Genomic DNA, 288358 nt, shown 5'->3' with positions numbered 1-288358 from the left:
TCAGGTATACCCATAAGAAATGGAATTAAGGAAGGGGAGGAATTAGTTTGGTCCAATTTTCATAGTGGATTGATCCACTTCTCGAGCACTCTTGAACTTGCTTACGGATTAGAACACAACTTGCAGCTGGACCATGCATTTATCTGGGTTTTGCAATGCATTTTCAGTGCACAAAATGTGCATTTTACAACAAAGATGCATACAAAGTGTGTACTTTACTGGTGAATGCATTGAAAAATGTGCATTTTATATTAAACTTGGTATTTTATGTAAAAGGTGTGCACAAAATAATAGGACAGAATGGCATGCAATGGCATGCAATGTGTTGGGCTGGGATGCAATGGCATGCAACAGGACGGAAAGGATCTATAGTTGAATGACAGCAAAGCCAGAATCAGCCCGTCCCTGAATTTAAAATGTGAATTTGCCCTTAGTCCTGTCCAGTTACACGATTCCATCTGACCATCTTGCTAAACAGTGGGGGGTCCTTGCAAAATTTGAGATCCATTGGTCTGCCTCCGTACAGCTGTTCCCCCATATGTTCTGTCTTAGACAGGTTTTAGACAAGCAAGGCAGAGTCCAGCTGTTATACTAGCCTTGTCCGCTTGCCAAGAGGCTCCCAGCCGGTGCTCCCAAGCTTACTTTGGAACTTGCATTCCATTATGTTCTGTGCATAATAGCTTTTAAAGTGCTAGAAGCCGATCTCCCTGTGGCATAGAAGACCATTTTGAACAGTAATGGTCATTTGCTAACAGGCTGTAAATGGCCTAACAGTTAGTGAGAGAATCGGATGACATGCGTCTGTGCCAGGTGCCGACTAGTTTTTGCTTTTCATTATCATCATGTTCCTAGTTTGTGGGAATTGGGGACAGCTTCCTGCAATTGAATACCACCTTGCGCTCTTCCATTTTAATATTGCGCAAAATGGGAATACACCAAGGGAACCTAAAACCAGACTGATTGTGTAATTCATGGGAAGCAGCAGACTCATACTGTCAAGCATGCCACATTAAAGAAATCTCTCCATCAGCATCCAACTGATCACATATATATTACTAATTAAACTATAGCAAAACATTAAGGCAAACTTCCTCTGGTTTCATTGGAAACCACGATAGGCCTTAAGCATCTAAATATTTAAGACCCAAACTGGAGCCAGTGTGGACTTTCTGGCTGTTGTATAGAGGCCACCTCTGGAAACATCTCTGTGTTTCAGCACTTCCATACAAGGCCTGTAGCATTTGAAATCTACCCACTTTCGTGGTTGCTGATTGCACGGACAGTCTCTCTATTAGTCCTAGCGACCATAAAAGTTGTGGGGCTCGTATGGAGATGAATTCAATGCTTCCCAAATTATCCTCATCTCCAAATTTATCCTTGGATTTTGGAGTCCAACATTAATTGGTCTGGTTTCTGAAGTTCCGACTAGGACCGTGCACCAAATCTGGCCAAACCCTAGATCCTGAGTTGAATTGGCCTGACCTGGGGCATTCTGGCTTTCAGCTGGGTCAGGCTGAGATTGACCTGGGTCAGGCTGGCCCATCTGGAGTGATCTGGGGCAGGGCAGTTGAGTGGCAAAGGGGAAGAAGGAGAGTCAAGCAACCTCTGCAGGGTCTCCTTTGCCAGCACTTCCCTGGAGGATAGGATTGAATGCAGTGCCTCCTTCTTTTCCCATCCTCCTCCTGACCACATGTTTAACAAGGATGTAAAACCCTCATTAAACATTAGGGCTGCCCCCTGAATCAATTCAGGGCCTGGTCGGGTTGGCCCCGGATCATCCTAGGTCCGATCAGGGCTGATCCAAAGCAGGGCTTGGAAAAGTTACTTTTTTGAACTACAGCTCCCATCAACCCAATCTAGTGGCCATGCTGGCTGGGGCTGATGGGAATTGTAGTTTAAAAAAGTAACTTTTCCAAGCTCTGATCCAAAGTGCCAGGTGGGGCCTTGGATCAGGCAGGCCATGCACAGCCCTTCTTCCAACACATTCAGAATCCTCCATTGTCCCAAATTGTTGCAGCAAGCAGCGTATGCACAGTGTTGCTACAGGAACGGATGGGAATCTCTGGATCATCCCAGTTCCATCTAGGAATGGAACTTAGACTGTCCCATGCCATTTTTGTGTGGATTTTTAAGGGGAAGTGTTATTTTTTAAAAAAACCCAAACAACATATTCTGGTAAAAGTGATTCCTTGCCTTTTAAAAAAGTTCAAAAACAGGTCATTCAGACTGTGACAGCCTGGAGGGTCTGGTACCTGGAGTTCCTTGCCACAACATGCCTTGACTATAACACAGCAAGTCACTCTGGGAGCATCGAGACTTGATCACATTCTGCCGGTGTTTAATCTGGAGGCAGCTTTGTCTCCTCCCAAATCACATTCTTTTATTTTGTTATTTCATTACAATTTGCAACATTTTTTTTAAAAAAACCCCAAATATAAAAAAAAATTAAAAAGAAAAAGAAAAAAACCCAGACTCGAGTTAAATTAATCTGCAAACTATAAATTACAATCAGGAGCAGGTAAAAACATAACTCCATGTACTTAATCAAAAGATTTCCCCCCATCTTATTCATTTAGAACATTACAGGTATACTAAATTACTGTACCAATTTATTCCACATGTTCAAAGAATCAGACTTCACAACTGATTATCTCACCCCATTTCTTCTTTCTCTTTTCCATTTACCCAATTGCCACAATGTTCTATTCATCTATACCATGCTTCTACACAGACCTAGGATATTGGGTGCCTGTAGGTTATCATCATTTGTTTAAGAAATAAAGTCCTGCCATATTGCTAAAAATTGGTCTTGTGTAGTTTGTCCTCTAGATCCTCTAGCAGGGCTATTTGCTAGACCTTCTTATACCAGCGATCTAATCTATGCAGGTTGAATACCTTCCAATGCTTCGCTACCAATGCCCTTGCAGCTGTCAATAAATGTGTGACCAGCTCTTTATTTTTTATCTCTCTATCAGCACCAAAGAACATATTCTAAAGAGGCAAATAAGGAGAGGGAGAAATGTTTTGTTTAATTATTAATGAATTTCTGAAAAGACCTTCTCCCAAAAGGCTTTTACTTTTATACATTCCCACCACATGTGGTTCCGGGTGCCAGTCTTTTGGCACCCTCACTAACACATGGGGGCAGCTTTGTTTTAACTGGGCAATTCCCCCTGAGATTGATGGAACATCATGAAGTCCCATCACTCCCAGAGGGACTTGCTGCATTCAGGGGTGCAAACAGTGGCAGCTGGTGGCTCCATGTCAGTGGGGCACTAGAATCCGCTCCATGTTTTAGTCTGAAATTTCAAGGAGCTGTCCAAGGTGCTGAAAGCCAGAGTGGATTCCACTGCACAGTGGGGAGGAGAGCCTGGCTGGGAGTCCAGAGTCTGTGAGTTCAACTCCCCGCTTGTGTCTCCTGGGCGTCAAGGGCCAGCTAAAGATCACCCCACAGGGAGTGGCTCAGGGGTTACGTGCCCTGCCACCTGTGCAGCCGTGGGCAAGCTGCATAGTCCCAAGGAGCCCAGTTGCCCCCCAGCTGGCAGTTGCAGACAGGAAGGGGCTGGCTTGTGCAGCTGTGGCAAGACGAGCAGGCTCTAGTCAGCTGGGGAGGACTAGCCTCAGAGGGAGGCAATGGTAAACCCTCTCTGAATACCACTTACCATGAAAACCCTATTCATAGGGTCGCCATAAGTTGGGATCGACTTGAAGGCAGTCCACTTCCATTTACTGACATGGTGTCACCAGCCACCACTGGGTGCAAACAAGATTTCCTGAGCCAGGCAAGCTGTATGTCGATTAGGATCCATCCATTCCTCCACCCCCTGAAACCTATTGGCAAAAGCAGCTGTCTATGTACATCTATTAACACCATTATAGACAGTTATCCACAGTACTGCTTTAAGATGCATTTAACCTGCCTTTCAGATATCCTGCCCTCACAAGGCATTTCACAACAAGTATAAATAGCTCAAACACCATGATCATATAAGAGATAATTATTAAATAACACTTAAACATTAAAAACACATTAAAAGATAGCAGTAGCTAAAAACAACAACAACAACATTTCAGGCAGATTTCAAACTGGGAAATAAATAGACCGTGGAGACAGAAATAAAGATGCACGAAGTCGGGAAAGTTTTAACTGCTATGTTCCTAGCATTTTGCTGCAACATATGTATATATGCATATATAGAAAGAGAGACAGTTTTTAAAGCAACAAACAGAACTTCACCCAAGCTTGCTCTGGATCCCTATAAGGATTCCATTAATCACCTAAAAATATATGTACGTAATTGTGATTAACAAAACAGAGGTTTTTGTCATTCTACCAAAATGTTTTGGCTTCTGCCTTCATCAGCTGCTAACATACAAATGCTGAATGTTAGCAGCTGATGAAGGTGGAAGCCGAAACGTTTTGGGAGAACAATAAAAACCTCTGTTTTGTTAATCACAATTATATGCATATATATATAAATAACTAGGACAGCATTCCCACTCCGTGCTAGAATATTACCCAGATCTGATAGTTTATACAAAAAAATAAATAAAAAACCCCACACCAAATCCAAACACATCAACCAAACGAAAACAGTTTCGCCGACTCTGATAAGGAAAGAAAAATACTCTGAGCTTATTCAGTTTCACATCTCAGAAAAACGGCAAAGAGACCACGCAAGAGGGAAATCGTTTAAAGGACTCCCCCTTCCATCCTGAGGACACTTCCCAGCTCCCTGTGGTTCTCCTGTATGTGTCGGTGCTGCTGCTGCTGCCCCCTCCACCCGTTCCACCTCTTGCAGGTTGCAGCAAACAACTTCAAAGCAGATAAATTGCAAAAAGAGCCAAGGCTCGTGTGTGAAACAGCTTCACACCATAGCCTTGCCTTCCTGGGTGAGGGCGCATGTCTTACGGATGGGTGGTGCAACCCGAAGCGCAGTTACAGACCAAGCATGTGCCAGCATCATGCATTTGCTGCTTTGCACCAGCGCCGTGTCCGTGCCAGTCTTTTTGCTTCCCCCTGCTGGAGCTCTGCCCTGAAGGTGAACGTAGCCCATACTGGTGCATCTCTGCCTCTGCACCCCACACCAGCATGCTGCACCCTTGTTCCTTCTGCTCCTACCCCTTCCAGTGGCCAGAGCAGTGCAAAAGGGCTTCGCTTTGGATCCAATTGCATCAGGACCGGGCATCCCACTTCCAGGCCATTGCTAGCGGCTGGGATCTATGCTTGACATACAGGCAACAAATGACAGACATCAGGTCTGGTACATCTCTCAGGGGCCATTATTGTGTTCAAAATGTGTGGTAGCAGGTGGCCCCATGTGCTAGCCATTCCAGCTTTGAACATGAAGTGGACCCATGTTCATATCTGGGTGGTGATCCATCTGGAATCCACTTTGGAATCTGAGTTTGATGGATCCCTCCCCCATCTCTAGCTTGCCATCGCTTTCAGTTCAGTCATTTTTCTCTTTGTCTCTATACTTCCTCTCTATTATTTCCAATCCACAATAAACTGTTGACTTATAGGCTGTGCTCCTGCTTGCTTTGTTCATCAACCCGACCTAGCCCCCAATCCACCCCCTCACCCCCTTGATCACCACCCCCCTTTACAGGTCGCCAAAGCCAAGCTTCTCCCTTTACACCTGCCTGCCTGCCCCCATCTCCATGTCACAATGAAGGTCACAGTGCCCCCTGTTGGCAGCCAAGCACATTTCTGCTGATGACATCTTTAGGAGCGCACGCGCAGACACACACACACATAGGCTCCACCTCTCTGCTCTTTCCACACCTACCTCCTCCCCCACATTGTCAAAGTAGCTTTCCCCCTCCCCCAGGTTGTCAAGACACCTTCTTCCCCTCCCTAGGTTGCCAGGGCATCTCTCCACCCACCATGCATGCTGTACAGGAAGGCTGCCCCAGTTTGTGGCTCACCCAGGCCACCGGCCACCGCTCATTCTCCTGCTCTCTGCCAGTGTCACCTCCCTACCCACGCACCCACCCACCCTGGCCTTAGCCTCAGCAGCAGCAGCAGCAACAGAAGCAGTAAAGCACTCTTCATTCTCCTGCTGCCCGCTCAGTCTCACCTCTTTGCTCACATGCCCACTCTCCTCCCTCCCTCTTCTCTCAGTTGCTAGACCCACTGGTAGCAGGAAAGAGCAGCTCATGTCCCTGCTGCTTGCCTGGTCTCGCCTCCCTCCCCGCTCGCTTGCCTGCCCGCTCACCCTCCTCCCTCCCTTGCCACTGCTGCCTGCTTGCTCTCCAGCCAGTCTCGCCTCCCTGCCCACCCGCCCTCTTCACTCAGTCCCCGGCCTTGGCTGCCACTGCTGTGTTCCCACTGTTGTGTGACTACAGTGGGACGCCTTTCAAAAATACTAAATTTTGCATGTATGGTTGCATCACATATCCAGCATTTTATCCATGTACTTTATGCATTTTTGTGCATTAAAAACATAAGAACGTAAGAACAGCCTGCTGGATCAGGCCAGTGGCCCATCTAGTCCAGCATCCTGTTCTCACAGTGGCCAACCAGGTGCCTGGGGGAAGCCCGCAAGCAGGACCCGAGTGCAAGAACACTCTCCCCTCCTGAGACTTCCGGCAACTGGTTTTCAGAAGCATGCTGCCTCTGACTAGGGTGGCACAGCACAGCCATCGTGGCTAGTAGCCATTGATAGCTTAATCCTCCATGAATCCTTCATTGGTAACTAAGGATGTGCTCAAATTTCGTAAAATTTAAATTTGACACTGGATTTCTTTTTATTTGGTTTTGCAGAAGGGTTTTTTAAAAAAATATTATTACCATTTATATTTCCCTCAAAATATTGATATTAACATTGATATGTCCCTCAAAATATCAATATTAATATTGATATTTCATTTAAAATTGTGATGTTTTTTAAAATATTGATATTAATATCGATACTTTTGCAGGGAAAAAACTGAATTGGTATTTATACCAAATAGCTAACACTGATCCCGGATGAAAGTGGTACTGAAAGGAAGTTCAACGGAGCGAAAATCAAACTGGCACCAAAATGCAGATCCCATCCGTGTCGGTAACACTCAGCCAAAAAGCAAACCAACAAAAACCACACCTAACCTTGACATCATTATACATCCACTAGTAACAACAAGTGTTTTGCTAATGTACTGGATTCTGATGCACGGCGATGCAAATGGACATATGACCCCATCAAGATTTTTATAGTGCATTTCCACATTTTCAACAAAGGGAAAGGGGAGAGGGAAGATGCAAATCAATGGTGAGAATGGAAGGCTGCCGCTAACTGCCCAGCCTCCAGTTCTGGAATGCATTCTGAGAAATTCTCCTGGTTAACCTCTAGCTTGTGATGCCATGTCACTTCCAAGGCATTTGGAGAAGAGCTGTTGTAGGAAGCAGAGCTTGGAAAAGTTACTTTTTTGAACTACAACTCCCATCAGCCCCAGCCAGTGCAATGCTGGCTGGGGCTGATGGGAGTTGTAGTTCAAAAAAGTAACTTTTCCAAGCTCTGGCTGGTGCAAAGCTTCCTCCAGCGCTTCCCACCAGCCACTCTTTCTTGCCTTGGGGCAATGTAGACGAGAGAGAGCCTCACGATGCTGGGAGTGCCTTGTGGCTTTTTAAAAAAAGTTTGAAAAGTAAAAAAAAAAAGGAAAACTTTTGGCAGCTCATGAAATTAAGTCAGGGACAGGGAACCTCAGGTCCAAGGGCTGAATACGGCCCCTCCCGGCCTCTCTGTTGGGCCCTGGGCACCCTCCCATGGCCAGCCCCCTCACTGTCTCTGCTTCACGGCCCAAGAGCTTTTGCCTGCCTGGGATGGGTCCTGAATTCTGATCCTGCCTCTTGCTGGTCTGAATGGAGGATAGAGAGAGGGTTGGGTGGATGTGTGTAGACACTCGCCTGACATATAAAAGGTGAACTTCTCATTTCTTGCTCTGCCCACCTTGCCCCTGGCCATGCCCACCCCTAGCATGTGGCCCTCAAAGGTTTGTCCAGAAGGGAAAGCGGCCCTTGGACTGAAAAAGGCACCCCACCCTTGGGTTAAGTAAGGTAAATAGCAAAACACCCCCGAATTTTAGGGAACTTTTTACAGCTGTGCACTGGATTTGGCTGAGTTCTGAGTCCTAAGCCACATTGACCCTATTTGGAAGTTTTTGGATCTCAGTCAACTGCCTGATGGTGTCCATTTTCCACCCACCCCGATTGGAGTCATGGGGCAGACTGGTGTGTGTGTATGTGTGTGTGTGCACAGCCCTGCAACACTTCTCTTCCTCCTCAAACTTTCAGATGAGCTTTGTTTCATACCCACCCAGAAAATGATCAGAAAAGACATTTTCAAATGTTTCCACTTAAGTCTACTTAAGATTAACCTCCAAGTACTTCACCTTTGAGTTGAGACAGGTGGCAACAGGAGACACATACATCCCTGTTTCGACATCCTGCTTCTGGAATTCTCTCCCTAGGAAAGTTCACCTGGCACCATCTCTGATTTCCTTTTGGCGCCGGCTGAAAACTTTCCTTGTTGCATAAATCTTGTAAGTATCTTAGTCTATAGAATGATGGTGCTTCTTGCTGGTATCCTAACTGTGCTGCTGTGAGCAGCTTTTGTTGCAATTAGTTTTGCTAGAAATGCCAGATGACCAAGCTGGATTTAGAAAGGGAAGAGGCACCAGATATCATATCGCAAACATATGTTGGATAATAATGGACCAAGGAATTTCAGAAGGAAATCACCCAGTGCTTTATAGATTGGAACAAAGCCTTTGATTGTGTAGATCATGAAAAACTATGGAATGCTTTAGAAGAAATGGAGGTGCCACAGTATCTGATTGTCCTGATGTGCAACCTATGCTCTGGACAACAGGCTACTGTAAGGACAGAATATGGAGAAACCGATTAGTTCCCAATCGGAGAGTGGGTGAGACAGGGGTGTATTTTATCACTCTATTTGTTTAATCTATATGCAGAACATATCATACAGAAAGCAGGATTGGACCAAGATGAAGGATGTGTGAAAACTGGAGGGACAAAAATCTATAATTTAAGATATGCAGACAATACCATACTACTAGCAGAAACCAGTAATGATTTGAAACGAATGGTGTTGAAAGTCAAAGAGGAAAGCACAAACGCAGGACTACAGCTGAACATCAAGAAGACTAATGTAATGACAACAGAAGATTTGTATAACTTTAAAGTTGACAATGAGGACATTGAACTTGTCAAGGATTAATACCCTGGCACAGTCCTTAATCAAACTGAAGACAATAGTCAAGAAATCAGAAGAAGGCTAGGACTGGGGAGGACAGCTTTGAGAGGACTAAAAAACATCCTCAAATACAAAGATATATCACTGAACAGGAAAGTCAGGATCATTCAGACCATGGTATTCCCCATCTCTATGTATGGACGTGAAAGCTGGACAGTGAAAAAAGCAGATAAGAGAAAAATCAACTCATTTGAAATGTGGTGTTGGAGGAGAGATCTGTGCATACCATGGACTGCGAAAAAGACAAATAATTGGGTGTTAGAACAAATTAAACCAGAACTATCACTAGAACCTAAAATGATGAAACTGAGGTTATCATACTTTGGACACATAATGAGAAGACATGATTCACTAGAAAAGACAATAATGCTGGGAAAAACAGAAGGGAGTAGAAAAAGAGGAAGGCCAAACAAGAGATGGATTGATTCCATAAAGGAAGCCACAGACCTGAACTTACAAGATCTGAACAGGGTGGTTCATGACAGATGCTATTGGAGGTCGCTGATTCATAGGGTCGCCATAAGTCAAAATCGACTTGGAGGCAATTTTGCAACAATTTTGCAAGCCACTCTGACAGCTTTGGCTGTTAGTGCCTAATAAGCATCTTAAACAAACACACAAACAAACAAACAAACAAACAAACAAACAAATAGAATGGGGAAAATCTGCTCATCCCTACTTCACGAGTTGCTTTCAAACATTACTGCCCATGCATTTTCATCAAGCTCCACTGGGTGGCAGTAATGTTTGACCTGACATAGAGCTTTCAAATGCTGAATGGGTGCTGAATTCTCAAACACAGAGAGATTTCAGAACTGCTGCAATGATCACTGTCTCTCTACCCCAAAACTGGGCAAACATTTTGTTTCTAAATTCACAGGAGGACAGAGCTGAATATTCATGTATTTTAGTTTTCACATGATTTGGGAAGACATCTTTTTGTCCACCCCCCTTCTTTAGAAAATCTGGCTTCTAAAAAATAAATAAAAATCAAACATTCTTGAGCCTATTTCAGGAGGATTAGTTTCCCAGCCTTGAAGACTTGGCAACTTCAGACAAGTTTTGGATGAGACATCCATAAAACCCTTTTGGCCCAAGCCTAATTGATATCCATGTGAGCCATCTCTATATTGTCAGTGTTTTGTGGGAGGGATTCAAGTGTGTACCAGAAATGTAAATTCAGGCAATTAAAGAAGACTAAAGTGCTCTGATGCTGTAGCACAACAAATCCACTTTAAAACAACAGACTTTCTGCAGTTAGGAAAGTGAACAAGGACCTATGCTGAAAAGTGTGGGATTAATGGCAAGATGTATGAACACCACACAGGATGAATGCTCCTTGTTTGTATAACCTCCCCACAAACAAATCAGAACAAATGATCAGTAAAGGCTGAACATCATTTAACCTCTGCACAAGCTTTGTGCAAGCAAATCAGGACGAATGCTCAAGGAGCAGATCATATGGAGGAGCCCGAGGATTGGCAATGTGACATGTTACATTGGAAGTATGGTGGAAGAAACACACATCTACACTCCTCCATGCAAGGAATATTTTCAGCCTGGTGGTAAGTAGCTGCAGGGGCTCTACTGTTACCAGTTAAGGCGAGATCTAATTTTGCTGCAATGCCTGAGCATTTCAACAAAGTTTCCTTTGTGTCCTATCCAATGAAACTGAAGGGTGTTTTTATAAGAACTGCTAAATGTGATTGCAAGGAATAAGTCACCGACAGACCCTTTTTGTTCACCTTACAAAGAAGCATATTTAAGTCTCTCTGGCTTGATTCCATCCCATTCACTTCATCCTTCTCCATTATTTTGAGGAGGCGATATTTATCCTGCAAAATGAATCCTCCCAATCTTTCATCAATGTATTTAAATGAACAAATAATCCACAAAGCTCTCCCGCACTCCACAATGTAGTCATTTTCCACGGCTGGCCTCCTCTGAAGATCCAGGTCACCATTTCTAATCAGAAATGACTTTGTGGAAACAATTAGCAGTTATCCATAACATGCCAAAGCTAAATCCTAAATACGTTTCACATCTGTCTTCCTGAAATTTCCCAGTCAAATGCATAGTGAAAAAAAAAAACTCTAGGCAAATTTCTTGATTGATTGGGTAAAGCCATGCTGAATTGTTTTCCCTAGGTATAGCAACTGAGGATAAGAGAAATATTTTACCAAAACACTTCCATTTTTTAAATATGCATTTTCCCCCCAATCTTGCTTCTTGGTGATGTTTCACTTAGACATTCCTACAGCAACTGGCCATCCCTCGCTATAGCTTGTTGGGTACATCTAGCTTAAATTCTATTAGCTCAGTTCAGGCATCCAAATAAAGCACAAGGGCATGAAGAAGGAGGCGGCAGAGCCTTTTCAGATCAAGGACCACATTACATTTTGAGCAGCCTTTGGGTAACCACATGCCATTGGTGGGTGTGGCCAGAGGCAAAAGCAGGAGGAGCAATTGATGTAAATTTTACCTTTGTACAGTTAGCTAATTTCTATAGACCCTCAAACTCTCCCTTCTCTATCCTCCATTAGGAATGAGGGAGAAAGTCAATTCAGTTTGCATTTCAAGCTCAATTTATCAAATTCGCACTTTCCAAAACAGGATGAGAACCAAAACATAGCCATCCTTCAAAATTCACACTTATCTGAATTTTGCGATGCAGTTTTCCAACCAAGCTATGTTTACAAAATGCATATATTGGAGGAAAGTGTGCACAGAATGAATAAAGTGGGGGGAAATAACATGCAAAGTGCATTATATTGGGACAATTTGCTTGCAAAAATGTGTACATTATTCAAAACTGCACACAAAAATGTATTTATGAGGAAAAGATCACACAAAAATGGTGAAGAATTTTCTTAAGGATTTTTTAAAAAAAAAAATACACAAATTCGTGCAGAAATGAGGAGGACCGAATTTAAGATTAGAAAAATAAGAAACTGAGAGGTCCTTCCATCCGGGTAAACAAAATGCATGATCAGAGTTTAAGGAAATGTGCCAGCCAGGCAACAATCCTCAAGGAGGGTGTGAAGCAAGCAGCTAAGGCATGTGGCCTGAGGCACATGATCTGAGTGTGGTCCCAAGGGTCAAACAGAGAGGCCTACAGGGCTGCATGTGGCCCCAGGCCATACAATGTGCCTATCCTCTCCTGCTCTACCCCCAACCTTCCCACATTTTTTAGGGAAATCTGGAGGGAGTTGTGTGCAGCTGAATGTGCTTAAAAATCCACCTGTAGTTGGGAGCCTTGATAGGGAGGTATGGGGAGATGGTTAGGATTGGATTGGCTTCTCTCTCTCTAAGATGGTTGGTATGGTGTTTTCAAGGGGGAAGGTGCCTGAGGGAGTGAATTTGATGTTATATGGAGAGCAGATTCATGTGGTGCCTAGTTTTAAATGTTGGGGTGTTCATTTTGACACCAAGTTGACCTAGATATAATGAGTGTTTTGGAAAAGCATAAACCTCGTTTAAATTTGTTGAGGAGTATTTCAGATATTTCTTGGGGAGCAGATAGGACATTGTTAATATTGTATCGCATGTTTGTTCGGTCAGTGATAGAATATGATTGTCAGGCATATGCATTTGCTTCGAGATCGTTGTTGCGGGAAATTGATGCTGTTCAAACCAAAGCACTGAGAATAATTTGTGGGGCTTTTATTACCTCTCCTCATAATGTGATGCAGGGAGTGACTGGAGAATAGCCTGGGGACTTGAGATGGGTTTTTATGGACCTTATCTTTTGGGATAAGAGACATAATTTACATGTGGATTTTGGATATAATATTTATGAGGCCTGTTGGGAATTTGCGGCTCTTGAGAGATTTGTTGGTTAGCATGTAGTTACGGTGCAGGTCAGGTTGGAATCTAACATGTTGCAAACTTTGGGAGTCCCTCATTTGCCTGTCCGATGGCCTGATGAATGGATTCCTCCTCAGATTGATTTGAGTTGTGGAGGTGTCTCCAAAACTCAGCTTGGATATGTAATAATGAAAAATAAGGCAATAGAGTACGTATTGTCTAAGTGGGACCAGTGGTGTGCAATCTATACAGATGGTTCTCGGGAATCTCAGGATGGTCATGTGGATGTTGCTTAATATGTTCCAGCATTTCAGGTTCAAAGGGCTTGTCATTTATCAAACTGGGCTTTGATCATGAATGCTGAATTGGTTGCTGTCTTGTTGGCTCTGGAATGGGTGCAGGATGTGAGACCTGATCAGGGGGTTGTGTGCTCAGACTCCTTGTCAGGTTTGATGGTTACTCAGAATGGTGGTATAGGATGCAAAAGTAATACAGTGAATGAGATCTGGAGGTTGAATACTGAGCTATTACATATGGGTATTCTCGTTTAGTTTTGTTGGATCCCAGCTCATGTGGGCATTGTTGGGAATGAGATAGTTGATCAGGTGGCAAAGAAGGCATTGGGACAGAGGAGCATTGATTTTATGTTGCCTCGGAAGTTAGTAGCAGGGTTAAACTGACTATGCTGAGTGAGCGGCCGAGGTGGTGTGAGGTGGAAGCCACAGGCCAGCTGGTGTTTTTCTTTTGTCCAACTTTGAAGACCTTCAGAGTGTTTCACTTGAAAGGACAGCAGAGACAAGTCAGCATGTTTAGAGTCCTAATGGGACCCTGTGCTCTTCTGAGTGGCTTGTACAGGGTCAGATGTATGGGCTCTGAGGATTGTGAGCTCTGTGGGGTGGTGGAAGCCATGGACCATGTTGTTTGGGATTGCGTTAGGTATGTGGAAGATAGAGAGCCTCTCCTCCGAAAGCTTACTGTTTGGGGGATTAGAAAGCTGAATGTGGGTTTGGCCCTTTGAGACAAAAGTCTCTGGGGCTTGGCACTGGAGGCTATTTGGCAGTTTGTTAAAGATACTAAGCTTTATGAAAGGCTGTGAATCAGTTGTGTTACATGAGATTGACAGTAAGCGGCGATAATAGGGCCTTGTCCTGGCCTTGATTCGCCGTTAAACACCAATAGAAAAAGAAGAACCTTGATCGCACAGGGTTTCCAGATGTGGTGAGGCTTGTAAGCACAATCAGTTGAACCTGCACAGAATCCCCCTTCAGATCTTTCTGCTAAACACAGGAAGGTTTGAGGCAGAGCAGAGGTGGACGGGGAAGTTTGAGTTAAAGCTGTTATAATTTCCAGGGTACAGTGATGCACATTGAGGCAATCCCCCCTTAATTTCACATTTATTTACTTATAAACATATTTATATATTGCAGATTCATAAAACATAACAAGGTGGTGTACAGCAATATATACAAAACGTAAAAACACTGTAAAAACAGTGCATAATGATTTCTGGGGTTTGGTATATACACCAGCAGAGTGCAGAAAGGAATAGTCTGGTAAGATTGGTGGTTGAAAGAATAAAGAAGCTACTGGGAAGTAAAGCCATTCTGAGTACAGACACACATGTGATTGTTATGGAATCATGAGGCTAGCACTCACAGACACTGTCTCTAACTAACTTGAAGGGAAGAGGGAGGAAACAAAGCCCAGGAAAAAGAACCTGCATATCAACAAGTGGTTTGTGAAGAAGCAACCATTGAGAGAAGAATAGGTTGCCTTTCTGCCTATCGCCATTATACAGTTATGCTGCTATGCACATCTATGGTTTAGCTGCGTTTGGAATACTGTGCACAGTTCTGGTCCCCTCACCTCAAAAAGGATATTGCAGAGTTGGAAAAGGTTCAGAAAAGGGCAATTAGGATGATCAAGGGGCTGGAGTGACTCCCCTATGCAGAAAATTTGTCATTTGCTACTAGTCATGATGGCTAGGTAGAACCTTCAGGATCAGAGGCTGACAATATGCCTCGGAATACCAGCTGCTGGGAATCACAACAGCAAAACAGAGCTGTTGCTCTCATGTCCTGCTAGTTTTCTTCTGAAAGAGAAGTTGGAAGACGTTTGCTACTAAGGATGGGAGAATCTGCACATTTCTGCCTCCCAGATCCTCATTTTTCTAGTCTTAAAATTAAATTCTCTACATTTCCACATCAGTTTTCTAATTCTTTAAAAAATGTCCTCTTGAAAATTCATCATCAATTTAGTGCAAATTTCTCCAGATGTACATATTTTAATATGGAATTTCGCCTAACGTACTGTACACCTTTTCTTTCGCAAGGCAGTTTCCCCTTATGTAATGCATTTATGTTCTTTTTCACTAATACGTGCATTTTAATGCACTCTTCACCCTCATCCATGCATTTTTGTACACATTACTTGGCTGCAATTGCAACATTCGGAGAAGGATGACTTTCAACAGATTGCTGCCTTTCTCCTTGCGCATTGCTTCGAGACGTGCAAATTGGGTAGGTTTGCCCTTAAACGCAAACTGAATCGAATATTTCCCCCATCCCTAAGAGAACCACCACCCTTCGCTCTGCCTTGGCCCTGGAAGCTGCAGCCTTGGTAAAGAATTTGGAAGAAGCTTGCTATCAGCAGCCAAAACAACAGCCGTTAAAGAGTTAAGCAAGCGCGTGAGCACACACACACACACACACACTTACTTCTACAGGCAGAGAGTAAATGTTAAACAATATTGGCAGTTGGACATTTCAAAGCCTCTACCTGAAGAATAATTTAAACACAAAAGGACGAAAGAGAGGGAAATGGTTACTGAACTGGCTAATGTGAGGGATGGAGATTTATTACCTTGTGATGGCCCTTTTGACAGTCAAGTATGTTCATTCAAGTGCTGCAGCCTCTAATTTACCCCCACGCCCCCCACCTCTTCATCCCTCCTCCTCCTCCTCACCCCCACCCCTCCCCAGTCTGTCACAGATATAATTAATGGCCTTACTTTTCGGCCATTCTTTTTCATGCTTGGCACTCTCGCAGTCAGGAAAGTTAGAGGCTGGAAACTGAAAAACTGTCTTCCAAGTGAGCAGAGATCTAAACAAGGCTTGTGGGAGGGAGGGAGGGAGGGAGGGGGAAGGAGTCCTGCCTGGCTGAGCTCTGCACAGAAAAGCCCCAAACAACTTGGGCACCTTAAGGGCTGCCTGATTCTTTATGCCCCTCCTTGGTCACGGAGATCCTCTGATCGGGTACTTCTTGCGGCTCCCCATGCCCCTGGGGTTCAGTCAGCCTTTACCAGGGACCAAGCCGGCCCTGCCCTGTGGAACTCCCTGCCAATAAAGGCTCCAAAGGAACCATGCCTGCCATTTTAAAAAAGACATTGCTGGAAAAAATTGTGTTATTTAGATAGACCTTTGAAATGTGGTCTTCCTTTTAAACAACCAGTATTTGTGGATGGGTTTTCCCCCCTGATGTTTTATGGATAGTTTTATGGTTGTAATTTATGTATGTGGACACCAACTTGTTGTATTTTTATAAATATTTAAATAAATGCATGAATACATAAAGAAAATGCCAGGCTGATGATAAAGGGCATGGCCTGGGGAGAGGGGGTGTGGCTGAGTCCCAAGGGCCAGGTAGAGAAGTCTAGAGGAGCACATTTGCCCCCCTCCGGGTCTGAAGTCCCCATTTCTGGTCTACAATGAGTTTTGGGGCAGGAGTCATTCTTAGTGTTACCTGAAGATGTCTGGGATTGAACCTGAAAGACCTTCTATGAGTGAAGCATGCTCTGTCACTGACCTACAGCCCTTTCCTCTACATTTGGGAAGTTGGATATGTTTCGCTTGGAGAAGACGCTATTAAGAGCATGATAGTCCCTTTCAGGTATTTGAAGGGCTGTCACATGGATGACGTGGGGAAGATGTTGTCTATTGTTCCAGAGGGCCCCCAACCAATAGATGAACCTACAATGGCAATTTGCCCCCACACATGGAAACAAGACTCAGGAGACACTAATGCCAGAATAAATGTCATATTTCTTTAAATTTAACAACTTGGAGGAACTGCAGTCCAGCTTAACCCAATGAACTGAATTCAAAACTTCAAAGACCACAGGAAGGTGAGGATTTTAACTAGTTCTGGTTGGTAAATATCCCTCTGGACTAAAGTTGCCAGGTTCTTGGCCTGAGACTGATCCTGTATCTTTAGGAGAAGAGAAAGTCAGCCAAGTCCAAGTGTTCTTGCAACACTGTAATGAGAAAAACCACAGGGTGGAATTCTCCCTTCCCCCTGCACAACTTTTGAAGATACAGAAGACCTCTTGGAGGCTGGGCCTGGCAACGAAGAGGTCTTCTGTATCTTTAAAAGTTGTGCAGGGGGAAGGAAGAATTCCACCTTGTGGTTTTTCCCATTACAGTGTTGCAAGAGCACCTGCACTTGGCTGGCTTTCTCTTCTCCTAAAGATACAGGATCAGTCTCAGGCCAAGAACCTGGCAACCCTAGGTGTAGCAGTGGTGGATTTCTTGCATCAGGAGAGGGATGGACTGGAGGCAGTGTTGTCCACCAACCTGGCTGGTTTTAAAAGAGGATTTGACAAATACGCCGCCCTGGGCTCCTGCTGGGAGGAGATATATATAGAGAGAGAAAGCGAGAGACAGTGTTGAAAGCAACAAACAGAACTTCACCCAAGCTTGCTCTGGATCCCTATAAGGATTCAGTTAATCACCTAAAAATATATGCATGTAACTGTGATGAACAAAGCAGAGGTTTTTATAGTATTAACAAAACGTTTCAGCTTCCGCCTTCATCAGCTGCTAACATACAAATGCTGTTACCAAGGTGGCAGTTATAGAGCTTTGAGGGTGGAATGCTCAGAGGGGCTTCATTTGAATTAATTAATTGATTCACAGAGGATAAGGCTGTCAGTAGCTACCAGCCATGATGACTATGCTTCACCTCCGCTGTCGGAGGCAGTATGCTTCTGAAAATCAGTTGCTGGAAACCACAGGAGAGGAGAGCTCTCCTGCGCTCAAGTCCTGCTTGCGGGATTTCCATAGACATCAGGTTGGCCCCATTGAGAACGGGATGGTGGACTAGATGGGCCTCCTTTGGCCTGATCCCGCAGGCTCTTCTTACCTTTTTAGATGATCTAGGGGGTTTCCTTCCATCTCCATGGTTCCAAGTGGACTGCATGTTGCGTAAAGAAGTCGCTACGTAGAGCTCCACCCCTTGCATCCCCAGTTATAGAGTTTGGAAAATGTGGCTGGGGAATGCCCTTGCTACAGGCCTTGGACAGCCAGGCAACATAGGCAATACTGGGCTAAAGTGGACCACTGGTCTGTTTTGGCAAAAGGCAGCTTTGCTGGTTCATATATGGCAATATTGAACAAATCACTATGGAGTGACTAGTGTTATTGGTGAAATGATGGTAGTAGCCGCAATCCAAACGTGGTCAGCAAGTTCTGTGTGCCAGCTGGTGGCTCTGGATAGACATGTCCTTCCCCGCACATGTCACAAGACACATCCAGCCCATTCAAGGGGGCCTAGGAGAGCACTGCAATGCATCCACCTTGGTTTTGCTGTGTGAAAAAAGCTGCATCCATATCCTCATCGCCGTATCAGGGCACTTAATATGACTGTTCACACTGTGCCATCAGTTATAGCTGATGCTTTGCAGAGTAATGTGTGCAAGAAAGGCAGGTGTCTGTCACAAGGAGCTTACACGGAAAGTACTAAGCCACTGAGATGACAAAAGCATGATTTACATTTTGCGATACTCATTTCCATTCAGTTTTTGATAACCCTATTAGTCAATTTGAAGGGGGGATGTAATGTAGTTTGAATTGAAATATTTTGTTACTAAAGCCTAGGGAACTGCCTTACCATATGGCTCTTATCATATATGGAGCAAGAAATGCCAGATGTCCAAGCTGGATTCATAAAGGGAAGAGCCACCAGAGATCATATCACAAACATACATTGGATAATCAGAACGGAGCAAGGAATTTCAGAAAAAAACCACCCTGTGATTTATAGATTACAGCAAAGCCTTTGACTGTGTAGGTCATGAAAAACTATGGAATGCTTTAAGAGAAATGGGGGTGCCACAGCATCTTTGTCCTGATGTGCAACCTATACTCTGGACAAGAGGCTACTGTAAGGATAGAATATGGAGAAACTGATTGGTTCCCTATTGGAAAGGGTGTGAGACAGGGCTGTATTTTATCACCCTATTTGTTTAATCTGTATGCAGAACATATCATACAGAAAGCAGGATTGGATCAAGAGGAGGTGTGAAAGCTGGAGGGAGAAATATCATTAATTTAAGATATGCAGACGATACTATACTACTAGCAGAAACCAGTAATGATTTGAAACGAATGCTGATGAAAGTTAAAGAGGAAAGCACAAAAGCGGGACTACAGCTCAACGTCAGGAAGACTAAAGTAACGACAACAGAAGACTTATGTAACTTTAAAGGTGAGAATGAGGACATTGAACTTGTCAAGGATTATCAATACCTTGGCACAGTCCTTAACCAAAATGGAGACAATAGTCAAGAAATCAGAAGAAGGCTAGGACTGGGGAGGGCAGCTAGCGCTGTGGAGAGAACTAGACAAGGTCCTCAAATGCAAAGATCTATCACTGAACACTAAAGTCAGGATCATTCAGACCATGGTATTCCCAATCTCTATGTATGGATGTGAAAGTTAATATGTTTTTAATAATGTTTTTAACCCTTTTTAAAAAGTTCTTTAAATGGTTTTAAATGCTGTTTTGTCTTAATGTATTTTAAGATTTGTTTTTATGATGTTTTAAAGTGTTTTTAGTGCCTTGTTTGCCGCCCTGGGCTCCTGCTGGGAGAAAGGGCGGGATAAAAAATAAATAAATAAATAAATAATAAAGTTGCACAATGAAAAAAGAGGATAAGAGAAAAATCAACTCATTTGAAATGTGATGTTGGAGGAGAGCTTTGCGCATACCATGGACTGCGAAAAAGACAAATAATTGGGTGTTAGAACAAATTAAACCAGAACTGTCACTAGAAGCTAAAATGATGAAACTGAGGTTATCATACTTTGGACACATAATGAGAAGACATGATTCACTAGAAAAGACAATAATGCTGGGAAAAACAGAAGGGAGTAGAAAACAAGGAAGGCCAAAGAAGAGATGGACTGATTCCATAAAGGAAGCCACAGACCTGAACTTACAAGATCTGAACAGGGTGGTTCATGACAGATGCTCTTGGAGGTCGCTGATTCAGAAGGTCACCATAAGTCCTAATCGACTTGAAGGCACCTGACAACAACAAAGGGAACTGCCTTATTCCAAATGTGATCACTGGTCCATCTAGATTAGTATTGTCTACACTGACCGGCAGTGGCTTTCCAGGGTTTCAGGCAGGGGATATTGCCAGCCCTACCTGGAAACACCAGGAACTGAACCTGGAATATACAATGATACCTAACAATTTTATGTGACGTCTGAACACTGAAAAGCAGATACAGTGGGATAGTATACACAGCATCTGTTTTTCAGTATTCTGAAGTCATGTAAGTTTTTTGGGTATTATTGCATATTATTCTACAAGCCATAGACTTATTCTTTGTAAAGTTTTCAAATCCTTTCATATCTACGTTATAAAAATGCATTACGTTCATTTAGTACCTTGGCTTTATTTATTCTTTTGGAACTTCTGCCAGGAAAACATCTGCTCTCCCAATGAGTTATGGTGCTTCCCCTGAAAACAAAGTAAGGTTCTAGTCCTCATGGTTCTGCGAATGTAAAATGGAACAAAGGAAGTTGCAATATACTGAGGAAGACCAGCATTAGTCCATCTAGCTCAGTATTGCTGACACTGACTGACAGCAGCTCCCCAGGCTTTCAGATTGGGATCTTTCCCAGACCTACCATGAAACACCAAGGGTTGAACCCTGGACCTTCTGCAGGCAAATAATCAGTCGGCCACTAAGCTTATTGTTATTGCCACTCATGCAGCTCTTCACGTGTGTGGGGCTAAATGTCTGCAGCAAGGATTCATATGTTGTAACAGCCACAATCTCTCTAAGTAGCCTCAGGCAATGAACGCACTAGAGTGTTAGAAGATTATGTGAAGGGAAACACTTCCACATTAAAGGGCTCATATTGTAAGGAATACTGAGTTTTGAATACTGCCAAATTTAGGAAATTCTTCCTATCCATTTTTTTCTTCAGATTTTAGGGTTCCTGATGCCCCATTCGTGTTTCTGGAGTGAGAACCATGCTCAGGTAATCTGCCACTCATCCATTTTTAAAAAAAATGTTCAGACTGGGATGCATCTGGAATTTGCTGCAATTCTCAGTGCATGTTTTGCCACCCCCACACCCGGAGCGTATTGATTCACAGAGGCACTTCAGAGCATCAATGAAATCACAGTGCAAAAAGAGCCTTGCTACATGTGCGTAGGGATTCCTTTTGGGGCCGTGATTTAATCACTTCACAACAAATAATCCTCCTGATGTGATCCTGTTGAGATTTCTTTTTTAAAATCAATGTGCAGGATGCACACAGTTTTAAAAGGGGAAATAGAGTTTCAAACAGCCGTGGCAAGCTGCATCTTTGCTAATCCTGAAATCAAATTTACAAATTCTCCAACTTAAACTAGAAAGCTGGAGTTGTAGAATGTGGGACAAAGTGACCCCCATGGAACAACAATGGAACAGTTCAGAGGAAATCTACTCATCCCTCTTTGAATGCATTTATACAATGTAATGATTATTATTATCAAGTAACGTGCATGCATGTGTGAAAAGCCATGCTCAGCTTAAACTAACCATGCTGAGGGGACAGAATGAAACAAACATTTATCACAATCCTGGAAAGGATAGGAAATGAATAATAAATATGACATGTTTGTAAATTCCTATTGTATATATTTCCTAATACCTCTAGGGGGCACTCTTGCTCTGGTCTGTGGTTAAACCAAAGCAGTATTACAAACCACTTTAGGAACCACCGGCAGATTCTCACACTCTCCTCTTCTCTCCCGGGCAGAGGGATGTCACATTGGCTTCACGGCAAAATCCTTTGCAATAAGGAATTGAGTAAGCTAAACCGAGTTTCAGTCCACCTGCAGGTGAGGCTTTGTGGACTTTCACCATGTGTAATTATTTAATGAAGCAAGGAGTTGCTATTGATTTTGTGACTCTGTGTGGAAATTAGAAGCCCAACTATAATTGCCCTTAAGCTTCCCATTTATCATCCCAAACTACCTTTGTCTGTTAGATCTGTGATAACAGAAATGGTGATGCTGGTGACTCACCTTGAAAAGGCTACCCCAGTCCTGGAGAGGAAATTCTCCTGAAATTTGGATTCACACCTTGCAAACCCACAAAATCAAGTTGGGTTAGAGTTAATCATTGCAGCAGAGCTGAAGTGGCTGTAGAAACTAATGCTGAGCTGAAAAATGGTCCCATTTTTTTCCTGACCATTTTCCATCAAACAATGAACAAAGAAACTGTGTTGCAATATTATCAAAGGGGAGAGGAAACATCAGTGAAATTCTCATGGATGATATGTGTGTGGAGGGTGTTGGGCTTACCTTCATTTTGAGGTGGCTGAATAGTTTTGTGAGTGGCCTTCTTTTCATTCCGCAAGTCACATCTCCAAAGGTCTACATTCTGCCACCCTCCTGGGTGCTGGTGCTCCTGAAAAACCCAAGGCATCTTCAGTTGGGCTTTCATGCAAGTGTAGGTAGCCAGTGAGGCTATCAATCATGCACCTGATAGCTGTTCATTGGAGGTTTTGTTTCTTTGTTTTTACTTTAAAGGAACCAGTGTGGAAACATTTTCTTTTAAAGAGAAAAGGAAAATCAGTGTGTACAACAATCTCAGGCACATGATAGCCAGCAATGGCAGCTGGAGGCTCCATGTCAGTGAGGTGGTGGAATCTGCTCTGGGTTTTAGTATGGACATTCAAGGAGCTCTCCCAGGTGCTGAACCATAGGATGCACCACTCTTGCCAACTGTGCAACCGTAAGGTAAGATCAACCCTGAACCCGCTGAAGGAGAAGAAATTCTAAGAAATTAAATTTAAGAAATGTAAATTAATTCAAAAGCGTCCTGCAAAGGAGGCATAAATACAGGAAGCCTCTTTGGTGCAGGAAGTACACTTCCAAAAAAACAGCAGGAAAGTGCTCACCATAGCAGTAGCATGGACTATTTAACACTGGTCAGAACTTGGCAATACTGTTGTGAGTGTCCCTCCTCCCTTTCAACATCATTGGCTGGCCTTTGTGCGGACAGAGAACCTGACCCTGGCAGCATTCAGACATGGGGTTTATTGTGTTAGTTTTCCTGATTGTAATTGTAGTGATTCTGTCCTGATTTCTTAAGCTTCCTTTCACACTGTGGCCTTATGGAAGCGTGGCATTTGCTAAATTTCGTTCACACCAGAGGGGCGTGGTGTGACCCGACAATGAATGTCATTGGACATGCTGCTACTGCCCCACCCTTTCTGCACATGCACACTTCCGTTCCCCGATGATAATGGTGGGAAAGAACTATATGCCCTTATACTGCCCCAAATTTTGTCTCTTTATTCCTGTGATTTTCTGGGTTTTTCTGGAACCAATTAACACAGAAATGAGTGCTTAAAGTCCACTATATTCCACTAGATTTCCAGAAGTGGCTTTTACGTCGTGTGGAAGATCAAATAAGATGTGGAAATTAGGTAAGGAAATGCAAGAAAAGTGGAATCAAGCGCTGTCTGAATGCTGCCCCTGGGATGATGCCACTTCACACATTGCCTGACTGTCCCTAGACATTATGGAGAAGGGGACAAGACCCCCCACTGCCATTGAGAATATTAGCCTTGTGTCTTGAGTCTTCTGTGTGAATCATTTTTTTCTTTTGTATAAGGGAACATTATCAAGGACCTTGCAGATCACAACATGAGGAAGAGCCATACCTCAGTGGTAGAACATTTGCTTTTCAGGCAGAAGGTCCCAGGTTCAGTCCCCAGCATCTTCTGCTGTGGCTGGGAATATCCCCTTTCTGAAACCCTGGAGAGCTGCTGCAAGTCAGTGTAGACAATACTGAGCTAGATGAGCCAATGGTCAGATGATATAAGGCAGCTGCCTTTGTTCCTATGTAGCTTGAAGAGACACAAGTTGTCCAGGGCTGCGGTTAGTGAATTTGAGTAGGGCTTTGTGTGGCCATGTTCTCATTGTGGTACCCCCATGATGGCCACCAGTGTTGGAACATCCTCCTGGCTGTCGGGTCCATTCACCCTGCCACAACCCTCTGGCTGCTCCCGTGGCCTCAGATATGTTCAATGAAGCAGGCTGTGTCCACCCATCCCCTCCTCCTCCTGCCCAGCCCTGGCCGCCACCAGAGATGGACCACAAGCCCAAGCTGCTTCTCCCTGAGTCACCTCTTCTCTTCTACTGCAGGCAACAAGCTCCCTCCAAAGTAAGTCGCATTGAGTTTAATGTGACTTGCTCTTAGGTAGGGATGGGGGAGGAATTTGATTAAGTGCACAGTTTGAGAGGGAGGTGTCAAATTTGCACTTTCCGAAACAGCAAGAGAACTGAAACACAGACGTCCTTTGACATTTGCACTTATTTGAATTTTGTGATGTTGTTCTCCAACCAACCAGTGTTTGCAAAAATGCACATATTAGGGGTAAATGTGCTTAAAAATGAATGTATCTGTGAAAATAACATACAAAAAGTCATTCTGTTAGCAGAAATTGCTTGCAAAGATTTGTTCAAATCTGCATGCAAAATATGCTTACCTGGAGATGCTAAAACGCTGAAAAAATCTCATGAGGATTTTTAAAAAAATGTTTTGCAAATTGCAGAAACGCGGAAAACCAAACCAAATCTTAATTGGAAAAATAAGAAATGGTGGGAACCAAAATTAACAGATCTTCCCATCCCGACTCCCAGGTAAGTGGTTACAGCAAGACTGGGCAGACTTCAGGCTTCTTGGATCGACTTTATTTTTTAATAGAACCCACCAAGATCTCAACTAACCAGAGCCAGGTTCAGAAGACACCAAGTTAAGACTGAAGGACAGGTTGTCCACTCCTGCTTAGCTTTCTTCATTTCACCAGACTCATTTAGATGGGAAAAGCATTTTCTTGTTGCTATTGGTACAAAAAAAGTGGGAGTAAAAGTACCTTACCAATCTACTGCAAACCATGCAGAGACCTACTGATAGATTCTGATATACTTTCTGCCCTCTCCAGGCTTATAGAATTGCAGCTTGAAAGATCCTATCTGACTGAAGCTCTTCAAGAGGAAGGATTGCAGCTTAGTGGCAGAGCACATGTTTTGCATGCAAAGGCTCTGAGGTTCAATCCCTGGCCTCTCTAGATAGGGCTAGAAATGTCTTCTCCCAGAAATCCTGGAGAGGCACTACCAGTCAATGTTGACTGTATTGAGCTTGATGAATCAATGGTCTGATTCAGTATAAGGCAGCTTCCTGTATTCATTAGGAGCGCACACAGCTCAGTTATATAGCATCTGCTTTGCATGCAGAAGCTCCTAGGAGATATGATAGCACTCTTCGAACACATGAAAGGTTGTCACACAGAGGAGGGCCGGGATCTCTTCTCAATCGTCCCAGAGTGCAGGACACGGAATAATGGGCTCGAGTTGCAGGAAGCCAGATTTCGACTAAACATCAGGAAAAACCCTGTTAGAGCCATACGACAATGGAACCAATGACCTAGAGAGGTCGTGGGCTCTCCAACACTGGAGGCATTCAAGAGGCAGCCATCTGTTGGGAATACTTTAATTTGGATTCCTGCATTGAGCAGGGGGTTGGACTTGATGGCCTTATAGGCCTCTTCCAACTCTACTATTTGATGATTCTATCTAGGGAGATGGTGGGCTTTCCACCAATGGAGGCATTCAAGAGGGAACTGGGCAGCCACCTTTTGGGTGCTTGAATCTGGAGTCCTGTACGGAGCAGGGGGGTGGACTCAATGGCCTTATAGGCCCCTTCCAACTCTACTATTCTATGATTCTATGATTCAGTCCCTGGCATCTCCAGGTAAGGCTGGGAATCTCCCCTACCTGAAATCCTGGAGAACTGCTGCCGGTCATTGTGTTGAGTTAGATGGACCAAAGGTCTGCCTTTGTATAAGGCAGCTTCCTATGTTCCTGTCTAAATGTGAATATCTTCAAAGCAATGAGCAACGCACACACATTCCCTCATTGTACTATAAAGCCATCAAGATGCAAAGCTTTCTATTTAGTTCATGGATGAGGTTGAGCCAACATGAGCTCCTGTGGCCAAAACTTATGTGAGACCTTCTGCTTTGGGGTGGGGGCACGGACTTGCATTTTCAATAGTTGGCTCAGCAGAATCTAAACCCAGGCTTAACACAATCAGTGTAGAAGTGTGGACGGTACTTAATGAATGATGAAGAACAGATGGCCCAGTTAGGGAGAGTCACTTTGCTGTTCCTTTCCATGTGGTCACCTTGCAATCCATATGTGCCCTATCATCTGAAATAGACTGGCAGTTAGCCAGGGAAACCAGCTGTGCTCCTCGTAGCTTTACACAAGCAAATAAAGACAAAATTAAAAGAATCCTCCAGTGGCACCACCTCATCTTTCAGGAAGATGAACACTTGGTTGTTGACCGATGACCACGCTTGCCACTTTCTGTCTACCTTAAATGCTCCCAAAGAGAATATAGCTGGATAGCAATTAAGGTTGATCAAGCCTCTCATCAGTCATTGCTAGTTGTTAACTGTGACGCCCTTCCCTGGCTCTCCCTGTCAGGTTCCCACCTGCTTGTGGCTACTGCCTTTCACTAGGCACCACCAGGGACACCACCAGTCCGGACCGTCCTATATATGGTTTCTCACTCCGCTCTAGCACAGATCTCACTAGATCCCCCTGCTAGGCAACACCACCAGTCACGTCCTATAACCAATACTCCCAGAGACTTTGCCTGAGTCTCTCTCTAGCTGGGTACTTTTGTGACTGCGTGCTTATGCTGTTCCCAACCCCCTTGTATCTTTATATAAAAAGCATACAACTCTGGGTTGCTCTGGATACCTGACTTGTTACAATTCCTCCCTTCACCGCTGCCACCATTAGATACAGATTCTGTTCAGCCTTGGTAATGACCTTGCCCTCCCTTCTGGTCTGTATATTCCCCAGTCAAGGATCAGGCCTTTGCTAAACCAAAGAAGTATTTATTTACTAATAACAGGAAATAACAAGATTACTTTAGGAATGTTTCACAAGCGTATATATATATATATCTCATATATATATCCTCTTTAAATATCAGCCAAATCCAATCCAAACTTCCCTCAGAACTCTGGCAACCCACTCAACAACCTCTCTCTCTCAACTCTCTCTCCCACCTTCCAACCGACCCCCCTTCATCACTCACAAACCTCCATTTATACCTTCAGCCAGCCAGCCACTCAGCCAATCATCATCCAGCACACTTCAGCTTCTCACCCATGTACTCCCCCTTTCTCTCTCAGTCAATTACCATACATCACCCAATAGACCCGCACTTACCATATTTACAGATGGTAACTTACAGGAACATCACATTAACACACCCAGATATTTAGGGATGCTGTGAACATTCAGGAACTGCTCACGATCACCTATGCATAAGGCCTATTCTCCATGATTTTGTCAGCTGTGTACATTCTTATGTTGTTCAGTGGCAATGAAGGCCAAGAATCTTAGCCAGTGTAGTTTGGTGCTGGGTTGGGATCATTGCGGTACTGAAACCACTCCCTGCACCTCCAGATTCAAGGCATAATGTAGGAACCAAGAGAAGATTTGCATGAAAAAAAGAGTTTTGCCATGAAGCACCCCCAACCTTGTTCATGAGGAATTTTGAATGCTCATTAGTGTTGGAAGTGGGGCAAGAGCAACTCCTGTTTGGGTTCTTTCGTTTGTATTCCAGAAGTAAGATAGAGTTCGGGTCCTCCAGCTGGCTAGGCTTGCCTACCTTTACCTGTGCTCTTCTCCACCTAACTTCCTTCCATTGTAAACTGATATGCGCAGAGAAGCTGACCTGCCCCTCCTTCGTCTTCTTCTTCGACTGTCCAAGGAGAGAGGAGACATCTTTGTCTTTGTTCTCTCTCCTGAGCCATGAGGGCAATACCCAAGTCTGGGCATTGCGCCTCCAACTTAGTTAGAACTAGGTATGCCTTTCCTATCTACTATGTATTTGCTTTTCTTAATTTTTCTAAGTCTTAAGTCTCAGTGATCTAAATGCAGGGTAAAAGCCTGCTGCTTAGGTAAATACACACACTAGCACACAAACAGCTCAGACACTGAGTATTTCTGCATATTTCCATAACAATCAGAGCCCCACAAAACTTCCTCAGTCTGGGCAACTTGATCATGGGGGAAGCTGCTCACTTGTCCTTCTGTCCACCAAACTCTGGATCTCAAGCCAGCCCATCTGAAGTCTAACTACCTATAGCTTGCCTGTCTAATGGCAAAAGAAGTTGTCTCCCTTTTGGAAGAACATGACACCCTTGAAACTAGCTTGGGATGAAAAGTTTATCCCTGTTTTCTTCCTCTGGCTTGTACCACACTTTCTAAATTCCAGTGTAAATAGAACAGGGGCCACCAACCTGGTGTTGTGTTACAAAGGAACCTTGAACTTCCTCATGAGCAGAGCTCACTAGAAATCCAAATTCCCCAAAAGAGAGCAGCAGGATCTTTTGCTGGAGTTACCCGCACGTCACCCCCAGAGCATGTATAATTTTACCCTTAACCCAATGACACATACACTGCAAGTAAAATAAAGAGTGGTTTTATTAAGAGAAGGAACAAGGAAAAATATTGCAATTTACAATTGCAGTTAACAATGAGTAGTTTTCTAACTATTATTCATTCATTCAGCAACACTGGATAGACTAAAGCAAAAAGACTAAACCTATGGACACTTTCACATTAAGCTCACCCACACAGAAAGAAAGAAGAAGAAAAAAGGAAAGAAAAAGGCCCAGATAGTTGCATATACCTTTCCTGGAGAGTTGCTGCAAGCCTAAAACTGAGAGAGACCTTTCATATTTATTTATTTATTTATTTATTTTGTTCGATTTATATACCGCCCACAGCCCAAGGGCTCTCAGGGCGGTGCACAACATGGATAAAATACAATAAAATCACAAAAACAGTAAAATATACAGTATTAAACAAGTCTAATCTAGTCCAATGAGCAAAAGCTCCACCCTTTGTAACCAGCACCAGATTTGAAAGTTCTCACCCAAATCCATAGCTCTGAAGCTCTGCAATTCGTCCCAAAGATGCTAGCGTGCGTTGACAAGAAAACCAGTTGTTGCAGCCCCCCAGAAGAGGAACTCCCCTCCAGAAGAGGAACTCACTTCCCCTTCTCACTCCTCATGTTTTATATCTTTTCCTAACTAAACTGACCCCAAAGTAAACCCAAAGTAACTGTGATCAGGAAGGTGGGAACCCACTCATTTCCTGATAAGTTCCCGGATGATAGGTGTGATCTCCCTGCTGTAGATTCCTGATGATTCCTCAAGGTTAAGATTATCACAATCCTTGTGTAAAACAGTTTCTTTGTTTGACATCAGTTTATCCTGTCTTCTCCAAAGGCTTAGAAATGCACAACACCTCCTAGTTTGAAAAGAGCTATTCTGTTTCCTCCTGATGGCCTAGATTATCATAAACATTTCCTTTGTTTGAAAGGAGTGCCTATTCTTACTGGGTGACAAATCCCAAATTTCCATGAGTCAGGAAGTCTATACCTTCAGGCATTGCAAGATATGTACTCAGAGGTCACAGAGGGGCTGTTTCCCAGGAATCTTTGCTGTTGCAGGCCTTTTCAAACGCTGGTTCACTGAGATGAATCAAAGATTAAAAATCCCCAATATCTGATACCTCATAACAGTTGATGGGCATTATGGCACCTTTGTAGTCTTCACCTGAACCTATGAAGCCTCTGAGTCCAGACACACACACTTCACCCTTGGTCATGAGACCATAAGGGTGGTTATCTTTTTAATTCCTTGAAAATTACATAGAACTGAAGGAGGAAATTGGGAGAGTGACATTCTTTCCCATTTCCTCTTTAAGCTCTATGTGCTCTTGAAAGCTGAGATTAATTCTACTGGATCTGACGTTTAGCTAAGTCTCTTGGGAAAGCAAAGTTTGTGTGTGAGAGCAGTCCCTCTCTCTCTCTCTCTCTCTCTTTGAGGCTGATCTGGGAGAGTGGGGAGAGAACTGATCAGAGGGTGGGGGAGCAACTACTGTATTCACGCAAACATCCAAATGTGCCCACATGCATAAAAAGGCTGGTGACTGCTGAACTAGGAGAATATCAGAAATTCATTCTGAAACAGAAGCATCCACATGTTTGCAGAAGCTTTCGTTTTCTATGCCTTTAGTCTGCACCAGAAGAAACTGACTCCATAGCTTGCTTTCTCGTTCCAGTTCATGCCCTCTTGATAGATTTTTCCCCTCCCTCCTTTTAATATCGCTGGGAGCAATTACCTTCAGAGCTCTCTGGGGGATGCCATATTGAAAACCAGAGTACATTTCTTGTGAATTATGGGAGGATTTGTGCAATGGCAAAGGTGCTGAGGTAAGGGCAACCCGGATGATTCAGGTACTGTGGTCTTCATTAGGAGGAAATATTAGCCAGCCGTGACCTTTTGTTTGCATCTCATATAAATGGAGCAACTCTCTGAGAGCTAGCAAAAGGAACTGGCAAAATGGATGGCAACAGTGAGCCAAGCATGACAACTGCTAATTCAAAGGGAAAAGTTTATAGATTAAATTGAAAGGAGGCTCCATTTAAACTATGAGCAACTGAGACAAAATCTCTTTGCAGGGAAAAGTCAACCACGCAATGAGAGCAAGAGTGATGCCTTGGAGGATGGGCACCTGTTGGGCTAGAAATTGTATTTAAACCAGCCTGGTGCCCTCCAGGTGCTTTGGGCTACAATTCCCAAAGGTGGTATATAAATGTAAGAATGAAAGAAAGAACAGAGGCACACCCAGGGTTCCTGGATAGGTGGAACCTACCCTGTGGAATTCCCTCCCCTTAAATATTAGACAGGCGCCATCTCTGTTATCTTTTGATGCCTACTGAAGACCTTCCTCTTTCAACAAGCCTTTTAAGTTGAGACCTTATCCCAGTTTGCGTCTGTGTTGGAATTGCTTTTAAAAATGTTTTTAACCTTTTTTTTTTTAAAAAAAGATGTTTTGAAAGCTTTTTAAAAATGTTTTGTTTTAATGTATTTTAAAGTCTGTTTTTGTTCGGTATTATAAAAATACAAACAGAAATAGGAACTAATTTGGTTGGTCCAATTTCTTAGCAGAGTTGTAAAAATACAAGCAGCAGAATGAGAATATAAACCAGCCCACCTTTCTCTATATAAATAACAACAGACACAATCCTTTAGGTAAAAGAAAAGAATATTTACTTACGACCTTTCATACGTGGAGGGATAGCTAACACAATGGAAGACAGGAATAAAATCCAAAGGGACCTGGATAGACTAGGAAATTGGGCTGAAATTAATAAAATGACATTCAATAAAGACAAATGCAGGATTCTGCATTTAGGCCACAAAAACAAAATGCACAGGTACAGGATGGGAAATACCCGGCTTAGCAGTAGTGCGTGTGAGAAGGACCTTGGAATTGTGGTGGATTGCAAGTTGAACATGACCCAGCAGTGTGATGCTGTAGCAAAAAAGGCAAATGTGGTTTTGGGCTGCATAAACAGAGCTATAGTTTCCAGGTCGAGGGAAGTAATAGTCCCACTATATTCTGTATTAGTCAGGCCTCATCTGGAATACTGCGTTCAGTTCTGGGCGCCTCATTTTAAGAAAGATATAGACAAGTTAGAGTGGGTTTAGAAGAGGGTGACGAGGATGATAGCCAGTATGGAGAACAAGTCTTATGAGGAAAGGTTGAAGGAACTTGGCATGTTCAGTCTGGTGAAGAGAAGGCTGAGGGGTGACTTGATTGCACTCTTTAAGTACCTGAAGGGCTGTCACATAGAGGAGGGTACAGATTTGTTCTCTGCTGCCCCAGAGGGTAGGACTAGGTCTAATGGTTTTAAGTTGCAGGAGCGTAGATTCAGATTGGACATTAGAAGGAACTTCTTGACAGTAAGGGCAGTTCGGCAATGGAACCGACTGCCTAGGGAGGTGGTGGGATCCCCTTCGCTGGATGTCTTCAAGCAGAGGCTGGACAGCTATCTGTGGGAGATGCTCTAGCTGTGGACTTCCTGCTGTGAGCAGGGGGTTGGACTCGATGGCCTACAAGGCCCCTTCCAACTCTATGATTCTATGATTCTATGATCTATGTTTAGAAGAACATAGGCTCTAGCTTGGAAGAAAGAAAAATAGGAATCTCAGTCTATCTTAGTCTTTGTATTGATGCACTCAGCAGAAAGCATCTTGCCATGCGGCCTCTCTCAAAGGTAGGAAGATCAGCAATGGAGATTATTCAAAAATCCCCCAGGATAAAGGAGGAGGAAGTCAGGTAACTAAACCCCACCCATTGGGAAGTTACATCATGGTAAACAGGTACATGGGATATTTCCCAATTAAAGTGACCGTGCAATATTTGCCTATTCCAACTGTTTTTATGATGTTTTAAGTGTTTTTAGTGCTTTTGTTTGCCGCCCTGGGCTCCTGGTGGAAGGAACGGCAGAATATAAATCAAGTAATAAATAAATAAAACATACAGGAATCTCCATGAGAACAGGTGGCTTTGCAGAGAATGTATTGCTATGCAGAGAATTACCGATATTATAACTGCTGTTTATTCATGAGTCTCCACTGGTATCGATCTTTATACTGAACTCTGTAATGATTGCCTGTTTACATTACTTTTCAAGTGCACTCCAGAGTAGATCAAGGCAGATAATCAAGTTAGTGTCTTCCCCCCTGCTGCTTACAATCTGCATCTCATTGCCCCTGCTGCTTTCTGCTGTCAGCTGCAATTAACATTTCATTGACATCAGTGAAAGGGAATACACATTTGATAAGCTCACACAGAAAGCAGATTGATAAAAGTATCACACTATCAATGATTTCAAAGCATTTTTTTTAAAAAAAATTGAATAAAAAAGAAGAATTAATCGGAAACCAGGCGGAGAGAGTTGTTACTTCAAAATTCTCTCTGCAAAGATAGAGAATATCAGAAATAATAATTAATCCAATGGCAAATCCGATTATTGCAGAAATGGAGCATCTGTCTCCACATCTCTTCTCTGAAAATGGGGGCACACAATATTAGTCAAACCCCACCCCTTTTTGCTGTAAAAACCTGGTGGGATCAGTGCATTTTTTTTTAAAAAAAAATCAGCTTCAAACATATTTTGCAACTGATCGGCAGATCAACCCTTTGCCCCTCCAGGTGTGGCCAATGGAAACACTTTGCTGAAGGTGACTAGTGTGCGCACAATCTGAATAAACCTTCTCTAACCTTGGATCAGACCAGTATTTCAGCATCCTCTTTCCCAGTGGTTTGAACTACAACTCCCATCAGCCCCAGCCAACACAGCCATGCTTCCATCAACCCCAACATCTTATGACCATGCTGGCTGGGGTTGAAGGGAGTTGCAGCCCAAAGGATCTGGGTCAGGGGGTGAGCACCAGCTGTGGAAGACTGGCCTTAGTTAAGAAGGAAAAAACAGCTGGGTGAATGTGTGTACCAAAACAAAGGAGATTTTAATGAATGACATTGCAAAAGAGAGATGTTAATGCATGAAACACAAACAAATGAAGCTTTCAACAATGAAAATGGATAACATCTCAAAATATTAGTTTCCTTGCACACTCATAGATGTTACATACAATACTGGTGGTGTACTCTATGCCTCATAGATATGCAGTAAGAGGAAATGTTGCTGTTTCATGCTAAAGTGCCAGGTCCTTTGTAAGGCAGCTTTTTTGCCTGGCCTGAGCTCCCTATTATTTACCACTGCTTGCCACAAAAGAGCTTGCTAGCTCAGAATCCAAGACCATGATGAGGAAAATGTTAGCTGTGATTTATTCCCAGCCCAGTGAGGCCAGCCGACCAAAGGGTTATGTTTCAACAATCCAAACTGCATTGTTTAAAATCTTGTCAAGCTTAGCTTGCCTCTAGAAAGACTCCGTCACCTATTGCAGTTGAAAGCCACAGATTGTCCTGAGCCACCATAAAGAATAACGAATCTGTTGGGCATGATGTTTCATGGGTCAGAGAGCTCACTTTGTCAGATCCGTGGTTTGGCGTATCTGCTTAAGATGTGTGCTTACACGAGCAAGACTTATGTACATCTCCCTACTCACAATTCTTTTGGAACCAAGCAGTTTCATATTTCATTTATTTTGCTCCAGAACATGCTTCAGTCTTCTGAGCAAAGTCATGACCGATTGTTTTGGCAGATTCAATACTACAGCACACGTGATGCACTGTAATATTTATAATACTTCAATCACTAGACGTTATTGAATGAATGGCAGAACAAAATGAATAGGCAGATTGCTCCATGGAAATCCACTCAGAACCAGAAACAAAATAATTGGGTGTGTTGGGGGGGCGGGGTAAGCATTCACATGTACAGAACTCATACAAAGGAACTCTTGTGTCAGGGCTGAAATGGTGATGAGAGCATTTAAATACACTTCTGAATAGTATTGTTATAGGATTGGCAAAAAAAATTGAAAAGCAAATTGTCAATGTTTCGAGGAGGCATGATGTAGTAGTAATGGGGAATTTCAATTATCCCGATATCTGCTGGGAGACAAATTCTGCCAAACACGGCCCCTCCAAGAAATTTCTGCCTTGTGTTGGAGATAACTTTCTCCTACAGAAAGTGGAGGAAGCAACCAGAAGATCAGCTATGCTGGACTTGATTCTAACCAATAGAGATGATTTGGTGGATGAAGTGGCAGTTACGGGAACTCTGGGGGAAAGTGACCACACCATACTTGAATTCTTGATTTTAACAGAAGCAAAAGCTGAGAGTAGCCATACGTACACCCTGAACTTCAGGAAAGCTGATTTTAATAAACTTAGAACAATAGTAAGTATTGTTCCATGGCAAGCAACCCTAATGAGAAAAGGAGTCCAAGATGGGTGGGAGTTTCTAAAAAAGGAAATTCTAAAAGCACAACGGCGAGCAATTTCAACAAGGAAAAAAGGGCGGAAATAGCAGAAGAAGCCAATGTGGCTTCACAAAAAGCTTAGAGATGACCTGAAAACAAAAAAGGACATACAGGAAGTGGAAAGAAGGCCAGGCCACAAAGGAAGAGTACAGGCAGGTATCACAGAATTGCAGGGATGGCGTCAGGAAGGCTAAAGCTGAGAATGAGCTGAGGTTAGCGAGAGATGCTAAAAGCAACAAAAAAGCTTTCTTCAGGTACGTCCATAGTAAAAGACAGAGAAAAGAAATGGTGGCACATCTTCTCAATGAGGATGGCAAAATGATAACAGATGACAAAGAAAAGGCAGAAGTCCTCAATTCCTACTTTGGCTCAGTCTTCTCCCAAAAAAGGGTCTATGACCCTCCCATGAAGTAGAGGGGCAGGATTGGAGCTTGAGAGTGATAGATAAACGGACAAGGAATACCTAATCACTTTGAATGAGTTCAAATAGGCAGGGCCCGATAAACTGCATCCTAGAGTATTGAAGGAACTGGCTGAAGAACTCTCAGAACCACTGTCTATTATGTTTGCGGAATCATGGAGGACTGGCGAAGTGCTGGATGGCTGGAGGAGAGCTAATGTTTATCTTCAAAAAGGGCAAAAAAGGAGGAACTGGGGAACTACAGACCAATCAACCTAACGTCAATTCCTGGAAAAACTCTGGAGCAGATTATAAAGCAGTCAATCTGTAAGCACCTTGAAAACAATGCAGTGATTACTAGGAGCCAACATGGATTTATGAAGAACAAATCCTGCCAAACTAATCTTATCTCATTTTTTGATTGGGTAACCCTCCTTGTAGACTGTGGGAGTGTTGTGGACATAATATATCTCAACTTCAGCAAAGCTTTTGATAAAGTTCCTTTTTTTTTTTTCAATAATTTTTATTCAGATTTTCATAAAACATACAAGACAAAATCATAAAACATTCAAAGACAAAAAACAAAATCAAAAATAGTTAAACAAAAAGAAAAAAAGAAAAGAAGGAAAAAAAAAAAACAAAAATAAAAAATAAAGAGTAAAATATTGACTTCCCATTTGTCAAAGATCAAATCAGTTATAAGTCTATAATATATAGCAATCCTGTCTCTTAAGTCATATTATAAAATCACTTTCCTCCAGTAGTTATCTTACTTAATCATCAAATCTCATAAACATTACTTTATTCTTTCCACAAAAAGTCAAAGAGAGGTTTCAATTCTTTAAGAAATATATCTATCAATTTTTTTTTCCAGATAAGCATATCGATTAATCCATCTCATTACTAATTATGATAATCTTATTGTCATAACCATAGTCAAAATAAACATTTCAATTAATCCATCACATCAGAATCTGTTAGGTTCAGTAATTTCAGTAGCCATTGTTCTATTATCTCTATTAGTTCCATTTTCCATCTTCCATCTTCAGTAGTCTTGTTAAGTCCAGTAATTTCAATATCCAATCTTCCATTATCAGTATTCCATAATAATCTTGCTGTCAAAGCCATAGTCATATAATAAGAGTCTGATGGGAATTACCTCTATCCCAAATATTTTCTTGCCATCCATTCTGAATAAGTTGCTGAAATACTGCTGTAAAATCATATCTCTGTTCTTTTTTTCAAAATACACTGGGTCATCTCTTAAAAGTTTTTCCATTGTCACATGGCTGCAGTTAATTCCATAGATTTTCTCTATATTGGGCTCCATCACATCATTCCAGTCCAGAAGATAATCCATGCCATTGATAACTTTATCTCTAGAATCTTCATTAATTTCTTCAGAGATAACATTGAGTTCCAAACAATAGATTTTATTTCTAAAGTCCATAGACTCCAAATCTTGTTCCTGTTCCACGTTTGTTCCAATCTCCGGGATCTCCTCTCTCACAGGGACCCCTATTCCAGTCTCCAGGGTCTCCTCTCTCACAGGGACCCCTATTCCAATCTCCGGGGTCTCCTCTCTCACAGGGACCCCTTCCAGGGTCACCTCTCTCACAGGGACCCTTATATCTTTAATCTCCTGCTTCATTTTACTCAATTCAATTTTCGTTATCTCAATCTCATTCATTATTCTCTGAAACATAGTTATTTCCAGATTCTCAGCCACTTTCTTAATTGCCATTTTAAAAGAAAAATATAGGAAAACCACTTCTTATTTCAGCAACAATTGGGTTAATACTCCAAACTTGGTGACATCACAGTATAAACAGAGCAGACAGCCTTATCTCTCCAATAGTTAAGTAAACAAAATGCAGTTCCCAGGATCGAAGCAATTAATGGCAATCGTCAAGAAACAGATTCGTCAAAATAAAATAGACCAAAAAGAGAGTAGTCTCAAAACAGTATAATATTTTTCAAAATAAAAATCTGGAATAGAAATCCCTCTTCTGTGTATATCTTTAGAATGCAAATCCAGGACAGCTTTTTGCAACAAAAACAGAGATAAGCTATTAATTAGTGCGTAGCAGAGAGAAGTTATGGCTCCCCAGTGAGATGTCAAAAACCGATCAATCTGGCAAATCTCTTTTAAACAGCAACAATTTAAGTCAAGTAAAAGAAAAATATAGAAAGAAGGGTGCTTGCCTGTTAGTGCGTTCTCTCTTAGAAGATAAGGTGAACGTTCGCTTTATCAGATAGAGCTTGCTGTTGAAAATCCGTCCCACCTTCGTCGGCTGGACCTCGTCCCATAAATTAATGAGATCTGGTCGTACCAACAAAAATAGGCTTTGAGGTTAATCTCTTCGTTTCTCCCTACCCGGGAGAAGTTTAATCAGTCAAAAAAAAAAGAAAAAACTGACTGATATATCTGAATAAGCTTCTTTTGAGGCAGGAGCCCGTCTCAAAAGCAGGCACAGGCTAAGTCACCCTTCCCGGAAGTCCCTTTTGATAAAGTTCCTCATGACATTCTAATTAGCAAGCTAGCTAAATGTGGGCTGGATGGAACAACTATCAGGTGGATCCACAGTTGGTTCCAGAATAGTACTCAAAGAGTGCTTATCAATGATTCCTTCTCAAACTGGGCAGAAGTAACACGTGGGTACCACAGGGCTCAGACCTGGGCCCTGTGCTCTTCAACATTTTTATTAACGACTTGGATGAGGAGGTACAGAGAATGCTTATCAAATTTGCAGATGATACAAAATTGAGGGGGGGGGGCACAGCTAATACCGTGGAAGACAGAAAGAAAATTCAAAGGAACCTTGATAGGCTGGAGCATTGGGTTGAGAACAACAGAATGAAATTCAACAGAGATAAATGCAAAGTTCTACACTTAGGAAAAAGAAACCAAATGCACAGTTATAAGATGGGGGAATACTTGGCTCAGCAGTACGACATGTGAGAAGGATCTTGGAATTGTTGTTGATCACAAGCTGAATATGAGCCAACAGTGCAATGTGCCTGTCTGGCTGCCCCTGTGTGTGGAACCAGTAGCATTTTAGAGAATGCTACCTTGGAAGTCCTGGCTTCCAGCATCTTACCTGCCAACTTAAACTTTGCTTCCAGGACCTCACAACTACATTTCCCCACATGATTGTTACCAACCTGCGCCACAACCACTCAAGACTAGAATGAATGCGTTCGACCCAACTCACCACATTCTGTTGGGTGAACAGGTCATGTATCTTTTAATATCCTCTTTCTCTCATCTACCCAACCTCATTTCTATACACAATAGGCAAGAGATAAAACCCAAGATGAAGGGAATTAAAGCGTGGCAGTCCAAGACAACTCAGCACAGTAAGAGAAAGAAAAGCCCCTATAGAACTGGCACCAAGGTCACCTCAATGTCCACTTCTGATTCAATAAATGCCCCCCTACCTGATCTTGAATCAGAAGTGCTTGTTTACTCCTCATTTCCATTCCTGTGTGAGTCTTAGCAAGCCCCCTGCTGATGCATCTCTGAAGGAGTCATATTGTCTTTCCAATGAGGCATAAAGAAAAGTATTGCCAGGATGGAGGTGGAGAGAGAGAGAGCCTCTTGCATTAGGATTATTAAATACCATGGTTATACTTTGAAGACTCACCAGCAAAATGTGCAAAAATAAAATATTCAGACAGAATATTTCAGATCCAAGCACTTCAGATCTTTCTTGCTGACTTCTGGTGGCTCAAAGAGAACTGGCCACATTGTTGCTGAAACTGCATACTAGAGCAAGCTGTTGTCAAAGTCCTCACAGGTTTTAAAAAGCATGATATAATAAAATGCTAGTATTTTATTTATTTTTACTGAGTACATAAGAACATAAGAAGAGCCTGCTGGATCAGGCCAGTGGCCCATCTAGTCCAGCATCCTGTTCTCACAGTGGCCAACCAGGTGCCTGGGGGAAGCCCGCGAGCAGGACCCGAGTGCAAGAACACTCTCCCCTCCTGAGGCTTCCGGCAACTGCTTTTCAGAAGCATGCTGCCTCTGACTAGGGTGGCAGAGCACAGCCATCACGGCTAGTAGCCATTGATAGCCCTGTCCTCCATGAATTTGTCTAATCTTCTTTTAAAGCCATCCAAGCTGGTGGCCATTACCAAGCTGGTGGCCAGTACATTTTATATCCTTCCTTTCTTCCTCAAGGTGGACCTCAAGGTGGCATCCATGGGTCCCTTGGGTATGTGTGGGTGGGTGGATCTTCCATCCAAGCACTAACCAGAGGCAGACCTCCTTCATTCCCTGTCTGGAGCTCATGGGTTGTGTAGTTTTCTAACCAAAAGCCCCAGGATCCCTGACAATCCCTGCATTTCCAGCTATGGGTAGGCTCTATGGTGCTTTTCTTCTGCGGAAGTACACCCTCCACTTAAAAATAAAAACTCCCCCCCCCAAAACCAGTCTTAGAGACCTGAATCAAAGTCTGACTCAGTCTAGGGGAAAGTAAAGAGTGCTAACCCGTTAAGAAATCTTATCAGGGTCAGGAACCTGATATTCATGAAGGCATTCTGATGTATGCCTTTTTAGGAGTCAACTTAAGTCAGCAGTAGCCAGCCTGGAGCCCATCAGATGTTGTTGGATGCTAGCTCCCATCAGCCCCAGCCAGGATGGCCAGTGGTAAAAGATGAGGGGAGCTAGAGCCCAATAACATCTGGGGGAGCATCACATTAGCTACTCCTCTCTATAGCTATTTATTCTGGGAGGAGCATGGCAAATCCAGAGAACTCCAGCTCCCAGCACTCTTCTGATGTTATCATTATATCACATCAAGTCTTGTAGAGATCAGGAAGGGGGCAAGTCATTTTGCACCTTATTGGTCCCACTTTGGAGTCAAGATATTTGATCCAGGCTCTGAAATTTCAAGTGAAAAATAGTTTTCACAAACACAGCAATTGGGCCTTCTGTTTGTGATATTTTGTGCCATGAAATCCTTCCTTGCACCCGTACCAACCAAGCAACTCTTAGACTTCACATGTAGTTATCCCATGGAGGCTGGTGGCTCCAATCTCAGTGGGGCATTGCATCTGCTCTGGGTGCAAAGCACCTTGGATAGCTCCTTGAAACTTTGGACTGAAACCCGGAGCAGATTCACTGTCCCACTGACGATGGAGCCACCAGGCTTCACTGCAGTTATCATTTGTTTTCTGTAGGTTTCTTCTCTACAGTCTGCTGTACACGTGCTTCCCCACCCCTGTTCATTCACTGTTCTGATTTACACCTCTGATTCCACCTGTTGTGTGACATATCCTTCTTATTTATACCATGCGTCCTTCACTTTGAAGGCTGAGCTTATCCGTCTCCAGTTCCCAGGTGTGATCTGCTTCATAATTTCTTCCAAAACACTTAACGGGAGAAGTGAGTTGAAATGATATGACAAGATAAAAATGACGCCCAGAGACACAGCCTTCAGCATGGGGGAACTGCCGGAGGGGAACATGAGAATGGGAACTGCATCATGACTGATTTAGGCAGAAAAAAACTTAACCGGTGCTCATCCGTTCCGTCACAGCATGAAGACTGCAAATGGTAGAAATCAAATGTTTCTTTCATCCTTGTCGTGAAGTGGTATTTTGGTCCCGTTTGGGAGCAGAGGGGAGCAATAAACAGCGGGTTGTATTCTGTGGAGTGCGAAGGCAATCGCTCCATCAGTGCAAGGATTTCTTCTAGTGTGATGGAACAATTTTTGCCTTTCCTCCTTTTGCGCCTCCCCTAAATCTGTTCTGGGTTCCCCCCCCCAACCCTCTGGAACAGATTTGGGAATGGTGCAGGGCATGCGCAGGGGAGGAGGGAAAACCCCATCGCACTATTATTATTTTATATTATTATTATTAACTCGTATACCGCTTCATACTTCACAAGTCGCCTCTAAGTGGTTTACAGTGTTACCAATAATAATAATTAAAAAATTGCACATTCAAAACAATACAAAACATTTGAAAAGTTCGTCTTAAACATTGGCATCTTAACATTAACATTAAACATCATAAAAACAAAATTACACATTTGAAACAAGACAAAGAATTTTCAGCAATCATCTTTGTCTTTGTCTTGTTTCAAATGTGTAATTTTGTTTTTATGATGTTTAATGTTAATGTTAAGATGCCAATGTTTAAGACGAACTTTTCAAATGTTTTGTATTGTTTTGAATGTGCAATTTTTCAGCAATCATCTGGACTTCCGGGAAGGGTGACTTAGCCTGTGCCTGCTTTTGAGACGGGCTCCTGCCTCAAAAGAAGCTTATTCAGATATATCAGTCAGATTTTTTTTTTTTTGACTGATTAAACTTCTCCCGGGTAGGGAGAAACGAAGAGATTAACCTCAAAGCCTATTTTTGTTGGGACGACCAGATCTCATTAATTTATGGGACGAGGTCCAGCCGACGAAGGTGGGACGGATTTTCAACAACAAGCTCTATCTGATAAAGCGAACGTTCATCTTATCTTCTAAGAGAGAACGCACTAACAGGCAAGCACCCTTCTTTCTATATTTTTCTTTTACTTGACTTAAATTGTTGCTGTTTAAAAGAGATTTGCCAGATTGATCGGTTTTTGACATCTCACTGGGGAGCCATAACTTCTCTCTGCTACTCACTAATTAATAGCTTATCTCTGTTTTTGTTGCAAAAAGCTGTCCTGGATTTGCATTCTAAAGATATACACAGAAGAGGGATTTCTATTCCAGATTTTTATTTTGAAGAATATTATATTGTCTGAGACTACTCTCTTTTTGGTCTATTTTATTTTGACGAATCTGTTTCCTGACGACCGCCATTAATTGTTTCGATCCTGGGAACTGCATTTTGTTTACTTAAGCATGGAGAGATAAGGCTGTCTGCTCTGTTTATACTGTGATGTCACCAAGTTTGGAGTATTAACCCAATTGTTGCTGAAATAAGAAGTGGTTTTCCTATATTTTTCTTTTAAAATGGCAATTAAGAAAGTGGCTGAGAATCTGGAAATAACTATGTTTCAGAAAATAATGGATGAGATTGAGATAACGAAACAAAACCTGCGACAGGGTTGTAAGGAGCTGAAAATTGAATTGAGTAAAATGAAGCAGGAGATTAAAGATATAGGGGTCCCTGTGAGAGAGGTGACCCTGGAAGGGGTCCCTGTGAGAGAGGAGACCCCGGAGATTGGAACAAACGTGGAACAGGAAAAAGATTTGGAGTCTATGGACTTTAGAAACAAAATCTATTGTTTGGAGACACAGGAGATTAAAGACATAGGGGTCCTTGTGAGAGAGGAGACCCTGGAGACTGGAACAGGGGTCCCTGTGAGAGAGGAGACCCTGGAGACTGGAACAGGGGTCCCTGTGAGAGAGGAGATCCCGGAGATTGGAACAAACGTGGAACAGGAACAAGATTTGGAGTCTATGGACTTTAGAAATAAAATCAATTGTTTGGAACTCAATGTTATCTCTGAAGAAATTAATGAAGATTCTAGAGATAAAGTTATCAATGGCATGGATAATCTTCTGGACTGGAATGATGTGATGGAGCCCAATATAGAGAAAATCTATGGAATTAACTGCAGCCATGTGACAATGGAAAAACTTTCAAGAGATGACCCAGTGTATTTTGAAAAAAAGAACAGAGATATGATTTTACAGCAGTATTTCAGCAACCTATTCAGAATGGATGGCAAGAAAATATTTGGGATAGAGGTAATTCCCATCAGACTCTTACTATATGACTATGGCTTTGACAGCAAGATTATTATGGAATACTGATAATGGAAGATTGGATACTGAAATTACTGGACTTAACAAGACTACTGAAGATGGAAGATGGAAAATGGAACTAATAGGGATAATAGAACAATGGCTACTGAAATTACTGAACCTAACAGATTCTGATGTGATGGATTAATTGAAATGTTTATTTTGACTATGGTTATGACAATAAGATTATCATAATTAGTAATGAGATGGATTAATCGATATGCTTATCTGGAAAAAAAAATTGATAGATATATTTCTTAAAGAATTGAAACCTCTCTTTGACTTTTTGTGGAAAGAATAAAGTAATGTTTATGAGATTTGATGATTAAGTAAGATAACTACTGGAGGAAAGTGATTTTATAATATGACTTAAGAGACAGGATTGTTATATATTATAGACTTATAACTGATTTGATCTTTGACAAATGGGAAGTCAATATTTTACTCTTTATTTTTTATTTTTGTTTTTTTTTTCTTTTTTTCTTTTTGTTTAACTATTTTTGATTTTGTTTTTTGTCTTTGAATGTTTTATGATTTCGTCTTGTATGTTTTATGAAAATCTGAATAAAAATTATTGAAAAAAAAAAAAAGAATTTTCAGCAATCATCTTAAGCATCAATGTAACCTAAAATGATTAACATAATAAATCAGAATCACTGCTAGTGGATCAAAACATGAATATACCACAAAGACAAACAACCCCGCCCACCAAACCCATGAGCATGTGTGTTCAGGTAGTAGTATCACTCCCACTTCTGCTGCTATCGGCCCAACTTAGGTTCTCACCAAAGGTGGGGCAAAATGACACACTCCCCACCCCTTCTTTTCCACCTCTCACCAGGGAGCACCCACAATCATTCCACCACACTAGCCCTGTCGTGCTAGTGCAAAAAATAATTGTATAATGCCCAATGTGATATTTTTTAAAGATCTGAGCCATGAAGCCATGAATATAGGAATCTGCCTCATACTGAGTGAAACCATTGGTCCAGCTAGTTCAGTATGGCCAGTGTGGAACAGCTGACCGGAGGAGATACGCCTGGCGCCTACGGTTCTTTCTTTTAGGCGCCAGGTTAAGACCTGGCTATACTCCCAGGCATTTTAATGTTCAATGTTTTTATGTTTAATGTTTTAGTTTAATTTTGTTGCTGTTTGTTACTGATTTTATTCTAATATTGTATTTTAATCTTGTTTTGTACACCGCCCAGAGAGCTATTAGCTATGGGCGGTTTAGAAATGAAAATAAATAAATAAATAAATAAAATAAATAAATAAATACTGACTGGCAGTGGCTCTCCAGGCTTTCAGGCAGGGTTCTCTCCCAGCCCTACCTGGAGATGCCAGGGATTGAACGTGGGACCTGCTGCACGAAAAGCAAATGTTCTGCCATTGAGCTATGGCCCTTCCTAATAGTCTCTGCATGATGAGCATGATACTCCTAATAATCACAAGAAGTGGAGCTGCCACTCTGGTTCTGTCTTCAGAACATCCCACTTGAGAGAAGATGGCAGCAAGACCCTGTGCAGCCTGGCAGGAAGATGGCTAAAGCAGCAGTGACCGGCAGGGAGGGACGCCACCATGCGCCTGCCCTCCCATCAACAGAGTTTCTGCCACTTACTGGGAGGGAGGGAGTGAAGTGGCAGGAAGGTTGGTGCTGTGTGGGCACTCTGAAAGGAGTGCTGGATTGGCTCCTGTTGTCAGCAATGAAATGCTGAAGCGATATGCCCGAAGAATAATGCACCCAAACAAACAGAATGCCCACGAACATAGAATAACGACGGACAACAGCAAGTTATGTATAGATGGATCTTTACTGATCCCTAAGACAAAGGTTACTTGATAATACAATTCTCTTACTCTGACTAACATCCCCCACACCTTGTGATTTGTCTCCCAAGGCTTTATACACTTTTGGTTCAGTGCCAGCTGCAGTTTGTCCTTGGACAGCAGCACAGTTTTAACCCTTTACTTGTCTTTCTGAAAACACTTCACTGTCCAGAAGCCTACAGTTCCCACCTTTCCATAAAGATAAGATACAGTTTAATACACAGTTTTCAAACATAATTCTCATTTGTTACGTTCATGTTACATTTGTTCATTTTGGTTTGGTTTATTACAAGTGAAATATGCAGTTCCTTCTTCATTCGTCGTTTCGTTTTGGGCATGTACAGAACTAACATGAAACCTTTCAGGTGGTTTACCTAAGTTTTCCCTTGTTGATCTCCTTAGTGTCATTTGAGGTTCAGTTTCTGGTGTGTTACTTGCGGTAGGACTAGCAAGAGTATGTTCCATCTCCTCTTGTTTTATTCCTGTCTCTATTTCTGTGTTTTCGTTATAGCTCTGAGTGTGTTCTAGTTCAACATATACAGTTTTATCCCATTCTTGTTCTTGGGCTTTGACACTCCTACTGAGCACAACCCTGCTTTGTTTCGGTAACCAGACTCGATAATATGCATTCTGGAACCCTATCATATATCCTTTGTCTGCTCTGTGAGCCAATTTCCCATTGCGTTTCCCCTTTGGAATATGCACCCAGCATTTTGCTCCAAATCTCACAATGTGTTGTAATTTGGGTTTCTTCCCATGTAGACGTTCATATGGTGACATGTTGAGTACTCTATGAAATAACCTGTTTTGTATATAGTTAGCGTATAACACACATTCTCTCCAAAATGCCTTCTGTAGTGCTGAGTCTTTTAACATGGCTCTTATGACATCCTGCAGAGTCCTATTTTTTCTCTCTGCTATGCCGTTCTGAAATGGGGAAAATGGGGCTGTTAACGCATGTTCTATTCCATTCTGTACTAGATACTGTTCAAATGATTTCCCAGTGAATTCCCCACCTTGGTCTGAGCGTATTTGCCGTATGTGTTTGCCATGCTGCACTTCAATTTTCTTTATGAACTGTTTCAATTTCCTTTCTGCTTCATCCTTAGATTTCAACAAATAAACAGTACAAAATCTGGTATAATCATCAACTATTACAAGATAATATTTTGCTCCACCCTGTGACCTCTGAAAGGGTCCTGCTAGATCGACATGTATTTTTTGATATGGTTCGTTTGTTTCACATTTAGCTTCTTTTGGTGTGGGAGCTTCTGTGGCCTTAGTTTGGTTGCATATCTCACAATCTATATGCTTGTTGCACTTCTTGAACATTATGTCTTTCCTATGTTCTGGTGTCTTACTAATAGTGCCAAAATAAGCATGTCCTAGTTTCCTATGCCACAGGTGAATGCACCTATCATGAGGCTTTTCATTTGCAATCATTGATATGTGATCTGTTGGTTTCTGTGATATATAAAACAGTGAATTCTTTAGCTTTCCTTGTACACATATCCTCTGTCCTTTGCTTATTTTACACATTCCGTGACTAAACATTACCTCATAACCCATGGACTTCAATTTCGTGACAGATAAAATGTTTTCTAATCCTGGTACATATAATACATCAGTCATTACAGTGTTAAGCATACATAACTTTACAGTTCCCCTCTCCAGTACCTTTCTGTGTGTACCATCAGCAAGTACCACATCCTCAGTCGTGGGAACCATAGTTTTAAACAATGTTCTGTCTGTGATCATACTGTGAGTAGCTCCTGAGTCTAATATCCATTCAATACAGTCTCTGTTTCTGCAGCTTTCAGTTTTGCACTTGTCAGCACTCACCAGCTGCACGTACGACGGCTTTCTCCCTCGTCCTTTTCTTTTCAACTCACAGTCCTTTTGTAGATGTGTATGTGAACCACATATATAACAGGCTTTCATTCCATAAGTTCTCATACTTATCTCAGTTCTTTCAGTTCTTCTTTCTTTTGTTTCCAATCCTCTCTCTCTTTCTTCTGCTTCCTTTTGCCTTTCCCATTCCTGGATCAGCTTTCCCAAAACATACTGAACAGTCAGCCCTTTGTATGGCATTGCTTCCAATGTTCCAATTGCTTCCGGGTTCCAACGCATAGGGAGGCCCGGAGAGCAATAACTAGAGCTAGGGCCTTCTCAGTGGTGGCCCCCGAATTATGGAATGCCCTCCCTGACAAGATACGCCTGGCGCCTTCTTTGTTATCTTTTCGGCGCCAGGTAAAGACCTACCTCTTTGCCCAGGCATTTTAAATTTAATTTTCATTTATTTTAATATTAATCTTTTGTCTTAATTTTGTTTTTAAAAATGTTTTGTATTGTATTGTACTCATACCCACATGTATTTTAATCTGTTTTTACCCTGTTGTACACCGCCCTGAGAGCTTGTTGCTATAGGGCGGTCTAAAAATGTAATAAAATAAATAAATAAAATAAATAAATAAACATACTACAGAGTCCCATGAACTATTCAATGAAGAGAGAATGATATAAACCTGTTGCAATTGCATGTGAACTACATTCCTTTCTTGCAATTCAGCAAACAGCTTTTTAATCTCCAGAAGATGTGTAGACATTCTTACGTCATCATTCAGTCTCATTTGGTATAGCTTTCTTGCCAAATGTATTTTGCTGCTGGCGGTTTTCCTTATGTGCACCTCGTTAAGAGCAGTCCATATAAGCCTAGCTGTCAGTCTATCTTGAATATGCAGCAACTGTGAATCATCAACTGCCAATATAAGAAACGACCTTGCTTTTCATCCATACGAATCCACTGCTCCAGTGGCGGCACGGTTGGGGGTTCATGTATAACTACTTGCCATAGATCCTCCTTTGTCAGAAATGCTTGCATACTCAAACGCCAACTTAAGTAATTTGTTTCTGTCAGCTGTTCCAGAGGCATGCCAGCCGAAAGCGAAACTGCCATCCTGTCTGCAGCTGCTTTCTGCGACTTCGTACACACTGTACTTTGTTTACTGTTCACTCCGAGCTCTTTGGGTTATTTCCTTGGACAGTTTGGGCTATATCCTTGGGCATTCTGGGCCCATAACCCTTGTTGTCAGCGATGAAATGCTGAAGCGATATGCCCGAAGAATAATGCGCCCAAACAAACAGAATGCCCACGAACGTAGAATAACGACGGACAACAGCAAGTTATGTATAGATGGATCTTTACTGATCCCTAAGACAAAGGTTACTTGATAATACAATTCTCTTACTCTGACTAATATCCCCCACACCTTGTGATTTGTCTCCCAAGGCTTTATACACTTTTGGTTCAGTGCCAGCTGCAGTTTGTCCTTGGACAGCAGCACAGTTTTAACCCTTTACTTGTCTTTCTGGAAACACTTCACTGTCCAGAAGCCTACAGCTCCACCAATGCACCCATACAGCACTGACCTCTGCTCCACCTTGCCTTTAATCCTCTCCTTCCTGGTAAGTGGTAGCGCCTCCGCTGTAAGTGAGTCCAGTAAGAACATAAGAGCCTGGCTGCTGGATCAGGCCAGTGGCTCATCTAGTCGAGCATCCTGTCCTCACAGTGGCCAACCAGATGCCCATGATGGCAAGCTGGCAAGCAGGACCTGAGAGCCATAGCAGGACTCTCTCCACTTGTGATTCCCAGCAACTGGTCTTCAGAGATACATTGCCTCTGACAGCAGAGGTATTGTGACCCCTTAGCTGTTTGGAAAAGAAGTTTCTCCACAACAATCCAAATACTGCACCTCACCCTCCATTTCCCCACTATCATTATTAAATACCATTGATCCCAAGGGCTGTTGTGATACTTTCCGTCTAACGGCTTAGCTGAAATGGAAATCCAAGAAGGACATCCCAAGAGCTTGATATTTTATCCCCAATAGATAGCACTAATATTGGAATCTTGGAGTATGAAATTGTTTTTTATATGTAATGGTTTTTATATACGTAATGGTTTTTAATAGTTTTTATATGTGCAATGGTTTTATGTGTATTTTTATGGTACTGTAAAGTCGCTTTTGAGATGCTTCATGGGAAGAAATTCATAAATGAAATTAACAACAACAATAATTTCCTGTCTTTAGATGCCTCATCCAAGGCCGCTTTTGACCTCTGTTCAAAAGAAGCATGTCCGTGGCTAGTGGGGAGGGAATGAGACTTGTTAATTTTCATTTCCCTTCAGCTACTACATTTGTGTATTAAACCCTAAGCCTATAAAACTCAGAGTCACTCAAGTCTTTCGTGCGGTACAGACCTAGGGCCATACAAAACAAATGAAGCCATACAAGTTTCAGTATGTGATTAACCTGTCATGTACGGCTGCATCACAATGATGCCACTTAGGGCTTGATATTGTTTCCCATTCCTCATTTCCCCACACAGCAGGAATTATCGGGCACACTCCCTTATGAAGAGAGTCTACTGGAGATCGACAATGCCTTCTTGTGTAACTGCTTGCTTGGACATATCCCAGGTGAGCAGAAGGGATGGCAAAAAGAAGGAATTCTTCACACAGTGCATTGTTATAATAAATAAATAACAAATTACTGTTGTAAACAACAACAACAACAACAATAATAATAGGAAACTGTGGAATTTGCAACCACATGGAATTGTCAGCTGTCTGAAGCAAGTCCTGTGTGTCAGGACAGGAGCATCCCTGTTCACCTGGCCCAGAATTCCTAGAACTGATGGGGGGGGAGAGAAGTGAGTGGTGGCTGGTGGCTCCATGTCAATGGGGCAGTGGAATCCACTTTGGGTTTTAGTCCAAACATTCAAGGAGCTGTCCAAGGTGCTGACTCCTTGAAAGTTCAGGCTAAAACCCAGAGTAGATCCCACTGCCCCATTGTCATAGAGCCACCTTGGACAGCTCCTTGAAAGTTTGGACTAAAACCCAGAGCCGATCCCATTACCCCACTGACATGGAGTCAGCAGCCGCCAGTGGGAAGAGTGCTTCCTGGGAGAGCAAGGCAATCAGAACCAGCACTGAAATTGGCTGTTCCTTTAAAAACTGTAGCTTCAAGAACTTTTCCCTAAGCTTGTTTTTCCCTCCTCCTTCCCTTTCCTTCTTTCCTTGTGTGACGTGTCTTTTTAGATTGCAAGTGTGAGGGCAGTGACCATCTTAGAATTGATTTTTGTAAGCTGTCGTGAGAGCCTTTGGGGTTAGGGGAAGGGAATAAATGCTGCAAAGAAAGTTAAATAAATAAAGGTGAAGGCAACCAACTTACAACTAGAAATGTGATGCAGTTCACATTTCAAGCTGAATCTATCAAACTGTCACTTTCCGAAACGATATGAGAACTGAAGCACAGTCATCTTTCAAAATTTGCAATTCTCCTAATTTTGTGATGTAGTTCCCCAACTAAACAACACTTACAAAAATGCAGACATTAGGGGGAAAGTCTTGCTTAGACAGCAAATCCTAAAAGGAATTGGGGGAGGGGATTTCTACATCCGGTTGTGATTTTTAAAAATAATAATGAAAACATCTGCACTTCAGTGCAAATTTCTTCCAATATCAAGTTTTGCAAAGCAATTTCCCCTGATATGCACATTCTTGCAAAGCAATCTTTCCCAATATAATGTATTTCTATCTCTTAGTTTTGCTACTATATGCATTTCTATGCATATTTTACCCCAGGATACGTGTTTTTGTCTCCTCAGCTGGAGAACTGCACTGCAAAATTCAAAGAAGTTTAAATTTCCAAGGATTTCCGTTTGCATACTGTTTTAGAATGCATGGTTTAAGGTTTGCCCTTAAATGCAAACTGAATCGAATTTCTTCCCCGTTGCTACAGGCACCCCATCTTTGAGGTAGCGTAAAAGCCATGGCCCCAATAGCCTCTGGAACACAGGAAGCAGCCTTATATTAAGTCAGACCGTTCGTCCATCTAACTCAATATTGTCTGCACTGACTGGCAGAAGCTCTCCATGACTTCAGGCAGGAGTATTTCCCAGGAGATGCTGGGGGTTGAACCTGGGGCCTTCTGCATGCAATGCAGATGTTCTGCCTAGAAGCTACAGCCCTTCTAGTGCCACCTTCTGGAATTTGCCCTCCAAATAGAAGTAGTGACATCTGGTCGTAGCCAAAAGCTACACACACCTAGCCATCTCCCTTGTCAAACTAAGGCATTTACTCAGCAGAGTCCCCTAAGACTCCATGAAACCAACATTAAACTGAGACATTAAACCAGAGTGTAAAAATCAACCCCCGCCCCATTTCATCTGTCCATCAAGCACAGCCTTGGGGAGCCTACAGAACAAGGAACCGGCTTAACAGTCATTAGTGGGACCGTTTCCTTTATTGTGTTGCAATGGATCAGGTCACCACTGGTGGGATGCAATTGAGAACTGCAGAACCATACAGAGCCTGAAGTCGGCTGCAATTATTCAGAACACATCAGCAGCACAGCGAATTCCGGCCATGCAAATATGGCTGATAATTGGGGGGCTGTCTCCAACAGTCTGGTTCCTGAACTTCAAGGTTCTGTGTCTCTGATAATCCTTCTTCCTCCCTGCTAATGCAGGATTAATTAATATGCCAGTGGAAGCACCTGGACTTTGACACAGGGAGAGGCAGGAATGAAACAGCTACAATTAATTATGCTGGCCTCTGTGAGCTGCATGCCAGCAACCTGGGACTTGCTCACCGGTCGGGGCTCCCATCGTTCACCTTTCTCCCCCAGAGCAAAGCAAAGCCTTGTAAAAATTAATTCAACGGAACTTGATTAAACCTCAATGTTTTTGTCACATAGACAGCTCAATAGGAGTGTAAGCTGTGGCACCTGCAAGAAAGCCCTGGTTCATCCCTTACAGGTTTCACTCCAATGCCAGGTTTATAACACAGAATCTCATCTAGGGATGGACCAACTCTCCTTGACTCACCACAGTTGCCATTCACTTGTTGTGCTCCTGCCTATATTCAGTGCTTTGTTTTTGACAGAGTACCATCATCATGATTACTATTATTTTGCTGCCCATGGCAGTCATTTTGTGGTGGCGCCCACGGCACTTTTATCAAGACAGGAGTACCACCTCATCATTTTCCAAAAAAGAAAGAAAAGCACTGCCTTTATTTATTCTTTATTATTAGTTATTTATTTATATACTAGGCCATAAGAACATAACCTAACAGAACATAACCAGTGGCCCATCTAGTCCAGCATCCTGTTCTCACAGTGGCCAACCAGATGCCTCAATGCTCGCAAGCAGGACCTAAGCGCAGGAGCACTCTCCCCTCCTGTGGTTTCCAGCAACTGGTATTCAGAAACATGCTGCCTCCAACAGCGGAAGCAGAACATAGCCATCGCAGCTGGTCGCCATCGGTAAAGCTGATCCTCCGTGGACTGCTCCAGTTCCCTTTTAAAGCCACCCGAGTCGTTCTCCATCAGTACAGCCTTTGCGAGTGGATTCCAGAGTTTTGCTACTCACTGTGCGAAAAAGTCCATTCTGCTTCATAAAAGATCCCAGGACAAAATACAGTCTTGCTCAGTGGAAACCCAGTGAAATTAATGAAGTTAAGTCATGTCTATTAATTTCTGTGGGTCTACTCAGAGTAGGATTCAGAGCTTGGAACAGTTACTTTTTTGAACTACAACTCCCACCAGCCCAATCCAGTGGCCATGCTGGCCGGGGCTGATGGGAGTTGTAGTTCAAAAAAGTAACTTTTCCAAGCTCTGGTAGGATTAGCATTGAATACTAACCACAATTCAAAACTATAAATTATGCTAAATCAGCTATTAGCTATCAAGGCAAGTTCAAGGTTTGTTGGTTGACATTTAAAGCCCTAAACAACTTGGGACCTGGGAACCTAGAAGACCACGTCCCCCAGAACACACCGAGAAGGTCTTTAACGTCTTAAATGAAACCCTGCTGGTTGTTCCACACCCAGCAGATTGTCACTGGGTGACGATATGGAAACAGACCTAGGTGACAGCACTCACCCACCCTCATGAATGCCCCCCCTCAGGTAATTCATGAGGCAAAGACACTAATGGCCTTCAAATGCCTCTTTAAAAATGTATATGTTTACCCAAGCTTCCCTGGCCCCGACTCTTAATTTTTAATATCTTCATTTTGTGCATTGCTCCATTTTATTTGTGAGATGCAGTTGGATTTTGTTTTTATCTCATTTGTGCAAATTTTATTGAACAGTGTGTTTTTATGTAAACCGCTTAGCAATTTTTATCAGGCAGTGTCTCTTTTTTTTACATAAATAAAATAAACAAATAAAAAAAAAACATCAATCAGAGCAGCAAATAAAAAACGCAACATTTAAATCTACAGTACGAATACACAACACAGGGCGCTTTTCAGCTCTCAGTAATGAAACCCCCCCGTGTCCTATAAATGCCTGGGCTACTTGAGGAGTGCCTTTTAAGGACTGCAATTTCTTTACTTGAAGACCGCTTTGAAGAAGTTGTCCTTGTAAGGGATTGCAAAAAGCAAATGGGCAGTGTGAGCCCTTCCTGCTATTTCTCCCATGATCCCTTACCCCTGCGGATTCCTAGACCACGGGTGAAGAACCTTTTTCAGATTGAGGGCCATATCCCCTTGTGGGCAAACTTCTGGGGCCACCTACACGTAGTGGGTGGGGCTAGAGGCAGAACATGGGTGGGGCAAAGGATGTGATGTTTACCTTGACACAGCAGGGTACCTTCTAGGCACACAGAGGTTTTTGCACACTCCTGCTCTCCCACATATATCTATCTAGGCAAGCAAGAGGCATTATCACAAGTAAGGGACACCGTGTGGCCAGGAGACCATAGGGCAGAGCTAGTGAGAGGTGTGGCCTTCGGAGATTCACAAGGGTGCAATGGGGGGGTAGTGTGCTCTCTCTCTCTCTCTCTCTCTGGACATTTTTGCCTTCCTCCCACACACTCTCACTCCCTCTTTCTAGTGCAACAGCAGCACCTCGAGTGCAAGGCACTCTGGGAAATGTTGCTCTCCAGAGTTCCTGAGTCTGCAGGATGAATGTATGGGTAACAGCATGATCTCAAAGGAGGCAGTAGGGTTATTAGGATTTCCGGGTGCACCCTCCACTACGGCTGATAGGCATTGGGGAATTGCAGACCTATTGTCATTCCCCAGAAAATACAACTCTATCCCTGGCTGATTGCACAAAGTCAAAGGTGAGATGCTGGGAGTAGGAGAATGTGTGGGAGACATCGCTTCTGGCTGGGTCGGAAGCATTTCTAGAAAGGAATGAGGCCCTGCTGCTTCCCAATAAGTCCCTAGCATGTCCTTGGCTACACCATGGCTGCCTACATGTTCCCACCAGCGCTATGGCCACATTCTATATTGAAAGCATGTGTTGATGTACTGGTGTGACCTGGGAGTTCACAACAGAAAGCAGTTGTGTGGAAGCCACTATGTTGCACGAATTTCAGCAAAAGGGAGCCTAAGTGTCATACGGTGCTGCTGCCTTCTGAGTTCCTGCAAATTACATGTAAATCCGCATTAGCGCTCTAATGAGGCTGTTAATGCAGATTGGAGTTGCATTCAAAAATCTGAATGCTACGCTGTGAAACATGGCAAAGCAACAACAACCCCCAGACCCCATTGGGAACATATGTAAAACCTGGCCACCAATTTTGTTCATTCCTGAATCTCATTTCTAATGTTAAGCACAACAGCCATGATATTTGTATCAAGGTTGAGTAGAACATGACTGGAAGGAAGGAAGAAGCAGGTGTTATCACTCAGATGAGAGAACCATGTCATATCTCAGATCAAAGTAGATATGGCAAGATGCAAAGTTTTCAATTAAAAGAGAGGAGAAAGCAAATGAAAGCTAGAAAGCGAGTCATAGTGCGTGGCAGTTCTATATGGGATTTGCAAATCCTCAGTTTCTCCCTCTTTGCCCCCATTGCAACACCTTGATCTACATCTTTTTCACCCTGGGTGATGCCACCTCTGAAGTCCCTTTAATAGCTTTGCCATTTCACATGAAGGATGATTGGTGGTGGTGGTTTATCATCTGAGGCCTAGGGTAATCCATTCACATCTTTCCAGACAAATATCCCCACAATGAGAGCTTTGATTGGAGTTGGGAAGAATCATAAGTTTGAACGGCCGGCCCTACCATTGGGCAGAATGAGTCAGCTGCCTCAGATTGCACTGTGTGTTTCATGCAACCTGTCCTACATCTGTTGTTCTCAGATATAGCCATGGATCATAGAATCTAGGGTTGCCAGGCTCAGGGCCTGAGAATGATTCTGTATCTTTAAGAGAAGAGAAAATTCAGCCAAGGTGAGGTTTTCTTGCAACCCGGTAATAGGAAAAAACCACAAGGTGGAATTCTCCGTTCCCCCTGCACAACTTGTATCTTTAAAAGTTGTGCAGGGGGAAGGGAGAATTTCACCTTGTGGTTTTTCCCAGTACAGGGTTGCAAGAAAACCTCACCTTGGCTGAATTTTCTCTTCTCTTAAAGATACAGAATCATTCTCAGGCCCTGAGCCTGGCAACCCTAAATCATAGAATAGTAAGAGTTGGGAGGGACCTATAAGGCCATCAAGTCCAACCCCCTGCTCAATGCCGGAATCCAAGTTTAAGGAATACACCACAGATTCCTAGGTAATTGGTTCCATTGTCGTACCACACTAACAGTTAGGAAGTTTTTTCTGATATCTGGTTGAAATCTGGCTTCCCGTAACTTGAGCCCATTATTCCATGTCCTGCACTCCGGGATGACAGAGAAGAGATCCTGGCCCTCTTTCATGGCTGATGGTATTCCCCCCTCCCTTCAGTGATAAATTAATCACACCCTGAACCCACCTGGTCAATCCCTTCTCATTTGCTCCTACCACCCAGAAGGGTAAGGTCTGACAAAGCATAAGGTAGTCTGGATCCTCTTCAAGCAGCAAATTTATTGTATTATTATCATTATTTATCCTCAGCATCATGGCCCCAGAGGAAGGTTATAAATAGCATATTGTACAGGCTTATCCACCCTGAACCTAGCTATGTTTATTCAGAAGTAAGTCCCAGTAAATTTGGCCTCAATTTGTAATTACCCTTAATTTGTGTACTTAGTCAACAGTTTCTCAGTGTGGTTGATTCCCAGAGGTGCAGGCTTTAAAAAGACAGAGTCTCAGAATCACATGGCTGAATATAAAAGAAGTCAGTTGCCAGGATCCAAGGTTAATTTAAGGTAATTGCTCTTCTGGAAGATCGGGGAGGGTAAGCTCTGGGTTTTTGATACAAGCAAAAGACTTCTAAAGCAGCTTTCGGGTATGTATGGCAAAGTCTTTTTTTATACATATATTCTTCATCAATGGCTGTCATTTCAGCTTTCGTTTGTGGGAGGCAAATAGATTTCTGTGAGGTGGGAGAAGGTACAATTGCCAGCCAATGAACCATCCGGAGAGACCTATTATTATATTATTATTATAAATTTATTTATACCCTGCCTTTTGGCCAAAGGCCCTCAAGGCAGCTTACGAAGAAAACTAAACACAAGTATAAAAACATCAATGAAAGCAGTATAATTTACAAAAAATTAAACTAAATAACATTATTTAGAAAAAAATGTTCAGGAAAGAAACTTGTCTTAAAAAGACATCCATCCTTTTTCCTGCAATGTTTTGCATCTCAGTGGCACAATTCCCTGAAGCCTGTTCCAACGGAGGGCGGTGGCAGCTCCTCGGTCTTTTCGGTGGCGCCAAACCCCGCAGCTTGAGTCCCGACGCCCACCAGTGTCGTGGGAGCCGGTGAGGATGAAGCTGCGGCTGGGGGAGGACTATAATTAGGATTCCAGATAATTAGGGAACTGTAGGCCCGGGGGTCAAATGTGGCTCTCCAAGCCTCCCTTAGAACTCTTGCCATGCCAAACCCCTGCCACACACCCTCTCCCAAGGCCACTCCCCCAATGTCCCTTTCATGCTTTCACCTGGCTGAAATGTGTCCTTGAAACGTTGATCACGGCTTTTACTTGCTTGGATGGGTGACGGAGAGAGGAGGGTCAGCAGAGCTTGGAAAAGTTACTTTTTTGAACTACAACTCCCATCAGCCCCAGCCAGCATGGCCACTGGATTGGGCTGATGGGAGTTGTAGTTCAAAAAAAAGTAACTTTCCCAAGCTCCGAGGGTGTAGATACCAGCCTACTGCATAAAGATAACTTTTGCATCTGTTGCTCTGCCTCTTTTTCATCTTGCTGCAGCCATCAATGGCTTGCGGCCCCCAGAAGAGAATGTGGCCCTTGGCCTGAAAAACAATCCCCAACCATGGTCTAGATTGTGTGGAGAGCCTTGCAAGTGCAGGAAGCTCCCCACTTCAGAATACAAGAGGCTGTCCACTACAGAAACGTCCCCTTCAACTCCTGCAAATGTGCTGGAGGGATCAAGGCTTAGCAGGGTCCCCCCACTGCTCTCCGAGTTCAATTTTCATCACATGTAATAATAACTGGACCTCAGAATAAGCTTCTCTCCTTTAGCTGCAGAGAAAAGAAGCCTTGATTATCATTGGGGTGGTGGTGGCAGTGGATGCTCTTTTATCCCTGGTTCCTGTTTTCTTTTTAATCTTTTTCATGATGCTTTGCTCAGTTCCCCACTCCTTCCAAGGACTATTCAAGGACGCCCATTGATGGGGCTTTGCCTGTAGCTGTGTTTTCCACGGTTTTCTCTCCCTTGCCTCAAGCCCACACCTCCTGCTCAGTGCTTCTGTCTCATCTCTGTAAACTGAGAAAGGAGGTGGACCCAGTTTAGCCAGACCATGATGGCTGGGATGACTTCCTGAAAATACTCACAACTGTATGAGCTGATTGATGACAGGTGCCTCCGCAAATGATTTATTACTACTTTTTGAGGTCGGTGTTCCATGACTGTATATTGCATGACTGCACCACACCCACCTACAGACGTGGTATAGGGTCACAGAATAATAGAGTTGTAAGAGGCCTATAAGGACATTGACTAACCCCCTGCTCAATGCAGGAATCCAACTTAAAGCATACCCGACAGGTGGCTGTCCAGCTGCCTCTTGAAGGCCTCCAGTGTTGGAGAGCCCACCACCTCCCTAAGGAAATCGTTCCATTGTCGTACCACTCTAACAGTTAGGAAGTTTTTTCTGTTCAGTTGAAATCTGGCTTCCTGCAACTTTTTTTTTTTTTTCAATAATTTTTATTCAGATTTTCATAAAACATACAAGACAAAATCATAAAACATTCAAAGACAAAAAACAAAATCAAAAATAGTTAAACAAAAAGAAAAAAAGAAAAAAAAAAACAAAAATAAAAAATAAAGAGTAAAATATTGACTTCCCATTTGTCAAAGATCAAATCAGTTATAAGTCTATAATATATAACAATCCTGTCTCTTAAGTCATATTATAAAATCACTTTCCTCCAGTAGTTATCTTACTTAATCATCAAATCTCATAAACATTACTTTATTCTTTCCACAAAAAGTCAAAGAGAGGTTTCAATTCTTTAAGAAATATATCTATCAATTTTTTTTTCCAGATAAGCATATCGATTAATCCATCTCATTACTAATTATGATAATCTTATTGTCATAACCATAGTCAAAATAAACATTTCAATTAATCCATCACATCAGAATCTGTTAGGTTCAATAATTTCAGTAGCCATTGTTCTATTATCTCTATTAGTTCCATTTTCCATCTTCCATCTTCAGTAGTCTTGTTAAGTCCAGTAATTTCAATATCCAATCTTCCATTATCAGTATTCCATAATAATCTTGCTGTCAAAGCCATAGTCATATAGTAAGAGTCTGATGGGGATTACCTCTATCCCAAATATTTTCTTGCCATCCATTCTGAATAGGTTGCTGAAATACTGCTGTAAAATCATATCTCTGTTCTTTTTTTCAAAATACACTGGGTCATCTCTTAAAAGTTTTTCCATTGTCACATGGCTGCAGTTAATTCCATAGATTTTCTCTATATTGGGCTCCATCACATCATTCCAGTCCAGAAGATTATCCATGCCATTGATAACTTTATCTCTAGAATCTTCATTCATTTCTTCAGAGATAACATTGAGTTCCAAACAATAGATTTTATTTCTAAAGTCCATAGACTCCAAATCTTGTTCCTGTTCCACGTTGGTTCCAATCTCCGGGATCTCCTCTCTCACAGGGACCCCTATTCCAGTCTTCAGGGTCACCTCTCTCACAGGGACCCCTGTTCCAATCTCCGGGGTCTCCTCTCTCACAGGGACCCCTTCCAGGGTCACCTCTCTCACAGGGACCCTTATATCTTTAATCTCCTGCTTCATTTTACTCAATTCAATTTTCATTATCTCAATCTCATCCATTATTTTCTGAAACATAGTTATTTCCAGATTTTCAGCCACTTTCTTAATTGCCATTTTAAAAGAAAAATATAGGAAAACCACTTCTTATTTCAGCAACAATTGGGTTAATACTCCAAACTTGGTGACATCACAGTATAAACAGAGCAGACAGCCTTATCTCTCCAATAGTTAAGTAAACAAAATGCAGTTCCCAGGATCGAAACAATTAATGGCAATCGTCAAGAAACAAGATTCGTCAAAATAAAATAGACCAAAAAGAGAGTAGTCTCAAAACAGTATAATATTTTTCAAAATAAAAATCTGGAATAGAAATCCCTCTTCTGTGTATATCTTTAGAATGCAAATCCAGGACAGCTTTTTGCAACAAAAACAGAGATAAGCTATTAATTAGTGCGTAGCAGAGAGAAGTTATGGCTCCCCAGTGAGATGTCAAAAACTGATCAATCTGGCAAATCTCTTTTAAACAGCAACAATTTAAGTCAAGTAAAAGAAAAATATAGAAAGAAGGGTGCTTGCCTGTTAGTGCGTTCTCTCTTAGAAGATAAGGTGAACGTTCGCTTTATCAGATAGAGCTTGCTGTTAAAAATCCGTCCCACCTTCGTCGGCTGGACCTCGTCCCATAAATTAATGAGATCTGGTCGTCCCAACAAAAATAGGCTTTGAGGTTAATCTCTTCGTTTCTCCCTACCCGGGAGAAGTTTAATCAGTCAAAAAAAAAAGAAAAAACTGACTGATATATCTGAATAAGCTTCTTTTGAGGCAGGAGCCCGTCTCAAAAGCAGGCACAGGCTAAGTCACCCTTCCCGGAAGTCCGAAATCTGGCTTCCTGCAACTTGAGCCCATTATTTCATGTCCTGCACTTTGAGATGATCGAGAAGATATCCCAGCCCTCCTCTGTGTGGCAAACTTTGAAGTACTTGAATGGTGCTATCATATCTCCCCTCAGTCTTCTCCAGGCTAAACATGCCCAGTTCTTTCAGTCTTTCTTCATATGGCTTTGTTTCTCATCCCCTGATCATCCTCGTTGCCTTCCCCTGAACCTGTTCCAGTTTTTCTGCATCTTTCTTAAAGTGTGGTGTCCCAGAACTGGATGTAGTACTCAAGATGAGGCCTAACCAGTGCCGAATAAAGGGGAACTAATACTTCACACAATTTAGAAACTATACTTCTATTAATGCAGCCTAAAATAGCATTTGTCTTTTTTGCAGCCACATCACACTGTTGGCTCATATTCAGCTTGTGATCAATAACAATTCCAAGACCCTTTTCGCATGTAGTACTGCTGAGCTAAGTATCCCCCATATTATAATTGTGAATTTGGTTTCTTTTTCCTAAGTGTAGAACTTTGCATGTATCCCTGTTAAATTTCATTCTGTTGTTTTCAGCCCAATGCTCCAGCCTATCAAGATCCCTTTGAATTTTGTTTCTGGATATTGGCTTTGTTGTTGTTGTTGTGTGCCTTCAAGACGATTATGACTTGTGGTAACCCTATAAATCAGCGACCTCCAATAGTAATTGTCATGAACCACCCTGTTCAGATCTTGTAAGTGCAGGTCGGTGGCTTCCTTTATGGAATCAAGCCATCCCTTGTTTAGCCTTCCTCTTTTTCTCCTCCCTTCTGTTTTTCCCAGTATTATTGTCTTTTCTAGTGAATTATGTCTTCTCATGATGTGTCCAAAGTATGATAACCTCAGTTTCATCATTTTAGCTTCTAGGGACAGTTCTGGTTTAATTTGTTCTAAGACCCAATTATTTGTCTTTTTCGCAGTCCATGGTATGCACAAACCTCTCCTCCAAAACCACATTTCAAAGGAGTTGATTTTTCTCTTATCCGCCTTTTTCACTGTCCAACTTTCACATCCATAAATAGAGATCAGGAATAACATGGTCTGAATGATCCTGACTTTGGTGTTCAGTGATCCATCTTTGCATTTGAGGACCTTTTCTAGTTCTCTCATAGCTGCCCTCCCCAGTCCTAGCCTTCTTCTGATTTCTTGACTATTGTCTCCATTTTGGTTAATGACTGTGCCAAGGTATTGATAATCCTTGACAAGTTCAATGTCCTCATTGTCAACTTTAAAGTTACATAAATCTTCTTTTGTCGTTACTTTAGTCTTTTTGACGTTCAGCTGTAGACCTGCTTTTGTGCTTTCAACTTTCATCAGCATTCGTTTCAAATCATTACTGGTTTCTGCTAGTAGTATTGGCTATTGGCTATTGGCTATTCCTCCCAATTTTGTATCATCTGCACATTTGGTAAGCATTCCCTGCACCTCCTCATCCAAGTCATTAATAAAAATGTTAAAGTGCACTGGGCGAAGCCTGATCCCCGCTCTTTACCTTCCCCCAGTGTGAGAAGGAACCATTGATAAATGTTATTTGAGTATGATTTTTTAGCCAGGTGTGGATCCACCGAATAGTTGTTCCATTCAGCCCACATTTAGTTAGCTTGGTAATCAGAATATCATGGGGCTTTTTGTCAAAAGCTTTGCTCAAGTCAAGATATATTATGTCCACAGCATTCCCACAGTCTACCAGGGAGGTGACCCAATCAAATAATGGGATAAGATTAGTCTGGCAGGATTTGTTCTTGATAAGTCCATGATGGCTTCTAGTAATCACTGCATTGTTTTCATGGTGCTTACAGACTAACTGCTTTATAATCTGCTCCAAAATTTTCCCATGGATCGACGTCAGGCTGACTGATCTGTAGTACCAGGTCCCTCGTTTTTGCCGTTTTTGAAGATAGGAACAACATTAGCTCTCCTCCAGTCATCCGGCACTTCACCAGTCCTCCACAATTTTGCAAAGATAGTAGATAGTGGTTCCGAGAGTTCTTCAACCAGTTCTTTCAATACTCTAGGATGCAGTTCATCAGGTCCTGCCGATTTGAACTCGTTCAAAGTGATTAGGTATTCCTTGACCATTTGACTGTCAACTTCAAGCTGCAATCCTGCCCCTTCAACTTCACATTTCCCAGGAGGGTCATAGACCCTCTTTTGAAAGGAGACTGAGCCAAAGTAGGAATTAAGCACTTCTGCCTCTAATTTGCCATCCTTATTGAGTAGCTGTAGCACCATTTCTTTTCTCCATCCCTGCAATTCTGTGCTACCTGTCTGTACTCTTCCTTTGTGGCCCAGGCTTCCTTCCACTTCCTGTATGCGTCCTTTTTTGTTTTCAGGTCATCTCTAAGCTTTTTGTGAAGCCGCATTGGCTTCTTCTTCTGTCTTCCCCCTTTTTTCCTTGATGGAATTGTTTGTGATTATGCCTTTAGAATTTCCTCTTTTAGAAACTCCCACCCATGTTGGACTCCTTTTCTCATTATGTTTCTGATGAGGTGAGCCTGGAGCCAACACTGTTATCTTTTCGGCACCAGGTCAAGACTTTCCTCTTCTCCCAGGCATTTTAGCATGTGTTTTATATTGTTTTAAATTTTTAAATTGTGTTTTAAATTGTTTTTTAAAAGATGTATTTTAAATTGTATTTGTTTTTAGTTCCTGTAAACCGCCCAGAGAGCTTCGGCTATGGGGCGGTATACAAGTATAATAAATAAATAAATAAATAAATAAATAAATTAGGGCTGCTTGCCATGGAACCTTACGTACCATTGTTCTGAATTGATTAAAATTAGCTTTCCTGAATTCCAAGGTATGTGTATGGCTAATCTCAGCTTTTGCTTCCTTTAAAATCAAGAACTCTAGTATAGTGTGGTCATTTTCCTCCAGAGTTCCCGTAACTGCCACTTCATCCACCAAGTCATCTCTGTTGGTTAGAATCAAGTCCAGGATAGCTGATCTTCTAGCAGCTTCCTCCTCTTTCTGTAGAAGAAAGTTATCTCCAGCTCAAGTCAGGAATTCTCGGAGGGGCCGTGTTTGGCAGAATTTGTCTCCCAACAGATATCGGGGTAATTGAAGTCCCCCATTACTACTGCATCGTGCCTCCTCGAAACATAAGTAATTTGCTTTGCAAAAGTTTCAACTTCTTCTGCTCCTTGATTGGGTGATCAGTAGTAGACTGTAACCACCATATTCCTTTTATTCTTTGCCCCATTTATTTTAATCTGGATACTGCTACCAAGCTCATCATCCTGTATTTCTATGCAGGGATATGTATTTTTAACATATAATGTGACTCCACTTCCCTTTCTATTCCTTCTGTTCTTTTTGAACAAGTTATATTCTACAGTCACTGTTTTCCAGTCATGGGAGTCATCCCACCAAGTTTCAATTATACCTATCAAATCGTATTTACTCTCCTGTATTAGAGTTCAAGTTTGCCCTGTTTGTTTCCCATACTCTGGGTGTTAGTATACAGACATAGATGACTATGAGATTTATGGCCTGGTTTCCTTCCTACATTTTTATGAAGACTATTACTGGGCCCCATTAGAGCTGTTATCTCAATTTCTGTTATTGTGCACAAGCCATCAGTCATTATCGCAAAGTTTATTTCTTTCCCCCTTAGGATTCAGTTGAAAGCTCTCCTGATGACGTTCTCCATGCTGTGGTCAAACACATTCTTCCCAGTGCTTGTGAGGTGCAACCCATTACTTGCCAGCAGTCCATCATTCAAGAATCATAGCCTGTGGTCCCAGAATCCAAATCTCTCGCATCGGCACTACCTTTGTATTTTTCTTTCCTTTTCTACTCCTCTTCTAAGTAACAGAAGGATGGATGAAAAAACTATCTGGGGCCCCAAGTCCTTGAGTTTCCTTCCCAGAGCTTCAAAGTCTGATGTGATTACTTCATAGCTCCACTTGGCAGTATCATTTGTTCCCACATGGGTGAGGAGAAAGGGATAGCTGTCAATGGGCTGTATGAGCGATGGCAACCCTTCTGTCACATCTCTAATCTGTCCTCCAGGGAGAGAGCATACAGTATAGGTCTGGGAGATAGATCTCCACACTGTTTCTGTCTTTCAGAAAGGACAGCATTGCTTAACACTACTGTTTTGCTTCCATTCTCCCTGTTAGTGAGTGCATGTATTTCTTTGTACGCTGCCAACATCATGGCAAGCTACCCTTTCAGTGGGTGCAGTCTTTGCTCTGCTCTTCTGAGGACCTTTGACAGGATGTGGCAATATTGTAAGGCTCCAGGCAAAGCCTTTTGAAGCAAATCATCCTGTCACTGTGAAAGAGTTTCAAGTTCCAGGACCTGAGTGGCAACAGCACCCGCATGGAAAGAATGCAAATGCCATTCTCAGAGCTTGGAAGTAACTCGTTATTTTTAACGAGTTACTTGTAATTCGTTACAATTTTAAATAACGAGTGGGTAATTCCATTACATTTGGCAAGTAACGGAACGACTAGTAATTTCCCTACTTTTCAGCTGCAACTTTAACGTTTCCACGTTAGGTTGCACGTTACTTGGGGGCAGGAACAAGGGGAAGACAGCTCCTGGCTGTGATTGGTTAACACAAGACATGTGCCTCACACTGATTGGACTTGTGCGCAGACTCTCTCTTCCCTCGTGATCTGTGTTAGGATGCATGAGGGAAGAGGTGAATAGGCAGGGCCTGCTAGCGTCTGAGAGGACAAAATGGACGCCGGAGGAAAAAGCCAGGGCAAGGACAACGGAGGAGAAGGCAGCAGCAGAATGGTGAAGAGCTGTGGAGGTGAGTGATGATGATTTGTGTGTGTGTGTGTGTGTGTGTGTGCCCCCATGGCACCGTTCTGCCCCCCCGCCCCCCATGGCACCGTTCTGCCCCCCCACTGCCTCTCCTTGCCTCTGCCACCCCCTCCATCAATCACAAGGCACTTCCGAAACTTCGGCCTACAGCACCAGGCTGATTTTTTTGTTCTTGGCAGAGATGAGGTGAGAAGTAGGGTCCTTGCAGCTCCTCCTCTCAGTCCCCCAGCTCTCAAACTCATGTTCTGTGAGAGAGAGATTCCCAGTCCCAGAGAGAGATAGACTGTTGACAATCTCTGCTAATATCTATACAAATGTACATAACATGCATCACCTGAACTCACATGATCTAGAGTTACCTTAGATCTTGCAAGATTTGCAAATGAGAAGCAATAGGGTTTTATATTAGTTCTGATTGTCTATTGGGCTATCATAGGTTATATGTTTTTTTCATTTTCTATGGCAAAAACTCCAACTTCAGTGGAATTTATGTGATGTGTTCTAATCATTTGAATTTGGCTAATGAATGCTTTATTCTTTCATCAGAACTTTAGCAGTAGTACTAAAATATTAATAAAAAAGAAAAGGGAAAGAAAAAATACTTTACATACATCATTCAGCTGTATTGCTAATTATAGATATAGATATAAAAGATAAACGGCATTTTGTCAAAAGTATTTTTGTCTACGTTTTATACCTCATCCTTGGTTTTCCAAGATTGGCATGGAATGCTTCTCATACAGAATTAATTTGAAATGCTGCATATTTATTATCATAATCATCATATTCAAAATAAAAAATATATGTACCGCCTTCAAGTTGATTCCAACTTATAGTGACCCTATGAATAGGGTTTTCATAAGGCTGAGAGGCAGTGACTGGCCCAAGGTCACCCAGTGAGCTTCATGGCTATGTGGGGATTTGAACCCTAGTCTCATTTTGTTCTCACAACAACCCTGTGAGATAGTAGGTTAGACTGGCCCAGGCAGGGTTATTCAGTGAACAAAAATGATGCAAATAGGATCTCTTTTAATTGTGCTATCGACCTGCTTACTTCCACTCTGACTGGGGGATCTTGCAGCATGGGGAAGAGATGGGGGCACATCACAGCTGAAGTTCACGCATATAGGAGCATTATCTCTTGTTTATTACAGAGACGCCTGTTGCAGGTTTTGCTGCTGAGAGCAGCAGTCAGTTAGTGCGGCCACTTGAGTCACAGCTTGTTGATCCTGAGGAGGCAAAACTAGAAAGTGAGGTTCAGAGAGGAGGCCCTGTGCATGAGGAGGAGGAGGGCATGAAGCAGTGCCAGTTGCCCACAGCCACATCTGCAGAACAGCAAGTACCATGGTTTGGCTTTGAGAAAGCTTGTACATTTGTGAGTCAGAGTGGGAAAAATGTTGTTGTACGATGCAATTACTGCCTTCCAAGGATCAAAAATCTGAGATCAGCTGTTTCCTCCTCATCCAATGTGAAGAAACATTTTGAGGTAAGCCTTTGTCATGCTGGTCCTCAAAGAGTGTCCATTGTCTATTTAAGTTTAAATTGTGAAGTTCCTCTTCCATTTTTTCTTGGATTCATGCTTTGTTCTTCTTCCTCAGAGGGCACACCCTGAGAAGCTGAGAGCAATTGAAGAAGCAATAAAGGCAAGGAGACGTGGCCTTCCTGAACCAATGCATGACACCCCTCCTCCCAAAATGCTGAAGCAGCAGCAGACAACCCTTGAGAGGTGGGGATCTGGCAGGGAGCCTGTCACCCAGAGCAATCTCGACAGGAGAATCATTGATTTCATTGTAGAGGAGACATTACCACTTCAGACTGTGGACAAACCATCATTCATTAATCTGGTTCGCATTGGACTCCCCAAAGATCTCACCATCATATGTGCCAAGACTCTGAGAGACAGAATTGAGAAGAGAGCATGCCACATGAGAGAAACTCTTGCAAACCAAATGGGTGCTGTGGCAAATATAGCAACCACTGCAGATTGTTGGACCAATGGCAAGAAGAGTTACTTTGGGGTAACAGCCCACTGGATCAACCCAACTACCCTGAAACGTGAGGTCGGGGCCTTGGCTTGTAAGCGTCTGAAGGGGCGCCATACATACGATGTCCTTTCAAAAGCACTGCATGATGTGCATGTGCAGTACAGGATCCACAACAAAGTTATGTGCACTACTACAGACAATGGCTCCAACTTTGTGAAAGCGTTCAGAGTTTTCATGGCCAAAGAACCAGTGGAATCTGCAGGCACCAGTGACGATGATGGTGATAACCAGGAGGAGGAGGAGGCTGAGGTGGAGTTTGTGCCTATCTGTGAGATCCTGGACACAGGACCTGAGGCAGAGGAAGAAGCTGCAGACTCAGGAGAGGATTTTGTTTTACCACCACACCAGAGATGTGCTAGCCACACCCTCAACCTTGTGGCAACACAAGACATAGAGGCCATGCTTTCTGACTCCTCCAAAAGTAGTCTTCTTGGTCCTTTCAAGAAACAGTTTCGTTCCTTGATGGGAAAGTGCACCAAGTTGTGGTCCAAGCAGAAACAGTCAGCACAGATTGCTGAGTATATCCATGCACAATATGGTGTGTATCTGAAGGTACTGAATAAGACCAGGTGGAATTCCACCTTTGATGCGTTGAAGCAACTACATGAGCTTCTGTCAACTGTGCCACTAAAAATGCATGCCATAATGGACCGCTGCTCCTTGTCCAGGATCACAGCTGCTGAGATTGAAGTGGTACAGGAATACACAGAGATTATGGAGCCACTAGCCCAGTCCCTAGATATCCTGCAACGGGAGAACGGCATGTTCATGGGGTATTTGCTACCAACGCTCTGCAATCTGGACCGCAAGTTAGAAGGACTGGAAAACAAACCTGAGAGGTACACATACTGTTTTCAGCTGCTGAGAGGTGTGCGCGAAGCCCTAAGAAAGCGGTTTGCAGCTATCTGGGAGGACAAGAGGCTTCTTCTGGCAGCCTGCCTACACACTCGCTTCAAACTAGATTGGCTGGAATCGTGTCAGGCCACCACCCATACCAACAAGTAAGAACATTAGGGAAGCCCTTTGGGTGGATTACTCCAAGGGAAATGTTGTCTCAAGGGAGGCATCAGAGGGCTTAAGGTGGTAGGCAGGGGCTGGGCCTTTTCTTCCTGGGGCTCCTCATCACAACCTTGGGTTGCTGCAGGTAATCCTTAAGGGTCTGCTGTGCTGCCCCATGAGTGGGGTGACTTGGTCACCTTCCTACCTTCCATGTCATCATCCACAGGCTCAGGCTGGACCCTGAACCAGGGGACATGACAAGCATCAGGAAATGAAGAGCAGATGATGGTTTCCTAACATATATGTGTTAACATATCCTCTCTCTTTCTTAGATACACAATGGAAGCCTTGTTGAAAGCTGAAATAAAGAAGGGTGTACTTAATGAGGACAGTGATCAGTCTTCAGATAAAGACCAGGAAGGAGATGACTTAGAAGATGACTTCTTTAACTTTCTGCCCCAGGGCAAGAAGTCAGCAGTGGACACTGCTGAGGAGGAACTGGTGAGGTACCTGAGGTCTCCCAGCAGGGAAGTGTCATCACTCCATGGCTTTCCACGTGTGCTGCGGTGTTTTTTGCAGCACAACACGGGCATGCCTTCAAGCGCCGCAGTAGAACGCCTGTCCAGTACTGGTGGCAACGTAATGACTGTAAAAAGACATTCCTTGTCTGACATGCTCTTTGAGCATCTTGTTCTTTTGAGACATAACAGAAACATATTATAAAAGCATTTCAAGTGTAAAATTTGATTTCAAGAGTTGGGGTATCTTCATTGCTTGGGGGGATGTGAGATTCTGTTATGCCATTATGTTAATCTTATGGATAAAATGTTTTATTCTACTACCCCCTGTGTGTGTGTGTTTATTTTTAATATTGTTTTAGGCTTCTTAGATGTGCAGCAGCCAAGGCCAGTAACTGAAATGTAATTATAGTGATTACTTTTGAGAAAAAGTAAAGTAATCAGTTACTTTCAGAGCAATTGTAATTGTAATGGTAATTACTACTTTTTTGGGCCAAGTAATTGTAACTGTAATTTATTACTTTTAAAAAGTAATCTTCCAAGCTCTGGCCATTCTGCTCTGTTATTATTATGCATGGCCAAGCTAGGGTTAGAGCTCAAACTGGGGAAATGAGACCTCTTTTACATTCTGTCATGAACCAAAACCTGTGTAGGTTTTGCCACCAAAACCTGTCAAAAGTGGAATTTGAGCCACACACTGTGGTTTTGGAATGGATCATCGCTCTGCAGGTAAGGGAAAGGGGACCTCAGGCACGGGGGCCAAATATGGCTTTCCAAGTCTCTGAATCTGACCCTTCCAACTCTCCCCTGCCGTTTACTGCCTTGCTTGGCATCCTCCTCAAGTGCATTTGCCCAGCTGGCATGTGCCTTTGAACAGAGATAATCCAAGGGGAAGGGCCATAGCTCAGTGCTAGAGCATCTCTCTTGCAAGCAGAAGATCTGACATTCAATCCCAGCATCTCCATTTGCTACTGGGCCAACTTCAAGGTTCTAGTTTTGGCGTACAAAGCCCTATACTGCTTGGGACCAGGATACCTGAAAGACCGTCTTACCCCTTATATACCCAGTCGATCACTGCGCTCTGCAGGTGAGGGCCTCCTGCAGATACCATCGTATCAGGAGGTCCATTCTGCACAACATAGGAAATGGACCTTTAGAGTGGTGGCACCTACCCTGTGGAATTCCCTCCCCTTAAATATTAGACTGGCGCCATCTCTGTTATCTTTTCAGCACCTGCTGAAGACCTTCCTCTTTCAACAAGCCTTTTAAGTAGAGACCTATCCCAGTCTGCGTCTATGTTGGAATTCCTTAATATGTTTTTAAAAATGTTTTTAACGCTGTTTTGTTTTAATGAATTTTAAGATCTGTTTGCTTTGTTTGCCGCCCTGGGCTTCTGCTGGGAGGAAGGGCGGGATACAAATTAAATAATAAATAAATAATAAACCTTGGGGAGCCCCTGCCAGTCTGTGTAGACAATACTGAGCTAGAGGGACTGGTCTAACTTGGCATAATGCAGGTTCCTAGAACGTCTCTTGCTTGGAGGGAAGAAGGATGGAGAGATGTGTTTGGGGTGTGCGTGCATGACTCTGATTTTTGCATGTCTGGTGTGTAGCCTTTTTTGTACAAAGATAGTCACATGTTGCTCCGCCTACCTTTGCCTCTGGCCCCACCCACTACTGGCATGCAGCTCCCAAATGGTGGCCGAGGAGGGAATGTAGCCCTTGGGCTAGTTCCCAACCCCCAATATAGATGGTCTAGATGACTTCCAAAGTCACTTCCAAGTCTAACATGATGTGACTCAAAGGGACGGGACAGCTGTGGTTGCAAGCTGAATATGAATTGCTGAAATAAATAGTTGAGGATGAACATAAGCAAATTCATATCCACATTCTTAGGATTTTGTTTCAATTTGGGATGAGGAAATCTATTTTTTCCAGATCACAAGCTTCTCTCAGTGAAGCTCAGCAAATTGTGCTGGTAAATGGCTTATAAACCGCTTACAGATTACAAAATTGTCCTCCTCCTCATCTCAATTTCACTTTCATCCATGCTGGCATCTTTTAAGTATTCGGATGCTTGCCACTTTTCACTCAAGTGACAGCTGTCAATCATTGCTGTACAGCTTGCTATGTGAAATATGACCATTATCAGATGTGGCAGCCCACATTTTCTTGTATTTAATGTTAAAGTAGATGGGTCCAGAATTCTAACCATTTCATGCTGATGCTTTTTGCTAGAAAGGAACTCCCAGAAACAGGGATTATTCGACACGAGTTTCAAGCCATGGCAAAATATTTTGAAATAAATGAGCAGCGCACCTGTAAATAAATAAATAAAATAAAAGCCACTGCTGCTTCTACAGTCTCACAACAAGGCAATATAAACATTTTTTTAAATCTTGCCAATTATCAGACAAATGTAATAAAAGAAACACTTTAGAACCAAATTAGGATTATATTAAAAAAAGATGGAAATGAGAGGTGATAAACAATAAATAAATGGAAAGAACCTCATAAACAAGTAGATTGAAATATAAAACACATTCAGTAAAAATGGAAAGAAAATCCTGTATGTATTTCTCACCCTCCACCCCATCATATTCATCTGCATGAAGAAGATAGCAAACTGTTGTGTGTCTGTGTAGCATGAGACAGCATTTAGGAATCTCAACCAAATCCCATTAATTTTGCTCAAAATTGCAGAAGATCACAATGACCATCTCTCCCTCTTCTCTCTTCCCTCCCCACACTTCTTGCAGGCCGTACATTCAGACTGTAAGAGAAACCCTCAGGGCCTCTCCATTGACTCTCCTGGAAGACCACCTCCATCAAGCTCCTCCTTCAACTGTCATCTGCAGCAGCCATTCCATCAGGCTGCAAAAGATGGTGAGAGATAGGACTGACAGAATAGAGATCGGATTTCTCCATCAGCTCTGCCGAAAGATCAGCAAGATTTGGCTCCTCTCCAAATTGTCCCATACCTGCTGCTCACTACAAGGTCTTTGTAACTAAGAATTAGAATCTGAGCTTGATTTTTATCCTCTGGTCCCCTGATCCCCTTTCCTTTTGTGTTATGCCTCTTATACTGTGAGCCTAAGGGCAAGGACTTCTCATTGGTATTTGCAAGCTGCTCTGGGAGCAATTTCTAGCTGCACAGCAAAGTAAAAATGCCAACAACTAACACCCTGTTGGTTGGGCCAGGCCATGGTGGGTCCATCTAATCTAGCACTCTGTTTCTAACAGAAGCCAGCTGGATGTTTCCCAGAAGACCACAAGAAGAGCATGAAAATGATAGACTTTCCAGCGACTATATTCAGGGGTAGCCTGCTTCTAAACTTGGATGTTCAATATATCCATCATGAGTAGTAGCCACTGATGAGTCAATTTTCCCTTCCCCCCCCCAAGTCTTCTAAGCAAGGGGCTGTCACCACATCCTGGGGCAGGGAATGCACTAAGGCTGCAATCCAGTACCTGCCTACTTAGAAGTAAATTCCATTGGGTTCAGTGGGACTTACTCCTAGGTAAGTGTGTACTGGATTTCAGCCTAAGTTAGCTGTGCCCTCCACCCACAACAGGATAAAGCAAGTGTGGGGAACCTTTGGCCCTCCAGATGTTGCTGAACTGCAACTCCCATCAGCCCCAGCAAGCCCCAGCAAGCTGGAAACTGTAGTTCAGTACCATTTGGAGGGCCAAAGTTCCCCACACCTAATCTCAGAGCTTGGACAAGTTCCTTGTTTCGAACTACAACTCCCATCAGCCCAGTCCAGTGGCCATGCTGGCTGGGGCTGATGGGAGATGTAGTTCAAAAAAGTAACTTTTCCAAGCTCTGCCAAATGTAACTGAGAGGCATGAATAGAGGTGGATTCTGAAACTGTCTTAAAGCTGCCTGATCTTCCCTATTGACAGACTGAACTGTAGGTCTAGTTCACGTGTTTGATGGACCACGGAGCTGTTCGAAGGGATGGGGGAGAAAATAAAATGTTGTTTGCATTTTAATGAGAAACTACTTAACTGGCACTTCTCGAACCGAAACGCAAACTGAAACCCAACTCTCCCTCGAAATTTGCCTTCTCTGAATTCTCCATTATAGTTCTCCAACCACAAAATGTGTACAAAACTGAATATATTAGAGGAAAGTGTGCATGAAAATACATATATTAGTGAAAATAAAAAATGAAAATGCAGAACATTTGGGAAAGTCGTTTATAATAATCAGGGCTGGCAGCAGGCATGGCCCAGGTGGGGCACTGGCCGAGGGCCCACGACCTAACAGGGGCCCACAGTCCCAAGCCGGCTGGACACTGCCTCCCCTGCTGCCACTGCCACCACCACTGCTGCCCTCCGTCTCCCCATCAGGAAAGTAGCATCTCATGCCTGCCCAACACACTGCTTGCTTTCTAGGCTTCTAGATTTCTTTACCATCCTCCTTACTACTCATGGTAGCTGAGTCACTCCCACTGAGTTGGGGCTTCACATCAGAAGGTGTTTATTTCTCTGTTGTGTGCATGCCTCCTAAAAGCAGTTCTGCATGGATCCCACTGTATCTGTGTTGGAATTGCTTTTTAAGATGTTTTTTAAAGCATTTTTAAAAGATGTTTTTAAAGATGTTTTGTTTTAATATATTTTAAAGTCTGTTTTTAAGATGTGTTAGAGAGTTTTTAGTGTTTTGTTTATTAGGGTGTTTATTGCTTTGCACACTGTCAATGGAATCTGGAAAGCTCAAAGGACAGGCTTTCTGACATTGGTTATAATAAGCTTCAATAAGTTTTTCACTCTGCCTATGCTCAAAACAGGGCTGGAGAAAGTTGTCCAATTAATCAAAACAATCCAGCTCATCTCACACTCCTGCTTGCCCAGGTGGGCTTGGTTATGGCTTTCCCAAGCTGAAAAGGGACAATGAACTTAATTGGTTTACAAATGTTCTCACCCTGCTAATGTAAACAAGAGTCAGAGAAAGACTCTTGTTAGTCTAAATAAAGTGGCTACAGCTGTATTCCCAGCCCAGGTTGCTGCAAATACAGGGCCAGAAGGGATAAACAAAAGTCACATGTGTGAGAGAGCCCAGCAACCTGGGTGCTGGGAAGAGAATGATCTCATAGGTATAAGGTACCCCCTCCCAGGCGGTCTTTTGGGTATAAATAGAGGACCCATAGAGTCTCAAGCAAGAATCCTTGCTGTGGCTGTTTATGAGGCTTCCAGCCAGCTAGGCACATGTAAGATAAGGGAGGGGGAGGAAAGGACCCATTAGACATCAGTTTCATTTTAGTGTTTTATTGCCAGCAAACGACAGCTCAATGTACTCAGCTTTGTTTTAATAAATCAGTTAACTTCTTCACTAACAGCATGTTCATTGACTTTTGAAATTTTGAACTAATTTGCTTGGTGCCTGTCCAGGCTAGGCATTTGGCAATACAGGAGCCAAGATGGAGGGGTGTGGTTTAAGAAAGAAAGGATGGGGCCAAAGGGCCCTTTGGTATCCTGTGCCCAGGGGCCCCAAGAAACCTGGAGCTGGCCCTGACAATAATGTATATGTTGGTCAAAACTGCAGACAATCACAAGTATATTGGGAGAAATTTGCACTACAAAGCTGATGAATTTTCATGAGGATTCTTTTTGTTGAAATCACAAATGGCTGTAGAAATTTTGAGAGCTGAAAACTAGAAAAATGAGAAACCAAAATGGGCAGATTTGTCCATCCCTAGGAAGTTACCAGTCAGTCCATTCTTCTGGCCAAATACTGGGCACATGCTTTGCATGCAGAGGTTCTTAGGCTCAGACCCCAGCATGTCCAACAGAAAGAATGGCTAATGATGGGTAAGATGTCTACCTAAAGAGTCACTGCCAGTCAGAGAAGACAGTATCGGGCTAGATGAGGAGTGGGGAAGCAGTGGCCCTCCAACTCCCATCAGCCCCAGCCAGCATGACAAATGCTCAGGGATGATGACAGCGGTGGAGGCTGGTGGCTCCATGTCAGCAGGGCAGTGAAATCCATTCTGGGTTTTAATCCAAACTTTCAAGGAGCTGTCCAAGATGCTGACTCCTTGGAAGTTCAGACTAAAACCCAGAGCAGATTCCATTGCCCCAATGATATGGAGCCACCAGCCACTACTGGATGAGAATTGTAGTCCAATAACATCTGGAGGGCCAAAGGTTCCTCAACCCAGGTCTAGATGGATGAATAGTCTGAACTGGTATAAGATAGCTTCATATGAGTGTCCTTGAATGTTCCACGTTTCCGTCTCCTCACAGTAGATTACACCAGGTATGATTTGGGGCTCTTCAACTCAAAGTGATGTCCACTTCAAGGGAGAAGAATAACATTACTCCATGAGGAATGCCTGCCTCACATTACCTGCATGATACAGAGATGGGTGCATGTACTTGCTCTTTAACCATGCAAAGAGTCATGTCTTGGTCTAGAAAATGCCTGAACCAGGCCATAGATTTGGGAGGACTTGGGGTATGTGCGCTATTTTCTGCAGCTTCCACTCTTGTGTAAGAGCTTACACATCCAGTCACTTGGTGTGATCCAACTAAGTCATACTCAGCTGGACTAATTTAAAGCTGTTGATTTCAGTGGGTCTGCTCTGATTTAGTAGAGTACCCCCAACTGCTCTTTTCTTTTGCCAACAAATATTTATAATTGCTCAGAAGTTGCTACACTTGTGGGACACTTGCTTTTCCTCAAAAGCAGACAGATATGAGCTATTGTTGGACCTGGTGAAGTTCTTCACTCCCACAGATGTTCTAGGGAGGCAATTCCAGATCTTTCAAATTATCAAGAGGGTCACTGATAAGCCGAAATTTTCGTAATGTGATTGAGTTGTATGTGCATCTGCCTTTAAGAGAATTTAGCCCTGTGCAAAAATTGCCCATCTGTCCTAACCTCATTTTGGTATTAAAAAAATCCTTCCAGTTCCCAAATTGAGCACTAGGGGTAGTTTCTCCAGCATGCACACCCTAGTGTCCTTATTAACAGGTTTCTGCTGTGTCGGTAATTGTGGGTTGCTTTTTTCCAAGAATGGCACTGAGATAACTTTTTTTCTGCAGTAATGAGAACTGCTGGGAGACGTTGCTGCTCCAGATAGACCCAGAATGCCCATAACCATGCACAGCTGAAGTAAGTGGGCACCTGCTTTCCTCTCCTTGCCTTAGTTTTAACCTACAGTGCTCAAAAGACCAGCAAGCCCACTCCACCCTCTACTATGACTAGGAGGGTTTAGACACATTTGCAATTTCAGTAGCATCATTAATGTACAGGGGTGCATTAGACAAGGAGTGGGGAACCTTCTTCAGCCTGAGGGCCACATTCCCTTATGGGGAGTCTTCCGGGGGCCACCAGCAAAAGTATGTGAAGCAACACGAGTCTCTTACTTTTGTAGATAGGCCACATTCTAACCATGCACAAGTTCCTATACCTATAACACAGGCAAGCAGGAGGCATTGTTATCTCTGTTATCTTTTTGGCACCTGCTGAAGACCGTACTCTTTCAACAAGCCTTTTAAGTAGAGACCTTATCCCAGTCCACATCTCTGCTGGAATTGCTTTTTAAGGTGTTTTTAAAGCTTTTTTTTTTTTTAAAAAGTTTTGTTTTGATATGTTTTAAAGTCTGTTTTTTTAATGATGTTTTAGAATGTTTTAGTGTTTTTGTTTCCCACCCTGGGCTACTACTGGGAGGAAGGGTGGGATATAAATTTAATAAATAATAGTACTAATAATAATTGCCACAGTCCAAGGACCTATTCCAGGCAGGCAAAAGCACTCAAGGAAGGATAAGAGCAAGACTGGGGAGAGGCGTGGTTTGGGGAAAGAGGTGTGGTCTAACCAGTGGTGGCTGGTTGCTCCATGTCAGTGGGGCAGTGGAATCCACTCCAGGTTTTAGCTTGACCTTTCAGCACCTTTAGTCTGAACTTTCAGCACCTTGGGCAGCTCCTTGAAAGTTCCAACTAAAACCCAGCCTGGATTCCATTCCACCTCCCCGCTGACATTGAGCCAGCAGCCTCTACTGCATCTAGAGAGGAGGTAGTGACTGCCTGGGGAGAGTCGAAAGGGCTGGAGAGAGAAGCTTACATTTGTCCCCTAGGCCCAATCTGTGCCTTGCAGCATAGCACAAGTATAAAAACAAAACACATGTTAGACTCTTATGTTCTTATGTTCTTATGTTCTTATGACATGTTAGAATTTTGGTGAAATTTTCAGGGAGGATTGGCGCTTGGGACTTAACTTTGCAAGGTGACCAGTGAGCAGAGATTTTTTTCTTCCTTTAAACTTTTTTATATAGCAAAAAGACTCAGGCATACTTGTCTCTCTGGTGCACTGCAGCCTTCCAGTTGGCCATGGCTCCTGGAATGCCCAGGGGTGGATGTGACATCACACATCTCATGGGCATCACAGGAAGTACAGAGTCTTGGGCCTGCTGCAGAAAAAGTGTTACTTCTTCCTGTCACCATAGCTCAGTCTGGCAATTTTGCACGCTCCAGATTATTTTAGACCACAACTCACAGCCAGCATGGGTTTACGGGACCTGTAGTCCAAACGTCTGGAGGGTGGCCAGGTTGGTGAAGGCTGATATAGATTAAAGGATTCATAGTTGTACTCTGCCCGCTGATTATCTCAAGAGATGGAAAGATACTTGCCGTCGAGGAATTCTAATGAAGGCTGTCACCCAATTAATTTTACAAGATTTGCAATGAATGAACAATTAACCTATCAGTTAAATTGGCACATGTGTAAAAACAATAGTTTTGAAGAAAAAGTGGTATTTTCTTGGTTGTTAGATGACATATGTTTGCTTCGTAGCAGGTCTGTGTAAGAAAGAAAGTGGAAGGGATGCCTCTTTTAAGACATTGCAGGCCATCTGCAGTTTTTATAAGTACTGCTGTTAAAATAATAGTTTAAAGAACATCGGCATGAGTATGCAAGGCACGCCTCACATCCATTCAACACCTATTCACATGCATACGTATTTGCATCATGAGAACATACAAACACACCCCATACACATACATGCACATAAAGCACAGATCACACACACACGCACACAGTCTCTCGCCCCTCCCCTCCCCAATTGCAGTCTCCACAAAGAATCACCCTCCCCTCCAGGGCAGCAATTAGCCTTGAAAAAAGCTACTCATTGGATCCAAAGGGAAGCCAGTTTCAAGCCTTATTGCTGGAGGGGTGGGCAGAAAGGGACACTGAAGACCAGTTTGGAAAGTTCCATCAGATGCATCTGGGCCATGGGCTGGAGGTTCCTCATTTCCCTTGCTATTTCAGCAGTTGTGGAAAGCCCTCCCTCAGCCCCCAAAGCCCCAAATGTTTTAGTGTTTCTTAACAGGGAAATGGTGCTCTATTCCCCCCCTCAGCTTTCCTCCCTTTGCTTCCTGACTGCACCCACTGCAGGGAAGTTTGGGGTTTGTACAGAGCAGTGGCATCCAACCTAGTGCCATTGCCCATGCTGGCTGGGGCTTATGGGAGCTGGAGTCCAACAACTTCTGATGGTCCCCCTTGTGCCCCTGGGATTTGGTTAGCTTTTACCAGGACTGAGCGTTTAGTGTGGCAGGCCTTGCCTGTGGAACTCCTTGCCAATAGAACTTCAGCAGGAGTGATCCCTGTTTTCTTTCAGTCTTTTATAAACTGTATTGTTCAGACAGGTCTTTGGAGAGAGAGGGAGAGAGATTACCAACCACTTTTCATTGATATTGTTAGTTCTACTGTTATTATCAGCATAGTATTTTAAGTTGAAGGCTGCTTTGTTACATTTTCTATGAAAGTGTTTTTGTTGTTGTTGTTGTTGTGTGCCTTCAAGTCGACTACGACTTATGGCGATCCTATGAATCAGCAACCTCCAACTGTACCTGTCGTGAATGAAAGTGTAAATATCTAAATTTATTTATTCATTCAATGCATTTCTATGCTGCTTCACACTTTTGTGGGTTTTTTTTTTAAATCTCAGTGAGGTTTACAACCTAAATTAAATAATCAAATAAAACATATCAAAATAAACATCACAGATGAAAGTCAAATAGAAAATACATATTTACAGCAGCGCAATGAATAAGAAAACAAAAGATTCCCTTAAATATAAAAAGTTACAGATAAAAAGCAAATACAAGTAAATAGAATCAACTCCACAAAACAGCATCAAAATAACTGAGACAGGAGCTTCAATGTATTGTTTTTATCTTGTACGTCGCCCAGAGTGGCTGGACAACCAGCCAGATGGGCGACTGATAAATTTAATAAATAAATAATAATAAATAAAATTCACCGACACTCCCTGCCACTGCAACACAGCAACCTCTCCCAAATACATCCTTAGCCTCACTCTTACACATTTATTTATTTATTTATTTATTTATTTAAATCTAGGGGACACTAGATTGGTTATTGCTGGTACATGTTGGAGGCTGGTGGCCCTGATGCCAGTGGGGCAGTGGAATTCACTGTGGGTTTTAGTCCCAACTTTCAAGGAACTTTCCAAGGTGCTGAAGCAACTTCACTGAAAGTTCAGACTAAAACCTAGAGTGGATTCACTGCCCCTCTGACATCAGAAACACCAGCCTCCACTGCTGGTACAGAGTAGTAGAGGAACTAGATGTGCCACTGCTGTGTGGCATCTAGGGATCAAAGAATCTGTCAGTGTTGGTCCTCTCAATTTCTAATTCTTCCAATCTTAAATTCAGTTTTCCACATTTCCACAGCAATCAGGATTTTTTTTAAAAAAAATCCTCATGATAATTCTTCCCCATTTTAGTGAGAATTTCTCCTAATAAAGTCATTTTGTATGCAGTTTTGATTATTGTATTCCTTTTGAAAGCAATTTCTCTATAATGCATTTTTGTATGTGCGTTCACTGATATATTTGTTTTTAATGTCCACTTTCCCATAATATATGAATTTTTGTAAACATTGTTTGGAGTACTGCATTGCAAAATTCAGATCCATGTGAATTTCAAAGGAGGGCTGTGTTTTGGTTCTCATATTGTTTTGGAAAGTGCAGATTGGATAAAGTCAACTTGAAATGCAAACTGAATTCAATTTCTCCCCCATCTGCAAGTGGCACCTCATACCACCTGGCACTTTCGTGCCACTCCTTCACTGAGTTTTGCCTGGGCTGAAGCTAGCTGGAAAAGCAAGAGCCATATTTTGCAGAAACTTCCTCTGAGAAAACAAGTAAATTGCCTGAAGGAAGGAAAGTGGGGCGGGGGGAGAAGCAAAAGCGACAAAGAAAAATTGCTTGTAGTCCAAGCAGCAGATCGTAAAGTTTAGGTAGCTCAATTTAAATGACACCCCATAAAAAGCCTGCCGGATTATATGGGGCCATCAACCCACCTGAGGTCCCTTGGTCTTGCCTTTTATTTACATGTGTAGTGCAACCCCTGTTGTTAAACCTTTCTTGGAATTTAAGGCTGTTTCTTTTAATGCCTTATGGCATCATCCAACGTGCCCTTTGCAAAGCAGCCCCTTGACGGTGTCATAATCATCTTCTCCAGTGTAACCGGGTGATAAAATGCAAGAAATTATGGAGATATATCTTAATGGATTCAGGAAGAACTGGTATTCCTATGAGATGAAGATTCATGGCAGTGGTGGTGGTGGTGGTGAGCCTGTGAACCCCCCCACTTCTCTTTTAATGAAGAACTCCGGAGCAGAAATTATGAAAATATGTCATTTGTTTTACAACTTTCAGAGTGCCCTAGTGAGATTTAGTGGGAAAGGAAGTACGTTTTTAAAAAAAGCAAAATGAAGCTTTAATGCTGTTTTGCTTTTAAAAGCCGCCAAAGGGGGAGATCAGATCTCGTCATCTGCATGCCAGTAATAAAGGAATTAGAGGTATTGTACGAGTCTCTAAGCCAACTATCTAAGGGCAGCATGAATACAAAGTAATCTTTGATTGATGGATTTTGTTTGAGTTTGTCACCTGTCCAATCATTAAGGGACAAAATGTCAGTGTAGCCAGCTGGCCATGGACATGTGGGGAGGCTGAGCCACCCCCAGGATGGTTTCAAACATATTCAACAGTGTCAGAGAGCCAAGAATGACCTTGTCGTCTAGAGAGCAGTTTGGGTCTACGTTCACTCAAGTCTCAGAGACCCCTTTCAGGTGCAGAAGGGCATAGGCCTGGTTAACAGGGCCACACCTGGCACATCATCAGGCCTTCATACAAATATCATAATGCCTCTACTCAAACCAATGGTGCTGCAACCACACGTGGAAGATTGTGTAGACTTCTACTTGCTGCATCTCAAAAAGGACATGATGGAGCTGGAAAAGGTGCAGAAAAGGGCAACCACAATGATTGAGGGACTGGAACACTCCCCCTTGAGGAAAGGTTACAACCTTTGCAAGCTTTTCATTCAGACAAAAAGACATGCAGGGCAAGACAGAGTGCATAAAAGTCTCAGGAAGCAGGTTTGTAGATTTATGGCAGATATATTGAGACACAGGCAGGGCTGGTCTCAGCCCACTACAGGCCCTTGTGTGCCAGCTCGCATGGGCCCCCAGTTCCCTCTTGTGTGCACATGCATGCACACATGCACTTAAATACACCAGTTGCACCACCTCACACAACAGAATACATGCCTGCATTCACCCAAGATGGTGGCGGGGGAGTGTTGATGCCCCTGCCACTATCTTGGGTGATGGCAGCTATGCATGCTAATGTGAGAAGTGAAGCAACTGGGTGTATTTAAGCACCTGCCGGCTGCATGTGTGCGTGTGCAGAGGTGATGTTGGCTGGGACAGCAGAGCTTCTGCTCCACAATTCACGCCACCCTCCGGTCACAGCCCACAACCTGCGACACAGTGCTGGTGGGGATTCTGGAGTGGGAGCTCCACCCTCCCTCCTGCTCAGCCAGCAGCAGGACCCTCGGCCAGTGGCCAACCTGGCCACCTGCTGGTGCCGGGCCTGCACACAGGGTAGAACCTGGGAACTAAATTGTGGGATTAGGGACAGATTTGGGGATGACGCTTGGGGATGACAGTGGAGCCTGGTGGTACCTGTTGAGGGCAGGCACCTTCTTGGAGGGAGAGCCTGGCAATACTTGGAGCCCCAGGGTATAATGACATGAACATTGGGAGGTAACAAAAGCTCTTGAGCCACAAAGAAAATAGCCTAGTCCCCTTGATTCTGACCTCACATCTGAGAATTTGCCCCTTCCCCTGGAGATGAGAAGGCTAAACTCCTGAAACTTCAAGTCCCAAAGCATCAGGAAGCCCAGTTAGAGAGCATGCACTCCAGGTACGGATTCAGGTATGGCAATCCACACTTCCAGCCTGGACTGAATAAATACAACAGTGCATCTGCCGGAAGCCTTCAGATGATAAAGACTAGTACATTTCCGTATGCTTTCTAGCGATTGCTAGCTTGTCACAATTCAAGTGTTATTTATTTTATAATTTTGTGCTGTTTTTGTTTGCACAATTCAGAGAGGGTGTGGAAGAAAGCCTCAGGTTCACACATGAGTAAAAAGTATGCTAAGAAGCAGGACTGATGATGTCACATGATATTCTGGCAGGTCAGCTGTCCTCACAACTACTTCCCACAAAGTGTATATAGTGCTTAGTTGGCCATTGCCAATAGCAGTTAACACTAAGTTTGTTATGGGAGTGCAGGACAAAAAGATTTACAGGATTATTTCAAAAAAGCTTAATTGAGAACTCAGCCCCAACCCCAGCAGAAGCAAATCTGAATTTAGAAAACCTTTCTGAGAAAGGGGGAAATCTTGGGAGTGATGTCAGAGGAGGAGTCAAAGAATCCAGATGTATGCTTTAGAAAATTAATCTAAAATAAAGGAAGCTGATAAAAATGACTTTCATTCTCACTATTGGTGAGATGAGAGGTACAAGCAGAAACTTTAATTCGCCTTCCCCTTCTCTGGAATAATCCATGCACCCTCCTTCCAAAAATTATTCTACCCAAGGAGCCTACCTGCTCACTAACCTATAGTATCAATTTATATGCTAATGGCCCTTGCTTTGTAATTCAAGGCATGCCCTACCAGTGTTGGGTGTAGAGTGTGGAATGCGCTTCATCTCCGAACAGAGGGGCTGGGGATGGCCGTAGCTGAGGGAAACAAAAAAGGCATCAAATCCTAAATAATTGGATCACTGATGGAGTTCATCCCTGCAGATTAAGCTGGTGTTTCATCTCATCCCCTCACTTGTTTGGCAGGAGGGTTCTGAAAGTGTTTTGTAATTAGTTAAACTTTGTGAGTAAGGTGGTGCTGATGGGAGGCTTGTAGCTCTCAGAAATAGTCATTGACTTTTTGTTCCTTTTTGTTCCTTTTGAATGATCTTCAGACAGGCTGCCTTAAAAAAAAAACAGTGGTCCTAATGCAAGTGGTATGCATGGGCCATCATGAAGCGAGAGAGGAAAACATCATTTGGTTTGCATTTTAAAGTGGACCAGCCTTATTCATAGTTCTCAGACTTACATGTGGATTGGAAGGCAGTTAATAATTGGATTATGCATTTCCCCAATGACAGAAGATTGAAACTGTCATAGAAAAGATGTCAGCTGACCCATCCATTCTTATGTTATGACCTCAGGCGAGGCCTTGTACAAGGCTCTAGCTGAATGCTATAAAACAGCAACGCACTACTGTTGCTTCAGTACCAGTCAGCCTTAGACTGAGTCTTATTATACAGCCATGAGAGTGAAACTTATAGTCCTGAACTCAGAAATGCTTGCTTAAAACCTTCTAAATTTTCATGGAAATACACAAAGCACTTAAAGAGAATCCAGAGTTCAACATTTGAAAAATTAGTAAAAGAATCCAGACTCTTGTTGGACATTTTCTGTGAGTGGTCTCATAATTTGTTGCAATTAATTAAAAATCAGCCTTATCCTCAGAGTACCTGTAATCCTATTACTGACCTTGCCCCATATACTGAACTTCATTCTCTGCAGTTAAAAAAAATGCATGGCTGATTTTTAATTAATTTTAAAAAATTAACATTGGAGTATATGATAAGTGCACACATGCTCAGTAAGAACCAACTGTCAATGTTCTAAAAGCCAGACTTCACAGCTGTTTGATTTGGCTAATCAGGAAGCCACACCCATGCCAGACATTTATTCCACTTTAAACAGTCAGAGCTTCTCCAAAAGTATCCTGGGAAGTGTAGTTTGTGAAGGATGCTGAAAGTTGTTAGGACATCCCTGTTCCCCTAACAGAGCTCCAGCGGCCAGTGTGGTTTAATAGTCAGCCCCTCTTCTGGGGATTGTAGCTCTGTAAGGGGAATAGAGTGTCTCCTAACAACAGGAGTAAATCCCATTGAACCCAATAAGCATGCAAATGATCAACCTGTGCTCAGAGGCACATGTTACCAAATTCTTCCAAGCTACACAGGAAGTGGTTTGGACTGTGGATGACCAACCCAAATTGTGTTTGCATTTTGACAAATTTGTAGGGCAGTACAATATGTCAGAGAGGAGTTCAGGTCTCCTGCTCCCCTGGTGCATTCACTATAGCTGCCCAATTTCCCTGCTTTTTAAAGTTTGATAGAAATATCTGTTGGCTATATGTACATTCTTAAACTGTAAGGCGTCTTTTGCCTATTAGTGAATACAGAGGGAGCAGCAGCTCTGTCTTCATTGTAAGCTCCATTTTTATAGAAAAGTGCCTCTTCAGTTATAGGGGCCCAGACTGCTCCAGCAATCTCTTATTCTGATGGAGTCGGGGAAACTCTGGTTCTACCGGGTGATGGAGTCCTCTGAATTATAGAATGGTGTGGTGGGGTGGTGGGGCACTTGCACCACAGGCATAACTTGCAGGCATGTTTCTGGGGGTGTCCCTGCATGAAATTGCCCTTCTCATCTCCTGAAGTAGAGGGATCTGATCCCCAGGGTCATGACACTTTCGCATCACAACCAGTGGGCCAGTGCAGAGCCTGAAACTCTAAGATGTACACAATGACTGTCTGCTTCAAATGCCCTTCTCCTTGGCCCCATCTGCACTATACACATCAAGCACTATTATACCACTTTAAATAGTCATGGCTCCCACCAAAGATTCAAAGATTCTTCACCTCACAGAGCTATTCACAGTGGTTTAACCATCAATTTCTCTCTTTGCAGAGAACTTTGGGAATTGTAGCTCGGTGAAGGGAATAGGGGGTCTCCTAACATCTCTAAGCACCCTTAACAAATTATAGTTCCCAGCATTCTGTTAATAGTGCTTTATACATAAAGTGCACCTTGATGATGCAGTCATGCTGTGCAGCTCTAGTCAATTCACACACATTATCTGGTTGGCCACTGAGAGCAGGATGCCAAACTAGAAGGATCTTTGGCCTGATCCAGCTGTAGGGTGCTTCTTATATTGGCTGAGGGAATACTGTGATGTAATATGAGGTCTAGAAAAGGAAGACTGTAGAGCTCAAGAAGTTATATTCTTACACACTGAGGAGAATGAAAGCTGGTTGCAGTGGGGCGGGGGAAACGACTCTCTGCATCCCAGTGGAGATCTTCTATACGACTTAATAAATTGGCAAAGCAATGCATTCAGACTTGCCTTTTGTTCAAATTTCCACTTAAGGGTGACCCTCAAAGGTAACATTATTGTGATGTGCCCAGAATAGCCAGGGAATGTTTGCATGCTGCACTGAACAACCAGGGAATGTTCAGCTGGTTAATAGACGGCAAGCGGGAAACGAACAATGTCAGACCAAATCCCCAGGGCACATGGCCCACAGGGGGATATTGTTATTGTTATTAATCATTCATCATTAAAGCAGAGCACATTCCAAATCAACGAGACTTTTAAAAGGAATTGTGTAAATAAATGCATTGCATCTCCCTGACACTCTGCATTCTATTTTACATCCCAAATAAAGATGAAGGCATAACACAGCCGAGGGGAAGAAAAGGATCAGTTTATCGATCCTCAGCCAGTCTATTATTGTGGTCAGGCACTGATTCAATCCATCCACCACCACACCTGCTGAAAATGAAACCTTGAAGTAGAGCTGCATGCCTTCAGTGGGTTAATGAGAACACGCTCCAAAACTCCAGATGACCCAGCTCAGGGTTTTCATGTAGCATGGGGGACAAGACTGACCCCTGCAGGACCCCACTTTGGAGGATCTGCAGGACTGAGTCATGCCCCCAAATCATCATCTTCTGGAACCAGATAATTAGGTAGGAACTGGACCACTGCCAAGCAGTCACCCACCACCAAGCAGTCACCCCCCTCAACTGAGATAGGCACTCCAGAAGAATACCTTGGTTAATACCATAGCTTCAAAAACTGCTGAAAGCTCAAGGAGAATCAACAGGGTCACACTCCTCCTGACTATCTCCTCCTGGCACGGGTCCTCGCACAAGGTGATCAAAATGGTTTATGTGCCAAAATTGGGTCTGAACCCCAACTGAAATGGATCCAGAAAATCTGTTTCCTCCCAGAGCACCTTGAGATGGTTGGCAACCAACTACTTGAGCAACTTGCTCAAGAAGGGAATGTTCACAGCTAGCATAAAATTGTTAAGATATCCTGGATTTGGGGAATGTTCCAACAGGAGTGGTCTTACTGATGCCTCTTTTAGGAAGTCCAGAACAGCCTACTCTTGCAGTGAGACATTGATCATCTCCCTGGCTTAGCTGGATGTCTCCTTCCTTCCTGTTGAATAACTCATGGGGGCTACTGCTTAACCTATAAGCAGTGGCAGCTGATGGCTTCAAGTTATTGGGTAGCGGAATCTGCTCCAGGCTTTAGTCTGAACTTTCAAGGGTTAGGGTGCTTTCAAGGGTTAGGGTCCAAGGTGCTGAAGATTCCACTGACATGGAGCCACTAACCACCACTGCCTATAAGGAAATTAGGAAATGGATGTATAGACTGCTGCAGATTGCACATGTACCGATTTCAGAATTAATTTTAGAAAGTTTCCAAGTGCTGCATAGTGGAATGTAGGTTTGAAGAGTGTATTCACAGAACAGCTTTCTTCTTTCTGTAAGATAGGCAAGCAGTCATGGAAGTTCATTGCATGGTAGGAAGGAAGAATCATCAAGAGGCAAAACTGAGCCCATCTCTCCACCAGAACAGGCGATTGGTGTTTTCACCCCCTATTTTATTATCTATTTATTACGTTTATGCCCTGCCGTTCCTCCAAGGAACTCGAGGTGATGTACCTGCTTTGTGGAATGCCCACCACTGAGGTGTCCCTGTCTCCATCACTACTGACTTTCAGGAAGAAGTCGAAAACATTCCTGTTTACCCAGGCATTTGATGGCTGAAGGGGACTTGAAGATCACTGGACAGAAGAATGTTTTTAAATTGCAACTGCGTTTTAGGATGTTTCTAACTGTTTCTAGAATCCTTTTCTTTTTGTTGCTGTTAAATTGTTTTGTTATGTTTGTTACCGTGAGCTCCTTTGTGAGGAAGGGTGAGATATAAATGTAATAACAAACTAGGAAATGAACAAATAATACTGCACACAGTCCCCTCATTTTATCCTCACAATTCGCATGTGCTGAGACAAAGTGAATCATCCATGGCCAGTGAGCTTAATGGCTGAATGGGGATTTGACCCTGTGCCTCCCCAGTTCGTTTGACACGCTAACCACTATGCTGCACCAGCTGCTGTGGCTTTGTGTATGCAGCTGTTCTATCAGGTACGCCATCCTTGACTACACATCTGACTCTTCATCCATCTTTTCAGACAGACACGCAGCAGCATGCTTCTCCCAGCACATCGGTAGATGGGTCACAATGCCCCATTTCTTTCCTCACACACATGTTCACACAGAACGTTAAAACATATGTCAGCACGGCATGAAGTTACACAGTTTTCTTTTATTAGAAAGAAGACACATTTGGGTGTGCTCTGAGAACTGTACAGAAATAATTGACAAACATGGGGGGGGGGAGGGAGAACCCGAGAGCACAGAGTTAAACCAAGAAAACCAGGGGGAGGATGAAGGAGAATATCAACAGTTATCAAACCAACATTTGTCCCTGCAATTATCTAACATGATCCTGCTAGCGGAGTGAATGGAAAAATGTTGGGAGGTTGCAAAAGAAAAGTAGTTTTAATGGGGTAGGATGGGAATGAAAAGCTTTAAAACACAGTAGAACAATATGCGTATGCTAAAAATTATTGGGCGCTGTCCACAAAGAACTTCTCCTGGTATTTCTCAGTAATTTCAAAGGTGCTTGTGCAGGAGAACAACCCAATGGATAGAATTTCCACTTTGCATGATTAGAGTAGTTACAACATTATTCAGCTCTGCATATGAGGCTGTTTTGTGCTTCCAACTTTCCAAGAATAATCTTCTAAAATAGGATCACACAACAGTTTTTAATTAGTCAACTTTTTGTTAAAATCTGGATTTTTTTTTTTAAAAAAAGTTTTAAATTAACATTTTATTTGTACAAGTACACATTTAGAAACAGAAATGCCATTATGCTATTGTTGGTTTCTTTAAAAAATAAAATAAAATAAAATCCATGGCACCCAAAAGAACAGAATATATTAGAAACAGCAACAATGCTGGAATATTGAACAACTGTTTGTGGCATTATGGAACAGGAGGGTGGTTTGATATTTGGAAGTCATTGTTCTTTTCTTTCATGCTTAATTACGCATCCCTATAAAAACAACAATGCAGTTTTGATTTAAGACTCTTTCTGTGGTTTCTAGAGATGGAAAGATCTGCCAATTTTGGTTTTCTCCATTTCTCATTTTTCCAGTCTTAAATTTGGTTCTCAACATTTCTGCAGAAATTTGCATTTTTTTAAAAAAAATCCTCATGAAAATTCTTCAGCATTTTTTCTGTGAATTTCTCCTAATAACCACATTTTTGTATGCATTTGACTAACGTATTTATTTTTGCAAGCATTTTCTTCTAATATAATTCATTTTTGTATGTTATTTCTATGAACATAGTCATTTTTATGCCCTCTGTCTTCTAACATATGCATTTTTGGTTGAAGAACTGCACAGCAAAATGTGGATAAATGTGAGTTTCAAAGGATGGCTATGTTTCATTTCTCATGTTGTTTCAGAAACCTGTGAATTTGATAAATTCAGCTTCACATGGAAACTGAATTGAATTTGTCCCCCATCCATAGTGGTTTTCTGCTTGCAGTGATCACCCATGCTCATGTTGGTGATAGGTGTAGAGTTTCTGGGTGCATCCAGATCATGATGAGTTCTTTTCATTAGATCTGGAACAGCAAGCATAGCTCCCCTTAAGCAGGTACACTGTTGTCAGTTGTGACAGTGTTGATTACTTGTCTGTGGGTAGAGGGGATTACATCCAGCCCCCTTTACCCTCCAAACATGTGACCAGCATTGTCAGAGCTGACAGTGACCTTCTTGGTCAACAGGTACGTTGACACTTCTTGGTCAACAGGTAGGTACATAACCATGCCATCTTCATGTATCTGTATGCAGAGCTGGATGTGGGCTTAAGGGTAATCTTTCACCATGGGAGAATGGAGGAAAACTTTGTATTTTGTCCCCCATTGAACTAGGAACTTGGTTTATTTCTGGGCAGCTCAATCCACTTTAAGGCTTACTCCCTCTCATTCTTCCAGGCCATTTCTCACAAACCATTCTTTTATTCTGTGACAATCCCCATAATCCTAGGCATGAAGCATGTTCCTTCTGCTTTCATCAAGATAGTCAATCAATCTGCTTGTGAGACTATTCTATATTCTAATGAGCTGCAGGAGCAATGTACAATCTCAGTCTCAACTGATGCATTGAATTCTTTGGATTGTTATATTGTGGTTGAATGGACATTGGATTATTATAGCATATTGATATGCATTTTTTCTGTTGTGTTGTGAGCCGCCTACATTTGTGTCAAAAACTGGCTTACAAATATAATAATAATAATAATAATAATAATAATAATAATAATAATAATAATAAAATTCCAAGGATCAGATCTTCCTGCTTGTATTTCCTAGAAAAGTCAGTTGGTTGCAAATTTTGCCACACAAATAAATTTTGGCACAGACCATGAGAATCAGTAAGAATCTTGTACATGTCTAGTCAGAAATAAAGTCCAATGAATTCAGTGGAACTTACTTCTAGATAGGGATGGGGAAGAAATTCGATTCAGTTCACATTAAAGCTGAATTTATCAAATTTGCACTTTCTGAAAAAAAAGAGAACTGAAGAACAGCCATCTGAAATTCACACTTATCCAAATTTTGCAATGCAGTTCTCCAACCAAGCAAGGTTTATAAAAATACTTATATTAGGGGAAAATGTGCATAAAAATGGTTATATTAGTGAAAACAACACTAAAATGCAGTATTTTACCCTAATATTGCTTGCAAAAATGTGTACATTAGTCAAAACTAGGGACAAAAATGTATTTATTAGGAGTAATTCCCACTAAAATGCTGAAGAAGTTTTATGAAGATTTTTTAACAAAAAGGAAATCGCAAGTTGCTGCAGAAATGTGGAGAACCGAATGTAAGATTAGAGAAATGAGAAACTGAGAGAACCACAAGTGACAGATCATTTCATCCCAGGTAAGTGAGTGTGCAATGGCAATCTTAGTATCAGTTATTTTTGTGAGTGTTGTGCAAGGACCCATCCGAAATCTTGTGTTCTGCCGTGGAGAGCTACTCATGGGACCTCTCATACTCTTAGAGTAGGGCTGAAGTCAAGATGTGGATGCTGCAAGGAAGCAGCTGGGACATTGCCAGCTCTTTTGATCACCTAGAACGATTGCAGTGAGACAGGCGGGCATGTATTCATATGATTTACTGTGCCCTCCCTTTCCTAGGTCTTTCTCTTGCCAGAGGCCCCATCTGCACAATACATGTAAAGCACTATTATTCCACTTCAAACAGTCATGGATCCCCCTAAAGAATCCAGGGAGCTTTGGTTTGTTAAGGGTGCTAAGGATTTTTAGGGAGACCCGTATACTCCTCACAGAGCTGCAATTCCCAGAGTTCTCTGGGAAGACGAATTGACTATTAAACAACTCTGAAAGTTGTAGCTCTGTGAGGGGAAGAGGGGTCTCTTAACAACTCTCTGCACCCTTAGCAAACTACAGTTCCCAGGATCCTTTGGCAGAAGCCATGGCTGTTCAAAGCCATGGCACGACACTGCTTCAAATGTATAGTGCAGAAGGAGCCAGAGTGTTTGCAAGTGGCTTTGGAATCTGACCAGGAGTCCTCACTGTATACCATAGAAATAGCCACAGGATCAGCTTCTTCACGCAAAAAACAATGAACACTGCTCCACCCTCCCTTTTCTTTAAAATAAGGAACAGTCCTGCCGGATCAGGCCAGAGGTCCACATGCTCCAGCCTCCTGTTCCCATAATGACCACCCAGATGCCTCAATGGGAAGCCCACAAGCAAGACCTGCGCACAACAGCACTCTCCCCCCATGTATTCCCCATCAACCTGCCTCCGACCATGGAGGTAGACCGCAGCTGTCACGGCTAGTAGCCATTGAAGCCCAGGTCCTGTGAAACCCAAATCAGAAACACACACATTAAGATGATAGACAAGATCATTCCCTGGTGAGTCCCATATAGCTCATTCTGAAACTCCAGTTATATTTACATGCTTGTGTTGCATTAATTTTAAGCCTCTCAAACTCAGTGGAATTAATACTCTGATTCTCTATTTACTTTGCTAAAGCACAGCAGCAGATTTTTTTTTAAAAAAAAATGTATAGTTAATATACTTCTGCACAAGAAGCACAATGAATCCCGCGTGGGCTGTCATAACTCTCCTCCCTGCCTTCCTATGTGCAAGCAAGTCTTTCTGGAGTTGAAGGATTACCTGCAATCCCTTTTCACTCCAAGGAGCTCAGGGAGGCATACATGGGTGTGTGTGTGTTATCCTCACAACAGCCCTGTGAGGCAGGTAAGACTGAGACAGTGACTAGCCCAAGGCCAGCCTGTGTGCAGCTGAGTGAGAATTTGGAACGGAGTCTTCACAGCCTATGACCAACACCCTGTTAACTATACCATACTGCTTAATAAACCCCCCTTGCCCCCGCAACCCTTTACCACTGTGCTGCCACTAATTCTGGTGCTGATCTCAGAAAAAGGGATCAGGGATGTGCATTTTGCTGTGCAGCTCACATGCAGTATCACCAATATCCAGGGTAGGAATGTTCTGCTATATGTATGGACCTGCGTATACAGCTGCTTACTAACATCCATCCACCTTTCCGGGATGGCCAAACTATAGGAAGCCAGAGTAATTCATGCCAAGGTGAATTTTGCCAGTGTAACTTCCCCCCATTCCAAACCCCGTTCAGGAGTGGAGCTATTGCCAGCTGACCTGGCCAAATCTAGCAGAGGGAAATCAAGCCTTTGAAATAGTGTTTGATTTATTGATTAATATGTTTTCTTTAATAATATGTTTTTAACCCTTTTTTTAAAAAAGATGTTTTTAAAGCTTTTTAAAATTGTTTTTAACGTTGTTTTGTTTTAATGTATTTTAAGGTCTGTTTTTATGATGTTTTAAAGTGTTTTTGGCACTTTTGTTTGCCGCCCTGGGCTTCTGCTGGGAGGAAGGGTGGGATATAAATCAAATAATAAATAATAATACATTAATTTACACCACCCTTTTTGCCAGTGTAACATCTGCTGGGTTGCTAGGTCATGTCCCCAGACTGAAATGGGCTGGAATAGGGGTGAGTTTTTCCCAGTCCCATGCCCCTGCCACATGCCCAGAATGCCGTTTTGGGGAACGACCGTCGGCTCAGTTCCTTTTGGCTGAGCTGGCTGAGCCAGGATGGAGGATTTATGCTGACATATCTATCTTTGGCTGAGCCAGGACGAGGGACTTCAGCCTGTGGTAGCCTTGGCTGAGCCCAGACTTACAAGCTCAGCTGGAGATCCACCTATTCCAAACCCTACACATTTGGGATTGCTTCCTAAGTTTCTCTCGCTCTCTCTTCACAGGACTTCCGCAAAAGCGTACAGCAAGGATGGGGAGCCTGTGGCCCTCCGGATGTTTCTGGATTCCACCTCCCGTAAGCTCCAGCCAGCATAGCCAATGGCCAGGGCTGATGGGAGCTGCAGCCCGGCACTATCAGGAGGGCCACAGGTTCTCCACCTCTAGTATAAAGAGTACCATGGAACCAAAAAGTATGAGAAGCATTTGTACAAGAAGCTCTGGGAGAACCTCACACCACTGTCACTCATTGGGTCATGCCACCCTGGGCTCCTTTGGGAGGAAGAGTGGATATAAATTCAATAATAATAATAATAATAATAATAATAATAATAATAATAATAATAATAATAATAATAATAATACAGACTGCACATCCCACATTAGTCTGGTCATGTCCATTCGAGTACAAACATGGTCCATCCAGAACTGCATTCACACTGCACATTTATTCCACTATTATTCCACTTTAAACAGTAATAGATTCCCCCAAAGAATCCTGGGAACTGTAGTTTGTGAAGGATGCTGGGAGTTTTGAGGAGACCCCTGTTCCCCTCACAGAGCTATGATTTCCAGAGTTCCTTGGGAAGAAGGATTGATTTTGAAGCCACTCAGGGAATTATAGCTCTGTGAGGGGAATAGGAGTTTCCTAACAACTCTCAACACCCTTCACAAACTATACTTCCCAGGATTCTTTGGGGGAAGCCATGGCTGTTTAAAGTGGAATAACAGTGGAATAAAGGGATTGTGTGAATATGGCCTAGCTCAGTAATGTCTACAATGATACAGAGTGGCTCTCTGGGTTTTTAGAGGGGTCTTTCTCTGCCCTATCTGGAGACACCAAAGATTGAACCCGGGATCTTCTGCATGCACAACAGATGCTCTGGGATGGAGGGGAAGATGTGCCTTTGACTTTCCATAAATGCTCCCATGTGCCTTGTGGGATGAAGCCCTAAAAGTTTAGAAGTCCCAATTTCTAGAAACTACCAGTATAATTTTCAAAATATTTGTTTTCTTACGAGAATATAAAGTCATTTCATGGATTAACATTTGGTGTGCCCTCCCACTCCCTTTTCTGGGGACTTTCCTTGTGTTCCCAACATAATCTGAGGGCTGGAAAGACCTTGAACATAACAGACACTTGCATAGGAACTGCATAACAGCACATCTATGATGAATCCTATGAAGTTCTCTTCAATATGGCTTTTACAACACATATTCCTGGTGGCTGATGTCCAGTTGCCCTGAGCCTTATGGAGGGCAAATTCATTCCATTCAAGAGCAATCCATATCCTCCAGTCTTTGGTGTACTTGCAGTCTGCCCCATTCACTGCAATGGAGAATACACCTCCAGTTTTACAATGCACTCTCCATTGGAGAAAATGGAACATACTCTTTCGGCAAGGATATCAGTGTATGCATCTACAAGACCCACCTACATGCAATCCATCCTTGGTGGAAACGATCACTTATCTCAGCCTAATCACCTCACCCATCCCTTAAACATATTTTTCCAAAGTGAAGTTTGGATCTCACCCACCCCACCCACCCTCCAAAAATGCCCGCCAACAAATGATGATTGTGGTTTTGCAGGAAAAATATATATAACAAAAGTGTATTAGATCTCCATATTGAAACAAATGTTCAAACAAAAGAAAACATTGGGGAAAACCATAAGAAAATTGTTGTGAAGACAGAGACAAGGAGGGAATGATTTGGAGGCTTTAATTGTCTTTCTGTGTGGGAAAGATCCTAAACCTTTGTTTTTACTAAAAATGGATGATTTTTCTCTACAAAATCCCCGATTAATCTTTTGTTTGCTTAAATATTGCTGACCATTTTATGGTTAAAACAAATGGCAGAAATATGTTTCAGGAAAGTTTGTGATTCATTATTTCACCGCAAAAAAGGAAGTCATTCCACATGTACATTTTCTCTTGGAAAAGATCAAAATTGTTCAATCAGTTCTTACACTTGCCTTGCTCTCCTGTAGAACAATTCCCAGCTATTTTGGCAGGGGGGGCGTGGTGGTGTTGATATCTGTTGAGTTCTCATGGAATCACTGAATCATAGAGCTGCCCCTAGTTTAGAACATGGTGGTTCTGAATTCAAAGTCTGTGGACTCAAGATTTATTTAATTTGTACCATATTTTACTGTATTAGGCAATTTCCTTAACACAACATGGTATTCCAAACCTCAGGACGAGACAGACCTGCATGTTAGACGTTTCCCTACTTTTTCCTCGGGGGCAAAGTTGAAAGAGCAGCCTGGCATCTTTGCCCCATTTGCGTGGAACAGAAGCATGGATAGATAACTGGAATGACACAAGTCAAAGAAATGGAAGTCCTTGGGTTTCAAGTTCTTTTTATTGAAGAAAAGAAAAAAGAAGAAAAAAATAGATTTTTTTTCCCCAAATGGATGTTACTCATTTTTTCCCCAGTTTGTCTCAAAGTCCTAAGGCAATGTTCTCCATATTCTCGACTTCTCCAGGTCTGTTAACCGGGGACTGTCTGCTTGAGAAGGCAGACCGGGGGAAAGATGTCAGGTCTTTTGAAAACAAAAAGAAGAGGCCATGTGAACCCTTTGTACAAAGGCCCACAATGAGCTGGCCTAGGATCTACTAATAGTCAATATAATGACCTACACTCTTGTGTTGTTGTCTGACTGATTGTTTTTTTAAAAAACCCTCCCCATCAAGTCCTTTATTTCATCTGGAGACCAGTTGAGTGGATCTTAATTGTCTTAACAGGAGTTCTCTTCATTGTCCGTACATCACACTTTTTGTTTTACAAGTTCAGAAAATCCAGCATGGAAGAAGACATTTTGGAGTCCACCCCCCATTAGGGCTCCCTCTTCCATCCCACTTTGCTACCTCAACTTGATATCCTCTCAGTTAGCTGGAGAAATCCAACTTGAGGAGGAGAAGGAGGAGGAGGCTTCTTGGTTGAGGATCTCAGTTCCTGACGCCTTTCTGGTGATTGTGAGGGGGCAGAAGGGAGATGGACAGATTCCTCTTCCTCCCTCCACCTGTACAAGAGCCAATGGGTCACAGGCTATGTCCAGTGGAACTGTGGCTACCCAGTGCTCACACGTGCTCCTCCTGAGCTTCTGTTCCAGGCATCCATTGCTACATCATGGCCATCAGCATCCTCTTGGTAAAGATAATCCAACCATCCTTTTGTCACAAAAGGCTGGTTTCATTCATTTTTTTAAAAAAAAACCCGACTCTAATCCTCCCCTTCTCCCCATTTTCTTTCCTTCCCCCGTGGCCCTGCTCTCTTCCCCCCCCCCTTCGGCCAGCTTATTTACCTGGGAAAGACTGCGTGTCATTCTGCACCTACTGCTACTACGCTCTACAAAGTAATAGTTCCCCCCAACTCTCTCTGCAGAGAACAGCACAAAGGTTACTCCATTTTCACACAGTTTTAACTGAAAGGTTCCAAAAAGAAACCAACAGATTTCTCTCTCTCTCCATTTCAATTCCATTCAATTCCAATTCTTTTTCTTTTTTATTTGTTAAAAAAATTCTTTATCTGTTTGTATTTTGTGTTTTGTTTTGTTTTCCGGGGCGAAAAGGACAAACAAAGAGTCTCTTTTCTCTTTTTCCTCTTCAGACCTCTGTCTGGAGGTCAATAATGTCCTGTCCCACCAAGGGGATTGTGGCACCCGCCTTTTCCCACTCAACAGTTTTGAGTTCCAAGGGAGACTGTGCAACAGGCTCCATGTCCTTTTTAACCCACGCTGGTGGTGAGTGGACCTTCCGGATTCCTTCCCAGGGTCTCTTGTTTGGTGTCTGCTGTTTTTCTTGCTGCAGTGAAGGAAGGAAGAAAATACGGAAATAAATTAGATTTCAATAAATTAGGTTATGAGGGGGACATAAAAGATTATGTCAATTTAATTGGGTGGATAGATCAGTTACAAAAAAGTAGATTGCTTTGAAATTCATTCTTTTAAATGCAAGTATTTACAATAGCTTCAGGTGGCAGACACTAACTTTAAAAAGGTACACCCCCCCATATTGGAGAAGATGCGTATTTGACAAATATGCCTACTGCAGTGTATGCATGCATTTACAAAATTAAAGCCGTGTCCAGGACTGGGGAGGGCAATTTGGATTGGGACAATGGCATTGGAAGAGAAAGATACAAATCCATCCCTTTCCTCAGCACTGTGGCACTGATATGAATCCCCTACCAGAGGGTAGGGATCCTCAGACCTGGGGGCTGAATATGGTCCTCCAAGCCTCTCCATTCAGTCCTAGAGACTCTGTGCAGGCCATATATCTCCCAGGTTGACACCATTGGTGGCTGGTGTCTCCGTTGTCAATGGGACGGTAGAATCCACTCCGGGTTTTAGTCTGAACTTTCAAGGAGCTGAGACCAACTTGGGCAGCTCCTTGAAAGCTCAGATTAAAACCCAGAGCGGATTCAACTGCCCCACTGACATTGGAGATGCCACTGATTGACACCTCCTCCCAAGGCCATTCACCCCACCAACTCTGCTCTGCCCTCTCCTTGAGTACTTTTGATTGGCTGCCATGGGTCCTTGAGCTGAGATCATGCCAGCCATGATAGAGGATAGAGAGATGTGGGTTTGGGTGGATGGGGAAACCTCTGGGTGCCTAGAATGTACCCTATGGTTTAAAGGTGCATGTCATATCCATTGCATCATCCAGTTTTGTTTTGTTTTTGGCTTGTTACACTAATGACATTGGCAGCAATTGCTTGTAGAAGCAGTAAGAGAAAAGGTATTTCTTGACAACCGATGCAAGCCCTGCCCATCCCACAATATGGCAGATGATTCACATCCCTGATGTCACTTGAAATCTCATCCCTGGCCAATCAGTCTGGAGTTCCTGCCTCCAAGAGGGATCACAGAGGTGGGGCCATGTGACCTGTCTACGAACTCACCATACCAGCAAGGAGCAATAGGAAAATCATGTAACTAAGACTACAGCAGCCTGCTTCCTAGAACCTCACACTGGATTGGTAGCTATGTTCTTCTCTTAAAACTAAAATGCAATACAGTTGGGTCAGTTGGTAATATACTAAGCTTTAAGCAGGGGGCTGGTGGAGTTTAACTGAACCAATGCTGGGTTCAGCAATGGTGAAGTGGTAGTTAATTTTAATTCTGCATATTGTAATCCTTGCATGTAATAGTCACTTTATCTGATGTTTTAATACATTTTATTTCACTTATAATGTGCTTTTGATTTTCCATTGGTATTATTTGTGGATCATGCTTACGTCTTTCATAAACTAAAATGCATTCACTGGGCTTCTGATGATGTATTTAAAATACATTTTCCAAACTGACTTCAGTCTCTGGCCATATCTGGCCACCACCCTCCCCCCAAACTGGGGAAAACTGAAGACCTCACTTTCAGCATACAAGAAGTAGAAAAGATTGGTGAAATGAAGACACCACTACCATCCATAGCATTGCAGAAGATTGATTCAACAAGGAACCTTCACATTCTGGTTATGATTATTTCTGGAGCCTAGTGTAAAAAACACTGTTTATGCTTTTAAAATAAAAATTAAAAATGTTCACTTAAAAACTGCAGAGGTAACAACTGCTCAGCCAAGCCAGATCTCCCTGACAAGATATTATATTTATATTTATTTATTTATTATTTGATTTTTATCCTGCCCTTCCTCCCAGCAGGAGCCCAGGGTGGCAAACAAAAGCGCTAAAAAGTGTCGGAAGGCAGAGCTGGGGTCCCAATCCCGGGGAGCTGGATCCCGGAGAGTTGGGAGAAGAGTATTCGGATGGATGGCAGAGGGAAAGGGGAGGAACTTCCCCCCTTTGGAGCGAAGACGAAACAGAGGAACTGCCAGTGATAAGGTCGCTTAGCGACGGGGAGCCTGAGCCCTCCCTGGACATTCTCACGCCTCCCCCTCTTTCAGGCTCAGAGCAAGAGGGGAAAGAGGGAGGGCTGCTCACAGCTGAAAAGCGGGGAGGCAGTTTACCATCAGCCCCTCCCCTATCCCCCATCCTGGAATCGGAAACTTCAGAAGAGGAGGGGGTGATGCTTCCCCCCTCACCGCGCACACGCAGACAGCTGAAAAGACAGGAGAGAAGGGAGGGAAGGCGGGCAGTACCTGAGGGGCAGTTAAGGAGGAGCGAAAGATTGCGCGCCCGTTTGGCCCCTTCTTAAAGAACAGGCGGGAAGAAGTCCCTTGCTCTGTCAACTTTCTCCCAATGCCGCAGGACCTGTATCCCTGTATTGCTTCATGAGAAAACGCAGTCTTTGTTTGGACATTACAAAACACGAATTAACTACAGCCGTTGGTCTGGTTCCTGAGTCACATCATGGGCCTGACAGCTTGACAGAGCCACCTAAATCACCCTCAACGCTCTCTTCACTTGACTGGGACAAGATGTCAAAGGGAGCAGCGGGGGGGACGAACCCCACTTCTGAGATGGAAGAAGTGGAACTCTTGAGGACTAAGGTAGCTGATTTGCAGACGGATGTTCAAGCCCTGCTAGCAGCAGTCAAGGCGCTGAAGACGGATAATCAAACCTTGAAGGCCACGATAGACCAGATGCGAACAGCCCCTCCAGCTGCCGTAGTAAAGGTTCCCATTGGATTGCCCCCAAAATACGCAGGACAAAGTGATCAGTTGGCAACCTTTGTGGCTCAATGTGAGTTATATCTGGATGTCAGGCACACGGAATTTCCAGACGATGGGGCTAAAGTAGCTTTCATGATTAGCCTCCTGGAGGGAGAAGCTGCAAAATGGGTGACTCCGTATCTCGTGAGAAAGGATACTGTCTTAGGAAGGTACAGAGGATTTATACAGGAGATGACCGAGATGTTTCAAGACCCGCAAAGGGCTGAAACAGTAGCGCGGCAACTAGGCGCTCTGAAGCAAGCTAAAGGGACTGTTTCCGAGTACACTAACGCTTTTAAAATTCTGTCCCAGGAAACTGGTTACAATGACGCCGCCCTGATGTTTATGTACCGGAGTGGATTAAATGCTGAAATCCTGGATGAGTTGGCCAGGACCTGCCCCCCCGCTGACCTACCAGGACTCATCCGGCTATGCCTACAGAGAGATCACCGGATGGAAGGAAGGCGCCTGGAAAGGAAGCAGGAAGTCCTGAGATACTCAGCCTCGGCATCCCGCAACAAGACCCTTCCCACTGCAGGGATGGCAGGTAATGCAATTGAGGGACAGGGAGGGGCTAGGCCAAGACTGTCGGAAGAAGAAAAGGAAAGACGATGCCAGGAACATTTATGTTTTTATTGTTCAAAGCCGGGCCATGTGGCCAGAGACTGTGGACTGAAAGGGGGGAAAGCCGAGCCGTCGGGAAACTAGAACACCCAGTCCACATGCAGGCCGGTGGACTGGGGGCAGCGTTGTATAAAGGCCCCCCAACGATCCAACCTCCCTCAAAGGGGGTGTTGGTCTTGCCTATTCGGATTACAACTTCCAGAGGAGTGGTGTTTAATTCCACTGCCTTAATTGACAGTGGAGCCTCCACAAATTTTATTGATGCAAAGTTAGTCAAGCGTCATGGAATTTCCCGGTGGAAACTGGACGCTCCCCTAGCTGTGGAGACTATCGATGGGAGACCCCTGAAGTCAGGAGGGGTGACACAAGCCACGGAGGAAGTGAAACTTCAAATCCCTGGGCATGAAGAGTTCATTTCGCTATACGTGTCAGATCTCTCGAACTTTGAGGTGATTCTGGGAATGCCCTGGCTAGCAAAGCATGAACCCAAAATAAGTTGGAAGGAGGCGGTGGTGTGGTTCACCTCACAGTATTGCCAGGAGAACTGTCAACCTGAAGGAATCAAGAACACCTTAGCAGGGGCAGTGCAAGAGATCGAGCAAGTGACCCTGCCGCCAAAGTATGAAGAATTCAAAGATGTGTTTGATGAAAAAGAGGCAGAGACTTTACCCCCCCACCGCCCTTACGACTGTGCGATTGACCTAGTGCCAGGAGCCAGCATCCCATCAGGGAGAATCTACTCTCTCACAGAGAATGAGAGGGAGGCCCTGGAGGAATTCCTGGATAAAAACCTGAGGCAAGGATTCATACGCCCCTCACAATCCCCTGCTGGAGCGCCACTATTGTTTGTGAAAAAGAAGGGGGGGGGACTCAGACCCTGTAACGACTATCGTGCATTGAACCAGATCACCATCCCCAACAGCTACCCGCTGCCCCTGATCTCAGAATTGCTGGACCGACTGCGCTCTGCAAAAATCTTCACGAAGTTGGATTTGAGAGGAGCGTACAATCTGATCAGAATGAAGGAGGGAGATGAATGGAAAACAGGATTCTTGACCGCTTACGGACAGTATGAATACCTGGTCATGCCGTTCGGGCTTTGTGGAAGTCCAGGAATTTTTCAAAAATTCATGAACGACGTGTTTAGAGACTTGTTGGACACGTATGTAATCTGTTACTCAGATGATATCCTGGTGTTCTCAAAGAACCAGGAAGACCACGACCAGCATGTGAAGACGGTGTTGAAGAGACTGAGAGAAAATCACCTGTATGCTAAATTAGAGAAATGTGGATTTGACCTCAAGTCTCTAGACTTCCTTGGATATCGAATCTCAGCGGAAGGCGTGGAGATGGACCCAGGGAAAGTAAGCTGCATATTGGACTGGGGCCAACCTGTCACCAAAAAGGATGTACAACGGTTTTTGGGGTTTGCCAATTATTACAGAAAGTTCATTCCAGGGTTTTCCAAATTAACAGCTCCTCTGACTGACTGTTTAAGGGGGAAGAAGAAGTTTCAATGGACAGAGAACGCCACCGAGGCCTTTGAGGAGCTGAAGAGAAGGTTTGCTACTGAGCCCATTCTGCGCTTTGCTGATCCGAACTGCCCTTTTGTAGTGGAAGCAGATGCTTCAGATTTTGCCATCGGGGGGGGTCCTGCTACAATTAGACCAAGAAGGGAAGGAGCTGCACCCCTGTGCGTACTTCTCTCGGAAGTTAAAGCCTGCAGAGAAGAACTACACAGTTTGGGAGAAGGAGCTGCTGGCCATCAAGGACTCTTTTGAAAACTGGAGACAATACCTAGAGGGGACCTCTCATCGAATTGAAGTGCACTCTGACCACAAGAATCTTGAAAGCCTCCAAACTGCCAGAAAGCTGAACCAGAGACAGATAAGATGGTCCCAGTTCTTCACTAGGTTTAACTTCCAGATTACTTACCATGCCCAAGCCAAAAACCAGAGAGCGGATGCCTTATCCAGACAGCCACAATACAAAGAAAGTGAATCCGAGGACCAGCCTCAGTATGTAATCCCGCCAGAGAAATTAACGTTGGGAGTATGCCAGCCTTCATGGGAAGAGGAACTCAAAAAGGCACAACAAGAAGATGCAGACATGCTAAAATATCAGCAGGAGACGGGACAAGGTCAAGACTCAGAAGTAACCTTTCACTGGAGAAATGGACTGTTATGGTTCAAAACCGCCAGATATGTGCCAGAAGGGGAATTAAGGCTCAGAATCCTACACCAGTGTCATGATTCCATCACAGCGGGACACTTTGGGATTTACAAGACCATTCAGAACGTGGCCAAGGACTTCTGGTGGCCTAAAATGCGTCGGGATATTGAAAGCTATGTAAAGTCCTGCTCTGTCTGTCTGCGGACAAAAACACAAACAGGAAAACCAGCAGGACTGTTACAACCGTTGCCTGTCCCACACGAACCCTGGAAGGACCTCTCCATGGATTTTATAACTGATCTACCCAAGTCCCAAGGAATGACAGCCATCTTAGTAGTGGTGGATCTACTTACCAAAATGGCACACTTTCTTCCTTGTGCAGGGGCCTTAGAGGCTAAAGAAACGGCCAAGTTATTCATAAAAGAAGTCTACCGGCTGCATGGATTGCCAAACAGCGTAGTCTCAGACCGAGGAACTCAGTTCACAGCCAAATTTTGGAGAGCAATGTGGAAACAGTTGCAGACGGAATTAAAACTCTCCTCCGCCCATCACCTCCAGACAGATGGGCAGACGGAACGCTTGAACGCCGTTTTGGAAAGATATTTACGAAGTTATGTGTCCTATCAACAGACTGACTGGGTATCATATTTGCATTTTGCAGAGTTCGCCTACAACAATTCTCTGCACTCCAGCACTCAACAAACCCCGTTCTTTGCTAATTATGGATTCCATCCTAAAGTCTTTCCAAGCAGCTCAGAAGGAATGCTGGTACCGGCAGCTGAGAACTTCCTTAAGGAATTGCAAGCGGCGCAACAGACACTGAAACAGCAGTTAAACGAAGCCAAAACGGAGTACAAGCGAGTTGCTGACCTGCACAGGAAGGAGGGCCCCCCCCTTCAACCGGGAGACCAGGTATGGCTGTCCACCCGCTTCCTCCAGATGCCAGGCAAATGTAGAAAATTACAAGACAAGAGGGTGGGTCCTTTCGAAATAGAAACTCAAATCAATCCCGTGGCGTACCGACTGAAGCTGCCTGACACGTTTAAAATACATCCTGTGTTCCATCGATCCCTCTTAACGAAAGCCGCCCCTCCCAGTGAGTTACGGCCGGAGGAACCTCCCGGAGCTCCACTCCTGGTAAATGAGCAGCTTTAGTTTGAAGTTGAGGAGATCTTAGATTCCAGGATCAGATGCCACAAGCTGCAGTACTTGATTCACTGGAAAGGCTATGGGGTGGCTGACAGATCATGTGAAGATGCAGCTGATGTGCATGCTCCAGAATTGGTAAAACTTTTCCATCAATGTTTTCCCCACCGTCCCAAGCCAGACAAGGGGAGGGGGGCACAGCCTGGGAGGGGGGATGGTGTCGGAAGGCAGAGCTGGGGTCCCAATCCCGGGGAGCTGGATCCCGGAGAGTTGGGAGAAGAGTATTCGGATGGATGGCAGAGGGAAGGGGGAGGAACTTCCCCCCTTTGGAGCGAAGACAAAACAGAGGAACTGCCAGTGATAAGGTCGCTTAGCGACGGGGAGCCTGAGCCCTCCCTGGACATTCTCACGCCTCCCCCTCTTTCAGGCTCAGAGCAAGAGGGGAAAGAGGGAGGGCTGCTCACAGCCGAAAAGCGGGGAGGCAGTTTACCATCAGTCCCTCCCCTATCCCCCATCCTGGAATCGGAAACTTCAGAAGAGGAGGGGGTGATGCTTCCCCCCTCACCGCGCACACGCAGACAGCTGAAAAGACAGGAGAGAAGGGGGGGAAGGCGGGCAGTACCTGAGGGGCAGTTAAGGAGGAGCGAAAGATTGCGCGCCCGTTTGGCCCCTTCTTAAAGAACAGGCGGGAAGAAGTCCCTTGCTCTGTCAACTTTCTCCCAGTGCCTCAGGACCTGTATCCCTGTATTGCTTCATGAGAAAACGCAGTCTTTGTTTGGACATTACCCTAATAAAACACGAATTAACTACAGCCATTGGTCTGGTTCCTGAGTCACATCCTGGGCCTGACAAAAACGTATCAAAACATCATAAAAACAGACCTTAAAATACACCAAAACAAAACAACTTTAAAAACATTTTTTTAAAAAAGCTTTGAAAACATCTTGTTAAAAATGGGTTAAAAACGCATAGGCCTATAAGCTGATGAAACAGCCCAAATTTTGCCAAGAAGATGCCACGGACCATCAGATCTAATTGTGAGGAGTGTAGTGTATGGAGTTCTAAACATGAGAAGAGCCTGGGAGCTGGATCAGGCTAGTGGCTCACCTAGCCCAGCATCCTGTTCCCACAGCGGCCAACCAGATTCCTCTGGAAAGCCTCAATCAGGACTTCAGCATACAGCATTCTCCTCACCTGTTATTTAACTGAATTATTTAACCGAATTTATATTCCACCTGAACAAGAAACATTAAAATTATCAATAAAACAGTTAAAAACAAGGAATTAAAATGTTTAAAAACATAAAAACAGCAGTAAATTAAAACGCACATAAAAAAGTTTTTAAGCAGGCATGGAAAAGGATGCAGCAAAGGAGTTCCGAGGGGTAGGTGATCCCACACCAAAATGACTATTTCTTACAAATGGGGAACAAGTATTATGTGGCACCTGTGGAATAGTACTAGTTCCACAGATCAAAGTGCTTGAATGGGCACATATGGGATAACTTGTGATCCCGCAAGTAAACTGGTCCCAAGTTGTGATTCCCAGCAACTGGTATTTAGAGGCACATGGGAGGTATTGCTAAAGCACCGCTTAATCCAATATCTAGTCCTATGTCATCATCAGAGCTAGCACTTTGAGGGTTTAGGTGGAGAGTTAGCTCTATAAGTGACAAACTGGTGCATGCCACCTTTCTCCACCCGTGCCATATGTCTCTGGGCTCTAAAACCTCTACCTGTTGCTCCATGGTGGTGTGGCCAGTTCATAGAGGGATCACATGACCCCACTCCCAGATAGGAAGACTTTTGGTCTTAGTCCAGCGTTTCCCAACTAGTGGGCCACCAGATGTTGTTCGACCACAATTCCCATCTTTCCTGACCATTGGCAATGCTGGCTGAGGCTGATGGGAGTTGTGGTCCAACAACATCTGGTGGCCCACTAGTTGGGAAAGGCTGTCTTAGTCAGCTCAAGGTGGGTTTCCTGATGACAAGGCTCTAAATTATCTGCCATCTTGAGGGAGGTCTGGTCTTGCACAGTTTGACAGGAAGTACTCCTTTCTTAAAACTTCTTGCTGAGTGGGGCACCACCCAACCTAAGTGGCATGATGTGAATTATCTAGATGTAAAGACAGCAGGGTCCTTTAATAAAGCAGCCAAAGATAGTGTGCTCAGGGCTCAAGCGGTATAGCTTCCTTTTAAGATGTTCAGAACTGGTGCATCATTCTGTTAAATAAAACACACGGCAGACCTCACCAACAACCAATAAGCAAAGGGATTTTCCATGCAAAATATCTGCCGGGGAGAGATTGGAGGTTAGCAGAGAGAAAAACAAAGTGCAGAATTCAAGTCAGGCAGTCTCAACACTGGAAAAATGAAAATATGATGTACATGCACAATGCCTCCATTCAATTTGAACAGAAACTGAAGGAACCTCATGGGAACTCACAAGGAAAAACAAGCAAAACTATTTTGTGCGACAGAGTCCATCCACTGGGGCTGTGTACGCTCGGGATGGAAGGATCTTGTCAGCTCTTCACTGAGACAGCAGTGTCGGTGGGGGTGCAGGCAGGGCTGGAGATTCCTTGGTAATTGCCAGGCCGTAAGTCCTCAGCCGGCAGCTTGGCTATAAATCTGCCAGGCTAGCAAGGAGGAAGCAAGATAAGGGCAGAGGCCGTTCAAAGCTTACGTGCCAAGCCAGAAATACAGAAGAGACGTCAGTGAAGGTCCGGGTCTAGTTTGCCGAGAGATCAGTCCAAGGCAAGGGTCAGGGGATAGGAAGACACACAGTGGTCACGCCTGACATTGTAGTCAGCAACAAGCTGAAGCCAAGGTTTGACTTTTAAGGAGCAGGTTTGTCAGCAGGTGTGAGCCATCAGCATTTTGGGCTTAAGTGGACAGGCCTGCCCCTCTTCTGCCTGACCTTCTGCTGTCTACGTTCTGCAGGTGAGGGGGGAGTATCCTGTTCACTGTTTGCGTCTGGCTGAAGGGCTTCAGCTGTGTCTGGGGTGCTCTGCAGCTGAGGGGGAGAAGGAGCTGGGTTCTCAGGAGTTTCCTCCATTTCTCCTTCTGGGTCTGCTGCTTCTGGGTCTGCTGCTGTTACTCCCGAGTCATCCTCGTCTGATGAGTCCTCTGACGGGGCCATGACAGATCTGTACATTTCAGTTCTCTCAGTTTCTCATTTTTCCAATCTTAAATTCAGTTCTCCACAATTCTGCATTTGTGCATGTGTGTTTTTTAAAAAAAATCCTCATAGAAATTCTTCAGCATGTTAGTGCCGGTTTCTCCTAATCACCACATTTTTATATGCAATTTTGACTATTGTACATATTTTTGCAAGCAATTTCTGCTAATATAATGCATTTTTTGTATGCTCTTCTCACGGATATTTTCATTTTTATGCGCTTTCCCCTAATACATGCATTTTTTGTAAACACTGGTTGGTTGGAGAATAAATAGCACTGCATAAGTATGAATTTCGAAGGATGGATGTGATTTGTTTCTCATATCGTTTCAGAAAGTGTGAATTTGACAGATTCATATTAAACAAGAACTGAATTGAATTTCATCCCTGTCCCTAGTGTACACATTGCCATTTACTCTGGCTCCAGTGCACTTCCATTGCTGGTTTTTTAAATGTGTGTACACATGATGTTAGCCACAATGCAAAGGTACCTTGTCATTTATTGTGAAATACTTCTGTTTGGTATGTTTTCCAAGCCAGCTTCGATCCAGCTTCAAACTGTTATTTATTATTATTATTTATTTTATTTTATTCAATTTTTATACCACCCAAAGCCAAAGGCTCTCTGGGCGGTGCACAGCATAAAGTAAATACAATACAATAAAATACAATAAAATAACAATAGAAACACTAAAAGCATACATATTAAATATTTAACAGCCTGGTATATATTAACAACAATAAAATATGTGAAAATGCCTGGGAAAATAAAAAGGTTTTAACCTGGCACCAAAAAGATAGAAGTGTAGGCGCCAGGCGCACCTTGTCGGGGAGACTATTCCTTAGTTCGGGGGCCACCACTGAAAAGGCCCTAGATCTCGTTACAACCCTCCGAGCTTCTCTGTGAGTCGGAACTCGGAGGAGGGCCTTTGATGTTGAACGTAGTGAACGGGTAGGTTCATATCGGGAGAGGCGTTCCGCCAGGTGTTGTGGTCCCGCACCGTGTAAGGCTTTATAAGTCAAAACTAGCACTTTGAATTTGGCCCGGAAACAAATAGGTATCATTATTCAAAATGCAGTGAATCCCAGGGGTGTGCATTTGAGACACCTGCATTTCCTGTGTGTGTGGGGGTTAGGTCCTACATGTCTGACATCAGTGGAAGGGTGTATCTCAGAGGAGCACCCTCATTTATCTTTCTACTCTCTTTGCGTGTGCAGCAAAGGGGAGGGAGTCAATCTTTACAAGTTGTAAAGATACAGAAGACCTCTTGGTTGCCAGGCCCGGCCTCCAAGAGGTCTTCTGTATCTTTAAATGGTGTGCAGGGGGAAGGGAGAATTCCACCTTGTGGTTTTTCCCATTACAGGGTTGCAAGAACACCTGCACTTGGCTGACTTTCTCTTCTAAAGATACAGGATCAGTCAACCCTATCCCCAACCCATGCATTTCTCTAATCCTCTTTCAAAGCCATCTAAGTTGAAGACCCATCACTATCTCACCTCTTGAGGTGGTGGATCCCAAACATTAATGATGTGTTGTGGGAAAACTCTTTTTGAGGGGTGGGGAACAGGGTATTTCCTGAATCTACTGTCAATGCACTTCACTGGAGTAGCCATGGAATCACTTTCTCCTCAGGATGATGGAAAAACTTCACAACAACAAAACATGCTACTGAGAAAGATGGTGGAAGCTGCCCATCTTTGCATATTGCCCTTGGCAAGGCAAGAGATTGCCAGTTAGGGATGGCGTGGGAGGAATGCAGCCAAGGGTTTCACAATGAGGGGGGATGGATTGGAAGACGTGCGTGGGGTCCTCTTTGCTGTGTGATGTCAGGTGTGGAAGGGTCAAGGAAGCATTCAAGGGGTGCTTGGCTTGTGATTGAGAGGGCCAGATTTTGTTGTTGTTTATAGGTGTGAGGATGCATCATGCACCATGGGAAGGTTGGAAGGGGATATCTCTATGAGGTTTGTTAAGGAAACGCAGGCAGTAAGACTTACGCTAGTGTTAGTTTTATCACTTCCACCCGAAGAAACACTCCATCGTTTTATAGCCTAAAGATATAAAAGAGAACAGGGTGTTTCCCCGCCTTTTGATCAATGTAGTTGGGTTGGCACATGCCAAGAAACAGTCCAAGAGAACAGTGGAATAACAAGGGATGGGGGTCAATAGTCAAGAGCATTTCGCCTTAAAAGCATAGTGCTTGATGGAAAAAGGGAACATTCATAACTGGAGAGTAATCCCCAAAAGGGCCCTTAATATCTTGACATTATTGGCCTTCTTTATTTCTAGAAATAGTGTCTTGACTGCTTTTGAAGTTATACCCTCGTTAAAGAAAACAGTGATAATTATTTGTTATAACAATCGTAAGGCTAATATCAGAAAGTGACATTTATTTATGATTAATCTTGGCTTAATTAATCAAGAATAAAGGACGGTGATTTTGAAAACACAACCATAATCCATCTGTAGAAAGTCGTTCCTCAAGCAGAACTACGCAGATCTCCCGTTCTACTTAGCTCAGTCATGGTCAACTTTTTGAACAAGTGCGGTCCAAAGTATGAGGTTAAGCTACTCTGGAGACCAGTCCTGTATATGTACAGTGCATCCCTCTTTGATCTTGGGGACTTTTGCCTTTGATCTTCGGAACTAAAGCACAGGAAGTAATGTAGGCCAGATATTGTGCCAGGGGTGGGGAACTGGACCTGTCCTGTGGGCCAGACCATTATCTCTGTCACCCCTTGCAGTCCACAAGAACATAAGAAGTGCCCTGCTGGATCAGGCGAATGGCCTACCTAGTCTGGCATCCTGTTCTCACAGAGGCAACCAGATGCCCCAATGGGAAGCCCACAAGCAGGACTGGAGTGCAACACTGGGACTCTCCCCATTTGTGATTCCCAGCAACTGGCATACAAAGGCAGACTGCCTCCAACAGTGGAGTGCCCATCTGTTACTCACCTAAACATCACAGTGATGTCAGATGACCTTTAATTTTTTGCCCACAGGGTCTTGCAGAGCACTTAGCGCTTTGAAAACCACTCTACAAGACCAGACAATCAGCTGTTTTGCAGAGCACTTTGAAATTTTGTGGAGCACTTTCTGTTGGCCTTTGCAGGCACTGCCAATCAGCTGACCGGGACTGGCAGGGTTTGAAAACCGCCATGTATGACATTAGGCATAGGGCAGGTAGGCATGTCTTGGCTTAGCTGAAATGGCCTTGGAGACCAAATGGAGAGGCCTGGCCAGGCTAATTAGGCCTGCAGGCTGAAGACTCTGCACTATGATATCAGTCTTCCTGTTCCTATTAAGAGGTATCACACCCTCTTACTGCCTGTTCCACTTGTAGCACACATGTGTCACCTTGGTCACATATGACTTGGCAGGATATCTGTCATGGTGAAAGCCAGCTCATCGAGGACACAACACTGTTCATAGTCAGCTCCTCACAACCAGCTGCAGATCCTTGTGAGAAGAGCAGGCCCTAACTTACTTCTTTGTGGGATCTATGCACAAACTTTTAAAATGTTTTAAGATGCTCTTGTTTTTAAATGTTTTAAACATGTTTTTGCTTTATTTTTAATTGTATTGTTTTATTACTTTACTGTTTGCCACCTACCCTTGGCTCCTTTGGGAGGAAGGGCAGGATATATTACTGCTACTGCTACTACTGCTACTACTGCTACTGCTATTGCTGCTGCTGCTGCTGCTGCTGCTGCTGCTGCTACTACTACTACTACGACTACGACTACGACTACTACTACTACTACTACTACTACTACTACTATGTCCAGAGTTCAGCTTCACAATAGATACTGTCCTAGGGAAAGAGGCACAGCAACGTTGTAGAATAACACAGCTTTGTATTCAGAGCAATTTCTAGTGGGAATGAGGAATTACTCACCCCATTTCGCCTTATTTCTATCTAGAAGACATTGCAGAGAGTCCGGGGGGAAAAAAAAGTCTCTTAAACTTTTCTCCAGCCACATAAAAATAAAGACTTAGCACAGTGACTGTAGATTTTCCATCTGCACATATCCTCATGTGGTTCCCAAAAATGGGGGAGAGAGGCATAAAAGATAGTGGGATTTTGCCCACCGATGCCAAATTACAGGTTCTGAAGTTTCTCGGATCCTTCATTTGTAGGCCCCAAGGGATGGAGTTTTCAGGAAAGCGGCTCTGGACTCACCTTGCTGTCTGTGGTTGGAGACTCCTTATCTTTCTCTGCATGCTGCAGCTTCCGGTTCAAGTCCTGGAACATGTCTTGGTGACGTTTTCTCGTGTGCATGATTTTCTGCAGCAGATAAGTGAGAAAAACAGGTCAAGACATCCCAGGTCCATCAAAACCTCAGGCAGGACTGGTGAGAAGGAGGAGTCCTAATTAGGGAGGGGTGAACCTGTCAATTTCGCTTCCTCTCAGTTCCTCATTGTTCCAGTCTTAAGTTCAGCGCTCCACATTTCCACATCAGTTTGCATTTTTTTTTAAAAAAGGGCTCTTGAAAATTCACAAGTGTAAATTACTCCTAAGATACACACTTTTGTATGCAAACTCACATTGGGGAAGGAGTGTAGGATTGCGGTAGAGCATCTGCTTTGCATGCTGAAGTTCAATCCCCAATGGCACCTCCAAGAAGGGCTGGGGCAGACCTGTGCCTCAAACCCCAGGGAGCCACTGCCAGTCAGTGTAGACAGTACTGAGCTAGGTGGACCAATGGTCTGATTCAGTTTATGGCAGCTTCTTATGTTCCTATGCCTAATAGTTTTGCAAAGCGATGTCCCCTGGCATAATGGATTTTTGTATATTGTTTTCCGTAAATGGGCATTTGTATGCACATTTTACCCTAGAATATGCAATTTTGTACACATTAGAACGGCACTGCAAAATTCGGAGAAATGCAACTTGTTTTGGAAAGTGTGAACTGAATAGGTTCGCCATTCAGTGTGAACAGAATAGAATTTCTCCACTATCTCTACTCCTAATCAAGTGAAAATTAAGGACTGGGATCCTCCCTCCTTTTAAGCTTTTCTCCAGTCACTCAAGAAGAAAGGCTCAGCGCAGTGAAAATAGATTTTCCATCTGCACATGGGGTCCCTGAGAGTGGGTACTAATTCAGCTCTCTTTGGCACAGCACCTGCATTTAGGCATACCCTATTGTTACTGGGCACTTTCGCAGGGCTCTCCCTGGAAGTCTCGCCTTATATTGTGCGTGCAGCTAAGTGGAGCACAGAGTAGGGCCAAGAAGCTAAGGATGGAGGACATCTGTAGCCCTCCAGATGTTGTTGGATGCCAACTCCCATTACCCCCAGTCAGTCAGTGTGGCCAGTGGCCAGGGGGATGATGGGAGTCGTAGTCCAATTGCATCTGGAAGTTCCACAGGTTCCCTATCCTCGTTTATTGTACATATTGTACTTTTATGCTGTTCACCATCCTGGGTTCCCACAGGAGGAAAGGACTTATAAAACATTCATCTCAATGGACCTTACTTTTAATGTTTAAGTTTGAAGTGTAAGATTATAACCAGTGGGACCTGTCACAAAATGTTGCCATGGGCAAGGTGCTTGTTCAGGGTTTCAACTAGCCAGCCATGCCCTCTTCTAAGATACTCCATTCCATTCCCTAGGAACAGGAATTTAAGCATTCCATGGGTGCTGATCATTCTCAGTACTCACTGAGCTGTTGAAGGTTTTTCCCTGTTAGGCTATTTCCCTCCTCAATCTTTTTTTTGTACCTATGTTAACCATGGTGTTTCCCCAAGACTGCTGACACCTGCCTCTTATGACTGTTTGGTCCTATTTTGGCTACAGGATATGATTTTTCATCAAAAAGAAACCTCTTGGAGAAGGGCCATAGCTCAGTGGCCGAGCACCTGTTCTGCATGCAGAAGGTCCCAGGTTCAATCCCTGGGGTTTTCAGGTAGGGCTGAGACAGACTCCCAGTCTGAAACCCTGGAAAGCCGCTGCCAGCCAGTGTAGACAATACTGAGCTCAATGGACCAGTGGTCTCACTTGGTATAAGGTAGCTTCCAAACCACTTCATTCTTTCACCTGATGCCTAACCAAGATAGATGCTCTAGGCAGCAGGGCCGGCAAAATACTGATTGGACCGATTGGGCCCAATCGGGCCCCGTGCTTAGCAGGGGGCCCGTGCTCATGGGGGAACTGCACCTTTTTTAACCCTCGAGTGGCAGTGCTTGTTTCCGTTTCTGCTGCTTCACGGAAATCGGCGTCCGCCATAAGGTTCCCAATCGGGCCCCGCATTTGCAAACGCCGGCCCTGCTAGGCAGCTACGGTTGCTGGGTGTCTGCTTTAATGCTCGGCTTCCAGAAGTTGTGTACTGTACACTGTGTACTGTGTTGTGTACACTGTGTACTGATCGATCACACATCTTTGCATGGCTGTACGCTTCAGTGGAGAAATTAACACCCTCCCTTTTACAGAGATAAAACCCAAACTGAAACATCATGGGCTCCTGGGACACGTATGTCATCGATTACAGACGTTTTCTATGTAGAAATAGCCAATTAGGGACACATTGAACTAAATTCAGTGGAGGGGGAGGGGCAGGAAGCTTTATTCTCATCCTGACTGGGCCTTCATGATGGAAATGGGGAAACACTCACCTCAAAATCTAGTTCTGCATACCGGGATTTCCGTCTCTGGGGATTGAAAGAGAAAGACAGATTACAAATGCTTGACCATGGACTGACCACATCCCAATGAAATTGTGTACATTGTCTCCCTGTGGTATTCCTCACAGGCATCTTTGCACAGAGGAAGCGCCACGCAAAGAGGCGCTCCATGGAAATCTTTGCAGCGATGACAACAATTGCGGCGGCAGTGTTGAGCTTCAGCTGCTGCAGCCGTGGTAGGTCACTGCACCGTCTGGGTCATGATTCTGCTTCTCCATGTACATGTGCACTCTCACTGGACAGAAGGCATACAGTCCCTGGTCCCAGGTGGTAGATATTGGGGTTGGGGTATCTTGTTCTTGGAAACAGGCAGAAAAATGTCTTGAACCAGCCCTGCTTGCTCCATTCCTTCTCTTAATGCTCTTATCCTCAGGGAGGATCTGAGGGAGATGGATGGATCTTGGCGGGTCTTGACACTACAGCGTGGGTAGGAAACCCAGGATCCATAGGTGCCCCCCTCCCAGGTAGGGAGGAAAGGGTCTGTCAGTTTCGGTTCTCTGTTTCTCATTTTTCTAATCTCAGATTTGGTTCTCCACATTTCTGCATCAATTTGCATTTTTTTTTTTTAAAAAAAACCCCTCATTAAAATTCTTCAGCATTTTAGTGTGAATTCCTCCTAATAAACACATTTTTGTATGCAGTTTTGACTAATTTACTCATTTTTGCAAGCAATTTCTCCTGAAGCATTTTAGTACGTCATTTTCACTAATATGTTCATTTTTTCTTGCATGTCCCCCCCCCCCCACTATGTGCATCTTTGTAAAGATTGTTCGGCTAGAGAACTCAATTGCAGACTTCGGAGAGAAGTGTGAATTTTGAAGGATGGTTGCAGTTCTCATATTGCTTCGGAAAGTGGGAATTTGATAGATTTGGCTTTGAATGTGAACTGTTCTAATTTCTTCCCCACCGCTACCTCTGGGACCCTGTATTTGGCTGTTGGGACACTCCCTATGTAACTGTCCCTCTCCAGCCCCCACTTTTTGACCTCTTTGAGTGCTTTTGCCTATTTGGAATGTTCTCTTGGACTGGGATAATGCCTCTTGCTTGCCTATGGCCCTACCCACCAATGGAAGCTCTTCCCCTCGAGGTTGCCCCATGAGGCAATGCAGTCCTTGGGCTGAAAATGGTTCCCCAACTCTGCTTTAGGAAGAAGCATTTTAGAGCTGGGGAAGAGATGGTAAAGAAAGTGCAAGATATTTTTCCATTCTCCCTCCCCCACCATTTTGCATGCATATGAAGATGCCTTTTATTTGCTTATTTATTTGTTTATATATCTCATCTTAAGAAACATCTTTTTTTAAAATAAAAATAAAAATTAAACAGCAATTCCAGCACAGACACAGACTGGGATAAGGTCTCTACTTAAAAGGCTTGTTGTTTATCAAAGTCAGGCCTCCCTCACTAGCCCATTATTGCTAACGTTGACTGAGAGTGACCCTCTGAGGTGTCATGAGAAGAACTTTGCTGGATTTGGCCAAAGGGCCCTCTAGTCTAGCATTCTGCTCGTACATGTAGGGTCCAAATCCTACTGCCTCCTCCCCTATCGACCAAATTGAGCTAGCCGCTTGGTGGTATGGGGCCTTCTTGTGGTGCTGTTGACAGGCATGGCCTCTTATGTGATGACACAAGAAATGGCCTTCTCTGTGCTGACACTGAAGTAGTGGAACTCTCTTCCTTAGAGATACGGCGATCCCTCTCATGGAATGATTTTAGAAGGCAACTTAGAATAATAGAATCATAGAATAGTAGAGTTGGAAGGGGCCTATAAGGCCATCAAGTCCAACCCCCTGCTCAACGCAGGAATCCAAATCAAAGCATTCCCGACAGATGGCTGTCCAGCTGCCTCTTGAATGCCTCCAGTGTCGGAGAGCCCACCACCTCTCTAGGTCATTGGTTCCATTGTCGTACAGCTCTAACAGTTAGGAATTTTTTCCTGATGTCCAGTCGAAATCTGGCTCCCTGCAACTTGAGCCCATTATTCCGTGTCCTTCACTTTGGGACGATCGAGAAGAGATCCCGGCTCTCCTCTGTGTGACAACCTTTCATGTACTTGAAGAGTGCTATCATATCTCCTCTGAGTCTTCTCTTCTCCAGGCTAAACATGCCCAGTTCTTTGAGTCTCTCCTCATAGGGCTTTGTTTCCAGTCCCCTGATCATCCTTGTTGCCCTCCTCTGAACCTGTTCCACTTAAAACACGTATTTTCACACTGACATTTGGGTGAGGTCTGTAGGCGGGACGTGCTTATAAACCACTGCTGAACTGTTTCAATGGCTGAATTGCTTTAACACATGCTGTTTTTATGATATTGGGGCACCACTCTGGGATCCCTCAGGATGAGGGTCTGACTTAGTATAAAGCAGCTTCCTGTATGAATTTGCGCAATAAGTGCCCACTTGACCAGTCTGCGGAGCTGGCACTTACAAGTGCTACGTAGTATGTACCCTGTAACGCTCAGGAGTTGATCTTTCAGCTTGGCAGCACCTGTGCCTTGGAACTCCCTGCCTATTAACATCAGGCACGCTATACAGTTTTGGACAGCAGAGGGTGGTCCATTACGTGGAGGGGGCATTGCCCCGCCAGCCTCAGTCTGCTTTCTACCTGCCTGCCTTCTTATTTACACCATTCCAACGGGCGGCATTGCCTTGAAGCTTTGTCCTCTTTAGTCTGATCGTTGCCTGCGTAGAAATAATCAGGGAGGAGGATGGGTCAAGACTAGAATTACTTTGGCTCTGCCTCTCATTAATTCTGGCTGCACTTTCTGTTGGCCTCCCTGCCTTCTGCACCACCAGTCCCAAGGGGTACCAGCCTCTACTGGTTTTAGACACTTGTTTGTTTGTTTTCTAATTTCAGCACGCATCTCCAGATTCACATAAATGTCTGCTTTTAACTTTTGCTGATTTTAACTGTGTAATGGTGATAATTCTTTTATTTGTTTATGTACACCCCTTAGAGTGACTTTTTGATTAAATTTTCCTAAATAAATAAAATAGATAAGAATAAATGATTGTACATCACAAAATATTTTAAAGTCTGTTTTTATGATGTTTTAGTGTTTTTAGCGCTTTTGTTTGCCGCCCTGGGCTCCTACTGGGAGGAAGGGCGGGATATAAATCTAACAAACAAACAAACAATAATAATAATATCTGATCTTCAACTGGCAGCCCTTCAAATGTTATCTAAGGACCTCTCTCAGTAATTAACACCGCATATTATGAATGCAGAGTGCTTCTGAACTGTTTTCTTTGCCACTTTCCACGTTATCTTTCCTGCCCTGCCTTTCAAACGTTTTGGAGTGACCTTCATAGCACTATGCTATTTTATCCCAACAAGAATCTTTTTTTATCACAAGTCTTCCATATGAGCATAGGGAATAGTTCAGAAAACCAAGGGGCTGTTGGTACCTATCATACCTTCTTGGCAATAACATAAAGAGACCTGCTGAATCAGGCCAATGGGGGCCCATCTAGTCCAGCATCCAGTTCTCACAGTGGCCAACCAAATACCCCAGAGGACCTGAGTGCAAGAGCACTGTCCCCTTTTGTGCTCTCCAGCAAGTGGCATTGAGAGTCATGCTGCCTCTGATCCTAAACTTAAAGCCCTAATTAAAAAGGAGAAAGGGAGAAGGAAATGCACACAGGCTGTCTGTGTGCGTCTCCTTCTCCTCTCTTTGCTGCCAGGGCACCACCCCAGGGCACCACTCTGGATGGGCCCAATCTGATCTGGGGCTGCCTCAACCCACTCTGGCCAAATCCCGGATTTCCCACCATTCAGCTTCATTGGAGGACCCCAGGTTCTAGTATTATGAAAGAGGGAAGTAAAATGTCTTCCTCTCCACTCCATGCATAATTTTCTACACCACTATTTCATCCCTCACCCCATTATCCCTTAGTCCAGGAAGCTGCATGCAAAGTTTGTGCACTACCACTGAGCCACGTACCTCAAGAGAACTCATGGAAAGGGTGGAGACTGTCTCACTCTTGAATACCATTCCAGAATTGCTAGACTCGCCCGTGTCACACAAGCTGTTCGGCATCAGTGAGTCACCAGATTTGTTGGCCAGCAGAGGAGAGAGGTGTTGTTGCTGCTGTTGCTGCAACACTGGGGAAGCTTGAACCTCCCCACAGCTCATCACCACAGGCTCCCTTGGAGGGCTCTTGACAACAAAACCTGGGTCAGTGGCCATGTTGAGGTGGATGAGCCTCGTCTGTGGCATCTGGTCAATGCTGATGCTGTACTTTGTATCATCCTTGGGTGGCGGTGGAGGTGGAGGTGGTTTGGGCCGCAAAGTGGCCGTGTTGGTGGGCAGGATGACATAGCTGGTATCTATGGCTTGATCCTGTGCCCGGGAGAGCTCGGAGTCCAGCTTTTTGAAGATGTCCCCATCGCAGATGTAGATGGATTTGGGAGGCTGGCTCTTGTCCTTCTTCAAAGTGAGGGTGTGGTTGCTGAAGTCATTGAGGTTGATGGCCCCTAGGTAGTGTGGGGAGCCTTGGAGGTGCATCTTGGAGACATTGGCTGGAAGACTGTTAAAGTTTGATGAACCCTTCTGGTGGTTCAGCTTCAGCTTCTCTTCATCATGCAGTGACGGGCGCTTCAGAGTCCCCGTGATGGTCATAGTGCGGCAAGTGCTGATGTCTTTGTTTAGCACTAACGAGTCAGGGTGAAAGAGGCACATTATCAGCAACTGATGAAACTTGTTATGTTATGTTACACAGCAACAGAAATGACTCTCACCACCATCACACCACCTAGACATGTCCACTCCACTTTCCAGAACAGAGGCTCCTAAAGGGATTATGACTTTGCTTTTGTTCTGTACCCCATGTTGCTAGTGAAATTTCTACCCCATTCTTGTTCCCGAATTAGTGGTTATGCTTGCAACAACTGCTGAGTGGTGGATTTTTTTTGCCTCCTATTTATTAATTCTTTGTATGAAAACCATGGAGGGAAGAACAAATGGCCTACTTCTAATTTGCCTGATTATGTTTAAAATTAATCTCATATTCCACGAGCCTCTCAGGTGGGATTGCACATTTCAATAAATAAATAATAATTTCTGTATTATCTTGGGATCCTATATATAATCCAGTGAGTTTGATTTATGATACAAATATTGTACTTCCACTGGTATGGACTTATAATCTAGTTACCTATATTCATTTTAAAAGTTGTATTGAGTTTTAATCTGCTTTAATGATAATTATTTTGTGTAGGTATGTTTTAATAGTTTTGTGGATTTTAGCTGCGTTTTATCTACAATTTTATTATGTACGCTGCTTAGAGGGCTTTGTGATTAAGAAAGTAATAAATCACTCTAAATAAGTAAATAATTTAATTTTAGTTGGCAGTGGGAGAACAGCAGTACATTATCTGGATGTACAAATTCTTGCACATATTGCAAAGAGAGAGAGAAAATAGATTTGGTTGGATGTACAACATTTTGCACCATCTACAATTTGTGTAAAAGACACATGGTGAAACTGACATCTTTCTCACACACACACACACACAGAGAGAGAGAGAGAGAGAGAGAGAGAGAGAGAGAGTCCAGCATTGAAGCACATCTGCGCAGGGTGTGAAACTGAAAGGGGTTTCCAGGCCTGCTCTTCCCTTCCTTAGCACACGTCTATTTTTATTTATTTATTTATTAAATTATTTATAAGCTGCTCTTTTCATAAATGTATGTCAAGGTGGCATTACTGCATACAAAAATGTGATAGATTTTTTTTAAAAAAAACCCAATAAAAACATTGTTAATACTAATAATAAAAGCATCCAGAAGTACTGAAAAAGAAAATTCATATTAAAAAGCCTATTTAAAAAGTTCAGTTTTCAGGAGGCTCCCGAAAGAAAGAAGGGATGGTTCCTGCCAAACCTCTATTGGAGGGATTCGACAGGGCGGGCCTGCAAAAGCTCTGTCCCTGCTGGAGGCTAAGCAAACCCCAGGAGCATGAGGGACCACTAAGACTGCCTCATCAGAAAATCTCAACGGTTGAGATGGAACTTCTACTTGCACTGTAAAAATCAGCTGCCTGTGGGGCTGGCAAATACGAGTCCTTACACTGCAGAGGTAAAGCTGACATGGGGATCTACAATGACGGCGGTTATCCCAAGAAATTCATTCAAGAGGTGTATGTATGTCTGTGTGCTAGCATTGTGAGACACCTGTCAGTTTCATCACTGGTCTCTGCCGTGAACTAGATAATGAACAATTAGCTCTTCACATTCCATAGTCCGTGGCTGGATGTGCAAGTTATTACACATGCACAATAAAAAGAAAAACTCAGCTTTTCCAGGAAAACACATGCATGCGCAGAAGGCATTCGGAAACTCCACAGATAACTAAGAGATTTGGGGGAGTTTCCATAGACATCTGCTGGCGCAGAACAATGGAGAAGTCTGCCAAAAGGAAGTGTGAAGTTCCACACCCCGTTAAAATTCTTTTCATGACACTGTGCCTCACACCTGATGAAGGCTTGAGCAGGTGCAACGTGAACGTTGCTCTGACTTTGCAGTCTTCAACTTTGGCAGCTGATTGAGTGGGGGAAATGCTGGCTGGCCTGGCCACCTTCACCCCACTTGTCTTGAATCCTGGCTGGCCTGGCCACCTTCACCCCACTTGTCTTGAATCCTGGCTTGCACCATCTAGCTTGACAGAGCTGGTTTAAGTTGGAAACTCCAGTGCTTCTGTGTATAATAAAAAGTGAATGAGCTGCATGGCTGAATAGGGTCGTGCTCAGATCAGACCAATTGAAAGCAGTGAGTCTAAGTTGTCTATTAACTTCAGTGGGTCTACTCTGAGTAAGACTGGCATTGAAGAAAACTCTATGTCTAGAGGTTTTGTTTGGGCTCTGAGTCCCAAGGGATGTCTTTTGGGGACTGATGTCTGGGCTTGGGCATAATCCTCAATGCAATGCATCCTTTTGTCTCCTGGTGAGGGTGGCTTCCTTTTTAGAGATTAGTTATATAGAATATCCTCAGGATGCTCTGACAGCAAAAGAGGAAAAGCTTCTGCTTCACAGAAAAAGAAAGGGCCCTGTCCTGAAGGAGGTGGAGAACACGGTCATCACACACACACACACACACATGTGCAGCCCATGTATAAGTAAACTACCTTTTGCTACTGCTCAGCTAACTGAGCAGCGGGGGGGGGAGAAGCCACTGTATGCTTGTATTATCAGCTGCAGTATGATGGAACCATGTCATACTTACCTAGCATTTCAGTGGAGCAGTTGTTTTAGCCATATTCCCCTGGAGAACAGGGGGGAATAAAATAAGGGCTTTCTGGCATCATTAAAATAATGCATGACTAGGGATGGAACATTATGTTGTACCTGGGCAGTTGTGATGTCTTGTAAAACACAGCAGCAGGTTGTTGGCTTTTAATTGGTTCAGAATGGTGCCTTCTGACAGTATTTAAGCTAACTATTTGTCCTAGCACAAGGATGAGCACTAGTGCAAGGGGATTTTCCCCCTCTTCCCCCCCCCTGTGCACATCCTGCGCCATCCCCATATCTGCTCTGGAGGGCTGGGGGAAACACCAGAACAGATTTAGAGGGCATGCAGAAGGAGGAGAGGGGGATACCTTGAATACAACCCTTGGTCTTGATAAGACAACACAATCTTAGGGGCAAGCACACAAAAACTATAACCAAAGCAAAGTGTAAGACACATTTCCCCAAGCTGGCACCCTCCAGATGTTTTATATCACATTTCCCATCAGCTTCAGCCAGCACACTAGTTTGGGCTGATTGGAGTTATAGTCCAAAACATGTGGAGGGCACCAGCTTGGAGAAGGCTGCTCTAAGACATCTTGACATACTGGGTTATGACAAATTCAGAGCTAGCCATTTGGGTAAGAAGACAGTGGTATTCACATCATAGTACTAGACTGATATCCTTAGCAATTGATACAATCTGACCCGCTGACTATGATATCCAATGGAGAATAAAAATGAAGCTTCCAGATCTCTCAGATTTTAGTTCTACCTCTTCACCCTGGCCTTTGACACCTGAGATAAACATTTTCAGTACCCAACCTATTCATGTTTTTAAATTATTTTTAATAATCAATTTTATATTGTTGTAGTAACCCACCCTAGGATGAAGGGTGGGTAAGAAATCAAACTACTACTACTGCTGCTGCTGCTGCTACTGCTACTACTGCTACTACTACCACTGCTACTACTACCACTGCTACTACTAATAATAATCTGTATAGACTCCGTGTTTTCTATGGAACAGTAGAACTTTTGCCAGGAAAAATGGAGACATCGTGTTTAGCAAATCTTTCATTTTGCTAACATCACCCATGCATTTTGGGTGAAGACAACTGAAGAGATGCTTCCGAGGATGTGTGTGTTGATGATGCTGGCACTATCTTAGCTAAATCGAATGACTGCATTGCTTACTAGAGGACCACCAGAGCTGGGAATCTACTCCAGCTTCTGAAGGGTCCAAGGGAAACTACTCCTGGACTGAAATCACCTTTGATTAATGTTCTCTCTGCAGAGAAGGGTCAGACGGAAGACAAAGAAGAGGATCCTACCACCAGACACACCTGAAGTTGTTAAAACAGTTTATTTGATGGATTATCTTTTGTTTCCATGGGCTGGGAATCCCATCAGAAACATAGCCACATACTTTTTTGATCAGTAAAACAGGTTATTTTGAGTGCAATTTGAACTCCACATCTCTGTACACTCAAGAAAATGGCAATTCCATGGTTTAAAGCAGGATGGGGAACCCATGGTCCTCCCATTGTTGTTGAACTACAACTCCCATCATTCTTCATCATTGCTCATGCTAGCTGGGGCTGATAGGAGTTGGAGGGGTCCAACAACATCTGGAACACCAGAGGTTCCCCACCCCCTGGTTTAAAGACTGAAAAGGGGACACCAGAGCCATCACTCGCTACACTGGAGGACGGTTATATCACTCAAATATTGCAAGACAAAAGAGCATGTGCAGTGCAAAGACAATCTATGGATGAGGAGAAGTTTGAACAGTAGCCCAACTCATTTGGGACCACTGGTAGTCCACAGCTTAGAGCAAAACATACTGTTAAAGATAACCCTTCTCACCCAACTTCAAGCCTTCAAATCTAAATACACAAAATCCATGATAATGGGTTATCTACAGCCTGAAATACATGAGTAAATTTTGTCACTGCACTAGGTGACAAAATGTCTGCACTGTGCTCATTTCAAAAGCTTCCTTTTTGCTGGACAATGATAAAACAATGTTAAAAGGGGGGAAAAGGACAATTCCAGGTTACTCTCCTGCTGGATACATGGGATAATTTCCAGGCATCAATGGCTCCTTATTGAACATGCTGCTCAATGCAGATCAGTGGCAGAGGGACAACCACCCTTCATTTTTGTCAAAGTTGAGGGTCCTGGTGTTTTTAATCATGTTGAGATTGCTCTGCTATGATTGAATTCTTCTCTTATGAGAGACAAATCTTGAAGAGTTTTCATAACTGGTGTGTGTGTGTTGGGGGGAAGGGAGGGAGGGTAAAAACAACCACACCATGTTGCTTACTATTATTTTATGTAATGCTGCTGATTTAAAACAAAACCTTAAAGGAATCTGGAATGAGCCCATTTCTGCAGCTCTAAAGATCTGGTTTGGAAAGTGGAATCAGAGGGTCAGTTATTGAAAACATTATTTATTTATTTGTTTGCTTGTTTATTGCATCTGTATACCGTCCCATAGCTGAAGCTTTCTGGAAGGTTTACAACAATTAAAAACATTAAAAAACAAATATACAAATTTAAAAACACATTTTTTTTTAATTAAAAAAAAAGCAATTTAAAAACACATGCTAAAATGCCTGGGATTATGTGGGCAAACCTGTTTAGCTGGCCTCTGTGACAACAGGATGTTGGACTAGAAGGGCCACTGGCCTGATCCAGCAGGCTCTTCTCATGTTCTTCACGGTAACCCATCACTGATTTTCAGTGAGGGATGAGGAATGGAGTCAATGCATTTATGATTTGTCTGGGGTAGAAATTCAAAACTGCATTCTTCCCAAACATCCCTGGGCATTGTTATTAGAGTGATCTCTTATAGCAGTTTTCTGTACCCTTGAACAATTATGGTTTCTAGAATTCTTTGACAGGGGGCTGTACGACTGTGACGCCAGTTTCAAGATGGGTTTAAATTGGTTGTGCGCTCATGCCCTGGAAACCTGAACTAGATCATGCCTGCTTGGAAGTGAGCTTCACAGTGTCCAACGGGATTAGTTCTGAAAAAAAGGTACATTTGGGATCACAGTCATGATACATCCCAGTACTATGAATCAGAAGTCCCACTTGGTTCAGTGGAGCTTATTCCAAAGCAAATGAGCATAGGATTGCAGCCTTACAGTGTAATCCTTAGCATCAGAACCCCTCTGTGTTCAATGGGACTTATTTGTTCTGGTAAATGTGCTATAGGATTGCATCCTTATTCAAGTTGCAAATCCCGCTTCCCATGATGAATTTCATGGCAAGTGAAAGACCAACCGGGTTCTGTCCATTGGCCAGAAAAGGAGCAGCTTTCCCTTTCAGAAAGATCACTCAGTTCCACCTGCCAGTTGCCCTGTGATCACAGAGCTCAAGAGAGGAACACTCTGGCCTCTGCTACCAGCCAGGAGACCAAGTGCCACTGGGGGGGCAGCACCTCCTGTCTCCGGGGAGGGGGAACATGATGGCAAGGGGAAGACCTTCTGTCACATGTGAAAGAAAGCAGCTTCTCCAGTGCTTGCTTTCCTCTCCTCTCCCCTCCCCATTCCCTTTTCCTTTTGTATCATGTTTGTTAGATTGCAAGCATTAGAGAAAGGCTGTCTTATCTTTAAATAACTGCACCGTGCTTAGAAAATATTAGCTGCTTTGTAAAGTATTAAATAACAGTTACTATAGGAAGATACCGGTGAAAATGGAGCATGCGTCCTCCTTTAATACCTGGCTTATGGATGCCTTTTGTTTGGTTAAAATCAGGTTGTTGGTGTCAAAAAAGATCAGAGAGGAAAAAAGAGACAGAGAAACAAAAAAGAGAGGGAGAGGGAAAAGAAGGTAAGGGAGGGAGAGGAGAGAAGACATCAGCAGACAGAGGAATATCACATTTGATCGAAGGGTGTCATATGGAGACAGAAAAAGAAGCAATGAACATTTGCCCATGGGCATGTCGGAACTGGCATAATTCACACTCCCTTTTGAAATTATGATGCTGAAAGGGAAGGATGATAAATAGTCCCCATTGAAGTAGGAGCGATGTGACGTGCCTCACTCTCCATCAGGCTGGCTCTTGTAGATGCGCATAGAGTCTGTTCACCAGAAAGCCACCTGTTTGTTAACAAAGACTCAAACTGTCTGGGCAAAAAGCACAGTGTGGATGGCCAGAGACTGATGCACCATGAAGCAAATTTGATGCGGGCTTTCCACTGGAAGGACAGACCTTTTAAGTCACCTCCAGATGAAGCCAATGTGTGGTCCTGAAGTGCTTCTTTGGGATGTGCTTGGTTCTGCAAGGAACAGCACTGAAGTCCACACCTTACCATTCCAGTGTGGAGTTTTTAAAAGGAGAAATCCAAACATTTCTTTTAAAGTTGTCGGATATCTGAGAACTTTGTTTACAAGTTGGTCAGAGGGCTGTTTCTCTGCCTTCACTCGATCATTTAAAATAGTAATTACAGTTGCCTATCATGAAGCTATGAAAGCAACCATGGTTTCTCCCAAGGCTTTCTCTTCTGTCCCTTCAGTCCCAGGGAAACTAGCGGCTACTACATTGCTTTCAACATGTGCAGCAGCAGGAATCCTACTCATAAGAGCCCTGCAGCTCAATCAGGCCAGTGGTCCATCTAGTTTAGCATCCTATTCTCAACATGGCCTACCAGATGCTCCAGTGGGAAGCCCACAAGTTGGTCCTGAGTGCAACAGCAACTCTCCCCATTTGTGATTCCCAGCAACTGGTATTCAGAGGCAGATTGCCTCCAACAATATGCTAGCAAGCCCTTCATAGGTGGCTGCAATTATTTTTTTGAAAACCACAGAAAACAGAGAGGCATCGCTTGGACCACCTTAGACAAGTAAGCAAGCTAGAAAATCTGGCAGTGTGCAGATTCCATAGAGGACCCCTGATGGGATCAGGTGAGTCCACTACAGAAACCAAGTTTCCTAGATTCCCCTCCCATCTTTCATCACTGATGCAGCATTCTCATTCTCTGCAGGCCAGACCAGTGTTTCAGTCTGCAAGAAGGCCTTCCCGTTTGCAAGGCTTAGAAGGGCCAGCAACGGTGATGTAGCCCACCCAGAGGATCTGAAATCTGATCATGGGAATAACTGAGTACAGGAACTGGGTTGAAGAACAGGGGAAAAGATGCTGATCTTTCCATCTGGCCACTTTGTGCTTTCAGATGCATCCTCCCAGTAGGAGCCCAATTAAGGATGGGATTTTCTGAAAAGCTTCATGTCAAGCTCATCTGCATGACTTTTTTTTTCTAATTCCCATTTTGCTTCTCAGTCTTGACGAGAAGCAACTCCCCCCCAAATTCTGCTAAAAACATGAACAAGTCTTGCATATTATATGCATTATTATACACATTATTATGCATATAATATTATACACATACACACTCCTGGTCTTCTACAGTACTCGGCACATGAACAGATATGTACAATAATGCACACAAGAGTATAAAACCTGTATGTATTAATATACCTGTAAAATTATCCTGCAGAAATATAGTACAGCATGGAACTTGACTCCTTGTTATGTATTATTAATATAATATACGTATTTTAATGTAGGTATGTGTATAAGTTTGCATATAATTGGACTTTTTTAAAAAAATAAATCCAAACAAAAAATGCACAAGAAATCATGGACATAAGTGAGCACTCGAAGCCAGCTCAGTTGGGTCAGTTCTGCCAAAATCCATGTATAAATCCATCTAAAATAGATTCCTCCTCCATCCTGACTTGCAATGCCCAGCAGGGAAGTTGCTGCCTTGACAAGCAATCAAACAACATCTATAATGGGATGCTGAGATGAGTGGATGGACAGATAGAAAGGATGGAGATGGATTGATAAAAGGTGTGAATGGAGGTAGGTGGCTGGCTGAGATAACTGAATCAAAGAGAGTAAGCATAATTCCACACATTACATCTTAAGCTTTACCTGGAAGATATTTCATATGTGCACATAAACATATAATAAATGGGAGCAGCAAATGGGTGCAAACGTGTACTCTCACTAGGGAGATGGAATTGGCTCCATCACCCTGTCAAGTAAGTGTACATCTGTTGGCAAACAAGAATTTGCTACAAGACACAGCAAGAAAGAGTGGGATAGAGGGAAAAGAGAAGAATAAAAGGAAAGGAAAAACAGAAACCCAAGAAGGAAAATACAAAGAAATTTTATAGAGGTGCAGACAGCAATAATTCTCAGCCTCAAAGAGATCCTGGTTTGGAAGATTGGAATTTTATGAAGGGTTTGAATGAGCTGGGGGGGGTGTTTTTGCTTGGAAGCAGGAAGGAGAATCTTTAACTCATCAAATCCAAAGGTCAAGGGTTATTTTTTTCCTTGGTGAGGCAGGGATCCTGGAGGAGAGCAGAGCATTTAAGGAAGGGTCGGTCTTGACAGAGTTATCAGTAGCATCAGGCACAGTGCTGGATCTATTGAAGTAGGGGTAGGTAGGGGAAGAGGCAGACAGCCCATGCACGTCTGCAGGGCTGGGATGGTGAATGCCCAAAGGCATGGGATTTGGAAACAGCAAAAGGGAAGTGGAGGAGACAGAGGATGGTGGAGGAACAACTTCACCCATCATCTCTCCAAGCACAGGGAAAGTCTGGAGGAAAGAATGGAATAGGAAGGGAGCTCTAAAGGGACTAAGTTAATACACACAACTTATTCATGTCTATTAACTTCAGTGGGTCTACTCCGAATAGGACTAGCACTGGATACAACCCTAAATCTGCCAGTTCAAACATTCATGGTGCTAATCAGTTCAGTCCCACTCAGAACAGACTCATTGAAATTAATGAACCTAAGTTAGTCGTGTGCATTAACTTCAATGGGTCTACTCTGTGTAGGACTAGAGTTGAATACCATTCCCAGTTCTTTCATGGTTATGTCAACATGAGTGGACCTTTGGGCAAGATGAATTGATTTTATGAGCCAGAGAAGATGAGCCCAAACCAGGACCAGCCATATCCCACGTCAACTCATTCTCTGAAATGTTTCCCAGGACATGGTTAGATTGCAGTTGGCACACATGAGGAAGTGCTCACAAGATGATTGATCCACTATACTCAAATCTCTCTCTCCCCCACTCCCCACAGTCAATTCATGCAGGCTTTATCATGTAGCAAAAATGGTTGCAGGCATCAGTGTTAGGGAGTGTCCAGCCAAGAGGACTCTGTAGGTTCCAGAGCAAAAACGTAGTGGGATGATTAATAATAATAATAATAATAATAAACAGAAGATAGACCTGCTATGCGCCAAACTAGGTATGATGCAGGCAGCCCTGTTTGTTCAAGTTTAAAGTTTAAAAAATTATGAAAAGGGGTACAGAAGGGAGGGCATCTGAATCTTCTACCCCCACCCACGCTTCATAATTTTCAGGCACTTTTTCTTTCAGCCCAGCTGTGAAAGTGTCTGAAGTAACAGGGAGGGTTCAGCTCTTGACCAATGTGAGCATCCCTTTTGATGTAGTAATTAGACCCTCCCACACCACCCTGGCTCTAGATTTGAATGAAGCAGTCAAGTGACTTAGTTAACATGGCTGCCACCATCATGTCCAGTTTGGGCTAAGGTCTCTTCTTTCTCTTGCCACAACTCTTCAAAAATCTGTCCAAGGGCAGTTGTGCTTGACTTCAGCCAAGCCCTACGAGTACAGGGGGGCAGCAGAAGGAGAGTTAGCATATAGGGAATGGGAGGAGCTGGGAGTTCTTTGAGGGCAGGGCGAGCAAGGAACAGCTCAGACACACAGACCGCAGGCAACACAATTTGATGCAAACAGAGAGTAAGGATATAGAAATAGATAGACATTGTAAAAAATAAAAGTCAAGTTCAATCCCCAAACCAGGTCACTTGTTGATTTCTCACCTGTGATGTGCTCACCTGATCTACAAGCCATATCCACATCCTTCTCAAAATCAGTCTGGAAGACAGAGAGAACAGGGGGAGGGGGTCAACAAGGTAATGGGGAGAGAGTGGGCATGAGGGGGCAAACAGCAGGGGAGCTCAAAGCTAACGTTTCCAGAACATTTCCAGAATTAGCAAGCAAACAGTCATTACAACAACACCCTCAAATGAATAAAAGGAGGACTGTTAAGAGATGAAGGTGTTAAGCATGGAAGAAATCATTGTAGGGATGCAATGGAAACCCAATAGGTTCAGTTCCTGATGCTGTATTTCCACAGGTGTAGGCAATTATGCCAAACCCTCCTCATGCCTGATCTGGTCTGATTTACTTTCTTTGGGGGTGGGTGGGCGAGATGGATAGCTGCTTGTGCATATTCTTGCACATGCCAGTTGGAGGAGATAAGTGGTGGCTGGACGTGGGAACTCTTATGCAAACTAGCTCAGGCTCTGAGAGTAATTCAAATATGCACCCCATTGAATGCAACAGAAAAGCAGCATCTCCATTCAGAAGCATTTTGAGATTTGCATTACAATTTAGGCTGATGATGAGGGGAAGGGCCATAGCTCAGTGGCAGAGCATCTGTCTTGCACGCAGGAGGTCCCAGGTTCAATCCCAAATAGCATCTCCAGGTACGTCTGGGACCCTGGGAGGGGGGGGGGCTGCTACCAGTCAGTGCAGACAACAGTACTAAGCTACGTGGACCAGTGGTCTGACTCAGTATGAGGCAGCTTTCTATTTTCCTATTCATCCAAGAATGAATTCTCAAGACAGAGGGTTTGTGGCCATTCAAGACCTAGCAGGGCAGAAAAGCAGAATGTTCTGTGGAAATAAAGATACAGTTTTCAGTCACACAAATGCATGCTGCTAATTTATGTAAATGATATGACTGAATTTTCATTTCATTTATTTTTTTAAAAAAAATATTTATCAATCTCCAACTCATAAAAATTCAAGGTTGTGTACAATAAAATCATTAAAACATTATACAATTATATAGTTAAAATACAGACCCAGTGCTCAACACTGAATCCAATTAATTTTCTTAAAATGCTTTGTGAAACAAATACTTTTTCAGCAAGTTAGAAATAACAGGATTGTAGATGGTTGTCTGATTTCCCTAGGAAGAGTACTCCAAATGACAGGTGCCACTATGCTAAAAGCCTTGGTTTGCACAGAAACTAAACAAGCGTGTGACAACTGTGGGACAGTCAGGAGGACTTTGCCAGATGATCTATCTGGGTGGCGTATAAGGAACAAGTTGGCCCTTCACATAGCCTGGTCCTAGGCCATTTAGGGTTTTGTACACTAACAGTAATATACAGCGGTAGCTGGTGACTCCATATCAGTGGGGCAGTGGAATCCCCTCTTTGTTTTAGTCCAGGCTTTCAAGGAGCTATCTAAGGTGCTTAAACCTATTTCCGTAATGGACTGGCAGCCAGTGCGGGGCTTTCAGCACTGGTGTAATATTGTTTTAAATTTTCAAAGTATATAGCAATTCATAAATTTTCATAAAATGAAATAAACCATAATTTAGTTAGTCAAATCATTTCTCTACTGCCTTTTCACCACATTAAAATAAATAAGGTTTCCAAAATGGAACCACAGGGTTCCTCATCAGGCCTTGGGAAAAAATATTTCACTTCTCTGGACCTCAGTTCCTCTTCTGTAAAATTGGAAGAAGAGGTATGGCATGGTAGATCCCCTCATCAAAAAGCATGTGAGATGCTCAGGCACTATGAATAGCCAGGTTTACAAAAAGCAGTCAAGAGAGATGGCAAAGAGGGGAGAAGAACAAGCAGCAGTGAACTACCAGAACTTCAGATGTTACCTTCTGGCAGTCCTAGCTCAGGGAAGGGGAGTGCTGGTTCACAAGTGAAAGAAGTTTTGCTTCTGGGAGGTCACGGAGGATCCCATTCCATCAGAGCAAGTGTCCTTTTGCCAGAAATGGAAAATACTACTTTGAACCTCACTAACGCCACGAAACATGGCGAGCCAGCCTTCTCAAGTGGCAGACGTTGGGTGCTGCTCAGGGTGACCGAGTGGTAGATGCTAATTACTTTGAGGTGGGCTGTTATTAAAGTGTCATGAGCTGGGCCAGGCTGATGGCGGGTAAACCCAAGCAAGGGCATTACTTGACTGACAGCAACAGTTACAGAACAAGGGTGAAGTGTTTCCCCCTCCCCCCAAACTGGAGGAAAACCTGAGGATTCAAAGTCTCCCCCGTTATGAACCTGCCCATACACTACGTTCATCATCAAAGACCCTCCTCCGAGTTCCTACTCATAGGGAAGCTCGGAGGATGGCAACGCGGAAAAGGGCCTTTTCTGTGGTGGCCCCCGAACTCTGGAACGATCTCCTGGAGGAAATACGCCTGGCGCCATCGTTAAAATCTTTTCGGCGCCAGGTCAAAACTTTTCTTTTCACCCAGGCTTTTTAATTAATTATGTTTAGTATACGCTGACATTGTTTTAATTTTTAGTAATTTTTAACTTTTTATATGTTTTATATTGATACATGTCTTGCACTTTGCTATTTCTTGTCTTGTGAACCGCCCAGAGAGCTTCGGCTATGGGGCGGTCTATAAGTTTAATGAAATAAATAAATAAATAAATAAATAAATAAATAAATAAATAAATGAAAAGAAGACTGATTGTGCATAGTAGTGGACAAACTGGGTAAGACTGGGGTATTGGGTGCTGGTGATGTTTTGTGCTATGTGACTTTTTATTTGAGATTCCTTCTTCAGGATGCCTCCAGACTGTCAGTATTTTGCAGGCAGGATTCAAGCATTTACTGGACCTTTAGGTTTGCAGTTATAGTGGATTAAAGTGCTCTGTTGCCCTAGTACAACAAATCCACCTTTTTTTCCTTTTTGGGAAGAAAAGCCTACACAGATGTTTTGCATTTTGAAAAGTGGCAGGGACATGCACTGAAAAGCACAGAACGAATGTATGACTAGTAGGGAGATGTGTAAACACCTGTCAAGGAAATCAGGATGAATTCAGGATGAGAAACATTGTGGTATAGCTTCCCCACAAACGAATCAATTCAAATGCTCAATAAAGACTTCACTGAGCAGGGGGTTGGACTTGATGGCCTTATAGGCCCCTTCCAGCTCTACAGTTCTATGATTCTACAGCCAGATATAATCTAACCTCTGAAAAAACCTCATGCAAGCAAATCAGGATGAATGCTGAATAAAAAGGTCATCTGGAGAGGCCCTCAGAGACATGCAGAGTCAACATAAGACTCCATGCCTTTGAACTAGTACCACCTTTGACTCACTGCGGCAGTAGCAGTAGCTGCTGCATTTTCCCCACCGACTAACAACAGAACAAGAGGCTCTTTATCCTACCATGAGCTGAGCATGTCCGTTCTGGAACGACCCCCCAGAATCTCCGTTTCCTTCTTCTTGGCGGTCCACCACTCGGCATTTCACAGCATCCTGTACCTAGAAAAGGGCGTTGCATGAGATCGAATGCAATCAAAGCACGGATTGAGTAAAAGAAGGGATTGGGACACAAGTAGTTGCAACACTGGGACAAACATGCAGTCATTAAAGGAACCAGGGGACAGAGGTGGAAAGAACAGCAGCAACAGACCCTCAGTAGTTCTAAGGAAGTGGTATGAGAATTTATCAATGCATCCGTCCTTATAAACCAATATTTATTTATGTATTTAGCTATTTTCTTGCATTTACAGCCCATCTTTCCTCTATCCTGGAACCCAAGATGCCCCGGGCAGTCCCCCATCCAGGCACTGGGGAGACCTTGACCTGTTCAGTTTCAGCAAGGTGATGGCCTCGTGTGCCTTAAAGACCTTGTACCAGGCACACCACGGGGCAAACAAAGGTTTATATGCTGCTATCAAGGCATCTCCCTGGAAAAAAAATCTAAACAGCCCTTCAGTCCATCTCATAAGCTAGCAGGTATGACCAGCGCCTTCACAGGAGCAAAACAAGGTTTTGTACATATATGTTTGGAATGTTTACTTATGCAAGGCAAAACGTTCTCAATGCAGTCCGCATCGCAAAGCCAAGTGACAATTAACACGCAGGAAACATCATCATTCCCAGTAGTTCAGTACAGCTTCATCTGCATTCTCCCTTGAACAGGACAGTCCTCAAGTCTTCTTCAGGCAAATGGTGTCAACCGTACCTGGCTCCCTAGACCAGGGGTGGAAAGCCTTTGGCTCTGGAGATGCTGCAGGACTGCAACTCCCATTGTCCCTGACCGTACAAGATGTGGTGGCTATGGATGGTGGGAAATGACCTCACACAACACCTGGAGGGCTGCAAGTTCCCTGTCCCTGCTCTAGACTGTCAGTGGAAGAGGCTGCTGGAGGCGCTGAGGGAATGGGGATGCAAGAAGTCCCCTCTCTTGCCCCCTTGTTGCTGCTCTTATTACCCCACTGGGCCTGCAGAGGCCACAGGGAAATTGCCCTCTGCTCAATAAGTATGCTACTGAGCAGTGGCCTGGGCAACACAGGGCACTAGCCTTTAAAGAGAGCAGGGGCGTCCATTTGCCTACAGTGACGCCACGTAAGTCTCAAGAAAGGGAAACCAGGCAGGTTAAAATTAGGAAAGGTAATGACAGAAACATTAGAGCAGTCTTTCCCAACAGCTGGCGCCGACCAGATGCTTTGGACTACAACTCTCATCAGTTAGCCATCACAGCATTGTGATGCATGTTGGGGGTCAGTGCTCTAATTACAGGATGAGGGCAAAGGGAGGCCAGTCCCTTGACCCTTTGTGATGGCTTCCTTAAGTGTTTTTAGGGAGCTACAACATTATTTGGCTAAAACTGGGGGGGGGGGAGGTGAGAATCAGCAGGGTTCATGGATTTCATTAAGGTCTCACTACCTTCCCATCCACAATAACTCACACTGGTTGGTGTTTACATCCACTGAAACCATACAGAAAAACCAGATCCAAGGTGACTTAGATGATGCTCTCCGATTAACTTTATGCCTGCATGAGAACGTAAAAAGAGCCCTGTTGGATCCAGCCAAAGGGGGCCAATCTAGTCCAGCATCCTGTTCTCACAGTGGCCAACCAGATGGTCCAATGGGAAACCCACAAGGGAGTAATATATGGCCTCCTCTAGAGCATGGGAAGTTCCTTGCTTCGGCTGAGTTCAACTATACAGGTGCAGAAGCCCACCTCTCTTCTCAGGATGCAATGGACCATCACAATGACAAAGCCCTCCAAGGAGTCAAAGACTGCAAAAAGGATTTGGAAGAGGGCTGACCGACGATCTGTGATAGCCAACACTGCTGACATCCAGGTCAGGGCGAGGAGAGGTAGGACCACACAGGAGCTCCAGAGAGATGCCCTGCGAGAAGAAAAAGAAGAGAACACCCTTCATCTTCCTTGTAATTCCGGTTGTAATGCTGTGACCACTCAAGCGAGCAGATCCCACAAGTCTCCTCAGCCCAAAGGATTGCAGAGGAATAACTCTTGGTACAGGCAGGATTCTCCGAAATGGTTTGCAAGTTATGAACGGGACACTCATGTTGACCGAGGAATGAATGAATGAATAAATTTATTTTGGTCACAGACCAGCCTAGTTGACCGAGGAAGGAGAGTGATGATGTTCCTCACTAACAAAGTAACTATACATCAAAATAAAATAAAATGCATAGTGAGAAAACAGGTAGGCCTATCATCTCTCATTTATATCTGTCCTAACTTAACTGACACACTCTGCACCTAAAGAATGATCTGTGGGCTAGGATTCTATTTACTGATTTATTATTGATTTATTTGATTTATATCCTGCCCTTCCTCACAGTCGGAGCCCAGGGCGGCAAACAAAAGCACTAAAAACACTTTAGAATATCATAAAAACAGACCCTCAAATACATTAAAACAAAACATCTATAAAAACATTTTTAAAAAAAGCTTTAAAAAACATCTTTTAAAAAAGGTTTAAAAACATATTAAAAAGCAATTCCAACGCAGACACACACTGGGATAAGGTCTCAACTTAAAAGGCTTGAAGAGGAAAAAGGCCTGAAGAGGAAGGTATTCAGTAGGCTTCTAGGATGAAGAGTGATAGCTTCTTCCTCCCAGGATTCTAGGAGTGGAACTTGTCATCTGTAACACCTGGAGGGACCTATTCAGCCTGCAATCTCCATGTTGGGTCCTGAATGAGGAAGATCAGCCTGATCTTTGCACTCCCCCCCCCCGTCCCTCTAACCCCTCTGCTTTGTGTAATATCTTGCCTGATTAAGAGTTCTTGGAATTCGAAAGCTTTGCCACATCTCTGTGACATTTTGGCAAGTAAAGGAGTTGCCAAACTGTGGATTTTGAGCTTCCAGGGAAACTACCCATTTGCTCTTGCTATTTCTTTCTGGATCATGGGAGGCTCCTCAGAGTGGAAAATATGCTTTTTGATGTATCCGATTTGCCTTAAATCAATTCAGACCTAAGTTAAGAGAACTATACAGTACGGCCCTGCTTTCCGGCGCTCCGCTTCCCGGCGTTCCACTAATGCGGCGGCTTTCCTTCCCTCTTTTCTGAATAAGTTCTCTGTGTCTAAGCCCCTCAAAACCCAGGCTTGCCAAATGTATATTGATATAACGTCAAAGGTCCACTATATCTTCCATGCAATCCACTTATTTTCAGATCTTTCCACACAGGGATTGATTTTGTAAATATATATTTACCAAAGACACCCACACGAAATTTGCTTGTGATGGAAATTTTGTGGGCATACCAGATACATTTTTAGAGCTGATTTGCTCTTTATGAACCAGTCCTGAGGATTCTTCTTATGTGAGCAGCATCACATGAGATAAGAGTGCTTGTGGAAGATGCAGCAGCAAATTCTGAAAACACCAGCTGATGGAAGTGGCAGCTGGGTCTTCTATGAGTTCTCACATATCATGTTACATGTCATGTAAACATTTTGAAGAAATCAGAGCCAGTTCATAACTATCTCTTAGCTTCTTGTTCTAGAAATATCTTTTCCATTCTCTGGAATTAATTCATAATCTCATCTAAATCTGCATAAACAAATTAAACATCACATATTTCTGGGACTGGTGCAAAGAAGATGCTTAAGGGAGTATTTTTCACAATGGTAATCAGAGGCACCTTAAGATATTTAGCCTTTTTAACACTCACATTAGCAACCAGTTCAAAAACGGGTACAGGATTCTCTTTAGATTGATAGCACAAGGCTTGAAAAGGCATTACAGTTTTCAAAATGAGTTATATATCCCGTGAAAAGCATACTAAACCAAACCTTGCACCCAACACCCACCTCCTCTTTTCAACTGTAGCATGTCCCCCCATCCCCCTCCAGCTCAAACATATTACACTGGTTAGCAGGAAATCCCAACAAAGTAATCTTTTTGCAACCCAAAAGTTAATAAAATTGACTTAAGCACAAAGCACAAGGTGGGGAGAACAGAGCACAGCCCAACAAAAAAATGAACAGAAATGATACATGGGGGGAGGGGGGACAGGACGGAGAGAGATCAATGACACAGTAGCACAGATATATTCCATGCAAAGAACAAGAGAGAGTCAACATGTCAGTCATTTGCCTGTGAGATCAGTCATTAGGATTCTGCATTTGGGGTAATCAGGTGGCATTCAGATTTGCTTTTCCCTGAGCAATCAATTGCAAAAATGAATATTGGATCTCAGACTTTTCTACTGGATGACATACCAGTGGAGAATGGTGGTTCCAATGTCAGTGGGGTAGTGAATTCAGCACCTTGAACAGCTCATTGAAAGTTCAGACTAAAACCTGGCGCAGATTCACTGCTCCACTGACATCGGCGCCACACCACCAGTCTCCACTGTGACATACAATGTCCATCCAGCCTTAGGCCTTTCTCCTCACTACCTTGAAGCGCTTGCAATTCATGCCTGTTCTAGAATTGTGTAATAATGAGGAGTCTGTCTGCTACAGTTCGCATTGCACGCAAACTAATGGTCAGAGCAGTCCTTTAAGAGTTAAGCAACAGGTTTCCCCAAACCACCTTTTTCACAGGAAACTGGGGAAAGGGAAGGGTGCTAGGAGGACCTCCTCCATCTTTTAATGCTGGCCATTATCAAATATCAGGTGCACATGGAAACGCTGATGGTGGCATGGAAATGGAAGGAAGAGGAAGACGTTAAAGGAGCAGATAGGCAATGAAGGCTGTGTGGGAAAGAAGGAGTGAGACAGGAGGGCAGGAGAACCTGATTGCATAGAGATCGAGGGAGAAATGTAGAGAACTTTGGGGAAAATGCTGAATTGAGAGGGTTGCGAGGAGCTGGTGTAGAGAAGGGGGAGGTGAGCAGAACAGAAAAAAGATGGATGCATTAGGAAGAGGCCTCTTATGGGTGGAGGGGGTGCAGATGTGGCAGGAAGGAAGATCCAGCAAAGAGAAGCTTAGAGTGCCCTAAGCAAGAATCACGTGGAGCACAGAGAAGTGTTTTAGCAGAAGAAAGGGCAGCTGTTTCATGCAATGAACTGGCAGAAACAGCAGGATTGAGCAAAGAGATAAAGGAAGGAGAGATTGTTTGTCATTGAGATGCAGGAAGATGATGGTATCTGTGATAGCAAAGCACAGCAGGATTTAGAAGCACAGGAAGTTGTCTCATCCTGAGTCAGACCAATACTCCATCTAGCTCAATATTGTCCATGTCGACTGGCAATGCCTCTCCAGGGTTTCAGACCAACATCTCTCACAGCCCTACCTGGAGATGCCACTGGGGATTGAACCAGGGACCTTCTGCGTGCCAAGCAAATGCTCTGCCACTGAGCTATGGCCCTTCCCCCATTTTAGGGAAGACAGGAGTTCTGTCAGGGGCAGCAAATACAATGGGAAGATGCCAGCAGAGCTTCCAGGAGGGAATTTCGCTGAGGGGTATGGAACCGCACAGAAATTGTACTGCAGCCCTCCATGCCAGGATGCCTCTCTCCCTCGCTACCTCAACCTCTCCCTCGCAACCTCTTCTTAAGCTCAGTTGAAGAAAAATGGCTGGAGTTTCTCCTCATCTACTCTGTCTCTTGCTGCACTCCCTTAATCCCCACCCCAGGCTGTGCTGGCTGGGGCTGATGGGAGTTGTAGTCCAAGTTGGCGAAGGTTGTTCTAGCCCATTTGTTAAATTCTAAAGCAAGACATATGGTCAGGGACTCCAACGGGTGATTCCATGGTTTAGAGCAGGCACAACCATTTTCAGGGCCTTTCAAAGTTGTTTCTTCCTGCCACTCCTCATGATTAGCAAAAGCAGAAATATGGAAATGCATGGAAACATATTAATTTGCAATACACATCTGGTGTGTGTGTGTGTGTGTGGCAGTTTGGAATACCGGTGCACTTCAGGAGTGCCAAATGAGCATTTTGAACTATATAATTAAAAGGCTCATGGACAGTGCTAGTTATATATTTCTTAAAACATTAATATCAAGGCTGCTTATTATGACACATTTTACATCCTGGCTCTGATATCCAAGCACAAAATAAACACATTACTATCTCAGATATGTGTTGGGATGAGGGAGGAATTCATTTGGCATTCTGGCAGGTCTGACCCAATTTGATGTCCCCAAATTTGCTTGCAGTTTGGAGTGTAACTATTGAACAGATAATGCACTTCTCCCAGATTTTATGATGCCGTCTTGGTCCCCAAAAGAGGAACACAGGAAGCTGCCTTGCACCGAGTCAGACATTGGTGCATCTAACTCAGTATTGGCTACACTGACTGGCAGCGGCTTTCCAGGGTTTCAATGAATCTCTCCCAGCCCTATCTGCAGATTGAACATGGGACCTTCTGCATGAAAGACAGATGCTCTACTGTTGAGCTATGGCCCTTTCCCACACAGAGCACACATATATACTAGATTTTATTATCTTTTGTCCAGATTTTTAATGTTTATTGTATCTGTATGCTTATTTTGTATGTCGCCAGAGTGGCTGGATAGCCAGCCAGATGGGCGACTAAGAAAGTCAATAAATAATAAAAAATAATATATATGCATTTTACCTACAAAATGCATGCTAAATGCATATTTTAGTGGGAAACTGCACTGAAAACATCAAAATGCATTGAGAAATACATATTTATGGGAAGAGTGTGTACAATTTACATCCATTTCTTTTCTTTCGGAAAGTTTGCAAAATATGGTCTAGGACCTATGATTGAGTGCAAGGAAACCTGACGTGTGACAGACTCGATTTTGAGCTGGATTGGGGGGGAGTTGGATCCCCAGCTGAGCTGGCAGGTGGCACCGACAGCAGAAGCCCTTCATCCTAGCTGAGCCGTGCCACCACCAGAACCCTGCCAGCATCACCGAGAGTCCACCAGGAATGGCCAGCCCGGCAGATGGAGAGCGGGCGGAAGCTGGCAGTAGGCATGAAAATGGGGCATTCTCGGGGCATGGTGGGGGTGGAGCTGCCAAGGGGGGGACTAACGTGACATCCAAGTCTCCCTCAGAGTGCTCCCTCTGGTCCCAATCCCCACAAGAATTCCACTGGCTAATAGGCCCTGGTGGCCTATAGGGACTGCTTACTCCCCAGTAGGCCTGTTTGCTGGAGCTGGCTCTTCCCTGACGGCTCCTGTGCGCAGCTCCCGACTGAGCTGACACTCAGCCAGGCCAGTGGCTCCCGAATGGGAAGTGGATGCCACGAAGCTTTCTGCCAGCTACTCCTCCGTCAGCCCCCCTCCCACCAGCTCCCCATCATTTGGATTGCGCTGCCTGGCTGGTTTACAGATCCTTACTCATGTGAACTCCTTACTCACCATTCCAGACAGGGAGAGACCCCTCTCTTACATCCAGGACAGCTACTGATAGTCAGTGTAGGCAGTGCTCAGCTAGATAGGCCAATATTGTGATTTAATATAAGGCAGCTTCCTATGTTCTTGTGGGAATAAATGATTGTTTTTCCCCTAGCGATGTTGCCAAACCTGCAAAACACAGGTCAGACTATGGATTTTCATCCAATGTTTGGATGTAATATGAACTGAAATTCCTCTACAGTCTGGGCTATAAAATGAGGTTCTGCACATGCAGTTTAGGCTTAAGTCTGGTGTCACTTAAGCGAATTACACAGAACAACCATAAATTCATATAATTGTAGAGTTGGACAGGGCCTATAAGGAATGCAGGAATCCATCCCCAGCAGGTGGCTGTCCAGCTACCTCAATATGCCTACAATATTGCCAACAATGTGAGTAAATTCTTTGGAAAGGACAATTTTTTAAAGAGTTTTCTAAAAAATACAGTTTTGGGACCAAGTTCCAAATGGGGAAAGATCCACAGCTTAGAGGCAGAGCTTATGGCTTGCTCACTGATAATTGTATGCAGTGCGACAGCAGAGCCACTGAAGTTAATGAACATGATGATTAATCATCTGAGGTTCACTGTTTTCAGTGGGTCTTTTCTAAGCAGTACTAAGTTGGCCCTAACCCTAAAGGCCCCACAATCCAGTCCCCAGAGTATCTAGCCAAAAGGAACTCAGGGAACAGATGATGGGGAAGTTCTCTCTCTGTTGGAGACCCTGAAGAAGCACTGCTGCTTGAAAAAAGTAACACTAAGGCAGATGTACAAAGAGTCTGACCTGATATAAGGCATCTTCCTTTGTTCAAAACTGCACCCTCTGTGACTAGTTCGAGATGCATTTCTTTTGCGATTAAGTACAAGGGCTGAGAGTGCAGACTGTATCCCAAGAAGCAGCCCTTAGACCAGGGGGTGGAAAGAAAGTAGATCAAGATCTACTGGTAGATCTCTGGGAGATCTGCATTAGACTGGCAGGGGTTTCTGATTCCCAACTGTCTTAAAGACAGCAACATCTAAAAGGCTTCATCCCTATACTATGCAGCCATGAAGGAACCTGTCAATTTAGTTTCTCTCACTTTTCCAATCTTAATTCAGTTCCCCACATTTCCACATCAGTTTGCAATTTTTATTTTTATTTAAAAAAAAGTCTTCATGAAAATTTATGAGCATTTCCGTGCAAATTTCTCTTAATATACATTTTTTTTTGGTACGGCATTTTGCCCAATGCACACCTTTTTGCAAGCAATCCCCCCTATTATAAGGCAGTTTTGCCTGTTACTTTCACTAATTGATGAATTTTTAATGCACACTTTACCCTAGTTTGTGCATTTTTGTACACATTACTTGCCTAGAGACCTGCACTGCAAAATTCAGAGAAGTATGAATTGCAAAGGATGGCTGTGTTTCAGTTCAGATATTGTTTTAGGAAGTGCAAATTCAGTAGGGAGGCCTTTAACATTCTTCCCCATCCCTAGTAGAAGGTAGAGCAGGATCTACTGGTGCATGTGGCTATATTTTTATAATTGGTTTTATACTTGTAAACCTTGTAAACCACTTAGAAGCCATTTTGATAAGTGGACTACTACGACTACTACTAATCTCATATTGATTTGCAGTGGATTAGCAAGGGTTTCTCACGTCCAACTGTCTAATGATAGCAACATCTAAAAGGCTTCTCCTAATCCTAAATTGGGCTGCTGAGACAAATAAATGTTTGGGGAAAATCCCAGGAGGGGGTTGTGCTTCAAAGTCCCCTGCCCTAAATTCTTAAAATACGCCTTCTCTCCTGAGCTACCATTTTGCGCCTGGTTCCAACTGGAGTAAAAAAAAAGGAAAAAGAAGCCAATTCCGCATCACTACCTTAGACTGCCAACAACATGTGCTGAAATGATGACAGCAAAGATCCTTACAAGCTTAATTTGTGATACCGGAATATGGATAGGTGTGGACATATGCAAGGCAGCAGGCGAAAGACTGTGGGCAGCTGCAGGAAACATTTCTATCGAACAGGGCACATGGGAGGAGGAGGAGGAGGTCTAAAACAGCCTTCAACGTAGAGGGGAGTGAAGAGTCCAATCCATCACCTCATTTTCAGGTGGCGAAAATAGAAGGCACCTGTTTGTTTTGGAAGTGTTTGGGGAAGTGGTCTAATCAGTTGCAGCAGGGAAATGGCAGAATTTCCCCTCTATTTTTTTTAACTATAATTTTCACTGTCCTGCCACAAATAGTCCTGCCACAAATAGAAATTCTTCAAAGCAGTCTCCCCTGAAAATCAACCCTAGTATTGGGGACCCATTTTCAGCCCACCCCCACCCTAAAGTTCACAGCTGTGTGGTTTCAGCATAGCAGTAATTTATTAATTGGGGTGGGGAACTTGATGGATTTCAACTCCCATCAGCCTCAGGCAGCAGCGCTGAGCTCTGGGATCATGAGAGTTGTAGTCCAACTAGATTGGGAGGGTCACAGGTTCCCCATCCCTAGAATAAGATCTAATACTGTTAATCAGTGACTGCCAGCTGTGATAGCTAAATGGAACTTCCATAATCGGGCAGTATATCTCTAAATGCCAGATAGCAACACAGGGATGGGGAAACTGTGGCCCTCCCCGTGTTGTTGAACTCAAAATTCCTTTATACAGTACTCAGCTAGCATGGCTAATGGTCAGGGATCATGGTGGTTGTGGTCCAGCAGCATCAGAAGAGCCATAGGTTCCTGATCCTTGGCAGAGTTGAGCGTGGGGGGCACATGAATTCATGAAGTCTCCCACCTTCATGTCTAAGATGAACCTTAAGCACGACATTGAGCACCAGAGGTGCCCAAAAAGACTCTGCACGTTAACTTCTACAGGCCTATGTTTTGTTTTAAAAAAACATTCCCAAGTTTGTGCTGTAGGATGAGAGGTTGTAGGATTGTGGAGTGGCAGGACTTCTGAGGACACTTCGCCATCTGAATTTGGTCCAAGGTGAGAATAAGGCAGAGGAGCCAAGCAAAGAGAAGACAAATCAGAGTGCAGGACAGGAAGTATGAAAGAGGAAACTCGTAGCCAAAAGAAAGGGGGTATGGGGATAAATAATAATAATAATAATCAAAAGGAGAAAGAAAAGAAGTTGAAATTAGAGGAACTAACATGGCATTACTGGTGGCTGTGGCCGAAACGTCAGCGGAAGACACCACTCCACACTTGGAACATTTGAGCGTGATGCCGTAAAGGGGCACTGCCATCTGACTGCAATTAAAATTAAAAGACTGAAACGAAACAAAACACTTGCTCGTGAAAACACAAACAAAAAAAAGGAAAAAGGAAAGGGAGGACAGAAGGACAGGGGAGAAGAATATTTAAACCTCAAAGGGGGGAACTTTGAAAGAAAAAAAAGCAGATCAAAACGGAATCCCAACCAACAACAACCACATCTTGAGAGAGAAACAAAATAACATAAAGAGGAGGGTTAAAACTCTCAGCTATATCCTTCCAGGGGTAGGAAACCACAAGCAACAGCCCAACTTCCCCCTGCCCCCCGCAAAGGTCAACAGCCAGGTCAAAGTCACTGGGATTGGGCAGAGCTGTGTTGGAAAAGACTGGAGAGTGACAGCCTGGGAGGATTCAAGGCTGTGGCAGGCCACCACTGCCCTGTCTGGTTGCTCCCTTATTTCTGTTGGGTTGGATGACTGAGAAAAGTCGCTTTTCCTCCTTAACCTGCTTTGCTCCCTTTCTTATTCGGACGCTCTTTGGCACAGGCCAGCTCTCATCATCAATCCAACAATAAGTACTTTTAAGACCTGCATATTTCTGTATTTGTATTGTCTGTATCTATATTGGATTTGAAATTGTTTTTACACATGATATTTTTAATTGTTTGCATATATTTTTGGAATTTATCTGGGTTAGATTTTAATGTTATTGTTGGAATGTTAAGGCTCTAATGTGAATTGTATGTTTTTATGTTGTGCGTCGCCCACAGTGGGTGACTAATAAATTTAATAAATAAATAAATTAAATAATTTAATTTTTTATTGTTGATATACGCTCAAGGAAATTTATGGGAAGCAATTCATAAAAGGAATCAAATTAACAACATCCTTTTTTTGCTATATATGCTGTTTTTGATATTTCTGTTCTACACCATTTTGGAATCATTTGTTGGGAAGCAGTTCATAAATCCTTACATAAATAGGACTGCAACTTATTCTGTTCCCTGGTGGAAAAGTAAACACATTGCATATTGCATATTTGACGTTTCGACCTCTTGGAAGAAACAGACTGGAAATAGATGCCCTCCCACTTTTTTTTTAGTTGAAAGGGATACAATTGTGCCATCTTTTTTGGGGGGTGGGGAGGGTTATTAACCAGACAAATGTTGGCTCAATTGTGGCTGTATGGAACCTCCATGTTAAGAGGCAGTCTATGCCACTGAATATCCATTACTGGGGAGCAAACAGCTGTGAAGGGTTGTTGTCCTGTGGGCTTCATGGTAGCATTTGGTTGGCCACTGTGGGAAGCAGGAGCAGATGGAACCTTTGGTCATCTGATACCCTCTGGTTGCCAGTCAGGCATGTTTGTAAGGCAATTGTAGGGCTTCAAGAACATGCATCAAAGGACTGAAGCCAGAGATGTTGGCAGGGATCAAAGTAGCAAAGTATCTGCTCTACTACTGAGCTAGTGGCCTTTCCCCCAGCTGGGAAAGAAACCTCAGTAAGGGGTGACCAAAAACATTTCAGCAGGGAATTGTTGGCTCAACAAGGACCTCCCTGGTGGGGCGCGTCTCTGTCTCTCATTATTGACTTTTAGGAGGAATTTAAAAAGATTCCTGTTTACCCAGGCATTTGACGGTCGAAGGAGACTGTACTTGGCAATCCAGAGGTCACTGGATGAGAGAATGTTTCTAACTATATTTAGACTGCCTTTTTTTAAATATTTCTTGTGTTTATGTGTTTGCTGCCCTGGGCTCTTTCAGGAGGAAGGGCAGGATACCAATTTTATAAACAAACAAACAATAAGGCAAATGGAGAGAAAATATCACACACCTCTCCTAGATGTTTTGTCAGCAGGAGGACTGCTTTTCCTAGTGGCTATGAGCTGGTGGCCATCATTTTGTTTTCCCCAAATCCATCTTGAAACAATGCTCCCACGTGGATCCTGGGTGTGTGTGAGAGAATGGTAGCTGTCTTTAGTGGCTTCCAGGAAAACCTGTAGCTGATGCCACAACTCAGGGGTCTGGTGGTGGGACAGAGAGGGCATCTCCAATTGGCCCTAAGAGAAAGGCTGTAATACTGGACAGTTGGCTCATGAAGCAAGGGGTGACTGGCATGTAGGAAGCTGCAGCAGTCAAGAAACGAGAAGAGGAACTGTCTGTTCAACTAGGAAGGGCGGCAACATTACGGATCTGGCTATGGATGTTTATTCTGATGCCATGAATCAGGGATGGAGAACGTGTGGTCCTCCAGATGTTGTTGGACTCTAACTCCCATCAGCCCCAGCCAACATGGCCAATGGTGAGAGGCGAGGGGAGTTGTCGTTTAACAACATCTGAGGGTCAGTTTCCCCCATTCCCCATACCTGCCATATAGGTTTTAGCCATACAATTCTGTGTTGTATAAAAATAATACTTCTTTCCATTCTAAAAGAATACATCAGGCTCCATTTCTCCCTTCCCCAAATTTTGGCAACTCATTTGGATCTAAATCTACTATAATCGCCTATCACCACCACCACTTTTCCAACACAGTTCCAAAAAACAAAACGAAAACAGGCTGAACTTAGCTGGCTGGATGACCTGAGCAAACCCAGCTCTCCTGGGCATTTCCACATTTTCAACAGGTAACACGTTGAAAACAGGTAGTAACATCAGCAGACCCATTCAAATTGGAGAACATAATTCAAAAACAAAAACATTTCACATGCAAGCAAAGAAATGAACAGAAAAAGAAGGGGGAGGAAAGGTATGAAAAGCAAAGTCCCACATTTCTCTCAATGTTTTCATTTTCATAGCACATTCAACACAGTCGATAACCAGCTGGAGGAGACCTTGACAGAAAAACACTTGCCATGTTTTAGCAGAACAATGAAAATGGAAGTGGACTGCTTTCAAGTCGATCCCGACTTATGGCTACCCTACGAATAGGGTTTTCATGGTAAGCAGTATTCAGAAGGGGTTTAGCATTGCCTCCCTCTGAGGCTAGTCCTCCCCAGTTGGCTAGGGGCTGCTCAGCTTGCCCCTTCCTTGTCCGCAACTGCCAGCTGGGGGGCAACTGAGCTCCATGGGACTATGCAGCTTGCCCACGGCTGCACAGGCGGCAGGGCACGTCACCCCTGAGCCACTCCCTGTGGGGTGATCTTTAGCTGGCCCTTGACACCCAGGAGACACAAGTGGGGATTTGAACTCACAGACTCTGGGCTCCCAGCCAGGCTCTCCTCCCCACTGGGCTATACTGGCAACTTCCAATAAAGCAATTCTCTGGTTGTGTGGTTTGATACTGTTTTAGCATCCTCTGCAGATGCGGAGAGTGGCTTGCATTAAGGATGAACAGCTTTGCCAAGTTCCGTGCATAGAGGCAGACAAAATGGACTCTATGTACCTGAGGGTGTGTTTTAAGATATGGAGAGATAAACTGGTCATGCTTCAAGCAGCAGGAGACCCAGTGATGTGCCAATGCCAGTGGGAGAGATCCTACAGGAGTTGCCCCTTTAGTGTCTTCCCTTCTAGGATGCCATTGGGGGACAAGGACTCACCCACACGAAAGTAGCAGATAGAGGAAGGAAGGACCCTGAGTGAAAGGCAAAGAAGTAGAGACCTCCCAGGATGGGAGAGGAAAGGAACGATCCCAGGTGAGAATTGGGAGGGTCTGTCATTTTATGTGAGGGCGGAGAGGATTAAGAGCTACTTTTGTATAGAGAGTAGATTGTGTACTTGTACACTGCTTTTGTATTTTATATACCCTCCTACTGATTTTCCCTTCCTTAATTTCTTACGTTGTTGCCATTATATGTATATTATGTTTTACAATTGTTTCTGAGATAAGGAGGTAATAACTTATCAGACATGTATGGTATTATGTATTTCTTCTTTTCAGAAGTGTTTTAATATTTTTTGTATTGCATAGATATTATATCATTTACAACTGTTTGTTATTCTCTATGTTGTAAACCACCCTGTGGTCTCTTGGGAAAGCGTGGTATATAAATTTAATAAATAATTTTTTTGTTTTGTTTTGTCGGAAGGCTCTGACCCATCTTCGACTCCACCTGCCTTACGATTTAACATGGAACATTTTTAAAATTAATTTTGGCATTGCTGTGTGCATGCTGATGCAGAGATGGCAGTGTTGCCAGCAACTCAGGTACAGACTAGTTGGGGTTCCATGTCAACCTTGAAGCCTGTACTGGAATTCTGAACTCTGGAATCCTTTTTTAAACAAACCTGGGTGCTGCCATGTTCCAGCAAGCTCTGGGTCCATTCGAGAAATAAAGTGGGCCTGCTGCACCTTGGGAATGGTCTCAAGGTGCAATAGCCTCAAAGGCCTGAAGGCCTCTGATGTGGGGCAGTGGTGGTGATGCCTCCACACCATGCTGCAGTGAAGTCTTTGAAGCAGGCACAGAGAAGGTTTGCCACATGAGACCTTTTTGCATGCATGTAGAGTGGATTTTAGAAGCTGCTCCATACTTCTCCAGAAGACCTGAAGGCATATAAAGCTGCTTTATACTGGAATCAGACCATCTAGCTCACTAGTGACTACAGTGAGTAGCAGCGGCTGTTCAGGGCCTTCCCCACAGGAATTCTCCACTCACCAGCTGTGGGGTGCACAGAAGACACTTGCAAAAGACAGCCAGGCAGGACTGAACCCCAACTCATCACCGCCACCACCATCAGGCCTCCTCGCAGCCTGTTCCCAAGGCCTCGTAGTGATGGCAACTGCCTGGGCCTACCACCAGCCATGGCTGGGCTGGAGGAGCTGGGCCTTCAGCAGGGAGTGGGAAGCTGTGGCTGGTACAGGCCAGGCTTGACCCAGACCCTGCCGCAGAGGCTGCACAATGGCTGGAGGTAGGCCTGGGCAATTGCCATGGGAACAGGGGCTTGGGAACAGGCTGCAAGGAGGCCTAGCCCTGAAGTATTTAAGGAGAGGATTTTAGATTAAATCCTGTGGGGCGTTCCTTTGCAAGTGCCTTCCCCACAGGGGGAAAAACCCTAATTAAACATTAGTCATACACCCCAAATTGATTTGGGGCCAGATCTGGGGTGGGACAGAGCTCTGCATAGCTCTAATTGTGTTTCTGGCATTTGTCAAAAACGTTTTACCCCAGCCTTCCCAAAATAAGCTGTAATGCCAACCCCACTTATCTGGGAGTAAGCCTCATTGAATTCAATATGACTTACTTCTGAACAGACATAGTCAGGATTGCACTGTTGGTCTTAACTTCTGCAGTTTTGCATTCTTGTTGGCTTCCATGTTTTTAACACTGTTTTATGATGGTATTTAATGTATTTGGATCATGTTTTTTAATATTGTCTTTTGATTTGGATCATGTTTTATATTCCTTTTTTATATAAACTGTTCACTTGTATAAAATATGAAGGTAGCGTGCAGCAATATTTACAGGTACAATTAAACACAAAATACCACCAAAAAACCCAAAATAATTATTAAAATGACCAGCTCATATGCTGTTAAATGCGACTGATGGGCTGTGTGTGCAGATTTGGGGGGGGGGGTTGAATAGGTGGGGTGATTTTTGGGCAGGGCTGTCAAAACTTGCTGGAGCTGTTCAAAGTTTCACTCATGCTGGTGGCTCCCCTTTTATGTTTCCCAGAGTGCCCCATTCTGAGAGGCATTTTGGGTCAGAAACTGGTCAATGTTCTAAGTAGCCAATGAAACTTTGATGAGCTCCAGTACGTCCCCCACCCTATAAAAAACACATCCATGCCAGAATCTACCCTTTCATCCTCAGTGCAATTCCCAAATCTAGGCCTAACATGGTACTTTGGAAAGTTCAACCCAGCACTAGCTTTATGCAGAAGGAATGTGCCCAGTGTCTTTGGTCCTAGATGAGCAGGATTTGTGTTGCTATGATTTGCATGTGATGTGGGGGGTATTCAGTGCTAATCCTACTTAGAGTAGACCCACTGAAGTTAACAGACATGATTAACTCAGTTTCATCAATTTCAATGAGTCTATTCTGACCTGAACTTACAAGATCTGAACAGGGTGGTTTACAACAGATGCTGTTAGAGGTCGCTGACTCGTAGGGTCGCCATAAGTCGTAATCGACTTGAAGGCATATAACAACAACAACAATTCTGAGGAGGACTTAGTTGAATACAACTCTGTGTCTTAAAGCACCTGCTGCATTTGTGCTCCTTTAGTGAACCACACTTGAATGATAATGTTCCTCCTCTGTTCCAATTAGTCCCAATTAGCCCAATGGGTGATTTCCACTTTCCTTTTCCAATTGGCCTTGGGGGCAGGGGGGGGGGAGGCTACAATTACTACAATCTTTCCGTTCCTCCACTCTTGCCTGGTTATCGAGTGCGACCATTTAATTTCCGGTTTCGCTCTTTTTGCTTAGAGGAATGATTGATATAAGGCATACCCTGCCCGTTCCTTCAGTTTCTTATCTGTTATTCCATCTTTCGATACAAGTTTGTTAAACACCAGAATACCAATAACCATGTTCACCTGTTGGAAGAAAAACGACAACAGACACATTTGTTTGAAAGCCTGCTCAGGTTAAAAGAAGGAGAGAAATCAGAAACACGATCACACATATCACCCTGTTGAACATGCCCAGCACAGCCTTCCAAGCAGCTTACCATTGCTTAAGGGAGGTTAATTAATAGCAAATCTGAATGGTCAGCAGGACTCCGGCCAAGGTCAGAGGACGCTGGCCTGCTAATTTTCGGTCCTGCAGCCTTTTGCATGATGAACGTTTGGTGTCTGGGAAAGCAGACATTGGAGTCAAACCAATTTTTCAGGAGAGTTCCAAGGAATACAAATAGTGCGTGGAGGAGACAACCAGTGCGTGCACCTGAGGGATGTTGTGTCTCTTTGCTCAAGGATTGCACTGTCTGCTTTTCATTATCCCTAATGCAAGTCACAGACACAACTGCTTTAAAGCTACCCTTGCTTAAGGATGGATGATTCCATAAATTTTACTTTCTTATTTTCCCAATCCTAAATTCACTCCTCCTCGATTCTGCAATATTTTTAGAGAAAAAAACTCTTACGAAAATTCATCAGCGTTTTAGTGTGAATTTCTCCAGATAGTCACATTTTTGGAAGCAAACTGCCCTAATATAATGCATTTTGTATATTATTTTCATGAATATATGCATTTTCAGGCGCACCTCCCGCTAACATACATATATTTGGTTGGAGAAATGCACTGCAAAATTCAGAAAAGTGAGAATTTGGAAGGATGGCTGCACTTCAGTTTTGCATATTGTTTCTAGAAGTGTGAGCCAAACCTCATCCCCACCCCAGATAGCCTTTTTGGTGGTTCACTCAAATATTTTGAGTTTGTCCTGTTTGGCTTTCGGAGGTGAGATGCTGTGCATCAGTGAGCAAAGGGAAATAGGGCCAGAATTACATTTTCCATCATGCACCTTATTTCCATCATGTACTTTATTACCATTCTAGGTAATATAATTCCAAAATAATGTGCCCTCTAATTAGGCTCCTCTTTGATCTTCTTTATAGGGTTGTTTCTTCTCTCTCTCTTTCTCTCTCTCTGTTTCTTCTCTGATTAGTTATTGTAGGTGCATTTCCCCTCATCATGGAAGTTCCATTATTATCAATGTGACTAAAAGCTTTTAATAGACACAAGGGTCTAACTACACATTCTAAGTGAATGTGTGAAACAGAGACTTAATGGCCTACAAATCAGTGATGAGGAGGAGGTAATCTGAAGATTAGAAGCCATGGGGAATGGAGTGTTCAACCTTTTTTTTTCAACCACCAGTTTTCAATAAGTTACAGCCTCCCTCAAACCTCCTCTTTCCAATGGGAAGCAGCTTTGGAGACTGGGAGTTCTATGCAGAAAAGTAATGAGTGGGGCACAGTTAAATCCTGCCCCCCTCCCAGTTACTCCTTCTCTCTTCCAAATAGCCCCCTCCTGAAGCTGATTTTTCTTCAAGGTGGCTCTTTCGGTTTTGTTACATATATTCACATACAATATGTACTTAGACCATTAGTTAACATAAGAACATAAGCAGAGCCTTCTGGATCAGGCCAGTGGCCCATCTAATCCAGCATCCTGCTCACAGTGGCCAACTAGATGTCTCAGTGGGAAGCCCACAAGCAGGACCTGAATGCCAACAGCACTTTCACCTCAAGCTCTTTCCAGTAATTAGTATTCGGAAGTGTACTGCCTCCAACCATGGGGGCAGAGCACAGACATCATGGCTAGTAGCCATTCATAGTTTTGTCCTTTATGAATTTGTCTAATCCTCTTTAGAGCCATCCAAGTTGGTGGCCATCACGCATTTCATAGTTTAACTATGTGCTGTGTGAAGAAGTACTTTCTCTGTCCTGAACAATCAGCTTCATTGCATGTCCACAAGTTCTAGAAGTGATGGGGAGAAAAACACTTCTGTATCCACTTTCTACCTGCCATGCATAACTTTATACACTTCTATCATGTTGCCTCTGATTCGCCTTTTCTCTAAGCTAAAAAGCCCCGAATGCTGCAACCTTTCCTCATAGAGGAGTTGCTCCATCCCCTTGATCATTCTGGTTGCCTTTTTCTGAACCTTTTCCAGCTCTCTATAATATCCTTTTTTGAGGTCAAAATGAGGTGAGTTTCTGGTCCTCAACTTCATCCACATCCCGTGACAATGAATCCCACACATTAGATATACTCTGAGTGAAGAAGTGCTGTTTTGTCTGTTCTCTGGCTATTGCCAGTCAGTTTCATTAGATGACCCTGAATTCTAGAGAGAGAGAGAATATCACTCTCCCTGCCTTCTTCAGAAGAATGTTATAAATCTTTCTTATGTTCTGCTAATTGTCTTTTTGGTACGCTCAGAACTCCATGTGCACTAGCCCTTCCTCACAGAGGAGGTGTTCTAACCCCTCAGTTTAAGGATTTTGAGAATTAACTAGGCCTTACAACAGCACTTGAAGTCAGGCCAGGGGGGTGAAGAGGGAAGCGGAATGGGTTCATTTCAAATTAGGCAAGACTAAATTAGATCTGCTGAAAAAGAACTAGGATGGTTTTATCACACCTTCACATGAAACTGTCTCTATCCTATACACTTTGAGCACTGTAAGAGGAGGAACACTCCATCTCTTTAGTCCTTCTTCCTTGAAACATCTAGGAGGGGGCATGTGTCCAACTTTAAAGAGGACACTCCTCTATTTGAACCTGTTTTCTGCTTCTCTGGTCCGGTCTAAAGATAAGAACCATATAAAGGGAGAGATGGACCTTGGATTTACCCATCTGCAGTTAGCACCTGGAAAACAGAGTCTGGCAAGCATACTTGGTCAGTTTTTCCCACTGTGGTGAACTGGATAGCATTTCCATGAAATTAACTATTTATACATTTGCGTCTACGCATATAGAAATTAGCATACGCAAAATCTGTGCCATCTTTTTGTAATCTGTTTTGGTAATGTGTTTCCTCTTTTTTGGCAATGTGTCCATAGCTGCACTATGATAAGCACAGCAAATGACATGAGATCATTGCAGTGTGCATTTCTTTCAGTTAATTATATGAGGAAGGGGAAATGCAAAGTGCAATTTCCTGGTGGTGGTGGTAGTGGTGCTCTCCCTCTCCGGAGGTCTTCAATCAGAGGCTCTGGATTTCCTGCACGGAGCAAAGGGTTGAATTTATGGCTCTACAAGGCCCCTTCCAACTCTTTTTTATTCTGTGCTGTGCTGTGTACTGTCTATACTTAGACATAATGAGGAAGAGGGTAAAGTAGACATGGAGTGCTAGTTTCTGTCTGAGGATGGAGAGCCACACCATTCCTGGAATTTTGCTGCACAACACTTTTCCCCAAGTTGTAAGGCTCTGCGCTAGATCTCTTGTCCCCAGAACAACATTTATGCACATTTCAGACATTTTGTTCTGAACTACATTTTGTTCGTGGGCATCCATTAATCATAATTTATTCAAGATCATTTGAACACATCTAATGTTAGACCTTTATCACTGCTACATGAAGCAAACAGCTCTTAATCCTCCATATTTTTTTTAAAAAGTGCCTTCATTCAAATTCACCCATCAGTGTGGCATTCATTCACTCTTAATAAATCCAGAATGAATTTCCTGCTGAGAAAGAACCTTAGCTTAGGCACTTTTGCTTTCCTTCAGCAGTGATTTCCTCTTGAAGGTAGAGACAGTCTTTCAAAACAGGACTTTGGGGGAATTAAGGATAGAGAAGGCACGCAAGGAAAAAAATGTTTGGAAGTGGGGTCAAATACCAAAACGACGGCTGCTGCTGGTCCCACGAAGGCATAAAGCAGTCCTCCTTCCAAAGACAGCCAGCAGCTAGGAGAGGAAGAGGAAGAAATGAGACATTATGACAGTGGCAAGGCCAGTGGCAAGGCACAGCAGAAACATTTACCTTGGGTGTGTTTTGAAATGTTTTTAATTGTCATTGTGCTTTAGCATTTCTTCAACTGTAACTGTGTTTTAGAAGGTTTTTGACTGTTTTTAGAATGCTTTCCTTTTTCTTGTTGTTTGGTTGTTTTTGTTGATATGTTTGTCATCCTGGGCTCCTAATAATTAAAGAAGCTAAAGAAAAAGCCATGAAGATGGGGGACAGTTCCACCGGGACAGGGGGAGGCCCTGCCAAAGGAGGAGGCAAGTTATGAGATAAACATTTGTATTAATTAGGGATGGGTGTATCTGTCCATTTCTGTTTCTCTCACAGAGCAATCCAGATGATGGGAAGCCGGTGGAGGGGGACTGGTGGAGAAGGAGCCGCTTGGCGGCATCCACTTGCCACTTGGGAGCTGTTGGCTCAGCTGAGGGCCAGCTCCAATGGAAACTGCACACGGGAGCCAGACGGGAAGAGCCAGCTCCCACGAACCAGCCTACCGGGAAGTAAGTGGCCCCCACACACCACCACTGTATTTTTTTTACTACACCAGCCTATTAACCGGAGGAATTATCATGGGGATCGGGACCCAGGGGAGCACTCCACGGGGGACTTGGAGGTCGTGCAAGTCACCCCCCTACAGCTCCTTCTCGCCACACCCAGGAATGCCCCATTTTCAGGGCTTCCACCAGCTTCTGCCAGCTCTCCATCCACTGGGCTGGCTGTTCCTGGAGGACTCCCGGTGGTGCCGGCAGGGTCCTGCCAGCTCAGCTTGAGGGGGCTGCATCCAACTCCCCCAAGCCTGGTAGAAATATGAGATGTATTGCACCCTCAGTTTCTCATTTTTCAGCATTTTACTGCAAATTTCCCATAATATACAGTTTTGCATGCAATTTTGCCTAATATGTACATTTTTGCAAAGCAATTTTCCCTAATATAATACATTTTATATTATTTTAATGAATATTTGCATTTTTATACACACTTTATCCAAGTATATGCATTTTTGTACACACGACTTGACTGAAGAACTGCACTGAAAAATTTGGAAAAGTGTGAATTTCAAAAGAAGGCTGTGCTTGGGTTCATGGATTGTTTTGGAAAGTATGAATTTGATAAATTCACCTTTAAATGTGAACTGAACCATACTTTTCACCTGTTGTCATCCCCAGGCTAACTATTTCAGTACCTATCTCATTAAACTGAGCTCTTGGTCTGCCTCCACTGGAATTATAAACACCAGTTGCTTCCCTATTCTGAAGTATCTCTATGTTACTTGGCTAGAAAATTACACTGCAAAATTCAGAGAAGTGAAAACTGTGAAGACTGGGTGTTTTTTGGGGGGGAGGGGTTTATGTATTGTTTCAGTAAGTGTGGATTAGATAAGTTCACTTCTAAATGCTTTTCATTTAACATTTTATTAAGTAGGAACCTTATTGGTGCTGTCTGAACATTAAAATCAGGTTTTAAAATATCTATACATTCTTCTAGTGCAATTAATAAGGATATAAGAAAATAGGGACAGTTGGAGTTGGTGGCTTTCAACTTGCTCAGTACTGCAAGTTCCTGGATAGTAAGGTTACAGAGGCAACAGGGAGGCTGGCTTTGTTCAGGAGTAGGGTTGCCAGGTTCAGGGCCTGAGACTGATCCTGTATCTTTAGGAGAAGAGAAAGTCAGCCAAGTGCAGGTGTTCTTGCAACGCTGTAATGGGAAAAACCACAAGGTGGAATTCTCCCTTCCTCCTGCACAGCTTTTAAAGATAGAGAAGACCTCTTGGAGGCCGGGCCTGGCAACGAAGAGCTCTTCTGTATCTTTAAAAGTTGTGCAGGTGGAAAGGAGAATTCGACTTTGTGGTTTTTCCCATTACAGCGTTGCAAGAACACCTGCACTTGGCTGACTTTCTCTTCTCCTAAAGATACAGGATCAGTCTCAGGCCCTGAGCCTGGCAACCCTAATCAGTATCCAAACAGTCAAACGAACAGTGAGAGGGTGAGCAGCACCCTTTTTAGTTGAGAAGACCCACAGCCTACAAAACCAAACAACTTGAAGCCTTTCCCACAGCATGGGAGAAAAGCTAAGCAAAACACACTCAGAGTGTCACGACTTGGGGAGATTGGGCGGGTGACAGAGTAAGAGGGAAAGAAAACTTCGAAAATGTGCAATTAAAGGAGGTGGTGAAACTATATTATTTGAAACTTGTGTTCTTGAGGGTCAGAAGAGCTTGGGTCTTCCTATAGGAATAACAGGAATATCTCCTCAAAAAGCCAGAGGCAGGCTTGAGTCTCTGGAGGAACTGATGCCGCTGACATTTGCTGTAGACCTCTTAAAGAGAAAGCAAACTGTAACATAGCACTTCTCTGAATTTTACAGTGCAGTTCCCCAGCCAAGCAACGTGTACAAAAATGCAGAGCTTGGCAAAGTTACTTTTTTAAACTACAACTCCCATCAGCCCCAGCCAGCATGGCCACTGGATTGGGCTGGCGGGAGTTATAGTTCAAAAAAGTAACTTTTCCAAGTTCTTCAAAAATGCATATGTTAGGTAGGGTAAAGGCCTCATCAAAATGCAGATATTTGTCATTCAAAAATGCATTATATTAGGGGAAATTACTTTGCAAAACTGTGTATATTAGGCAGAACTGCATACACAAATGTGTATATTAGGGGAAGTTTGCAATAAAATTGCTGATGAATTCTCAAACAGACTTTTAAAATAAATCAATAAATTTCAACGTAAACAAGGAGAACTGATCTTAAGTTTGGGGGGGAAATGAGAAACTAAGAGAAAGCAAAATTGAAAGATTCGCTCGTCCCTTGTCGTTGTATGCTCAGAAGCAATGCATTTCCACAAGGACAGTAAAACAGGCAATTGTGGGGTTAAGCCAGCGATGTGTTCGTGCCAAGGCCAAACTGCAGATGTTGCTGAGCAAGGTCACGGAATGAGATAAAAGCGCTTGGCAAACCGAAAGCAAGTGTGGGGGTTGTTTTTGGAGCTAGTGATTCTTGTAGCTGTATGTCTTTTGGAATAAAGACTCTTAAACCTATTAACGCATCTGAATCTCTACCGAACCTGAAATCCTTTAACCGGGATACTCTTAGCAATCTCTTGTGCCAACTGGGTTCGCTGCATCACACAGAACAACAGTCATACCCTGGAAGATGACACCACTCTAGTCCAATCCTACAGGAACAGTCTTTCCCCATTTGCAATGAGACAAATATCACCATTGCAACTTTGCTCCTGTTCAATCATGTCCTCACACATTGAGGGAAAGAAGAGTCCCACACCTTTCACTGTGTCCCCCTCCCAACACCTGGCTGAAGGATGAAAATCTGCAACAAGAAGTCAGATGTCTTCTACACTTGTGTTGCAACCCTATGAGGCTGAGAAAGTCATGATAGGAGCCTGCACAATGAGGAGGGAGGGAGCATTCTAGAGTATTCCCAGTCTCACTCATGTGGTCCTGATCATGTGACTCCACAAACATGAGGAGAGTGCTCTTGCGAGATTCTCATTAGGGCATCTGATTGGATGCTTTGAGAACAGGATGCTGGAGTAGACGGACCTTTGGCCTGATCCACTGGGGCTCTTCTTATATAAATGGTTCAAAGATAAGGCCAGTCACCAACTCCTTGGACCAGCCTGCCTCATGGGGTTGTTGTGAGAATAATATGGAGATGAGGAGAACCATGTGTGCCATCTTGAGCTCCTTGGAGGAAAGGTTGGGTATCAAAGCGATAGATAGATGGATAGATGGATAGATGGATAGATAGATAGATAGATAGATAGATAGATAGATAGATAGATAGATAGATAGATAGATAGATAGATAGATAGATCGATCGATCGATCGATCGATTGATCGATAGATAGATAGATAGACAGTGCCAAATGTTTCCTCTTTTGTGGCATCATTCATCCCTGCAAAAAATGGAAGAGAAATATTTGGGAAATTTCATGGGGGCAGGTGAAATTAATTTTGCAAGGGACAGTAGGCCTCTTGTTAAAAAATAGGAGGTATGTGAGGGTGGTTTCCTTCCCACCCACCCCTTAACTTTTAAACAGCTGCTATTTCCAAGAATCAGTTCAGCAGCCTAACTCCTGAGCTTTTTCCAAAAGGGGCTAAAGTGCCCCTGGGAATGACACTATGTGATGATGCACTATAATTCCCAGGGGCATTCCTGGGGGAGAGGAATGGCTCTTGCCATTGAGCATTCATCTTTGTCACCCACCTCCAAGAAATGCCCTTGGGAACAATCATATGTCATCACATTGTGATGTTCCCAGGGACATCAGCAGCTTGATTTTCAAGGACACTTTGCTTAAAAGTGAAAGAAGTTAAAGAAAAGAATTTTTTAAGCCTTAAAAATAAACGATATACTGTCACACCATAATGCTTTCAATGAGCTGGCAACACCCTCCCCCCATCCTCATTTCTGAAATATGAGTCTCACAATTGCCATGGGGCTGAATGTGGTAAAAAGGCATGAAAAGCACACAATTATTGTTGCAAAGATGCCGCAGAGCTCATAATGACAACAGGGTGATTACCCACACTGTTCAATGGCTGATGGTGCAACAAGAAACCAAAGTGATTATATTCATGTGTGTGTGTGTTTCATGGGCCAGTACTATGAATAAAGAGTAATGGCAGGCAATTCTCCTCCTCTTCAGATCATTGGGTTTAGTCCCCGCTGGTAATTAAGGTCAAAAGTTAAACAACTCAGCTGCCTTCTAATGCTCCATGCAGTAATTGAAGCAAGGACTGAAGTTAATATATGACAAGATGAGGATTCCGGATTGATTGGTGCACACATTTTGCAACCACATCATAGCATTCAAGTCATTTGCACATCATCGCAAAATCTGGGTGAATTGTTTGCCACAGAATCATGGAATTAAACCAGGTGTGAGGACCCTTTGACCCTCCAGTTGTTGCTGAGCTATAACTTCTGTAATTCCTGGCCATTGGCCACGTGTGCTGGGGCTGATGGGAGCTGTAGTTCAGCAACATATGGAGAGCCAAATAGTCCCCACGCCTGAGTTAAATGGTAGCCATTAGGGAGTCTGATGCCTTTCCTGAAGGGCGTGTCAAGTATTGAGCTATTTTTAGGATGACCCTCTTAATATTTAGAATATTCCACTAACATTTAACCTAAAACTATGTTCCTACAACCATACATCGGATTATTAGGGATGGATGAACCACCTGTGGGTCACGTTGGATGATCTCACAAATAAGGCAGCCATTGAGAAGTCAGTAGGTTCATTTCCAAGCTGATCCAAGTTCAGCCTCCACCACATTTAACAATCAGAGATGACTTTGTAGCCTTCCAGATCCCTGGGTGTCAAATGACAGCTTTGTGCATTCAGGACAAATATCCATAGAGCACCCTCTTGCCATGTGTCCTCTGTGGCCTTCCTTTCACATCAAGAGTTTTCACAGCTGCGTCTGTCAAGGCAGCTAGGGAATGTGGGATGTTTGCATGCATGACCAATCCATAGATGTCTTTTACAACTTTATGAGATCAAGAGAGGTCCCATTTTGGAGATTATCCTGGCCATGCTAATTTGTCATTTTGGGCAGCCTTTAACAATCTGGGGCCCTCCAGATGTTTTGGAAAACATAAGAATGTAAGAAGAGCCTGCTGGATCAGGCCAATGGCCCATCTAGTCCAGCATCCTGTTCTCACAGTGGCCAACCAGATCCCACGGGAAGCTCACAAGCAAGACCTGAGTGCTAGAGCACTCTCCCCTCCTGCTGTTTCCAGCAACTGGCATGATTGTTGCAGTGGCTCAGGGGTAGAGCATCTGTCATGATGCAGAAGGTCTCAAGTTCAATCCCCAGCATCTCCAGGTAGGGCTGGAAATGTCCCGTCTGAAACCATGGAGAGCCACTGGCCATCAGTGTAGATGATACCGAACTAGATGGACCAATGAACTGATTTGGTATAAGGCATCTTCCTATGTTCTTCCTTTGTAGTCCAAACTATCTGGAGAGCACCAGGGTGGTGAAGACTGATTCAGGGCCTTTAGGAAGCAAACTAGGAATTCTTCACCAGCTTGGATGTTAATTGAAATGGAGAAGAATTCAGGGTCTGCAATGCTCACCTCAACTTTGAGGTGAACATCAAGCTCATATCCCATCAACCTTCACCAGCCTCTTTGGTGATCATACCTCATAAGCATCTTCAAGCACCTGTCCTTTGGAACCCATTATTATTATCTATTTCATTTATATATCACTTTCTTGAAGTGACATCACAATATAATAAAAACTTATAGAAAACAACTGCATATGTAAAAACACTTAAAAACAATTACATATACAAAAACAGTTTAAAAACATAAATATACATATCGCAATTAAAATCCAAGTCAGATACCTAATGGAAATGACAGGCACCTACAATATATTGGTATTTAAAAAATGGAAATGGACTGCCTTCAAGTTGATTCTGACTCATGGTGACCTTTTGAAGAGGGTTTTCATGGTAAGCGGTATTCAGAGGGGGTTTACCATTGCCTCCCTCTGAGGCTGAGAGGCAGTGACTGGCCCAAGGTCACTCAGTGAGCTTCATGGCTGTGTGGGGATTCGAACCCTGCTCTCCCAGGTCGCAGTACAACACCTTAACCACTACAATGCACTGGCTCTCATTGGCATTTAAGCAACTGCTTAAAACTCATCTGTTTCTCCTGAGGGGTGATTTGGCTATGTCAGTGTATTAAGCTGATCTACTAATTTGTTATGCACTTATATGCATGTAATTTTATTGTTGATTCTATGCTGTTCCCCAGCATGATTTTTTTTTTAAAAAAAAAGTTGGCAGTAGAGACATTTTTTGCAAATAAATAATAAAATAAATGTGTGCCTTAAAATGCGAGTTGCTGCCAAAGAAAGAAAGAAAGAAAGAAACTGCTACTTACTAGTTCATGGTGCCGTACCCCTTGGCTTTCGTGAATCCTACAGAGATGGCCACCACCAAGGCAGGCAGGCCTAAATGGGAAAAAGCAAAACAGACAAAAATGCTATTGTCAGACTCATTTACAAAAGGTCTCTTGCAGCAAAGCAAGTCAAGGAAATCCAGCTTCTTTCCAGAAAGGGAGGTTCCTCTCCCCCCACTAAGGATCCATATTTATTCATTTATTAATTTAGACAGTTTATATACTGCTTAGCTACAGTTACCTCTAACCTAAAAAGAGCCCTGCTAGATCAGGTTAGTGGCCCATCTAGTCCAGCACCCTTTTCTCACAATGGCCAGCCAATGGGAAACTTGCAAGCAGGACCTGAGCACAAGTGCACTCTTCCCACTTGTGATTCCCAGCAACTGGCATTCAGAGGCATCCTGCATGTGACACTGAACTTAGTACACAGCTTTCATGATTTATGGCCTTATCCTGTATGCAATGTATGCTGATGTAGGAAAATGTTGTTGTTGTTATGTGCCTTCAAGTCGATTATGACTTATGGTGACCTTATGAATCAGCGACTTCCAAGAGCATCTGTCGTGAACCACCCTGTTCAGATTTTGTAAGTTCAGGTCTGTGGCTTCCTTTGAATCAATCCATCTCTTGTTTCGCCTTCCTCTTTTTCTACTCCCTTCTGTTTTTCCCAGCATTGTTGTCTTTTCTAGTGAATCATGTCTTCTCATGATGTGTCCAAAGTATGATAACCTCAGTTTCATCATTTTAGCTTCTAGTAACAGTTCTGATTTCATTTGTTGTAACACCCAATTACTTGTCCATGGTATGTGCAAAGCTCTCCTTCAACACCACATTTCAAATGAGTTGATTTTTCTCTTATCCGCTTTTTTCACTTTCCAACTTTCACATCCATACATAGAGATCGGAAATACCATGGTCTGAATGATCCTGACATAGTCTTGGGAAATCATGGGGATCTCTGATGATTGGCAAGGTTTCTGGAGACTAGATGTTCAGCTTCTACATAGGATTTTGTTCCTCATTTTAATTAATGTCTGGAATTTAAAAGCCACTCTCTCATTTGAATCTGCTATCTATGTTACTCATCAAACTCTTGTGACAGTTAAAAAACCTCTGCTCAGTCAAACCATGTTGTACCAAGGACTGTTGCCAGTGAGTGTGATTGCTCCTTTTCCCCTTAACAACACAAGAAGATAACTAACTCCCCCCCCCTTTATTTTTAACTTAATTTCAGAATAAAATAAAATTTCCTGTACTGTTAGGAACCCAAAGGAGTATTCAGCAAAACTGAAAAAGAAAAAGAGTACAGCTACAATATAGCGTGGAAGTTGTGCAGTTTAGAGACAGGGTGGCCATTCTGGTGAGAACCAGACCTGGGAGACAACAACTGGTCAGAGGATACCCTGTGAATGAAGCAGAGAACTCATCTCAAAAGGATGCTACATTTACTTGGAATAGCATCCTCAGTTGGGTAAATTATGCAGCTGAGAATAATGGCCTCCCCCAAATTCTCCATAGTATTGCAGGCAGCAAAACTGGGAAGGGACATTTTGACCAGCGCTATGCCAAAATCTAATTTCTTCAAAGTTATCTTCCTTTGGAAAAGAGGCTGCCATCTTTCTACCTCGTCCTCATGGCACTTTAGAATTTCTTTATAATTTTGGTGGGCAAAGGAATGATCTTACCTTATTGCTGAGGGGTGGGCAGCGTGGGTGATATATATGTTTCTCTTTCCATTTAACATTCCTCCTGCAGCCTCCCCAGGTGCCTACATGTCCTGAACTGGAAAAGCCCCATGGGAGGAGTTATCTCATGACAACTTCCCCTGGGTTTTAACTGAAGTGTGGGTACCTAGGAAGGCTGCAGAGTGCAGATCAATAAAGCAATGATTTGTAGAATGAAAAAAGGACACTCACAAACACCTCTCTGTCACCTTAAAATTAAGGCAAGCACAACCAAAACCCTACAACCCCCACTGAAATTTTTGGAGGGTGGTGAAACTATTGTTAGATTATGCTGTTGGATGATGTACATAATGGCAAAGGGAGGATAAAAAGGAGTTGGAACCAAAACCATTGCTTCCTTCAACAAGATTAATATAATTTTAAAAACATTAAAACTGGATCCACACTTGCACCCAAAATTCATGAGTGGCGAAATGAGGGAGGCAATTTTACCAATGGTTCTGGAGGGAAATACTGAAATTCTTCATAGGAGGGCTGTAGATAGTAGGATAACAGGATAATAAAGCTGTAGATAATAGGATAATAGGCTTTAGATAATAGGAGGGAGAAATATCAATAATTTAAGATATGCAGATGATACCATACTACTAGCAGAAATCAGTAATGATTTGAAATGAATGCTGATGAAAGTTAAAAAGGAAAGCACAAAAGCAGGACTACAGCTGAACATCAAGAAGACTAAAGTAATGACAACAGAAGATTTATGTAACTTTAACGTTGAGAACGAGGACATTGAACTTGTCAAGGATTATCAATATCTTGGCACAGTCACTGACCAAGCTGGAGATAATAGTGAAGAAATTAGGATAAGGCTAGGACTAGAAAGGGCAGCTATGAGAGAACTAGAAAAGGTCCTCAAATGCAAAGATGTATCACTGAACACTAAAGTCAGGATCATTCAGACCATGGTATTCCCGATCTCTATGTATGGATGTGAAAGTTGGAGAGTGAAGAAAGTGGATAAGAGAAAAATCAACTCCTTTGAAATGTGGAGTTGGAGGAGAGATGGATTAATTCCATAAAGGAAGCCACAGACCTGAACTTACAAGATGTGAACAGGGTGGTTCATGACAGATGATATTGGAGGTCGCTGATTCATAAGGTTGCTATAAGTCATAATCGACTTGAAGGCACATAACAACAACTCAGTGGTAGAACATTTGCTTTTCATGCAGAAGGTCCCAGGTTCAACCCTCCACATCTCCAGGTAGGGCTGGGAATGTCCCCTGCCCGAACCCTGGAAAGCCACTGCCAGTTAGTGTAGACAGTACTGAGCTAAATGGATTGTTAATCTGACTCAGTTTTAAGTCAATTTCCTATGTTCCTAGCAGATCAAAAAATACAATTTTCAAAAAAGTCATTTCAGCTCAATCTTAGGAAATTCAAAATACATTATATTTGGGCAGGGGCAATACAGACCTCACTCTCAACACCACAACATTCACAGTTTTGACTGTGGTTGCTGAAGCACCTCTGACCTACCATATCCTCACAACAGTGGAGACAATAGTCAAAGAAATCAGAAGAAGGCTAGGACTGGGGAAGGCAGCTATGAGAGAACTAGAAAAGGTCCTCAAATGCAAAGATGTATCACTGAACACTAAAGTCAGGATCATTCAGACCATGGTATTCCCGATCTCTATGTATGGATGTGAAGGCTGGACAGTGAAAAAAGTGGATAAGAGAAAAATCAACTAATTTGAAATGTGGTGTTGAAGGAGAACTTTGCACATACCATAGACTGCGAAAAAGACAAATAATTGGGTGTTAGAACGAATTAAGCCAGAAATGTCATTAGAAGCTAAAATGATGAAACTGAGATTATCATACTTCAGACACATAATGAGAAGACATGCTTCACTAGAAAAGACAATAATGCTGGAAAAAACAGAAGGGAGTAGAAAAAGAGGAAGGCCAAACAAGGGATGGATTGATTCCATAAAGGAAGCCACAGACCTGAATTTACAAGATGTGAAAAGGGTGGTTCACGACAGATGCTCTTGGAGGTCACTGATTCATAGGGTCGCCATAAGTCATAATCGACTTGAAGGCATATAACAACAAACCCAAAGCCTTAGAACGGGGATAGTACTGAATATCAAAGAAACACTTATTGATTCCTGTTTCTCTCCCCCCCCCCCAATTAGATGAGGGCATATATAAAGTCTGACATGATCAAGTCGCTCTCTGCTGCCAAGCTTTTAAAAGGATATTAAATGACAATTAAACTAGGATTACAAGAGGTAAGACTAACAGCAAATAAATTATAGTCATTTGAGTCAATAAACCTAAGCAACAGCAAACAGAGAATTTCTCTGGAGAGAAAAGCTTCACTTGGAGAGCTGTTCTCCACATGGCAGAGAATGATGCGGTGGTAGAGAGAGGTGGCACTATTTGGGGCTGCACCTTCTCCAAATGCAGATGGGAGCGGATTTGTTTTTGATGCTTCTCTATGTAAACACACATACCTCAAAAGCCCACCTCCCTGTCTGTCTAGATTAGCACATCAGGGAGAGGATTATGCTGAGCTTTTCTTCATAATATGCTGGTTTTTTCTCAGTGTATGATGGCCTGTACGGAGTTTATTTTTTTTAAAAAAATGCAGTCATCTTGTCTGCATTAATAAGGAAATCAAGAACTCTGTCAGCCCATATTCCAACTATTTTTCCGTAACTTGCACAATGGCTCTCAGCTTTAAAATTAGAGCTGAGCTGAAATTTCCCAAAAGACATTTTTCTGAGAATATTTCTGATTTTTCTTTTCCTTTTCCTGTGTCCTTTGAAAAAGGCCACTATGCAAGAATTTCAAACAATATTCTCTCTTCTTCTTCTTCTTCTTCTTCTTCTTCTTCTTCTTCTTCTTCTTCTTCTTCTTCTTCTTCTTCTTATCATTATCATTATCATTATCAGGCTGCTGCTCCCATCCTCCCAACCCTCCCAACACCCAGGAATGATGCTGCATCCTGAGCATTGTGGAGGATGCAAAATAGTTTTCAGGCTCTTCTATGGACACCCTGGACTCCTTTGGGAGGAAGGGTAGAATAAAAATGTAAAATAACAGCAGCAGCAGCAGCAGCGACAACAACAACCACTGTACAGTTGCTGCTGTCATTTGCAGTGGTAGTAAAACAAGCAAAACAGAATCTTCCCTACCACCCTTGCTAATAGAGCACCAAACTCACCAGACGTTGCTGAGAGAATTTCTCCTCTGCCTGGAGAAATCCTCCCCCACAGCCATTTCTCTGCCCACGGACAGCGTGGAAATTGTCAAGATTCTATTTATACACAGATTTATTCAAAATGGCTGGCGGCAACCAGGGAGGAGTTGGGTGCAAGGAATTCATCGAGGTGAACCCTTGCACTAAGAACGCCCCTGTGGCTTTGGTCACCCTCAACGGAAAAATCTCCCCTAGACCCCTCCTGTAACACCTTTGAGATGAGCCGCCGCAGCGCCCCGGAACATTTGCAGCCACTGCCCTGCCCTCGCCTCCATCGCCAGTGCTAATGCCTGAGAGCTGCCTTTGCACTGGGACGGAGCAGCGGACAAGCCGGCTTGGAGCCTCCTCGCAGCAGCACCAGAGGATTGCCTCCACTCCCCAGCTCAAGCCGGCGAAGCTGTTTGCAACTCGGGGACGTCCATCCAGCATGTTCCAGTGTAGCCCCCATCGGCGTTGTGGAGCAGGAAGAACTGCCGGGAGCTGTGGCGAGAGAGCTGTGGCTAATAAAAACTAGCAGGGATGGAACAGTTGGCTGGGCCAAGAAAGTGATAAATGCCTCCTTGCGAGAGGGAGTGGTCCCTAGCTGTCTGAAAGAGGCAGTGGTGGGACCACTTCTGAAAAAACCTTCCTTGGACCCAGAAAATTTCAGCAGCTACAGACCAGTAGCGAACGTTCCATTCCTGGGCAAGATCCTGGAACGTGTGGTTGCTGGCCAGCTCCAGGCGCTATTGGATGAAACCGATTATCTAGATCCATTTCAGTCGGGTTTTAGGCCTGGTTTTGGCACTGAGACGGCCTTGGTCGCCCTGTTTGATGACCTATGTCGGGAGAGAGACAGAGGGAGTGTAACTCTGTTGATTCTCCTTGATCTCTCAGCAGCTTTTGATACCATCGACCATGGTATCCTTCTGGAGAGGCTTGCGGAGTTGGGAGTTGGAGGTACTGCTTGGCAGTGGTTCCACTCCTACTTGGCGGGCCGTCTCCAGAAGGTAGTGCTTGGGGAACATTGCTCGACACCGTGGCCTCTCCAATATGGGGTCCCGCAGGGGTCGGTTTTGTCTCCTATGCTTTTCAACATCTACATGAAGCCGTTGGGTGCAGTCATCAGGAGTTTTGGAGTGCATTGTCATCAGTATGCTGATGACACGCAGCTCTACTTCTCCTTTTCATCCTCGTCAGGTGAGGCAGTCAATGTGCTGAACCGTTGCCTGGCCGCGACAATGGACTGGATGAGAGCTAACAAACTGAGGCTCAATCCTGACAAGACTGAGATGCTGTTGGTGGATGGTTTCTCTGATCAGATGGTGGATATATACCCTGTCCTGGATGGGGTTACACTCCCCCTAAAGGAGCAGGTTCGTAGTCTGGGAGTCTTCTTAGACTCTTCCCTCTCACTTGAGGCTCAAGTAGCCTCTGTGGCTCGGAATGCATTCTACCAACTTCGACTGGTAGCCCAGCTACGTCCCTATCTGAGTAAGGAGGACCTTACATCAGTAGTACATGCTCTGGTAACCTCGCGTTTGGACTACTGCAATGCGCTCTACGTAGGGCTACCTTTGAAGACAGCTCGGAAGCTACAGCTAGTGCAAAATGTGGTGGCCAGATTGTTAACAAGGACCAAGCGGTCTGAGCACATAACACCTATTCTGGCTTGCCTGCACTGGTTGCCAATATGCTTCCGGGCCAGATTCAAAGTGTTGGTATTAACCTATAAAGCCTTATATGGCGCAGGACCACGATACCTGTCGGAACGCCTCTCCCGATATGAACCGACCCGTACACTACGGTCTACTACGAAGGCCCTCCTCCGGGTTCCGACTCATAGGGAGGCCCGGAGGGTGGAGACAAGATCTAGGGCCTTCTCAGTGGTGGCCCCCGAATTGTGGAATAGTCTCCCCGAGGAGGTGTGCTTGGCGCCGACATTGTTATCCTTTCGGCGCCAAGTTAAAACCTTCCTCTTCTCTGAGGCATTTTAATTTAGTCACTTAGTTTTAAATGTGCTGTAACTGTTCTTAGATTGTTTTATTTTATATGCTTTGTTGTATTATATTGTGTGATTTTATTGTATTTTGTTGTTCACCGCCCAGAGAGCTATTGCTAGTCGGGCGGTATAAAAATCTAATAAATAAATAAATAAATAAATAAACGCAAGTTTCGAGAACTGCCGCCACAACTTCCCGAGCCAGGAGCCCCCCCACACACACACGGCAGCAGCCGCCACAGACAAAAGATCTAGGGTCCGGCCTCGCAAAGATGGCGCTTTCCAGAGAGTTAGAAAGAAGAACTACATGCTGCCGGCTATACTGGCCCCCAGTCCGTACATCGTCGCCGCCCACTACTAACACCATTACCGATTCTATTTTGTTCTATTTTGTTTAGATTTGTAAGGTCCTGATGTTTTTGTATGTTCTGTTTTGTACGTCACCCAGAGTGGCTTGACAACCAGCCAGATGGGCGACCAATAAATCCAATAAAGAATAACAAATAATAAAATAGTCATGTATTTTGCTTAGCAACAATGGGAGGTTTCCATTTTCCTGTTGTCAGAGATGTTCCAAAACAGGAACATCCAGTTCTGGTCTCCACACTTCAAGAAGGATGCAGACAAACTGGAATGTGTTCAGAGGAGGGCAACAAAGATGATCAGGGGACTGGAAACAAAGCCCTGTGAGGAGAGACTGAAAGAACTGGGCATGTTTAGCCTGGAGAAGAGAAGACTGAGGGGAGATATTTTAGCACCCTTCAAGTACATGAAAGGTTGTCACATAGAGGAGAGCCAGGATCTCTTCTCGATCATCCCAGACTGCAGGACACGGAATAATGGGTTCAAGTTGCAGGAAGCCAGATTTCGACTAGACATCAGGAAAAACTTCCTAACTGTTAGAGCCATACGACAATGGAACCAATTACCTAGAGAGATCGTGGGCTCTCCGACACCAGAGACCTTTAAGAGGCAGCTGGACAGCCATCTGTTGGGAATGCTTTGATTTGGATTCCTGCATTGAGCAGGGGGTTGGACTCGATGGCCTTATAGGCCCCTTCCAACTCTCCTATTCTATGATTCTAGGACATGGACCCAAATATTCTGCATTTTAATCCTCTAATACCTTTCTTTGTGAAGGGTGAAACAGCTCCTTTTAAATTCTCTGGGGAGTTCCACTCAAATCAACACCTCCCTGAGGAAATCTGAGAGGTTAAAGGATTAACTAGGTCAGGACGAAGAAAGCAGCAGGCAGGCATGGGGAAGGTGATTTTCTAACTTTGGTCACAATGGTAAATGCAGAAGAAACTATCTCATTTAGTAGTGGGGGAGAAATTCAGCCCAGTTTGCATTTTAATGTGAACCTTCCTAATTTGTCCTTCCTGAAACACACCTGTCCTTCAAAATTCTCCGAATTTTGTTGATGCAATTTTCCAATAAAAAATGCATACAACAATGTGTATATTAGGGGGAAGTGTGCATACAAATCAATATATTAGTGAAAATAAGGGAGGTGGTGGGCTCTGCAACCCTGGAGGCCTTCAAGAGGCAGCTGGACAGCCACCTATCGGGTATGTTTTAAGTTGGATTCCTGTACTGAGCAGGACTCAATGGCCTCATAGGCCACTCCCAACTCTACTATTCTATGATTTTATGATATACAAAAATGCACTGTGTTAGGAGATTCCTTTGGAAAGCCTGTCAGCAGGACCTGAGTGCAAGAGCACTCTCCTTACTTGTGATTCACAGCAACTGGTATTTAAAGGCAAATGTTGGAGTGAACTTTGAAATCCATTTACCGAGGAGTTTAATCACCTATCTTTTAGATCTCTTTGACTTCTACATGAGCTTGAGCAGAACCAGATATGAATTAGCAAACAATTCAGACTATTGATTTTGGGATGCTCACAATATCTAGGCTCAGATAGGAGCTCAGAGAGCGCATCTGAGGAGTGTTCATATGATACATTCAACAACTGTCCAATATGTGTACACTAGTTGAGCTGTACAAATCAACAAGTGTAGACTGTTTTACACAAATGCTTGTGCGTGTGCAGAGCGACAGCTTGAACCTGCGTTCAGTGTGATGTCTGAACAAGCTTAACGTTTCCCTCAAAGGAAAGGTCAATCGTGGGTGCCCAAATTCTTCTCTGGCTTGAATTAAAATCTGAACCAGAGAAAAAATTCCAGTTCACCTATCACCCATCCATCCACTTGGTGCCCAAACCCTTTCCCCTCCCAATTATAAAGTAGTTATGCGATGAACCTGCTGTGAGCTGACAGTTTGGTGACATTTTGTCACTCTGAACAGGTTTTGTGATGTTACTTCTACTTTTGTGAACAGGTTGATCTGATACATGTCAATATTGAGTCCTGGACAGCATGGCAAGAACCACAAATTAACCAGTCACAATTTGGTGTATGTTGGACCATTCTCAAGAATGCTTCCTTGTGGCTGGAAATTGGAACATGAGCATCCTATCAGCATGAAAAAAAAACCCTGGGCGATAGGTCCCCACCTTTTTTAATGCAGATCTTGATAATATGCATTCATGCTAGTCCTTTGAATTTCTTCTCCATTGTAAGAATGATTCATTAAACTAATTACTTGAACATACAAAGGAACATGCAAGGGAGGAAGCAGATGGGAAGAACCCAAACATCTGCCCTGGACCAATCATTTCTTTTTGGAAGTAAACCCTTACTGCTGAAAGAGCTGCTGGATACAACCTTGTGCAACAGAATGGCTGTGCAACCACAGAGTTAGAAGGAAGCTCTAGGACAGAAGAGGAGAACATGGCTAGGATGTGCCCTTGAGTTCTGATGATGATTCTTCTTTGCCTGTGTGTGTGTGTGTGTGTGTGTGTGTGTGTGTGTGTGTGTGTGTGTAAACAAGCCTACTATGGAAAGGTAAAGTTTACATTCCTAGCCCCTCCCACTTTTGCCTCTGCCCCTGCCCACTACTGGCATGTGGCCCCTGGGAGGTTGCTCAGAAGGGAATGTGGCCCTCAAACTGAGAAAGGTTCCCCACCCATGCTTCTACATGCATTTAAAAAGAGGTAACCAACCACTGCGCTATGGTCTATGTGTTGGAAGTGGGGCAAGAGCAACTCCTGTTTTGTTCTTTTGTTTATGTTCCAGAAGGGAGATAGAGTTCGGGTCCTCCAGATGGAAAGGCTTGACTACCTTTACCTGTGATGTTCTGACTGACTTCCTTCCGTCGTTAGACTGATATGCTTAGGGAAGCTTATCTGCCCCTCCTCCTTCCGCCCTTCTCTCTCTTCTCTTCTTCGACTGTCCGAGAGAGAGGAGACACCTTTGTCTCTGCTCTCTCTCTCTTAAGCCATGAGGGCAATACCCAAATCTGGGCATTGCGCCTCCAACTTAATTAGTTGGAACTAGATATGCCTTTCCTATCTGCTATGTATTTCTATAAATAAAGTAGCTTTTCTTATTTTTCTAAGTCTTAAGTCTCAGTGATTTTAATGCAGGGTAAAAGCCTGCTTTCTTAGGTAAACACACACACTGGCACACACGCATCTCAGACCATTGACAATCTCTGCTAATATTTATACACATTTACATAACACCATGGTGCCTCTAGATGCACCTTTAAACTGTACTCACCCTGTATTCTTTCTTTCTTTTTACATTTATATCCCACCTTTCTTCCAAAGAGCTCACAATGGTGTACATGGTTCTCTGCTTCCCCACTTTATCCTCAAAACAACCCTGTGAGGTAGGCTAGGCTGAGAGACTGTGACTCGCCCAAGATCACCCAGTGAGCTTCATGGCCAAGTGGGGATTTGAACCCTGGTCTCCCAGGTCCCAGTCCAACACACTAACCACTGGCCTAAATATTGAGGAAATGGGAGGGGCATCTCGAGAAGCTTACTATGTTTTAAAGATAGACTCGGTAACCAGTACTACTTTTAACACAATGTACACTCTGGCAGAACAATCCCACCAAAGTAAGTCAAGACAGATTGCTCAGGTCTGCCATTTGGATTCAGCATCTGGAACCTCCGCCACAGTGGACCAATTGGATGATCAATCCATGCTGTAGTGATATTTATATGTAACATAATGAATATGCACTAGGATGTTTAAACTTTTGCAGGAGAACACCACTTTCTGTTGCTATACTGAGCCGTGAAACCGCTTCCGTTCCCAATCATTAGAAAATAAACAAACTCTGAATCCTAAATTGCAAGCTCACAGTGCTTGAAAAGATCAACCACAGCCATGTGAACATCCCAACACCACACCAGGCCATGCTTTCTTCCACTGATACATAGGGAGATCCCCTATGCTGAGTTACACCATTAAGGGGAAGGGATGAAAGTGGTGGTTTTACATGCAGGATGTGCCAGGTTCAGCCCCGAGCATCTCTGGGTAGGCCTGGGAATGTCCCCTTCCAGAAACCCTGGAGAACAACTGCCAACCAGTGTAGATAGTATTGGACTAGATGGACCAATGGTCTGATGTGGTATAAGGCAGTGTCCTATGTTCTTATAATAATCTTGTTCAGTATTACTGTATCTACACTGAGTGGCATCAGCTGTCCAGGGTTTCAGACAGGAGTCTTTTCCCAATCTCACCTGGGAGATCCTGGAAACTGAACCAAGGGCATCTTGCAAAAGACTCTACCACAGTGTTACAACCCTTCCCCTGAACTTCTCTCAAGACGGATTCAGACAGAAAATGAATGGGGGGGGGAATGTAATTTCAGCCACACACATCAAAATCAGAGCCTTATTGTGGTTTCCACACTGTAGAATTCAATATAAATTTGGGCACTTTTTGAGATTCATCTATTTGAGCATCAGTTGATGCTCAACACCGAATGCATTGATAATTGATAAGATTCTCCCCCCTTTTCAGCTCTAGGTTTGAACAAGGGATCCTCACCCCATCCAAGACATAGGAAGCGTTTACGGATGATACGCTTCCGCAGCCGGCCTGTCACTGCCATGTAGGATTGCCAGGCTTCTGTCAGCACCCAACAGAAGGAGGAGAGGAAGAAAAAGTGCAGGAAGGCTGCCACCAAGGTGCATATCACCTGGAAAGGAAGGGGGAAAGGGACACGTGTAAGAAGAAAGGAGAAAAGGAAAAACAAAGAGATGGACTGTAGAGATATAGGTACAGCATATGCCACAAGAACCCCTTTGGCCGAGTCCACTGGAGACTGCTGGCTCCAATGTCAGTGGGGCAGTGAGTCCGCTCCGGGTTTAGTCTGACTTTTCCAAGATGCTGAAAACACCTTGGACACCTTGAAAGTTCGGACCAAAACCCAGAGCGGATTCACTGCACCACTGACATTGGAGCCGCCAGTCTCCATCGGCTGAATCCCTTCCTGAATCTTGGATTCTAATCTTGGAGAGTGCCAATGAACCTTAAGTCCCCAGTGTTCACCCATCTACTTCCCTGCCTGTGAAAACAGGCAGGCAGGCATGAACACACACACACACCTATCTTAGTGAGCTTGGAAAGTGCAGGAAAAGGAGGCACAAGAGAAGTGTTTTTTCTGTGGCGATGCCCCTCATGTTGAACTCCCTGCCTCAAGAGGTTAGGTTGAAAATGGAAATGGACTTCCTTCAAGTCAATCCTGATTTATGGCTACCCTATGAATAGGGTTTTCATGGTAAGTGGTATTCAGAGGGGGTTTCCCATTGCCTCCCTCTGAGGCTAGTCCTCCCCAGCTGGCTAGGGCCTGCTCAGCTTGCCACAGCTGCACAAGCCAGCCCCTTCCTTGTCTGCAACTGCCAGCTGGGGGGCAACTGGGCTCCTTGGGACCCTGCAGCTTGCCCACGACTGCACAGGTGGCAGGGCACGTCACCCCTGAGCCACTCACTGTGGGGATGATCTTTAGCTGGCCCTTGACACCCAGGAGACATGAGCGGGTATTCTCACAGACTCTGGACTGCCAGCCAGACTCTCCTCCCCACTGTGCTATACATGTGTTTGTTTTTAGATTTGTAAGCCGTTTTGAGTAACTCCTTTGTGGAGTTGAAATGAGGGGTATAACTTCTAAAAATAATACAAAGAAAGAAACTGGCAGCCAGAAAGTTTAGTGCTGCTGGAGGGAGGTGCTAGCCAAGTCATTAAGAGCTGAGCCAAACCTCAGAGGACATTTGGCTCAGTTTGAAATTGCTGAGGGATTTCTGAACCAATGAGTCTGAATTATGAATGCTCCCTTTTTGCACTTTGCTGCTGACACTGTTTAGGTCTGCCTGGAGGCTGCCAGCTGGCTATCCTTGCATTGAGATATGAAACTGAAACCTATCTGAAGTAAGTCTCTCTTCAGATTTCCCAAACAGTAATGGTGAAAGGAAGATCCTGCTGTGTACCTCCTTCCCTGTAGAGGAATGAAAGAGGGACAATGAATAGTCTTTCAGTCCCCTGTTCCATTTGCTAAAATGGGACACTAGGCTCTGGCATTGGGGATAGGGAAGAAGAAGGCATCCTTGTCCACTGTGTCCTATAGTCATCACATGCAGCAGTGTTTCCATTCCACTGCAGTTTGTCCTCCACCATAGAATCATAGAATAGTAGAGTTGGAACGGGCCTATAAAGCCATCAAGTCCAACCCCCTGCTCAATGCAGGAATCCAAAACAAAGCAAACCAAAACCTACATGATTTGTCTTGCTATCTGCTGGGGCAAAATTATGCAATTTACATAATTTATGTAATTAATTATTTAAATTACATTGTCATTACATCATTCCACTCCATTCATTTCAATGCAAAGGAAATGCAATGCAAATGGGGAAAAATGTAATCAATTATGTATTTGTCTGCGGGCTGAAAGCAGAAATAACACCACTGAATGCCGACTGTATTCACTGGGTTGATTTCCATTCCGGACATGGAACGAATAAGCAAACATTGGAAATTTCCATTCCTGTTTGTTTTCATGAGAATTTTCTAACATCCCAAATTGGGAAGGGCACTTTTAGAGACGTGTACTTGCTTCAAGTCAAGTCAAAGGGAACGCAGTCCACAAATGAGCTCCTGCTGGGAGGAAGGGTGGGATATAAATCAAATAATAAATAAATAAATAATAAATGGATCCCCATCTATAAGACACTGAACATGGAATATTTGGCTTTAAAATTATTTAATCTCATGGGTATATAAATACTAAACCAGCTTCAATCCAAGCATTCTGGCTTAGGTTCAGGCTGCAGCTGTAATTACCTCCTTGGGATTCTAACCCATCAAGACTCTTTCCCTTCTGCCTTCAGAAGTGAACCCCTCCTTTTTTTGTCCTTTGAAGCAGGCGGCAATGCTTGGCCAAGCGTGATTTAATAATCAAAAAGCTTGCCAAGCTACTACTGAGAGCAACGATGGCAGGGCCCTTTTTCCTTTTGTCTAATGTGACTGGCAGCAAAAATATGCATATTTTTATGTATTGCTTTCATCTTCAAAGGGGCTCATAAATTCAGAGAGGGATGCAATTCACCAGGGGTCCATACAGGTGGAAAGTGTGTGTGTGTGTGTCTGTCTGTCTGTTGGGAAGGTGAGGGAGGAGAACCCATCAAGACACAGAGAACTGGAAGTTAGAACAAAAAGACCCACGTTGCTAGTTGCTAAAGAGGACACTGCACCAATCAGAAGTTTTAAATAATAAGTGCCACCCCCACAAAATTCATGGGGGCAGCAGAAGATGCAAGAGGAAGGAATGGGGAGGACTATTTTCATTCCTTCTGCTCCCTTCCAAGTATTTCTGTCTTATATATAGAAGAATTTCCATACCAAATTCCACATGTGAAAATGGAAAGAATAATTTCCTGGATCCCCTTAAATGTTGTCTTTAAAACTACATACGCTGTTTTCTCCAATTTAATGCCACTTTTCCCAAATCAAGAATTGTTATAAATCTGATTTTATTGATGAAGAACTGCTAGCATGGAAATAGCTGGTCCCAACTTTGTCCTCCTCCCTTGCATTAGTCCACTTGGCACCAAAGCACCGGAAGTGGCTTCATGCCTTCCTCCCGGCCCCTGGCACAAAAGCGCTCCCGCCTGGACCCCTTGCAGAGCCAGACAGTAAGGAGCGGGATTCTCTTAAACAGAGCGTACTGACAAGGATCCCAGGTTGAAGGTGAACAGAGGTGTCTCATAGGAGAGGACTAGGACAAGGCAAGCCAGATAGTCAAGACTAGTGGTAAGTCAAATCCGGTCGTCTACCCCTGGTAGGTACTGCCAGATCCAGATCTGTTTACATCCCAAAAAGCAGGAGCAAGACAAAGACAGTCCCACAGTCCAGTCAGGGCCAGCATTGCCAAAGCCCAACCACGGCAGGAGGGCACAGCAAAAGACACAGTCTGTCAGTACCCTGGACAGCTCACTGCGCCCAGAGGTGGCTAGGACTCGCTTGCAGAGAGCTATTCCCTCAGCCATATGCTGAAGCCTTCTGAGGCTTTCTGATGGATGGACAGTTTGAACCTCCTCTTAGCCCCACCTCCTCTGAGGAGCCATCTGTCCTTCTGAAGGGCCATTGCCCTCTTACTGCCCATTCTTTAAACCCTGGCTCCTACGGTGTCGATGAATTGAAGGGGTATTCTCTGAGCCACAGGAGTTAAACAAGGCCACATCCTCTGGCCTGGATGATCTATGAGCAAGGGGGTGATGGCTTCCCAGGTGATGCCTCTTCCTCAGATGCTGTCCCTAAGCTTGTTGGAGGATCGTGGCCAGAAAACATGGCACCAAGGATAGTTGACACCATCATCATTATCTTGCTTGTGAATGTCCTGGACAAACCAGCAATCTGGACCACTTTTGATAGATAGGATGCTGAGCTACATTCAGTGCTGAATAATCACCATCAGCTCCAGTCCTGCAATGGTCACTCGCACACAAGCCCCAAAACTGCATCAAGTGAAGGATTGCTTTGCTAGATTAGCCCAAGCTCCATCTAGTCCAGCATCCAGTTTCCAACCATGACCCTAGGAAACATACAAGTAGGGCACGATGACCTTTCCTCATTTTGTTTGTCCCCAACAGCTAGTGTTCAAAGGTATACTGCTTCCGCACATGGAGGTTTGATTTAGCTCTAACGGCTAATAGGCACTGGTAGACCTCTTCTCTAGGAATTTCTCCCAAAGATTTTTGAAAAGCCATCAGAACTAGTGTTCCTTGCCACAACATTTGGAATAGACTCCCTCATATTTACCTACCTACCTAGGTAATGAGTGTGGGTTAGGATTTCTTAATCATGGTCAGCAACTGGCTTCAGGCCTGGTGTATAAAAAAGGTGTTATGGAAGAGCAGAACATTTATGAAGTGGAACATTCTCCTGCCTCCCTTTGGTCAATCTGTCCTTTTGAATTTATAAAAAAATACACTGAACCTAAAAAATTAGTCCTGTTCTCGCAGGAGAGTGCCAGGGGGCAGCTAACTCTAGGGAGATATTCAAAAAGCATCGCATCTGAAGATTTTTTTTAAAAAATGATTATTATTCTTAAAAGCTGCAAGGACATTTCCCAGATTCTCAAAGGCAGAGACTGATAAATGTGAAATTTGCCATTTAGTGGTACTTTCAGAGAATGAAATAATTTAGCAGAAGGAAAGCCAAAGTTATACCTCCCTGGAAATTTGAGTTCAGCTATAACATCTAACAAAAAGCCAGACAAGTTCCTACCTTATTCCGGGTCTGCGTTTGCCCAATCAGGATGAGAGCATTGGAAGATATGATGGAGAGACAGAAGTTGATAAGGATGACAGAACGTTCTGAGCGGATGTACCTGCAGAAGGGCAAGAAACAGGGAACCGGAAGAAGAAAGACTTAGAGATTTGCAACTTATCACAACCTGGGTCGTTAGGATGGATGAATCCATTAATTTCGCTTTCTCTCAGTTTCTTAACTTCAGTTCTCCACCTTTCCATGACAGTTTGCAGTTAAAAAAAAGTCCTCATGAAACTTCATTCACATTTTACTGCAATTTTCTCCTAATATACACACTTTTGTAGGAACTTTTGCCTACTATAACACATTTTTGTATGCTATTTTCCCTAGTATATGCATTTGTAGTGCACACTTTATCCTAATATATGCATTTTTGTATATGCATCACTTGGCTGGAGAAAAGAACTGCACTGCAAAATTCAGAGACGTACAAATGTCAAAAGACTGCTGTGTATTGTTTTAGAATGTGCACATTAGGTAGGTTCACCTTTAAATGTGAACAGAATAGAATTTCTCCTTCATCACCAGCTGCGACCCCCATGGAACCAGTAGCTTCCAGACCTAAATCAAGGTGAACACTTAGGTGCTTACTTAGAGCCCTAAATGACTTAGGCCCCAATTATCTGACGGAGCACCTCCTTCCCTACAGGCCCACCCAGACATTAAGGTTGGCAAAGGTGGCTCTTTTAGTAGCTTGGCTGCCCTCAGAAGCAATGGAGATGGCAGCTCAGGTGAGAAAGGCTTTGTGTGATGGTGGCTCTCCAAATGCAGAACTCCCACCCTGTAAAGGTGCATCAAGCATCCTCACTGTCTTTTGTGTTGTTTGCTGAAGATGCATCTCTTTACCCAGGCCTTTGGAAGTTAAGATTTGTGTGATTTGTTTTGTGGGATCACCTCTGTTGCTTGATGAACATTCTTTGCTTTGATTTTCAGTTGTGCTTCTGGATTTTAATATTCTATGATTATGTGGTTGTAACCCATCACTTTATGGCAGAGGGCAGGCAAGCTCCCTTAAATAAATAAATAAATATGAGGGAGTGAAACAGCATGCCAGCAATGCCTGCTCAATGTTCATGTCCCTCTTCCTCAGAAAGCAAATTGGTGGTGGCAGAATTACCATGACCATGTGAGGTGAGGCCATGGATCCCCACTTGCCTAATGAGGACCAGGGCCTTAGATTATCATGACCTCTCAGGGAAGCCATCATATGCTACCAGATGTGGCTTTCTGCAAGGCTGCTGGTATGGATTTTTTTCCTTCCAAGTCCACTTTCTATTCAACTTTGTTCAATTTACTTTCCACTGGGAAGTGGGGGGGGGAGAGGAGTCATCAGCAGTCTGAGGCACAAACACTTGCACAAGGTAGCCAGAGGGTTAAGGACGGGAATACACGTCTGGGTGTGCATCCCACTGAAAACCGTGGGCAACGCCTGCATCTGAACAGCACACACTCCTGATTTATGCCCCCAATTCCTAAAAGCAAAAGGATATCTGAGACGCTCTGACATTTCTGTGGGTATTTGAGGCCAAAGGACGGAAATAAAGGCAGAGGTTTCTTATGTCCCTGTTCTCTCTCCTCATTCTAAGGCTGGCTTTTGAGAAGCACGATGCACTTTAATTAATGGATTGATTGATTAAAAGACTTTTGAGAACGGCTTCTCACACAAGAATCAAAGCTGGTGAATAAGAATAAAATTATGGTTGCAGCGGTCATTAAAAGGTTTCTGACCAGTACACAAATAGGCACAAAGGAAGCTGCCATATATCAAGTCAGGCCATTGGTCCATGTAGCTCAGTACTGTCTACACTGACTGGCAGCCGCTGTCCAGGGTTTCAAGCAGGAGACATTTCCAGCCCTATTTGGCAGTGGCAGGAATTGGATCTGCGGCATTCTGAATGCAGTGTAGATGCTCTGTTACTGAGCTATGGCCCGTCCCCAATCTGAATCCCTTGCTGATCTCTCTAAATGATAGCAAAAATCCACCCTATCATGTAATATAAGTTTCTGTACATTGACCTTTATCCTTTGGCCTGCAAACTCACTGCTACAGTGCACCTTAGCTCAAAGCATGACACACTTCTCCACAAACACCTCATTCATTGTGGAATCTTAGAATCTGGATGATCTGCACCTATCCTTTCACGATCTTTGGATACGGAAGACCTTACCTTGTTTCAAGGCATGATGCTAGATCATTTTCAGCTCCTCTCAAGCCCTACAATTCTGTTTATTCCGTCCTACTGGCAGCTGGCACACCCCAAGCCAAGTCCAGCTCAAGGAAAGCTGCCAGCTGGTCTACCAACTCAAGAAAACCGTTCCTCCTATCAGAGCTTGGAAAAGTTACTTTTTTGAACTACAACTCCCATCAGCCCCAGCCAGCACTGGGCTGATGGGAGTTGTAGTTCAAAAAAGTAACTTTTCCAAGCTCTGCTCCTACTGACTTGAGTTGGCAGCTGCTGCTGACACCACTACAAAAGTACAGCCAGCTTAATTTTAGGAGGACTTCAAGGAGGAGAAGGTGGCTGGGGTGGGGTGGAGAGAGAATGGAAACCATGTGGATAGTTGCAAGGCAGCTACTTCTGTGGCACTTTGTGTGGACATAAGAAGCAGCCCAGCATATCTTCTTCCTCCTAATGCAATGTAATATAATATCTTGAAATGCATTATAACAACTTTACAGAGGTGTTTATAGTTGAACTTCACTGAAGTGAGAATTGACCAGATAAAGTGATGCTGTGGGTGTAAGAAGTGTGTGATTGTTGAGTGATTGGGGGTTGTGTGGCCAGTAGCGTAGTCGTAAATTCAGAAGTGCAGAGTCTCTTAATGATAGCCACAGGCACACACCCCATTTTTTGATGCTGGGTTGAGAATGAGATCCTTGTTAATGCCTTCTCTCACAGTAACAGACATCTCTAGGAGCCAATCAGCATGAAAGGGGGGGGGAGTGCTGGCTACTGAGAAGAGTCTTCTCAGTGGCTGACACCTCCTTTCACTCAGATCGGCTCCAATCAGCAGGAAAGGACAAGGAAACATGTTAGAAGACTCTTCCCAATGGCAAATACACCCCCCTTTCATGCTGATTGGCTTGTAGGACGCTGGAAACAGGGACCCTGCTGGAACCTTGCTCGAATAAAGTAAGGGGTCTAAGACCACCCCGAGACCCAGGACAACTACGCCCCTGTGTGCATCTTTACATTAGTTTTATGGAGTGTGAATGGGATTTTGGTGATTGTGGGTTGTACCCAGTGCTCTCTGAGCATAGTGCTACCGGTGCAACAAGACTTCCATTTCCTCTTCTCCACTGGACCCAACTCTCCAATCTGCCTGAATTCATTTTGTGGGTGTTTCCAGAGGGTTGGAGAGGACAGGAGAGGAAGCAGAAGCTCCGATGGTCACATGGAAGTCCATTGCACCGCACAGGATACAGCCCTGTGGGGTTCGGGGTATTATCTTTTGGTAAATACTTATGCCATTTTCTAGATTACATGTACAGTAGGGCCCCGCTTACCGGCGCTCCGCTTTCCGGTGTTCCGTTAATGCGGCAGCTTTCAATTAGGGGAAATTCCCCGTTTTAAAGCCAGTTTTGCGCTTTTGTGCCATTTTGCGGCATTTTTGCGGCATTTTCGTGCAACGTGCCCCATTATCCTCAATCGGTTCCACTTTATGGCGATTTCTGCTTTATGGTGGCACTCCGGAATGGAACCTGCCGTATAAGCGGGGCCCGCCTGTACTGCAATTAAGTTGGTTTTATGTTTCATGTAACTGTTGCTTTTGTGATTCTGTTCACTTTATTTTTGTACATAGTCTGATATGTTTATTGTTCCTTTATTATGTTAATTAAAACATGGAATTCTTCATAATAATAATTAGTAGTAGTAGCAGCAGTATTATTATCATTAGTAGTAGTGGTGGTGGTGTTTATTTTTGAATATGGAATCTGTATTGTATTTTTCTACTGATTCTTTTTTGTTGATATATATAAACCGTTTAGAGATTTCTGCTGAAATATGAAGCAATGCATAAATTATCTGGATCAATAAATACATTTCAGTGAGTCAGACCATTGGTCCATCTAGCTCAGTATTGTCTACACTGACTGGCAGTGACTCTCTGTTGAACCCAGGACCCTCTGCATGCAAAACACATGCTCTTCCACATGGTACCCCCTAGTGAAACCCCCTCTTTCATTATTAACCCTTGTATTATTATCCATCTAAAATCCCTGCTTTGATTTGGGGATTTTATTTATTTATTTATTTATTAAATTTTTATACCGCCCGACTAGCATAGCTCTCTGGGCGGTGAACAACAAATCAGTACAATATACAATAAAATCCAATAAAACATACAGCGAAGTACAGAGAATAAAAGATCTAAAAAAATTACAGCACATTTTAAATTAAATTAAGTTAAATTAAAAGCCCTAGAAAAGAGGAAGGTTTTAATCTGGCGCCGAAAAGACAGCAGCGTCGACGCCAGGCGCACCTCATCAGGGAGACTATTCCACAGTTCGGAGGCCACCACAGAGAAGGCCCTAGTTCTTGTTACCACCCTCCGAGCTTCTCTGTGGGTCGGAGCTCGGAGGAGGGCCTTCGATGTAGAACGCAGTGTACAGGCAGGCTTGGCACCGGATAAACATCCCAGGAAAAACATCCCAGTTCTAGACTCAACCATTTATGGCCCCTCCATAAGAACATAAGAAGAGCCTGCTGGATCAGGCCAGTGGCCCATCTAGTCCAGCATCCTGTTCTCACAGTGGCCTACCAGGTGCCTGGGGGAAGCCCACAAGCAGGACCCGAGTGCAAGAACACTCTCCCCTCCTGAGGCTTCCGGCAACTGGTTTTCAGAAGCATGCTGCCTCTGACTAGGGTGGCAGAGCACAGCCATCATGGCTAGTAGCCATTGATAGCCCTGTCCTCCATGAATTTGTCTAATCTTCTTTTAAAGCCGTCCAAGCTGGTGGCCATTACTGCATCTTATGGGAGCAAATTCCATAGTTTAACTATGCATTGAGTAAAGAAGTACTTCCTTTTGTCTGTCCTGAATCTTCCAACATTCAGCTTCTTTGAATGTCCACGAGTTCTAGTATTATGAGAGAGGGAGAAGAACTTTTCTCTATCCACTTTCTCAATGCCATGCATAATTTTATACACTTCTATCATGTCTCCTCTGACCCGCCTTTTCTCTAAACTAAAAAGCCCCAAATGCTGCAACCTTTCCTCGTAAGGGAGTCGCTCCATCCCCTTGATCATTCTGGTTGCCCTCTTCTGAACCTTTTCCAACTCTATCATATCCTTTTTGAGATGAGGCGACCAGAACTGTACACAGTATTCCAAATGCGGCCGCACCATAGATTTATACAACGGCATGATGATATCGGCTGTTTTATTTTCAATACCTTTCCTAATTATCGCTAGCATGGAATTTGCCTTTTTCACAGCTGCCGCACACTGGGTTGACATTTTCATCGTGCTGTCCACTACAACCCCTAGGTCTCTCTCCTGGTCGGTCACTGCCAGTTCAGACCCCATGAGCGTATATGTGAAATTAAGATTTTTTGCTCCAATATGCATAATTTTACACTTGTTTATATTGAATTGCATTTGCCATTTTTCTGCCCATTCACTCAGTTTGGAGATATCTTTTTGGAGCTCTTCGCAATCCCTTTTTGTTTTAACAACCCTGAACAATTTAGTGTCGTCAGCAAACTTGGCCACTTCACTGCTCACTCCTAATTCTAGGTCATTAATGAACAAGTTGAAAAGTACAGGTCCCAATACCGATCCTTGAGGGACTCCACTTTCTACAGCCCTCCATTGGGAGAACTGTCCGTTTATTCCTACTCTCTGCTTTCTGCTTCTTAACCAATTCCTTATCCACAAGAGGACCTCTCCTCTTATTCCATGACTGCTAAGCTTCCTCAGAAGTCTTTGGTGAGGTACCTTGTCAAACGCTTTTTGAAAGTCTAAGTACACTATGTCCACTGGATCACCTCTATCTATATGCTTGTTGACACTCTCAAAGAATTCTAATAGGTTACTGAGACGACTTTCCCTTGCAGAAGCCATGCTGGCTCTGCTTCAGCAAGGCTTGTTCTTCTATGTGCTTAGTTAATCTAGCTTTAATCATACTTTCTACCCATTTTCCAGGGACAGAAGTTAAGCTAACTGGCCTGTAATTTCCGGGATCCCCTCTGGATCCCTTTTTGAAGATTGGCGTTACATTTGCCACTTTCCAGTCCTCAGGCACGGAGGAGGACCCGAGGGACAAGTTACATATTTTAGTTAGCAGATCAGCAATTTCACATTTGAGTTCTTTGAGAACTCTTGGGTGGATGCCATCCGGGCCCGGTGATTTGTCAGTTTTTATATTGTCCATTAAGCCTAGAACGTCCTCTCTCGTTACCACTATTTGTCTCAGTTCCTCAGAATCCCTTCCTGCAAATGTTAGTTCAGGTTCAGGGATCTGCCCTATATCTTCCACTGTGAAGACAGATGCAAAGAATTCATTTAGCTTCTCTGCAATCTCCTTATCGTTCTTTAGTACACCTTTGACTCCCTTATCATCCAAGGGTCCCATCGCCTCCCTAGATGGTCTCCTGCTTTGAATGTATTTATAGAATTTTTTGTTGTTGGTTTTTATGTTCTTAGCAATGTGCTCCTCAAATTCTTTTTTAGCATCCCTTATTGTCTTCTTGCATTTCTTTTGCCAGAGTTTGTGTTCTTTTTTATTTTCTTCATTCGGACAAGACTTCCATTTTCTGAAGGAAGACTTTTTGCCTCTAAGAGCTCCCTTGACTTTGCTCGTTAACCATGCTGGCATCTTCTTGGCCCTGGCGGTACCTTTTCTGATCTGCGGTATGCACTCCAGTTGAGCTTCTAATATAGTGTTTTTAAACAACTTCCAAGCATTTTTGAGTGATGTGACCCTCTGGACTTTGTTTTTCAGCTTTCTTTTTACCAATCCCCTCATTTTTGTGAAGTTTCCTCTTTTGAAGTCAAATGTGACCGTGTTGGATTTTCTTGGCAATTGGCCATTTACATGTATGTTTAATTTCATAGCACTGTGGTCACTGCTCCCAATCGGTTCAACAACACTTACATCTCGCACCAGGTCCCGGTCCCCACTGAGGATTAAGTCCAGGGTTGCCGTCCCTCTGGTCGGTTCCATGACCAACTGGTCTAGGGAATAGTCATTTAGAATATCTAGAAACTTTGCTTCTTTGTCATGACTGGAACACATATGCGGCCAGTCTATGTCCGGGTAGTTGAAGTCACCCATTACTACCACATTTCCTAGTTTGGATGCTTCCTCAATTTCATATCTCATCTCAAGGTCTCCCTGAGCATTTTGATCAGGGGGACGATAGATCGTTCCCAGTATTAAGTCCCTCCTGGGGCATGGTATCACCACCCACAACGATTCTGTGGAGGAGTCTGCCTCTTTTGGGGTTTCGAGCTTGCTGGATTCAATGCCTTCTTTCACGTATAGAGCGACTCCGCCACCAATACGTCCTTCCCTGTCCTTCCGATATAGTTTATATCCAGGGATAACCGTATCCCACTGGTTTTCTCCATTCCACCAGGTCTCGGTTATGCTCACTATATCAATGCTCTCCTCTAAGACCAAGCACTCCAGTTCTCCCATCTTGGTTCGGAGGCTCCTAGCATTAGCGTACAGGCACTTGTAAGCAGTGTCTCTCTTCAAGTGTCTTTGGCACTTGTGGTTTGGCCTGTGGTAATTTTGCTCTTCTGAATTTATATCCTGTGCCCCTGCTCTCACAATGCCTACTTCTAGGCCTACCCCTTTTAAAATTTCATCATTTCTTTGGTTTTTATCCCAGGGGGGAGGTTTATTCCGAACCGGACCTTTCTCAGCTCCTGTCGGGTTTCCCCCCTCAGTCAGTTTAAAAGCTGCTCTGCTACCTTTTTAATTTTAAGTGCCAGCAGTCTGGTTCCATTCTGGTTCAAGTGGAGCCCGTCCCTTTTGTACAGGCCCAGCTTGTCCCAAAATGTTCCCCAGTGCCTAACAAATCTAAACCTTTCCACCCGACACCATCGTCTCATCCACGCATTGAGACTGCAAAGGTGGGCCTGTCTGGCTGGTCCTGCGCGTGGAACCGGTAGCATTTCAGAGAAAGCCACCTTGGAGGTCCTGGCTTTCAGCATCCTACCTAGCAACCTAAATTTTGCTTCCAGGACCTCACGGCTGCATTTCCCCATGTCGTTGGTGCCAACGTGCACCACGACCACTGACTCCTCCCCAGCACTGTCTACCAAACTATTTAAACGACGGGCGATATCCGCAACCTTCGGACCAGGCAGGCAAAACACCTTGTGGTCTACATGCCCATCACACACTCCACTGTCTATGTTCCTAATGATCGAATCACCCACTACAAGGATCCCTCCACCCCCTGGAGATATATCCTCGGCACGAGAGGATAGCTGCTCATCCCCCAAGGAATGGGTCCCTTCTAAGGGATCGTTTCCCTCTTCCTCAGCTGGATGCTCTCCTTCCCCGAGACCATCTTTCTCCATGATAGCAGGAGAGCTATCATCGCTGGAGTGGGACACAGCTATAACGTCCCTGAAGGCCTCCTCCACACACCTCTCTGCCTCTCTCAGCTTTTCCAGGTATGCCACCTTGGCCTCAAGGAAATGAAGTCGTTCCCGGAGAGCCAGGAGCTCATTGCACCGAGAGCACACCCACGACTGCTGTCCAACAGGCAGATAGTCGTACATGCTGCAGGCTGTGCAAAACACTGGAAAGCCCCCACACGCCTGCTGGCTTCTTACCTGCATAGTTTTGTTTGAGGTTTATTACGTCAATAGGTTGGAGACTGTGGTTTAGTTGAGGTCAGGGAACAGACAGGCAGAGTGGGGGAGCCCTGGCCTCCTCGCCCTGCTGCCAAACTCGCTCTGCTGCTTAACTCGCCTTGACGCTTTGTCAGCTGGGGCTCCCTCTAGCTCGTGGACATCATATTTACATCATATTTACTGTGCATTCATTATGATTTGTGCTTGTGATGATATCAGAGCGGCATTCGTGATCCTGCTTTCAAAGCTGTGCCTGCAAACATTCTGGGGCAGACATGCTGCTTCATTTCCAATCAGTGCATGTCCTGTAGCTTCCTGCTAAAATCTGATCATACTGCAAAGTTCTGGCTTATCCCCCACCCCTCGCTTCACACACACACTTTCACTGTGGTATAGCACAGAAGCGTCCCTCCGGACAGCAATAATGCAACAACCAAGGAAGAGGAATAACTAATAAAGCCGAATTATGTGTAGATTAAATCGACCACTAAAGCACAATTGTTGCGTCAATGACAAGTTGCACCCACCAAAAACAAAGTTTCTATATTTTGCCAGCAACTTTCTGTATCTTGCGCTGCCAAAAGTAGTTCAAGGTTCTGGTTTTGGTTTTCAAAGCCCTCTACAGCTCGGGACCAGGATACCTGAAAGATCGTCTTACTTCTTATATACCCAGTCGATCACTGCGCTCTGCAGGTGAGGGCCTCCTGCAGATACCATCTTATCAGGAGGTTCGTTCTGCACAACATAGGAAACGGACCTTTAGTGTGGCGGCACCTACTCTTTAGAATTCCCTCCCCTTAAATATTAGACAGGCGCCATCTCTGTTATCTTTTCGGCGCCTACTGAAGGCCTTCCTCTTTCAACAAGCCTTTTAAGTAGAGACCTTATACCAGTCCGTGTCTGTGTTGGAACTGGTTTTTAAGATGTTTTTAAATTTTTTTAAAAAAGATGCTTTTAAAGCTGTTTTTGTTTTAATATATTTTAAAGTCTGTTTTTATGATGCTTTAGAGTGCTCTTGATGTTTTTGTTTGCCACCGTGGGCTCCTACTGGGAGGAAGGGCGGGATGTAAATAAAATAAAATAAAATGTTCTTAAAGTTGTTTTGTTTTAATGTATTTTAAAGTCTGTTTTTATGATGTTTTGATGTGTTTTTAGCACTTTTGTTTGCTGCCCTGGGCTCCTGCTGGAAGGAAGGGTGGGACAGAAATCAAATAATAAATAAATAAATAAAATTAAAATTAAATAAATAATAAAACTACACACTATCCACATTGGACTATAAAAACAGGAAGGGTGTATAGCTGAATGTAGATGTTGGCATGTTGTTGTTGTTTAATCACATTCCACATATATATCTCAAGGCAATGTATACAATAAAAACAGGTAAAAACAGCACAGAAAAGTTTAAAAAGTGAAAGAATTGAAAACGAAAGCAGACACTCGTGGCAGAAACCTAATCATCCAGCTGGAAAAGTTTGTGGGTTCAAGACAGCTGGTGGGTTATGACTGGCTTTCTGGGTCACACATCTTTTAGGTCCGTTCAGTCTGAAACAATTATCCTACCTAGAAGTGTAAGGGACACACACACACACACACACACACACACACAGGGGGGGAACATGGGCTTTTAGAAGTCTCTCTGCTAATTGTCACTACTGGAGGCACGCCTGAAGTCCCTTACATCTGGGCATAGATCAATCAGTAGAAATGGGGTCAGTGGGTTAAGCCTCCTCCTGGCAGTAAGCCTAGAAGAGGCTGCAAAGTGGCAAAGACTACAAAACCTCGAATTATTAAAATGTGAGACTGGAGCTCAGCGAGCCAGCAGCCAGTTGCAATTGCAAAGGCACTGACAGATATGGGCAGCCCTGTAACATTCCCCCCCCCTCCAAGTCTGATCCAGAAGTCCTCAGACGTATCTGCTCAGGGACTAAAGGGGAGAGGAACTGACACCCCCACTGACACCCGCAGGCTCACTTTGTTTTGTTACTGCTTGTTCCATGGCATAAGAACATAGGAGGTTGCCATCAGACCATTGTTCTTTCTAGGTCACACTTACACTTGTCTACACTGGCTGGCAGTGTTTCAGACAGGGGACATTCCCAGGCCTACCTGGAGATGCTGCAGACTGAACCTGGAACCTTCTGCGTGCAAAGCTCTGCCACTAAGCTACCACACTTCCCAATGGTAAGAATGCTTTGCTCAGCAGTAAGAGCAATGGTGCTTGCCTCGACGTCTGATGGGTACCATATTTTCCCCTCTGTGATTCTTTCTTGCATAACAGCAGCGGTAAGAGAAGATCTGCCGGAGTTGCTGGTGAGACCCCCACTTTCACCTCCCAGACTTGACAAAACATCCTCACAATTTTGCAAATACAGCAGCAGAAGTTGGAGGCCATTCCAACTCAGCCACAGAAACCTTTTGTACTGTCCTCTTGAGTGTATATGTGGGGGCAACCCCAAATCCGTCTCTGGGTAATGTGTGAAATGAACGTAAGAACGTAAGAAGACCCCATTAGCTGGATTAGGCCAAGAGCCCATATAGTCCAGCATCCTGTTCTTACAGTGGCCTACCAGACGACGCGATTGGAAGCCCACAAGCAGAACTTCCCCACTTCTGATTCCCAGCAACCGGTATTAAGAGTCATACTCCCTCCTCCAAGGGATGAATGATTCTGGGTCCACAATATTCTTCCCCACTGATAGCCGTATCTCTATGCCATTTCTGTAAGAACATTAAAAACAACCCTGCTGGATCAGGCCAAAGGCCATCAGGGGTCATCAAGATGCCTCTGGGAAGCACAAAAGCAGGACCTGAGCAGAACAGTTCTCTCACTGCCTGAGATTCCCAGCATACTGCCTCCAACAATGGAGGCAGAACATTGTATCACGCTGGTAGCTATGGATAGCCTTCTCCTCCATGAATTTGTCTAATCAAGCCATCCCAAGTTGGGGGTTATCAATAAATGAATAAAGTTGTGAACTCATGACAAGTGAAAAATAATTAAAGCAACCCTTTTTTGCAACCCTCCACTTAAACTCCCAGCACTGTGTTTTGGTAAACAACCAGAATAGGGCAACTGTTGGCAAATTACCCACATGGGACCTAAAATCTGGATTAAAGAAACAGGTTTTCCCATTGCGACGGACTTCCAAAGTTCACACATGTCCGTCCATCCTACCTCCAATCCACTGTTTTGCATTCACACAAGTTTGTGTTCATCTAGTACAGTAGGGCCCCACTTTACGGCGTTCCACTTTACAGCGCTTCGTTCATACGGTGGTTTCCAATTAGGGAAAGGCCCCGCTCTTACAGTGCTTGTTCCGCTAATACGGCGGGTTTTTTCCATCGCGCACTATTTTGACACCATTTTGACGTCATTTTCGTGCGACACAGCCCATTATAGTCTATGGGGCCCCGCTTTACGGCAATTTCCACTTTACGGCAGGGGCCTGGTCCCTAACCCACCGTATTAGCGGGGCCCTCCTGTATCTCTGTTTCCTTGTGGCCCCACCCCAAAATTTACATGTTAACTCCCTCCTCAATATCACTAATGGAGAAGGGGAGGGTTTTTTTGTTCAATTTGGGAGAGGGGGTGCAATTGACAGGAAAAAACTTTTTTTCTGTCAGTTTCATTTCCTTCACACATATTTAGAGTAAAACCCCTTTTTGGTTAGGAATGAATGAAATACAATTGTTATAGTGGCCACTGTGCGTGCTTGCATGTGGGGGTGTGGGGGTGTGTAACCTATGCAAGGTTCAAGCAGATAGAAGAATCAAGCTTTCCTTTGCTTTTCTTCTTTTCTGGAAAACCTTCTAGTAAGTCATGCAGAATTATTGTTGTTAAAGACGCACCGTCTGCAACCGGATTGCAGATTTGACTCTGTTCATGGGAACAGGTTCAGCTACAAGCAAAGTCCAGATGCAGAAGCCTACCACCGCCTTTGTTTGCAAGCAGAGGGGACTTGACAAAGTGGATGGATGCAAGGAAGCCGAGTTCCACAAGTCAGCCTACAGATTGCTGGATGAGGTGGAGCTGCTGTACTGGCTTCACAGCAGGTGGGTCACTGTTGCTTACTGGGAGGGGGAGGGAGAGGTGGTGGGAAGGTCAGTGTGATGCAAATGCACTGGCAGAGCCAACCTGACATTTTTTCTGTGAGTTTGCACCATGACAATCTCCTCACTGTCTCATCCCTCTCCCTCCTGGTAACAGTGACCAGCCTACCAGAAAACTCACATAGCAGCTGCCCCCACCCCACCCAGAGAGACAGTTCTGCAGCCTCCAAATCAGTGATTCTCAAACGGTGCGCCCAGGCACACTGGTGCGCCCTAAGAGGTGGCTAGGTGTGCCTCAAACATTATGAAAGTATATTTTAAAAATGAGAAGAAACCCATTTGTATAGGGTAAGTAATAGTTTTCTATAGTTTATTTTTATTCATAGTTTAAAATATATTAATATATTTTTAATTTTGTACACAAAGTGCGCCAGAAAATTTTTATATGTTTTACAGTGCGCCACGAACCAAAATAGTTTGAGAACCACTGCTCCAAATGAACCACTTTAGCACAGGGTATCCCAGAGCAGGAGGAGGAGTGGGGGAGGCATAAATGCTGGGTAGAGGTTTGGGGACAACAGTTCCTAGCTTGTACAGCACCATGAGCCCAGGCGAATGTCTTATACTGAGCCAGACCATCTATCTCATTCTTGTCTACAGTGAATGGAGCTGCCTGGAGCTGCCAAGGGTTGAATCTGGTACCTTGTGCATGCAAGACAGATGCTCCACTACTAAGCTATGCCTTGCATTGGCCTACACAGGTTAAATGATGCAAGTAAGGAAGCGTTTGATTGGCAAATGTACTACTCTAACAACGGTAGCGTTCCAGTAAGATCATATTTGGGATTCATCTCTGTCTGTCAGGAGAAAAACGGTGGACTTTCACATCTGTTCTTTGCTGCCTCTGGCCTGAAGCCAATTGAAGTTGCAGTTCAAAGTTGCAGATTACAAGGCTCATAATGTCCTCACAGGCACCAGGATGGCTCCATCCAGCCAGACAGCTAATTCATACCTACCCACCTCCAATTGGCTGAATCATAAGCTTCTGGATCAGACTTAAGACAACAGCTGGCCTTAACTTTGTGGCTATCCTTGGCTCTTGAGTCCCTTGTCTGGCGGATTTGCTCTGGTCCAAGCATGCTGCCTCTCCAGGTTGCCTCAGCCCAGCATCATCACAGATGCCCCTTTCTCTGAGAACAGCATGGCAGTCATCCTTTGAATGACAAGTGGGGACAGGCAGCAGTGATGCAGCCACAAAAGCAAGAGCAGGACACTCGGACTGTCCATTTTAGCCCTTCTCTTTCTTTGCATTTGTTCTTTTGTCTCTCTCTTCCCCTCCCCCTCCTGCCCAATGTAATATGAAATCCAAATCTGCCGACCTGATGTTTTGTCTCTGAGGCCGAGCATCCATTTGGCTCTGGTGTGTTCTCATGCGGCTCCTATTCCTCTCAGCGGGGGTTGTGGAGGAGGGTGTCCCAGTGGATGGTGCTCCATGGGCCAGAGAGGTCCTGCTCCCCATTGCACTGATTGCAGCAATGCCTAAAAATGGCCACCAGAACTGGCTGCTTCTCTGTGAACCTTAAATCCACACTATCCTGAGCCCTTCCCTTTACTGTCCACTGTTGCTCAGTAACAGCAATAAGCCTTAATAAAGGAATGGTTGTATGGAAATAGCCAAGAAGTCCCAACAAAGTAAAGCAGTGGTAGGGAACCTCCAGCACATGGGCCTAATTAGGCCCACCAGGCCTCTCCATTTGGTCCTTCAGGCTGTTTCAACCAGGCCATCCTCACATGCCCTACAAGAGATAATATAGGACAATAGAGGTTTGTAGGGTACCCGCCAAGCCCTGTGCAAAGCCCTGTGCTTTTGGTTTTGCAAGCCCTGACGATCCACTCACCACGGTGGTTTGCAAACCACTGTGCACTGGCCTTCTCAAGCCCCAGCCAATCAGCTGCTCATTGGAGCATTCAAAACCAGGTACACAACCCTCCACGAGACCTGACAGTCAGATAATTGCTGGTGCTTTGTGGGCTGTGCCTTTGCTCGCATGGTTTGATTTCAAACGACATGGGTAAAAAAAAAAAAAAAAGGCTCACCTGATATCATTCTGGACTCCCTTTGACAGGAAGGGCAGGATATACATTTAATAAATAAATAAATAATCAACAATCAGACTTGGCCCATGAACTGCAGACCGGACTGCAGACACACAAGTTACCTGATCACCATCTTCCTTACTACAATGAGATGTACTATATTTCTATTTAAATTATACAAATTATTTCTAAATGTTCGCATGCACACACACACAGACATGTATGCAAATTGAATGCAAATCTGGATCCTATCTTTTTTGTGACGTGTAAGTTGCTGCTCTAAATAAGGCTAGGAAACTTCCCCAGGCAGGTCACAAACACACCTACAGTCTTTGCATGATGAAGGGCAGCCCTCATGACTTTCAAATGCCTGCTTATCTCTCACAGTGTTTACGAGGAGGCATAAATTAATTACCATAAAGCACCTAGGCTGAATGTACTGCAGACACCTTCATGCAAGATGAAAACAACTGTAGATATATGGCTTCAGACAGAAATACAAAGATATAAATGAATATGTATATATATATATATATATGAATGAAGGAGAGTAGAACTTTTACCTCCAGACTGAGATGTAAATGATTATCAAGAGCAGGAGAGTTAAGGAAGACACTCCACAGCCAACGATTAATGTCACTGAAGGGACAAGCACTTTTTCCGTATTCTGAAAGAGAGAAAATGCACACGTGAGTGTACTTGAAAGAGTAGCTGACCTACATTTCATAGCAAGATCTTTCCTAGTGATGGAGTAGTAATAATAATCGGTCAACAAGCTTGATTTCTGACCTGGATATTGTGATTTTGCTGCTGCAGACCTTAATCCCAAAGCAATTCTGTCTAATTTACCTTCCGTCAGGGAAAATTGCTATTCTGGTAGCTGCATGCACAAGGTTAGTCAGAAGGGACACCGGCTGGGTGCAGAAACTCACGTGCAACCCTAGTTGTGTGTGTGGCCCAAAAATAATTACAGAATGTGTATTCAAATACACATCAGATTGAAATCAATGGAATAGGTTAACAATATCTCCTTTGGGGATTACATTGTATACAAGTGGCTTCTTAAAGGAAGGCTGTTCTAGATACTCCATGGAGATTCCACAAGCCTCCAAGTGAATAGGACAGAAAACAGACTCATTGGCCAATAGGCCCCTTTCAGCTCTATTGCTGCATGATTCTATGATTCACACGCCCCTATAATTCCCTCTTCTGCAATTCACTGATCATTCTGCTTTGGCTTTTGGGAAGCGCCAAAGGGTTGGGGAGAGACCTTTGGATAACTCTGTCGTTCATGTTCTGTTCCAGTTCACAGGAACAAGCACAACTCAATACAACGGAAAAATCAACACACTTCCGATGTGCTACACAACATCACGATCACTTCTACGCATGAAACAGCTATCATGGATGTGACAGCAGACTGATACTCTGCCACCAGCTTCAGCTCTTCTCCAGCTTCCCCAATTATTAGGCAGTTCTTCCTAATGTTTACTTGAAGGTCTCTTTCTTGTAATTTGGACCCATTGATTCAGGCCCTACCTTCTGGGCCAACAAAAATATCCCATCATCCATTGGGCATTCCTTCAGATACTTGAAGATGGCTATTCCAAAGCCTCTTAACCAGCTCTTTTTCAGGCTACCACATGTGTGAATGCAAGTTTGGGGTGGCTTTGCATTTTAGCAGTAAGCTCATATTGCTTAAATCCACTCTATGTGACCCTGGATACTGTCTTTAGTTCCTCCTTCTCTACTCTCTCCCACAAGTTCAACACACCCATCGTTGGGTGTCTCCCTATGGAACACGGAAGCGGCAGCTTCCCCCTCTAGTTTGCCCTCATCACAGAAAAATGGAAGATCCATTTAGCTATGGCTAGTAGCCACTGAGATAGACTTATCCTCCAGGATTTTGTCTAATTCCCTTTTAAAGCTATCTAAATCAGTGGAGTCATGACTACATCTCACACATTCTCTTAAATTTATTATGCACTGAGTGAAAAATGTGTTGCTGTTTCCCTCCTGTCCTGTATCTACTGCCCATCAGTTGCATTGGGTGTAGCCAAGTTTACAATCCTCTTCCCCCCACAAATTGACAACAACCATGTTCCATATACTTGCAACTAATGATAACACTTTGTGGCTATGTTCTACTTCATGTGTCAGAGGCAGTATGCCTCTCGACACCAGTTGCTGGGAATCACAAACTGGGAAAGTGCCACTGTGCTCAGGTCCAGAGCTTGGAAAAGTTACTTTTTTGAACTACAACTCCCATCAGCCCAATCCAGTGGCCATGCTGGCTGGGGCTGATGGGAGTTGTAGTTCAAAAAAGTAACTTTTCCAAGCTCTGCTCAGGTCCTACTTGTGGGCTTCCCACTGGCTTTCCATAGCTTGTTGGCTTTCCAGAGTCAATTCCCATTGTCTAGATGGGCCTCTGGTCTGATCCAGCAGCCAGACTCTTCTTGTGCTCTTAGGCATCTGATGAAGTGAAATGCACGAAGCATATTCCATTATAAATTTGCCAAGAGTTGTATCCAATGATAGTTCTACTCACAGTAGACCCACTGAAATTAATAGGCACGGCTAACTTATGTGCATTAATTTCAATGGGTCTACTCTGAGTAGAACTCAGTTGATGATAATCCTAAATCTCTAAGGTACCACAAGGTTCTCTGCTGTTAATTCCTCATCAGTTCCATGACATCCCTTTTGTTACTGTTGTTTCAGAACACTATAACTCGTCTGTGGAGATCTGTGGATGGTGGGCAGGCTAAAAACGGTCTAAAATAAATACATAAACTGTGTTTATGCCACTTGTCAGCCACATGGGCTAACAGGAATTGTGGCATCCAAGGCGCTGTTTTGGCAAGAGCAGTTGCCCTGAACTGGGGTTTCAGAGTCTCAAAGGTCTCTATATGTCAGGAGTGGAGAATGTTTTTCAGTCCAAGGGTTGCATTGACTTCTGGACAATCCTCTAAGGGCGATGTGCCAGCAGTGGGAGGGGCCAGAGGCAAAAAATGGGCAGAGCAATGAATGCATAGAATCATGGAATAGTAGAGTTGGAAGGGGTCTATAAGGCCATCAAGTCCAACCCCCTGCTCAATGCAGGAATCCAAATCAAAGCATTCCTGACAGATGGCTGTCCAGCTGCCTCTTGAATGCCTTGGAGCATGTGTCGGAGAGACCACTACCTCTCTAGGTCATTGGTTCCATTGTCGTATGGCTCTAACAGTTAGGATGTTTTTCCAGATGTCCAGTCAAAATCTGGCTTCCTGCAACTTGATCCCATTATTCTGTGTCCTGCACTCTGGAACGATCGAGAAGAGATCCCGGCCCTCCTCTATGTGACAACCTTTCATGTACTTGAAAAGCGCTATCATATCTCCCCTCAGTCTTCTCTTCTCCAGGCTAAACATGCCCAGTTTATTTTACCTTTGTATAGTAGGCTAGTTCATACACACACTCACACACTCCTGTTTCTGTCCTCTGTCCAGGCAACCAAGACACATTATCAGGAACACATGCCTGCCTGGCAAAAAGGCTTGGGGTTGTATCCAGTAGTAATTCTATTCAGAGTAGACCCATTGATGTCAATGGACATGCCTAACTTAGGTCCATTATTTTCGATGGGCCCACTCTGAGTAAAATTTAATAATAATAATAATAATAATAAATTTAATTTCTTTGTCGCCTATCTGGCCAATGGCCACTCTAGGCGACTTACAACATAGTTAAAATACAATTAATAAAATACAGTAATACAATATAAAAACAATACATCTGCAACAACAATATTAAAACTGGGCAGAAGGCATTACAGTTATAACAATTAACCCTCCCCGGATACCCCGAAGGCCTGCTGAAAGAGCCAGGTCTTTCAGGCTTTCCGAAATACATTTAGGGAAGAGGCGTGCCGGAGATCTTGTGGGAGGGAGTTCCAAAGAGTGGGGGCCGCCACTGAGAATGCCCTCTCTCTTGTACCCGCCAATCTGGCTGTTTTTGTTGGCGGGATTGAGAGAAGGCCCTGTGTGGCCGATCTTGTCGGGCGGCATAATTGGTGGCGTTGAAGGCGCTCCGTGAGATAAACTGGGCCGAAACCGTGTAGGGATTTAAAGGTCAATACCAACACCTTGAATTGGGCTCGGAAAACAACTGGAAGCCAGTGTAGGTCGAACAACACTGGTGTGATGTGATCTCAGCGGCGACTATTCGTAAGTAGTCGAGCCGCCGCATTTTGTATCAGTTGTAATTTCCGGACCGTTTTCAAGGGTAACCCCACGTAGAGCGCATTACAGTAGTCCAAATGAGAGGTGACCAGGGCGTGTACCACTAGTGGGAGCTGATGAACAGGAAGGTAGGGTTGCAGCCTTCGTATGAGGTGTAGTTGGTACCAGGCTGCCCGGCTCACTGCCGAAATCTGAGCCTCCATGGACAGCCTGGAATCAAGCACAACCCCAAGGCTGCGGACCTGGTCCTTTAGGGGTAGACTCACCCCATTGAACTTCAGGTCAAAGTCGCCCAACCTTCTCTTGTCCCCCACAAGTAGTACCTCGGTCTTATCAGGGTTCAACTTCAGCTTGTTCCTTCCCATCCATCCACTCACGGATTCCAGGCACTTGGACAAGGTCTCCACAGCCAACTCTGGTGAAGATTTAAACGAGAGATAGAGCTGAGTGTCATCCGCATATTGATGACATCGCAGCCCAAATCTCCTGATGATTGCCCCCAGCGGCTTCATATAGATGTTAAATAGCATGGAAGAGAGGATAGAGCCCTGTGGCACACCACAATTGAGAGGCCAAGGGTCTGACACCTCCTCCCCCAACGCTACCTGTTGGTACCTGTCGGAGAGAAAGGAATGGAACCACTGTAATACAGTGCCTCCAATTCCCAATCCCTCCAGGCGAAGCAAAAGGATACTGTGGTCGACAGTATCAAAAGCCGCTGAGAGATCGAGGAGGACAAGAAAGGTGTATTCTCCCCTATCTAATGCCCTCCTCAAATCATCTACCAGAGCGAACAAGGCTGTTTCAGTTCCGTGACCAGTCCTGAAACCCGATTGGTATTTAGTTGACCACAACCCTTTGGATGCAAAGCAGGGCCAATTAGGGGTGTAGCCTGGAAGAGATCCAAGGGCCAGGTAGGGAGGCCTAGAGGGCCACATTTGGCCTGAGATTCCCCACCTTTGCTGTGCATTCTTAAAAGCGCACTTACTTTTGATAATATTTTCAATGGTGGCAAATGGGTTCTGAAGCTAAGCCCTTGTGAGCTGTGGTCACATCCACACCCAACATTTAAAGCACTTACACCAATTAAACAGTCATGGCTTCCCCCAAATAACGCTGGGAATTGTATTTTATTTTATATATTTATTTACACATTTATAATCCATACTTTCATAAGAATATAGCAAGGTGGAGTGCAACACAGAAAAATAAAATCAGTTAAAACAGCCATAAAAGGGTCATTAAAAACATTAACCAAACATCGATAAACTATGGTTTGTTAAGGATGCTGAGAGCTGTTAGGAGACCCCTCACAGATCTACAGTTCCTGGCACCTTTAATGAGCTACACTTCCCAGGATTCTTTGGGGGAAGCCATGGCTGTTAAAATGGTATAAGAGTACTTTAAATGGATGGTGTGGATGTGACCCTGTGTCTCAAACGAAATCACCTCTCTTTTCCTTCTGAAGCAGTATGAAGAAAAATGGATGGAGGTCCACAAGCACTCAGGTCGTTTGGTCACTGCATGCTTTCCTTTCCAGTCATTCTCAAACTGACGTTAGAACCTCAAATTAAAGGCACTGTTCAAAAGCGTACAAGGTTCTCCAGGCAGATTTCCAAACTGGTAATGTGCAACCTTTCACTCATCTCATGGCCAGAAAAACACACACCAAAAAACCCCTAAATGGTGGGCGTAACAATGCAAAGCCGCTCACAGCTGTGCCTCCCTGTCCAGCTTAAACGAGGCTTATGACACAAGATGTAAGGAGCTAAACTCTATTCAGCTTAGGAGGCTGACAGGTGACATGATTGAGGCCCACAGATCAGTGGCTTGTGGACAGTTTTTCCCAGCATTATGGTCTTTTCTAGCGAATCACGTCTTCTCATGATGTGTCCAAAGTATGATAACCTCAGTTTCATCATTTTAGCTTCTAGTGACAGTTCTGGTTTAATTCGTTCTGAGACCCAATTATTTGTCTTTTTCACGGTCCATGGTATTTGCAAAGCTCTCCTCCAACACCAGAGGGCTCTCTAATCTCAAAATTTAAAAGGGAGTGGAACAATCTACACCAGGGTGGTTGGCCTGTGGCCCTCTGGACATTGCTGGGATGCAGTTCCCGATACCTCCGACTTCTGGTTGGGGCTGATGGCAGGTGTGTGTACATTGGGGAGAGGGCCGTAAGGTGACATCATCACATTAGTGCTTTCCCTCTCTCTGCAAGAGGCAGCCGAAGACGTGGAGTGGAAATGTTCATGTGAAGATGTCAAACATCCACTACTCTCACAAAAAAACACATTCATTATTAGGATGTTTGGGTCACTTTTGTAGTTGGGTTTTAAGGGTTCAGTTTTAGCAGGGTATGAATGAGTTCCAGAAGCTTCTCTTTTTGAACCTTAAAACAGAGATAGGGAACCTATGACCCTCATGATATTGTTGAAATCCAACTCCCCATCAGTCCAAGCCGTCATAAGCAAGGCAATCCAGAAACATGATTTAACAGCTTTTTTTAAGGTGTAATTGATTTTTATCTCCATTTTTAATGGTGATGATGATAATTTTATATATATTTGTTTATGGATTTTAGCCAGGTGTTACTTATACACTGCTTTTTTGTTAATTAAGTGAATAATAATTTTTTGAAATAAATGTATCTGCAGTCCCATTACTGATCCTCCATGCCTGCAGTGAGTCCTGGGGAATGGTTTCAAGGCACATGAGGCCAACATCTTGCTGAAGCTAAGCAGGTCTGGGTCTGGTCAGTGCCTGGATGCGAGACCACTTGGGAACCACACGTATGTTGCCTTGACTGTGCTCTACATCCACTGTCAGAGGCAATATTTGCACCCAATATACCAGTCACTGGGAATCACAGGTGGGAAGATCTGCTGTTGCACTCAAGTCCTGCTTGTGGGCTTCCTATTGGGGCATCTGGTTGGCCACTGTGAGAACAGGACACTGGATTATATGGGCCATTGGCTTGATCCAGCTGCCAGGCTCTTCTTACTGTCTTATGTTCTTAAAGGCTGGATAGCATTGCAAGAAAATAAATGAATAAATTTTATGTACATGTAGGTATGGATGCTGCACAGCTGGATATTTGAATAAGAGCGCTGCTGAAATTTATCTTAAGATATTTTTTCTAAGAAGCAGCCCTGGGCTCCTACTGGGAGGAAGGGTGAGATATAAGCCTAATAAATAAATAAATAAATAAATAAATAAATAAATATAAGTCTAATAAAGAAATAAAAAATAATAAAAAAATAAAAATTCTGAGATTTTTCTGTTTAACCACTGCTCCCAAACTGATAAAAGAAGGCTGCTTTGCAGAATTTTCTGCAAATATTATCCACCCTTTTTGAATGGCGGTCATCAATGCACACACCCCAATGCCCTGGAATGACGTTAGGGCATTGTGGAAGATGGAAATTGATGGCTAGGCTGCCAACACAGTTGCTGGTGCTGTCACTTGCAAGAGCAGATGGAGGGGGCAATCATTGGGGGGGGGGAAGAAAGAAGCTGTGTTGCTGCTGGTCCTGACAGTGAGCCCCTCCCTAAGAAACTGTTGGAGAACGTTTACTCTCACTAGAGAAATTTGGAGAAACAGTTTCTTTGCCCACAAATAGAGCAGAACATTTTCGAGAGGCCATTTGTGCACAGCTTTACTTTGACTGTCAGGTCTTGTCACCTTGCTGAGCAACTCTGTGAATGATGACAGACACAAAATATCTAGAGCAGCAGTACTTATTTGAACACTCCTGGCTCATAGGGTATGCTGCAATAATGCAATCTTAGGGTTGTCAGCGCACGGGTCACTGTGGTCAACCTAGACTTCTCCGTGGCAGTCTTACCAGTTGAAGGTGGCAAAAGGCAATCCTAGCCACCTGTAGGATGAGCACACCTTAACGTGGTGAGGGGGTTTGAGAGAGCCAAAGAGAGTTCCCAATCTGAAAGGGTGTGAGACAGGGGTGTATTTTATCACCCTATTTGTTTAATCTATATGCAGATTATATCATACAGAAAGCAGGACTGGACCAAGACGAAGGAGGTGTGAAAATTGGAGGGGGAAATACCAATAATTTAAGATACGCAGACGATACCATACTACTAGCAGAAACCAGTAATGATTTGAAACGAATGCTGATGAAAGTTAAAGAGGAAAGCACAAAAGCAGGACTACAGCTGAACGTCAAAAAGACTAAAGGAATGACAACAGAAGATTTATGTAACTTTATAGTTGACAATGAGGACATTGAACTTGTCAAGGATTCTCAATACCTCGGCACAGTCATTAACCAAAATGGAGACAATAGTCAAGAAATCAGAAGGCGGCTAGGACTGGAGAGGGCAGCTATGAGAGAACTAGAAAAGGTCCTCAAATGCAAAGATGTATCTCTGAACACTAAAGTCAGGATCATTCAGACCATGTTATTCCTGATCTCTATGTATGGATGTGAAAGTTGGACAGTGAAGAAAGTGTATAAGAGAAAAATCAACTCATTTGAAATATGTGTTGGAGGAGAGCTTTGAAGATACCATGGACCATGAAAAAAACAAATAATTGGGCATTAGAACAAATTAAACCAGAACTGTCACTAGAAGCTAAAATGATGAAACTAAGGGCATCATACTTTGGACACATCATGAGAAGACATGATTTACTAGAAAAGACTATAATTCTGGGAAAAACAGAAGGGAGTAAAAAAGAGGAAGGCCAAACAAGAGACGGATTGATTCCATAAAGGAAGCCACAGACTTGAACTTACAAAATCTGAACAGGGTGATTCTTGACAGATGCCATCGGAGGTCACTGATTCATAGGATCGTCATAAGTTGTAATCGACTTAAAGGCACATCACAACAACAACATAACAACAAGGTGTCAAAGGCTAGGTAAAGAGGTATGTCTTCAGCATTTACCTAAAGCTGTACAGTGAGGTTACCAGTCACACCTTGGTGGGAAGGGAGTTCCACAACTTAGGAGCTGCCACACAGAATGCTCTCTCCCAGGCCACCACCACCCCAAGCTTCTGAGGGTTACCAGAAAGGGCTCCCTCTGCTGAACTCAACATCCAGGAAGGTCTGTAGGGAAGGAGATGGTCTCTGAGATATTTGTGGCCTAATTTGTTTAGGCCCTTTTAACACTAGCATACCTTGAATCAGGTCCAGAAACAAACTTGCAACCACTGCAGCTGTTTTAAAACAGGAGTTATATGAGATCTAACAGCAACCAAAGCTAGCAATCTTGCTGCTGCTCTTTGGACCACTTGAAGTTTCCATGTCGTCTTCAAGGGCAGCCGCATGTAGAGCACATTGCAACAATCCGATCTAGAAGTTACTAGAGCATGGCACATGGTGGCCAAGTCATCTCTGTCCAAAAGGGACAGAAGCTGGTGCACCAGTTAGAGCCGGAAAAAGGCACTCCTAGCCACTGAGGACACCTGAGACTCCAGTGACAATGTTGGATTCAGGAGTACCCCAAAGCTGCAGACTTGCTCCTTCCAGGGGAGTACAATCCTGTTCATAACAGGCCATCTCTCCACCACCTAGACATGAGAACTCTGGCACATAACACGTCTTTCTTTTGATGATTCAGCCTCAATTTATTGGTCCACATCCAGCCCATTACATCTCCAACCACTAGTCCAGCACCTCAACTGCCTCTTTTGATTCAGATGGAATGGAGAGATAGAGTTGGGTGTCATCTGCATATTGATGACACCTCACTCCAAATCTCCTGGTGACAGCTCCCAGTGGCTTCATACCGATGTTAAATAGCATGAGGGACAAGATGGAACCTTGCAGAATACCACAGGATAATTCCCATGGTGCTGAACAGTAGCCTCCCATAGCTACTTTTTGGAAATGGCCTTGGGGGTATGAGCAGAACCACTGAGGCACTGTGCCCCCAGTCCCCACCTCCTTGAGACGTTCCAGAAAGATAACATGCTCAACAGTATCAAAAGCCACTGAGAGATCAAGGAGAATGAGTCACGTTGCTCATTCTCCCTCCCAACAGATGTCATCAACCAGGGAGACCAAGGCAGTTTTGGTGCCATGGCCAAGCCTGAAGCCAGACTGGAATGGATCCAAGCAATCAGTTTACTCACTCTAAGCATGCTTGAAGATGGACAGCCACCACCACTAATTGTCACCTATCTGCTACTGAAGCGTTAACATTGCTGAACTGAACATATATTCACCCTCAGTTGGCCCTCCAATCCATCTTCCTCGTCTCTTTATGGTCTTCCCTTAAGTGGAACATTATTATTATTATTTATTCGTCCCATTTTTGCATTAAGGTGTTTCAAAGCGAGTTACAACAATAAAAACAGAAATAGCAAAGACATTAAAATCAGATACAAACACAGCAATGAACAAAAGCTAAAAAAAAATTCCAGAGTTGTCTGTCAATATGAATTGATTGTTAAACCAAACGGAGACCTGTTGCTCTGTGAAGCGAACAGAGATCTCCTGACAACTCTGAACACACTTAAGCTACCCTTCCCAAGTTGCTTTGGAGGAAGCCATGACTGTTTAAAGTGGGATGATACTGCTTTAGATGTGTAGTGCAGATGGGGCCTGAAACAGTTTTGTGGTCCAGGCAAATAACATAAATAAAATCAAACAGCATCAGGGTCAAACAAGCTGCAAACTAAAGCAGGGAAGACAAAAATAGAGAATTAAACCCTCAAAGCTGTTGCCTGGACCGCTTGTCTGGGCAACTTAGGCTACTCACATCTCTATTAAGCCTTATGTGTAAGCTCTCCGGGGCAGGGATCTGTCCCTTTCTTTCCTGTTTCAGTGCACTATATCAAAACAACAGCACAACTGCATATTTCAACTGTCTCTATCTACAGAGGATAATCCTTAATTTTTGTAGCTTTATAAATCACTGCCCTTTAACTAAAGGAGCCATTCGGCTAAGCCCCGCCTCCCTAAACAAAACTGTTATGTCTCTAGAGCAGCCTTTCCCAACCTTTGGGTCCCCAGATGTTGTTGGTCTACAACTCCCATCAACCCCAGCCAGCATGGCCAATGGTCAGGAATGATGGGAATTGTAGTCCAGCCACATCTGGGGACCCAAAGGTTGGGAAAGGCTGCTCTAGAGGGACATTGCTGGGTGAATCTTTTCTCCTGGACAGGCCATCCGCTAGGTCTCCTGCACCATCACTGGGAATCCTAAAGGGTTTGGGATTGTTTTGGCAGCAGAGGAGTGGTGAGCAGCTGTGATTCTGGCTCCTACAGAGAAGCATCTCTGCAAGATAAATCCAGACAGGTGTCATTCTTTGCTCAACGATTCCCTTACCATCACTCAGTGTTTAATGTAATGGGAACTGACATTTGGCTCTCTCTGCCATGTTTTCATATGCCAGGCACCCGAGCCAGCAGCAAGTGGGGACCTGGACGCAGATGGCGCTTTCTGTTGCAAAAGGGTTCCGCTTGCTCCCCTCTCCTGAATGAACAAGTTGGCAAGGCTCTTGTTTGGGATCCGTGCTAAACATTGAAGGCTGGCCCACATAATGCTTGTTGAGCTACAGCAGGAACAGGAGACAGAAGCCTGCAGTGTCCACACTGTTGTAATAGAGCAACCTTTGCCCAACCTGGTGTCCTCCAGATGTTTTGGACTACAACTCCCATCAGCCCCAGCCAGCACGTCGGGTGAAAGCTGCAACAGCTTTCCAGAAACGTTCTCTATCTTCCAGCACAAGGCAGACATCGCTTCTAATTAGGGATGGGTGGATCTGGCAATTTTGGTTTATCTGCATTTCTCCAATCTTAAGTTCAGTTCTCTACATTTCCACACATTTTGTGATTTTTTAAAGTCCCCCTGGAAAATTCATCAGCATTTTTGTGTGGATTTCTCCACACATATTTTTGCCTAATATACCTTTGTAAAGCAATTTCTACCATACTTGGCTGTAGAACTTCATTGCAAAATTCAGAGAATATGCAAATATTGAAGGATGGCTGTGTCTCATCAGTTTGTGCATTGTTCCGGAAAAAGGAAATTAGGTAGGTTTGGTGAAATGCACTGAATTCCCCCCTCCCACACAACCCAGGGAGGCAGACAGCCCTTCCTCTCACCAACTGTTGGCCTAATGTTGCTGTAAGTTGCTTGGAGCTCTTTGGGTAATAAATCTAATAAACAATAATAATCGTTCTTTTTACCACACACAAGAGAATCCTTGGGGAGTTCATGAGAGCTCTCATTCCTGCCCTTCCTCCTTGACACCAATTAGCTTGTTAGTCCTGACTGGTGCTCTGGTCTTATAGGGCCTGAGGTCCTTGGCATGCCCTGGAGAGCAGGAAAAGAGAGAGATACTTCCTCATCCTCAGCCTCAAGTGTGGGCTAAATAGTGGCTTCACTCCTGGAACATAGGAAGCTGCCTTATATCGAGTCAGATCATTGGTCCATCTGGCTCAGGTCTGTCTACAGTGTAGACTCTACACCAGCCTTTCCCAACTAGTGGGAAACCAGATGTTGTTGGACCACAATTCCCATCTTTCCTGACCATTGGCAATGCTAGCTGAGGCTGATGGGAGTTGTGGTCCAACAACACCTGGTGGCCCACTAGTTGGGAAAGGCTGCTCTACACAGACTGGCTGAGCATTTCAGACAAGCCTCTTTCCCTGCTCTACCTGGAGGTGCCGGGGACTGAAGCTGAGACCTTCTGGATGCAAAGAAGATGCTGTGCCACTGAGCCACAGCTCTGCCTCATATATTAAACAGCTGTTTCAGAAGGATGATTTCCTGAGCAAGCTCTAGTTTTGGGGGCAAAGATGCCCTCTATGGACCTCTCCTCCTACAGGGCGCCTACTTGCTCACTGCCATTAACACCAGCTGTTGCTGCTACTACCTGTTTCCTTGCCAGGCAGAGAGCTAATGAGCAAGCAGGCAGTGGCATCTGCTGCTCTTCCACCTGGCCATCTCTTTTGTCTGAGCCAGAGATGGACAGATGACGAGACAGGCTGCAATGGCAAAAGGGAGGAGCAAGTCCAGGAGGCCCTCCTGCCAGTCCCCCCCCCGGACAGAGCTTGGAAAAGTTACTTTTTTGAACTACAACTCCCATCAGCCCAATCCAGTGGCCATGCTAGCTGGGGCTGATGGGAGCTGCAGTTCAAAAAAGTAACTTTTCCAAGCTCTGCCCCCGGAGTGAGGCTCCTCAATAGGTGTTCAATGTTGCTGACCCTTCACACCAGCCCTGGTGATTTTTATTGGGACCTCAGTGAAGGGGGAAAGGGTTAACACTTCCCCACACATTATGATCCCCATCCTGATCACTCTCATTCCTCAGCTGTTATTTATTTATTTTAAAAACCATTAAATATGATTGCATATTTAATACAACATAGAGCTTGACTCTGAATCAAAGCCTGCTTATGTGTAACTGTATACCTGCATGCATTCAGTCTCTGGTTACACTCGCTTGTCTCATTCCTTCCCTCTTGCTATGATTGCTAACTTTAGGGTTGTTTGCCCTCTACATTCAATGGGTATAGAATCTGTATACCTGTGTGCACAAATGGTTGAGCTGCACGAATCAACAAGTATACACTCTTTCACAGAAGGCTTGTTCACACATTACACTAAGTGCCGGTACAAGCTGTCTCCACACAAGTGAAAGAGTATACACTTGTTGATTTGCACAGCTCAGCTATTGTGTACACAGGCACACAGACTGTACACTCGTTAAATGTTACATGCAAAATAACTGTACAAGTGCACAGCTCCATTCTTTGTGTACATGGATTGTACACTCTTTGAATGTAACATGTGAACATGCTTTGCACTTGTACATGTGTAGAGACACCTTGTACCCGTAGTTCCGTGTAATACTTGAACAAGCCTTTTGCTCCTTCTCTCCACACTGAATTTCAATTGCAAGTTCTTCTGTACACGGATGTAAGTAGATGTATAAATAACAATCAAGTAATAATAAGTTGGTTTGCTTTTTTTTTTAAGCTCTTGCAGCCTTTCCTCTAACCATGATCTTTTATATCCTTTTTTTTCTGCGCTCGTCTGATAACTTTAAATCAGGTAGCGCATAATAGCAGTTGCTCATTGGAAGCATGTTTGGAGAAGTTAAAACTCCCTTTTCTGCACATTTTTGCCAGTCTTAACAGGCCATTCCACATAATTATAGTAAATAAAACGGACCCAGAGAGCCATCTTAATGCAGCACTATTCATTAACAATTACTATCTCTGCTAAGCAAACTCCAGGGGAATAGCAAGGCAATTTGTGCTTGGTAAATGGCTCTGCTTATTCTCTCAGACTTAACACTGCACATTGCTAATAAGTAGGGAGACTCAAAGGGCTGGGGCTGGAATAATACCTACAGAGAAGGGGTTCGGGAGAGAGAGAAAGAAGGAGAATTTCCAAATCCTTTTCAGAGAGAAGACACAGAAATCATGTTAAATATAAGCAGTGAGCCATCCTAAGGGCCCAGTTGGATGTGATATGATGGCAGAAGTGTGTGAATCAGCAGCAGTGCATGGGTGTGGGGAGTGGCAGCAGTGACCTCCCAGCTGCATGGTGCTCACCAGGATGTAGATGGATGGAGTGAAGTGGTGGTGAGGTTGGGGAACTCTAGCTTGGCAGTGGCAACTCTGCAGGTTTATCCACAGCTATGGGGTGGCTCCTGCCACCAACCCAGAGCTCCCCAACTCACCTCGCCCTGCCCACCATCAGGACAGCTCTGGTGCCACTCGCCCCCACCCCATGCACCACTGCTAGTGTGAATACTTTCTACTTCTGCAAATACCAGCTGCCTTGGGTGTGAGTGTGTGTGTGGGGGGTGGGGTGATGTTTAATTCCCCCCCTTGCAATACGAAGGGGGTGAGGGTAATTTTCATTGAGAAAATAACACAGGGTAAATGGTTGACCTCTCCCCATCCATGATCTAAGTTATAGCACTCCCCACTTGCCACCCTCAGCCACTTGAAAATGTTTGCAGACAACACAGAAACATACTGCAGGCAGTGAAAGGTGGGAATTTCAGGGTTTGAGGGATTTTAAGGGATCGGGAGGGTGAAGCCAGTAGCATCAGCAGAGGTCCTCTCAGTTGCTAGCAGCTGGCAGGCACCATTTTCCCCAGGACTCCCCCTTAGAATGACACAGGATGCACACACAGTCTCCTCAGAAAGGGGCATTTAAGGAAATAAAAAATGGTGGCCTGCAGCTTGTGGGAGGAACATTGGAAGCTGCCCTATACTGACTCAGACCAATGGTCCATCTAGCTCGGTATTGTCTACCCTGACTGGCAGCAGCTCTCCAGGGTTTCAGGCAAGAGTCTCTCCCAGCCCTCCCTGGAGATGCTAGAGGGGATTAACCCTGGGACCATCTGCACACAAAGCAGAGGCTCTACCACGGAGCTACAGCCCTTCAGCTGGTGAATGTTAGCCTGGTGACTCTCAGGAGGAGCGGCACCTCTGCTACCCAAAGAGGAGGTGGTGGTGGTGAGGATGAAATAAAGTTTCAGGCATCCATCCCTCCATCCCAAAGCACACCTGAAAGTTCTCATCAAGAACGTTTGGGCCACTCCTAAGGTGACTGCTGTGGATGCTTGCGAGCATCTACAGGAATTGAGCCAGGAATTGTTCTAACAGGATTATTGCGTCTGGTCAAGCAAAGTGATTTTTAGGTGTCACAGAGACAAAAAATGTTTGACCACCACTACCACCACGGCTGGCATACTTCCATCTAGTCCCAATGCAGCGGCATTGACCCTCTGCAACCTCTCTCCAAAATATGCAATCTGAGGGCAGAGGCACACTCCCTGTTCTGCCGGTTCCAGTGCATCTCAACCTCTCTTTTCTGAAAACAACGGCACACAATGCTAGTCTGACTCCATGCTTTTTTACTCTAAAACCTGGTCAGATCAGCTCAATTGCATTGTTTTTTTTAAATCAGCTTCAGGCAGATTTTGCAGCTGATTGGTAGATCAACCCATCTGCCTTCCAGGTGTGGCAAATGGAAATGCTTTGTTGCAGGCTCAGACACAGTGGGTAGAGAAACACTCCCTGTTCTGCCGGTTCCAGTGCGTCTCCACCTCTATCTTCTGAAAAGAGGGGCACACGATATTAGTCAAACCCCATGCCTTTTTACCATAAAACCTGGTAGGATCAGCTTGAGTGTTCGTTTGTTTTTAAATCAGTTTCACACAGATTTCACAACTGGCTGGGAACTGTGATAAAGTGTTCTCATACAGCTCTCAACAATTAAATACAGTATATATTATTAGACTCTGTTCATAGGGTCTTCATGGTAAGAGGTATTCAGAGGTGGTTTGCCATTGCCTTCCTCTGAGTCTGGATGCATTTTAGTCTGGTGTCTCAGCTTTGACCATTCCGTCTTGGGTGCCCCTGCTAGGAGCCTAGCCTCTTGGTCTAGACTCCTGACGGCATTGCTCTAAGCTTCTTTGACACTCTTAAAATGACACACTTAAAATGGTTAAAGAGAGAAGGAAAGCAAAAGGAGACAGAAACACAGTCAGAACCCTAAATGCAAAAATACAGCTACTAGTACGTAGGGACAAAAAGAAGTATTACAATACTTAATACTTGTGTAGAAACAAGCCTACTCCATAAAGGGATGGTGAATTTTTAAACACAAACCACAACCACCTTAACTGTGCCAGAGACCACCTTGACTGCAAGGCCCTCTTAAGAACATAAGAACATAAGAAGAGCCTGCTGGATCAGGCCAGTGGCCCATCTAGTCCAGCATCCTGTTCTCACAGTGGCCAACCAGATCCCATGGGGGGAAGCCCGCAAAACCTCTCCCTGCTTACTGGCCTCTTTCCACCTGGCCTGAGAGGGTGGGGCCCTGACTGACTGCAGCTATAAAAGCTGCTAGTACCTGGAGATGCCAGAAACCATCTTGACTATGGGATGTTGTTTAGGGGCTTCTGTTTGGGCCAACATTTAATTCTGCTGGTCAGTTATTTTTGCTGTTATTGGGATTATGTTTTTGTATTTTATTGTTGGACATTAAGAATTACAATGGAGTTTCGATTTCTTGTATGTTTCTTGAGATGTTTTTATTGTCTGACTATTTCAACTTTGTTTTATGACAGCGAATTATGTAACTTGGTTCATGTGGTGAGCTGCCTTGAGCACCAGATTACTGTAGAAAGGTGGCATACAAATAAACCATGATGATGATGATGAATAGCTTTTGTATAGAAATAGAAGAGGATAACAAAAAAGGTAGAACAAGAGCCTTATTCCAAAAGATTAGAGAAATTAAAGGGAAATTTACACCAAAAGTAGGGATTTTGAATAATCGACAGGGAACACATTGACTGACCAAGATAAAATAAAAGGAAGATGGAAGCAGTACACTGAAGAACTCTATAAAAGAAATGCAAGGATGACAGATTCATTCACAGAGGAACCAATGAAGAACAAGAAATTTTAGAATGTGAGGTGAAAAATGCTCTTAAAATACTTGGAAGAAACAATTCACCAGAAACGGCATACCAATAGAGCTGCTACAAGCAAGTGAGACTGGATCTGTCCAAATTTTGACAAAAGTTGGTCAACAAATGTGGAAAACTGAACAATGATCCACAGACTGGAAGCGTTCAATATACATCCCAATTCCAAAGAAATGGGATCCCAGGGAATGCAGTAATTATCGAACTATTGACTTAATATCCCTTGCAAGTAAAGTAATCCTCAAGATCCTACAACAAAGGCTCTTACCATATATGGAGTGAGAAATGCCACATGTTCAAGCTGGATTCAGAAAGGGAAGAATGCCAGAGATCATATTGCAAACATACGTTGGATAATGGAACGGAGCAAGGAATTTCAGAAGAAAATCAACCTGTGTTTTATAGATTACAGGAAAGCCTTTGACTGTGTAGATCATGAAAAACTATTGAATGCTTTAAAAGAAATGGGGGTGCCACAGCATCTGATTGTCCTGATGCGCAACCTATACTCTGGACAAGAGGCTACTGTAAGGACAGAATATGGAGAAACCAACTGGTTCCCCATGGGAAAAGGTGCGGGACGGGTGTATTTTATCACCCTATTTGTTTAATCTATATGCAGAACATATCATACAGAAAGCAGGATTGGACCAAGATGAAAGAGGTGTGAAAATTGGATGGAGAAATATCAATAATTTAAGATATGCAGATGATACCATACTACTAGCAGAAACCAGTAATGATTTGATAAGAATGCTGTTGAAAGCTAAGGAAGAAAGCACAAAAGCAGGACTACAGCTGAACGTCAAGAAGACTAAAGAATAACAAGAGAAGATTTATGTAACTTTAAAGTTGACAACTCTATTCATGGGGTTTTCGAGGTAAGAGGTATTCAGGGGTGGTTTACCATTGCCTTCTGCTCTTGGAGGTCGCTGATTCATAGGGTCGCCATAAGTTGTAATCAACTTGAAGGCACATAACAACAACAAAAAGTTGACAACAAGGACATTGAACTTGTCAAGGATTATCGATACCTCGGCACAGTCATTAACCAAAATGGAGACAATAGTCAAGAAATCAGAAGAAGGCTAGGACTGGAAAGGGCAGCTATGAGAGAACTAGAAAAGGTCCTCAAATGCAAAGATGTATCACTGAACACTAAAGTCAGGATCATTCAGACCATGGTATTCCCGATCTCTATGTATGGATGTGAAGGCTGGACAGTGACAAAAGTGGATAAGAGAAAAATCAACTCCTTTGAAATGTGGTGTTGGAGGAGAGCTTGTGCATACCATGGAGCGCGAAAAAGACAAATAATTGGGTGTTAGAACAAATTAAACCAGAACTATCACTAGAAGCTAAAATGATGAAACTGAGGTTATCATTCTTTGGACACATAATGAGAAGACATGATTCACCAGAAAAGACAACAATGCTGGGAAAAACATAAGGGAGTAGAAAAAGAGGAAGGCCAAACAAGGGATGGATTGATTCCATAAAGGAAGCCACAGACCTGAACTTACAAGATCTGAACAGGGTGATTTAGAACAGAGCTATTGGAGGTCACTGATTCATAGGGTTGCCATAAGTCAAAATTGACTTCAAGGCACATAACAACAAATACATTATTATTATTTATAGTACAGAGAGAGGGAGAGAGAGCAGGAAAGTATTTGCATAAATCCCATCTTTTGAGAATATGAAAATATTTAGCAATGTGTATTTGAGAGAAAATACATTTAAAAAATACAGGAGATACAAATTTTCATGTGGATTCTTTTAAAAAAATGCAGATTGATGCAGAAACAGAATGACATGGACTAATGGAGGAACAAATGGAATACAGACTAGAAATGGACAGATTCAGCCATCCATGCTCATGATTGTCCTCTTTTCTGTTGCTTGGCCTGATAATTTATCCAAGGCACTATAAGGCCAGCCTTAGAGAGCCCAACCATCAAAGCTGAATGTCTGAACGTTGGCTGAGCACAGTCATCATCTGACAGGAAAGAGAGAGAGAGAGAGAAAGATCATGCCAGGAAAAGAAAGAGATCCCAGCTTGTGTTGATCCTGAGAGAAATGTCATCCTTGCTGGGTGCCAGCTGTCAATAAAAGTGTGGAATGTTATCCAAATAACAGGCCGTGCGCTTGCCCTTTATTGGCATTATTTTAAACAACCACAAAGTAGGGTTGGAAAATGCCAAATGGAATAGGCAGCTTTGGGAAAAGGAGCTCCCTCAAAGGAGGGTTGAACTACAGGCAGAATTTAGCAGGGCTTGGAATCTGAAATGGGTAAGTTAAAGGTGGCTACTTTTCCTACTGGCATCTTCCACAGGTGGCCAAATTCTGTGTTCTCAGTGGCCGTTCTATTCTAGCAAAAAGGGGGGGGAGTCTGGGTGCGAGAAGGGCATTTTGGAACATCTGAACTGAAGGATGATCTAGAGGTATTTAAAATGAACAAATGAAGTATTGCCACACATACCATCTCCCGAATAAAATACTTTTAGAATGGACCAAAGCACCCTTTAATCTTACAATTTTTTGCTGCTGCTCACTAATGTTTTCAATCAGTACTCCCATGTCTTTCCGCTGCTGTGTCAGCAGCCATTTTTTATCTGTTTTCTTTCTTCCTGAGTAATTCAAGTTAATCAGGTTTTATGCCACCCTGGGATCCGCCTAGGAGTGAATGCAGGATATAATAATAATAATAATAATAATAATAATAATAATAATGTGATGTCTCAGTGTTATGTAGCCAAATCAGCTTTAGCTATCTATAAGGTCACAATGGGTAAATGAAGCCCATTTAGAGGGACAGCAATGCAAATAGTTCACATGGGTGACCATAGCCAATTAGGGATGGCAAAACTTTCTTTTCCACACAGCCCCTTTCACAACGTTCTCTCACCAAATGACGGAGGCATCTTTTGATACTTAGCGAAAAGGTGTGCAAAACAAGGAAGAAAGAGCTTCAGAGAATTATGGACCAGAGCAGTTTGGGCATTTTATTTATTTATTTTATGGCATTTGTTGTTGTTGTTATGTGCCTTCAATTTGATTACGACTTATGGTGCCCCTATGAATCAGTGACCTCCAAGAACATCTGTCATGAACCACCCTGTTCAGATCTTGTAAGTTTATTTATTTATTTTATGGCATTTATACGATTGGTCCATCTAGCTCAGTACTGTCAATACTGACTGGCAGCAACTAACCAGGGCTTGAGGCAGGGGGCATTCCCAGCCCTACCTGGAGATGCTGGGGATTGAACCTGGGACCTTCTGCATGCAAGGCAGATGCTCTACCACTGACCTTCAGCCCTTAGCCAATAACCTGCCTTCCCTCCATCACGGCCTACACATGGTTCCAGGAGGTCTGCAGCCTAGGCTCTTGACCCTGCATAAATGCACCACTGGTCCAATGCCATAGCCTGTCAGTGTGACAGCTTGGGCAGCCTACCATTTCTAAACCCCCGTCCAGCGAACAAATGAATCTAGTCTCAAAACAATTAATGGGCCTCAAAGGCTACTTGTGCTCAATGTTCACATTCTCACTGCTCAGATTGCTCCTACAGTTCTGCATTTTTTCTAATACTAAATCCTGTTCATTCTCCAACGCCTCTGATTTTCTCCTCCAGCCATTACTGGCCATTACTGGCTAGTGGGGCAGTGTGGGTGGAACTGAGTTGGCCTCCCAGCTTCCCAAACCGCAAATCATTATCACGTACCAAGAAGGCAGTGGCAGCTGATGAGTCCATGTCAGTGGAGCAATGGCATCTGCTCTAGGTTTTATTCCAACCTTTAAGGAGTTGCTGAAGCACCCTGGACAGCTCCTTGAAAGTTCAGACTTAAACCCAGCGCAGATTCCACTGCCGCACTGGCATGGACCCACCAGCCGCCACTGCAAGAAGGAGAGGGTTGAGGAATGGGGAGCTCGGTGCGGTGTGGCGCACGGTGTGGAGGACTCGATCTGATGCTGCTGATGCTGCACTGTGCCGAGCTCCCGAGACACCTTGCCCCTTCCCTCTCCCTCACAGTAAAAAGCAGTGACCTGGGAAGCCAGGAAAGCGATGCAGCCCCACCTGTGCCACCCTTCCAGCCACTTCCGCCTCCATCTCCAGCTGAATTCAAAGGCTGATTTTGCTTTACTGTGCTAAGCTGTGTGTTTACACTCAGGCTGCGGCTCTTGCTAAGCCACCAGGGAAGCTGGTACCTGGCTTTTTGGATACACCCATCTTGAAAAGATGCTGAAATATCCCATTCCAAAAGTAAAATATTACTTAATTCAACTTTACTACCTGCCAATTCATGCCATTTGATGCCAATTTTGTTTTCCATGTCAAAGATGCCACCAGGACAGGCAGCCCATCACTTCTGCGGTCATTATGAGAGTGCCCCACACCCTACAAGACTTGCTGCCACTTAGCGTCTAATTCTTCCATGGAGAAGCCACTTGCAGAGTGAACTAGCTCTCCTCCTCCCCCCCTTTTCAATCTGCTGCCAAATTGTCACCAGTAAAGGTGGCTGCTAGGGTGAAACTGCCAAAGGGAGGAAAAATTAACAAGGCCTGAATGAAATCAATGTGGTCTGACAAGCTGACAGCCTAGTAAGCTAATTACTACTGGGTTGCATTAATCAATGCAGATGGAAGCACAGAGTAAACTAAAAGCAGCATCAACATTCTTTACAAAAGATGGAAAAGGCAGCATGCTTGGGGTACGAGGCGGATCCCAATCAGCTGACTGATCTCGAAATAAAAGGAACAAGCAAGCATACAACTTAAAGCATTGAGTGTGCAACTAGGGATGGGAGGCAAATTTGATTTTGTTTGCATTTTAATTTAGAAGCTTCACTAATTCACATTTTCTGAAACAATACACAAACCAAAATGCAGCCATCCTTCAAAATTTGCATTTTTCTAAATTTTGCTATGCAGTTCTCCAACCAAACAAGGTGTACAAAAAGTGCATGTTAGGAGAAGGTGTGTGTTAAAAATGCATATATTAGTGAAAAGAACACCAAAATGCATTATGCATTGGGGGGAATGCTTGCAAAATCTATATATTTGTCAAAATGGCATTAAAATGTGTTTATTATGAGAAATTTGTACTTAAATGGTTACAAATTGTCCTGAAGATTTTTTTAAAAAACCAAATTGCTGCAGAAATGTGGAGAGCTGAATTTAAGACTGGGAAAATGAGGGAAACCAAAACTGACAGATTCAACCAATCCTAACTGCAGCTTGAAATTCACTGAGCTGGCAGAAATTCCAGGCGAAACCCATGGATTACTTGGTAGGGAGAGAGGTGAATGCAATCGGGACACATTCGGATTTTGCACCACTTAGCTATTTCCACTGTTGCAAGCTGACATCTATTTATTGCCAGGTGTTCTAGGATCTGCACAGAGAGGCTGAGCACAGGCATCTATCTATAAGGCATGATTCAAACATAGCCAAAGAACCTTTGCAGATGCCTCTCTCCAGTTCCTTTTGAGGAAGAAAGGTATTAGCAGACAGAGAGAGTGATATGGCATTTTTAAGAGATAGGACTGAAAGGTGAAAGTTGTTAAAAGACAGAAAGCAGGCACTAAGTGACCAGAAAAGCTGGTAACAACATCCCTAGGAGATATTAAATTTTTGACTGGAATTATTTAGGCTACAAGGCAGTGTTTCATACCCAGAAATTCACCCACGGCCTCTGTTTCCCATTCACCACCTGTCTGTGCTTCCCTGATAGGATGCCCCCTCCATACCACCTCCAACCCACTTATACCCTGCATATGCCAAAGAACAAACAGGGCTGTCAACTTTTCAACCAACCTTTGTGCTTTATGCAGGCAATAGCAGGTGCAGGCTTTCGAGACCTAGAGATAAACATCATCACCCACTCACTGCTGTAGGTAATGGTGCTATGAAAGGCACGGCTGCAGAAGCTGGCTGAAAAAATAGGCCACGCTAAGCCCAAAGGGACTGGCTCTTTCAAACACTGAATTTACCAGCACACTGCAATACTCTCTTGCTACAGAGAAGACCTGAAGCGAAACTGGTCCCCTCCTGCTGTGCAGTGTGCACTCTGCGGCTGAAGAGGGTGCCTATTCTTATCTCTCCTGTAACACTGGCAGCTGGTGACTCCATATCAGTGAAGCAGTAGAATCCACTCCAAGTTTCAGTCTGAATTCTCAAGGAGCTGTCCAAGGTGCTCGGCTCCTTGAAAGTTTGGACTAAAACCCAGAATGGATTCCACTGCCCCACTTACGTAAATCCACCAGCTACCACTGCTACTAAAACTTGTTCTTTATTGCACCAAAAGGCAGGACTAGGACTAGAATGGCAAGGAAGCAAATTTACGCTGAAACAGGGTTGGATCCCCCACTCCTCCCACATCATGAGTGAATTTTGTCAGCTGGGTGGGACCACACACTTCTCGGTCACTTGACATCATAATGACATCTGGCAATTGACACTTACCCAATAGTGTAGCAACAAATTCAGAAGTGCAGGGTGTGATGTTCCTGTAAGTTAGCATCTGTAAATATGGTAAGTGCGGGTCTATTGGGTGATGTATGGTAATTGACTGAGAGAGAAAGGGGGAGTACATGGGTGAGAAGCTGAAGTGTGCTGGATGATGATTGGCTGAGTGGCTGGCTGGCTGAAGGTATAAATGGAGGTTTGTGAGTGATGGGAGGGAGAGAGTCGGTTAGAGAGTCGGTTGGAGAGAGGTTGATGAGTTGGTTGGCAGAGTTCTGAGGGAAGTTTGGATTGGATTTGGCTGATATTTAAAGAGGCTATATATGAACAGAAACATAAAGAGTAACCATATATTAAACCATACGCTTGTGAAACATTCCTAAAGTAATCTTGTTATTTCCTGTTATTAGTAAATAAATACTTCTTTGGTTTACCAAAGGCCTGATCCTTGACTGGGGAATATACAGACCAGAAGGGAGGGCAAGGTAATTACCAAGGCTTAACAGAAGCAGTATCTAATGGTGGCAGCGGTGAAGGGAGAAATAGTAACAAGTCAGGTATCCAGAGCAACCCAGAGTTGTATGCTTTATATATAAAGATACAAGGGGGTTGGGAACAGCATAAGCACGCAGTCACAAAAGTACCCAGCTAGAGAGAGACTCAGGCAAAGTCTCTGGGAGTATTGGTTATAGGACGTGACTGGTGGTGTTGCCTAGCAGTGGGATCTAGTGAGATCTGTGCTAGAGCGGAGTGAGAAACCATATATAGGACGGTCCTGACTGGTGGTGTCCCTGGTGGTGCCTAGTGGAAGGCAGTAGCCACAAGCAGGTGGGAACCGGACAGGGAGAACCAGGGAAGGTCATCACACAGGGTCCCTTCATGATAGTCACAGCTACATCTCTTCCCCCTTGAGGGAGAAGTCTGATAGCAGGGGAAGAGAGATCTGCAGGCGTCCGCTGAGCATCCCTCTCCCTTGGCTGCATATTTAATCAGGGTCGGGGGAGAAGGAGGAGGGGCATCTCCCCTTTGGAGGAGCTTGTCTTCTCTCTCTCTCCGGACCCCATGATGGTGCAAGGCCCCTGAATCAGTTCAGGGTCTGGATCTTGTTCAGGTTAGCCCTGGATTCTCCAAGGTCAGATTGGGGCCACTCTAAGGCACCAAACTGGAGCCTGAATCAGATCAGGGGGCCCGTGCACAGCCTTAATTTTAATGGTTCACACATCAAGTGCTTTCCTGTAGCGGAATGCCAGCACATTGTAGAGACATTTTTAACGCTGGCTTCTGTGTTGACACATGAGGTTTCCACCTCAGCGAGTTGTTGCTACGTGGGGGAAGTGATGGCACTGAAATTCAGGACGGGGGTGGGGGAGTGAACAAGAAATTCCTTTAATTTGGAAAACAGCAATGCATCATGAACCAAGCCCAAGCACTGCCATAGTTTGTGACTGCTGTCTACTAGCTTACTCTGGCGCCTGCGCTCCCTGCTATCAGGAAGCTCTCCCTGGAAAAGGGAAGGGTCAGCTGATGGGAAGAATCCTTCAGCAGTGATAGAGAGGCCTTCTAGTTTACTCCAGGCTCCTCCAGGATTCATCAGAATTAGGAAGCAATTTTCCCTAATATACTGCACTTTTATTTTTTATACTCATGTTATTTTCACAAATTTATATGCATTAGCACAAAGATTGGGCTTAGTGGCAGAGCACCTGCTTTATATCCTGAAGGTCCCAGGTCCAGTCCAGGCATCTCTGGGTAGGGCTGGGAGAGACCCCAGGCTGAACTCCTGGAGAGCCCCTGCTAATCATCGTAGATAATAGTGAGCTAGATGGGCCAGGCATCTGACTTGGATAAGGCAGCTTCCGAGGTGCCTATACATTTTAATGGACACTTCCTTCAATATATGCATTTTGTACACATCGCTGGAGAATTGCATCAAAAAATTCAGAGGTGCAAATTTTGAAGGATAATTTCGTTTCAATTTGTGCAGTAATGCAAGAAATGTGAATTTGGTAGTAGAGATGTAAAATTTCCAGAAATTTTGAAGCCATGGGGAAAAACTTTTTTCTGTTTTTTTAATTTAAAAAATGGAAATTTTCAGAAAAAATGAACAAATGCAATATTAGCACTTTTTACAGATTGAAAGTCACTTTGTTACTTCAGGAACATCAAATGTAATTATGTGCAAGTTGGTTTGGCATAAAATTATCACACTTGGTATATTAGAAGTACATTGTATTCAAACAATTATTACAAACTGAATTTACTTTTTTAAATTTAATTTTTTTTTGTAACAAATGGATGTACAAGATCTTGAACTGTAAGGAACCTCTTTCGTTTTGCCAGTTTATGAGGAGCAGGTAAAAAACAATTTAAAAAACCAGAAGAAACCATCAACATTAATAAAGAAAATTATTTATGTCTCCGCTAGTCGTCCACAGATTCAAGCAGACATAAAGCATCCATTCCCATAAAAAGAACTGAGGAAAAAAAGCGGGGGACCAAGATTCAATGAAACATTTTATTCATCATGGTAAAATAAAATATTCCATAATCCATTTTTTCTTCATTTTTTTCAATTTTTCAGAAAAAAAACAAAAAAGGCTTTGTAAAAAATGAGAAAAAATGGTTTTTTTCCTGAATTTTTCTGGTTTTTTCCCAGGCCTTCACATCTCTATTTGGTAGTTTCTCATTAAAATGCAAATGGAATCAAATTTCATCCTGATACCTCCTCGTAAGTGTCTGTTACTGCTACAGAGCCTAGCAAATTCGCAGCTCAATCTTTTTAGTAGAGAGGCATTAACAATTAATTTTCCAGTCTCTCCAGTAGCAATGGACTGTTGTGGGCATGCTCAAAAGCAAGCCAGGGCTTAAAGAGAATGTCTCTGCTGCTGGAGAAGGCTTTTTCACCCCACCCTTCCATGCCTCTCCCCCCCCCACACACCCTCACCAGTTCCCAATAAGCTCAGAGCCACTGTTGAGTCTTTTCCTAATAATTCTCTAAGAATGTTCTTAAAAACTGAACTGGGTGGGGAACCTGTGGCCTTGCAGATGCTGCCAGACTGCAGCTCCCACCAACCCCAACCAAAATGGCCAAGGGTCAGGGATGATGGGAGGTGTAGTTCAACAACATATGGAGGGCCATAGGTTCCCTATTAAGTGGGGAGCTTACCCATCACTATAGGGGGGAGGAAGTCAAATATGCGATTCCCCCATTTCCAGTCTGCAACAATCATACTTCTTTGGCTAGTGTGAATCACCTTCCAGATGTATTTGGACACACTGAGCAACTGTGATCCGATCACTCTTTCAGCTGGGTTGTTTGGATAACATGGGAGAACCCCCATTTGTACAGTGCTGAGCTCCTTGGAGAAAGGGAATGAAATAATCCTAATACATTAATAAATAGTGATTAAAAATGTATTTGCAGAGAAAGAGGTACTCACACCACACTTCACACTGATGGATTACATTGCGCCTTCCCCAAAATGGAGTTTATATATTGGATCCATAGTGATTCCAATTAATTTTTTTTTTTTTTTTGGATTGTGCCCACTGATCAAAATGTTCCATGGGCCAAGAATACCCTTCTTGGCCATTTACTGCAGTTGCAACACACAACTTGTGTGTTTACAACACACAAATTATGGAATGATCTCCCTGATGAGGTGCGCCTGGCACCAACACTGTTCTCTTTTCAGCGCTGGGTCAAGACTTTCCTCTTCTCATGTGTTTTTAAATTGCTTTTTAGAAATGTGTTTTTAAATATGTATTTTTGTTTTTAATGTTTTTAATTGTTGTAAACTGCCCAGAGAGCTTCAGCTATGGGGCGGTATACAAATGCAATAAATAAATAATAAACTTGCATCAGCTTCCCATTCCTTACATGGAACAGTCAACTGACTTATGACAAATTCAGTGACAATACAGAAGAAGATGAAGTTTTGACTGTAGGTAAAATCAGCTGAAGCCACTGGCAATAAACCTGGGAGATTTAGGGCTTACCCACACAGGTGCATACCTTCGTACTAAAGACGCTGCTTTTCCCATCATGATAGATTTGCAAGGTCCACACTTGGTAGCTTCAAACCCACTGTTTTCCATTCACACTAGTAGGTGGTCCTCTGGGAAGGATTATTGCCGCTGTTTCCTTGTGGCCCCGCCCTCTAATTTTACATGTTTACTCCCTCCGATTCAAGGCTGAAGCCTGGAGAGCACCTCGGTGTGAAATTGGCAAGAAAATATGAAACTGACAAGACTGAGTGAAAGGCTGATGGGGGGGAGTGAGTGAAAAGGCAGAGAGGGAGGGAGCGGGCAATAGGGCATTAGAAACATTGAGGCAAAGCGCCTACAAGGAGAAACACAGCACAGCTGAGACTTTTTTCCTTTCCTTTCTGCATTATAATTGGATTGGGTTAATATGGATCTAAAGGGGAAAACTGTGTGATAGTTTTTGCTTGTCTGCAATGTCATGTGAACCATGCGAATTACAAGGGGATGCAGGCAGCACTAGACACACACTAAATTGCCATGTCTATCCCTCATTGTCTCATTTAAATCCTCACCAGAGTTGGCTGTGGATACCTTGTCCAATTGCCTGGAGTCCGTAAGTGGATGGATGGGAGAGAACAGGCTGAAGCTGAACCCCAACAAAACCGAGGTGTTGCTGGTGGGGGATAAGAGAAGGTTGGGAAATTTAAACCTGGTGCTTAATGGGGTGAGATTGCCCCTGAAGGACCAGGTCCGCAGTCTCGTGGTCATTTTGGACTCCCAGCTGTCTATGGAGGCGCAGATTTCTTCAGTGAGCCGGGCAGCCTGGCACCAACTTCACCTGGTACAGAGGCTGCGACCCTATCTTCCTATACATCTGCTCCCATGAGTAATACATGCCCTGATCTCCTCTCGATTAGACTACTGTAATGCGCTCTATGTGGGGTTACCCTTGAAGACGGTCCGGAAACTCCAGCTGGTACAAAATGCGGCAGCACGCTTAATAAAGCAGACCCGTCGCTGGGACCATATCACCCCAGTGCTGATTGAGTTACACTGGTTGCCAGTTGTATACCGGGCCCAATTCAAGGTGTTGGTATTAACCTTTAAAACCCTATACGGTTCCGGCCCAGTTTAACTGAAGGAACGCCTCCAGTGTCACCAAATATGCCGCCAAACGAGATCAGCCTCACAAGACCTTCTCTCGGTCCCACCGGTGAAAACAGCTAGGCTGGTGCGGACCAGGGAGAGGGCTTTTTCAATCGTGGCCCCCGCCCTTTGAAACTTGCTTCCCTTTGACCTTTGGCATGCCCCCTCCCTGATGACCTTTCGCCGCGCCTTAAAAACCTGGCTTTTCAGGCAGGCCTATGGGATCTCTGGGGTGGGTTAGGCTTTATACTGTATCAGTGTAGGATGGTTTTTAGATGATATGATATTAATACTGTGATTGTTATGAATATGTTGATATTGTATTTTATATTGTGTACGTCGCCCAGAGTGTCCGTTAAGTCGGACAGATGGGCGACTAATGAATAAAATTTTATTATTTTATTATATTATGTGGATGACCCCTTACTCTGCTGCCTATTCAGCACAACAACTGCATTTAGAACATTTTGTTGTTGTTGTTGTAATATTTAGGGATGCTGTGGACTCAGGAAGGTTAGATATTTGACATGTATGCTGTAGTTCTGTTTCTATATATGGTTAACCAAAACCCAGCTTTCCGTCAGGAGGTTGAACTGGAAACACTTGTGCTAGCCAGGCAAGGCTTTAAGAACAGGAATGTATATCTCACTGATTTGTGCCTCAATGAAAGCCAGGCATGACACCAGCATCTGCATCCAATTTATGACGGGAGTTCCTAACAGCAAATTATTCAAGACGTTCTACTGGGCAGGCTTTGCCAGCCTCGTGCTAGTTGGGACTGATGGGAGTTATAGTCCAAGGCATCTGGAGGACACCAGCTAAGGGAAGGATGCTATAGAACTTCTCTGCATGCCAAATATCAAGAGCAACAAAGCTGGGAAATCCTTGGATTCTTCTGGTGGAGTTTGCACGGTGGCTTCTATGATGATTGCGTTGTTCTGATTTTTGAATAACTTAAATTTTAAACAAAATAACTCCTTGTGCTTTTTAAGGGCTATTCTGAATATTATGTATACTTATACTGACCTAGCATGGCATTGTATTTGTTTTTAAAAGAGCCTTAGCTCCAACCCAAAATAAATAATAAAAAGTTAGTCTGTAATAAATAATATTGTACAAATACTCTTATTAAACTAAAGTCAACTTATTACTGTACTCTTATTCAATAAAACTGACGAATTGGGGCTGTCATACCAATGATATAACATCTCCAAGAAATAAATAAACAACCCCCACATTGGCTCAATATAGTGAATCTGCTTGGCATCATTAAAACTTCCAAAATAAAACTGGTTGAGAATGCCAAACACATTTCAGCCAAAGTCTCCCTAGTACTGTTAAACCAATGGGAGTTGGTTGGTAGTGTGCTGGATGATCTAGGGAAGTCAGGATTAGATCTCTGCTCAGCAATGGTGACCTTGGCCAGATACAGCCTAAACTATTTCGCCTAGGATTAGGGATGAGGAATGAATTAGGCATGCCTTGATTGCAAAGCAGACACACCTGATTCATTTTGCCCAGATGAATATGATGCGCATCAGGGCATAGGTTCACTCCTGCAATCTGTGCATTGCCAGATTGCCACTCTGTTATGCATTTCCATATGAGGTGGTCCAACGGCTGCCTGTCTGTCTTCAAAATCAATAATCCTCCAACACTGGAAAGGACGGGCCACACCAAGCACAGAAAACTGTTTACAAGACCTCCTGCAACTAGCAGCCCATGGAAAAATTCTGCTCCATAAACTACATAAAAAGTCAACTTTCCAAGAGATTTGGAGCACATTTTTGGAACTCTTCACTAATACACAACAAGTGACAGGCCATAATGTTGGGTTGGAAACTTCTCCAACTTAACAGTGATTAATCTGGGAATCCTCAAGGGTGTAGTCGTCCGGGGTCTCAGGGGGTCTTAAGACACTTTTTAGGAGCAGGGTCTCAACAGGGTTCCTTTGTCTCCAGTATCCTACAAACCAATCAGCATGAAAGGGGAGTGTGTTGGCCACTGAGAATAGTTTCTAACATGGTTCCTTGTCCTTTCTTGCTGATTAGAGCCAATCAGAGTGAAAGGAGGTGAGTCAGCCACTGAGAAGACTCTTCTCAGTAGCTAACACACACCCCTTTCATGCTTATTGTCTCCTAGGGACATCTGTTGTTGTGGGAGAAGAAATTAACAAGAGCCTCATTCTCAACCCAGCAGCACCAAATAAATAAAAACGATAGGTGTGTGGCTCTGACTATCATAAAGGGATCCTGCACTTCTGAATTTGCCACTGCACTACTGTCTGGGATCCCAACACAGCATTTTCATTCCTTTCTCCTAATCCTGATCTGAGCATGTTAACTTGGACAACATATAACACACTAAACAACTGAACTTCAGAAATGAAAATGCTGTAACTGAAAAGGACACAAGAGCAGAGGGCGATGGGAGTGCTGGGAGTGGGGAGGGAAAACAAAGGGCTGGTACTATTTTGTTGTAATAATGTGAAAACCAGAAAAAGAAAAAGAGAGTAATTTCAGCCACCTAATAGCAGCTAGGAACTATATATGGGTCTCCTGAAGCTGCCCTGTGTATTGAAATCAATATAGCAAGTCCCACCTAGAGTCTTGATACGGGTCTTAATAATTGTCGCACTTTTACATATTTTATTTTCCAAGACTCTACGAGGGAATTGAATGTAAAATATGTGAAATGTACATAAAATATCTAAAATTCCTCCTGAGAGCGATGGCTCATTATCAAGACCCATCACTTCCTCGGGGCAGGGCTTCTCTTCCTACATTAATTCCAACATGCACGGTGGTGGGAGCTCCTTGCCTGGCTGGTCACTCTTAGACACAACAGCGTAGTGGCAAATTCAGAAGGGGAGGGTCCCTTCATGTTAGTCACAATGAAGCCCCTCCCTCTTTTTTTGTGGCTGGTTGAGAATGAGATCCTTGTTAATGCCTTCTCCCACAACAACAGACATCCCTAGGAGCCAATAAGCAGGAAAGAGGGAGTGTTGGCTACTGGAAAGAATCTTCTCAGTGGTCGGCTCACTTCCTTTCACTCTGATTGGCTCCAATCAGCAGGAAAGGACAAGGGAGCATGGAAGAAGACTCTTCTCAGTGGCTAACATACTCCCTTTCAATGCTGATTGCCTCGTAGGATGCTGAAGACATTGGGACCACAAAAATATGGGGTCTAAGATCCCCTGAGACCCTGGACGACTACACCACTGCTTAGACAGCTTTAATTATTTTTTAAAACGCTAGTTAAAGAAGACAGACAAGGAGACAAGCCTACACAGAAACAGGATGGAAGGGACTTCAGTCCCAGCTCATGACAAACTGGCCCAACATGGATTGCATCCTTATCCTCTCCCGACATAGGATTGCTAGGATGATCTGCCATGAATACTGTCCTGATCTCTACAGAGGAAGGGTGGAGCACAAACGTGGCTCCCTGAACAAGCATTATAATTGATTACAGCTTCTGTTTCTAATAGGAACATAGGAAGCTGCCTCACACTGAGTCTGACCATTGATCCACCTAACTCAGTATTGCTGACACTGACTGACAGCAGCTCTCCATGATGTCAGGCAGGAGTCTCTCCAAGTTCTACCTGGAGATGCTGGGGATTGAGCCTCAGACTTTATGCATGCAAAGGAGATGCTCTGCCACTCAACTATGGCCCTTCCTCATAGCTGTTGGGTGTTGTCTCCTGTGACTGGAGGTGCCACTCCAGGATCTCAGGCAGAGAAGACTCCTTCCCTTTTCACTGGGGTGCCCAAGCACCTTCTGCATCCCAAGCCTGTGGTCTCCCACTGAGATATGGTGCTGCCCTGAAAGGAACAGCCCTCTTCTCCCTGCGCGCACGGGCTTGTTCGGGACTCAAAGGAGTGCCCTCTCCCACGAACGTGAGACTCACGCCAACAACAAGCATGATAATGTAGGTTTGGGATGTATGGCCCAGCCCTTTGGGTCATGGTGTAAGATAGGAAAGAGCCAGCTTCCTTTTATATCAGTACATCACAATGCACAACTTGCAGCATTTCACTGGTGCAGCCAAGAATATTGCTCTGGGGCAATTACTCAGGCTGTGGAAACTGCAGGAGAACAAATGCAGCATCCAAGGCCATTGCACGTGTCGAAAGGGGCCAAAAAGGGGTGGGCGGCAGAATAGTAGGGGTTGCATCCGTATTTGCTTTGGAAGGAGCAAGGAAATGCACAGAGATCTTAAAAATGCAACACTGAAACTATAAAACATAAATATTAACACAATATGCTTAATATCAATCCCAAAGAAGCAATAAATGAGGACTAGAAACTGGCTTACTTTCACGCAAGCACAGAGGATTGGGTTATTAGTTCCATTAAACTAGGTCCTTTGTTCCTAAAAGCAAATTAACTGACTTTATCTTTAATAATGGAGCTCACTTTGTGAATATTAAAGTATCCTTGTTGCTGTTCTGTTGCTGTGAAACTGAGAAACAAAAAGATCTGGCCATTATTTGAGACCAATAAAAATAAAAATAAAATCCATTTTTAATTGATTCAATAACCATTGTCATAAAGAAACACACACATACTCATACCAAACAGGTTAGAAATCACTAACATTTTGAAACAGAGCATATCTGCCTTGTCACACATTGCAATATTACATCCAGCAGAGATCCTCGTGTATGAACATGTCTATACCATTTTCCATATCAGTTCCAAGGTGGTTTACAACCATAAAAGACAATCCAATATGCAAATGGAAAACAGATTGCAATAAATATAAATTAAAATACAATAATAAAGTCCTGGGTGGGAAAAAGTGTTTTCAGAATTCACTGAAAACTCAAGAAGGTAGTGCCTGTCTTATTTCAAAGGGGGACCGAGGTCCATAAACTGAATGACACATTAGCAAAGGTCCTCATCCTGACAGTGTTTCTACAGGCTGAAGCACAGTCAAGAGGGCCTCATCCTGAGATCCTGACAGCCAGGAAGGTCTATATGGGTAAAGGCATTTTGTCAGATAACCAGACCCAAAGTTGTTTAGTGCTTTATATATAGCACAGTGGGGAGGAGAGCCTGGCTGGCAGTCCAGAGTCTGTGAGTTCCAATCCCCGCTCGTGTCTCCTGGGTGTCAAGGGCCAGCTAAAGATCACCCCCACAGGGAGTGGCTCAGGGGTGACGCGCCCTGCCACCTGTGCACCCGTGGGCAAACTGCATGGTCCCAAGGAGCCCAGTTGCCCCCCAGCTGGCAGTTGCAGACAAGAAAGGGGCTGGCTAGTGCAGCTGTGGCAAGCTGAGCAGGCCCTAGCCAGCTGGGGAGGACTAGCCTCAGAGGGAGGCGATGGTAAACCCCCTCTGAATACTGCTTACCATGAACACCCTATTCATAGGGTTGCCAGAAGTCGGGATTGACTTGAAGGCAAGCCATTTCCATTTCCTTCAAGTCAACAACAGAACCTTGAACTTGGCCTGGTAGCAAATTGGCAGCCAATGCTGCTCTTTCAGCAAAGGGCTTATATGATCACAGTAGGCTGCTCCTCATAGGAACCTAAATGCTGCATTTTGCGTAAACTGCAGCTTCCAAGCCAACCTTAAGGGCGGTACCACAGAGAGTTCATTTATAGTAATTCAGCTTCAACTTGTTGGCCCTCATCCAGCCCACCACTGCATCCAGGCACCAAGTCAGCACGTGCATGGTTGCACCTAATTCAGTTGTAACAGAGAAACAGAGCTGAGTTTCACAGGCATACTCAGGACACCACACTTTAAATCGCCTAATGACAGCTCCCAATGGATATCAAACAGCATCGGGGACAGCATGGAACTCTGTGACACCCCATAACTTAACATTCAGGGTGTTAAGGTACAGTCACCCAACCCCAACCCCTGAACCAACTCTGCAGGTAGGAGAGGAGGTAAGAGAGTAATACATTGCCCCTGACTTGGAGCTGACCCTCATGGAGCTGGTCCAGCAAGACAACATAACTGACTGTGTCAAAAGCTGCTAAGAGATCAAGCCATGGGGTCATGCCCCCTCCATCCTTTTCCCGACATAGATCATCCATTTATGTATATGTGTGACAGACATGTTCACCACCACAGTATGTGCATACTTCTTGTTGATGTTTTATGTTTACATTTCAAATAACCATTTGAGAATACCTGAAAGAACTGGGAAGAAGGGAGGGATATACATTTAATAATAAATAAATAAATAAATAAATAAATGTGTTAAGTGGTCCTCCAGATGCACTAGAGGCAGGTGCTTCTCCATGGATGCCTCAGTATGTTTCCTAATGGTGTAGGGCTGTTTGGTGGATGCTGGAGAAGGTAAGAAACTCTACATACGCCCACTCTCTGTAAGGATGTGCTAAATTGTTTTGAGTAAGTGAAGTGGATGAGTTGAGAGGCAACAGTTGGAGTATGTTTGGGAGACTTTGTGTAGTCATGGAGTGAACTAAAATTTCTGGAGTGTGAACAGATATTATTCTAAAATGTACTGGAAGAGGACAGCTAGGCTGTATTTGTATTTAACGAACTAAGGAAACTAGTGAGCCTTGGCTCACATGTTCTTCATACTCTCTCCTCCCCAAATGCAGCCATGAAAAGATCAGAAGCTTTCACTTCCGATTCTGATCAACCACAATTTAGCCTTACATCCAGGCCCTGAATCATAGTTTAGCTTAACTGTGGTTTCTTGACACAAACCAGCTTCATAAACTTAAGCTTGAATATGACATGTTTTAATAAAGCATATTTAAGATAAACCACACTTTGCCTACCTCAGGTGTCATGACAAGTTGTGGTTAATCAAAAAGTGAACGCTTCCACTGATATCTTCGTGGCAGCACTAGAGGAGGAAGGGGGGGTATGTGAGCCCAAGACTCATAATACACTATGTGTGAATGCAGGCATAGTATAATTGGTGACAGTGGAGAGTAAAGTGGAGAGGAAGGTTGCAGCTTAAGTTGTTATTGTAGGACGGAGAAGTTATGTACAACTGTGTAAAACCACAACTTGCTCTGAGTCCTTACAATATCTATCCATCCATTCAACCAGGGAAAGAGAGGAGAGCAATTCCAGTGAATGAGAGAATGTGACCATTTTCACACTTCCCCCTCAGCTATGTGGCAAAAATAGGGAGAAAAAAAGAAAAGGAATTCCCTTGCCACCGTCTCTTGCCCTCTGTTAAAAAGGCTGCTTCTCCTATGACTTAAATTCCTAGCACACCTAATCCCATGCTGCAAGGCCCAGAATTTTGGAAGGGGTTTAGGCTGTGGGCCTGCTGTGGGCTCAGGCAAGCACAGCCGACACTGCATCTTTAAAGCCACTTCAGTGCAGATGTTTCCATAGCAACTAGTGGACCAAATACATTAGTGTTTCTAATAATAACCCAAACCTTCATCTCAGAAAAGCTGCCTTCCCCAGCAGCCCCCCACACCCCCATCTCACCACTATCTTCCTTGACCCTCCTAAGATGAGCCGCTCGTTGCCCAGAGAGGGGGACAGAAGGAAGGAGTTACTGGAAGTTGCTGGACCTTGCAAGACCTAAAGCCCAAGATGATGAGTGCTGAGTGCATGGAGTGATCTGCACCAGGCGGGGTGGGTTCATCTGCCGGCCCAGAATAGGGTGAAAGTCAAAGGAAACACCTTGAAAAGGGGATGTGGATGTGCACAAAACCAAATCAAATAAAGGCATCTTTCTTTCTTTTTACAAACTCCAAGCCAAACTCATCAGTGCCAATAATTCATGCCCCAATTTTGATAACCAAACCACAACAAGAGCCACTGCCTGCCTATTTTCTAAGAATCCTCTTAAAAAAGAAAAAAAAACTTTTGCAGGAACAACTGAGTGCATACTTTTGACCCCATTGTGAGGCACTAAGGAGCGCATTGAAGTAACTGCAGACAAAGCTGTCACAACACTCAGGAACCACAAAGGATGCCCCCAAAGGGCTTGCAGGCTGGGTATTCAGCACCAGCTGTCCAGAAAGAGTTAAAAGTGCCAGTAACATTCCTGAAAAGGTTCAAAGAAGCACAGACCCTCCCTTCTTTCTCCACCTCAACCCAGCACTTCCATTCAAATTCATACCACAAGGCCTAACGCAATCAAAGCCACACACTCCCCCCCACCCCACAACCCCCATCCTCCTCCATCACCCCTAGCACAGGCAACCAGCCCAAACTGCATGTGACAGCAGTGGGGAAGGGGGTCAGCGAGGGGTACCCAGGAGCCAGCAACAGTGGGAGAAAGGGTTCTTTCGGGCACAGCTCGGTTAAAGACAATGGTGGCATTTCAATGCAGCAATGCTCTTGGACCGGACAGGGTTTTTTTTTTTTTTAATTACTCTTATTTAGGTCACCGATTCTCAAAGACCCATGTAAGTTGCCTCCTTATTGTGCTGGTGCTTATATTCAGAGTTATACATGCATACACACATACATACACACCCCCACGGTTGCCCACGCAGTCTCCTTGCCATGCACAGAGGCAGCCAGACGCGCAAGCGTGCACACCCCGCCTTGCAATCGCCTGGCGCACGGGAATGTCACAGGCGGGCCAGTTCTCTCTCTCTCTCTCTCTTTCTCTCTTTCTCTCTCGGCAGAGGCGCCGAGGGGTCGTCGCTGGGACGCCGTGTCGGCGGCACTTACCATTTCGGCACTCAGCTGGGCTAAGATGGCGAAGGTGGAGATCCTGTCACAGAGGCATTTAGTTCGGAAAGGATCGACCGGGACCGTTCGGCAGCCACGCCACGACCAGGCACCAAGCTGAGAGGAGGAGGAGGAGGGGGAGGGGGAGGAGGGTCTGTGGAGGGAGGGGGAGGGTAGCACAGTGCAGAGAGGGAGCAAGCGAGGGAGATGGGAAGACGCGCACACACAGGGGGAGAGCGAGGGAGAGAGGGGGAGAGAGTCAGGAGGGAGAAAACAGGCATCACTAACAAATTGCCAGTCAGAAACAGCACAGCAACAGCCAACCCTCGTGCCCACTGCACACGTGGCCCTCCTCTCTCTATCCCCCCCCCAAATGACACCCTTTCAGTGACACACGCAATCCCTTCCCACACACCTGGAGCATCACTCCTGGCGCCCTGCAACAGAGAGCGCACCCATGTGCCACCCTTCCCTCTTCCCCCCCACACATAAATATTGAGGCACGGCTCGTGATCAACGGAGGCAGACACTCCCCCCACCCTTTGAACCACATGCTGCTTCTTTCTTCCCCCCCCCCCTTGCTGTGCACCTCTGGCCCACCAGACTCTCCCTCCTTGGCAGAACTCTCCCTGACATGCTCAGAACTTTCCCTGCCTGGTGAGGAATGCCCCACCATCGACACATCAAAGCAGACCTCATAACTTACAAGATCTGGACAGGGTGGTTCATGACAGATGCTACTGGAGGTCACTAATTCATAGGGTCACCAAAAGTCGTAATTGACGGGAAGGCCATAGCAACAACAAAAATTAGATGATGAGGCTCAGGAGACAGACCTTGCTCTCCCAAACTATGACAAATATACACACACATACTTCCTGGATCATCACCCTGTGACATGCTCATTTTAAGGGCTCCCCAAGGGATTGCTTCTTTACCAAACTCACTAAATTCTCCCAAGTGGCACGCACAAAGTTATCCAGCTGAAGCACTTTAGTCACTCCCCCCCCACACACACACACATCTCTTCCTGCCCACCAACATGCCTCTCACTTTCTGTGTCGGTACCAGCCACATCCTCCTGCTTTCACAAAGACACTCACTCTTGATGTCAACACAGCCCAAGGCTGACACATCACCCTTGCCACTCAGCTTGCCAGGCAGGGGGCCTGCTCTCCCACCTGCAGCCATTGCACAGATGCACGTATACACACAGCCTTCCCTCTCTCTCTCTCACACACACACACGCACCCAGTCAGCTGTCCACACACCCACATGGATTCAGTATTGAGAATACACTGGTGGGGGGGGCAGAGTAGAGCAGGGAGGACATTTTGCAAGGTGGCAGGTGGAAGAACTGAGTCTGCTGCGGTGTGCGCTTGTTTGGAGCCTGAAGGCAGTCCTGGGTCTCTGCTACTGAGCAAGAGACACGCTTGTCTCTAAACACATGTTCGCCTTATCGTTGACACATTGCATTTGTTGATGTGCATTTCAAATACATCAGGTGTACACTTAACAATCCTTCTGTGTGGTGTGGCCCTTGTGTTCTGCCACCAGCAGTACATAAACTACAACCCCTGAAATGCCCTCTCCCGACTATTCTACAGTAAGGGGATCATTGCATGGGAGGGGGGGAAGAAATCATGAAGGGGGCACCTTCTGAACCACAAGGAATGTGCTTGCCGCAGGGGTGAGACTGTGCTGGGACCATCAAGGGGCAAACCTTTCCACCTGCTTTGCCCCCTCACCCCTGCTGCTCTTAGTGACATTTATCTGGGGACTGTCCTTTATCAGGAAGATGAGTGCTTTTGGTTTTTAGCTGTTGTTGCTTTTTAGAAATGCTAGGACTTTGTTGGTTTGATTTTTTGTCAATTGTATTGTTTTTATTTGTATTTGTGTTTTTCTATTGGTGTATAAGCTGCCTTGTGGGACCTTTTTGGCCAAAAGGCGGCCTAGAAATAAACCATAACACAACATAACAAGGAATGTGTGCGCCAATGGATAATTTATTTCAACATCTTCACTGTCAGACATAGCTTGACAGGATTCAGTTGCAAAACTAACAGCCGTAATCTCCAGTTATTCTCCCTGTTTTATCATCCCACTTTTTAGACTCCCAATCCCATCCAAGACCCCCCCTCCAAGACACAGTGTAAAAAGTTCTCTGATGCTTCCTGAACTCAGCAAATAGTACACCACCAGCTCAGTCCCTGCATCAATGCATGCTCCGCTGATGTCCCCCATTCCCATCCACAAGGCAGTTATTATTATTATTATTATTATTATTATTATTAGTAGTAGTAGTAGTAGTAGTAGTAGTAGTAGTAGTAGTAGTAGTAGTAGTAGTAGTAGTAGTAGTAAGTAAATTTACATCCCGCCCTTCCTCCCAGAAGGAGCCCACTTTTTCATAGCAGGTCTGTTGTGCCTTTGGGGCAGAAGCTCAATGGGATACAGCTTCCCTGCGTAACTGTAATGATGGGGGAAAGGCACCTTTTGAGCTTCTGGCTGTTGCATGGCTATTAAGGACACAGAGAACCCACCAGAAAAAGTGAAAATGTTAACCTTCCCCCTCTTCTCTCAGACACACAGTTAAGTTGACTTCTGAGCTCACTAGGTCATACCCCTCTTAACCACCCACCACATGGCACTTTATGTTTCCTCCCAGGGATGTAGTCGTCCAGGGTCTCGGGGGATCTTAGACCCCTTACTTTTTTGAGAGCAGGGTCCCAGCAGGGTCCCTATGTCTCCAGCATCCTATGAGAAAATCAGCATGAAAGGGGAGTGTGTTAGCCACTGAGAAGAGTCTTCTAACATACTTCCTTGTTGTTTCCTGCTGATTGGAGCCAATCAGAATGAAAGGAGGTGAGGCAGCCACTGAGAAGACACTTCTCAGCAGCTAACACTCTCCCTTTTCATGCTTATTGGCTCCTAGGGATATCTGTTTTTATGGGAGAAGGTTTAAAAAAGATCTCATTCTTAATCCAGCAGCAAAAAAAAGGGGATCAAGGGAAGTGTGTGTGACTACAGGAGTGTAGTCGTCCAGGGTCTTGGGGGGTCTTAGACCCTTTAATTTTTTGGGAGCAGGGTCCCAGCAAGGTCCCTATGTCTCCAGCATCCTATAAGCCATTCAGCATGAAAGGGGAGTGTGTTTAGTCACTGAGAAGAGTCTTCTAACATACTTCCTTGTCCTTTCCTGCTGATTGGAGCCAATCAAAGGAGGTGAGCCAGCCACTGAGAAGACTCTTCTCAGTAGCTAACATTCTCCCCTTTCATGCTGATTGCTTTGAAGGACATCTGTTTTTGTGAGAGAAGGCACCCGCGGGAAGGACTGAGGAGTGTGGAGAGGATGATGGAGAGCAAGCGAGCGAGGGTGTGTGGCATGACTTATGAAGAGACCCTGCACTTCTGAATTTGCTACTACACTACTGTTTCCTCCCCGAATGAATCTCTGCCTTGCCTATAAGATTCCCTCTCTCAAGACGCTTTGGTTAAAGACCTCCAAACTGGCTTGTGCTGTATAACATGGGTGGGGAACATTTTTCAGCTTGAGGCCCAGATCCATGACTGCCCTACCCCCTACAGACCATATCTGACTGGTGGGCAGGGTCACTCACCTGACATCATATGTCATCAAGTGGCTCAAATTTCACGCAGGGAGCAGGCACAGACTTATCTTCAACCTTAGCGCTGTAGTCCCAGAGCGCTAAGATCTCAAATAAGAGAAATGTGCTGTCAAATAGCAGGCAGAGACTTATCTCTGATCTTAGTGCTGTGGCGCATACTGCTAAGAACGGAGGAAAGACTACAGATAACAGATCTCCATGTCTGGCACCATATGACGTTAAGGGACTGGAAGTGGGTATGGTTTGCCCAAGATAGCCTCCAGCCCGGACTCAGAGGTCTGGTGGGCTGAATGAGGCCTGCAAGCTGTGGAGATTCCACATCCCTAAAAACAAGAAACACCCACAACAGCACACAAATGAATAAAAGAGGGTAAACAGAAGCAGCATTGAAAGTGCCGAAACACACATAAACAAACCCTGGACAAATATAAAAAATCCCTTTGCCTGGGAGCAAGAGGGTGTATGATGGCGCCCCAAAGAAATCTTTCTGGGCAGAAAATGCCACAGGTATGTGTGCGGAGGAATAATAACAATAATAATAAATTTAATTTTTGTGTCGCCTATCTGGCCGAAGCCACTCTAGGCGGCGTACAAACTAAAATTCAGTAAATTACAATACAATACAGATAAAATACAATAAAATCAGAACGATCATTAATCACAGCAGCATGAAATCAGTTAGGGCGATCAATAGATAATAAAATATCCCAAAAAAGTTAGCCCTCCCCGGAATTCCTGAAGGCCTGTCCAAAAAGCCAAGTTTTTAATGCCCGGCGAAATATATCCAGGGAAGGGGCATGGCGAAGATCGAATGGGAGGGAGTTCCAGAGAGTGGGGGCCGCCACTGAAAATGCCCTCTCTCTAGTCCCTACCAACCTAGCTGTTTTCGTTGGTGGGACTGAGAGAAGGCCCTGTGTGGCTGATCTGGTTGGGCGGCTTAATTTGTGGTACTGGAGGCGCTCCTTCAGATAAACTGGGCCGAGACCGTATAAGGATTTAAAGGTTAATACCAACACCTTGAATTGGGCCCGGAAAACAACTGGCAGCCAATGTAGGTGAAATAATACTGGCGTGATGTGATCACGGCGGCGGCTGTTTGTAAGCAACCGAGCCGCCGCATTCTGCACCAGTTGTAGTTTCCAGACCGTTTTCAAGGGTAACCCCACGTAGAGCGCATTGCAGTAGTCTAATCGAGAGGTGACCAGGGCGTGTACCACCAGTGGGAGCTGATGAATAGGGAGGTAGGGTTGCAGCCTCCGTATGAGATGTAATTGGTACCAAGCTGCCCGGCTCACTGCCGAAATCTGAGCCTCCATGGACAGCTTGGAATCAAGAACCACCCCGAGGCTGCAGACCTGATCTTTCAGGGGTAAACTCACCCCATTAAACTGTAGGTCAACAGCACCCAACCTCCCCCTGTCACCCACAAGTAGCACCTCGGTCTTATCAGGATTGAGCTTCAGTCTGTTCCTTCCCATCCATCCACTCACGGATTCCAGGCACTTGGACAAGGTCTCCACAGCCATCTCTGGTGAAGATTTAAAGGAGAGACAGAGCTGCGTGTCATCTGCATATTGATGACATCGCAGCCCAAAACTCCTGATGATAGCTCCCAGCGGCTTTACATAGATGTTAAATAGCATGGGAGAGAGGATAGAACCCTGTGGCACTCCGCATGTGAGGGGCCAAGGGTCTGAAACCTCATCTCCCAATGCTACCTGTTGATGCCTGTCAGAGAGAAAGGAACGGAACCACTGCAAAACAGTGCCTCCTATTCCCAATCCTTCCAGGCGATCCAACAAGATACCGTGGTCGACGGTATCAAAAGCCGCCGAGAGATCCAGGAGGACAAGAAAGGTGGATTCTCCCCCGTCTAATGCCCTCCTCATATCATCCACCAGAGCGACCAAGGCTGTTTCAGTACTATGTCCAGTCCTGAAACCCGATTGGTATGGATCCAAATAATCCGTTTCATCCAAGTGTGCTGCCAACTGGCCAGCCACCACTCGCTCAATGATCTTCCCCAAAAATGGCAGATTTGAAACGGGGCGAAAGTTGTTCAAGACTTTGGGATCCAAGCAGGCCTTTTTCAAAATAGGTTTTATAATTGCCTCCTTGAGGGCTGGTGGCAAAATACCCTCCTTCAAGGATGCATTTACCACTGCCCTGATCCCTTCGCCTAATTTCTCCCTACATTTCATAAGAAACCATGATGGGCAAGGATCAATCAGACAGGTGGTAGGCTTTACCGTTGAAAGCACCTTGTCCACAGAACCTGTGTGTACTGCCTTCAAGTCGATTCTGACTTGGCAAGCCTCCCCCAGACAGGTTTACAGCCATGTTGCTCACCTCTGTCTGGTACAATCAATCAAGCTGCCCTCTGGAACTCTGTCTGCCGTTCAGACCAGCAACTTACTCCCGTGTAATGTGCTGTGGATCTGGGCCCATAACCCTGTTGACGTGTGTGCGTTGTTGCGTGAAACAGCATACATTACGTTGGAGTTAAGTTGAGCAAGAAACTTCTTCAGAGCATTAGAGCATGTTAAGAGTCTTTATTAAGACATTATGGCCAAAGGCTTAAGAGTGAATACATGTAGAGTTTCTTCAGTCACCCCCCCTTCTGGTACCTCTCTCTCCAAAGGTAAACACAGAAGACAACCTCTCCGTTCAGAGGCAATACACAGAAGACCCAGCTTAACACAGATAGCTGCTAGAACTTTTCCCAGTTATCGCGATGGCTACCATAGCAACGGCCTTGGCAGTCCGTTCCCAGACTGGGCAAAGACATAACTCCCCCTAGTTACAGTTTTTCAGACTTGATGGAAAACAGACTCAGTGACAGTGCGGTTCAATGGTCAACAATGGCGACCCTCTGAATAGGGTTTTCATGAGGCTGAGAGGCAGCGACTGGCCCCAGGTAGCTTCATGGCTATGTGGGGATTCGAACCCTGGTCTCCCAGGTCATAGTCCAACACCTTAACCACTACACCACCAGGACACCCGCTCTCTGGTCCTCACGTACCTCACCACTCAAGATGACCTCGACATTTTGGCCGGTGTACAGGGGAACCTTGTACAGCCCTATACAGCCTTTCGTACATGGCATGTTCTAAATTGCACAGATCACCTCATGCAGATACCTGCTCACTTAAAATATCTTCCTGAATATGCCCTTCTCTTTTTTTTCTGCTGCTTGCCTTTTTTGCCTCCTCTGTCACAGACCTACATTTCCATGATACGTTGGGCCAACAACATCCACGCTTTCTGCTTTCAGGCAACTACGCCTGACCTGAAACTTATCAGGAGGGATTTTTTCCCCATTTGACATATTTTTCCCCCACCAACACTGCGGAGAGATCTACTGCCCTCAGGAGAAAATGGCGGGAAAGCGTCGCCATCCCTTCGCTGGGCTAAATGAATACATAAACACCACAAAACAAGCCCCGTTTACCCCAAGCGAGGATGAAACCAAAGCTGTGCAGGACAGGGAAGGGAAAAAAAGAAACAAAGGAAAAACAGAGAAAAAAATGATAAAATTAGGAAGCCCAACTTGGTGAACTCCCAGGCTGAGGAGGTCTGGGAAGTGGTGGGGGGGGCTCCTCTTAGAGAAGGAAAGAGGTTTGCATGACTCAGCCTGTGGGCTCCAATAGGGGGTGCCATCTTGACCGTGTTCAATGCCTATTAGGACTCTCTGGTGCATTTCCAACATTTTCCCCACCCACCCCCTTTTCTCATTGTATTTCGTGGTGGCCATAATTTTCTCCCAACATCTGCCCTAGAATGACACCAGACCCAGGGCACAGGGCTTGCAGCAGCACCATTAAAAAAAGTAAGGGGAAAAAGAAAGAAGCTGTGCTCCCACCACTGATCGTATTTATTAATATTTGTTTTATTTTATTGAATTCACAGATCACCTTTCCTCCAAGGAGCTCAAAGTGATGTACCCCCTTCATTTTATCCTCACAACATCCCTGAGAGGTAGGTTAGGCTGAGCAACAAGTGACTGGCCTTCATGGCTGAGTGGGGATTTGAACCCTGATCTACCAGGTCATAGTCCAACACTCTAACCCAGCCTTTCCCAACCAGTGTGCCTCCAGATGTTGTTGGACCACAACTCCCATCAGCCTCAGCCAGCATTGCCAATGGTCAGGAAAGATGGGAGTTGTGGTCCAACAACATCTGGAGGCACACTGGTTGGGAAAGGCTGCTCTAACCATTCCGACATGTTGGCTCCACCCTTGAGAAAATATTGAGCTTGACCCCTGAGAAAATGTTGAAGAATTTCTCCTCCCCTGGAGAAATTGGGAGGAATGGTTTGCCCCAATTTCTCTGCCCACACATATGCTGGTGAAGTCTGAGAGGCCATTTGCACTACCAGGAAAATGTTCCACTTCAACTTGTCTGCGGAGTGCTGTGGAACCCCTCAACATCTGCCTGCTGAGGAAGCTGCATTATTCCAAGTCAAACCATTGCTGTTGGCACTGACAGGCAGCAGCTCTCCAGGACTTCAGGCAGGGAGTCTCTCCCAGCCCTACTTGGAGATGCCATTGGGGACTGTACTTGGGGAATTCTGCATCCAAGGCAGATGCTCCGTCACTGAGCTACGTCCCTTTCCTCTGCACAATGTAGAGGACTGTGGGACAATTTCTAGGATGTACATTCAGACACTGGCTAGGCCTGTTGGCTCTCACACATTCCCTGTGTGACTTAAGGCCAAATCAGATGAGGTGGTAGGAGACCCATGCTTCCATCTCCTGTGGATTTTGCAAAAAATCATATCTCTCCCTGCCCCACCTCGCTCTAATTTGGATTAGGGCCATGGCACTGAGATGTCATTTCTTATCCTGAATTTCCCAGTGTGGCGTAGTGGTTAGTTTGTTGGACTACGACCTGGGAGACCAGGGTTCGAATCCCCATACAGCCGTGAAGCTCACTGGGTGACCTTGGGCCAGTCACTGCCTCTCAGAGGGAGGCAATGGGAAACCACCTCTGAAAACTGCTTACCATGAAAACCCTATTCATAGGGTTGCCATAAGTCGGGATCGACTTGAAGGCAGTCCGTTTCCCTTTTGTTGCTCTTTGCCTAAACATACACAAGACAACCTGGATCCAAACTGACGGACACCAACTAGGATGGCTTTAAAAGAGGATTAGACACATTCACGGAGAATCAATGACTACCAGCCATGATGGCTATGATCTGCCTCCATAGTCAGAGTATGCTCCAGAATACCAGTTGCTGGAAACTGCAGGAGGGGAGAGTGCTCTTGCACTCAGGTCCTGCTTGTGGGCTTCCCAGAGGCATCCAGCTGGCCACTGTGAGAACAGGATGCTGGACTAGATGGGCCTTTGGCCTCATGCAAAGGGCTCTTATTATGTCTTTATAAGACCACCCACTGGCACTTTGCCTTTTGAAATAAATCCCATGAGAGATCTGATCACAGAACCCCTTCACCCACTGGCACTGAAAATGTGTCCCAAACACACCAAAGAATTCTGTACAACCACCCAATGCAAGTGGAGATCTGTAAAGTATGGGTGTCTATTGATCTGTCCGGGAAGCTTGTTCTCCGTTACTGCACTTTTCATTGCCAGATCTCAGATCAGCTTCTGAGGAACAGTAGCATTTCCCAGAACACCGTTTGAAAACCACCAGTACATGCACCAGTTATATGTGTCGGTTTAGGAAACACTATCCATGGAGCAGATAGGGAATTATAATGAGAAGACCTGATTCGCTAGAAAAGACAATAATGCTGGGGAAAACAGCAGGGAGTAGAAAAAGAGGAAGGCCAAACAAGAGATGGATTGATTCCCTAAATGAAGCCACAGACCTGAACTTACAAGATCTGATCAGGGTGGTTCATGACAGATGCTCTTGGGGGTCACTGATTCATAGGGTCACCATAAGTCGTAATTGACTTGAAGGCCATAACAACAACAGCAACAAAGACTCTGGTCTTGCGGGGGGGATCTTTAGATGGCAATATTTATTACTTCAGAATTTGGTAAACCAGCCCTACTCTGTTTGGGGGTCCAATGTCCCATCCTGATGGCACCACTGAAGATTATAATCACATCTGCACCTTATATTGAAAATAGCATTATACCACTTTAAAAGTCATGGCTTCCCCTCCCAAGAATCCTGGGTAGTGTAGTTTGTGAAGGGTGCTAGGAGAGTTGCTAGGAGACCCCCTATTCCCCTTATAGAGCTATAATCCCAATAATGGTTTACCAATCAATCCCTCTTCCCTCTGGGAACTGTGCTCTGCAGGGGGACCAGGGGTCTCCTAACAACTCTCAGCACCTTTAACAAACGACAGTCCCCAGGATTCTTTGCACAGTCACAGTGCTTTAAGGGTAGTGTGGATGCGGCCGACGTGTGGGCATCTACATTATTTGGCAACGTATTACACGTATATGAATGTACGAGAGAGGAAGAGATTATACAGCGAAGGTTGGATAATAATACCAAGATAGATGGCCTCCCTGGAGGGATGGAAGCACAGTAGACAGCAGTGGACAGCAGCAAAGCCCTAATGTACAATATCAGAAACATCTACTCGCAGGCTGACAACAGAAAAAGGGACGTGGATAATGGGGTGTGAGCGACCAGGCCCAGCTCATGAGTAATGCAGAAGGGTCAAGAGCTCAGGGGGCCTGGGGCTGATGAAGAAGTCAAAGCCAATCCTTAAAGCCTCATTGCCATGCTTAATCACCTTTGTAATGTTGTAAAGACTAGGAGAGAAAGTGATGACAGTTGCAAGCATCCTGTACCTGCCCTTAATCCAAAGGTTAAGGGATCTGAGTGGATGTATAATAACAACAACAACAATAAAGGGAAGGAGTTGTTCCCTGCATCCATTCTGAAGAGGTACATTTGGGTTAAACACAGAAGCTGCAGGCAGGACTTCAGGAGCTTAGCTCATGGACTTTTCTCTTTACAAGCTGTGTAATGTCATCATGATGTCAGATGTGGCACCGTGATGTCATTAGAGACAAAGAGCTGCATGGGGGTGGGGTGGGAGGCACAACTGAAGAGGATTAAATAGCACGCTGAGGGCAGTGAGGACAAAGAAAAGAAAAATGGAGGTGGGACCCCTCAGGACAACACGGCAAATTAAGTGATGATTGTGATGGTGATAGGTTGCATCCAACAAAACAGTTCCACTTGCACAAGGAGTTTGGGGAAGGGCCACAGCTCAGTGGAAGAGCATCTGCCTTGCTTGCAGAAAGTCCCAGGGTCAATCCCCAATGGCATCTCCATGTAAGGCTAGGAGAGACTCCAGCCTGAAGCCCTGGAGAGCTGCTGCCAGTCAGTGTAGACAATACTGAGCTAGATGGACCTGCAGGCTTGACTCAGTGTAAGGCAGCTTGCTACGTTCCTAAGTTCAGCTGTGCACTGGAAATTCCCTGCCCTCTTCTCTCCCCCTTACAACCCCTAAAATCTGTTCTGAGGATTCTTCCAACCCTCCAGAGCAGATCTAGGAGTCAGGTAGGGAGGAGAGAGGGAACATAGAAACATAGGAAGATGCCTTACACAAAGTCAGACTAATGGTCCATCTAGCTAAGTGTTGTCTACACTGACTGGCAGTGGCTCTCCAGGGTTTCAGGCAGGGGGCATTTTCAGCCCTACCTGGAGATGTTGGGGATGGAACCTGAGACCTTCTGCATGCAAGACAGATGCTCTACCACTGAGCTATGCCCATCCCACACAGGGCGGGTAAGTTCCACTGTATAGTTAAAACTCCTTGTGCTAGCAGAGCTGGATACAGCCTCACCACCACCACCACCACCATCATCTTCTCTCAACCTGAGTCCCTCCCTTTTTTTGCTGTGTTGTTTTAATGGGACTATTTTACCGCTTATTTTATTTACGGCTGTTTATATTTTAATGTTTGTATCACTGGTTTTTATACTTGCAAACTACTTGCAAACCTATCTTGGCATTAAAATGTACTGCCTTCAAGTCGATCTGACTTAAGGCGGCCCTATGAAGAGGATTTCCATGAGGCTGAGAGGCAGTGACTGGCCCAAGGCCACCCAGGGAGCTTCATGGCTGTGTGGGGATTTGAACCCTGGTCTCCCAGGTCGTAGTCCAACACCTTAACCACCACACCACTCTGGCTCTAAGCAGACTATAAACCATCATTAACACAGATTAGTTCTCAACAAGTAGCCCAAAAAGCAAAGCAAACCCAGGAGCAGAACTATAACTGAGATTCACACTTATGGGCTTGGCAACATGAGTCTCAAGGAGGTTGCAGTGCTCACTTCAAATACGGGGTGAGTGTTATAACATCAAAATTCCTCTCTAATAAATAAATCCAAGAGAAAAAAAATCAGCTGCTTCTCCCATCCCACCCAACCAGCCCCCAAACCTCCTCCCAACTCAGCACTGAGAAGCAACAGTTCCAAGGTGTGCTAGCACCTGGCACATTGCAAAGCAGCATCTCAGTTTCTGGAGGGAAACGGGGAATCAGTAGCAGCAGCAGCAGGCAGGCAAGTGGACAGGAGACAAGGGACAGTTTTGGCCAGGGCAGCTAGTGGGGCACTGCTCCACCAACCTCAGTTTGCCTTCAGGCAGCCGATACTTATTACCAGTCCAGGGCATGGCCTTGGCTGTCACTTCCTCTCCCTCTTTGCTCTCCCTGCATGCAAAGCAGATGCTCTTCCACTGACCTATGGCCCTTCCCCATACTACCTTTAACTTAGCTTCATTGATTTCAGTGGGTATACTCCGAGTTGAGGACAACCCACTGCTCCGAGTGGTGAGTGACGGGCTGGGGAAGGCAACTGGAAATTAACTGCTCCTGTACAACCCTGATTTTCAATTGCGCCAAACTACGTATTTCTGTCTCTCCTTTACACTCTGGCTCTTAAATGGAATTCTTATAACAGTTCCAGGAAACAGTCCTCAGCGTTACCCTTGCAGAACTCAGCAGGAAGGAAGACAAGGACACCGCTACAAATAGTTGGCTCCTCCTGTCATTCGCTCTGACTTTGCCTGCTGTTGTGATGCCTGCCTTCTGCCCCACCAGTTCCAAGGGGCACCGGCCACCCCTGGTTTGGGAGGATCATCTGTCTGAAGAAGGGAGGGATCTTGAGGGATGGCTGGGTAGGCCAGGCCAGGGATCAGACCCTGTCACACACACACACCATCCAATTAATTAAGCCAAGTTATTTTTAAGTGCATGAATGTGGGTGGAGGGGGGGGGGCTTCTGATCTGAGCCTGGGAGAATTCACCCATCACTCACCTACCAGTGTTTTTCAACACTCCTCTAATGAAAACCATAAACTTTTAATATCCCTCCCCTTGAATTGTGAACTGTATTGTTACGTATTTTTATCTGTTTTTGTTTCAATGTGTTTCTATCTAATGTGTACGATTGCATCGTGAGCTGCCCTGAGTGCCCCATTGTGGGGTAGAAGGGCAGGATAGGAATATTTTAAGTACACAAATTAAATAACTAAATAAGCATGTATGCACTCCCAGTGAGCTCACAGATATCAAGCAGTGTGGTGGGCCGGATCGTGGAGCTGCCCTCCTGACACCAGATTCGCTGCAGGTTGCTGGATGGGGATCAGGTGGGCCATGGTGGTCGTGAGGTCAACGCTGCCTTGGAGCACCAATGGGAGGGCTGGGTTGACTCAGTCAGTGGAAGCACACAAGCCAGACCTCACTCACTGGCTTCCCCCAGGTTCTGGAACTCTCTTCCTAGGGAAGCACGAATGGCCCCTTCCTTGCTATCCTTCCGTCTGCAGGCACAGACTTTTTTATTCCGACAGGCTTTTGGACTAGAAGATGTTTAAGATAGGGCCTCATAAGGTCTGTTGTATTGTTCTATGGTCCTATTCTTAATGTTTTAAATTGTCTTAGTATCTTAAGTGTATGTTTTACGGTTTTAATGTCGCGAATAGTTTAATTCTATTTTAATTGTATATTTTTGTATGTTTTTTTACCTATGTGTAGTTTTTATTTGTAAGCCGCCCTGAGTTCCAGTTTTGGGGAAAAGGCGGGGTAAAAATAAAGATTCATTCATTCACTCACTCCTGCTGTGCCTCACCCCATCCAGGTAAGCTGCAGTGACGCCTGTGTCAGGAGGGCAGTTCCACAGCGCTCTGCCACCACATGCACCACCACGGATGTCAAGGCTATGATAACCCCCACCGAAGGCCCTTACTTTTACAAACAGGACCAACATAAACTGGACAGCCTAGATCAAGCGTGCTGTCGAGACCATCTCCAAACTGCCAAAGCCAAGAAATAGCTCCTCCCCAAAAGGCAAGGGAACCACACAGCCCCGGTTCTGTGTTTTCCACAGACGTTTCTGTTTTCAAAACTCTTGAGTAAAGTGTTCATGCTGAAGTTCTCCAAGCGCAGGAGATCACCCCCTCCTCCCAAAATGGAAGCAAAAAACACATTGTTTTTCTTTACACTGCAAGCTAATGCAATAGTATGCATATTAGTCCAGGTCCAAACAACACTGTTTCACTGGCTGAGCCAGCTGTGGGACACGTTTGCAGAGGTGGGGTGGCAGAGTGAATGAATCGCTTTGGGCGAAGATGCGTGTCACTTATCTTACCTATTTTTTTTTTTTTAAAAAAATTCCAAGGGAACACACACTCTCCCTCTCTCTTTCCCTATTTCTCTGAGACAGACAGAGAGAGAAAGCTGCTACGCTCCTGCCAGAAGACATTTGCTGCCGCCACCCCACCCGACGGTAATAGCAATGCACCACTGTCACTGGGCTGGGAGAGGCGTCTTGTCTGAAATCTCTGGAGAACCACTGCCAATCAGAGTAGATAATACTGAACTAGATGGACCAACGGTCTGACCTGATGTAAGGCAGCTGCTTGTGTTCCTAACAACGGCAGCGCTTTATCTAGCATAGGGTGTGTGTGTGTGTCCGTGTGCTTAGGGACCGAAAAGAAGACAAACAGCTGTTCCATCCCAAAACGATTCAGCAACTCCCTCCACCCTATAGCCAAAATGGGCCCCCTGAACCCATTTCTGCATTAATCTGCAATATTAAACAAACGCACACAAAACTTTTACATGAAAGCTCGCATTTAAATATGCTGACTGGTGGTGCTCTTTTTGGCCCAGCCCTGTCTTTACACGGCCCACGCCATAACTGATGTCAGGCGTAGGGCAGACGGGTGAGGCTTGTCCAAAACAACCTCCAGGGTGACGTGGGAAGGCCTGGTGGGGCCAGCCAGCCCTGTGGGATGGAGGCTCCCCACTGATGCAATATATGATAGTTATTACATATTCATGAGCTTAATAAAAATACAGTTGGGCCCCACTCATACGGCGGGTTACGTTCCGAAAAGGGAAACCCGCTGAAAAGCGGAACTCCATCAATAGAATGGCGCCCGACGCCCGAAAAAGGCCGTAAAAGTGGAACAAGCGCCATATGAATGGGGCCTTACTCTAATTGAAAACCGCCATATTAGAGGAACACCGAAAAGCGGGCCGCCAAAAAGCAGGGTCCTACTGTAGTAATTTGTAGTTTAAATCCTGTGGATCTGCACATTATTCTGGAATGTATTACTCAGATCAGTTCGTAGCAGGATTTGCCAAGCTCAACCAATCCTTGCCAGGAGACCTTAGAACCCAGGAAGCTGCCTTCTACTGAGTCAGACCATTGATCCACCTAGCTCAGTATTGTCTACACTGACTGGCAGCAGCTTTTCAGGGTTTCAGGTAGGAATCTCCCCCAGCCCCAGCTGGAGATGCTGAACCTGGGATCTTCGTCATGCAAGGCAAATACTCTGCTCAGTGGTAGCTACAGCCCTTCAGCCTCTACCACTAAATCCCTTCTCTAAGAGTTTTGCTGGTGTGGCTTTTTTCAAAGGTACCTTCTGGGTCAACTTTGCATTAAGAAGCAGCATCAGCTGGGCCTTGGGAATACAGGGCCTGTCTATACAACTGTATAACTTGTAGTGTTATTGCTTTGTGTCCTCATTAATTCACCATCATCCATATGCCATTGCAAACTAGTACAGATTTTTGTGTTCACAGATCTGCATTTGAAATACCACCGGAAACCCAATAATGCTTTCCTTAACCAATAATCAATCGCATTAACATCTGTGTGTTTGGATGCAATGCCGCAGACTTTCCTGCAGTAGGCGGTCCATGGGCGTTCCTCCGTCATATGCCAAGCCCCCTGCCTCCTTCCCACCCGATAGCACAGCCACAAACCTGCACATTCACAGGAATAATAAAAAAAGATATACGTTTCTGCACTTCCAAAAAAGCATGCAAAAAGCAAGTGACCATTATGGACCAATCATTGAAAAGGGGTGGACTTAGGGGAGCGGCCAATGCTAAAGCAATTTACACAGAAACACCCCCCCCCGACATGTATGCTTGATAATCGGGTTTTCACAGTAATCCGACCACAAACAGGGCATGTATGCATCTCGAGGCCACCAACCAAATATGGAAAATGTGGATTTTGCAGTTAGGCATGGATGCGCTCACAGTGAATTAAGGACCCCTCTCAACTCGAGAGTAAGTGGAACAGCCACCTCTCAGAAGTGAAACAGCTCTTTTCTACCGAGGTCTTTTCCCTCCTCCTTGCTCTGAGGTCAGTCAAGTATCTGGCTGGGATCCATCTGCCAGGCTGATTACTAATTCCGAGAGCAGGAGACAGAGCCAAAGTTAATTCTTCTCCTAAGAATCCCCCAAAGCAATTTTCATTTGCAGCCTTGGCAGTTTCAGACCTCCTTTTTGCACCCTCAGGACAACCAAGCTGCCATGTTAGATTGAGGAGACACAATAAAGGACTTGCAATTTGAGGCTCTCTGGCATGTTACAACTGCACAGCTCTTAGAGGTTGCTAAACATTTCGGGATGGGCCTGGAGGCTCTGAGAGTAGGCCTGCCGTGTCACGCAGAGCTTGGAAAAGTTCCTTTTTTGAACTACAACTCTGGGGCTGATGGGAGTTGTAGTTCAAAAAAGGAACTTTTCCAAGCTCTGGCCGTGTGTTCTCTTTAGGACAGAGTTGGGGACCTCAGGCCCAGGGGCCAAATGCGGCCTTCCAGGCCTCTCTATTGAGCCCTCAGGACTCTCCCCCAGGCCACACCCCTTCCAGAGGCCACACCCTCCTTGAGTGCTTTTGCTTGGGGCGAATGTGTCACTGAATTGTGATAATGCCTCTTGCTGGCTTGCATTGGAAGAAAACCTCCCATTCCTATCAATGGACACTTTTCTTTCAACAGGGGGCTAATCAGGATTGGAACCACAACAGGGGCCAATAGATTAAAGCCGCCCTACAATCTCCCCACAGTCTCCTGCCATTTGCTAAAAAACAAACCCTCTTCTGCAATTGCTAATCACACAAAAGACATCACACCAACCAGCGAGTCCATAATAAATCTAGTAGGATTTAAACTCAGATCCTTCAACCCCTCTAGCCGATGGATCCTGCAGAATGAAAGAGGGTTAAAACTTGAGTGAAACGCAATGGGAAATAAGTAAACAAACACTGTATTTTGCTTGCTTTCCCCCGCGGCCTTTGAAACCCAAACCGGTGGGAGAAAATATTTAATCTGATTATTATTGATCTAGTGAGCTGTGGCTCACGGAAACCAACGGAGACGGCAGGGAGATTCGTCTGCTGAGGGATTTCTCAATTTCAAATCATCCTATCTTGCTGATCACACTCAAAAGGAACCCCTGACCTGTGCAAGGAACAAGGAATTTAGTTGATTTGAAAGTAGAAATGTGTTTGGATGGGGGTTGGGAGGGGAAAGGACAGAAAAGGCAGAGGTGGATGAGGACTTCTCCCATCTGTGTTCCGAAAGCCAATGGTTTCTAACAGAACCAAAGCTTTGCAGGGAGGACAAGGTTAGTGAACCATCTGCCAATTAGCCAGAGAAAGTAGGGAAGGAAGAGCTTTCAGTCTGAAGCCTTAATTAACAGCAAACACGTTCGTTTGCACCTAGAAATCCATATCACCATCAAAATAAAACATACGGTTCACTAAATACCCAGGACATTATCTGAAGTGGGTGGGGGGAATTACCATCCCCAGACACCATAAATACAGCTGCTGCAACTAGATTCCTCCATACTCTGAAGGAAGCTCGCATTCTAGCAGGACACTTGGTCTGGCAACCAGGTGGGGGAAAACATTTCCCCCCCCATCCAAATCAGAGGGACTCCTCTGTATTTGAATTCTACTTGCAGTTGAAAATTCTGAACAGGGCTTGCACCAGAGGGTGGCCAGGTTAGGCCCTGGCTAAGGGCCCTTGAAGGGCCCCTCCTTAGAGCGGGAGGGCAGAGCTCCCGTTCCACTATCTGCAGCAGTGCCAAGTCCTGCAAACTGACCCTGCCACAGTCATGGAGAGGGAGCTCCCAGGCACCACCCCAATACAGACAGTGCAGGCTTCAATAAGTCCACACGCATGCCCCACCTACCTCTCGTGTTGGTGTGAATGTCATGCGTGTTGTGCAAGCATGCCTGTTATCACCCAAAATGGCAGCAGGGGCTTCCCTAAGTGGCAGACTCCCCTGCGACCATCTTGGTTGATGGCAGGCATGTGTGCTCATGTTATTTACATGGCACAAGAAGTAGGTGGGGCAGGTGGGCTTATTGGGAGTTCCCTCTCCTTGATCGATGGCAGGGTTAGCCCCACACTGCCTGTATGGGGGGGGGCTGTTGGGCCACAGTGCTCCAGGCCTGGGGCAGGCTGGTGCCCAAGGGCACAGTCATGCCTGGCACTGCCTTGCATCTGAACAGTTGCAGAATGTTTCCTGCAAACACTGCTATTGCTATCTTGAGCTCATGAATTTTAGTAGCTAAGAGGAGATGGGAAATCTCAGGTTCAACTACCATTGTTGGAAGTCTGTGAATTTCCCCCACTTAGGATGACAGGATTTGTCCATTTTGGTTTTCTCAGTTTCTCATTTTTCCAGTCTTAAATTCAGTTCTCTACATTTCTGCACCAATGGGCAATTTCCTCATGAAAAGCCTTCAGCATTTTAGTGTAAATTTCTTCGAATAAACACATCTGCATACGCAGTTTTGACTAATGTACAAATTTTTGCAAGCAGTCTATCCCAATATTTTATTTATTTATTTATTATTTTATTTCTACCCTGCCCTTCCTTCCAGCAGGAGCCCATTTTTTTGTGTTATTTTCACTAATATATTCATCTTGTGCACATTTCTGCCAAATATATGCAGCATTGTAAACACTGGTTGAAGATATGCATTGCAAAATTCAGATAAGCGCAAATTTTGAAAAATGGCTTTGCTTTGGTTCTCATATTGTTTTGGAAAGTACCGATTTGATAGATTCAGCTTTAAATGTGAGCTGAATCAAATTTCTCCCCCATCTCTGTCCCCTGCCTTGAGGAAGCCTCTTAGGGCTTGACTTCACCTCCAGTGTATACCGTGCCTTCTCCTCCAGTCCCCCCAGCATCTCCTTAATTTAGGGAAGGAAGTCTGGAGTCTCCTAATAACAAGGAGACATGATGGGAAGTAACTTAATACTTTGCACTCTGCACATGCACTGGGATATAATAATGATGTGATTTTTTTAAAATAACAGTACAGGAAAAGAACTTGCATTCCAGAACACTCTGTCTATATTTAACTCTTTCCTGTTTTGAAAGACTGCCTCCTTCCCTGCAGACCTTCTTGGGTGTTAAGATGGGCTGAAGGGGCCTTCTTGGTAGTTCCACCACCTTTAGAAGTCTTGGGGGGGTTGGCCCTGGATAGGGTACTCTCTGTAGTAGCCCCTAAGTTGTGGAATTCCTTTCCCACAGAGGTGCACCTGGCTCCTTCACTGTACAGCGTTCATCACATGCTGAAGATGCACCTCTTTACCCTGGCCTTTGACACTTGAGAGAGAGATATTTTAGGACCCTCTCTCATTGTGGATGCGATTTGTTTTAAACTTTTAAAATGCATTTTATATTGTTGCAACACACCCTGGTGAAGGGTGGGTAATACAATCAATCAATCAATCAATCAATCAATCAATCAATCAATCAATCAATCAATCAATCAATCCGACTTGGGTCCAGGCTATCTGAAGGAACATATTTTCCCATATGAACCTGTCTGAGCCCTGAGATCATTGGGGGAGGCCCTTCTCTCGGTCCCGCCACCCTCACAAGCACATCCGGTGGGAACACGGGGAAAAAGTCTTCTGGAACTCCCTTCCTAGGGAGGCTAGACTGGCTCCCTCCCTCCTTCTGTTTCCAAGTAAAGACTTTTCTGTTCCCACAAGCTTTTGGGAACTGACTGCAAGGGCTATTAAATAGGGTGCTGGTTTTACCGATTTGTATTTTTTGTGTGTGTGTGTCTAATCGCTATGTTTTAAATGGCTTTAATTTTACAGTTAGTTTGATTACATTTTAATTATAACCTATATATGTTGTTAACTGTATTTGTTTTAAGTTTTGTAAGCCGCTTTGAGTCCCAGTTCTGGGAAAAAGGAGGGGGGGAAATACAGCACTACTGCTACCACTACGACTACTAACAACAACAACAATAGCCAAATGGACTAAAGTTCCTTTCTTATTGGATTTTAGATAAATGAGGAAAGGATATGGGGGAAGTATAGCCTGAAGTCACCAACATGATCTGCCTGGAAGAGACAGTGAACACAACACCCTCTGACCCACTTCAAAGCCATCACCGTCTGCACCCGAAAAAGAAGAGACTAGATTAAGGATTAACTGGTGCAAAAGGGAAGTAGCAGGAAAGGCTGCTGTTGCCACCAATTCAGCAAAAGCAACAGAAATCCTCCAAGAATCAAGAATTCACAGATGCCAGTGCATCTGGAACACGGAGCCTTTCTTGCTGTGTGGAATTTACTTTCCCCTTTGTTGAGCGAGGGGAAAAAAGACTTAAAAGTGGAGCAAGGGAACTTGTCATTAAGAGAAATGCTTCGTTGGCTGATCTGTGCAGTCAGCTGAGAGGGAAAGAGGTCTGGGAGAACATGAAGTGGGTTGCTCATGTGGTCTTCCCTGGGGAAAGGCTGCTGTCTTTCAAGCGCTCATTAGAACCAAACCTTAAGGGCAAAGGAGAAAGCCCAGGATGAAGGAGTAAAGTATATCTCTGATATATCAGCTAGTAGGGAAACAGCAACTAGATTCTTGCTAAGCATTTTTTTTAAAAAAAATAAGCACCTTTGCGCTATCTGTGCTTGTTTTGTTTGATGGTTTCACACTTATTTGTTTTTAAACACACAGAGGAATTGGCAGGGGTTATTTCATTCCACCTTGCTGAGTCACTTTGAGAACATAAGAACATAAGAACATAAGAAGAGCCTGCTGGATCAGGCCAGTGACCCATCTAGTCCAGCATCCTGTTCTCACAGTGGCCAACCAGGTGCCTGGGGGAAGCCCGCAAGCAGGACCCGAGTGCAAGAACACTCTCCCCTCCTGAGGCTTCCGGCAACTGGTTTTCAGAAGCATGCTGCCTCTGACTAGGGTGGCACAGCACAGCCATCACGGCTAGTAGCCATTGGTAGCCCTGTCCTCCATGAATTTGTCTAATCTTCTTTTAAAGCCGTCCAAGCTGGTGGCCATTACTGCATCTTGTGGGAGCAAATTCCATAGTTTAACTATGCGCTGAGTAAAGAAGTACTTCCTTTTGTCTGTCCTGAATCTTCCAACATTCAGCTTCTTTGAATGTCCACGAGTTCTCGTATTATGAGAGAGGGAGAAGAACTTTTCTCTATCCACTTTCTCAATGCCATGCATAATTTTATACACTTCTATCATGTCTCCTCTGACCCGCCTTTTCTCTAAACTAAAAAGCCCCAAATGCTGCAACCTTTCCTCGTAAGGGAGTCGAGAAGAGAGTGGTTTGTGCACTATGTATAACTATCTTATAAATATCTTCAATTAATTAAATAATATGTTGAGAAGATGGGGAAAGCGTGTCTGCTGGATCAGACCAAAGGCCCATGTGGTCCAGCATTCTGCTCCCATAGTAGCCAACCAGAATCTCCAAGGAGAAGCCCACAAACAGGGCATGAGCACCATAGCCCACTCTTGCTGAGTTGGTAGTCTGCTGATCCTGGAACTGATATATAGCCATCTTTCATGGCTGGAGGCTCTTTGCATACTGTGTTTCTGGGTTGAGGCAACAGGAGAGAGTCCTGCCATGCACAGGTCCTGCTTGCGGGCTTTCCACTGAGACATCTGGTTGGCCTCTGGTTGGTTCTCTGTGACAACAGGATGCTAGACTAGATCATAGAATCATAGAATAGTAGAGTTGGAAGGGGCCTACAAGGCCATCGAGTCCAAACCCCTGCTCAACGCAGGAATCCAAATCAAAGCATTCCCGACAGATGGCTGTCCAGCTGCCTCTTGAATGCCTCCAGTGTCGGAGAGCCCACTACCTCTCTAGGTAATTGGTTCCATTGTCGTATGGCCCTAACAGGAAGTGTTTCCTGATGCCCAGTCGAAATCTGGCTTCCTGCAACTTGAGCCCATTATTCCATGTCCTGCACTCTGGGACGAACGAGAAGAGATCCTGGCCCTCCTCTATGTGACAACCTTTCATGTACTTGATGAGTGCTATCATATCTCCCCTCAGTCTTCTGTTCTCCAGGCTAAACGTGCCCAGTTCTTTCAGTCTCTCCTCATAGGGAACATAAGAACATAAGAAGAGCCTGCTGGATCAGGCCAGTGGCCCATCTAGTCCAGCATCCTGTTCTCACAGTGGCCAACCAGGTGCCTGGGGGAAGCCCGCAAGCAGGACCCGAGTGCAAGAACACTCTCCCCTCCTGAGGCTTCCGGCAACTGGTTTTCAGAAGCATGCTGCCTCTGACTAGGGTGGCAGAGCACAGCCATCATGGCTAGTAGCCATTGATAGCCCTGTCCTCCATGAATTTGTCTAATCTTCTTTTAAAGCCGTCCAAGCTGGTGGCCATTACTGCATCTTGTGGGAGCAAATTCCATAGTTTAACTATGCGCTGAGTAAAGAAGTACTTCCTTTTGTCTGTCCTGAATCTTCCACCATTCAGCTTCTTTGAATGCCCACGAGTTCTAGTATTATGAGAGAGGGAGAAGAACTTTTCTCTATCCACTTTCTCAATGCCATGCATAATTTTATACACTTCTATCATGTCTCCTCTGACCTGCCTTTTCTCTAAACTAAAAAGCCCCAAATGCTGCAACCTTTCCTCGTAAGGGAGTCGCTCCATCCCCTTGATCATTCTGGTTGCCCTCTTCTGAACCTTTTCCAACTCTAGAATATCCTTTTTGAGATGAGGCGACCAGAACTGTACACAGTATTCCAAATGCGGCTGCACCATAGATTTATACAACGGCATTATGATATCGGCTGTTTTATTTTCAATACCTTTCCTAATTATTGCTAGCATGGAATTTGCCTTTTTCACAGCTGCCGCACACTGGGTCGACATTTTCATCGTGCTGTCCACTACAACCCCGAGGTCTCTCTCCTGGTCGGTCACCGCCAGTTCAGACCCCATGAGCGTATAAGTGAAATAAAGATTTTTTGCTTCAATATGCATAATTTTACACTTGTTTATATTGAATTGCATTTGCCATTTTTCCGCCCATTCACTCAGTTTGGAGAGGTCTTTTTGGAGCTCTTCGCAATCCCTTTTTGTTTTAACAACCCTGAACAATTTAGTGTCGTCAGCAAACTTGGCCACTTCACTGCTCACTCCTAATTCTAGGTCATTAATGAACAAGTTGAAAAGTACAGGTCCCAATACCGATCCTTGAGGGACTCCACTTTCTACAGCCCTCCATTGGGAGAACTGTCCGTTTATTCGTACTCTCTGCTTTCTGCTTCTTAACCAATTCCTTATCCACAAGAGGACCTCTCCTCTTATTCCATGACTGCTAAGCTTCCTCAGAAGCCTTTGGTGAGGTACCTTGTCAAACGCTTTTTGAAAGTCTAAGTACACTATGTCCACTGGATCACCTCTATCTATATGCTTGTTGACACTCTCAAAGAATTCTAATAGGTTACTGAGACGACTTTCCCTTGCAGAAGCCATGCTGGCTCTGCTTCAGCAAGGCTTGTTCTTCTATGTGCTTAGTTAATCTAGCTTTAATCATACTTTCTACCAGTTTTCCAGGGACAGAAGTTAAGCTAACTGGCCTGTAATTTCCGGGATCCCCTCTGGATCCCTTTTTGAAGATTGGTGCTACATTTGCCACTTTCCAGTCCTCAGGCACGGAGGAGGACCCGAGGGACAAGTTACATATTTTAGTTAGCAGATCAGCAATTTCACCTTTGAGTTCTTTGAGAACTCTCGGGTGGATGCCATCCGGGCCCGGTGATTTGGCAGTTTTTATATTGTCCATTAAGCTTAGAACTTTCTCTCTCGTTACCACTATTTGTCTTAGTTCCTCAGAATCCCTTCCTGCAAATGTTAGTTCAGGTTCAGGGATCTGCCCTATATCTTCCACTGTGAAGACAGATGCAAAGAATTCATTTAGCTTCTCTGCAATCTCCTTATCGTTCTTTAGTACACCTTTGACTCCCTTATCATCCAAGGGTCCAATTGTCTCCCTAGATGGTCTCCTGCTTTGAATGTATTTATAGAATTTTTTGTTGTTGGTTTTTAAGTTCTTAGCAATGTGATCCTCAAATTCTTTTTTAGCATCCCTTATTGTCTTCTTGCATTTCTTTTGCCAGAGTTTGTGTTCTTTTTTATTTTCTTCATTTGGACAAGACTTCCATTTTCTGAAGGAAGACTTTTTGCCTCTAAGAGCTTCCTTGACTTTGCTCGTTAACCGTGCTGGCATCTTCTTGGCCCTGGCGGTACCTTTTCTGATCTGCGGTATGCACTCCAGTTGAGCTTCTAATAGAGTGTTTTTAAACAACTTCCAAGCATTTTCGAGTGATGTGACCCTCTGGACTTTGTTTTTCAGCTTTCTTTTTACCAATCCCCTCATTTTTGTGAAGTTTCCTCTTTTGAAGTCAAATGTGACCGTGTTGGATTTTCTTGGCAATTGGCCATTTACATGTATGTTTAATTTAATAGCACTGTGGTCACTGCTCCCAATCGGTTCAACAACACTTACATCTCGCACCAGGTCCCGGTCCCCACTGAGGATTAAGTCCAGGGTTGCCGTCCCTCTGGTCGGTTCCATGACCAACTGATCTAGGGAATAGTCATTTAGAATATCTAGAAACTTTGCTTCTTTGTCATGACTGGCTTTGTTTCCAGTCCCCTGATCATCCTTGTTGCCCTCCTCTGAACCTCTTGCAGTTTGTCTGCATCCTTCTTGAAGTGTGTAGACCAGAACTGGATGCAGTATTCAAGATGAGACCTAACCTGTATGTCATGCATGCAGTTGAAATGCCAGCTGGTGACCAACCAGTTCTGCATGTGTCCTTGACAGAAACAAACACTAATGTGCATCCAGTTGCAACCCTGGAATGATTAATCAGGAGGGAACTTGCAAAAGGGCAGAGAAAGTTCATTATATGTGTAATAAGCCTTTTGTTGCTTTTGCTTCTGGCCCAGACTTGGGACTGGCCCAAGGCATTTTTGCTTCTTGATGCAAAGGACAAGATCCCTCTCACATGCACACACACACACACACACACACACACACATACTCCATGTAGAGAATCTTCAACACTGGCGACCAGACAGCATTTTTCACCACATTTATGGGCAAGAGGCAACTGCAGAGACAACAGGCCTTTTCTCTCCTTCAACACCTCATTACTGCTTGATCGCTGCTCCACCAGATGCCGACTCATGGCCCGGTCAAACAAATGCAGCACTGGCAGCAGCTGAACGTGTCATGTGATCAGAACGCCACATGCACACACCCAGGAGGACTGATGGGAGTGTGAGGCCTCAGCGATCTGCCTCTCAGTCCGCTCACTCAGTGTGGGGCTTTCTCCAATGGTGTGTTGGGAGGAGATAGCCAGGAAAGGCTGACAGCCCAAGGCTGCTACCAGGATACAGGCAGGGACATAAGAAATGGGATGGAGAAAAGGCTGATGCTGCCTGAGGTGGATGCTTCATTCTGCCTAATGGCAGGGCTGGCCCCGAGCAGAGACCTACAAACAAAGAGGCTGGTGTCAGGACTGCTAGGGCAGGCAGTGGCACCCTAGCTTCCCGCAGCTTCACAGCCATCTGCTTGCTGGGTTGGAACATGGTGAAGAGAGGAAGGAATGTGCTGCTGATTTTAAAAACATCCACTCTCCTTCCGCCCAATGGACTGAAGGCCTGCTAGCCACTGAAGCACACACTTTCCATGTGCCTAGGACCTCTGTAGGAGATAATTCTACCAATGGTGATTCGCCATGGTAGCTGAACAGCAAGTCTGTGCTTGGAAGCGGCACACCTCTGAACTTTTAGCAGTGACAAGAGCAACTACCATTTGGCCCTCTTTGCATGGGGAGAGAGATTGAAAGATATTCCTCTTAGCTGGCTAGCCTGCCACTGACCTGTGCTCATCTTTTCTGTCTGTCTTCCTTCTGCATCAACTGATATGTTTTCATACCTCTGACTCACCTTCCTGTTTCTTCTCTGCAGACTACCGGAGGAGAAGGAGCCATGTTATCTCCTCTCCTCTAGCACGAGGAGCAATGTCCGAGCATGGTCATTGTAGCCACAACGTAGTTAGCTAGACGGAAGTAGCACCTTTCCTAGCCATATTGTTAATGCTAATGAAGTAGTCTTCTCTTATTTTGAAACCAAGTCTAAGTCTGAGTGATTTAAAGCAAGGTAAAAGCTCGCTTTCGCTCAGGTAAAATCACACTCCTGCAGCATAGAGCGCTGAGCAATCTACACTAAGCTAAACTCTGCTAATTTACTAAAACTCTGATTGGCATACTAGCCACTGGAGAGCCATCATGAACAACAGATGACAGAGACAAACCAAAAGGTGGGCTGGGTAGTGGCCTTGAGCACCACATCTTACTTACATCTTCAGCACCACATCTTATTTACTCCCAGATGCACCAGGCAACATTAAAGCTTTGTTTCAAATCTAGTTGCTGTCATTATCATGCTTATCTCTGTCATGTCAATCATGTGTTTGAGGACATCTGTTAGTTCCTGGAAGAAAATAAAGCCTACTCCATCTCGATTCCACTGTTATACTGCATCTCTCTCTCTCTCTCTCTCTCTCCTGGGTTTCTGCTCCTGTATCTGTGAAGGAAGCTTCTGTGACAGCTGGATGATCCGCCCTATATATTCCCATCCTTCCCCATGAATCCACATTTGACTCAAGGCTATCTTGTCCTACTTGCAACACAGGAAAGTAAGGCTGCCCCATTCTGATCTCAGCTGACAAAATGCTGAATCGCTTCTTGCTCTCACTGTTATGTCGCATTTCCTGCAATTTACACTGACGCATGACACGTTGCATTAGACTGTGAAGTTTGGCAAAGGGCCGTAGCTCAGTGGTAGAGCACCAGCTTTCCATGCAGAAGGTTCTAAGTTCTGTCCCTGCCATGTTCAGGTAGGGTTGGGAATTCTCCTTGTCTAAAATCCTGGAGAGCGGCTACCAGTCAGTGTAGAGAGTAGACAGAGCTAGATGGACCAATGGTTTGACTCGGCATAAGGCAGCTTCCTATATTCCTTTGTTGTTGTTATGTGCCGTCAAGTCTATTACGACTTATGGTGACCTTCTGAATCAGCGACCTCCAATAGCAACTGTCATGAACCACCCTGTTCAGATCTTGTAAGTTCAGGTCTGTGGCTTCCTTTATGGAATCAACCCATCTCTTGTTTGGCCTTCCTCTTTTTCTACTCCCTTCTGTTTTCTCCAGCATTATTGTCTTTTCTAGTGAATCATGTCTTCTCATTATGCGTCCAAAGCATGATAACCTCAGTTTCATCATTTTAGCTTCTAGTGACAGTTCTGGTTGAAGATCTACTCTGAGAAGGACTTTGTTGTTGTTATATGCCTTCCAGCTGATTACGACTTATGGCGACCCTATGAATCAGTGACCTCCAATAGCTCTGTTATAAACCACCCTGTTCAGAGCTTGTAAGTTCAGGTCTGTGGCTTCCTTTATGGAATCAATCCATCTCCTGTTTGGCCTTCCTCTTTTTCTACTCCCATCTGTTTTTCCCAGCATCATTGTCTTTTCTAGTGAATCATGTCTTCTCATGATGTGTCCAAAGCATGATAACCTCAGTTTCATCATTTTAGCTTCTAATGGTAGTTCTGGTTTAATTTGTCCTATTACATCAGGGAAATTACCTTCTGGAACTGATTGACAGAAGCTGTGACGATGGCCCCGTGCCACAGATTCTTCAAAGGAGCATCAGGCAAATTCATGGATTGGAAGAGATCCACCTACCGATGACTCTTAGGCTGCATACATGCTAACCCATTTGTAGTGCAAAAATATAATTTTTCTGAGTGCAGAGTTGTTCCTGTTCCTGTTTTCAGTCGATGCAGATTGATTCTAGATCCTGCCATCCACAAGGGAGGGTTTAGTTTCTGGTTCAATATGTTCTAACACCCAATTATTTGTTTTTCTTTTGCAGTCCATGGTATGTGCAAAGCTCTCCTCCAACACCACATTTCAAAGGAGTTGATTATTCTGTTATGCACTTTTTTCACTGTCCAACTTTCACATCCATACATAGACATCGGGAATACCATGGTCTGAATGTTCCTGACTTTAGTGTTCAGTGATACATCTTTGCATTTGAGGACCTTTTCTAGTTCTCTCACAGCTGCCCTCCCCAGTCCTAGCCGCCTTCTGATTTCTTGACTATTGTCTCCATTTTGGTTAAGGACTGTGCCGAGGTATTGATCATCCTTGACAAGTTCAATGTCCTCATTGTCAACTTTAAAAGGTAAAGGTAAAGGTGTCCCTACACTTATAGTGCAAGTCGTTTCCGACTCATAGGGTGACGTCTTGCGACATTTACTAGGCAGACCGTATATATGGGGTGGGATTGCCAGTTCCTTCCCCGGCCTTTCTTTACCCCCCAGCATATGCCAGGTACTCATTTTACCAACCACGGATGGATGGAAGGCTGAGTGGACCTCAACCCCTTTTACCGGAGATTCGACTTCCTCCTTCCGTTGGAATCGAACTCCAGCCGTGGGCAGAGCTTTGGCTGCGTTACCGCCACTTACCACTCTGCGCCACAGAGGATCTTATTGTCAACTTTAAAGTTACATAAATCCTCTGTTGTCATTACTTTAGTCTTTTTGACATTCAGCTGTAGTCCTGCTCTTGTGCTTTCCTCTTTAACTTTCATCAGCATTTGTTTCAAATCATTACTGGTTTCTGCTAGTAGTATGGTATTGTTTGCATATATTTAATTATTGATCTTTCTCCCTCCAGTTTTCACACCTCCTTCATCTTTGTCCAATCCCACTTTCCGTATGATATGTTCTGCGTATAGAATAAACAACAGGGTGATAAAATACACGTCTGTCTCACAGCTTTTGCGACGTGGAACCAATCAGTTTCTCCATATTCTGTCCTTACAGTAGCCTCTTGTCCAGAGTACAAGTTGCGCATCAGGAGAATCAGATGCTGTGGCACCCCCATTTCTTTTAAAGCATTCCATTGTTTTTCATAATCTACACAATCAAAGGCTTTGCTGTAATCTATAAATCACAGGGTGATTTTCTTCTGAATTCCTTGGTCCCTTCCATTATCCAACATGCGTTTGCGATATGATCTCTGGTTCCTCTTCGCTTCTAAATCCAGCGTGGACATCTGGCATTCCTCTTTCCATATATGGTAAGAGCCTTTGTTGTAGAATCTTGAGCATTACTTTACTTGCATGGGATATTAAGGCAATAGTGCGATAACTACTGCATTCCCTGGGATCCCCTTTCTTTGGAATTGGGATGTATATTGAATGCTTCCAGTCTGTGGGCCATTGTTTAGTTTTCTATATTTGTTGACAGATTTTAGTCAAAATTTGGACAGATTCAGTCTCAGTAGCTTATAGCAACTCTATCGGTATGCCATCTGTTCCTGGTGGTTTGTTTCTTCCAAGTATTTTAAGAGCAGCTTTCACCTCACATTCTAAAATTTCCGGTTCTTCATCATACGGTTCCTCCGTGAATGAATCTGTCATCCGGGCATCACTTTTATATAGAGTTCTTCAGTGTATTGCTTCCATCTTCCTTTTATTTCATCTCAGCCAGTCAGTGTGTTCCCCTGTTGATTATTCAACGTCCCTACTCTTGGTTTGAATTTCCCTTTCATTTCTCTAATCTTTTGGAATAGGGCTCTTGTTCTTCCCTTTTTGTTGTCCTCTTCTATTTCTATACAATAACTATTGTAATAGTTCTCTTTGTCCCAACATACTAATCGCTGTATTGTTGCATTTAGGGTTCTGGCTGTGTTTCTATCTCCTCTTGCTTTTGCTTTCTTTCTCTCTTTAACCTATATTCCTTAGTTATAGAACAATAGTATAATGTGGTATAGTACCATATATGCATTCCATGCTAAGAAATCCTTCTGTACCACTACAGTTTACATATCACAATTTGTCTGTCAGGATCCTAAGGACCACATCTGTGAATATGTTGTTGTTGTTATGTGCCTTCAAGTTGATTACGACTTATGATGACCCTGTGAATCAACGACCTCCAATAGCATCTGTCATGAACCACCCTGTTCAGATCTTGTAAGTTCAGGTCTGTGGCTTCCTTTATGGAATCAATCCATCTCTTGTTTGGCCTCTTTTTCTACTCCCTTCTGTTTTTCCCAGCATTATTGTCTTTTCTAGTGAATCATGTCTTCTCATGATGTGTCCAAAGCATGATAACCTCAGTTTCATCATTTTAGCTTCTAGTGACAGTTCTGGTTTAATTTGTTCTGTTGTTGTTGTTATGTGCCTTCAAGTCGATTTCAACTTATGGCGACCCTCTGAATCAGCGACCTCCAAGAGCATCTGTCATGAACCGCCCTGTTCAGATCTTGTAAGGTCAGGTCTGTGGCTTCCTTTACGGAATCAATCCATCTCTTGTTTGGCCTTCCTCTTTTTCTACTCCCTTCTGTTTTTCCCAGCATTAATGTCTTTTCTAGTGAAGCATGTCTTCTCATGATGTGTCCAAAGTATGACAACCTCAGTTTCATCATTTTAGCTTCTAGTGACAGTTCTGGTTTAATTTGTTCTCACACAAAGGAGCATTTTCAGCCTGATAATGATTAACTGGCCTGTTGGGTGGGTGCAAATGATAAATGTTTCTTTCCCTACATAATATCTTGTCAAACGTCAGATTGGATGAAGGAGGTCTCTGCTGGAATAATCACAGCTCAGCAGTAGAACACATACATCTCCAGCTGCAGCACTAGGGAACTGAAGAAGACCTGCCCTGGGAGTGAGTATCTGAGCATATGGGTGCTTGCTGCTCGCTCCTTTGGGTTTCTGTCCCTTGAGACAGCTGAAGTCCTTAGTACGTGCTGCAAGGACTGGGACCCCTGCCTGACCCTGGCTCCAGAGAGAGGCGGCAGTTAATCTTGCAGCCTCTTGCATCAGCTGCTGGCTGGGGCAGGAGGCATAAAAGCCCAGCTGCCCTTGGGCGGTGGGTCTGTCGCCACCGGAGTCGCCACTGCAGGGGTGACACCAAAGGGGGTTGCCGCTTGGGGACCCCTTAGAAAGTCCCAAGGGCAAGGGTGCTACTCCCCTTCTATTAACTTTTCTTTTTTCTATTACCTTTTCTTTTTTCTTTTTCTTTTTAATTTGTTTTCTTTTAAACCAATCTAGAGGATATTGGTGGTGGGGAGGGCATGTGGTGCATGTGTAGGAGAAAATCCTTCAATTCCCATCTTGTTCTACCCTCCACAATATTTCACCACAGGATCTCGAGGCCATGGGCTGCTTCAGTGGGCATTGCAAAATGACATTTCCCATCAGGCTCTGCCCTTGCATGCACGATTCCAGAGCAGCCAAATTTTTAAAGCAATTAAAGAACAGGGAAGATGGAGTGAAACACAGCCAAACAATACTAGGATGGGAGGGGCAGAACAATAATTTAAGGGGCAAAAATGGGGTTAAGGACATAAGATGATCCTGCTGCATGAGGCCAGTGACCCATGTAGTCCAGCATCCTGTTCTCACAGTGGCCAACCAGATGCCTGTGGGCAGCCCACGAGCAGGACCTGAGTGCAAGAGCGCATTTCTCTCCTGCGGCTACCGGCAACTGGTTTTCAGAAGCACACTGCAACTGACTATGGTGGCAGAGCACAGCCATCATGGCTAGTACCCACTGACAGCCCAAGAATCCTAATCATGGTTCTGCTCTGTTACATCAACGTTGATGTAGGGTGTCATTTGCAGGGGAGATTCAGCAGGAGGGATGGGGTGCTCACTGCCACAAGCCCTGGGGTGCCATTGGGCTTAGGCTTGGGTTGGTAGGCTGTGCAGAAAGATGAGGAGGGAGAAGAGAAGGATTGGACAGGGGAGGCTGACACACTGGATGGCGAAGGGAGGGCCTCGCCTTTCTGCAATTCCAGCAGCTCCAGATGGAAAGGCAGGAGTCCCTGCTCTGCCCTTCCCTCCCATGGAAAGAACATCATCATGGTTGGGGAGGGTGCTTGGGATGGATGAGCAGAGGTTGGAAGGGGGGGAGGGCTCAGCCTTGTCTTCCAGGGCCAGGCAGCACCTCCAAAGAGAGGAACGGACCCACCCACCTAGACATAGCACAGACCTGCAGGCTCAACGTTCCTGCAAAACATGGGAATCTTGCTAGTAAGCATGCCATGCCTTGACTTTAAAAACTTGGCAGGTGGGTGTGGGAATTCGTTGGGACAACTCTGTAGCTCCCGCGTGGTTTTGAACTTCTTGCTCTGATCTTAGAGCCTTAAAACTTGGTTCCTGCTCCCAGCCAGGCTAGTCCTGCCATCCATTCTCCTAGTAAGAACTTTGGGGGTGCCACAACTCTGTGCCTGCTGCTGAGTCTGTACTGCCACTTTGCTCCAATAATATCTCCTTACTTCCACGTCAGAAACTCTGGAGCCACGGAACCCATCCCATTCATTCTCCCCTGCTAGGGCCTTAATTTCCCCCAACTAGGCTCTGAGCTCAGAAGAAAGCCCAGTCTATGGGAGGGTGAGAGACTACCCATGTCTCTGACTGTGCATTCCCATTATCTCAGCAACGGCAGGTTTGGAAGGATGCTTCTTTTGAAGGAGTGTGTAGTTCTGTCCTTGTGCTTTCTGAAAAGTGCTCCCCATTAACAAGCGCTGCACATGTGTTCATGGCAGTGACCCCTGCCTCCTGGCAATCTATGCTTTCTTCTCTTTTAGAATAAAGGAGCATCTTGATGTTGGGAATCTATTCAGTGCATAATATTTAGAACCCAGCATCTGCCAGCCAAATGCTCTGTAAAGTAGGAGCAAAACAAACATACTCACACGCCCCACAATAAAACAAAACTGAAAAACCCAATGCTTAATTCCTTTGTATTATTTAACTGGCTGTCACACACACACACATATCCCCAATGTTTGTGGGAAATCAAAGCCTGTTTCTTTAACCATCTTCCCTTCAACGTTTTCCTCCTCTCACCTCAGTTTCACCTCTGAAGAAAGGAAGGAAGGAAAGGGAAAAGAAAAGAAGGATGTTTTACATCCTAATCTCCACAGCCAATCCATTTTCTCCAAAGTGGGACAGATGTCAAAACATCTGTGCAAAACCATCCTCTGCTTTTCACACTGGAGTTAATCTCAGCTCTGGGGACAGAGGAAGGATTGGGAAGAGTTTCCCCTAAGGGAAGCTTCCTTCTGTTCTCTGGTTGTGAGGACACAAGAGTGTGATTTTGCTAATTAAATACCTGTTAATGTGGAGGCAGCTGAAAGAGGGAGGCTTCTAATTAAAATAGGAAGGGGTGGAGGTGGGAATCAATCTGTTTGCCAAGGGCTCAGCTGGAGAAAGTCTCCCTCCATAACTCCCTGGACGGACCACACACATGCAAGTCACAGCTCTGGGATCTGGTAACATGATAAACAAGGACTGGCAACTCGAGAGGGTTCCTAGCAGACTGCTACCCGTTCACATAGACTCATAGAATAGTAGAGCTAGAAGGGACCTACAAGGCCATCAAGTCCAACCCCCTGCTCAATGCAGGAATCCAAATCAAAGCATTCCCGACAGATGGCTGTCCAGCTGCCTCTTGAATGCCTCTAGTGTCGGAGAGCCCACTACCTCTCGAGGTAATTGGTTCCATTGTCATATAGCTCTAACAGTTAGGATCCTTTTCCTGATGTCCAGTCGAAATCTGGCTTCCTGCAACTTGAGCCCATTATTCTGTGTCCTGCACTCTGGGACAATTGAGAAGAGATCCCAGCCCTCCTCTGTGTGACAACCTTTCATGTCCTTGAAGAGTGCTATCATATCTCCCCTCAGTCTTCTCTTCTCCAGGCTAAACATGCCCAGTTCTTTCAGTCTCTCCTCATAGGGCTTTGTTTCCAGTCCCCTGATCATCTTTGACTGACTGACATGCTTTCCTCTGATAGTGGAGATAGAATCATAGAATCATAGAATAGTAGAGTTGGAAGGGGCCTATAAGGCCATTGAGTCCAACTCCCTGCTCAATGCAGGAATCCAAATCAAAGCATTCCCGACAGATGGCTGTCCAGCTGCCTCTTGAATGCCTCCAGTGTCGGAGAGCCCACTACCTCTCTAGGTAATTGGTTCCATTGTCCTATGGCTCTAACAGTTAGGAAGTTTTTCCTGATGCCTTGCAAGCATACACGGTTTCAAAAAACACCCCAATTAATTGGGTGCCATTTTCAAAGCCTGACTTTTTTCTCTCTCTCCTCACATCTCTCCTGTTGTTGTTTTTTTAATTCCTTCCTGTTCCTAGGGATGAGTGATTCAGGCTATCAAGACTACTTCCTTGTGGAACTGTTTGGTTTTTATGTTTGCCACCTGGGCTCCTCAGGAGCAAGGGTGGTCTATACATTCAATAAATAAGTAATAATAGAAATGTCTAATAGCCATGATGCACACTTCTGAATACCAGTTGTTGGGAATCACTGGTTGGGAGAGTGCTGTTGCACTCAACCAGGTCCTGCTTGTGGGCTTCCCATGTGGATCTGGTTAGACACTGTGAGAACACAGGTGGGTCTTTGTCCTGATCCAGTAGGCCTTTCGTATGTTCTTATGTTTATGGCCATTTCGATTCCATGTCACTTTTGAACATGTTTACCTATAAGGCCATCCTGTCTCATGTATCCATTAATGTGTAGGGGACGGGCAACAGCTCAGTGGCAGAGCAGCTTTTTGCATCCAAAAGGTCCCAGGTTCAGTCCTTTGGACCTCCAGGTAGGGGTGGGAGAGGTTCCCTGCCTGAAACCCTGGAGAGCCACTGCCAGTCAGTGTAGACAATACTGAGCTGGACTGACAGATGGTCTGACTCAGAATAAAGCAGCTTCCTAAGTTCAAATCTGCAATTTACATAAAATGCATTGAGGATACGGCTTTCGATGGCTGCTATGACATGGTGGCTGTGCTCTACCTCCCCAGCTGGAGGCTTCTGAACACCAGTTGCTGGAAACCAAAGGAGCGGAAAGTGCTCTTGCACTCAGGTCCTGCTTAGAACATTTGGGAAGTGTGAAAGCCAGTGGGTAATTAAGTTCCACTGCCCATCAAATCTAGGCAGTGAGGACCAGATCACTTCGCAACTGGAATGTGCACAGATCAATACCCTCAAGCATCCCTCTCCTTTCCTCTGTTGGTTAGCTGACAAGAGGGAGTGAAGGGGTTAGATGCAAGCTTGGAATTATATTGCGTGACAGCATTGCTGGTCCTCTCATCGCCTCTTGGAGGAGCTAGCTTAGCAAGGATAAAAAGACAATGAGCTTGTCCTACCACCAGAAGCAGCATTGCTTGGGGAGGTTGCAGTGCTGCAACTCTTAGTTTACCTCGGGTGTAAGTCTCATTGAAATCAATGAGACTTACTGCCAAGTAGCTAGTAGCAGTGAGCATATAGTAAGCATGTTCACCCCCCACCAATATATGTTGGTTTTATTGCATGTGACATTACTGATTCTCTCAATAAGGAACCCGATTTAGGATGACCTGGAGCTTAGTGAAGAGATAGAAAACCTTTTTCATCCATAGAATCATAGAATAGTAGAGTTGGAAGGGGCCTATAAGGCCATCAAGTCCAACCCCCTGTGCAATGCAGGGATCCAAATCAAAGCATTCCCAACAGATGGCTAACATAAAGAAGGCTATATGTCAGGGGGCGGCAATGCAAAAGTGGTTGGTGCACACAAACTCTTACACATCCACACATAAACACCCACACATGCATGGATCTGCACAAGTCCATTCTCACACATAAGAACATAACACACAGCAATTAATTAATTAACACACACACATTCACCTCTACATAACATTATTCTCAAAGTGGAGGGCATTCTCTGTGTGTGTGTGTGTGAGAGAGAGAGAGATGATTTTCAGGGTGAGAAATTGCAAGTCACAAAAAGGGGAGGATTAATCATTAGTAGTAAGGCATTTGCTTTGTATATGTAAGGTCCCAGCTGCAATCCTTGCATTTCCTCCAGTCAAAAGATCTGAGGCAGGTGGGTTGGGAAAGACCTCTATATGAAGAGTTACTGGCATTCAGAGGGGACATTACAGAGCTGGAGGGATTAGTAGTTCTGGCTCAATATAAAGCTGTTGCATGTCTTCACATAAAAAACTCTTCAAGGGATCCTGGGGGGTCTCCAAAAGACAGTTTGCACAGCTGTAGCTGAACCTTAGCATCTGTAAAACACTGAGAAGGGGCTGGGATACACCTGAAAACCATCATTCCTTGTGCTGCCAACACCTCAAGAGGAATGCTCCGACTTGGCAGTGGCAGTTATTTGCCTGCCTTCAGCACCTGACCTTAGGTTGTATCAAATTCTAATAAATCCTTTTAAAAAGAAAAAAAAACTGGCAAAGAGGAGCTGTCCTTTCAGCACCACAAACTATTCTCTACATCCCGAGGCAAGGGCTCATTCCTCCATAGGAGGCTCAGCGCCGCCTACTGCCACACAGCCTGACACGCCATCCATCACAATTCCTCATCAGTAGGTCAGTTGTGCGACAGCTATTCCCTATTTCCCACTCCCTGAGGTCCCAAGAAACTGCAGCGCTAAGTATCGACCCAGCTGTCAGCTCTGGCTCACTCATGGTGTGGTGCTCTAATCCGCTTTGCCAGTCAGCTAAGAAGCCAGTGCTTCTTAGGAGTCTAACTACTCTCCAGTGCAGGGAAGGTGCTGTGTGAGGGTATGTCGTTCCTCTAGCGCAGGGGTCACCAGTGTGACACATGTGCCCACAGAGGCCTTACTTGGTCATCTCCTCCACCCCTTCCCCTCCTGAGATTAGGCTTGAAAGAAGCATTTTTGTAGCCAATAGTCCTGCTTGCAGTGTGTGCTTGATTCTGCAGGGCGGTGGGGTGACCATGACAGTTTCTCTGGGTTGCAAATGTGCCAACAGGCTCAAAAAAGCTACCCATCTCTGCTCTAGAGCAGAGACCTGTGGCCTTCCAGATGTTGTTGGGTTCTCTCTCCCATCAGCCACATCCAACATGGTCAATGGCCAGGGATGGTTGGAGTTTCTTTCTTTATTAAAGCATCTATAAACTGTGTGACATCACAAGACTATGTAAATATGTTATCCATGCACTGCTGATGTTCGCTTATTAATACATGTCCTTACGGGGTAAATAGAGAGGGGAGGGGTAAAATGGAATATTAGAAAGTGGATGTTTCTGATTGGGTGTTGGATTCTCTGGTTGGGTGGAGGGAATGAGTGAGGACCTTTTTTAAAAAAAAGTCAGTTTGTCAGTTAAAAGTATTCTGTTGGTTTGTTTCTGCAGTTTTTAGATATGTAGTTAGAGGAGGAATTGTTATAGGGGGTGGAGGTTGGTCTGAGGGATATAGAGATTTAGTTAGATAGTGTAGTGTAGTGATATATTATATACAGAGCTTTATACCATCTTCAAAAGTTTTAAAATATTCATATGTAAATAATGAAGTATCTTTCTGTCTATCTTGTTCCCTGTTCGCACCAAAGCTTGGTAAATATCAGATAGTGAGGTGGCATAAGAACCAATGGTGCTGAATCTAATCCACACAATCTTCAGAGTCTCTTGTTAAATATTTTAAAGGTGTTTCATTTTGAAACTGGTGGCAGCTTTATATCATAAGGGTAACCCTCGAAGGAAAGGTTTGCCTCACAAATAATCTAGCAATAAATATATAAGCACAGTGGGATTGGGGGTATCCAGCATCACCCAGACATAAGGGTGGGATGCTGTGGAGTGCCCAGGCTGTGAGTGAAAATGCTGCACATGAAGTTTAGGAGGGACTGTATACCCTCTGTACATATGTAGAAGGTAAATTCTACAGTGTATAGGGACAGATGTTCCCCTCTTCATCTGTAGGAAGGCGGGGATAGGTGGGTGGTGACATCACAGATTGTCTTTCATATAAAATTAGCAAGGCAGCTTACAGGATAAAAATCAATACAGTAAAATAGCAAAATACTAGAAAAATACCACACGTCCAGAATTTCCATTAGAACCAGTATTTTTGGGAATACCCTCACAAATAGTTATGTTTTAAACAACTGCCATAGGCACCCACCGTATCTTTATTCCACAACATGAGGGCCACTACAGAGAAGGCCCTCCTTTGAGTCACCACCATTATAGTCTAGCAACATCTGGAGAGTCACAACTTCCCCATCTCTGCCCTAGGGCAAGCTGTTCTCAAACTTGGTCACTGTGAGCTGCCCCATTTTAAGAGAAATGCTGTCCACCCTGCTTTTAACCCCGGGATGGGGGACTTTTTTTCACTCTGAGTGCCGTGTTCCCTTCTGGGCAACCTTCTGGGAGCCACATGCCAATGGTGGGCAGGGCCAGAGACAAAACTGGGCAAAACAATGTATGCAACTTTTATTTTTGTACAGTAAGTTAGCATCTGCACACACTTGCACACTCCTTGCTATGGGGGAAAGTGGATAAAGAAAAGTCTTTCTCCCTCTCTAATTACACTAGAACTTGTGGACATTCAGTGAAGTTCAATGCTAGAAGAATCAGGACAGGCAAAAGAAAGGACTTCTTCACACAGCGCATAGATGAACTATGGAATTTGTTCTCCCAAGAGGCCGTGATGGCCACCAACTTGAATGACTGTAGAAGAAGATTAGACAAGTTCATGGAGGATAAGGCCATCAGTGGCTACTGTTCTACCTCCACGGCCAAAGGCAGCACGCAACTGAATACCAGTTGCTGGAAACAGCAGGAGGGGAGAGCTGTCTTGTGCTCATGTCCTGCCTGTGGGTTTGCCATCAGGGCATCTGGTTGGCCACTGTGAGAAGAGGATGCCAGACTAGATGCTCCCTGGGGGACCCCATTTCTTACAAAACTCCAACACTCCATTGCTAAAAGGGTCCGTTTGGATACCAAAACAAGCAGTTCTGTCTTAGGTCTGAAATGGAGGTGAGTTTTTCTCCCTCTCTCATAACACTAGAACTCATGGACATCCCATGAAGCTCAATGTTAGAAGAATCAGGACAGACAAAAGAAAGGACTTCTTCACACAGAGCTTGGAAAAGTTACTTTTTTGAACTACAACTCCCATCAGCCCCAGCCAGCATGGCCACTGGATTGGGCTGATGGCAGAGCCAGGAAAAGTTACTTTTTTGAACTACAACTTCCATCAGCCCCAGCCAGCATGGCCACTGGATAGGGCTGATGGGAGTTGTAGTTCAAAAAAGTAACTTTTCCAAGCTCTGCGACAGCACATTGTTAAACTATGGAATTTGCTCCCACAACAGGCAGTGAAGGCCGCCACCTTGGATGGCTCTAAAAGAGGATTATACAAATTCACAGACTGGCAGTGGCTACTCGCCATGATGGCTATGCTTTGCCTCCATAGTCAGAGGCAGCAGGCTTCCAAACACCAGTTGCTGGAAACCACAGGAGGGGACAGAGCTCTTATGCGCTGGTCCTACTTGAGGGCTTCCCATAGGCATCTTGTTGGCCACTGTGAGAACAGGATACTGAACTAGATGGGCCATTGGCCTGATCCAGCAGGCTCTTCCTATGTTCCTACAGCATTACTAGAGTTCAAGGACACATTCTAGCCCAGCAAAAGCACTCAGAGTGTGAAGCAGGGCCTCTGAGGGGTGTGTGATCTGCGGAGGGTGTGTGTAGTCTAGGAGAGTTCTGTGGGCCAGATAGAAGAGACTAGGGGCCGTATTTGGCCCCCAAGCCTGAGGTTCCCCAGCCCTGCATTAGAATATTATATTGAATAAATAAATGCATAAATACATCTCCATGCATACATGAATGCATAAAATAAAATAAATAACAGCCCGGCCCTCCAGCTCCTGTCCTGATGTACTTGTGCCTCATGGTGTTGGGGTGCTGTTCATGGGGGACCGTATAGTCCCCAGACACCATTTACATTGCCGCATGCCTGCTTTCATATGTGTGATGAGAGGATGCAGTGTGATTTCAGTCACACACCGAGAGACACACACTACTCTGGGCATACAATTATTGCTTTCTCTTATACTAATCTATTTCTTAAGCATCCATTATGGCAATTTCTGATGCATATGAAGAAAATCAATGGAACAGCTTTTTTTTTTCAAAAAAGGCGACGACTGACTCAGAATTTTATAAAAATGTCACAGTCTCTACAACTTCAGCATGCATGAGTGAGTGAGTGATGCTTCCCCCTAGTGGCAGGTCTGGAGAGAGAGCACAGCTCTTCATTTTCCTCCCAATCTGTGTATTCCAGAGGGACCTGTTTCAGGGGAAACCGTATAGTCTTCCATTCTGCACTCTGAAAAAAATGGGGGCAGGTGGGCAATTGGTTTGCACAAATGCTTCCATGGCAACAGCAAAATAATTAGTTTGCTGGATCAGTCCAAGAGCCAGCTAGCCAATTATTCTCTGTGGTATTCACCTAAAGAATAGTGCTAGCACAAGGGGACTTTTCCCCCTCTCCTCCCCCGTGCACCCTCTAAGTTTGTTCTTGGTGTCCCCTCCAACCCTCCAGAGTGGACTTGAGGACAGTGTGGGATGTGTGAGTGAAGAGGAGGGGGGAGTCCCTATGCACTAGCACTAATCCTTGTGCTAGCACTATTGTTTCCATCAGTGGCCAGCACCCTCTGAAACTTGCAAGAAAGGTATCAGCCTTCCTGTTTGATCCCAGTAGCTGGTATTCAGAGGTATACACTCTCCAAACATGCAGGATCCATTTATCTGTCATGGCTAATATCTGTTGACAGATGTATGGATTTGTCCAAGCTATCCTTTTCCATCCTGGTGCCTTCTGGCTGCTTTGGGTGACAGCTTCCATCAGCCCCAGCCAGCACGGGCTGATGTGAGTTGTCATCCGAAACATCTGGAGGACACCAGGTTGGCAAAAGCTAGCCTAAGCCTTCTAAGCTGTTGGGCATAATCATTTATTGTACCAGTGAGTTCCAAATGTTCATATTTGTGGAGAAAATGGTCAGAGGTGAGAGAAGGGTGGAGCTTGCCTTCTGACACAAACACACATACTTTGGAAGTGGTTCCTTGTACGTACCACTTCTAAGACCTGCTTATTTTCCCTTGCTGGTGGAGAAATCATTACAGGTACATGCATTAAATATATTCAGTAAGGAGAGGCTGTGACAGACCACCACTACCATCACTAGAGAGGCTGGATAATTTCTTCAAGAACCTTGGGGGCTTATAAAAGCCATCTCACAGGAGTAGCAAGCTTTTAAAGCCTCTAAATTCTTCTCTGGTTTGGATGTTGGCTTAGGACCCTGTTGCTGCAACATAGAAAGCTGCTGTATGCTGGGTCAGACCATTAGTCCATCTAGCACAACATTACATTGACTAGCAATGGCTCTCCAGGGTTTGAAACTGGGATCTTCTGCATGCAAAGCAGTTGGTTTTCCACTGAGCTGTGGGCTTTCCCTTAAGACACAGACACATAGGAAGCAGCCTTATATCAAGATGGACCATTGGTGGACCATTGGTCCACCTAGTGCATTATTGTCTACATTGACTGGCAGCAGCTCCGTCTTTTCCTGGTCTTACTTGAAGATGATAAGAATTGACCTTGGTATCTTATGCATGCAAAGGATAGGAACATAAGAAGAGCCTGCTGGATCAAGCCAGTGGTCCAGCATCCTGTGCTCACAATGGCCAACCAGAAATCTGTGGGAAGCCCACTAGCAGGACCTGAAGCAAGAGCATTCTCCCCTCCTGTGGTTTCCAGCAACTGATATTCAGAAGCATCCTGCATCTGGCTATGGTGGCAGGGCATAGCCATCATGGCTAATAGCCAATGATAATCAATATATATATAGGGTGTGGACATTCATTAATATCGAAAAAAGAGAGGGGATGTCCCCAGAAATAGGATGGATCTTAAGACTCAAGACAGTGACACCTAATGGTCTAAATGAAGAATGTTCATTTCTTCCTTTGTTGTAAAGGTTTTCTCAAGTCCAAAAATTTTTTTACTCATAAGTATTCTACAGGTGTTTTCTATTATACTTCTAAAAGGTTAAGAAAATTATTCTTCTGGTCATATGGTAGTTCAATGAAAAAAAGATTTAAAGGGTTTTCACTGATTTGAAATAGTCATAAAGATATTGAAGCCATCCATAGTGAAAGTGAGAAGTACTCTATTGAATAAAGCATTTCAACCACATAAATGTAAGTGTTTCTGATAATATAAAATCTTTTAGATACTGTATAGAAAGATAAGGTATCTTATATGGATTTGTGCACCTAGATATATATATAGTCTATAGGTAAACAAAATGATATTTTTAAGGAGTTGTTTATAACAACAAAAAAATTATTTGTGCATATATAAAGATTATAAGTGTATCAAATGAAGAATGTTTTTTCAAGATATTTTAACGAAAATTTATACCTACATATGTCTGTCAAAATGATGTTCTTTATATTTGATTTGTAGCCCCTGATGAAAGCCTAGTTATAAGGCTGAAACGCGTTGGGTATTTTAAGAAGAATGTTTTTCTCTTTTAAAGAAAATAAACAAATAAATCTATACAGTTTGGAACTTCCCTCCTTGACATTCTGGGGACATCCCCTCTCTTTTTTCGATAATAGCCAATGATAGCCTTACCTGGCATGAATTTGTCCAATCCTCTGTTCAAGCCATCCAAGTTGGTGGCCATCACTGCTTCTTTGGAAGTGAATTCCACAGTTTGCGCTGCATGAAGAAGCACTTTCTTTTGTCTCTGCCGCTTAGCAATGGCTCTTCCCTTTGGCCCTTGGAAGAACTACATCTCCCGAGGGCACTGTTGTTTGCGCCACAGCATGCAAATTATAAGCACATCAGGGAGTCGGAGGGAGGGCAGACGTGGAGAAGTATCACTTCTCCAGTAGTTGCCGGCATGGCTGGGCCAGAGCTGCAAATCTGCCTTCCCAACACTGGTGTCACTATAACTTACCTGGCTGGGGCAGAGCAGTGGCAAGATTGTGTGGAGGCATGGGTGGGGCTCCAATGATGCATCTATGCAGCCCTGACCTTCCTGCTTTAGTGCCCAGTGCCATCCTGGTGAGCAACACCAGTGGTGGGAGGATGGCTCTGAGCCTCTGCCCCATTACCCTAGCAGCTTCTGCACGCCTCTCTTCTTCTCATGTGCCCTCGACTGTTGCTGCCACCACCACAATCAGTTGCCAGATGAGGAAAGTGAAAGCTGGTGGCAGACACTTTTTGCGGGGAGGGTCATTTCTCTGACTCTCAACGTTTTATTTATTTATTTTGCAGAAGAAAAATCAATGATGAGCACAGGAAAGCTCAGACGTTTCTCCCACTATACCCAAAGGTCTCAATCCACTGAGGAGGAGGAGGAGGTTATTATTATTATTACTACTACCACCACCACCATTGCTGGGTCCAAAAGCTTCCTTTCTGAGATGTGAAACCTTCAGACCGAGGGGTGGGAAGGTAATACAGTAGGGCCCCGCTTGTAGGTGCCCCACTTTTAGGTGTTCCGCTCATATGGTGGTGCCAGCGGGGCGATAAGCTGTAGCGCAGGGAGCTCTAGCCACCGCGCTCCAGCTGACAGTTATCAGCTATAGTGTGCAAGTTCCCCGCACTACAGCTGATCGTGCAATCAGCTGTAGGGTGGGGAGCTTGCGCGCTACAGCTGAGTAGGGCCCCACTTTCCGGCGGTTTTCGCTTTTCGACAGAGGCCTGGAATGGAACTTGCCATATGAGTGGGGCCCTACTGTAAAGCCATTCCTGGTTGCTGGATTGCAGTGAATAACAGAAGCCATTCTGGATTCTGCAGTGCACTCCAGGATTTTGGTGGAGCAGAATAAAATCATTCCACACTCTCTGCTGGAACTGATTGGAGAAGGGACTGCCCGTCTTTAGGTTGTTGTGTTTTTTTATGGTGCACTGTAAGCTGCCCTGAATGCTCGTTGGGTGTCTGGGAGAGGATATAAATTTCATTTTAAAAAAAGGAAAGGAAAGCTATACAAATGTCAGTCCATTAACTTCTCCATACAAAATGAACCATACACATTTTGAAATTTCCAAAGGAGAAATGGCAACCTTAGAATAAATTCAGGGGACACTATGTGCATTCTGAATCTCTAGATGTGGGCTTTTTCACCTGCCTTTCTGCTGACTCCTGTTCCAGGCAAGCCCTGTAGCCAAGTTATGCAGGGAGCATGGAGCAGAGCATTTGGCCACTGCTGTTTCCGTCTGTGCGGAACGACTCTGCTGGGTTGAGTCACTAACACTGAGAACAACTCCTGCCTGCATTAGCTATTCCTAGCACATTCAAAGTAAGCTGCACAGGCAACAATGAATTCAAGAGTTATTCCAGTCAGGGGGTCTGCAACTAGCCTGACCCTGTCCCAAGTTTTTCAAATGTCTAGGCTCCAAACATTGCTCTGCGGATATACATTTGCAAGGGGCCGGATTCTACCACGGGCCTATGGAGTGAAACGTCCTCCTGCTGGAACACAAGGCCAGAGGGAGGTGCGCTGCGAAACAGTCAGAGTGAGAGATCTTTCTGGCCACACACTGCACAGGCTGCATTCAAACAATGCCATGAGGGGGAAGAATCTCAGGGGGAAAGCCTTAACTGCACATAAAATATATGCACATTCGCAAATACACCATGCACAAGATATACATGCATGCACATACGCACCATGTGCAAGGTATGGATTCTGCATGCAGATGCACTCTGAATATGCACTGCTGTGAGGTAATCATAAACCTTTGGCAGCTTAGAATAATGAAAGGGACAGCTAAGACTCATCTCCTGAACACTGATCTACTCTCTATCAATGGCTACTAGCCATGATGGCTGTGCTCTGCCACCCTAGTCAGAGGCAGCATGCTCTGAAAACCAGTTGCCGGAAGCCTCAGGAGGGGAGAGTGTTCTTGCGCTCGGGTCCTGCTTGCGGGCTTCCCCCGGGCACCTGGTTGGCCACTGTGAGAACAGGATGCTGGACTAGATGGGCCACTGGCCTGATCCAGCAGGCTCTTCTTATGTTCTTATGTTCTCTGCTATTATTACCATGGCTCCTCCTGCCCTTGACAACATATGGATCAACCAGAGTACAGTCAGGAAATGTGCACATTCAGACCTGAGGCCCAGAGAACTCTGCCAGTCAGGGCAACAATGGCTCTTGGCTGCCACTTCTCCATTCACACACACACACACACGATCCCAGGGAAAGGGAGAGGTAATTGATAATACTATACCAGCAGTTTTAGTTGAGGCCTGTTCAGGGTGGATGAAAATCTCCTCCTCACTCCTTCACTCCCTCCCTTGGTGAGGAAGCTTCATGTGGCTTGTGGGATCTGTGGCCCCCTCTGGTTTAATGACAGGAGCTAATTTATTCCCTCTCACAGACTGCCATGGACAACTCCCTGTCTCCTTCTCTCTCCACAACCCTCCCACCACCACCAACCCCCTCCTCCTGAGCCGGTGAAGCTGACTAACTTGTAGGTCTGCACACTTAACAGAACCACGTGACTCGTCCGCATGGAAACCCATAATGAGGCCCGTGTGGCTGGTACACAACAGGAGGCACCGGCGAGTCTGGAAGCTGGACACTTCCCAATGAATAGCCTCCTCCCACCCCCATCAGAAAGGGAGCGTTGGAGCAAGGATGTGGGGGTAAAGAGGGAGTTGGAAAGATGCAGAGCCACGAGCAGCGCAAAGATGGGGGAAGCAAAAGACACCCCCCCAAAGAGAGAGTCCTGGCATTGAGGGACCTATTCCATCTACTTGTAGGCCATGTTGGTGTCTTGAATACCACAGGGCAGCTAGCTAACCCTGGGCATTGTTAGGTATTCAGAGACGGGAAGGCGCAGAAAAGGCATGCTTTCCCCTCTCTCTAGTGTTTGGAAAGGGGGGAAATGGGGACATGCTGATCTGCACTTAATTCAGAGATGAGAGAGAGAGAAGACCTCTGTTTCCCTGGCACACCTACACTCTTTAAGTAAGAAATTTCACACCTTGTCATTGCAGGCCTCTATAAACACAGATATATGGAAAGAGAAGCAAGGGAGTGGGGATATTGTCATTTCTAATAAATTGAGGGGAGATTATCTTGATCATGATCATTATTTTAATTTATTATCTGCCCTTCAACCTCAGGTCCCAGGTCAGGTTGCACCAATTTAAAAAACAGCTGCCTAGTCCGCCTCTCATTTATTTAAGTGGATTTTTCACACACGAGAACCTCCAGGAAGACTGTGTGGCAACTGAAAATCTTTGTGGGCAATATCAAAGGTGGGCAACCTGCAGCCCCAGGGATGAATGCAGCCCTCAGCCTAATTGCAAAAGTCCTCTGCAAGTGATCAGTTCAGACCTCTTAGAAGAGCCGCCTGTCCCTCCTCTGTCAGCCAGCTGGGTAAGGATGAAGAGTGAGAGTGATAAAGGTGTGTGTGTGTGTGTGTGTGTGAGAGAGAGAGAGAGAGAGAGGTGACCCTGCCTACTTCAGGTCTGCCCACTCTTTGCTACTACCCTACCCCCTGTTGGCATATGGCCCCCAACTGATTATCCCCAAGGGGATAAGGCCCTTGTCAGAAAAAAAAGTTTCCCACCCATTTTTTCCTATATACTATATACTCCCCTGATATTGAGCAGGGAGTTGGACTTGATGGCCTTATAGGCCCCTTCCAACTCTACTATTCTATGATTCTATGAATCTAGATATGCATTTGCATCAGGAGCCACCTCCCCTGCCCCTGAGACTCAATGAGAAGACAGTGCCGGCCACACCTCACGGCTTTGGCTTGGCTACAATTGTTTGAAGCCATGTGCCTAGAAAGGGGTTAAGCTTCCCTTATGCCCTTACTTTCCTCATGTCTCTGTGGCAGTTCTACAAGTCCAACCACATGGTTCTGGGCCAGGTGCAGGGAACCAGTGCCCCTCCAGATATCATGGAACTACAACTCCCATCAGGATGATGGGAACTGTAATTGAACAACCACACACTGGTTCGAGGCAACTAAGGGTAGAGACACCCTCCCTGTTCTGCCGGTTCCAGTGCGTCACCACCTCTCTCTTCTGGAAACAAGAGCACACAATGCTAGTCAAACCACACCCCTTTTTACTGTGACACCTGGTGGGTGCAGCTCAAGTGTTTGTATGTTTGTTTAAATCAGCTTCAAAGAGATTTTGCATCTGATTGGCAGATAAACCCATTTCCCCTCCAGGTATAGCTAGTGGAAAAGCTTTGATCTGGTGACCAGCGTGTTCACAGCCTAAGTGGGCCCAGTTAATCAGAAATGAAGGGGAATTAAGTAGAGAGTAACTACATTTACTTTCCTTTATGGGTTGGAGGAACACTAGGCTGCTATTGCTTTTGCAGTCCTCCTTGCCTTGATGCCTTATTCAGCCACCCCTTCATAGCTGAACTCTTTTTGATGCAGCTAAGGCTGTATACTAAGTGTGGATGTTGTGACATAACCTGGTCCTGGGCCCTGTGCTCTTCAACATTTTTATTAATGACTTGGATGAGGAGGTGCAGGGAATGCTTATCAGATCTGCAAATGATATAAAACTGGGAGGAACAGAAGGATCTTGGGATTGTTGTTCATCGTAAGCTAAATATGAGCCAAGAGTGCAATGTGGCTGCAAAAAAGGCAAATCCTATTTTAGGCTGCATTAACAGAAGCATAGTTTTCAAATCATGTGAAGTACTAGTTCCCCTCTATTCAGCACTGGTTAGGCCTCATCTTGAGTACTGCGTCCAGTTCTGGTGTCCGCACTTCAAGAAGGATGCAGACAAACTGGAACAGGTTCAGAGGAGGGCAACAAGGATGATCAGGGGACTGGAAACAAAGCCCTATGAGGAGAGACTGAAAGAACTGGGCATGTTTAGCCTGGAGAAGAGAAGACTGAGGGGAGATATGATAACACTCTTCAAGGACATGAAAGGTTGTCACACAGAGGAGGGCCGGGATCTCTTCTCAATCGTACCAGGGTGCAGGACATGGAATAATGGGCTCAAGTTGCAGGAAGCCAGATTTTGACCAAATTTCAGGAAAACCTGACTGTTAAAGCAGTATGGCAATTGAAGTGATGACCTAGAGAGGTGGTAGGCTCTCCAACACTGGAGGCCTTCAAGAGGCTGCTGGACAGCCACCTGTCGGGTATGCTTTAAGCTGGATTCCTGCATTGAGCAGGGGGTTGGACTGGATGGCCTTATAGGCCCCTTCCAACTCTATTATTCTATTATCAGTATACTCTTATCCCAGCCATCTGTAATGACTGAGATGGAGGAAGGGCTGTACCTCAGTGACAGAGCATCTGCCTTGCATGCAGAAGGTCCTAGGTTCATCCCAAGTTTAATTCCCAGCATCTCCAGATAGGACTGGGATACAACCCTGTTTGAAACCCTGGACAGTTGCTGCAAGTCAGTGTAGACAATTTCAAGCTACGATTTAGGATTTGTTCAGACCTTTCTTTCTTTCTTTCTTTCTTTCTTTCTTTCTTTCTTTCTTTCTTTCTTTCTTTCTTTCTTTCTTTCTTTTTCTTGTTGTGTTCTAATGTTATACAATAGTTACCCAGGAGTAAATCCCATTGAACTTAATGGGCTTTACTCCTGAGTAGAGACTGAAATGAAAGAAAGCAACACTATGCATATCTGCTCAGATCCATATTAATTGTTTAATTAATTGTATAATTGTTGTAAACCGCCCAGAGAGCTTCAGCAATGGGGCGGTATACAAATGCAATAAATAGATAGATAGATAAATAAGATGGAGCAGTATTCACTGTAGTTAATAATGGTGATTGTGTCTACCTTAATCATGGCTAAGAACGGCAGGGGAACACCAGGTGAACTCACACTCTGCAGGAGGGGAAGCTGTATCTAATGAGGGATGGGCAAATCTGTCAGTTCTCCACATTTCCATAGATGCTCCTTGGACAGTTCCTTGACAGTTTGGACTAGAACCTGGAGTGGATTCACTGTCCCACTGGCACTGGAGCCACCAGTGTCCACTGCTCCTATTTATGTATTTATAAAAGTATTTACATATCGCCCTCTCTCAAAACATCAGGGTGGTGTACAGCAAGATAAACACATGTAAAAGCAATACAAAACACACCTTAAAATGACTGGCCACTAAAAAACACACATTTTAAACAGCTGCAAGGCGCACACACACACACAAGTCTTCAAGAGATGCCTTAAAGTCAAAAGCAAGGATGCTTGCTGAATATTTGCTAGAAAAGTGTTTTATAGCATAAGACGGACGACACTAAATGCCCAACTTCTGGCTGAGGCCAGCTGGGCCTCTGTAATGTTGGAGATAACTAAAAGTTTGTGTAGATAAGGGGCTGCTATCTCAGAATAACAGCCCTAGCACAATCACTCAAGATAGCAACCCCTCTGCGTCTGGCCTGACTTCCTCCACAGTGAGGCGCAAACACTCTCTGTTCTGCCAGACATCCCCATCTTTGCAAACCACCCCAAAGAAAACCTACCCAAAGTTTTATGCAAGAGGAGAGACAGCAGCCTTCCGAGAGAACGGGGGAAGGAACCTGCTGAGATATTTGCTCAAACTGTGCCGCTAAGCAGTTAATAATTACTTCCTATAAAAGCCCCTGGAAACACACCAGCGTAACCCAAAATCCTTCCACGGTCGCAGGTTTCAATTTTGCCAGCTCCTGCAAAGCTCATTAATCACATGCACTATTCCAAACACAAAACAAGCACCCACCCCAGCCTGCCCAATTCAAATATGAAAGGCGGGGTGCAGAGGAGGAGAAGGGGAGGTCTGGCCCACCCCAGCGACATGCAGTCACCCAAGCAGACTGGATTTATTAAATCAAAGAGCCATTATTAACAATACAGCTTAAATATCTATCTAAATGCAAATGAGTGCATGATGGATTGTGAGATTTCCCCCCTATTCCTTTTAAAAAAAAAAGATTCAGACATTTCATGTTTGAATTTTGGGACAACTCATATTGCAGAGACTCTTCTTTTTTGGGGGGGTAGGGGGACACAAGCCCACAGATAAGGTCATGGAAACTGTAGCTTTAAGGGCCAGCCCATCGTGATTTGTATATTTAAATAACCCTTCAAGGGGAGTATTAAAATGGGCCGAACTAAATACTCTGCTAACTATGTCTGAGTCTGCTGCTGAAGGGTGTGTGTGGAGAAGGGTGTGTTCAGCTTTCTCCCTCCCCTCCAATAAGAGCAACAACTCATCAGTGCCCTTCCATCATGGTGTTCAACGTTTTCCAGCTCCGGTTCTATGTAATTGGCCGCCACTGGGAGGAAAAATACAGAGCTATGTAATGCCTGGGCATGGGCAAGTTGTATGATACTTTATGGTTGGGAAAGTTTAATGTGTGGCTGTCATTTTTTGACATCAGTCCAGCACATTTATGTAATCCCAGTTCAGGGTTAGCCAGTGTGGATGACACATTGCTGGACTATAACTCCCATCAGCCCCAGCCAGCATGGTTAATGTTCAGGGTTGATTGGAGCCTCGGTCCGACAAGATCTGGAGGGCACCATATCACCTATTCCTTACCTAGCTTGACACTATCTTTGTAGAGTAGTAGAACATCTCTCTGGCTCACATATACCACATATATATAATCTTTCATTCCAAAGAAAATCCAAGGTAGTATATGTGATGTCCCTGTATATAGATATTACTGTAAATATGGTAAGTGCGGGTTTATTAGAGTAAATGAGGTAAGTGGGCGGAGTAAGAGGGGGAGTACATGGGCTAGAATGCTGGAGAATGCTGTATAATGATTGGCTAGCTGTTTGAGTGGCTGAAGGTATAAATGAGAGGATGACGGGGTGGAGTTTTGGGAGTTCTGTTGGAGTTGGTTGTGGGTTGGAGTTGGTTGTGGGTTGGATTGTATTAGGCTGGTATTAAGGCAGATTATATATGACTAGAAACCTAAAGAGTAACACAATATATGAAACCATACACTTGTTAAATATACCATAAGTAATCTTGTTATTTCCTGGTGTTTATAAACAAATATTTTATTGGTTTACCAAAAGCCTGATCCTTGGCTGGGGCTTTCACAGACCAGAAGGGTGGGCGGGGTAATTACCAAGGTGGAGAAACAGTATCAAATGGTGGCAGCGGTGAAGAGATAGTGTATCATCAAGTATCCAGAGCAACCCAGGGCTGTATGCTTTATAGGCACAAAGATACGGGGGGGGTTGTGGTCTGCAAGTGCACCCAGACACAAAGTAACAATAAGCCAGAAGGAGACTAAGGCAAGGTCCCAAGGCAATATTGTGAAATAGGGAGTGGCTGGTGGTGCTGCCTAGCAGTGGGATCTTGCGAGATCTGTGCTAGAGCTGATGAGAGAACAAATAAAACCCAGGATCCTGTCTGGAGGGACCTGACAGGTGGTGGCCTGAGGTGGGATCGTGACAGTATACAATATCAGTATAAAATAATGCAGTCACAATATGTTAGAAGCAAGTCAGTAGACCCTCTAGGTGTTGCTAGACTCCAGCTCTTATCAACAATGATCAATGTTCATTCCAGTCATGGCTGTCACCTTCTGGAGGGCGGCAGGTTCCCCATCCTTGCAGTAGACAGAGACATAACCACAGCTGAGTATCAATGGTCAGTAGGGATGGGTGAGAAATTTGATTCAGTTTGCATATGAAGATGAATCTATCAAATTTTCACTTTCTGATATATATGAAAACCATAACACAGCCATCCTTTGAAATTCGTACTTATTTAGATTTTTCAATGCAGTTCCCCAAACAATGTTTACAAAAACTCATATGTCAGGGGAAAGTGTGCGTAAAAATGAATATAGGAGGGAAAACAGCATACAAAAATGTTTGCAAAAATGTGTACATTAGTCAAAACTGCCTACAAAAATGGTAGGGAAATTTCGCACTAAAATGCTGGATAATTTTCATGAGGATTTTTTTTAAAAAAAACACCCTCAAATTGCTGCAGAAATGCAGGTGACTGAATTTAAGTTTGGAAAAAATGAGAAACTCAGAGAACCCAAATTGACAGATCTTTCCATCCATAGTGGTCACAAAATTTATTCACGCCTGGTTAAATAAATATGTGTTTAACAGACAGTCCAAAAGCATAATACTGTCAGTTCCTTGCTGTTCACAAAGAGGTGCCTTCACGGACAAAGCCCTTCCCTGGGTTGCTGCAAGATGGACTGATGCAAGCCATGGCACAGTCAGGAGGGAGTCCTTGAAAGATCTTAGCATACATACAGCTTCATATGGGCAAAGGTGTTCTATCAGGTAACTGGGCTGAAAGTTGTTTAAGGAATTATAAGTCAAAAGAAGACCCTTAAACTTGGCCCAGTAGCAAATTGGCAAGCAGCGCAGTTCCTTCACGAGGTGTGTAACATGCATGTGGTCAGTAGGAAGCTCTGCTTAGCAACCCAGCTGCAGCATTCTCCACCAGCCAGCTTCTAAATCAACTCTAAAGATAGCCCCAGATGGAGAACTTGAGGTTATTGAGACCTTAAGACCACTGCCATTGACACTCAATTTTAAGGCTGATTTCCCTGCCTCTTGACTCCTGATCGCCTGACTTTGCCTTTGGTCTGATAAGCGAAGGTTCCCTAGATGATCTAACTGGGGATTATGTGAGCTTCCAACTGCTGGCACCCCACCCCCATCCTGCATCACAGGACTGTCGGGACTGCAGATTGCTGCACACAAAAAATGAATAAATTAATCTTTCTGCAGACTGCCAAAGAAAATAAAAGGGTACTCTGCGTACTACAAGACTGCGGACACAAGTTGGGCACTGTGTCAGTGGCTACAGGCAGCAGGGGGGGCATAATCAATCCAACTTCCCCAGCTTGTGGACCTGCACCATGCAAGACACACAAGATATAATTTTAGATGCATTCATAAAACATTTTATATGTACACATTAAAAGTTTAATTTGTGGATAGGGAAGAGCTGATATTCCTCAGCCAGTTGTTTTCTTGTTCCGTTGGCTGCCTCCATCCTTGCATTTATCTTTCCTTTCCGTATGGTTTAATTTGGAGAATTTCAATAATTAATTTTGGAATTGGCACATGGGCTGTTTGCTGAAGTTTCCAGTTTGCTTCTCTCCCCCCCACCACCTTTTTACTGGTCTACTGATGTGCACAAATGACTATACACATTGATTTAAGAACTAATCTTCCTGAGATCATGTAACTACATCAGGATCTCCTTTTTGTGCTTTGATTTAATCAGCACAACAGGTCCATGGGTGCCCACTGATCAAATCACAGTGCAACAGGAATTCCGGACAGGATTCTCAGATGCAAATGCCTTTTCTGAACAGTATTTTAATCAATGTGCAAATGCAGCCAAGTGGATTGGTAATGAGGAAGGGGAGGGGGAAGGGAGAAAATGGAAAACTTCAACAAGCTGCACATGCGCATAATTCTGAACTAAGGTATGCGTGTATAGAGGCGGGGTGTTTGTGAAATTCCCTCTCAGAGGAGACCTGTCTCGTGCAAACAGAGCTAACTTTTGCCTCCAGGCAAAGAGATTTTTATTCTCCCAGGAGCTTCAACAGCTATTTTAATGTTGCTTTTTAAACAGGCTGGGTGGTATGCAATGTTAGTCCTAAGTCAGATCAGGCCCACTGAAGTTAATGAATTGAACTAACAGTCATTAATTTCAATGGGTCTACTCTGAGTAGGACTTAGTTTAATACAACCCACTGCTGCTTAATACGGGTTGTACACAGGGACGGAAAAATCTGCCTGTTTCACTTCTCTCAGTTTCTCATTTTTCCAATGTTAAATTCAGTTCTCTACAGCGATCTGTGATTTTTTAAATAAAAAAATCCTCATGAAAATTCTCCACCACTTTAGTGCGAATTTCTCCAAATAAACACATTTGTGTAGGCAGTTTTGACAAAGCTTCACATTTTTGCAAGCCATTTCTCTTCATTTCATGCCTTTTTGCCTGTTATTTTCACTCATATATTCATTTTTATGCACACTTTCCCCTAATTATATCCATTTTTGTAAATGTTGTTTAGTTGGCAAAGTGCATCCCAAAATTCTAATAAATGCAAATTTCAAAGGATGGCTATGTTTCAGTTCTCATGTTGTTTCGGAAAGTGTGAATTTGATCAATTCTGCTTGAAATGTGAACTGAATCAAAATTCTCACCTATCCCTAGTTGTACTGCCTGAAGCCGACTCAGAGTAGATCCGTCTGTGGAATGCTCTACCCCGCAAGGCCCACCTGGCACCTCTGTTGACATTTCTTCAGCACCAGGTAAAAGCTTATCTCCTCCGCCCCCAGCATTTGACAGACTGAGATGATGCTCTTCTTATTATTAGTGTGCTGTCAGTGCTTCCTGTGCCTGTTATGGGGGTTGTTTGTCCCTTTTTATGTCATTATGTATTTGTATTTATGTATTTAATGTGTTGTAAAATTCTTGGAGGCCTTTGGAGAATAAGTGACTAACAAGTCTAATATATAAAAATAATTTTAAAAATTGAATTATTGAGCCTAAGGTAGTCATGCCTATTAACTTCAACATGTCTACTCTGAGTAGGATTAGCATTGAATATAACTCTATATTTTATATTTGTATTTTATTGTGCTTTTTTAAACTAGGTTTGCAGAACCTGTGGCCCTCCAGACGTTGTTGGACTCCAACTCCCCTCAGCTCCAGTCAGCATGGGAGACATCAGGGATGATGAGATAGTTATTTGATTTATTTCAACAGTTTACAGAGCACTTCACACCATGGTTTGGGGGTGGCGTTCAATAAGGTTACGGGAGTGATATGAAAGATACAACTAGATCAGAAAAACGTACTTTAAAAGCCAGCTGAAATGAAATAAAATAAAATAAAATAAAGCTCTCCTCAGTACATCGCAATTCAGCAGCATCTGAAGGGCCACTGAGCAGCCCTCCCTGTTGCAAACTGTCCTGGAATCTTTGCTGAATGGTAGAATATTTTGAACAAACACAGCAGAGTAGCAGGCCAAAATCTGGGGGGAAGTGGAATAGGCAAAATTTCACAACTAGCCCTCCTACCACAAGACAGACACAGAACGGAGTAAGAGCAAATTGAAAAGACAGACTCATTACAAGAGGCACAGTGTATTTGGCCCAGCCTTCGTTGGCTCCAAAATGACACACATCCCTTTTGATAAATATTTGTGAGTAAAATTATTTTTTTGTTGAGCAAACAGGAAAAATAAAAACCACTGGACTTACACATAAGTTTCATCCCAAAGGATGCAGGTCTGGTTGGTAGTTCCCTGCCAGGGTGAGAAAAGAAGAAAGGAGAAAAAAACAGGTGTTGAATGGTTGACTGAGAGATCGGCTTAAAGACAGGATGCCATGCACTGGAATTGTTCCTGGGAGCTAGTCTCATGGAAACTTGAGCATGCCTCAATTTTGCCTCTCCTTCCTTCTTCAGAGGCCTTTGCGGCTCTCTAAGTGGAGAGTCTGGCCCAGCTGCATTAGGGCCCTCGGCTGTGGATACAGTGCCCCACCATTTCATATAAGTGCACTCCCAAACTCATTCCTCCAGACCAGCAGTGGGGAATCTGTGGCCTTTCCAATTAGACTCCCATCAGCTCTTGCCAGTATGGCCAATGCTCAGGAATTGATGGGGATCTGTAGTCTAACGACATCTACAGCAGACTTCTTCAACCTTGAGTGCCCAGATGTTGTTGGACTACAACTCCCATCATCCCAGCCAGCTTAGCCAATGGACAAGGATGATGGGAGTTGCAGTCCAACAACATGTGGGGACCCAAGGTTGAAGAACAGTGATTTAGAGGACCACAGGTTCCCCATTCCTGATCCAAACCCTTCCCTACGCCCTTACCATTTGAAAACAAAGCAAAAGAACCCATCGATTTCACTTTTCAACTTGACTCTAACCCCCCTCCCCAAGTTTCTCCCTAGGCTCATATCTCATAAATCATATTTGCTTGGGTGGTGGTGGTAGCATTGCTCTTCATTCATACCAGTAACATTTTCCTTCTGGAGGAAGATGAAGTTTGACTTTTGACTTCCCTTCCAGGGGTAATTTCCTCCTGATCAGCTACAAGGAAGTTGGCACTTACGTTGTGCAGGTGGGAGAACTCAATCTCCATTGGGGTGAGCAGCGAGCGGGGAGCTGGTTTCACAGTCACGGAGATGACCCTGGAATTCAGCACTGTCATGTTTCTGGAGAAAAGGGGGGAAATCACAGTGTGTGAAAGGGGGAAAGGAAAGGGGCAGAATGGAAGGCCACAGTGATGGAGATACATCCCACTGCATGATAGAGTGTTGGACTACAATCTGGGAGACCAGGGTTTGAATCCCCACACAGCCATGAAACTCACCAGGTGACCTTGGGCCAGTCACTGCTTCTCAGCCTCTGAGGAAGGCAATGATAAACCCCCTCTGAATACCGCTTACCATGAAAACCCTATTCACAGGGCCGCCGTAAGTTGGGATCGACTTGAAGGCAGTCCATTTTCAAACATGATTGCACGGGAGTAAATCCCATTCAACTCAATAAGCATGCAAATTATCAAACCTGCCCTCTCCTCCTCCCTCCCATCACCTCCCTTTTGCCTCTTACCTCCCCCTTCCTTCCCCTCTCCTTCCCCTCCCCATCCCCTTCCAGTCCCCTCCCCCCTCCTCCTCCCCCTCCCCTCCGCCCTTCCCCATGGTCCTTTCCTAGGACTACGACCTGGGAGACCAGTGCTCAAATCCCCACACAGCCATGAAGCTCACTGGGTGACCTTGGGCCAGTCACTGCGTCTCAGCCTCAGAGGGAGGCAATGGTAAACCCCCTCTGAATACCGCTTACCATGAAAACCCTATTCATAGGGTCGCCATAAGTCGGGAGCGACTTGAAGGCACTCCATTTCCATTTTATTTGCCTTTGAATAAAATGTAGTCAAGGCAGCTTATGACCAGCATAACACAATTTCAAAGGATTAAAAAGCAATGTGGGAAACACACAGAGAGAGACAAAATGCCAACAGTGAAAATCATAATATTGTTAACCAAATGTTTGAGAGAAGAAAACAATCTTAGCCAGGTGATTAAAGGTATAAAAGGCTCCAGGCTGGAGACGGGATCCACTGGCCAGTTCTGGTTTGAAAGCATTCCATCAACCTAACAGGCTGGTATCAATTCGAGTTCATTCTTTGCCCACTAGCCACTGCTTTTACCGATCCTTCTTTCCCTTCACAAAAAATATTGATATTACTGGTACTTTGAAAGGAAACAGTGATATGTTGAAAGGGAATAAATTAACATTTTGGAAGGAAACATGAATATTTTGAAAGGAAATATTGATAAAATTATCAACAGTGATGTTTTAGGGATCGATTTTTGTAAAAAAAAATCTGTTTTTGAAAATAGCTGTGGAAAATGGCTACATAAAAATCAAATCCATAACGATGGAGAGTATGTGAATTAATGGAAAATTTGGTACCAAATCTGAATTGTTCGGAATTCTAGCACATCCCTATTCCAGGCAGATAAGGGCATAAGAAGAGTGCTGCTGCATAACTTCCCAGGCTCTGGTCTGAAGGCACATGAGGCCAGCTCCCTGCTGAAGAAGCTAAGCAGGGTCAGGTCTGGTCAGTGCCTGGATGGGAGACTGCCTGGGAACCATGTGTAAGCCACCTTGGGTTTCTATCATGAAAGGAAAGGTGGGATATAAATTTAATAACAACAACAACAACAACATCCTGGTCTCATAGTGGTGAACCAAATGCCTATGGGAAGCCAGCAAGCTGACCCTGAACACAGGAGCAGTATCCTCACTTGTGATTCCCAGCAACTGGTGCTCAAAGGCCTACTGCTTCTGGAAGCACAGGTAGCACAGGTAGAACACAGTCATTATGGTTAGTAGCGACTGATAGCCTTATTCTCCATGAATTTGTCTAATGTTCTTTTAAAGCCATCCAAGTTGGTGACGATCACACTACATCTTATAGGAGTGAATTCCATAGTTTAACTGTGTGCTGCTGTGAAGACATTTCTGGAGAAGACATACTACAAATGGAGTCCACCACAGAGCTGTCCACCCAATCTCTGGAGCCTAGGACACTCACAGCAGGGAACCAATGTTTGCAAGGGTACCCTTCATGAGTGGGTAGGCTTGTTTGGGGAAAAAGAGGTGCTAGATTGATTTTGTTTCTTTGTAAAAATTTATATCCTGCCCTTCATCATGATCACGATATAAAATGACATTAAAACAGCCATACAAATATTGAAAAATGGAAATGGACTGCCTTCAAGTCGATTCTGACTTATGACAACCCTATGAATAGGGTTTCCGTGGTAAGTGGTATTCAGAGGTGGTTTTACCATTGCCTTCCTCTGAGGCTGAGAGGCAGTGACTGGCCCAAGGTCACCCAGTGAGCTTCATGGCTGTGTGGGGATTCGAACCCTGGTCTCCCAGGTCATAGTCGAACACCTTAACCACTACACCACACTGGCTCTAAACATCTAAAATTCAAAATCCAGTCTGCATATGACATTCCCCTCAATACAAGGCCAATACTTGAAATCAGAGCTAGCACCAGTCGGCTGGGGCACTTGGCATAGTTCAGCTGATAGCCTTCCAGCCTGCTGCTCTTCCTTTGTGACAGCAGCACAGCCCTCCTCTTCTCCCGCCCTGCCTCTGCCTGGCTGTGAGCAGAAGGTCTGGCAGGTAAGGGTCCCTTCTGAGCACTGGGGCCCTTGTCCAGTGCCCAGCCTGGCCGTCCACTGATGCTGGACCTGCTCAAAATTCAAAAGAGGCCTGGCAGAAGAGCTTGTAATTCCCAACAACCCACCTAATCTCTGGCATCAGAGGACTATGAAGACTTTGATAACACCCCTCTCAACCATGATAAGCTCTTGGAACCCCACAACTACACTGCAGGTTTTGCAGAGGAGTGGGCAGCTGAGGGAATGGTGGCTTCCCAAAGGATGAGTTCATGGCTGTGGTGAGATTCAAACCAGGGACTTGCCCAGCTTGCACCCACAGCCGTGATACTGCACCAGTCCTCATGATGTGCAATCACTTTTTTAATGAAAAGAGCAGACGTGGCTTACTGCGTTTAATTCATGTGTTCATTTGTGATCATTCAGGAACTGCTGTCCTAAACTAATCCCATGGTGGGGATATCAGAGAGTGCAGCCTGTTTGCTCACTAATCTGCCCACATCCTCCAGCCTGACTGCCTCCCTCCTTCCCGCTCTAAATCTGTAGGTGCCTTCAATGATAACCAGCCAGGAGTGAAGGCCCGGCGTTTACAGGAAGCACTCTCATGCTAATCAGTGCAGAACAAATTTTGAAAGTGCCAGAGGGAGGCTTAATTTGCTGCCTCAGTACCAGCCTCAGCCTCAGAAGGAAGGAAAGTGAGATGTAGAACAGAGAAATCTCTTTGTTATTAGAGACTGCTGAGGCTCACAAGCCCCAA

General features: G+C 44.2%; 1 protein-coding gene across 1 annotated transcript; it reads right to left on the bottom strand.

The window, feature by feature from the left end:
- Positions 1-96006: 96006 nt before the first annotated feature.
- On the bottom strand, positions 96007-228912 carry ADGRB1 (adhesion G protein-coupled receptor B1). Its single transcript, XM_061608037.1, has 14 exons — positions 228858-228912; positions 191518-191621; positions 175941-176043; positions 171206-171356; positions 159334-159403; positions 152290-152356; positions 148456-148541; positions 133253-133424; positions 131447-131542; positions 128052-128106; positions 116899-117608; positions 112892-112927; positions 110461-110565; positions 96007-96348 (listed from the first exon to the last, which is right to left on the bottom strand). The coding sequence occupies exons 1-14, from the start codon at positions 228858-228860 to the stop codon at positions 96151-96153; spliced, it is 1956 nt and encodes a 651-aa protein (XP_061464021.1). The 5' UTR covers positions 228861-228912; the 3' UTR covers positions 96007-96150.
- Positions 228913-288358: the final 59446 nt, after the last annotated feature.

Source organism: Rhineura floridana, chromosome 1 (assembly GCF_030035675.1).
Source record: "Rhineura floridana isolate rRhiFlo1 chromosome 1, rRhiFlo1.hap2, whole genome shotgun sequence".
Taxonomy (NCBI): domain Eukaryota; kingdom Metazoa; phylum Chordata; class Lepidosauria; order Squamata; family Rhineuridae; genus Rhineura; species Rhineura floridana.
This window is presented reverse-complemented; position numbering and strand designations above follow the sequence as displayed.

Excerpts from the sequence above, each read along its gene's own strand:
- ADGRB1 (XM_061608037.1), bottom strand. Across the intron at positions 159,404-171,205 it reads CTTCCTATGTCTTGGATGGG|GCCTGCCTGCCTTGGTGGTG; the intron begins GTGAGGATCCCT and ends TTTCCCATTTAG. Across the intron at positions 110,566-112,891 it reads ATGCAGAACTAGATTTTGAG|AAAATCATGCACACGAGAAA; the intron begins GTGAGTGTTTCC and ends TATCTGCTGCAG.